The 288,358-nt window shown below is 40.5% G+C and overlaps 1 protein-coding gene across 2 annotated transcripts; it reads left to right on the top strand.

Annotated features, from left to right (window-relative positions):
- The first annotated feature begins 55,900 nt into the window (after positions 1-55,900).
- LOC134344447 (rho GTPase-activating protein 21-like) lies at positions 55,901-287,153 on the top strand. 2 transcript variants are annotated; one of them, XM_063044256.1, is made up of 25 exons: positions 55,901-56,283; positions 57,115-57,346; positions 148,631-148,810; positions 149,874-149,898; positions 189,609-189,701; positions 207,772-207,850; positions 209,935-209,989; positions 214,023-216,117; positions 230,579-230,737; positions 230,944-231,040; positions 231,141-231,183; positions 236,517-236,642; positions 252,568-252,864; positions 256,541-256,605; positions 256,931-257,067; positions 257,649-257,791; positions 259,802-259,957; positions 260,059-260,137; positions 269,904-269,977; positions 270,075-270,164; positions 270,520-270,645; positions 270,746-270,787; positions 272,714-272,819; positions 275,228-275,259; positions 284,404-287,153. In XM_063044256.1, the coding sequence occupies exons 2-25, from the start codon at positions 57,263-57,265 to the stop codon at positions 286,201-286,203; spliced, it is 6,183 nt and encodes a 2,060-aa protein (XP_062900326.1). In that variant the 5' UTR covers positions 55,901-56,283; positions 57,115-57,262; the 3' UTR covers positions 286,204-287,153. The 2 variants fall into 2 exon arrangements, with proteins under 2 accessions (XP_062900326.1, XP_062900327.1); XM_063044257.1 differs by lacking the exon at positions 55,901-56,283 and adding an exon at positions 56,287-56,408.
- The last annotated feature ends 1,205 nt before the right edge of the window (positions 287,154-288,358 follow it).

The raw sequence follows: 288,358 nt of genomic DNA, 5'->3' as shown, positions 1-288,358 counted from the left end.
GTCAGGCTCCTGCCCTTCACAAAGCCATGCTGTCTATCCCTAATAAGACTGTGTTTCTCCAAATACTCATATATCTTATCCTTGAAAATCCTTTCCGTTAGCTTCCTTATCACAGATGCAAAGCTCATTTGGTTGTAATTGCCAGGATTAAGCATATTATTGTTCTTGAACAACAGAACAATATTCACCATCCTTAAATCCTCTGGTGCTACTTTTGTGGCCAAGGATGATCATTGTCACAGTCCCAGCAACCTTTTCCTTCGCTTCCCGAAGTAACCTGGGGACCTAGCTATCCTGATGTTTTTCAGAACCTGTAGAAATTTCATTTGATTTTCATCCTAATTATACATTCAGATCTGCAAAGGCAATAGTATTTAATCATCACTGCACTGATCTTTTCCCTTATAAATAGTCCAACCTCTCCTCCTTTACCTTTCTTCCTAACAGTTAAATATTCTTGAATGTTCAACTCACAGTTAGGATAACCATCATTCAGTAATAGCAATTAGAGCTCGCCCGGTTACTTATTCATCTACTTCATTATGTATATTACATGCATTTAGATATTGCTCCCTTAGTTTTGAACTTTTACCATGTTTCTGTATCCTAACCCCATTTATACTGAGCTTGGTTTTTGCTGCCTATTTGTGTCACTACTACTCTACCAACTTCTATTTCTTGGTTTGTTTCTCTCTTTCCTGATTGTTATCTGAGGTTGCAAAACCCTATCAAGCTATTTTAAACTTTATCCAGTATTATAAGCAACTCTTCCTCATTTATATCAATGGACTTGGGGACAGTGACCTTGAGTAGCTGATCAGTATACCTAAGGTAACAAAATCCTAATGGTCACACAATCTCTCTCTATATACACACCCTTAAGCAGTGGTACTTAGAGAGGTATGACCACCTCTCTAAATGAGCTATCTTCAAAGTCCTCAGTCTTATCCATTTACCACAGCAACCTGAGCCATCGCTCCAGCTCCAAAACCCAGACCTGCTACAGCTGGAGACAATTCCTGCACATATGGTGGTCCCGAGGACTGGAAGCATCCATAATTTAATGTGCATTCCACTCGGCTAAGCAAGTCCACCAGTCCTCAGCCTTCCAGCTGAAAGCAGAAACAAGAAAATAAAAAAATAAATAAATAGGTGTATTCTAATTTGTTCTCACTGGAGTAATCATTGAGCTCTGGATAAGAAGCATTCTGAGGGCTTGATGAAGATAGAGAAAGGAAGCATATGGCAGGTATAGGCAAATAAAATCAGAAAAGACCTTTGAAGAGTAATTAGACTAGAGAGTGCTTAAAATGAAATCAGAAGAGAAAAGAGGGCCTGCAAAATATCACTGGCAGATAAGACTATGGGAAATCTCAAGGCAATTTAAGTACATTAAGAGTAAAGTAGCAACCAGGGAAAGAGTGGGTCCCATTAGGGCCCAAAAAGGCAAACTGTGTATGGAGCTAGAGGATGTAAGCAGAAGTCATGTGAAAGGAGGGGTTTTAGATATCTTACCAGGATAATTTTCAGGAAGGGCTGCAGGATTAAGCCTAGAAACTACATGCCTATGAACCTAATGTCAGTAATAGGAAAGTTAGTGTAAACAATTCAGTGGGACAAGATTACTCAAAGATGGTCAACATGGTTTTGTTAAGGGAAGGTCCTGTCTGACTAATTTGTCTGAATTTTGCAAAGAGCTAACAAAATATTCTTATGAGTACAATGACAAGTATCCACATGGAAAACTGGTATAAAAGGTTAGCACCAATGGGCTGAAGGCAAATTGGCAAATTGGACTCAAAATTGGCTTGATTGTAGCAGAAGTGATGGTAAAGGGTAGTTTATGTGATTGGAAGCCTGTGACCAGTTGTATACTGATAATGTATTTAATATTTCAGTAATATTTGAGCAATATTTTCAATATTGTTTGATTAAGCATTCTTTGTAGTTTACATAATTCATTATAGTTTATATGTAAAAGTATGTGAATGGAATACATTATTATGCCAGCACATCATAGATGTGTGTGTAGGTTTTCGCAAATAAAATGACATTCAGCATTTTAGATTTAAGAAAAACTGTAACAAACTCATTTATTGTACTCCAAAGCCTAAACAAAAAGCATGGTAACCAAACTTAACGTAATATGTCATAATGTAATGTGCCTCTTAAAGTGAACCCCAACTCAATGTCAGTGGTTATGAATGGTGTACATCTCCACCCATTACACTACCCTACACAGACCCCCCAGGATTCACTAAAACCAGCATTGTGAGCCTGTCCGGACCTCAGACAAGCCACCAGCTCAGGTCCTATGTTCCATAGGAAGGAACAGCAGGTGCCTCTGGCTCGTCTAGAGCTGTGTAGACACACTTATGGTCATGTCGTGGCAGCAGGGGCATGGTGGTAGAATCTTCCAAACAAGAGAAAATCTGCAGATGCTGGAAATCAAAGTAATACACAAAAAATGCTGAAGAAACTCAGCAAGCCAGGCAGCATCTATGGAAAGGAGTAAACAGTCAATGTTCTGGGCCAAGACCAAAAAGAGATTTGAAGTCAGAGTAAGAAAGTAGTGGGAGGAAAGGCAGAAGTACAAGGTAGTGGGTGATAGGTGAAACTGGGAGAGGGGGAAGGGTGAAGTAAAGAGCTGGGAGGTCGATTGGTGAACGAGATAAAGGGCTGGAGAAGGGGGAATCTGATAGGAGAGTACAGAAGGCCATTGGAAAAGGGGAATAGGAAGGAGCATCAGAGGGAGTTGATGAGCGAGAGCAATGGGAATGGGGAATGATGAAGGAGAAGTGGGGGGGGGGAATTACAGGAAGTTTGGGAAATCGATGCTCATGCCATCTGGTTGGAGGCTACCCAGATGGAATATGAGACATTGCTTCTCCAACCTGTGTGTGGCCTCATCACGGCAATAGAGGAGGCCGTGGACTGACACGTCAGAATGGGAATGGGAAGTGGAATTAAAATGTGTTGCCGCCAGTAGATCCTGCTTTTTCTCGCAGACAGAGCATAGGTGCTTGGCGAAACGGTTTCCCAATCTACATCAGGTCTCATCGATATACAGGAGGCCACACTGGGAGCACGGGACACAGTATATGACCCCAATAGACTCACAGGTGAAGTGTTGCCTCACCTGGAAAGATTGTTTGGGTCCTGAATGGTAGTGAGGTGTAGGGGCAGGTGTAGCACTTGTTCCGCTTACAAGGGTAAGTGCCAGGAGGGAGATCAGTGAGGAAGGATGAATGGACATGGGAATTGCGTAAGGAGCGATCCCTGTGGAAACAAAAAGTAGCAGGGAACGATGTGCTTGGTGGTGGGATCCCATTAGAGATGGCAGAAGTTATGGAGAATTATGTGCTGGACGCAGAGGTGATCGGGTGGTAGGTGAAGACAAGAGACACCCTATCCCTGGTGGGGTGGTAGGTGGACAGGGAAGCATCTGCAGATTTTCTCTTGCTTGTGAAATCATCTGCAGATTTTCTCTTGCTTGTGAATACTCTGACTTCTAATCTCATTTTCCAGTCTTGATGAAGTCTCGGCTGAAAAGCCGACTGTTTACTCTTTTCCGTAGATGCTGCCTGGCCTGCAGAGTTCCTCCAGCATTTTATGTGTGTTACTTTGATTTTCAGCATCTGCAGATTTTGTATTACAGAATCTTCCAAATCTAGGCGTTCTACTTTAATACATTTGGGTTTACTCCTCTTATCTATGATCAAAGTCTTTTCTCTCTGTTCCAAAATATAGAGTGGGCCATTGGGGGCCTGATGGGATGTTGGTGTGTTTCTTAGCAAATGAAAATTAGCGAGGCAGAATGTAGGTCAACAAGAAATCAAAAGTGCTGTACGCCATGATGCAAGGAAGGAATAGGTGCAAAGGAATTGAATTTACTGAGGAGGGTGGTATGCTGCTGAGAGGTTGACCTGCATTCGTGGCATCAGGAATAAAATCACCTGGCACACATAACGGCTACCCGTATACCAGCCCAGCTGCAGATGACTGCAGATCCTTTCTTGGAGCTGTTCTGAGCCCCAGCAGGACCCAGAGGAGACAACACATATCAACACTCATCCGTCAGGAAGGGGTGGGGAGGATTGACAAAGTCCACATTGACATGGTCAAACTGTCACCTCAAAAGGTGCTAATGATGATTAATTTTGCCTGCTGGCTGCAGTCCAATCACGCACACTCTCTCTAAGGTCGTGCCACACAAACTTTAGTGCAACCAGTTTCTGTGAGGCCTTCCAGCCCAGATTCGAGAGGCCATGTATGGAGTCAAAAACAATCCGTCTCCAGTTTGCAGGTACTATGGAGCAAGGGTGACCAATTGAGACATCACACAGGAGAGAAACTCCAGCTTCTCTGAACTGAATGTCAGTCAACCGCAGGCCCTTGGCTGCTGTTTGATAAGCCTGAATCTCTAGGTCAGTAACTTGATCAGCTGCCATGTTGGCATAGTCATCCCCTACGTGTACGGTCTCACTGGCTGACTGTGAGAGGCAGTCAGCCGCGGCATTATTTTCCCCCTTGATATTTTGTTTGTCAGTTGTGAACTCAGATATGTAGTCCAGGTGGCATTGCTGCCATGCAGATCGAGGGTCTGATATTTTGGCCATCACATACGTGATGGGTTTATGCCATCAAATACTGTGAAATGTTGATCATCTAGAAGAAAACAAAAATGGCGGATATCCATGTAGAAACCGAGAAGTGCACAGTCAAACATGCTGAACTTTCTTTCGGAGGAACAGAGCTGCTGGCTGAAGAAGGCAAGTGGGTGCCACAAGCCTTCGACCAACTGTTCATGCATAGCACCCACAGCACAGTCTGAAGCATCAGTGGCAATGGAAATGGGTGCATTGGGGAGTGGGTGCTTCTGTATGGTCATATTGGAAAGAGCTTGTTTGGCATGATCAAATGCCTTGGTCATGTCTGCTGACCAGTTAAGCACACTGTACAGGGGGAGGAGCATAAGTTCATCAGCTTTCAGAATGAAGCAGTGATAGAAATTAACCATACCTAAAAACTCCTGTCGTTTTTAGTAGTGGGAGGCAGTGCTGGGAAATCCATAACAGCGGCTACTTTTGATAGGTGAGGTTTCGTACCTTCTGCAGAGGTTCAAAGGCAGTGTTAACAATCAACCTGTGTTGGCTTAATCTCTCAAAAAGTGTGCAGAGATGAGATAGGTGTTCAGATTTGGATGTACTGGTGACAAGAATATCATCCAGGTAAACAAGAAGAAAGTCTAAGTATTTTAATACAGAGTTCATCAGCCATTGGAAAGTCTGTCCTGCACTTTTCAGCCCAGACAGCATGCATAGTAACTCAAACAGGTCAAAGGAGTTTATCAAAGCCATTTTGGGAATGTTCTCCAAGCACACAGGCACTAATTAGATTGACTTAGGAAAAAAATTAACTTGGTGGCTAAATGTGCCGAAAAGTCTTGGATGTGTGGGACTGTGAAGCGATCAGTGGTGGTGACCTCGTTAAGGCCTCAGGAATTGCCACATCAGATTGAGGGACTATATGGAGGGGCAAAGCTGAGGGGCTGTTCAACTGGCATACAATGTTGAGTCTTTCCGTGTTGGTAAGCTTTGTGGTTGCCAGCTTTTCTGGGTCCAGTCTGTGCGAGTGGGCACAAACTGGCAGGTCAGTTGTGGGAATGTGGTGCTCAACCCCATGTTTTGTGACTGTAGTGGAGAATGTGGTCTTGGTGAGATTTGGGAACTGGCCCAGTTGTCGGGTAAACTCACATGTGGTGGTGCATGCACCTGACAGAGTCATTGTGGGGAACTTACTGGGGGAGCAAGGTAACAACCCAAAGTCCTTCACATCCACAAGCTGGCAGATCTTAATATCAACTATTACGCCTTGGGCACACAGGAAATCAGCACTGAGCAGAGGTCTGGCCACATTAGCAGGGTGAAGTCCCATGTGTAAGGTTGCCCACTGAAACACGGCGTCATTCATCTTGTCCTGTCAGTCTGGGTCCTGCTGCTGCTGGCAGCCTCCAACAAGGTTTTCTCGTATTATTGCCTTCTCTTCAATAGGTGATGCTGGCAGCACACTCACGAGCACCCACGTCACGCAGGAAACGTTGCCCTGAAAGAGTGTCCGTAACGAACAATAGACATCCATCGCAGCTGGAACCCACGGTGTTCATGGACCTCTGATGTCCCGATGCACTGGCACTGTCGAAGCTGCAAAGCGGTCAGCACTTCCCAGCATTGGTACCAAAGCGAGCACGGTAAAAACACAGAACCAGTGTTGTCTGTTTGGAGGCTTTGCCGAACATGCTTATTGAAGCATGGAAATGAGGAAGAGTTATGCTTTGCAGCTTGGCTGACTGAAGACTATTAACTCCTGTCTCACCAAAGACCTGAACCCACTGCAATTTGCCTAATAGCACAACAGATCTATGGCAGACGTGATTTCATTAGCTTTTCACACAGGCTTGGATCACCTGGATAAAACAAGTACCTATATTACTATATCATTTATTGGCTACAGCTCATCGTTTAATAAAATCATTCCTACAGTTCTGATCAAAAAGCTCCAGAACCTTGGCCTCCATAACTCCCTCTGCAACTGGATCCTCAACCTCCTAACCAGACGACCTCAATCAGTGCAGATCAGAAATAACATCTCCACCTCATTGACAATCAACACTGGTGCACCTCAGGGATGTGCACTGAGTCCACTGCTCCTCTCTCTACACCCATAACTGTGTGGCTAGGCACAGCACAAGTGCCATCTATTCATTGTCTGTCGATACAACTATTGTTGGCAGAATTTCAGATAGTGACGAGAGGGCATACAGGAGTAAGATATATCAGCTAGTTGAATGGTGTTGCAGCAACAACCACACTCAACGTCAGTAAAGAACTGATTGTCGACGTCAAAAAGGGTAAGAGGAGGGAACACACACGTCCTCATAAAGGGATCAGAAGCGGAAAGGGTAAGCAATTTCACGTTCCTGGGTGTCAACGCCTCTGGGGATCTAATCTGGACCCAACATATCGATGCAGATATAAAGAAGGCCTGACAGCAGCTATATTTCATTAGGAGTTTGAGGAGATTTGGAATGTCATCAAAAACACTAACAAGTTTCTACAGATGTACCATGGAGAGCATTCTAACTGGCTGCATCACCATCTGGTGTGGTGGGGGTGGCTATTGCACAGGATCGAAATAAACTGCAGAGAGTTGTAAAGTTAGTCAGCTCCGTCATGGGCACTGGTATCCAGGATATCTTCAAGGAGTGATGCCTCAAAAGGGTGGCATCCATCATTAAGGATCCCAATCACCCAGGTCATGCCTTGTTCTCATTGCTACCATATATACTTCTGAAATTCAGTTTTTTTCTATAATAGGGATAGCATTGTACTACAGCTGCAAAGACAAAAATTTTGCAATATATGCTGATGATATTAAACCTGATCCTGATTCGGATTTTAACTCTGACTTGGCCTGTAGCCTTCTATGTCAAGGCAATTCGAGAGTTCTTCCACTCTCACCGTCCCTGGTTCCAACACTTCCTTTCAAGGGGTCTAGTTCAAGTACTCTTTCAATGTACCTGTTTCACTGGAAAATGTGTTATCATTATATGCTGCGGAAGTAACATCCAATAGGAAAAACGTCCACTTGTTCAGCATCACTGAAGTTCCAACCATGCTTACAACACCACTCTGTAAGGAAAAAGCTGTTGCAATCTACAAGCAAGTTGCTGCATGCAATAATATCAGTACAATCATATCAGAGGAGGAGACTGCTCGATGAGTCATCGACAAAAAATGTAACTAGGTAGTCCAGAGGGTTTGGGAGCTAAAACAGCAGAAAGTAGTTGATCAAATAGTGAAGAAGAGAGAAGAAAAAACCTGTCGATGAGATCACTAGGTTTTAGTGAAATTTCCTGGGACACAACTCAGTTCTGTCACATTGCCAAACTGCAAGAGAATTAACACTCAGGTAACAACTTGACATTCATCAAGGAACCAAACCCATGTTTGCTGATGACTTTTAGTGTATCATCAGTGTGAATTGTGAATAGGATGCAGTGAGGTTTCAAGGAGATAGAGACAAATTACATAAATAGGTAAGGATATGTTAGATAGAATATTAAATTGAAATGTGAAGTCATTCACTTAAGTTGAAATATAGAAAAACTAAGTATTTAATGGTTAAAAATTGCAAAGTAACAACCACAACATTATTAATATAATGTATGGGTCCAACTACTGAACTGCTTTCCCTTTGATGCTCATTGACTTCAATTTTATGGGGGCTCTTTGGTGCCACTCTCAATCAAATGTTACCCTGATATCAAAGCAGTATTTAACACATTGGTCCACAGTTAGATATCAGGTATTGTCCTGTCCTCTTCACACGCCTTGCATGAATTGACAGGCAGATGAACTCCATCCCCAATTACTACACTGACAAAGATGTTCTAAGTTGAACAACAGGAATTCTGCAGATGCTGGAAATTCAAGCAACACACATAAAAGTTGCTGGTGAACGCAGCAGGCCAGGCAGCATCTCTAGGAAGAGGTGCAGTCGACGTTTCAGACCGAGACCGTCGACTGCACCTCTTCCTATGTTCTAAATTGACTTTCTTTAATGTAGCAACTGGCAGGAGGGTAAAGCTTCGCCACAACCTTCTGGGACAGATGGCACAAACAATACTTGTTTACCTTGCAGTTACAAAGGAAATGGACGTCCAGTAGGCCAAGCATCACACCAGGATCTGTGGTGCTCATGAGGGATTGTCAATCCAAGAGAAGTGACTGGCCTTTAGGAGTCATAACTCAGGTATTTCCCAGCAAGGACAAAAGAGTCCATAAGGTTGAGGTGAAGATCAACAAAGGTGATGGAACAAAGCTGTTACTCAGGCCTATGGCTGAAGTGGTCCTGCTGCTCTCCCCTGAGGACTAGGAACGAGGGACTTCCTCATTTAGAGGTGAACTCTGTAAGTGTTAAATTGTGGTATCTAAGGATACCAGGCGGGGAGTGTGCTGCCTTAGTAGTCAGTTATATTTATTTGTCATTTGGCACCCTTTGCTGGTAGTTTTGTATAGCAGTCATTTAGGTCATGTGATCTGTGTCTCTAGTTGATGACATCATCAGTAGGCATGGAGACAGTTCTCCATGTAGAGTTGAGGGAGAGCTTGTGCCTTTTCATCCAACATCATCCTGATGTCAGGTTTTTGAAAGCATCGTCGGTATGTAAAATTAACCTTTGGGTTTATTATTTATTGATGTATATGCATATTTCCACAAATCAGAGATATTTGAACGGTTTGTGTGCAGATGAAATACAGATGTTAATATTCATGCAGGCCACATGTTCTGGCTAACCTGTAGTGAGCAAAAGTGCATAAGATACATTGTATGTAGCAACATCTTGCTTACCAGTAGCCTATCTTTATGATATATTTGAAACTTATTTGTATACAGTATCTTGTGTATTATTTTGTATCATTTGTGGTATACTTAATGCTTGCCTTGTACTTACCATAATGGGAATTTGATACCTGTCGGTATCAGGTATTGTAGTGGTTTGCATAACGCTTTACAATGTCAGCTGTAAAATCAGAGTTCAGTTCCTGCTACTGTCTGTAAGGAGTTTGTACATTCGCTCTGTGACCACGTGAGTTTCCTCCCACATTCAAAGGACGTCTTGTTAGTAAGTTGTGGGCATTCCATATTGACACCGGAATCATGACTACACCTTCAGGCTGCCCCCAGCACATCTTCGATTGTGTTGGTCGCTGACACAAAACAAAGCATTTCATTTGTATGTTTCAATATTTTGATGTGCATGTGACAAATAAAGCTCATCTTTATCTTAAAGGTCTGAAGTCAAATGGTACAGGCAAATATTTCTCAAGAGCATTATCAATGACCACTGCCATCACTTTGCTGATACTTATGAGTACACTAATTAGTCAAAAGTGGCCAGACTGAATTTGTCCTGCTTTTTGTGAATAGGATGTAACTGGCCAAGTAATCACATTGTCAAATGCATAGATACCAGTACTGTACTGGCTAGAGGTACATGAACAAGTCTTCAGTACCACAACTTGGATATTATTTGGTCCTATTGCTTTTGTTGTAACCAGGACTGTCAGCCATTTCTTGATATTATATAGCATGCATTTTACTGGTGTGTAAATTATGTATAATCATGTAAATTATGTATATTTTTGCTAACCTACATTGCTGCAAAAAGTTAATTTTCCTAGCATTTTTACCCTAGCTATGTATGCACTCTAAAGGATGCCTTGGTAGAATCAGCAAAGTCAGTGATTCCTAAAAAAGAAAAAAGCACAAAGAATATATGGATGACAGATGAAATCAAAAATCTAATGGAGACGAAAGAAAGCAAATCCTGTAGAATATAAATCCTTAGATTAAAAAAGTTAAAAGCTTATGCCAAAAAGCCAAAGAAGAATGGCTAAACCAGGAATGTGAGCAAATAGAAAGAATCCCTATTACTGATCCAAAAAGGTTACATCAACAAAACAAGAATATCACTGGTAATAAGCTCCTCTGTTCTTCAGGTGGATGTTTGAAAGCAAAGGACGGTACCATTATCATGGAAAAAGATGAGATTATGAACACATGGACTGAGTATGTTCAGGAATTGTTTGAAGACGATTGAGGTGAAAAAACAGAAATTAAGAAAAATGTTGAAGGTCCAAGTATTTTAAAATCTGAAGTTCGTAATGCAATAAATAAGATGAAGAAAGGAAAGGCAGCAGGTCCTGATGAATTAGTAATAGAACAAATTATCGGCCTTGAAGATTATGGAATTGAAAACCTTACTGATTTAATCAATGACATTTACGAGACTGGAATAATACCAGAACAGATGAAAAAATCAGTATTTATCACTCTTCCTAAGAAACCTGAAGCAATAGAATGTGAATTACATAGGACCATGTTTAATGAGTCATATCACCAAGATGCTTCAAAGAATTTTGATGACAAGAGGTAAAAGTAAGATACAAGCTGAAATAGGTAAAGAACAATGTGGTTTTGTGAAAGACAAAGGTACAAGAAACACAATATTGATGTTAAGGATACTATCAGAACGAGCTATTCAAGTGCAAAAAGATTTGTTTGTTTGTTTTATCGACTGCACAAAGGCATTTAATAAAGTGAAGCACAAAAAGTTATTTGAAATATTGCAGGAAATTCTCAATCTAGATTCGAAAGACCTCCGCCTAATCAGAAATCTGTACTGGGAACAAACTGCCTCTGTAAGAATAGATGGAGAAGTGAGTCAGTTTATGAAAATCAAGAGAGGTGTTAGACAAGGGTGTGTTTTCTCCCCTGATTTATTTAATGTGTACAGTGAAACAATATTACAAAAAATAAGAGACATCTTAGGAATCAATGTTGGCGGTGAAAACATTAGTAATTTCAGATATGCAGATGACACTGTGTTAATTGCAAGTGTGGAGGAAGAACTACAAAACTTAATTGATATAGTTGTTGAAGAAAGTGCAAAAATGGGTCTATCTATCAATTGCAAAAAGACAGAATGTATGGTGATATCCAAAAAGAAGGAGAATTCTATCTGCAGGCTGAGAATAAACGGGGAAGACATAAAACAGGCACAGAACTTTTGCTACTTAGGAAGCTGGGTGACATCAAATGGCAGGTGTGACATGGACATCAAAAGAAGAAGAGGGATGGCAAAAGACACCTTTACAAGAATGAAGAGTATACTGACCGATACTAAACTAGGCATGACAACCCGCCTCAGAGTACTGAAATGTCACGTTTATCCAGTTATGTTATGTCATTCAGAATGTTGGACAATATCTAGTAACATGAGGAAACGAATTGAAGCAGCAGAGATGTGGTTTTTGAGGAGGGTGCAAAGAATATCATGAATGAAACGAATATCTAACGAGGATGTCATGAACAGAGCAAACACAAAAAGAGAAATAATGTATGAGATCATGAAAAGGCAACGTAACTTCATTGGACATGTGATTAGGAAAGAGGAGTTAGAATGCATGGTAATTATGGGAAAGATTGAAGGGAAGGAAACAAGAGGAAGACAAAGACAAATGATGATGGAGACAGCAGCCAGAGAACTGGAAATGAATACCAATGAATTGATCCACTTGACCCGAAACATGGCAGTCAAAGCTTAAACTGGGCACGGCACCTGATGTTTATTATGATGATGATGTATGCCTAGGATAACAAACTTGAACTTGAATGAAATTTGGTTTCGGTGAAATGATATCGTATCTGTTAAATAGGGGCTGTGGACAAATCTGATTTGATGGAGACAGACGTGGAAGCACAGAGGAACATCTGGGGAAATTTCTGAAATGCCGGTTCGCTGCCACTGTTACTGCACGATCGAGAATCTTCCAGAGGGAAGGCGCCAAAATCCCCGGCTTTGCCTGCTGCTGGCGACCAAGGCTGAGGTCGAAGCGTTCGAATAGAGATGGTGCTCGGTACTCGGTGTCAGAGGGCTGATCGGAGGCTCGAAGTTTTCGGATGACTCAGAGTTGGACTGTGGTCGGGCATGGCAGGGAGAGTTTTCTTCCTTCTCCCGTCTGCGTGAGATGTGGGACATTCGAGAGACTTTGAACTTTTTTACTGTGCCATGGCCTGTTCTTCATCAAGTTATGGTATTGTTGCACTGTTGTAACTGTATGTTATAATTATGTGGTTTTTGTTAGTTTTTCAGTCTTGGTCTGTCCTGTGTTTCTGTGATACCACACCGGAGGAATATCGTATCATTTCTTAATGCATGCATTACTAAATGACAATAAAGGAGGACTGCGTGTGCTCATAATCTAATCTAATGGTGGCAATCACAGGAAGAAGCAGGCATGGATAATCTGTTTGCTGTTGTGTCAGAATGCGCTTGTGAATGTTTCAGCTTTCTCTTTGTTACTCACATACAAGGTCTCACCTTTGTTGAAGTCAGGGTACAGTATTCTGGGTGCCTTTAATTATCCACCAGTGTTCATAATAGGACTGCAGGGTTTTGTTCAGATTAGTTGGTTGGTGAGCTTACAATAGATACCATGGATTTCAGCTAACTGGGACACATCCGGATTAGGACAATCTGGCCCAATTAAGCAGCTGCCCCATCAGCCAAAGTTTCATGGAAATAGTTAAAAAGGTATTAACTGTAACAAATTATGTATTTAAATGGAATACAAAATGAATTTGAACATCAACAAAACTACTAGTACTATAAAACTGTGTATTAGTTTATAATAGTTAGTAACATAAGAATTAATGTAGCTGTCGCTTCTGTGTTTTTTTGATTGACTGTAAAAGAACAAAATAGTATGTTGCTTCCCAGGTGCCAGGGTCAGGGATGTCTCAGATCGTGTCCACAACATTGTGGGGTGGTGGGAGCAGCCAGATGTCTTGGTACATATTGGTACCAATGACATAGGAAGGAAAAGCAATGAGGTCCTGAAAATAGATTTTAGAGAGCTAGGTAGAAAGCTGAGAAGCAAGACCTCCCAGATAGTAATTTCTGGATTGCTGCCTGTACCATGCACCAGTGAGGGTAGAAACAGGATGATTTGGCAGATAAATGCGTGCAGGGGGCAGGACTTCAGATTCTTGGATAATTGGGATCTCTTCTGGGAGAGGTATGACCTGTTCAAAAGTGATGGGTTGCACCTGAACCCGAGGGGGGACCGATATTCTCGTGGGCAGGTTTGTTAGAGCTGTTGGGGAGGATTTAAACTAACTTGACGGGGGATGCTAACTGGAGTGAAGGGACTCAGGAAAGGACAGATGTTAAAAAAGTGAAGATAGCATGCAGTCAGATTGTCAGGAAGGACAGGCAGGTGATGGGACATGGTTGCAGTCAACAGGCTGAATATCAGATCATTAGGGATGCAGAGTCAGAAAGGATAGCAAATACTGTACTCAAGGTGTTGCATCTAAATGCACATAGAATAAGAAATAAAGTGGATGATCTTGTTGCACTATTATGGATTGCCAGGTATGATATTGTAGCCATCACTGAATCGTAGTTGGGAGCTGAATGTCCAAGGTTACATGTTATATCAGAAGGATGGGAAGGTAGGCAGAGGGGGTGGTGTAGCTCTACTGGTAAAGAATGACATCAAATCAGTAAGGAGATGTGACATAGCATCGGAAGATGTTGAATCGTCCTGGGTTGAGTTAAGAAAATGCAAGGGCAAAAGGACGTTAATGGCAGTTATATACAGGCCTCCCAACAGTGCTGGGAGGTGGACCACAGGTTACAACAAGAAATCGAAAAGGCGAGTCAAAAGGGCAACCTTATGGTAGTCATGGGAGATTTTAACATGCAGGTCAGTTGAGTCAATCAGGCTGGTAATGGATCTCAAGAGAGTGAGTCTGTTGAATGCTTAAGAGATGGCTTTTTAGAGAAGTTTGTCATTGAGCCTACTAGGGGATCAGCTATACTGGATTGGGTGTTATGTAATGAACCAGAGGCGATTAGGGAGCTTAAGATAAAAGAACCCTTAGGAAACAGTGATCATAATATGATTGTGTTCAACTTGAAATTTGATAGGGCGGAAGTGAAGTCTGTTGTAGCAGTATTTCAGTGGACTAAGGGAAATTCCAGTGGTATGAGAAGGGGGTCGGCCAAAGTAAATTGGAAGGAGTTGCTGGCAGGAATGTCAGCAGAGCAGCAATGTTGTGCATTTCTGGGAAAAATGAGGAAGGTGCAGACATGTGTATTCCAAAAATGAAGAGATGCTCAAATGGTAAAATAGTACAACCGTGGCTGACAAGGGAAGTCAAAGCTATTGTAAAAGCAAAAGAAGGGGCATACAACAAAGCAAAAATTAGTGAGAAGATAGAAGATTGGGAAGTTTTTAAAAGCCATTAGAGTAACTGAAAAAATCATTAGAAGGGAAAAGATGAAAAATGAAAGCAAGCTAGCAAATAATATCAAAGTGGATAGTAAAAGTTTCTTCAAATATGCTAAAAATAAAAGAGAAATGAGAGTGACTATAGAGAAAATGAGGCAGGAGAATTAATAACGGGGGACAAGGAGATAGCTGATGAACTAAATGAGTATTTTGCGTCAGTCTTCACTGTGGAAGACACTAGCAGTATGCCTGATGTAGTAGTGTGTGACGGAAGAGAAGTGAGTGCAGTTCCTGTTACAAGAGAGAAGGTGCTCAAAAAGCTGAAAGACCTAAAGGTACATAAGTCACCCAGACCAGAGGAACTGCACCCTAGAGTTCTGAAAGAGGTAGCATTAGAGATTATGGTGGCATTAAAAATGATCTTACAAAGCTCACTGGACTCTGGCATGGTGCCAGAGGACTGGGAAATTGCAAATGTTACTCTACTCTTTAAGAAAGTAAATTATTGACACAGGACAAGATAGTACAAAGTCAGTATGGTTTCCTTCAGGGAAATCCTGCCTGACGAACCTATCGGAATACTTTGAGGAGATTACAAGTAGGATAGATAAAGGGGATGCAGTGGATGTTGTATATTTGGACTTTGAAGAAGGCCTTTGACAAGGTACCACACAGGAGGTTGCTTATCACGTTAAGAGCCCATGGTATTACAGGAAAGTTACTAACGTGGTTAGAGCATTGGCTGGTTGGTAGGAGGCAGAGAGTGGAAATTAAAGGATCCTTTTCTGAATGGCTGCCGGTGACTAGTGGTGTTCCGCAGGGGTCGGTGTTGGGACCACTTTTTTTATGTTGTATATAATGATTTAGATGATGGAATAGATGGCATCATTGCCAAGTTTGCAGATGATATGAAGATTGGTGGAGGGGCAGGTAATGTTGAGGAAATAGGTAGGATGCAGAAGGACTTAGACAGATTAGAAGAATGGTCAAGAAAGTGGCAAATGAAATGCAATGTTGGAAAATGCATGGTCATGCACTTTGGTAGTAGAAATGAATGTGCGGACTATTTTCGAAACAGGGAGAAAATACAGAAATTTGAGATGCAAAGGGACTTGGGAGTCCTTGTGCAGTACACCCTGAAGGTTAACTTGAAGGTTGAGTCAGTGGTGAGGAAGGAAAATGCCATGTTAGCATTCATTTCAAGAGGTCTAGAATACAAGGGCAAGGATGTGATGCTGAGGATCTATAAGGCACTGGTGAAGCCTCACGTTAAGTATTCTGAACAGTTTTGTGCCTCTCCTCTTAGAAAAGATGTGCTGGCATTGGAGTGGGTTCAGAGGAGGTACACAAGGATGATTCCGGGAATGAAAGGGTTATCATACGAGGAAAGTTTGATGACTCTGAGTCTGTATTCACTGGAATTCAGAAGGATGAGGGGGTAATCTTATTGAAACCTTCCCAATGTTGAAAGGCCTAGACAGAGTAGATGTGGAAAGGATGTTTTCCATGGTGGGAGAGTCCAGGACAAGAGTGCACAGCCTCAGAATAGAGGGGCACCCTTTCAAAACAGAGATGTGGAGAAATTTCTTTAGCCAAAGGGTGGTGAATTTGTGGAATTTGTGCCACGTGCAACTGTGGAGGCCAGGTCATTGGGTGTATTGGACATGGCATCAAAGGTTACGGGGAGAAGGCCGGGAAATGGGGTTGAGAAGGAGATAGAAAAAAAGGATCAGCCATGATTGAATGGCGGAGCAGACTCGATGGGCCAGATGGCCTAATTCTGCTCCTATGTCTTATGGTCTAAAATCAGAGATCCACCTAGTGCAGATGATGAAATACCTTCAAACAATGCTTTTGATGATTGCATCCTCCAGATCTTCACTTCCATTGAAATATTCAAGATGATTGTTGATACCTTCAAATTCTTTGTAGTTCCTATTTTGATGAAGTAGTAAAATTGTTTCTTTTTCACTCCCGGCTGTTTCTGGCATTTCCAAGACTGAATACTAAAAACCTCAGGGAACAAATTAATTCTGAATTGTCTTATTGCTTATTACTTGCTAACTGTCAGTGGCAAACTCATTGCTTTTTGACACAAATGACACAAGTAAAACCTCACTGTTTAAAAGCTGTTCATTCTAATCCCGATGCAGTGTCTAACAGCCGCACGACATGCATGTGATTGACATTAAATAGAATCTGTTTGGGAAGCGTTTCCTGTCCCAGTTAAACTGCATAGTGTCCCAAATAAATGTAGGGAATCTTGGCAATTTTTTCACTTTGTTTATGTTCTTTAAGAGGTGTCCCAAGTAAGTTGCTGCCCCGATTAACCAATGGCCCAATTAACCGGAATCTGTCATTTTCCACATTAAGGTAGAAATGTTGAGGACAGGAAGAGAGGAGCTTGACAGACTATCTGTACTTAAGGAAAGGGTGTAAAATGACAGAAATTTATCAGTTCACAGTAAAAGGAAAATTGCATCTGCGGTATATCATCATCATAAAAATGATGGGAGAGGAAAACAGTTTAGGCATGAAGCAGAATGTAATGCTTATCCCTCAAAGAGCCAAACATTGATAGGACACACAAAACTTTCCACTGACAAACCTTTTATATATATGACTTGAAGAAATATGATGTTCAGCCAAGTGGAGGAATAAGAACAGGAGGAGGAGGATCAATACTATGCCGAGGAGAATACTTTCACAGGAGGGATTTCAGTTCAAAATTTAACTTGTGATATTTTACAACATTTATTCTTTTTTGAACCATTGATTTTCTGTGATGACTGGGGCCTTATGGATTGTTAAATAAAATACAATGTCATTGAGCAACAAGATTAGGTTGTGTAGTTGAAAAAAAATTGGTAAGTTAGTCAGGAACAACAGTATTAACTTGAATTAAATTAGCTGCAAGTGTGGCATCCAAAATTTTGAGTCATTACATTTGGTGACTCATAAATTGGGCATTCCATTTGTTTAAAGCATTCTTCCAAAATATCTAGCTATGCTCAGGTGATTTTCCCAAGTATAACATTACTAGCTATACCATTAGTTATAACTATACCATTAATAGTTTTGGTTTCCTAAAATTCCACATATCCTTGATGTAATTCAAAATAATTATTGCAAATGTAAGCCAGGAGAATGGAATTTGAAAACCAATTTGCTTGTTGGATGACAACAAGTTGAATTTGAACTTTGGAAATGCTCTCACTTTGTGTGTTTAGTTTGTACAATCCGATGTGTATTAGCCTCAGCAAGGACTGGTTATCCTTCATTACATAATCCCGCATTCCTTCCAGTTGAGCTAATTAACACATATCAACCTGTTCTGTAGTATGTGTATTGCAGAATAAAGAATCAACTCGATTGGCTTACCCTTATTTACAAATGATTTTATTCAAATAATTTTATTTACATAAGGAATTCCAATTCTATATATAACCTGAAATATCTTAAACTGATTATTCTTGTTTGGTCCCAAGTCCTTGTAGCAATTTTAAACATTAAGAAGTGTGAAGAATATTTTGCTGTGTCAAGATCTTTCAGTAACTTTAATCACTGAGTGGCATATGAATTAATACCTATAAAATAAGTGGAAATCTTAATAATTTATAAGTTTAAAACTGCCATACAAAGATGTTTGGTGTTTGAAATTATTGACTCAATGAAGTGTGTGGCAGAGCATGCATTAATGTTTGGCACGTCTGCCAATGTTTATGCACACTGAGTTTTATAACTTGTGTTTTCAGTGAGCTGGAGGCAGATGGAAGAGACCAGTGTCCATACACGGTCAATAAACAGTGCAAGGGAGGCTTTGGAACATCCTTCACCTAAACTTTTAGATTGGGTGCCACCATGCCTGAAAAATAAAAAAGATAATGAAAATCAGAGACTTAACAGTAACTGCACAACATTCTCTATTTTCATTCCAGGATCTTTTAATGGGCCTGATAAGTAACGCACAGAAGACCTTGAATTTTAGGATTGCATCTCCAGAATCTCCAGTGATATTTGGGAGTCCTGTGCTATCTTTAGGTCATTTGTGTACAAGCAGTTTTGGAGAGTTTGCAGAGTATTGTGGCGAGCATTTGGTCCATAATGAGAGATGAGGAAGCAACAGTTTTTATTGTGATAAACACAAAACAGACTGGGCACCATGACCCAGAGAGTGAACCCAACCAGTCTCATACAGACTGGGGAGGTGACCATCACACACCCCGGTTGTTACAGTTATACACAAATACACAAACAAATAACTGTATAACCCAAGCTAAAGTGTAACAATAAATGAACTAGAACTTCCCACCATAATCCCACAAAAGCATTTTAACACAAGAACCATAAAGAGTATTGATCATTAGAAATGCAGGGGCTGGCTGTCGACCAGCAACCCCGCCGCCCCCCCCCCCCCCCTGCCCCAGAGCATCACAGTATTATTGTAGAGTTAGCAAGAATTCTGAGTAACCATGTTTTGGCAAAGATCCACGTTCATGATTCACATAAAATGGCAACAGATCAATAGGCTGGCCTCAGCCCGATTTGCTTTTGATGAATACTGTCAGTTCTGGTATCCTTTAAGTGTCTACGTTTGAGTTTTCTTCACTGTCTCCAGACATGTTTAGACCAGAACTACACCATCATCTAAGGTGTTCTCACTGAAAATCAAAACAAGCTAAAATGAGCATGAGCTTCTTTAATTCTACGTCCATGGAACACAAGTTCCCGCTATCTCTAGAAGAGACAGCCAGTAATTATCTGAGTGGCTTGCTGTTTGGTAGACACAGAATTAGCAATTAATGTCAGAGCTCTTTGCATTTTATCACATCAGTCCTTACCCATCCTGAGTTTGGTAATGACATTATGGTTATATGTTTAATGTTGAATGAATGAAGGGTGCTACCACTTCAGAGGAACTAGATTTGTGAAACTGAGGTAAATGCAGAAATAGGCGGGGCCAGTGTCATGCATGAGTTGACAAGGGACATGAAATAGTTAAAAAATGTTCAGCAATGTGTTGAACTTGAAATTGTTTAAATTGCAATGCTGATGCTGAAGCTTTTACTGAGTGTGATTATTTAGGGTCAAATCTGGTCATTTAGAACAGGAAATGAAAGTCTAGCAAGGAATGAAATTGAAAAGAGGAAATGTGTTTTTAAAATAGTAACGGGAAGATCATGACAATGCCATTCCAACCCTGTACAAAGCATATGTGTTTCTTTTAACTCTGCTTCAAAATCTCAGCAAAAGGTCAGCATTTATCGCTCACTTCGAATTGTACTTGGAAAGATGATGGGGAGCTGCCTCTGTGAACCACACAGACATTCTAGACCCAGATATGATGTCAGATGGGCCACATATTTCAGTGGCAGGAAGGCGTATACATCTTGATGTGATCTATAAGGTTCAAGAAGATGACACAATATCATCTTCATAAGAATAGCTATGATTGAGGAATAACTGCTGGCCTTGCCAATGATACCCAGAATCTAAAAATAAATCTAATAGTGGAAAGCCTTGTCCAGCACTATACTCCATCTAGAATACTGTAAAGCCTCCCCTACCCAGTATCTTGTTAGCAAATGTACAGTCTCCATTGAGAGAGTTTAGTACACCAAGATCTGAGAGTTCACATCATGGATGACCTCAGCTTAATATCACCTCCCTGGACAAGAAGGCACAGCAGCACCTCCACTTCCCGAAAAGAAAGAAGCAAGCAAGGCTTGCCCCTGCTCCATCTTAACTGCATCTGGTATGGGAGCAGTCAAGCATCGAACCAGAAGTCCCTACAAAGGAATATGAGAACAGCTGAGAGGATCATAGGGATCTCCCTACCATCCATTAGAGACATTTATCATGAGCGCTGCATACACAGGGGCCTTACTGTTATTAAGGATCCCACCCATCCATCCAGCATCCTCTTTGACTTTCTACTACCAGGCAGGAGACTACAATGTGTAAAAACAAGGATGGTCGGGAAGAGAAACAGTTTCTTCCCCCAGGCCATTAGTCTTCTGAACTCCTGGCCGCATCATATTCAAAGTGTCACTGATTAATCTGTTTCATACCTTACAATATTTAATATTAATGCACTTCAGATGATGATTTATCTGTGATTCATATGTAGACTTTATCCATAGCTTCATAAGCTATCATGTCTTATGAGTGTTATGTGTACTACTGTGCTTTACACCCTGTCTTGAAGAAATGTTATCTCATTTCTATAAACATAATATGGTTATACACATTATATACATGTATGTAGTTAAGTGACAATAAACTTTTCTTGTCATTTGTCACGTCTCTGGAAAACAAGATAGAGGATCTATGGACAAGATTACTTTATCAGTTGAAAATGAGGAATTATTGCATCTTTGTTTCATGGCGAAATGGCTCACCTCAGACATGCTGGATACGTCAGTCAGACCCAAGGGCTTCTCGATATGTCAGATGGACCGGACTATTGATTTGAAGGGGTAATCGGTGGGTGTCTATATTTCATGATAAATTTTCTGTGGTGCTTGAACATAACGGACTTTTCAAACTCTTTTTACCCCAACTTGAAACACATGATGATTCAGTGCTACTGTTCCACTTGTCAAGAAAGTAGTTGGCATACCAGCAAATGCTGATGTTAAGCAAGCACTTGATATTTTGAGTGCCATGATTAGTAAACAAGAAACAGCCAACCCCAATGCCTTTCAAATCATTGAACATTTCTTCAATCAAGCTTTCTTGAAGAAGTCACTACCCAATCATCATCAACATGCCATCTGCAGCACCAGGGGTCTCTACACACTTGGCCAATGCTGTACTATCATAAGCAATGTCCCTCTAATTTGTAATGACCAGTGTGTGCAAAAATTTTGGGCTGTACAATTTTTTGGCCAGTGACAACAACATGTGCACACTGAATTTTATATATAGAGGTATTCATTTTAACAGCTAGCAAAGCACTGTCTATAAGAACTTTGATCTCTGGGGGATGGTTTATCATTTCTTCTCTCGTTCATCTGCACTCTCACAAAACATACGTAGTAGGCCTATAGCACATAATGAAGGATTTTCTCTCTGGAGCTTTTGCACACCATCCGTATGTGATTTGCTTGCTGAATGATGCTTTAAAAAGTCAAGTTTCCAAATATTACTCCATTTCTTCCACTTGCAAATTCTCCAGCAACTTTTGTATTATGACAATACACACAGGTAACACCAGTTTCTGTATTGTACATCAATATTTCTCGTAGCTGCACATTCCTGACCTCATGAGCTTTCGGTGTAGCAGGTTCTACTGTTCCATTAAGCCATTCTGCTTTAACTGACCTAGCAGTTCTTTTGCACTTCACACCATTTCAGTCTTTGGAATTCAACATAGTGAACCAATAATTTCTTCAATAAAAAAACAGTACAAATAAGCCAGATCTAAAATCTGCAGACAAATCATCACAAATTCCACATTGTCAACAACCATCCACATCAGAAACCAGGAAAGGAAATGAAATGTGTACAATCGTGAAATATTCTTAACATGTCAACAAGGTAGAGGGTGACAGCCTTTTGTGTGCAGTTTACATTCCTTTGTGCGGTAGAAGCAAAAAATGTGTGTGCGCACACCTTAGAGGGAAGAATGATCATAACGAAGGCCTACCATTCCATCCCTGGACTGCATTTCAGGAAATATGATCATCTGGTTGTCCTCCTGCCTACATGCTGGCAGAAGCTAAAGGGCAAGGCTCCAGAAGTAAGGAGAGTAAAAAGGTGGTCACAGGAGACAGGGAAGAGGCTACAGAACTGCTTCAATTCAGTGGAGTGGGCCACCTAAAGGACACATCAGAGGGTCTGAACAAATACGCCATGATTGTCAGGGGCTTTATAAAGTCCATCATGGAAGACTGCACCCCAACAAAATCATTTCACAACCAGGAATCCTGGATGAACAAATATATCCGCAATCTGCTGAGGTGTTCAGGTCAGACTACCAGATAAAATACAAGAGGTCCAGGTACAACTTCCAGAAGATCATCTCACATGTGAAATGGTAATTCCAAATCAAACTGGAATCACAGAAGAATGCTTAACACCCGTGGCAGGACTTAATGCTATCACCTCCTACAAAGCGAAACCAAGCGATATATGTGACAACAAGGTTTCACTCACAGATGAGCTCAATGCCTTTTATGTCCACTCTGATAGCCAAAGCATGGAGGCACCTTCACGAACTCACACAGCCTCTGAAGACCCTGTGACTTCAGTCTCTGAGGCCACATCACCAGATTGAGGAACAGTTATTACCCTTCAACCAGCAGTCTCTTGAACCAGAGGGGATAACTTCAGTCACCCCAACAGTGAACTGTTTGACAACCTATGGACTCCCTTTCAAGGAATCTTCATCTCAGGTTCTTGATACTTAATTGCTTTTTTTTTCTTCTTCTTTTTGTTTTTGCACAGTTTGCTGCCTTTTGCACACTGGTTGTCAGTCAGTCTTATTGTGTACATTCTTAAACCACAAAACATGGTAGCAGAATTAGGCTATTCAGCCCATTGAGTCAGTTCTGCCATTCCATCATTTGTGTTTTATTATCCTTCTCAACCCAATTTTCCTGACTTCACCCTGTAACCTTTAATGCCTTGACTAATCAAGAACATATCAACCTCTGCTTTGAATCTACCCAATGACTTGGCCTCCGCAGCCATCCAGGGCAAAGAATTCCACAGATTCACCATCCTCTGGGTAAAGAAATTCCTCCTCATCTGTTTAAAATGAATGCCCCTCTACTCTGCTGTGTTGTCTTTTCCTAGCTTCATCCACTACAGCAAACATCCTCTCTGCATCCACTCTGTCTAGACTTTTCAATATTTGATAGATTTCAAAGAGATCCCAACTTCATTCTTCTAAATTCCAGGAAGTACAGGCCAAAAGCCTTCAAACTTCACCTTTTCATTCTCAGAATTGTTTGCATTACACTACTCTGGATCCTTTCCAATGCCAGCACATTTTTTCTTAGATAAGGGGCTCAAAGCAGCTCACAACACTCCAAATGTGGTCTGACCAATGCCTTGTAAAGCTTTAGCATTACATTCTTGCTCTTATATTCCGGTCCTCTCGAAATGAATGCTAACATTGCATGCAACAACTCAACCTGCTAGTTAACCTTTAAGGGATCCTGCACAAGGTCTCCCAAGTCCCTTTGCACCTCCAAGCTTTGAATTTTCTCCCTGTTTAGAAAATAGACAAAACAAAACTCAAACTTTTGGAAGTCCCAGGCTTTTCTAACTTAGAGAACAGCATGGCTGGCAAGGAGGAATTGACAACAGAGTTAGACTCCATTCATAGCCACAAGTGAGCCCCAGGGACTAGGTTATCCAGAGCCCCCTGTCGCCAAAACGTTAAAGCCCTAGCATTGACAGCCTAATAATTGTGTCTAAATACAGGTAATCCCAGCCCTCCTTCAGACTTGGGCTTTTGTAAATGAATTTTCGAAATCCTGTGATTCTTATAATTCCAGATATAAGAGAATACTATGGAGTCCAATTCTTTAAAGAAGGCTGATGTAAGAAAAATGGGGACATTTTGACAAAGATAGAGAAACCTAGCAAGGGAAACCATTTTAATTGAATTTATACGACCAATCATGGACAGAGGTAGGGTTTTCCAACTTTCTATATTCTGTTTAAGTTTTGAAATAAACTCCGTGAAGTTTAATTTAAATATTAATTTAGGATCTTTGAGGATTGCCAAGCCAAGATAAGTAAAGTGATCTTTAACTACTTTGAATGGGACACTTTCCAAAAAACCCCGTGTGTAGACATTGGAGAGGGGCACAAAGTCACTTTTTGTCCAATTGATTGAGTATTCCGATAGTCTGCCAAAAGAGGTGATTAGATCGAGAAGAAGAGGGACTGACTTTTCTGAATTTTGTAAGTAAAGTTTTGTTTTGAAAAATTCCATCAGAATTCTAAATCAGATTAGGAGCATTCTGAATTTACCAGAAACCTCTGTACAAACACCAATCTGTTTCAATCACTCCTTTCCACTCTCATAGTCTTATAAAACCTACCATGCTTGGAGGGAGAAGGGTCTAGTTTCTATTGAAGACCTGTACATAGAGGGACGGTTTGCAACATTTAGTCTGCTGAAAGAAAACTTTGAGCTGCCTCATTCACACTTCTTTCGTTACTTACAAATTAGATACTATATTCAATCTAAGATTTGTAATTTTGAAATCCTTACAGGGAATCTTATATTTTTTGATATTTTCAAGAACCCTCCTGACTCCAAGCATCTCATTTCTAAGTTTGTACGTTTGATGATTGGACTGTAGCGTCTACTGTGAAGATTAGAGACGCCTGGAGAGAGGAGTTAGGCATTGAATTATCTGAAGCTGCCTGGGACAAGAGTTTATCTATGATACAGGCTTGCTCTGTTAACAGCCGACAGCAACTGATCCAGTTTAAAGTTGTTCACCATCTCCACTACTCTAAGCTTAGATTGCACAGGATTTACCCTTCTGTCTCGCCAATGTGTGATAGATGCCAAGGGATGAAGGCCACGTTGTCACACACCTTTTGGTTTTGCCCATTACTGACTGGATTTTGGACTCAAAGGCCTATAAAAGATCCTTCCCCTTGGAAGCTGGTCTCGCTATCTTTGGCTTCTCACAATCTACTATTTGTTTCCCTGCAGCCATACAACAGTCTCTGATGCTGGGGATGATTGTTGCCAAAAGACTTATCTTGAGGGAATGGAGATCACCCTCTCCCCCTTCCTTTCGGAGATGGATGGTTGATATGATCTCAGTCATACAGATGGAGAAACTTAGGTTCTTGAGAACCAATTCAATTAAAAAAATTTCGGCTATCTGGGATCCATTTCTTGCCTACCTGAATGAGGCCGGGGGCGGATGAGCAATTTCCCCCCAGCTGATTTCTGACAGCCCTCATTTGAGATTTAATGTTTAGTATTTTTGAGCACTTTGTACAATAGGCATCCCTCTAATGTTATGTCCCTTTTTTTGCTTATTTCATTCTTAGACATGTCTGAGCTGGTATGTTCTTGTTGATTTCATTTTTTTTTTTGAAAATTTTGAAAATGAAGTATATAAAAAAAGAAAATAGTCTACATCTTTATTCCTTCTACCAAAATGCATGACCTTACACTTCCTATATTCCACCTGCCACTTCTTTGCCCATTCTCACAATAGGGTCTTCTGCAGATTCCCTGCTTTCTCAACATTACCTGTCCCTTCACCAATCTTTGTATCCTCTGCAAACTTCTCACAAGGCCATAAATTCCATCATCCAAATCGTTGACATATAAGGTGATAAGAAGTGGTCCCAATCCAGCAGAACACCACCACCAGTTACAGCCAGGCAAGTCTTGAATTTCTGGCATACTGCTAGTGTCCTCCACAGTGAAGACAGACACAAAAGATTTAATAAGTTCTTCCGCCATTTCTTTGTTCGCCATTACTACCTCTCCAGCATCATTTTCCAGCAGTCCAATACACATTCTCACCTCTCTTTTACCATTTATAAACTTTATCTGAAAAAAAAACTTTTGGTATTCTCTTTTATATTATTAGCTTACTTGCCTTCATACTTAATCTTTTCTCACTTATGGCTTTTTTAGTTTCCTTCCGTTGGTTTTAAAAATCTTTCCAATCCTTTGACTTCCCATTAATATTTGTAATATTATATGCCCCCTCTTCTGCTTTTATGCTGTTTTTTAATTACCTTGATACCCATGATTGCATCATCCTCCCTTTAGAATACCTCTTCATCTTTGGGATGTATCTATTTTGCATCTTCCGATTGCCCCCAGAAACTCCAGACATTGCTGTTCTGCTATCATCCACACAAGTACCCCTTCTAATCAACTTTGTTCAATTCCTCTCTCATGCCTGTGTAATTCCCTTTACTCCCTTTATCATCACCCTCTCAGTCTGCTGGATGAATTCTATCATATTATGATCACTGCCTCCTAAGGTTTCCTTTACTGTAAACTGTCTAATCAACTCTGGTTCATTGCACAACACCCAATCCATAAATTGCCTGTCCTCTTGTGCAGTGGTCCCCAACCACCGGGCTGCGGACCAATACCGGACCGCGAAGCGTGCAGGGGTGCAGCGGTAGCCGGAATGCACCCAGCACATCTTTAAGAAAAAAGCCAAGATAAACAAGCTAATTAATTAGGTGTCGCCCGGCATGTAAATGTTGGCCCAGATCAGAGGCGACACGTTGTTTTTACTAACAGAGCCACCCAAACCCCTCTGCCTATCTGCCTCTCTTTTTGATACAATGTGTATCCTTGGATATTAAGCTCCCAACTGTGATCTTCTTCCAGCCACAACTCGGTGATGCCTACAACATCATACCTACCGATCTTTAACTGTGCTACATGATTATCTACCTTATTCCATATACAGTGTGCATTCAAATACAATACCTTCAGTCCTGTATTCATCACCCTAATCAATTTTGACCCAATATTACACTTCAGGTCATCCCACTGACTGCAATTTTGTCCTACGTCTAACTGCCCTTCCTCACAGTCTCACTATGTAAAGCGTCAGCTTGTATACGCATTGCCCCATACTCAACCCTGTCACTCCGGTTCCCATCCCAAAAGAGCATATGTCCTCCCCAAAAGCTCAACCAAACTTGCCCACAAGGATATTGAATCCCATTGGGTTCAGGTGTAACTCATACCTTTCCCAGTAGAGATCTCAATGACCCAGAAATCTGAAACCCTGCTTCCTGCACCATTCCCTCAACCACTCATTCAACTGTACTATCATCCTGTTCCTGTTTTTCATTGACCTATTGCAGAAGTCCCCAACCTTTTTTGCACTGCAGACCAGTTTAATATTGACAATATTCTTGCGGACCAGCCAACCGGGGGTCGGGGTGGGTGGTGGTTAGTGTTAATCATGGCCGGAATAAAGGTGATTAGTCAACTATAAGTCACTTATCAGTGACTAATACACTCAATTTTGTTTCTAAAAGGGTTAATCTAACAAATTTAATATTAAACACACCTCATATTTTCCTCGCATGAATATAGTGATAAGTCAATTATAGGTCATAAGGGGGTTCCTTACGTCCAGTCTATTCTGCAATTTAGTTTTCATTGCATTCATTGCAGAAAACTCCGCTTCGCAGAAATATGATGTTGGAAATGGAAGCAACGTTTTCAGTGCTTTCGTGGCTATCTCAGGATATTCAGCCTTGACTTTGATCCAGAATGCCAGCAGAGATGTTATGTCAAACATACTTTTCAGCCCACCGTCATTTGCAAACTCGAGGAGCTAATCTTCTTCCCGCGCTGACATGAATGATTCACTGGGGGCATTCACAAATGGGTCACGTACCCATTCCTTTGCACGTCTTGGGTCATTTGCGGTTGGGAAGTAACGCTCGAATTCTGTTGACTGCGAAGATAGGTGTTCGTGCACCAGCTGTGAGCCTCAGTCTCTCCCAGATTCCCAGCTAATGTTGGGAACATGTCAGATATGCCCCTGTCCACTTGCCGTCCCCACAGTTCCAGTTTGGCTGTGAAAGCAGACACTTTATCTGCCAACTTGAAGATAGTTGTCATTCTCCCCCAAAGTGACAAATTGAGTTCATTAATCAGGCTGAAGATGTCACACAGATAAGCGAGTTTTGCTATCCACTCCTCGTCACTGAAGTGTGCTGCCAGTGGTGACTTTTTTTCCTGAAAGAAATCTCTGTAGCTGCTCTCTTAACTCAAAAACCATGGCCAGGGCTCTCCCCCTTGATAGCCACCTGACTTCAGTGTGTAAGAGAAGGCGTTTGTGCTCTGCATCCATTTCCTCGCAAAGCTGCTCAAACAGACATGAGTTAAGGGCTTTTGCTTTGATGTGATCGATAACTTCAACCACGTCACTCAATACGCTGTTAAGATCAGGTGACATTTTTCGGCTAGCCAGCATTTCCCTGTGTGTGACACAGTGTGTAGACTGGCATTCAGGAGCAACCTCTTTGACTCGGGTAGTGAAACCAGACTCGTTAAGCTGTTCCAACAGCTGTGTTTCGATGTCCTCCGCTATGTTATCAATTCTCCTTGAAACTGTTGTAGCTGAAAGAGAAAACTGTGCCATCTTGTTAGCTGCAGCTTCTCCCAACAGTTTGCAGTACATGTCCTTGGCAGCAGGCAGAATCAATTCTTCACCAACATTGAAAGGCTTTTTAGCCTTAGTAATATGGCTAGCCACTAAGTACAACGCTCTCAGAGCAGCGGCATTTGTGGAGGTGGTGGCACCCAGCACTTGCTTCTGTTCCACTTGCTCACGTTTTTTCTGCTCAAAAAACTCAACTGGTTTGTCTTTAAATGCAGGGTGCTTGGACTCAAGGTTCCGAAGCAGTTTTGGGGGCTTCATTGCCTCATTAGACAGCTTGTCTCCATATATCACACACAGGGGGCCTGGAGCGTGGGAGTCACCGGTTGCAATAAAGCCATATTTTATGTACGACTCATCGTATTTTCTGTTGAGGGAAGTTTTTTTTTGCAGTCTCAGTCTCAGCTGTCTCTGCATTATCATCATCGTTAGGCCTTTTATGTCCCCTACCAACTCTTCCAAAGAAACTCTCAAGCGATGTTTGTTTTTCACTCATCGAGTAGTTGCAGGTTAATGACCGACTGATGACCCCGTGTGGGTAATGACCTCGCGTGCGTTCAAGTTCAACAGTGGGCGTGACAGGGAATGAGGAAAGGTGCAGTTGACTCGTATTGTTTCCTCGCGGCCCGGTAGTACATGCTTTGTGACCCGGTGGTTGGGGACCACTGATCTATTGTGTTTCTTTGTATTTACTGTGAATGCCCATAGAAAATGAATCTCAGGTTTGTATATAGTGACATTAATGTACTTAGAAAATAAATTCACTTTGAACTTCGACTAGACTTCCTTACTTACTGGGGATTTAAGAGGACAGTTCAGGGTGCCACTAAATTAACTCCTGGTCTGAAACGCGTTGGTTATCACAATAAACATAGGATGCCGAATCTCTGGTAATAGCCATGTGGACGGCTCTGTCTGCTCTGATTCAGAAGGTGGTATGTTCACGTCTTTCTTTTGTTCCCCTCTATAGATGCAGATAGACTTGCAGAGTTCAAAACTCTAAGTTGTATGCTAATGAAGGAATTCTGTGCTTTTTGGAGTCTGAACTTTATGGTGAGAAGTTGAAATATTTCCTTTGACCTTCCAAGTGGATATGAAGGATACAATGATGTTGTTTCAAGAAACACCAGGGATCTTGCGCCAGTAGCCTGAGAAATATTGATCAACCAGGCAACATTTTTGAAGACAGATTATCTGGTATTTATCATGACATTATATGCAGTAGCTTGCTGGGTGGTCAGTGGCCACCATGTTTCCCACATTACAATAACTTTACTTCAAAAGTACCTTGGATTTTCTGGAAGAGAAATCAGAGGGTCTATGTAATTGCAAGACTTCCTTATTCTCCAGAGGACAGAAGTCGGGCAATTGTAGCAAAGCTTATAGATTGTAGCTTACAGCTTGCAAGTGAATTGCATGGCTTTGGTTGCCCTGTTAAAAGAAACATACAGTATATTTAATTGGGAAAGGGAAGGAGGAGGGAAACCGGAAGGAGGTGATGAGGAGGTGAAGAGAAGGGGTGAGAGGGTAGATAGAATGGAGAATTGAAACAGAGAAGGAGGGAGGAGAGAGAAATTACTGAAAGTTGAGGTAATCAATGTTCGTTCTCTTAGGTTGGAGGCTACCCAGATGGAATATGAGGTGTTGCTCCTCCAGCTTGAGTTTAGTCTCATCTTGGCAGAGAGGAAGCCATGGATGGACATGACAGGATGAGATTGGGAAGTTGAACTGGGCAACCACTTTGTTGAGCACCTTTGCTCTGTCTGCCACATAAAGCAGGATCTCCCAATGGCTACCCATTTCAATTTGACTTCCCATTCCCATTCTAACATGTCTATCCATGGCCTCCTATACAGCCAAGATGAGACCAAGCTCAGGTTAGAGGACCAACACATGATAGTTCTATTAGATTCTTTCTTCTTCAGCCCTTTACCTCTGCCACCTATCCCCTTCCTCACCCACCCACTTTACACCTCACCTGGTCTCAACTATCACCTGCCTGCCAGTACCCTTTCCCCTCGATCAACTTCTTATTCTGGCTTCTGCCCCCTTCCTTTCCAGCCCTGAGGAATGGCCATGGCCTGAGACATTAACTGGTTATTCCCCTCTATAGATGCTGCTTGACTTGCTGAGTTCCTGCAGAATTTTGTGTGCGTCGCTCAAGATTTCTGACATCTGAGAACCTCTTGTGTTGATGACTCTTCGTAGTCACTTTATTCATTATTAAGTTTTAGGGAAGAATTGCCATAGAAATTATTTATTTTTCCCCAAAATGCGTTTATTTTTAAAATTTATGTATTTACCTCAGTGAAATGAAATAACTACTGGTGGCTATGTCAGAGGGTTTGCTGCTTGGTTTTCATGGTTCAATGGAAAAGAGACTTCATCACGCTTTCTTTGCCAGTCATTATATTAAGGTTCAAGGTTCAAGGTCATTTTATTGTTGAAGTATAAATCTACAACTCTCCAGCTAGCCATGAAATACAGATGAAAAAGTAAACGAAACAAAACTCACAGAACCCAGAATCCCCCAACCCCTACCCACAGAAAAAGAACAGTGACAATAACAATCCCCTCGCCCTCCCCCCCAGAAAAACAGCAACAATACAAATTCCAACTCCTTCCCCACAGAGAAAGAAACAGTGACCATAGTATCAAAAAAACTTACACCACCACCCCCCCCTCACCCACTCACCCTTCTTCAGTGTGATTATGGGTGATCCGTAACCTTCTTCTGCATATGATGTAACACACACATCCACGACTACTATTGTTGGTGAGTCTTGATCTGCCACCACACCCCACAGCCACCATGCCTTTAATATTCGAGGTAAAGGAGCCATTAGGAGGTAGTAACCATAATATGATAAGTCTTAATCTCTAATTTGAGAGGGAGAAGGGAAACTCGGAAGTGTCAGTATTACAGTTGAACAAAGGGAACTATAGTGCTATGAGGGAGGAGCTGGCCAAAGTTCAATGGAACAATACCCTAGCAGGGATGACAGTGGAACAGCAACGGCAAGTGTTTCTGGGAATAATGCGGAAGGTGCAGGATCAGTTCATTCCAAAGAGGAAGAAAGATCCTAAGGGGAGTAAGGGGAGGCCGTGGCTGACAAGGGAAGTAATGGACAGTATAAAAATAAAAGAGAAGAAGTATAACATAGCAAAGACGAGTGGGAAGCTGGAGGATTGGGAAACTTTTAAAGAGCAATGGAAGGTAACTAAAAAGGCAATATGCAGAGAAAAAATGAGGTATGAAGGTAAAGTAGCCAAGAATATAAAGGAGGATAGTAAAAGCTTCTTTAGGTATGTGAAAAGGAAAAAAATAGTTAAGACCAAAATTGGGCCCTTGAAGACAGAAAAGGGTGAATTTATTATGGGGAACAAGGAAATGGCAGACGAGTTGAACAGGTACTTTGGATCTGTCTTCACTAGGGAAGACACAAACAATCTCCCAGATATAATAGTGGCCAAAGGACCTAGGGTAATAGATGAACTGAAGGAAATTTATATTAGGCAGGAAATGGTGTTGGATAGACTGTTGGGTCTGAAGGCTGATGAGTCCCCAGGACCTGATGGTCTGCATCCCAGGGTACTTAAGGAGGTGGCTTTAGAAATCGTGGACGCATTGGTAATCATTTTCCAATGTTCTATAGATTCAGGATCAGTTCCTGTGCATTGGAGGGTGGCTAATGTTGTCCCTCTCTTCAAGAAGCGAGGAAGAGAGAAAACAGGGAATTATAGACTGGTTAGCCTGATGTCGGTGGTGGGAAAGATGCTGGAGTCAATTATAAAAGACGAAATTACGTCACATCTGGATAGCAGTAACAGGATTGGTCCGAGTCAGCATGGATTTATGAAGGGGAAATCATGCTTGACTAATCTTCTGGAATTTTTTGAGGATGTAACTATGAAAATTGACAAGGGAGAGCCAGTGGATGTAGTGTACCTGGACTTTCAGAAAGCCTTTGATAAAGTCCCACATAGGAGATTAGTGGGCAAAATTAGGGCACATGGTATTGGGGGCAGAGTACTGACATGGATTGAAAATTGGCTGGCTGACAGAAAACAAAGAGTAGCGATTAACGGGTCCCTTTCGGAATGGCAGGCGGTGACCAGTGGGGTACCACAGGGTTCAGTGCTAGGACCGCAGCTGTTTACAATATATATTAATGATTTAGATGAGGGAATTAAAAGTAACATTAGCAAATTTGCCGATGACACAAAGCTGGGTGGCGGTGTGAAATGTGAGGAGGATGTTATGAGAATGCAGGGTGACTTGGACAGGCTGGGTGAGTGGGCAGATGCATGGCAGATGCAGTTTAATTTGGATAAATGTGAGGTTATCCACTTTGATGGTAAGAACAGGAAGGCAGATTATTATCTAAATGGAGTCAAGTTAGGAAAAGGGGAAGCACAACGAGATCTAGGTGTTCTTGTACATCAGTCACTGAAAGCAATCATGCAAGTACAGCAGGCAGTGAAGAAAGCTAATGGCATGCTGGCTTTCATAACAAGGGGAATTGAGTATAAGAGCAAAGAGGTCCTTCTGCAGTTGTACAGGGCCCTGGTGAGACCACACCTGGAGTACTGTGTGCAGTTTTGGTCTCCAAATTTGAGGAAGGACATTCTTGCTATTGAGGGAGTGCAGCGTAGGTTCACAAGGTTAATTCCCGGGATGGCAGGACTGTCATATGTTGAAAGATTGGAGCGACTGGACTTGTATACTCTGGAATTTAGAAGGCTGAGAGGGGATCTTATCGAAACATATAAGATTATTAAAGGATTGGACACGCTGGAGGCAGGAAGCATGTTCTGCCTGATGGGTGAGTCCAGAACCAGAGGCCACAGTTTAAGAATAAGGGGTAGGCCATTTAGAACAGAGTTGAGGAAAAACTTTTTCACCCAGAAAGTGGTGGATATATGGAATGTTCCGCCCCATAAGGCAGTGGAGGCCAAGTATCTGGATGCTTTGAAGAAAGAGATGGATAGAGCTCTTAAAATTAGCGGACTCAAAGGTTATGCGGATAAGGCAGGAACTAGATATTGATTGTGGATGATCAGCCATGATCACAGTGAATGGCGGTGCTGGCTCAAAGGGCCGAATGGCCTACTCCTGCACCTATTGTCTATTGTCTATTATCATTTGACTTTGATTCTCCATTGTCCATATACACCAGGTGGTTGCTCCACAAGTCCTGCTACAGCAGGCACACCTGATAGACAATGTGATAATCAATTCTAGTTCTCACTGTTTTCAGGCCCTAGATGGTCCTGATCCCTCCCATTCCTAATACTTGTATGTTGGCTCAATATCAATACCTACAAATGCTGTGTGCCATTCATTCTATGAGTTGTTACTATGCAGATATATTTTTCTGTTTCTAAGTAAGAAGTTTGTGAATTTAAACCCACTCTCAGGACATAAGCAGAGAACCTATGCTGATAATGTGGTGCTGGAGGTGCTCCGTGCTTTTGGGAGTGCCAACGATTCACGAAACTGAGGCTCTGATTGCTGTCTTGGATGTGAGTGCAAAATATCATTTGGTAATACTTGGAAGAAGATCAGTAAAGTTATCCCCAGAGTCCTGGCCAGTATTATTCTCTCCAACATCAATAAATAGTAGGGATTATTGGCTGTTCACGCAGCTATTCATTAGAGCTTGATATGCCCAAAATGGTGTTTGTGTTTCCTGCAATAATAAGTACAACATTATTTCACTGGGTTTAAAGTACTTCAGGGGGTTTTGAAGTTATGAAAGGTCACTAATATAAGCAAATTATTATTTTCTAGTAGGAAGTTATTGTTTCTTTCAGTCATTCCTTTAATGATTAAATGCTATTTTTAAAGAACATCGAAAGCTGAAGTGTCATTTCTCAGGGAATATGCAATAAAATGCCTAGTTAATTATAAAGAAAATGCCAAAAGGTCGCTTTGGAACTGGATAGTACACAGTCCATAGAACACTACCCTTTGTCATCTTGGCCACAATCCAAATCAGACAAGGATTTAAACTCTTTTCTCATTCTTTAATTATTGCATAACTTAAAGTGTAATTAACATAATCTGCTTTAATGAGATCTGATTCTAAACCTCAAAAGTGGACTTCACATTTTGCGACTATATCATACAGTTGCCATTCTTTCTGCCAAAGCATAACACCAGTTTTATTGTTAATCATAGTGTTTCCATGGCAACTTCCAGGCTAAATGTTAAATTCACATTATCTTTTGGTCATGAACATAAAGGCGTTGCAAATCACTACATCATCAAAATACCAATTCAGGTAATATAAAGTGCATTATCTGAAATAAAAGGGCAATTAGAAGTTTGTTGTAGCATCAACAGAAATAACGTGCAATAGTCTGGAAAGTCTGCCACTGGGTCAGGTACCAGCAAGGATTATTGGAGTTTGCTATGTTGAGTTTATTCAAGGCTGAAGCTGATATCTTGGGAATCGAGCAGAAAGAGAATATGAGACATAGGTCAGCAATAATATATTTGAATGGTTGTAGGATCCACTCCTATTGTTTAAGCCTTCCCCTTAACCTTTCCTCTTCCCCTTCACTGAAAGCAGGTTGTTTAGCCATTTGCTTCTTAGATGATCTTGTGTACAAACTTCCTGCTGCATTTCCCTAAATTCTAACATTAACCACACTTCAGAAAGTATTATATTGTCCTTGAAAGATTCTGAGTTGCATCTCAAAAGGAATCCATTGACCCCATTCATCTGTGCTGGTTCCTAATAGTACAATTTGTCAGTCCCTGCTTACTTTCATCTTTCTTTGTTCATTGGCTACACCGCAGTTCTGAACTAAACAGGCTTTCAGCCTATAAAGAATGCGATTTTTTTCTCATATGCTTCAGCTTCAATTAGGACTGTACTGTTGATGAAATTGAACTGTGTTTCTCTTAAATCAACTCCATGTTACATAGCTTTAAGAATTAATGCACGGAATACTAATCTCAACAATTAGCATTCCAATCAACAGCATTCAGAGATAAATATTAAGCTATTGACATCAAATAAAAAAAGCTTCTAAAAGTATGTACAAATAGACTGAGAAGCCACTTTATTAGTGTAACAACCTGGGAAAGTTTTCACTGCAAATGTAATGGTTTCTTTGTAGCCCAGTGTTTGGGTTATGACTAGAGATAATGGGAGCTTTGGAATGTGCGCTGGCCAATGAGGGGAGGTGTTTTTTTTCTTCTTGTTTGCATGAGAGAAGGTTCCACAGTCTTTTGTTTGGTGGAAGATGGAGAGAGAAGATGCCAGAATGGGGAAGTCATAGACCGCAGGATGAATTGGACTTGGAATGGGGTCGGGAGTCGACACCCGGGGGGGAAATCGATGGAGAATGAATAAACAGGAAAACAGTGAGCTCCAATGTTGCGCATTAGATTGTTTCATGAGAACGGCCCTTTTTCTTTTTTGTTTACTTTACTAACCCTATAGTCAAATTAAGAATTATAAAGCTCAATCGTTTAATTGTATATTGTGTACTGCTTGTTATTTCATGGTACTGATTTGTAATGGGGAAACACATCATGCAGCATTCACCCAAACAAGATTTCTCAAGTTTGGCTGGGCCAGAGGCTGCCTTCCCCTAGATTAACGCTGCTAGCCGAACTTGCGGGTTACAATTGTGGGAGCTCAGTCAGGATTGATTTTATTGGATACTGTGTGATTGCCCTGATTATTGAACCAGTTGGGTAGATACTTGAGCTCCGGATGAATTGTTAATTTGCCTGTTAAGTACTGTTAAAGTTGTTGACAAAGTTGCAATTGCAGGATGGGGGTTTGATAAAATAGCAGGCGCAGCTCTGATTTTACTGCAGAACAGCGCTGATGTAGCAGCAGTGGGGTGGGCCAAATCACAAGTCGAGTTTCCCGTAGCTGGGGGCAGATATTTCAAAGACAGGGTTCTATCGTTTCTGAGGAGTGAGGGGAAGGAGTGGTCAGATTTAGAATATCTAATTAGTCCCTGTCCCCCAGGGAAGAGTGAGAATTCTGAGTTAGTATCTGCTCTTACCTCACTGGCGAATAAATGGAAAAATGCCCAGGTCCAAAGTCCCAGCTATGGTAGGCTCCGCCTATTCTCTGGAATAACACCCACCCCTAAAGGGGAAGAGGAGTATGAGTCATAAACACAAAATAATCTGCAGATGCTGGGGTCAAAGCAACATTCACATCACGCTGGAGGAACTCAGCAGGTCAGGCAGCATCCGTGGAAACGATCAGTCAATGTTTCGGGCCGGAACCCTTTGTCAGGACTGAAGAGGGAATGGGCAGAGGCCCTATAAAGAAGGTGGGGGGAGGGTGGGAAGGAGAAAGCTGGTAGGTTCCAGGTGAAAAACCATTAAAGGGAAAGATAAGGGGGTGGGGGCGGGGAAGCAGGGAGGGGATAGGCAGGAAAGGTGAAGAAGGAACAGGGGAAAGCACAATGGGTCGTAGAAGGAAGCGGAACCATGAGGGAGGTGATAGGCAGCTGGGAGAGTGAAACTGGGATGGGGGAAGGGGAGGGAATTACCAGAAGTGGGAGAAGTCAATGTTCATAAAAGGGACTGGAGACTATGGTCCTCCATCCCAGTTTCACTGCCCCCTCCCCCAGTTGCCTATCACCTCCCTCATGGTTCCGCCTCCTTCTACTACCCATTGTGCTTTCCCCTATTCCTTCTTCACCTTTCCTGCCTTTCCCCTCCCTGCTTCCCCTCCCCCACCTCTTTATCTTTCCCTTTACTAGTTTTTCACCTGGCACCTACCAGCCTTCTCCTTCCCGCCCTCCCCCCAACTTATTTATAGGGCCTCTGCCCCTTCCCTCTACAGTCCTGACAAAGGGTTCCGGCCCGAAACGTTGACTGATTGTTTCCACGGAAGCTGCCCGACCTGCTGAGTTCCTCCAGCATGTTGTAAGAGGAGTATGAGACTGGGCAGAGCAGACCTCTCAGTTGTTAGATGAGTGGCAGTGCTCTGACGATGTAAAGTGACAGAGATTGGTTGAGAGTTTGAGTGGGCGGGCTGTTGACATTGTGAGAGCTGTCAGGTCATGGTACCGCCTAGCAAATACGGCCGATTATACGAAAGCATTGGAAAATGCCTTTGACAGGACAGGACAGGAAGCCCAATGGAGCTCATGGCGGGGTTTCAGAACATGCATCAGGAGGAGGAGGAGAAGCTTTCTGCCTACATCTTTCGGCTAGAGAGTTAGCTAAATTGCTTGAGGTGCTGAGGGGCCATTCAGGGGCCTGAGGCGAATCAGTTAAGAATGGACCAAATAGCAAAGGATGCCCAGTCCCAGGACCTGATTGGTTGGTGTCTCTGACTGTCTCGTAAGTCATGTCCCCCTCCCTCGTTTGTGGAACTAATCACAGAAGCACGAGAGGAGGAGAATGTGTTGGAGGCACAGGAGGACTTCGTCAACAGGGTACAGTCCTCAGTAGAGGTCCCCTGCGGTGAAGTGACCACGGATAGCCTGCCCAGGGGAGCGGTAGAGGAGATTGTGGCAGAGTTGAGAACTGAGATGTCTCTGTGGTTATCAGTGAGTGTGACCCCCCCCGGTGGTTTTGGGGGGGGGGAGCAAGATCCTCTAAGGGGACAAACAATGCGGAGGGCTGTTAGCAGCTGGTGCCATGCGAGAAGGAGAGTGAGCCCCCAGGTACCTAAGCAGAGAGAATCAAGGACATAAGAGGAGGTATGATCAAAAGGTGAGGTTCTCCCAACTCCTGCTGGGAGACCGAGTCCTCATAAGGAATTTGGGACTACCTGGAAAGTACAAGTTAACTGACCGCTGGGCGGTCACACCCTATGTGGTGGAGAGCCAGATGCCAAACCTACCAGTTTTCCGAGTGAAACCAGAGGATGGGAATGGGTCTGTCAAGGTTCTTCATCGGAACCACCTTCTGCCTCTGGGATAAGAGGTGCAGGTAGACCCAGAGCTGGACCTGGAGCCTACACCTAGTAAGAGGACTCTGCAGCGACGCAGGGCAACTGCAGGACCAACAGCAGGAGAGGTTAGGCTGGCCCCCGCCCCTGAGGGTGATGCTCATTCGGAGGATTAGGACCTGGAGGTATGGTATATGCTGCCTTTTGCCAATTCCACATTGATTGAGGAAGAGACTCTCCTGCTGAGCCAGGTGAAATCGGGGGCTATCTGTGGACAGCCTGGGCTGCAGCAGGGCTTAGCCAAGGAACAGAGGGGTCTGAGTTGCAGGTGGGCATGAGTGATAGGCCAAGGGAGGTCTTGCCGATAGACTAGAAGTATTCCCAATAGTGTCGGAACATGAGGAGGTAGATGACGGGGTATGGTGGTCTCACTGAATCAGGCACCATCGGATAGGCTGGCCTATGTAGCACCAAGGAACAGAGAGTGGTCCCTAACACTTTGGGGAGCCATGTCACTGCCTTTTACACCTGGGTTGGACTTTGTATTCTTCAGGAAGGGCTGGCAAATTATCTCAAAGTCATGAGGACATGACTAAATTTGGTGGGGGGAGAGTGTAATGACCTGGGAAAGGTTTCACTGCTAATGTAATGGTTTCTCTGTAGCAGCAGTGTGTTTGGGTTATGACTAGAGATAACGGGAGCTTTGGAATGTGTGCTGGCCAATGAGGGGAGGTGTTCTTGTTTCTGTGGGCCCGAGAGAAGGTTTCGCAGTCTTTTGTTCAGCGGAAGATGGGGAGAGAAGATGCCAGAATGGGGAAGTCGTAGACTGCAGGATGGAGTGGACTTGGAATGGGGTCGGGAGTCAACGACACCCGGGGGAAATCGATGGAGAATGTACGGACGGGAAAACTGTGAGCTCCAACGTGCACATTGGACTGTTTCATGAGAATGGGCCCTTTTTCTTTTTTGTTTTCTTTACTAACCCTATAGTCAAATTAAGAATTATACAGCTCAATCGTTTAATTGCATATTGTGTACTGTTTGTTATTTCGTGGTACTGATTTGTAACAGGGGAGCACATCACACAGCATCCACCCAAACAAGATTTCTCAAGTTTGGCTGGGCCGAATACTGTCTTTCCCTAGATTAACACCACTAGCCAAATCGGAGGGTTACATTAGTAACATCTATACACCTGTACACCTGCTCATCAATGCAAATATCTAATCAGTCAATCAAGTGGCAGTCAATGCATGCTGTCTTGGTCAAAAGGTTCAGTTGTTCAGATCAAACATCAGAATGAGGAAGAAATGTGACCAAAGTGACTTTGACCATGGAATGATTGTTGGTACCAGATGGGGTGGTTTGAGTATCTCAGAAACTAGTGAGCTCCTGGAATTTTCATGCACAACAGTCTCTAGAGTTTACAGAGAACAGTGTGAAAAACAAGAAACATCCAGTTAGCAGTAGTTCTGTGGGCAAAAATACCTTATTAGTGAGAAAGATCAGAGGAGAATGGCTAGCCTGGTTCAAGCTGACAGGAAGATGACGACAATTCAATTAACCACACATTATAATAGTTGAACCTTGAAGTGGATGGGTTACAGCAACAGAAGTCCACAAGTATACTCAACGGCAATTTATTAGGTATAGGAGGTAGTTAATAACATGACTGCTGAGTGCACATTCACCAGGAAGTTACCTGAATCAATTCAACACAAATATGTAAGTCTTTTCGCAGCCTTTCAATGGACTTATTTGATCTAAAGTTCCCGTGGAAAGTCAGGAAAGCAAAGAAGCTACCAAAAGAGTTGAAGGTTTTGTAGGACAGTGTAACACTTTCAAACACTTCATTATCTATGACATATCAAGAAGACCATTACAAGAAAAATCTTTGACATTTTATTACCTTTCTTTCCTTGTTTATTGACGATTCTTGCATTCCTGGGGCTAGATCCGTGTCCAATATAATCTAACATCACTGCCTTCTGTAGATAATGATCATCTGATTTTTCTATAAAGAAAACAAATGTACTGGGATGTCTTCTGTTTCTTCTCTGATTATGCTAGCGATATATCTAACACGACATCTCGATAAATGTCTCGACATAGTTTTCCTGTGGAATTATTTTGGCTCCGTGAATAATTTCAGAAGGTGACAAAATTCTTTGGCAGCCATTAGTTTGGATTCTTGTGTTCAAACACTACTTTCGGAGCTTTCCTTTGTAAGTGGCAGAACTGCAAAATCCATCCATCCAAATATGATTAGACATTTCAATCAACTAACAAATATATTTGTTAATATATATGAGAGGAACATGTGATACAAATGCATTTCTTATCAATTGCACCCTGACAAAATTAGATATCAAGAAAGCATATGCACTCCTGTCGTTCATCATTGTTACAGAGGGGAAATGAGGATTTTATCAATCACCGGGACAAGTAATCTAAATCTTAAATCCCTGATTCATCACAATTCCCATGTTTACCTCACAGGCTGATAAAATATCTGTTATTATTTTACCTTGTACTACCTCAATCCTTAATGTAATGAATTGATCATACAGGTCTTTCACTGTACCTCACTACATGAAACATAATAATCTCAAAAAATACGAAAACCAGAACCATTCTCAGAAGCAAACAACAGGAATTCTGCAGATGCTGGAAATTCAAGCAACACACACCAAAGTTGCTGGTGAACGCAGCAGGCCAAGCAGCATCTATAGGAAGAGGCACAGTCGACGTTTCAGGCCGAGACCCTTCGTCAGGACTCGGTCCTGACGAAGGGTCTCGGCCTGAAACGTCGACTGCGACCATTCTCAGAAGGCAATTTTGGGATTAATATTCATTGAATCCTCACCACTTATGTTTCTAAAGTTGTTCCGTTCTTCAGGATCTTTGCTTCTGCTCCATCTAAAGCACACAAAGCAAATATCACTTACTTCATTATTATATGTATTCAGTGGAGTTTTCAAACATTTACATCCATAGCAACTACTTCACTAATGATAACACTCCTCATGCGACAAACCCATATTTAGAAATTGGCAAAACTCCACCCATAATAGTTTGATCAACTTAATGCATGTATCACAGTTGACGCTAGGTGTTATATGACTGCAGGAAACATAATGAACAGCTGACAACCACCTCGCCACCTAAATGTATTTCCTCATTTATATTTTTCATCAAACTACTGACACCAGCCATCAAAGAATTTCCATACATTATTTATATCTCCAGCATCCCAATAATGTTTAATTACAATCATAACATCCAGATAAAACTACAAATAATTTATGAAATTTAATACCAACAAGTATAAAGTGATAAATTTTGACAGATAAAATAATCAAAGACAATGTAGTTGACATGACACAGTTCTAAGGAATGTCAGTAATAGAGAGCCTTCTATATAGATGAGCATAAACGTTGCAGGAGATATTAAGAGAGTACTTCCTAAAGTATATGGGATCCCGGAATTTACTTGCTGCTTTGTACTCCATGAGGGAGGCATGGAGTACAATAGCAGCAAGGTTATTTTGGAGGCTATGTACAACATTTGGTTAGGCCATAACTCAAAGTAAATCAAAATTTATTGTCAAAGTACAAATATGTCACCGTATACAACGCTGAGATTCGTCGTCTTGGAACCAAGTACAAAGAAACACAATAGCATCAATGAAGAACTGCACACAACAAAGATGGAAGAACAACCCATGTGCAAAAGACAACAAATTGTGCAAATTCAAGTAATAATAAATATTGAGAACATGAGTTGTAGAGTCCCTGAAAGCAAGTTCATAGATTGTGGAATCAGTTCAGTGTTGAGTGAGTGAAGTGATCCACTCTGATTCAAGACCCTGATGGTTGAGGGGTAATAACGCTTCCTGAACCTCAACTGTGGGACCTGAGTTCCTGTCCCTCCTTCCTGATGGCAGCAGTGAGAAGCGAGCAAGGCCTGGATGGTGGGGGTCCCTGATGATGGGCAATGCTTTCCTGCAACAGTCTTCCTTGTAAATGTGCTCAATGGTGAGGAGGGCTTTACTTGTGATGGACTGGGCTGTATGCACTACTTTTTGTAGGCCTTTCCATTCTAGAGCATTGGTGCTTCCATATCAGGCCATAATACAACCAGTCAATATACACTCCCCCAAGCATCTATAGAAATTTGACAAAATTTTAGAAGCCGTGCTGAATCTTCGCAAACATCTAAGAAACTAGAGATTTTGCCATATATTCTTTGTAATGGAACTTATGTGCTGGACCAGGACCCAGGACCCATCCTCTGAAATGATAATGTTGAGGAATTTAAAGTTACTGACCCTCTCCATTTCTGATCCCCAATGAGGACTGGCTCATGGATCTTCAGTTTCCTCCTCCTGTAGTCACTAATCTGCTCTTTGGCTTTGTTGATATTGAGCAAGAGGTTGTTGTTGTGGCACCTTTCAGCCAGATTTTAGGTCTTCCTCCAATGTGCTGATTCACCACCACCGTTGATTCATCTGCAAACTTAAATATGGCATTAGAGGTATACTTAGCCTCATAGTGATGGGTATAAAGCGAGTAGAGCAAGGCGCTAAGCACACAGCCTTGAGGTGCATCTGTGCTGATGGCAATTGAGGGGGAGACGTTGTTGCCAGGCTGAACTCACTAAATTCTGCAAGTGAGGAAATCAAGGATCCATTTGCACAAGGAGATATTGAGGCCTAGGTCTTGGAGCTTATTGATCTGATTTGTGGGGATGATTAGTTTTGATTCCAGAACTGTAGTCAATGAAGGTCTTTCTGATATACATATCTTCACTGTTCAGGTGTTTCAGGTTTGAGTGAAGAGCCAATAAATTAACATCTCCTGTTGACCTGCTGTGACAGTAGGCAAATTAGAGCAGATCCAAATCACTCCTCAGACAATTGATAAGTTTTATCACCAACCTCTCAAAGCATTTCATCACAGTGAATGAAAATGCTACTGGGTGATAATCACCGAGGCAGGTTACCACGCTCTTCTTGAGCACCAGTATAATAGAAGCCTGCTTGAAGCAGGCGGGTACCTCAGACTGCCAAATGCCAATTAAACTATTGCTTTGCATCCAATTTCAGCAACTTTGCTTTAAAGATCTGAAACACTTCAAGAGGGTGCTGAAAATGGCTAGAGGAATGAGGGATTCAAGGTGTGAAATTAATATTGTAACAAAAATATTCAGAGAAGATTTAAGTGGTTTAATGGAATAATGGTTCAAGGGTTAATTAAAAGCTTGGCTAAAAGATAGAAGGAGAATGGGAGAAAATATTTTTTAGCTCAGGTAGTAGGTACTTAGAATTTCATGTAGGTGTTAATACGTAGAAACAGAATCAAATTGAACTTTCTGAAGGGAACTAAAGAGGCATTTGTGAGAGGACAGTTAGCAGGTCCATGGGAAAAGAGTTAACATGTTTAATAGGCCAAATGGTATTCTTTCTTGTAACAAATCTATCGTTCTGTAATTATCTATTTCAGTTTTATTTTACTTGCTTATGATCAAATTCATATTAAAATAATTTTATAGATTTAAGACCAGAACACTAATTTTGATTACTGTATTTCCCAATGAAAGCAGATGGAAAAATACTGGTAGAAAGTAAAGGCTGGTTGCACTCCTTTGATTTAATTTGCCCATTAAAAGTAATTAGACTGGATCTCAGCAGTAATGTACTGATGAGACTGGAGCTTGCTTTTCATTGCTGCAAGTTTAATTGTGGATGTAGGCAGACCAGCCATTGTCCAGGTCAAACAGAGCACAAGCTGAGCCCAGAGTTTAGTCTGGCTTTCAGTTAATGCTTGTACTATGTCAATTAAAAAAGTAACAAAGAGAAAACTAATCCCACTGTTAAGAAGGTTGTACGGAGACTCAAACAGGCCATGTAAAATCTGATTTCATTTTGGTTGTTAGAAGTTTAGCTGGGAAATGCAGCATCACCTCTGTAACCTAATTATGAATCTGTATACAAATTATAAGTTGAGAACAAGGTAAGTAAGAAATTACATCTGAACAAGCAAAATATAGAGAAAGGAAAAACAGGTGGAAGACAAATAATACCTTACTATTCTTCAAACATTTTAGCTGGGAGAATTTTGGGAAATGAAAGCAATTGATCAACTTCCCTTACAGGATAGAGGAATTCTGGATATTTATTTAGGTTTTGCATTTTATTCTCATGAAAGAAAACCTCCATAATAGAACATTGTCCTTTAGCCAAGATGGGGAGAAAGCTGCATTTGATTCAAATTATCATTGTTCTCAGTAGTTTCCAAGGTAATATGAAAAACATCATGTCTTCAATAAAAAATGTTGTTATATAAGCAGGGACTGATAAATATTTCACAGGTTCTCTTATAGCTAATTTTGCCTGTCCTGTGGATGGACGTTTTATTCTGGCTGCAAAATTCTATTCTTCCTCTAACAGCAGATAAAACAATCTCCAAATTGTTTGCCTGCATGAGCTTTCCTTTGACAAGCCTTCTACATCTGGTAGGAACCATGGCTCTGAGCCGTGTCAGAAAGAATTGCATTTTCTTTGCTCAATGGGTGTTACATGATGCCTCTGCAGTTAAGGCTGCCAGCTCTTAGTTCCAGTGACCTAGGTTTGAACCTCATCCCAAGGCTATCTGTGTGCATTTTTCCCAGTGATCATGTTGATTCCTCCTTCCACCCCAGGATCCAGTTATCCCCTTACACCCTGAAGGTGTGATGCTTGATAGGTTAATTGGTTAATTATACCTCAAATGGGTGCTTGGTACAGTCGAGCATTGATGAGCATATGAGAGCAAAGAGGTTACCAGCAAATAAAGTGGAGGAATGAGATTGATGTGAGTGTTCTAAAAGCTGGCTCATTGGCCTCCTTCTGTGATTTAAGATTCAAGATTCAAGTACATTTATAATCAAAGTATGTATAAATTATACAACCTTGAGAATTGCTTGCTCACAGGTAGCCACAAAGCAAGAAACCCAAAAGAACCCAATTAAAAAAATGAATGAAAATAAAAAAAATAAAGACCTACACTGGATGCACAAGAGAAAGACAAAAAATTAAATCATGAAAACAATTGAAGTGAACAATAACAGCATTCCGAACTAAAATTGAGTCCTCAGATCCAAACCCCAGAGCCACCCAGAGAAGGCCCAAAGCCTCACTTATCAGTTCATCGTATCAGCAGGCATGGAGCACAGCAGCCGGGCCAGTCTTCATAGCCTTAGTGCCATGGAGATGACCATCACAGAGAATTAGTGAAATTGGCTCTCGTCCTGACTCTCACTGTTTCAGTCTATCTGGGCCAGCATTTAAATTGACCCAACAGTGGATGGCAAAAGGCTTCGGCACCCTGGAGAGAGAAATGAAGATCGTGGAGAGTGAGCAAAATCGCTGTTGTAAGAAAAGATGAGATTATATTTAGGAGTCTCTTCCCTAGAGTGTTGCAGATTTTTGTTTGTTGAGTATGTTCAAGACAGAGGTTGATTGATTTTTGGACACCTAGAGATAAGAAAACTGGGTCTGGATGTGTCTTCAGATGAAGGGTCTTACTGACTAGCACAATAACTTCGAGGGCCCATTCTGTCTGTTCTTGCTTCTGTGTCATTGGTTCTTTACACAACGCCTGTCTGATTAACAATTGGAATTCAAATTATTTTCTAATATTGTGCACATACATTTTTAGTTTGACAGAATTATTTGATCTCCTGAAGGGGAAGCTTACTATATCTGATTTAGTGACTTTGGGGTCATGCCCTGTGTCAGGTTTAGAATACTACCTATTTAGTTTCCCATGAATCTGGTATTCCTCCACAAAGTTCCAGATTTTTTTATGCCTTATCCACGGAGCTCTTTCATGGGCACAGCTGAAGTGAGTCAGCAACGTAAGCTGTAAACTCTGCCTAAAGCAACACAAGTTCAAATTTGTTAAAATCTGAATACTGGGAAGATGAACCAAGAAAGGAAGGCAATGCTCAGAGTACACTAAGGAAGAAATTCTATTCCATTCTCTCTTTATAGTACAGAATTAAGTAAGAGAAGGTAAATTGAAGTGGTGTAATTACGAGTAATATTGTGTAGATCAGTCTTGTATTCTGGAGGGATATAACTGATAACAGGAATTTGTTCTTCACTCAAGTGGCTGTAGAAATCTGGAAAATTTTTTCAAAAGGAAGCTGCTAAGGTTAAGTCAATTGAAATTTTCAAAATTGATATTTATATGTTTTTGTTGGACAATGTAATTAAAAGTTAAGCCACCAAAAAAGATGAATGCAACCTTGATCAAGATTAGGCCTAATCTAATGGAATGGCAAAACAGAGACAGAATGGGCTGAATGGCTTACTCCCGTCACAATGTCATGGCCAATAAGTCAAAAAGATTTTTGCCCCTAATCAGGCAGCACAGTCGAGTAGTGGTTAGCACAACACTTTACAGTACCAACGACTAGGGTTCGATTCCCGCCACTGTCTGTAAGGAGTTTGTACATTCTCCCTGTGACCGTGTGGGTTTCCTCCGGGTGCTCTGGTTTCCTGCCATAGTCCAAATGCGTTCCAGTTGTTGAGTTAATCGGTCATAATAAATTGTCCTGTGATTAGGCTAGATTTAAATTAGGCATTGCTGAGCAGCACAGCTAAAAGGGCTGGAAGGGCTTATTCCCATGCTGTATCTCAATAAATAAATGAATGCATAAACAAACAAACAAATAAATAAATAAATATTGTGCCTAAAAGAAATTATCTTCAAAACTTAACTAAAACTATGAAAATAATGACAGTTTTTATGTGGAGCACCTAAGCAATCCAAATAATGGGTGGCTTTGAATGAAAGTTTGAAATAAGTAGATAATTTATTGATTACGTTTCAAAAAAATAACAATTTTCAATGCAAATCGAACTGGATTCAGCATCACTCATCTGGGTGAGTCCCAAACTGATAATCAAGGGCCAAATTACCTGGGAGGAGCTGAACATAGTTGTTTCCCTTTAGAACTGCAGGCCAGGGTCAAATGATCATGACTGAAACAAAAGTACTCAATAACATTTGTTTTAGTGTTATTGATTGAATAATAGAAAGGCAACACAATGAATATATCTCAAATTAAATGCTATAAATATATATTCCAAATACAAAATAAGTAATGTTTACAGAATACAAGCTGAGAGTTATTGGAATGAATGGAAACTACTAACATCACTGGCACATACACACAATACAGCTGTTGGAACTATTTTGGATCAGCTCTTTGTCACTTGACAACAGCTGCATGAACACTGAATTGAAATCATGAGTGTAATACTCTGCACTGTCTGTAGCAAACTGGAGTGCTTCCCATTTACACCACAAAGCAGTTTGTGAAGCACAGTATTAATGCATAGACAGTTTCACAAAGCAGCCCAAAGTTATTTTTGTCAGACCCTTATCCTTGTTAATCTAGATCTTTGGAGGAAATAAGCTGCATTGAAACCAATTACTCCTTTCATACTTCTTTGCAGCTGAGTGATTTACTTTGAATGGCAGTGCAGTTACCTAGATCTGCCTTTCTATGATATAATCATATACTAATACAAGAAATAGTCTTATTCATAGTATTACATTTATATTTTGCTGTCATTTTTAAAATATTACTTCCCCATTCATCATTTTGTATTTATGTGACTAGACTATTTCAATGACTCTGTGAGCAAATTAAATAAATTGAAAAGTCTGTAAACCTTAGTAAAATTACCAGACCCCTTTCTTAACAAATAAGTTTTAAGTGTATGCCAAACAGTAAATCACGTAATAGCGTAAATTCATAGAGTTATGCAGCAATTCATCCGTATCAACCAAGTTGCCTACCTACACTAATCCCATTTGCTTGACTTTGGCTTACTTGGCTTAAGTAGTGTCACAGCAACAACCTTGCAGTCAATGTCAGTAAGACCAAAGAACTGATTGTGGACTTTAGAAAGGCTAGGATGAGGGAACATATGCCGGTCCTCATAGAGGGATCAGAAGGGGAAAGTGTGAGCAGCTACAAATTCCTGGGTGTCAATATCTCTGAGGATCAATCCTGGACCCAACAGATTGGTGCAGCTACAAAGACACAACAGCGGCTATTTTTCATTGGAAGTTTGAGTAGATTTGGTATGTCACCAAAGACACTCACAATTTTCTACAGGTGTACCGTAGAGAGCATTCTACTGACATCTGGTAAGGAGCTACTGCGCAGGATCAAAATAAGCTGCAGAGAGTTGTAAACTTATTAGCGCCATCATGGGCACTAGCCTCTGCAGTATCCAGGACACCTTCAAGGAGCAATGCCTCAAAAAGATGGCATCCATCATTAAGGACCCCATCACCCTGGTCATGCCTTGTTCTCAATTGCTACCGTCAGAAAGGAGGTACAGAAGCCTGAAGGCACACACTCATCAATTCATGGACAGCTTCTTCCCCTCTGCCATCCGATTTCTGAATGGACATTAAACCCATGAACACTATCTCACTACTTTTTAATTTCCTATTTTTGCACTACTTATTTAATATAAATATATAAATACACACACACAACCACACACAAACACATATATATACATACTGTAATTCACATTTTTTCTATTACTATGTATTGCATTGTACTGCTGCTGCAAAGACAACAAATTTCATGACAAACTGTATGCCAGTGACATTAAACCTGATTCTGATTCTAATATCTCTCTAAACCTATGTATCTATTCAGAGTAACATACACAGAAAATGCTGCAGGAGCTCAGCATCTATTCAGGAGAATTAACGGTTGATGTTTCGGGCCAAGACACTTCATCAGGACTAGAAATGAGGGAAGACAATGAGGCCACTCTCATGATGCAGGAGCATCACTTCATATTCCGTCTGGGTAGCCTCCAATCTGATGGCATGAATGCCGATTTTTCTAGCTTCTGGTAATTTCTCCCCTTCCCCCTCTCTTTTTCTCCATTCCACATTCTGACTCCCCTCTTACCCTTTTTCCTCTCCTCACCTGCCTATCACTTCCCTTTGGTGCCCCTCCTATTTCTCTTTCTCCCATGGTCCACTCTCCTCTCCTCTCAGACTCCTTTTTCTTCAGCCCTTTAACCTTACCACCTAATCATCTCCCACTTTCTGATTTCATTCCCCCTCTGCACCTATCTACCTTCCTCCTCAATTGGCTCCACCTGTCACCTTCCAGTTTATATTCCTTTCCCCCTCTCCCCACCTTCTTATTCTGGCTTCTTTCTCCTTCTTTTCCAGTCCTGATGAGGGGCCTTGGCCCAAAACATCGATCAATTATTCCCCTCCATGTATGCTGCCTGACCTGTTGAGTTCCTCAAGCATTTTGTGAGCACTACTCTGGATTTCATCATCTACAGAATCTCTTGTATTTAAGTACCTATCCAAATATCTTTTAAATATTGTAATTGTGCCTGCCTCTCCCCTCTTCTCTGGCAGCTCATTCCATTTACCTACCACACTCTTGTGTGGAAAAACCTGCCTTAAATCTCTACCCTCTTTAGGCTCATCACGAAGGGGAAAAATACTGTGACTGTACAAAATGGCTACCATGTGGGACTCTGTCAAAGGCCTTGCTAAAATCTATATGGATATCATTCACATCCTGCCCTTGTCAATCTTCTTGGTCATCTCTTCAAATAATCCAATCAAATCCATGAAACCTGATCTGCCACAAACAAAGTTATGGTGATTAGGCCTAGTTTTTTCAATTAAATTAAGTTGTATCCATCAGAATGCCTCCCAGTAACTTCCTCACCATTGGTGGAAGGCTCAGGAGTCTATAATTTCCTGGACTGTACTTACAGCCCTTCTTAAAAAGGCAAAACATTTTCCAAAAGACTGAGGTAGAAGATTTCTAGTACCTCATCTGTGGCTAACAAAGATACAAAAAAATCTCTACATGTCCCCAGCAATCTTTTTTCTTTGCTTCACACAAGATCCTAGGAAACACCTGGTCAGGCCTGGGGGATTAGCCAATCTGTACATTGTAACAGAATGTTCTCATGAAAGTATGTTCTCCAAGTACTGCTGTGATGTTCTCCCTAAGCAAAATTTCCCCTCCTCTCTTACCTTCATCTGTCTCACACTGGAAGCTCCAGTAGCTTTGGAACTTTATTTCTGCCAGTCCTGCAAAGGTAGGTAGCTCCCAGTTTCCACCCAGCAAACACAAATCACCTGCCACTCATTTCCAACTCATCACCTGCAGCCTATTTAAACCCAGCTCTGATTTTTGTTCACTTATCGAACCAGCCAGCCTCAACCATTTGCTCCCAGCCTTCCGATACCTTGTTGCCTTGTCATGTTAATTATTTGTTCTCTCTTGTTTTGTGGCCCCTCGTGGCTTGTTATTTTGCAGTTTATTATTAAAATTATTGTTTACCATTAAATAGTCTCCCCTACTGTGCGCTTGCATCAAGCCTCCTCTACAGTTCCTGACACATTTCTCGACAATGTTTCTGTAGTAGCTGTATTATCAAATCACGTGTGTTGAACCATGTCCTGAGTTCATCTGCCTTACCTGTCAGGCTTGTGGCATTAATATTAATACAGTTTAGCCCACATGATTTTCCTCACTTACATTCCTGCCCTGATCTTCCCTGCCTGCTGGAATTTTGCTTAAACTTGTATATTTGATTCAACTTTCTCATCTGTAACGTTGCTGCTTTAGGTCCTACTCCTTTACAGGACTAGTTTAAGCCCCTTACCACTAACATTACTTCTGAAGCTGTTGATTGGATTTCTACCTTTGGCATCGAAATATGATTCCTTCCTGGGTATGTAAGCATGGGTGACGACATCTGTGTATCAATGAAAGAAAATACTGAGATAATTCTGTTGAGTAATACATTTTCAATTCATTGCAGTTAGTGATGTGAATCACTTAATATTAAAGTATTATATCTTCAATATTATTGTTAATTAATACATAATAGACATTTGCCTACCACTGTATTTTCTGAATTTGGCCTATGACCACAAATGAGTAATTATTGATCCCTATTTAAATGTCAATCAATTATTCATGAATAAGGCATATGATGAAATTATTAATTTACAGCATGTCCTTTGGCAAAATACCAATCCTTTAGGTTAGTACATTAAATATCCATGCTGTATATCATTGTATACATTTCAACTTAATGTTTGTTGCTAGGATGAAAGAAGCAAAATATAAATTTAAGCAAATTGTGTCTGATTTTACTGAAAAAATGTATGTGCAAAAAAAATTCTAAGAATGCTTTGAATCACTGTTAGAAGCACAGGACTCACAAATGGTCAGCATGAGGCAAAAGACTATTCACAACAACGTAAGTTTATAGAGGGAAGCCATGCTTTAGTCTTATTATATGATGAGCTATTTTAAGCCAAATTTTCTCCTGACGTTACTTATCAAATGTGGTGGAACATGGATCTACTTTATAGTTGATACTGTTTTGAATAAGATAGTACAATGTGGCCAGTGAAAGGTCTCCCTGTGATTCTTATTAGCTTCTGCGAGAAAGTACCTAGCTACGGTTTGGCACTTACACACAGTTGGCAGGAAGAATAATATGGAATTCCAGTAAAAATTAATTATACATGAAATAAAAAGATACCCTGGAAATTTACTGTAATAAAGAGAAAGTGAAAATTGAAGGATGTAATGAAGAAACCACATTGAGAATTAACATTTGTATTTTATATTATGGAAAATTGTAATAAAACCTATAACAGTATGTGGTAAAAGTGGAACCATGTCATAGAGTTATGCAGCAAAAATAGATAGTCACAAGAAATTAGCCTTTGTGAGGGTTAGAAATTCTCACATTTTTCTACAGATGGAAGTTATGAGATTAATCAGGAAGGTCGGATGCATTTGTGGACAGAGAGTACAGAGTTAATGATTTTTGTTGATTCTCTTTTAGAAAATTAGACAGTGAGTCATGGATAAAATATGTGAGAAACGAATGGGCTATGGTGAATGGATGTTAATCAAATTAGAGAATTCTATCGACATTCCATAACTGTGAGCAACATGCAGATTCTAACACATCATTGTGGGAGATCAATACCAATCACTGAAACAAATGACGTGATAAGCATTTATAAGACAGTGAGAAATCATCCTTGCACGACCTCAAGCAAATAAAGGCCTGCTACCAATTTGTCCAAAAGAACAATAGCATGGGCACATTTTTGGATCAGAAGGAAAATGTTGGAATAAATAATGACAAAACATTCACACATTTCTTTGCCATGGAAAAGTGTTTGTGAGGAACTAAAATCTGTTATCATTCATTTTAAGGAATATGCTCCATGAATTTCATGATGAAATAAAATTTTGATACGATTTAAGTACAAAACAAAAATGGCACTCATAAATAATGCTGGAAATACTGAACAGGCCAGGCAGTGCCTTAGGAGGGAAGCAGAGTTAATGTCCTTTATATTCACTCTCCCAATAAGGCTGCAGAGAGAGGATGACAGGACACGACTTCTCCCAATAAAAGCTGTATAATTTCTTTAAAAAATGAATAAGCGGAGTGTAGTTATGTATAAATTTGTGAATAAAATTATCCTTAGTGGTTTGACTGATTTTATTACCAAACTTGATTGACAGTGCAATTACCCAAACATCTCTACTTGGCTGAGTTGCAGCATTACCATTACATGCTGTCTAAATGCAATAGTTGATGTGTGGATTTCTGCGCTGACTTCTTCATCTGGCTGACCTCTCGATCTGTAAGGAAGGAAGTGGAGTAAATAAATGATAAAGATGACTTACTGTTAAATTGATCAGGATCTCCATGCTCAGGCAAACTAGTTTCCTCCCAGTGAGTATATGGTCCTTCCCCTTTCTTTTAAAGTATAAAGACAATGTGTTGTGTGCGTTGTTAAACATCATGAACTCTTATTTCTCTCGCTAAACTCTATTTAATGGAATGAAATTATTCAACACACACATCCTAAAAAGATTTAATACTCTATCATACTCCTTCTGTGCACTTAGTTTCTTGAGTTCTGATGTTAATATGTAAAGCTTCAGGCACCCAAATCCACATGTTCAGTCTTTCACTCCCCACCTCAATGAATCCCAATCTCCAGTTATCTAGCTTACCTAAGTATCCACTCATTTGCTGGGAAGTGATACATAGGCGACACTCAAAACGAGTGTAAAATATAGTTATATAAACTCTCTAAAAGCATTGTCCTTTTGGCTTTTAAATCATCTGGCAATGCCTCCCTGGCCTTTGTGATTCTAATGAGACTGTTCAGTTCGAATTAAAAGCTTAAATAACTATTTCCAAAATTATTACTTTATCTGCCCACATCTGATCACTTTCCTCATCCGAACTGCGCACTTTACGGCAGTGCACTTCGGCCAACTGTATTCCAAGTGCCCTGGGGGTGAACTCGGGTGTGTAACTTTATTAACAATTAGGCAAGAGTCTTGACGAAATCTTTGCTCATTAACTGAGAATAAACGGAGCCCTTGAGAACAAGCAATAAACAGGAGACTGCAGATGATAGCACCTAGAGAAAAAAATATACTGCTGGAAGCGTGTCGGGCAGCATCAGTGGAGGCGAGGAGACTGGTCAACGTTTTGAGTCGAGCGCAACCAGCCGTGTGCAAAGTTGCATCATTACACAAGATTCATTTGTGTTGAAACTGCTCGAGACATGTCGGAGCGTTTTGTTATACTATTTATGAAATATCTGCGGCATCAGACTCGCTGTGAAGTATATGATTTCGGTGAATCCGGGAACCAGCATGCCAAATTAGTTTCAGAATTAGAACTAGATCACGAGGTAGGCGCATTGTGGATCATCAGAAAGCTCTTTGGTCGATTGGGTGTGAATCTCAGGATTAGGTTGGCTATGTCAGGAGAAAATGAATGAATGAAAGGGTAGTGATAACTCTCAGAGGAGTGGTCTGCGAGAAAATAGGACGCGACGCCGAATTAACATAAAATATGATAGGTCTCAAAACACTAGAGAATCAGACTAAGCCGCACGATAAATTATTTACATCACAAGAGCCTTCTGCTAGAAATTAGAATATTTTTCTGTCTGTGAGACTGCCTGGTTTTGACAAATCTCTGCAAGGCACCAGAATATAAATAGTAAAAATCAACAAAGAAAAGTATCATCATTTCCTCTGCGAAAAATGAGTGGAGAGTTTTAAATTCATCCGGCAAGGAATTTCAAATTGCGATGATAATGAAAACCGGGGAATGGGCGTGAAACGCGTTACAATGATTCACGGGCTTTATTTTGCCCAATAAGCGACGAAGAGACAAAATAAAAGCAAAACATGTTGGGGGGAAAGTGTTAAATATAGAAACTATATCAAAACCTGCCTTCTCCCTCGAATTTGGTATGAATGAATGACAGCTACGCAGTACATCAGACTATGGAATGTGTCGCCTAACCTCTCAGCCTTGCAATTACACGTTCTACCACAGAAATAACTGTTCGGCGAACTGTAGTAAATTATCTGTCCCCACGCTTAATTTCTATGCAGCTCACATCGCGCTGAAGATCACACCACACTACAATGATCTGCGCTGCATCCACTTTGTTTAATTTTCCACTGCATATTTTTTAAAAAAAATGAACGATTAATTATAATCTACACGGGCATGGAAGAAACAAATGTTAAAATCGGATAGCTCAGTTGGTTAACGTTGCAGCTTTAACAAGTGTACCAATGTTTATGTGTTTATCGGTCAGCAGTCTGGGGGAATAGGGAAAAGGTAGAAGCCCCACGATCGCTGGCCGGCGGGACCGGGTGAGGGTGCGGGTGATGGGGGGGCGGTCAGAAGGAGCGAGCGCGAGCTACTTTTCTATTGGCCCGGAATTGGGAATAATAGTTGGAAAGCGCGAGGAATGGGAAGGGGGGTGGGGGGAAGAGAAGGTGGATGAAACGCTCTGTCCTATTTGTCGATCCGTGACGCCGCAGTTGTAAAGCCAACTGTGATTGGTTGCTGGCCGGCGGCTGTGTTCTTGGGCGATATTTTTTCTCTTTTTCTACGCGGATTCGGTGAAGCGGGGAAAAAAGGGAGAAAATAATGGCGGCGGCGATGATGAGTCGGGCTTCACGTTAGTGTTACAGCCTCTCGTTCGTTGTGTTTAGGTGTGTGTGTGTGTGTGGGAGAGAGGGAGAGCGAGGGGCCGAGGAGCGTCGCTGGACTCGAGGGAGCGGCGAGTGACAGTGGCTGAAGTAGGCAGAGGGAGAGCAACCGGGAGGCGGAGGAGCCATGGCGGCGGCGGACGGCGAGGCGGCGGCCGGCGGAGTGCAGTCGGCACTGGGGGATGGCAGCCCGAGGAGCCTTTTGGACTAAGGGGGCGTCTAGGCCTCGCTTCGTCCCACGGCGCCACAAGGTGTGCTGGCGGGAGCGGATCCTTCCCTTCCAATGCTCCACTGAACGGAAGGGGGGACCCGATCTTTGCGAGCGGCGGAGGCTGGTTACCGAGCGGATCGGGTTCTCACTCGGCTTCAGTGGAAGGTTGGTGGGGCGGTGGAGGGTGGGGGGGGCAGTGGTGATCGGGGGCTTCTGCACGGCTCGGAATGTCGGAAATTGTTACTGATCAGGATCTTGTGCAGGAGGTAGTGGTTAACTTGCCCCTCTCTCTCGGAGCTGGCATATCGAATCTAGCGACTTGCAAGCGTGGGAGACGTTTACAGATTTTATATTTACACATCGCATCCTTTCGGTGTAACTCGGGCGAATTTTCACAGAGAACCACCCACAGCAAATGGGTGGTTGTCAAGAGCCATTCGTAGGCACGTCCAGAGAGAGTAATGTTAAGATCTGCTTGCAGGCTGCATCTGAACCATCTCCCTTCTTTACATCGGTCACTTTTTGTTCAAAGGATAGTTGTATATTTCAGTTTTGGATGGGGAAGACAGTTTTTCGGGGGTTATTTATTTGAAGCCTGGAGGAGAAAACAAATAGTTCTGCTGTAGAAGGTGTTTATAATACAGCTTCTGTAAGACTAGCTATCCAACAGGAAAAATTGGGTTTTTTTTCCCCCTTTGGAAAGGGAGGCGTATCCTTGTTTAATGGAAGGAGATTTGAGTTCCTGTCAGGAGGACTGAGTTTTTTGAATCCGTGTATTTGTATAATTACTGTTAAAGAGAGCTAAAAGTATGATTTATCGTGTAGCATTTTATTTGCGACAAACTGATGTAGTTTTTAAAAAATATTTCAGATCGTTTAGGAAACTATGAAGAAGAACGGATAGATTGGCGAATTATCATCTGGCTGCTTTTTTGTTGTTGATGTTCATGGATTTTTCAATGTACCGAGCCAAGGGAGTGTTCTCTTGATCTGGATTCGTTTTACATTGGAATGAAATAATGGCGACACGTAGGTCCTGTCCAAGTGAAGAGGAGGATGGAGATGTAAATGGAAAAAAACGCCCCTATGTTGAAGAGGACGAGGTACGACTGAGATTAGATGTCGTTTTATTTCTTTTTAAACAAACATGGATGGTGATTTGAGCGTTTATTACTTTAATACAAGGTTCAGCACGAATGAATCAGCGAATGCTTTTGTGCCTTTTGATTTACCATTTGTCATCTTGTCGTATTGGGCGCGCTGCCCGTCAGGCTCAACAGATTATGCTCCAGAGGTTTAGCAAGGGTTTGTGTGTGACAGTTTAAGCTTGTAGTATCAGCTACTAGTTTTAATGTAGGGGTTGATTGCTGTTCTCAGAATGTAAAAGCAGCGGCACATTCGGAAACACTGTTTATATTTGAATATATGTTGCAAAAGAAATGTTGGATTATAGTAGCATACCAATTTTAAGGGTAAATATGTAAATTGTTACAAATGATTAATCTAGAATCAAAGTTTTTTTTAACGTTGGTTGCATTAAATGGAAAAAATCTTGTTTTTGAGCACTGATGAACTTGTGTAGTCTAGCTTAATAATGCAGCAATAGTTTATGTAGACTAGCTCAATGTCTGTTGAAATTGTTGGTGGTTTTATTTGTTTTGATTCTTGAATTGTCGCTGAACCCAGAGAGATTTCCACAACTGTCTTTCGTTTTCAACGGTACAATTGGTGGCAGACGAGGTTAATACGTGGGGGTTAAATGGTAAAATTTTGCATCAGTGATAGTGTAGGTGGAACTCAAAAGACTACTGGAAGGCATTGGCAAGTTGGAACTTTGTGTGGGGAACATTTTTTTTATAACCCCTGTGCTGTAGTTAGAGGAATTTCTAAAATGACCTCTTGATGTTGCAGGTGCAGTTATCATTTGGATGCTTTTGCATTAAATGCTTGTGAATATATTGTAGATTTAAAAAATGTTAATGCTGGAAGCACTTAGCAGCGGAGAGAGAAACAGATACTGCTTCACATTGATTACCTCTTTGAAGCTGGGAATATACCCTAGTGAAGAGGATATTGTATCACTTGTATTTCATAAAATATTTTGTCTGAAGAATACATAGTATGTGGAATCCTTATGTATTTATTACATTATTATTAAAATTAGTAGGGTAATATTTTTGTCAAAAAAACAAACTGCTGGAGGAACTTGGTAAATGAGTACCATCTGTGGAGCTCTACCCACTGCTTGATGCTGCTTGACCTGTTGAGTTTCTCCACCAGTTCGTTCTTTTACTCCAGATTCCAGCACCTGCAGCCTCTTGCATCTGAATATTTTTGTCAAGATCATCTGTGCTGTTGAGATGTTTTACTGAAATAAAATCATACATCTCACATATGTTCAGATACATACACCTGCTAAATTTATGTGTATTCAGTACTTTTTTTGTTGGTATTTAGTTTTTAATTTAAATTAAAATGCATAATGGAAAGCAACAAAATATCTTTGCTTTGTAGAATTTATGGTACTATAGGAAGTCATTTGATCTATTACCTCTGCCTCAACTGAAAAAGTTGTGTCCAGGCTAATTCCATCTCTTAGTTCTTGATCTGAAGACTTCTAGATTATGATTCATAGAATAATCAACCATGTTTTTGAATGCAATGAGAATTTCTGCCTTGTACCACCCATTCAGGCATTGAGTACCAGATGTCAGCTATTTGGATAACATTCTGCTTAAAGTATTTGTCCCCTGAATTTTGCAGGGGCAAGCAACATATTAACCATTGAAAATACAATTATTTGTTGTAATTGGGAAATGTATTCCCTGTGATTTTAAAAAAATAAAGAAAAGTTTTAGATACAAAAATGAAAACTATAAGGTATGGCTTGGCATATTCAGTTCTGATGACAAAGAATGCACGAGCATTGGAGGCGGTCCATAAGAGATTCACCAGGCTAAGTTATGGGATGTATGGGTTAACCTGTCATTGTTACTCTCTCCTTGGCATTACCGGGGCTGCAAAGAAAACCATTAGGACTGTCACAGATGCTCAGGTGGCTATGGATCTAGAGACCATTGCTTTTGAGACACAAGCCAGGACGTGATCAACCCTGGTGAGAGTGTCTGATGTGGAAAGACCCAAAACACCCAGTACCCTGTCCCACTGCATCCTAGGTTGTATCTCAGCATCATGGCTAGAGAAACTAAATCCTGTTTCCTTTAGGGTTTAGAATGAGGGGTGGAATATTGAAACGTATAAGATTCTCGATTGGACATGATAGGGTAAATGGCAAGATGTTTCCACTTTTGGATGAATCTCAAATGAGAGGATATGGTTATTAGATTAGGGAGTGGTCATGTTAAATTGAGTTGGGTAGAGCAGCCTCTCACTGAGGGTGGTGATTCTCTGGAATTCTTTCCCTTGGAAGATGTGGAGGTTAAATCATTGGATATAATTAAAGAATCAGGTAATATTTTTCAAAGATCAGGAAATTGAGAGCTATGCAGAACTAGCACAAAAGAGGTGAGGCTGGGGCAGATCTATCATATTGAGTGATAGCGCAGGCATAGGGCTGATTGGTCGCCTGCTCCTCTTGTGTTTTTAACATCAGCACTGTATTGCATAGAGCTGTTTGTGATGTTTTAGGATAACTGTATAATTTCATTAAACAAACAAGGGAATATCTACAGATACTGGAAATCTGAGCAGCAACACACAAAATGCTGGAGGAACAGCCTGAAATGTCGACTGTACTTTTTTCCATTGATGCTGCTTGGCCTGCTGAGTTCCTCCAATAATTTCATTCAAGTCCATTTTAAAACTGGAAACATTGAGATTTTGTTTTTACACTATTGCTATAAAATGATTTGAACTATTAGTGGGAAATATTTTGAGTTATTTCAAAGTCTTCTAGAATATATTTTCTATATTTTTATTCCTGTGTGATATTTGCTAATTGCATTATTTAAAATATTCCAAAACAGAAGGACATTTATTTTATCATAAAATATTTTATAACTGGCTCTGTTTTTTTGCTCTATTGTGTTTATAGTGTAAAGTAGAATTAATTAGATTGAAGCAGATATGATTTGATTTTTGAGGAAAGTTAAGTTTTTGGTGGCTTCAGTTCTAGTAACTTGTTTAAAAAGAAAGGAATTTGTTGAAATATGTGTAAGATATTTTTTGTACTTGGCGTGTTTGGAGTCGTTCATGTTTGATCCTGGTATAGATTATTATAGGGTATTTATTAATTACATAACATATTTGTTTTTAAATCTTTTTATTGAATAAGTATACAAAAGGTAAGCCATATAGGCACTAATACACTGTTAGGATATAATAAAATTACAGGAGATATTAAAACAGAAAAGAAATGATACAAACAATGTAATTTAAACATAAAATAATAAGGTAACATATAGTATACTAATTTTTATATATATATATATCAATAGAAAACGGAAAAAAAAAAACCCCCAAAAAAACACCGTACAACTAAACTAAAAGCAAAGCAAAGCAATGGGCTAACTTGGGAACAAGTAGAGTTAAAAGACTTAAAATCACGTCCTCAAACCCGACCTCCATTAAAAACAGTAGAAAAAAAACAAGAAGGGAATATAAATATGGAGCAAAAAGGGGAAGAAAAAAAATTACATTAAATGAAAATATTGAATAAAAGATCTCCAGGTCTGTTCAAATTTAAGTGAGGAATCATAAAGATTGCTTCTAATTTTCTCCAAATTCAAGCATAATATCGACTGAGAAAACCAAAAAAAGGTAGATGGAGCATTAAGCTCTTTCCAATGTTGTAAGATACATCTTTTCACCATTAAAGTAAGAAATGCAATCATTCTACGGGCTGAAGGAGAAAGATTACTGGAAATTTTAGGTAATCCAAAGATAGCAGTAATAGAGTGAGGAGAGATATCTATATTCAATACCTTTGAGATAATATTAAAAATGTCTCTCCAATAAGTTTCCAGAGTAGGACAAGACCAAAACATATGAGTTAAAGAGGCTATCTGCCCCGGACATCTATCACAAAAAGGATTAATATGAGAATAAAAACGAGCTAATTTATCTTTGGACATATGTGCTCTATGAACAACTTTAAATTGAATTAGGGAATGTTTAGCACAGATAGAGGAAGTATTGACTAATTGTAAAATCTTCCCCCAGTCATCCACGGAAATGATAGAGCCCAATTCCTGTTCCCAATCTACCCTAATCTTATCAAATGGAGCTTTCCTAAGTTTCATAATAATATTATAAATCATAGCCGATGCACCTTTCTGACATGGATTAAGGTTAATTATAGTATCTAAAATATATGTAGGAGGAAGCATTGGAAAGGAAGAAAGTATAGTACTTAGGAAATTTCTAACTTGTAGATATCTAAAAAAATGTATTCTTGATAAATTATATTTATTAGATAATTGTTCAAAAGACATAAGGGAACCATCTAAAAAAAAAATCCAAAAACCGTGAAATACCCTTAGTCTTCCAAATTTGAAAAGCACGATCCGTGAAAGAGGGAGGAAAAAATATGTTACCTAAAATAGGAATCGCTAGCCCAAATTGGTTAAGATCAAAAAATTTTCTGAATTGAAACCAAATGCGTAAGGTATATTTAACTATCGGGTTAGAGACCTGTTTGAGGCGTTTCAAATCAAAAGGAAGAGAGGAACCTAAAATAGAGCCAAGTGTATAGCCCTGAGCAGATTGTAATTCCAATACTACCCATTTAGGAATGGAAGGTATATAATAACATAACGTATTTGGACTTTATGCACTGTTTGTATTAGTCAGAATGGTGAAACTGCACTACAAATTGAATCTTGTAATAGAGCAATAACAATAGTTTACACTTTAGATGGATTACAGGTATATCAAAATGAATAAAATGGAATTGCAATTTATATATATTTTTTCATTTAACTTTATTTTAAAGTAAAGATTAATGGCTGAGATTTTTCACCTTCTTGCTCATCTGCCTGAGTCTTTTCTATCAAGTAATAACCTTGTTAATCAGTGAGAATGTGGAGCACTTCTGTTGTCAGCAATTTTGATAGTGAGAAATGTAGAGTTGCAAAAAAAAGTTTGTGAACCCTTTGCAATTAGGCATTACTTACTCATAAAATGTGGTCTGATTTTTCAACTAAGTCACAATAATAGAGAAATACAATCTGCCTAAACTAATAACACACAAACAGTTGTACTTCTGGGCAATACTATGTATACCATTTTGAAAAAACAGTTTTGTTTCAAAAAAATTATGTGAACCTCTGCAGTAATGCCTTCTGCAAAAACTATTTAGAGTCAGGTGTTCCAATCAATGAGATGAGGTGGAGGTGTGGGTTGTAGAGGTAAGAGAATATAAAAAAGATCTATAAAAAAGACACACGAAGTCAACTTATTGACATAACCTGCTCTTCTCAAGAAAGATCTGTTCATGTGCATCATGGCACAGTCAAAACAATTTTCAGCGGACTTTTGAAGAAGAATTGTAGAGATGCACGAAGCTGGAAAAGGCTACAAAAACATTTCTAAAGATGTGAGTGTTTATCAATCCACAGTAAGAGAAATAGTTTACAAATGGGAGGAAATTTTGCACAGTTGTTACTTCCTAGGAGCAGGCATCCTGCAAAGATCACACCAAGAATACAACTTGTAATGCTGAAGGAGGTGAAAAAGAACCCAAGGGTAATAGCAAAATACCTGCAGAAATCTCTAGAACTTGTTAAAATTTATGTCCATGTGTCCACAATAAGTAAAACATTGAACAAGAATGATGTTCACAGAAGGACACCACGGAGATGACCACTATATATAAAAAAAAATATTGTTACATATCTCAAGTTTGCAAGACCACCTGGATGTTCCACAACACTTTTGGGATAATGTTCTGTGGACGGATGAGACAAAAGTTGAGCTTTTTGGCAGGAGGAAATGAGGCACTGCACACCATCACCTAAACCTCATGCCACCTGTGAAGCATGGTTTGGGAATCAAGAGAAAATCTGCAAGTTCTGTAAGACTGAGCAACACATACAAAATTCTGGAGGAACTCAGCAGGCCAGGCAGCATCTATGGAAAAAAGTACTGTCAATGTTTTGGGCCAAAATGTCGATTGTATTTTTTTTTCCATAGATGCTGCCTGATCATGGTTTGGAGCTGCTTTGTTGCCTCAGGACCTGGACAGCTTGCATTTGTTGAGGGAGCAATGAATTCCGTATTGTATCAAGATATTTTACTGCAGAATGTCAGGGTAGTGGTCCGTCACCTGAAGCTTAATGGATGTTAGATGATGTAACAAGAGAATGATCTGAAACACGAGTAGATCAACGACAGAATGGTTTAAGAAGAAGAAAATTTGTGTTTTGGGTTGCCCAAGTCAGAGTTCAGACCTTAATCTAATTGAAATGCCGTGGCATGACCTGAAGATGGCTGTTTATGAAAGGTATCCCAGGAATATTGATGAACTGGATCAGCTGTATAGAAGAACGGTCCTCGCTGTTGTGCAAGTCTGATAAGCAGCTTCAGGAAATGTGTGGTGGAGGTTATTGTTGCTAAAGGAGGTTCTACCAGTTATTAAATACGAGGGTTCGCATACATTTGCCAGGCTGGACTGTGAATAATTCAACAATGTGTTCAATAAAGACATGAAAAGTACAATTGTTTTTATGTTATTCATTTAGGCAGATTGTGTTTGTATATCATTGTGACTTACACGAAGATCAGACCACAAATGAGTAATTAATATAGAAAACCAGATAACTGCAAAGAGTTCACAAACTTTTTCTTGCAACTGAACGTATACAGTGCACTCTGGTTAATTGGAATACATTGGGACCAGTATATTTTGCCCCATTTAAGCGGTTGCTGCAATTATATGAAGTTTCAAGGACGGTGCATCAATGATGGTGACAAAAACCACTGCTTTTTGAATAAAAGCACATGCAAGTAACACTATTTAAAAATTGTTTGCTCTAAGCATGGTGTAGTGTCAAACGGCCACACAAGTGCACGGTACTGATCTATTTGGAATTTGTTCTGCTGCAGTCCCCTGTTCGTTAAGCGGCCTAGTTCACCAGATAAACACAGGGAATCCCCGGCTATTTTCTTGTTTAATTGTTCTTTAAGAGTTGTCCCAATTAAGTGACTACCCCAATTAACCAATGGCCTAATTAACTGGAATCCAGTGTATATCATCATGAAGACCCTGGAGAGACTTGTTCTGGAGCTGCTCCGGCCTATGGTCAGGCCACACTTAGATCCCCTCCAGTTTGCCTACCAGCCCCAACTAGGAGTTGAGGATGCCATTGTCTACCTGCTGAACCTTGTTTGCGCCCACCTGGACAAGCCAGCGAGCACTGTGAGGGTCATGTTTTTTTGACTTCTCCAGTGTGTTCAACACCATCCGCCCTGCTCTGCTGGGGGAGAAGCTGACAGCGATGCAGGTGGATGCTTCCCTGGTGTCATGGATTCTTGATTATCCGACTGGCAGACCACAGTACGTGTGCTTGCAACACTGTGTGTCCAACAGAATGATCAGCAACACTGGGGCTCCACAGGGGACTGTCTTGTCTCCCTTTCTCTTCACCATTTACACCTCGGACTTCAACTATTGCACAGAGTCTTGTCATCTTCAGAAGTTTACGGATGTCTCTGCCATAGTTAGATGCATCAGCAAGGGCGATGAGGCTGAGTACAGGGCTACGGTAGGAAACTTTGTCGCATGGTGTGAGTAGAATTATCTGCAGCTTAATGTGAAAAAGACTAAGGAGCTGGTGGTAGACCTGAGGAGAGCTAAGATACCAGTGACCCCTGTTTCCATCCAGGGGGTCAGGGTGGACATGGTGGAGGATTACAAATACCTGGGGATACGAATTGACAATAAACTGGACTGGTCTAAGAACACTGAGGCTGTCTACAAGAAGGGTCAGATCCGTCTATTTCCTGAGGAGACTGAGGTCCTTTATCATCTGCCGGACGATGCTGAGGATGTTCTATGAGTCTGTGGTGGCCAGTGCTATCATGTTTGCTGTTGTGTGCTGGGGCAGCAGGCTGAGGGTAGCAGACACCAACAGAATCAACAAACTCATTCGTAAGGCCAGTGATGTTGTGGGGATGGAACTGGACTCTCTCACGGTGGTGTCTGAAAAGAGGATGCTGTCTAAGTAGCATGCCATCTTGGTGAATGTCTCCCATCCACTACATAATGTATTGGGTGGGCACAGGAGTACATTCAGCCAGAGACTCATTCCACCGAGATGCAATACAGAGCGTCATAAGAAGTCATTCCTGCCTGTGGCCATCAAACTTTACAACTCCTCCCTTGGAGGGTCAGACACCCTGAGCCGATAGGCTGGTCCTGGACTTATTTCATAATTTACTGGTATAATTTACATATTACTATTTAACTATTTATTACTATTTTATATTACTATTCTATTGTTATATTATTTCTATGACATTTACTATTTACTAATAGTAGTATTACTATTACTATTTATTATTTATGGTGCAACTGTAACGAAAACCAATTTCCCCCGGGATCAATAAAGTATGACTACTACTACTACTACATATGGGAGCATTAGTGTATATAACTTAAGGAAACCATACTACTTTTAGCTGAAGAGAGCAAGGATATTTGTTGAACGATTGGTAAATTTTTTTTTTGCATTTTTGCAAGATGTGTCTTGAGCCAGAGTGTGTGGATAGCTGGGAATCTGTTGTTACTAGAGTGACGAAAACAAATAAAAAATGCCAATGCCGAAAATCTAAAATAAGAACAGAAAATGCTGGAAATTTTCAAACTCAGGCCACAGCTGTAGGAAGAAATCTTAGAGCATAAGACCATATGACATATGAGCAGAATTAGGCCATTGAGACTGCTTCGCCATTCCACCAAGGCTGATCCCGGATTCCACTCAACCCCATATACCTGCCTTCTCACCACACCTTTGATGCCCTGACCGATCAGGAAATGATCAACTTCAGTCTTAACTATAAGCACGAACTTGGCCTCCACCACAGTGTGTGGCAGAGCATTCCACAGATTTACTGCTCTCTGGCTAAAATAAAAATTCCTCCTTACCTCTGTTTTATAGGGTCACCCCTCAGTTTTGAGGCTGTGCCTTCTAGTTCTGGATACTTCTACCACAGGAAACATCCTCTCCGCATCCACACTATCTAGTCCTTTCAACATTCAGTAGGTTTTAATAAGATCCCCCACATTCTTGCAAATTCCAGTGAGTACAGGGCTGAAGCTGCAAAACGCTCCTCATGTGTTAACCCCTTCATTCCTGGAATCATCCTTGTGAACGATCTCTGGACTCTCCAATGACACATCCTTTCTGAGATATGGGTTCCAAAACTGTTGGCAAAACTCTAAGTGCGACCTAACTGGTGTCTTATAAAGGCTCAGTTCCTTGAAATAAATGCCAACATGGGGTTTGCCGCCTTTACCACGGAATCAGCCTGTAAGTTAACCATCTGGGAGTCTTGTACAAGGACTCCTAAGTTCCTCTGCGCTTCTGATATTTGAACCTTCTCTCCATTTTGATAGTAGACCGCACTATTGTTTCTTTTACCAAAATGCATTATCATACTTCTCCCAACACTATTCCATCTGCCACTTTTTTGCCCATTCTTAAAATTTGTCTAAGACCTGCTGCAATTGCATTGCTTCCTCAGCACTACCTGCCCCTTCACCTATCTTTGTATCACCTGCAAACTTTGTCACAAAGTCATCAATTTGATTACTGAATCATTGACAAAAAATGTGAAAAGCAGCGGTCCCAATACTGACCCCTGAGGAACATCACTAGTCACTGGCAGCCAACCAGAAAAAGCACATTTTATTGCCACTCACTGCCTCCTGCCTGTCAGCCATTCCGCAATCCATTCCAGTATGTTTCTTGTAACACCATAGGATATTATCTTGTTAAGCATCCTCGTATGTGGCACCTTATCAAACACCTTCTCAAAATCCAAGTAAATGACTTCCACTGCCTTTTCTGTGCCCACTCTGCTTGTTACTTCCTCAAAGAACTCTAACAGATTTTTCAGGCAAGATTTCCTTTTACAGAAACCATGCTGATTTTGACTTACTTCATCATTGGTTTCCAAGTACCTCGAAACTTCATCCTTACTAACATACTCCAATACATTCCTAACCACTGAGGTTAGACTAACTGGCCTATAATTTCCCTTCCTTAGCCTTCCTTCCTTCTTAAAGAGTGGGGTGACTTCCAGTCCTCTGGGACCCTGCCAGAATCAAGTGATTCTTGAAAGACTATGACCAATGAATGCATTATCTCTTCAGCAGCCTCTCTCAGGACTCTGGGATGTAGTCCATCTGGCCCAGGTGACTTATCCACCTTAAGACCTTTGAGTTTGCCTCGCACTTTTTCCTTTGTAATAGTAATGGCACTCACTCTTCCTCCATGACACTCACGGACCTCTGGCACATTGCTAGTGTCTTCCACAGTGAAGACAGATGCAAAGTACCCGTTAAGTTCATCTGCCATTTCTTTGTCCCCCATTACTACCTCACCAGCATAATTTTCCAGTGGTCCAATATCAACTCTCACCTCCCTTTTATTCTTTATATATAACTGAAAAAACTTTTGCTATCCTGCTTTTATATTACTGGCTAGTCTGCCCTCATATTTTATCTTTTCCCTGACGGCTTTTTTTAGTTGCCTTTTGTTGGATTTTAAAAACTTCACAACCATCCAACTTCCCACTCACTTTTGCTACCTTATATGCCCTTCCCTTGGCTTTCCTGCAGTCCTTAACTTCCTTTGTCAGCCAACATTGTTTACCTCTGTCATTTGAGAACTTCTTCCTCTGTGGGACATATCTATCCTGTGCCTTGTGAACTATTCCTAAAAAGCCATCTCATAGGCGTTCAACAAATTCCCTCTCTTGCGATCCGACACCAAACTGATTCTCCCAATCCCCTTGCATATTGAAGTCCCCCATTACAATTGTGTCCATATGCTTATTACATGCCTTTTCCAGCTCCTTGTGCAACTTTAATCCCACATCTTGGCTACTATTTGGAAACCTATATATGATTCCCATAATTTTTTTTTTCACCCTTGCAATTTCTTAACTTCACCCACAAAGATTCAACATTCTCTGATCCTATGTCACCTCTTTCTAAAGATGTAATTTCATTTCTTACCAACAGAGCCACACTACCGCCTATGCATTGCTGCCTGAACTTTTGATACAAAGTATATCCTTTGATGTTAAGCTCCCACCTTTGGCCTTCTTTCAGCCATGACTCAGTGATGCCCATAAAGTCATACTGACCAATCTCTAATTGCACCATGAGTTTGTCCACCTTATTCCAAGTGCTAAGCGCATTTAAATACGGCACTTTCAGTCCTGCATTTTTTGCCCCTTTGAGTTTTGTCTCTGTAGAAGAATTTAACTGTTTGCTCTGTCTGCATTTGTACCCAATGATTGGCCTGTCCTTCCTTACATTCATGTTACATCCATCATCTATTTGTAAACCTTCTGGTTTATCCTCAGCTCTATCATCCTCTTTCCCATCCCTCTGCCATAGCAGATTAAACCACTCCCAATAGCTCTATTAAATCTGCCCTTAAGAATATTGGTCCCCCTTGGATTCAAGTGCAACCCTTCCCTTTTGTACAGGTCCTACCTGCCCCAGAAGAGGTCCCAATTATCCTGAAATCTGAATCTGTGCCCCATGCTCCAATTCTTCAGCCACACATTTATTTGCTACCTCATTCTATTCCTGTCCTCACTGTCACGTGGCGCAGGTAGCAATCCCAAGATTACTACCCTTGAGGTCCTGCTTCTCAGCTTCCTTCCTAACTCCCTGTATTCTTTTTTCAGGACCTCCTCCCTTTTCCTTCCTATGTTGTTGGTACACCAGTATGTACCACGACTTCTGGCTGCTTTCCCTCCCTTTTCAGGATATTGTGGATGCGTCTCGAAACATCTCGGACCCTGGCACCTTTGAGGCAGACTACCATCCATGTTTTCTTTTTGTGTTCACAGAATTGCCTTTCTTTCCCCTTGACTATAGAGTCCTATTACCACTGTATTCCTCTTCAGTTCCCTACCCTCTGAGCCATTGGGCCGGACTCAGTGCCAGAGGCATTTATGACTAAACCATTAAACTCCTGTTTCTCTTTGTACATATACGAGCCTTTCCAATAGTTTCTGTTTTTATCCCTAGAAATATTGTATAGTTAAACAGTTTTCAAAGTATATCCATGAGAGTAGGTTTTATAATGATTACATTATAACACCAGTAATCTACTGTTCTTATAATGGAATTTTGAGAATGTTTGATAAGTTTTTCAGGAAATATTTCAAAAAAAAGGAGTGTGGAACTGTTAGATTGTTGGAAGCTACTAATATCCTGTTCAGTTATGCAAGATGCCTAGTTTATCTAGTCTGGTTTGTCTGTGACTAAACCCAGAGTAACTTTGTTTTCTTTAATCATTCTCAGTAAGCCTATTGTTTGTATCGAACCACCGAATTTTAGTGGTTAATGAAGGTTGGCAGCCATCTTCTCATGATAGCTAGAGCTTTGTTAATGATGGGACAGATGCATATAGATTTTTGAGACTAACTCAGCTCTGAATCTGATTTGGTTGGTGCAAACTTTATTGTATTACTGAAGTGCAAAAAAAGCTGCGTATGTAAGAAATGAAGAGAGCTTTTGTTATTGCTCGTGATTTGGGCCCTTGTAGTTTAAATGGTATGTGAGACCTCTGACCACTTCCCATTTTATTCATTCAGTTGATGACAGATTTTTTTTGGTAATTCTGTTCGAATTGAATACAATAAAAAGTTAATATTTTTAGTCATTTTGATAATAAAGTCAATGTTTTGGTAGTTTTTCCAAATTAGACTGAAAAAAGCAAATTCATTTCTAGAAGTACAGCAACTGTTCTCTTATTACCTGACATCTCGTATTTACTTTTGTCTTTGACTACTTATTTTTGCATGCATCGCCTTTAGGGGGATAATTGTTGCCAATATATACTGTAACATTATTCAATAATGGCAACTTTTTCAAATGTATTTAAAGACAATATAAACCATTATATGAGGACCTGTCATGTGTTTCTCTTTTAACTGGAATATAGTAACAGAAAGGAAAATATTTAACTTTGTATTTGTATTCTTAATAACCTTATACTTTGTAGAGAGAAAACACTTAAAATACTTCTAATATGTCTGCATTTTAGATGTGAATAATTTTAGGTTTGATAATCTATTTTAATTCTTTCTATTCAATTGTGCCACAGTTTTTAATTATGTTTATGAAATGTTTACAGATTACTTGCCACTTTTTTTGAGTATGTAGAGAACAAGAGTCATATTATTTTATAGACTTTTATGGCAGTTTTTTACATGGGCAGTACCGAAGGTTGCTGATAAACTTTCTTTTTGTGCTTGATTATTTAATATATCAGATTGTGGGCAGCTCATCTATTTCAACATTTGCTACTTGGTGTTTGTTGAGCGATGAGGTAACTAGAATGTTCCAACAAGTGGACCTAATCTACTTTTACTTTCTTTCCCTTTTTAAAATGGGCATGATAAATGCTGATGGGTGATGAGTTTAACTAGAAGTCTGCTGAATTTGAAGCATTTGGCTAAACGCTGATCATTATCCCACTCCAGATGCATACAGTGTGAATCACTGTCAGACAGCTTGGGTGCTGTGGGTGCTTAATTTTCTAGTTTTGGTTGCCTCAAGAAAGCGGTATCTGTCAGTAGAGACCCTCACCACCCAGGACACAGGGAGGAGGTACAGGATCCTGAAGACTCGCACACAACATTTTAAGACCAGCTTATTTCCCTCTGCCATCATTTTTTGAATGGTCTATGAGCATTACTTTGTTATTTGTCTTGCAGCGTTCGTACATTTTGTAACTTAGTAATTTTTATGTCTTGCACTGTATTGCTGCTACAAAGCCACAAATTTCATGAGATATATCAGTGATAATAAACCTGATTCTGATTTTGTTGTTTCTCTGTGTGGCAGCATGTGTTCTGTGCTGCATCATACACCAAGTCCCAATTCATTCACCCATTCATGAGCATTCCAAAATGTATTGGTTTTGAACAAGATTTTTAAGAGGCCAAGATGAAAGAAATGTGGAGTGCTGTATGAGAGGGAAGGGTTAGATTGATCTTAGAGTAGGTTAAAAGTTAGGCACAACATCAGGGGTGAAGGGCCCATACTGTGCTATAATCTATGATCTAAACCATTTCCTTCTGCTTACCATCAGCTCGTTAAACAAACGTAAATTTGCTTCAGCCACCAACTCCTTGGTATGCTAATGTTTTTTAAATATATTTTATGTCAGTTCTTTGGAGAAATAATTGCATTTAGCCAAATGTAAAATTCTTGTAAAAAGGCGCTGTAGTCATCATCTTGAATTATTATTTTCCTTCTTTCTCACTGGGGACAAGTCCATATCAATCCCAGAATTTTATTCTGTTTTTTGTAAAAGCCCAAAATACTACTTTCACTTTTTGTGAGAAAGTACCATTGTACTTTCAAAGTGCAGAAGAAGTTTGCATCACAACTTCACTTGTACTGTTTTTTAAAAATAAACATACCAGTACCATCATCGTTTGCATATATAAAGCATGTACAGTAAAACTCCAATAATCCCTCATACTTGAGGCTGTGGTAGTTAATCATATTAATACTCCAAAATATTTTTATTTCATTGCTTTTATATATTATGCAGTACTGTAATAGATTTTCCCAGTGGACCCAGTAAGCTTAAAAGGAAAATGGAACAGGAACTGCAGTCAGTTTGAAGAGATTGAAGGAACTGGGGCTTTGCAAGTTGGAGAGGAGCGCAAGAAATGGGACCCTATTGTGTGGGAAGGGAGCGTGGGAACGGGGGCCCCAGTAAGAGGGAAGGGGAGAATAGCAAATGTTATTTGGTGAGCTAGACTCTGTAACTTTGTGATTTATGAATAGCTTAATAGTACATCAACAGAGTTTTGCAGTACTTCATACAAATTCTAGAGAAAGGGATTAATATTCACACAAGAATGTGATGTGGAATAGCTGAACATGAGATAAATATTCAATGAAATGCTAATGGTGTTGAAGGCTTAAAATGTTTTCCAAGCAATTATTTACATAACCAATAATAAACGATGTTACTATCAACCTGTGCCCAACTACTGCCAAAAATAGTTAACCTTTAAGAGAAGATGAGGGGTATAATCAGTACTGAGGAGGACTACAACAGATTTCAAAAGGACATTAGTAAACTTGAATGGTAAATAATTTGCTGACGAATCTGAATGTAAGTAAATGAAGGTAATACGTTTTGTAGAAGTAGGGAAGGCACATTTCTTGGAAGATGCGAGGTAAGGAAATAGAAGTACATCAGAGTATAAATACAATAATCACTAAACATTGTACCACAGCTTAGTATAGCCATAAAGAAAGCAAAGTAAGCACTGAGATTTATTTCTAAAAGGGCAGTGTTTTTAAAAAAAAATAGGGAAGTTGTACTGAACCTGGTATTGACTTTGGTTAGGTAGCATATGGAGTACTCTAAAGTTCTGTTACCCATAAAGAACGGTCATATAGTAGAGGATGTCCAATGGTATGACGTAAAATATGGTTACGATTGCAATTGATTATTGTTTTTATTTTCCATTTGTGTAGAACAGGATCCATTCACAGTGATCTAGATTTTCTGAAGATGGTTAAAGTTTGCAGGGTTCATACTCTGATCTTATATCATAGGCCAGTTTATGATATTGGTGATGAGCTATAGATTACACCATGGATGTGAATTTAAATATTGTGTCTGTAAACGCTAATGTATTATCTTGTGATTTTAGATTTAGTTTTGGAGATCCTGTTGTTCTTTTGGGGAAAGGGTCTAGTTGCATGTGATAATTTACATTAGAGTAACACAAAGGAATTTATAATGCAAGTTGACTGCATACTGATGTGAAATGGCTGTATGTACATTGCTTCAGTTCTTGTATGTTGTGTTTTGGTTCTAACAAATTTCATTCTGTGCATCCTGATGATGACGTCACAAAACTTGCTTGCTTTTTCAGCTCCTCCTTGCAAATGGCACATGGCATCATATAAGCAGCATTCACAAGAGAAACATAAACTCAACTTAAACTATACACATTTTTTTCCAGAAAGAATAAAATTATTTGAGAGAAGGCAGCAAAACATAATTGAAAGCCAACCGTAAAAATACAATGAAATTGACAACACCATAGCAGGTAGGAAGTAAGACCTGCACATCGAAACTCAACGTGATTATCATGAGGGGTCCTGTAATGTATGCCTCTTAATGCCAATCAATATTGAAGTCTTAATTGTGTACGCACTTCCTAAATTGTGTGTTCTAAATTGTTCACATTTTATTTTTGCCATTAGAATATCCTTTGTATTTTCCTAGCCTCTCAGTTTGTCCAAATATAAAATACTGCAAATGCCCAGCATCATAAATGAAAAAGATTTTTATTTCAGTTTTGTTTCTATAATTTAGCTTGTGGAAGATAGAGGTTGCAATTGAAGGTAAAACTATTTATAAGAATGTAACAGTAGGATAGATCAGTTCAGAGGATAGGTACCCTGCAGCAGTTTCTCACCATCTGACACAATAAAGCCTTTCCACCATCTACAAGGCACTATCGAAGAGTGATGAAAAATTCTCCACATCTTTGGCTTAGGACAGCTACTATTAACACACAAGAAGTTCAGTAGCATTTGGAACAAAGCAGCTAACTTGCTTGGCATCTCACAAATCAACCTAAGATTCATTCATCCTATAAATACAACCTCAGAAACCAGAAAGGATAATGGCAACAAGTGCAGGGGAACACCACTACTGCAGGATCTCCCCCAGATTACACACTGTCTTTATTTCAAAATAGGTTATCAGTCCTTCAGTGGTGGCCTAAATTCCAGAATACTGTACTGTATTCCACCAGTAGTCATGTGGGAGTGCCGCCTCCGCCGCCTTGAATCATTGCTCAAAGGTTCAAAAAGGTGGCACAGCCCCACCTTCACCAAGGAGTTTGGGCAATAGTAAGCTTGTCAGTAATTCTTGGATGCCAAAAAATGAATCAATAAAAATTAGAAAATGGCACCTATTGTTATATTCTGTAGCATGAAGCCATGTCATCTGCGGATGCATTGTGAAACAAAATTGTTCATTTTTTTTCCCCACATAATTCTGTGAAAGTGACTTTTATTATGCATCTCAAATTTTGTTATGCTGATTTCTCAATTCTTAAAGGGCTCGATGGGCTGGATTCAAATAAATTTTTTTTTCTGGCTGAGGACTTGAAGATCAATAGGCACAGTTTCAAAATAAGCAAAAATGGGAAGAATTTTTTACTTGGGGTGGTGAACTGTTGGAATTCTCTGCCTAGGGGTTCAGTGGCTGTGCCCATTTAAAGCACAAATTGCAAGCAATACAAATTCCAAGGAAACTAATCTCTGGATTAGACCTGAGACTCAATATTTCTTTTGCAACTGGATCTTTGACTCCCTGACTAACATACCACGATCAGTGGGGATAGACAGCAATACCTTTGCCGCAATTATTATTGATACTATTGCCACAAAAGGCTGCATCCTCAGCTCCCTACTCTACTCCTTATACACTCACAATGCATAGCTTGATTCTGTTCTGCAAATTTGTAGATAGAGTTAGATGACAGCACTGTAGTGGGCCAAAAAATAACTACGCGTAAAGGAAAGAGATGAAGCCTAGTGACATGGTGTCTTGACTGCAACCTTTCCCTCAATGTCAACAAAAGAGTTGGTTATTGACTTGACGAAGTGGGGCAGTGTACATTCTCCTCTTTTCATCAGTGCTGCTGAGCCAGAGATGGTTAAAAGCTTCAGGTTCCTAGGAATAAACATCACCAGTAGCTGTCCTGATCCAACCACGTAGATGCCATGGCCAAGAAAGCTCCCCTGCATCTCTACTACCTCAGGAGGCTAACAAAGTTTCGCATCTCCACATCAGTCCTCACCAGGTTTTTAAGATGCACCTTAGAATATGTCCTCTATTAATGTCCAATTCAGGGTCCAAAACCCAAGGAACTGCAGTGAATTGTCAACATAGCTCAACATATTATAGAACCAACCTCCCTCTATTTATACAGTACCACCTCAGTAAAATAGTCAACAGGGTATATTTAAAGTTCATGGTGAGAAGGCAGGAGAATTGGATTTAATATCACTGGCATATGTCAAGTCAAGTTTATTGTCATTTAACTATATACATGTATATAACCATATAATGTATATAGAAATGAGACAGTGTTTCTCCAAATCATGGTGTAAAGCACAGTAGTACACATAACACACCATAACTTATAAAGGTAAAGATAAAATGTACAGATGACTCACACATAAATAACCAACTAAAGTGTATTAATATTAAATTGTACTGGAACAGATTAACCAGTGACACTTCAAATACGATGCAACAGGGAGTTCAGAAGCCTTATGGCCTGGGCAAGAAACTGTTTCTGATCTTGACCATTCTTATTTTTATGCATCATAGTCTCCTGCCTTAAGGGAGAAAGCCAAAGGGGATGCTGGGCGGATGGGTGGAATCCTTAATAAGACTAAGGGCCCTGCGTACGCAGCACTCCTGATGAATGTCTCTGTTGGATAGTAGGCAGACCCCTATGATCCTCTCAGCCCTTCTCACAGACCGTTGTAGGGACTTCAGTCCGATGGTTGGCTGCTCCTATACCAGATGGAGATGCAACTTGTTAGGAGGCTCTCAATATAATACACGGTTAAGATGGGGGAAGGGGAGTCTTACTTGCCTCAATCTTCTTAGGAATTGGAGGCGCTGCTGTACCACCTTGTTTAGGGAAGTGATATTAAGGGACCAGGTGAGGTCAGCTGTGATGTGAACTCCCAGGAACTTGGTGCACTTAACTCTCTCTACATATGAGCCATGTATTCGCAGAGGGAGATGATTCATCTGCACCTTCCTGAAGTCCATGATGATTTCCTTTGTCTTCTTCACATTCATGCTTAGGTTGTTCTCTTCACATCAATCCACCAGCCGTTCTACCTCTTCTCTTCCTCTCTATGCTCCATCTTGTCATTCTTCTTGATGAGGTCAACCACTGTTGTGTTAATTGCAAAATTAATGACATGGTTTGAGCTGGATCCTGCGACACGATCATGCTTCAGCAGTGTGAACTGCAGCGGGATGAGCACTCAGCCTTGGGGAGTGCTAGTGCTCAGCATAATAGAACTAGAGATATTGTTGCCCACATGGACTGACTGTGGCCTTACTGTTAGGAAGTCCATTATTCATTTGCAAAGGGAGGTGTTGAGACCCAGTGAGGACAGTTCCCCACCAGTTTCTGGGGCATGATCGTGATGAATGCCCAACAGAAGTCTATAAACAGCAGTCTGGCATATGAGACCACCCAGGGATGCCAATTCTGTTACAAGAATTACTCTGTAATAATGATCAGGGAGGCACAGAGAGAGAATCTGTATTTATTGTCTCAACTAAAAAGCACATGAGTTCACAAACTAGCTACTTTTGTAGACACCCAGTAGAATTCCCAGACCCTCCATAAGCAGTCAACAAAGAGAAAAGGTGTTACTTGGGAAAGGTGTCTATGCACACCAGGCATTTCTCGTGGTCCTCATCTTCACGGGTCCTCTTCATCCACGATGGTTGGTCTCTGGTTGCTGGAGAGTTATCACCCCTATATATTTGGAGTTCCTGACTCTTCTAGTGCTCCTCATCAGTTGAACTGGTGGATCTCTATCCCATTGGCTCAAGGTCACGTGACCTACCTGGGTCACTTACTTACTGGTTCTAGTCCAGGGCTACAGTCAATGTTATTTCATGGTTCTGCTCCCTAGCCTTGTGTACTTGCAGACATCCCACTTCTCCCGGAAGTTCTGGGAGTCTCCCGCATATTGATAACGGCTCCCTGATGCCCGCAAATTATATACAATATCCGGGAAATCGATTTTTTTTGAGAGAGAGAGAGAAACAGAGACAGACGCGCACGTGCCATGGCAGAGTGTTCTAAAAAAAGAAAATATAAAATGTACATCACCCCAGACTACACGAAAGTGTACCCCTGACTAATAGGGGTCAAAAATAATGAAAGTGTTGCTCGCTGCACTGTTTGCAACAGTGACTTTTCTATTGCCCATAAGACTGAAGAAGACATGTTGAGGTGAGTTTAACAGGTGTCATTGGTTCATTAGCATAACTAACGTTATTTAAACTAGCTGGCTAGCTGCTAAGGAGCTACTCTATTGCAGACATCCCACCTCTCCTGGAAGTTCCAGGAGTTTCCCGCAAATTAATGGTGCTACCTCCCTGAAATGAGTTTTTGCAGGCTGGGATGTCTGTACTTGTGTCTTTCAACTCTGGCTGGTCCAAACTAGTTAAACTAGGCAACCCAGACACTGAGTCTAATGAGATTACAGATTGCTTCTTTGGTAGGCTGTCACTTTACATAATAAATGCAGTAGCTGTTTATCTTGGAATGGTCTCAGGTTTAGCAGGTCATTACCTGAAGCTCCTTGTGACTACATACAATTGCTCTGATTCAGTGTTCACAAAATGGGGGGAAACATGGGGTTTGTCTGCTTCCCCGTCCTTTGTTCATTTAAATCCACTAATTTGTTGACTGTAGTTCTTTTGTCAAATTCCACTGTCCTTGAATCCACTAATTTGTAGACTGCAGACTCCATTTTCCAGGTGGGCCAGGTGGAGGGCAGAAGCTTTTGTATTGTTGGTGGATTGATTTGAGTGATAGTGAACTGGAATGTAGGTTCAATGTTTGTAAAATTTCTTGTTTTGCTGTGGCACTACTTTGCAATTAATAGTAATAAAAACTATAAATTAGTGGTGGGCACATGGCCAAGTGGTTAAGGCACTGGACTAGCGACCTGAAGGTCGTGAGTTCGAGCCCCTGCCGAGGCAGCGTGTTGTGTCTTTGAGCAAAGCACTTAACCACACAGTGCTCTGCGATGACACTGGTGCCAAGCTGTATTGGCCCTTGCCCTTCCCTTGGACAACATCGGTGTCGTGGAGAGGGGAGACTTGCAGCATGGGCAACTGCCAGTCTTCCATACAACCTTGCCCAGGCCTGCACCCTGGAGAGTGAAGACTTTCCAGGCGCAGATCCATGGTCTCGCAAGACTAACGGATGCCTTAATAAATTACAAAAAGAAATGTACATTAAATTAAATGTACAAAAGGCACAGCAGCGCCTCTTTCACCTTAGATAGTTGAAGAAGTTTGGCGTGGGCCCCCAAATCCTAAGAACTTTCTATAGGGGCACAATTGAGGGCATCCTGACTGAATCACTGCCTGCTATGGGAACTGCACTTCCCTCAATCGCAGGACTCTGCAGAGAGTGGTGTGGACAGCCCAGTGCATCTGTAGATGTAAACTTCCCACTATTCAGGACATTTACAAAGGGCCCAAAGGATCACTGGGGACCCAAATCACCCCAACCACAAACTGTTCCAGCTGCTATGATGCGGGAAGCAGTACTGCAGCATAAAAGCCAGGACCAACAGTGTCCGGGTCAGCTTCTTTCACTAGGCTATAACTCATGCTGACACAACTGTATTTCTGTTATATTGACTATCCTGTTGTACATATTATTTATTATAAATTACTATAAATTGCACATTGCACATTTAGATGGAGATGTAGCGTAAAGATTTTTACTCGTGTATGAAGGATGCAAGTAATAAAGTCAATTCAATCAATTCAATTCAATTCAATATGTAATGCAAAAAGAGAGGGGAGAAATGCTAAAGAAGTATTCATGGGTTCATTGTTTATTCAGAAATCTGATGACAGAGGGGTAGAAACTGTTCCTGAAAAGTTGAGTGTGTGCGTCAGGCTCCTGCAACTCATCTTTGATGATAATAATGAGAAGAGGGCACATCCTAGGTGATTGGGGTTGTGATGGAAAATAAATCCGCCACAATCAAAATACAGAACAATTTGCCTGATTCTGCTGCTATGTCTTATGGTCTGTTATAATCAAATACCTCTCTCCTCATCCCTCATTGAGCAAAAGTCACAGAAGCCTGAGAACATGTACCACGAAGCTCAACAGCTTCCAGACAGTTGTTACAAGACTACTGAATGATCCCCTCGAATGATGAGATCAACCTTGTACCTACCTTGTATTGGTTTTGCACCTTATTGTCTATACTGCACTTTCTCTGTAACTGTAACACTATACTCTTTATTCTGCTATTGCTTTTCCCTTCTTCCGTGTCTCATTGTACTGACATGATGAAATGATCTGTATGGATGACATGCTGGCAAAGTTCTTCACTGTACCTTGGTTCATGTGACAATAATATGGCAACAAATCAATTCATAATAGATTTCTGGATAATAAGGAAATCAATGGATATGGACATAATGATGGAAAATGTTATTGAGGTAAAATAATAAATGATGATAATGAATGGCAGGTTACCGCAAATGGTCAGTGGCCTCTCCCCCTCCTATTTTTTATGGTTTTATTTTATGATGTCCCCAAGTTTCATTACAGTTTAGCAAAACTTTTCTGCTTTTCAGTTCAATTGCTGGAGATAATTTCTAATCTTTGCTTTTCTTTCTTTATGACCTTGTCAATCCATAGCATAATCTTTTAATGATTTGAAGTCAAACATCTTGGTTTCTCTTGTCTTCCTGAAGTTGCATGTTCCAAGTAATGTGAAACCCAATTCTTTGTTTAAAAATGTTGTGCCTCACAGTTCTGTGCATTAACCCTCACTTGCTAGTTGTCCATTCTTTATGCCTATACTTTAAATATATATTCTCTCTATCCATTTTTATCATCTGAGGTATAGAAATTGTGTTCTTGGTTTCAATGTACATTGTGAAATGCAGTGGTCCCAACACTGATCTTTATGAATGTTCATTATCCACTTTATTCCACTGTGAACTACCTTTACTCCTGCTCTGATTTTGTAGTCAAATGAGCTGCAAGTCAATTATTTTATGTGTTCTTTAATCCCCGGCATTCATTTGTCTATTATGGGAAATCTATCAATAGACTTTTGAAAATTTATATAAAATAACACCCATAGGGTTATCATTATCTACTCAACCACCTTCAAAAATTAGATGAGTTTGATCAAGCATAACTTTTGAACTTGTGTTAAATATCCGGATTATACTTTTCATTTCTGGCTGTTGTCCTCACAGCTCCAAAACCAACATTGAGGTGATTGATCTATGCTACTTTTAAAATACTGTTATTATACTAACCATCTGCACACCCTCATCCATACTGTGGGTTTTGTCCTTTCAGTGTGATTAGTTTATTCATGTATTCTTTTTTTTATCCTTCTTAAGTATACACTCCATAAGCATCTGAGCCATCGATTTCAAGCACATCTGTTGTACCTCCCTAGTTAATACTAAAGTGAAATAAAATTTCTCCCCTTTCCCTATCATGTGTGGGGTTTTATCCTTTTTCTTCTCTTTAATCGCCAATTTGCATGCATATATTTTTTATTAATGTGTCATTAAACCTTTTGACTCTTTTATGCTCCTTGATAATTTAGTTTCCCATTTGCCTTCCTACTTGCTTTTCTTTTAACTTTTAATTATTTTGCATGCAGTCCTCTCATGGATTCCTCTGCTGTTTGTAATTAATATACACTATGCCTCTTCCTTTGCCTTCAGTTGTTTTAATTATATCTTTATTAATCCATACAGTTTTATATGTAGTTTGCTCTTTTAGCAGAATATATTTTTCTGCACTCTCTTTGACAGTTTAATTTTCCATTGTTTGTTAATATTGTTACCTGTTTTTTTATCTTCCCAATTCTGTTGTCAGGCCTGCAAAGTCAATTTCTCACCAGCTCATTTAACTTGGGTTTCATTATACATGCATTGTTCTCTGTTATCAATTTAAAATGTATGACATTGTGGTTACTTCTTCCTGAATGTTTCCCTACTTGTCTATTTCTTACTGCTAAGGTTTATTCTGGGATCAAACAGTGAATCCTCCCTCTATTGCATATTTGGTAAGAAAGAGTTGCATATACACTGGTAGAATTCCATTCCTTTATTTCCTACCTTTGTGGTCAAGTATATACTAGAATAATTAAAATTGTCCCAGTTCTAGGTAGACAGTGCATTCTTTTCAAAAATCTTAACAAAAAAATTCTTTGTCAGTCTTTGAGAGTCTCACACTCGAGCTCAGCAACTTTTTGAGTTGGTGACAGCTCTAGATGTTTGCTCAGGATAATCTTGAAGTATATAAACTCTATCTCATACTGCAGTCTGGACATATAACCTGTCCAAATTCTATCACTCGTTTATTTATTTAGGCATGGTCTCTAAGTATAATAACTAAATAAGCTACTTCTGGAAAACTATAACACAATCTCTTTTGCAAAGGTTCTGAGGAAGGGTCACAGTCTGATATGTTGACTCTTTATTCCCGTCCATGGATAATACCGGATTTGCCAAGTTCCTCCAGCATTTTGTGTATGTTGCGGTTTTGTAGCATCTACGGAATCTCTTGTGCTTATCCCCTTTTGCACAATTTGTTTACTTTGATATGTTGTAGTAATTTTTATGTCTTGCACTGTACAGTTTCCACAAAATGACAATTTGTTGACATGTCAGTGATAATAAACCTGATTCTAATTTAGCCATTATACTAGTATAGAGAGAGAGAGAGAGAGAGAGAGAGAGAGAGATAAAAAAAAAATCCTGATAACCAGGCTATTACCTACCTGCTTTCCTAAAGTGACCCTGTTGCTTTTTCTCTGTCTTACCCATTCACTAAAATACTGGGCTTTGCCTTATTGTAGAGGCAGTACTTTAATGTGCTTATCTCTGTGAGAGGGTGTAATAAAGTTTCTTAAGATTGTGAAATGCTTGGAACATAACTCATAGTACTTGTGATTGATAAAATGGGAGGTAAAAGGGTGTAGACAGGTTATAAACAAAATGAAGAGAAATTAGGAATGGTTTTGCAAAGATAGTTATTACACAACAGATCACTTTAACGCAGGTAACTTTAAGGCAATCATATTATTTAAAAGGGGGAATGTTTGAAGAAGAACAATGTTAAAAGGTCTCAAGGAGAGAGTAGGGATTTAAACTTTGAAAGTTTAGCCAGTGAAAACATGTGGTTTGAATGGCCTGTTATTTTTATATTCATGATACATTCATTTCAAGTTAAAATACTGTTACAATGAAGAATTGTCTGAGATACAATGTTTTAGAAAGTAGAGTTTATTTTAATTTTATTATACTGTACTGATCTATGTAGATGTTCAGTGACATTATTAATATTTGCCTTTTGAAATGACGACGTAACATCCTATGGTGGGACCAGTGAGGCTTGATTGAATGATTAGCCATTGGAATTGATTTTGAATTGGCTTAACTCTGGGAATTTTCATTGCTTTGAGGACTACATTATACTTGTCTCATAACCTAACCACAATATGTTTGCTCAGTATTCATGGTCAGTAATATTGGACCTATGAATGATTGTTACTTTATACTTGGTTGCAAGTGCCAGTCAGATTCCACGGTTACTTAAGTTAATTAAGGAGTCGAGTGCTCTATTATTTGGGTTCAAATAATAATGGCAGAGTTAACTTGGGTGTACAGAAGGAAAATCAAGTTTGAATGATCTACAGGAATTTTGAGTTTGTACCTATCAGAATGGATGAGGGCAAGAATACAGTTTATGTTGAAGTTTGGAAAATACTATTGGATTGAAAGCTTGGACATTACTATTGGATTGAGATAGTATACTGGCATGAAGTTAGTAGAATTCTATGGGGAACAAGGAGTACTATTGAAACTGTAGTTAATAGACAAAACATTAGGCACAAGCAAACTGTTTTTATGTTAGAAAGCTGTGTTCTCTGGGTGCTACAGGGACTGGTGCTGGGTCCCTAGATTTAAACAATACCAATGATTTGGAGGAGGAGATTGGATGTAATACAGGTTGAACACTCCTTATCCAAAATTCTCAAATCCAAAAACCAACGAAATCAAAGATTTTTTTTTTATTTTTAGAGCTTCACAATTAGAAAATTGCATAAGGTTCAAGGAAGGTTCCCAGGCAATGCGCAGATCTCTGCACACTATGGGATGTTAGGAGGGTGCAGAAAGCTTGACAGGATGAAGACAATTTAAGGGCATGGACATGGCAGGTGGAATATCACATCAAAACAAGAAGCCATCTGCTTTGGCTAAAAAAAAAAGGTGAGATATTTGTTTAAATGGTGAGGGATGGAAAATTATTGGTGTTAGGGGGATCCGCAAAAATGAAATAGCACACACAGGAAAAAATTGGGAAGCTAAAGGAGTAGTATATGGTGACATATATACACTTTGATAATAAATTTACTTTGAACTTTTGCAACTGAATTTGAATATAAGAGTTGAACCACCTTGCTCCAATACTGCAGGACCCTAGTGAGATTGGATCTGGAAATTGCATACAGGTCAGCTCTCTTCGTAAGGGAAGATAAACTTGAAGAGAGAATGCAGCAAAAGTTCACGGTGATTTCTGGGATGGAAAGATTTTTTTGGTGGGGAGGTTAATCACTCTAGGCCAATATTCTCATATGTTTAAAAAATAAAAGGTGATCATGCAAGAATCTTATATGGCTTTCAAAACCTCATGGACTTCACATATATGTAACTCATTTTTGAAGTGAAATTGTGACTTGGTGTTAGGTGGGAGCCAATTTACACATACCAAGTCATTATAAACAGCAGTGGAGTTACTAGATAATGGTTTGGCAGTCATGGGAAAGAATAAATATTGAATTGGATAATGGGTGAAATTTCCTGCTGTACTTCAAATTGGGCATTGGGTTCTTTTGAACCCTGCTGAGACAGTAATTGTTAAAATTTTCATTCAGGAAATGGCACACAATAGTATCTCCAATCCAGGGAATTTCTCAATGAACAGTTTTCATCACATTGGATAGACTGGGCTTGTTTTCCTTGGAGAGAGGGAGGCTGAGGGATGATCTGGTAAACACTCAGTGGACACCTTATTACCTCCTGTACCTAGTAAAGTGGACACTGAGTGTATCAGTTTTCTGCTGCTGTAGCTCATCCACTTCAGGATTTTGTGTGTTGTACGTTCAGAGATGCTCCTCTGCACACCAAGTATGTGGTTATTTTAAGTTACTACCGCTTTCCGATCAGCTTGAACTAGTCCTGCCATTCTCCTTTGCCTTCTCTCATTTACAAGGTATTTTTGCCCACAGAACTGCTGCTCACTGGATTTTTTTTTGTTTATCACACCATTCTCTGTAAACTCTGGAGACTGTTGTGCGTAAAAATCCCAGGAGATCAACAGTTTTTGCGATACGCAAACCATTCCATCTGGCACCAACAATCATTTATGGTCAAAGTCAGTTGGGTCAGATTTCTTCCCCATTCTGATGTTAGGTCTGAACAACTGAACCTCTTGACCATGTCTGCATGCTTTTATGCAGTGAGTTGCTACCACATGATATGTTGATTAAATATTTATATTAATGAGCAGCTGTACCTAATAAAGTAGCCACTAAGTGTATATAAAATTAAGTAAGATGATTCAATAAATAGGATACTTTTTCAGATAGAATGGGAGAAAAAAAGTCTTGTGAACCACTTAAGACTGATTGGAAACTCACGAGGAAGATGCCAGTGTCTTTCTGGATAGAATATGTGACAAGTAAAGTTAATCTTTAATATTTCAAACAATCCTCAAATGTAAAAATAATATTAAAGCTGGAGTTACAAAATGAAAGCGTGCCCTTGAGCTTCAACCAACTACAAATGTGTGTGGATCTGTCAAAATTGACAGCTGTTTTATTGTGAATCTGGGTACTTAAAGACAATGTTGAGCATTAATTTGCATATTTTTACATTAGATTTGCATTTTCATCGAGTAGTATGATTAAGTATACTCAACAGATGGAAATCCACGTTAATGTGTATAAAATTTTAGGATGTGGCATTTTAAAAACATGAAGTTTAGAAGTCATGTTCTGAGTCTTGTGGTGTAAGACAAAATGTAGTTAGTTAATCAATTTTTTGCATTACTTGGCCTGCCTTTTAAATGCAGTATTTCCTCTTGCGTTTTGCTGTTATTTGGTGCTATAGATTACAGAAGAATTATTTAAACATTATTTTTCTATCTACTGAAAATGTTAGTGATGGCTTAACAATGGTAGCTAGGATAAAATAATAATGCTTTTACACAATGAGCTGCTTTTCCCTCTTTCCTCCTTTTAATTAGATGCTCTCTTTACATATTTTATTGACAATTACTTCACAAATGTTACTATTTTTCATCACATTAGCAGCAGTGGTGCTTAGAAAATACAAACATGGAATAGTTTATACTGTATAATAAAATTATCTGAACATGCTTTATTAGTAGATTTATTGAGAGTTTATTTCGTTGGTTAAACAGAAATACTTAATTGTTTTGTTTTTAAATCTCATAACACTTTATTTAGCACTTTGTATTGTGTATAAAGGCTGGCTGGTGGCGCAGTGACATCTGTGCCAGACTCTGGAGCAAAGGTTCCCTAGTTCGGATCCAGTTGGGCCACTCCCGGGCACATTTTCCACCCATGCTGGGTTGAGTGTCGAGCTTGCAACTTGACATTGTAAAAAAAAACTGTGCTGTAAGAAGGACATGGGGGACCACTCACAGAATCTTTCCTCCAAGACAACCACTTGGAGGGGAAAAAAAAGTGGTCGCCGAGGCTCTGGCAGAGTATGGCACACACACAAAAAAAATTGTGTATAATTAGAGGATATATTTCTGTGAAACAATGGCCTTCCAAGCTTTGATCCAATCCCTCTTCTATTAGCAGACTCATAGACACAAGAGATTCTGCAGATGCTGGAAATCTTGAGTAACCCACAAAATACTGGAGGAACTACACCAGTTCGGCAGCATCAATGTGTCCTACCTCTACTTCATTTTGTCCCCATTATTTCAGTCCCTTCCTGCCTACGTCCATGACACTGCATGCCCTCAGTCACTTCAGTCACTTTGAGTTCATTGGCCCTGATTGCCTTATTTTAACTATGGATGTCCAGTTCCTGTACCATTCTGTCCTCCATCAGGAAGTTTAAAGCTCTCTGCTTCTTACTGGAGAACAGATCTAACTAGTTCCCTTCTACTTCCACCCTTCTCTATCTGGTGGAAGTAGTTCCCAGGCTCAACAATTTTCTTTTTGGCTTCTCCCACTTTTGCCAAACTTAAGGTGTAGCCGTGGGCACTAGCATGGGTCCCTGCTGTGCCTGCTTTTTCATCTGCTATCTGGAACAATCTATGTTCCAAGCCTACAATGGTAATGCTTCCCAATTCTTTCTCTGCTACATTGACGACTACATTAGTGGTGCTTCCTGTACCCATGCTTCACTCGTTAATTTCATTAACATTGCCTCCAACTTCCAACATGCCCTTAAATTTACTTGATCCATCTCTGACACCTTTTTCTTTTCTTGATCGCTCTATTTCTATCTCTGGAGACAGACTATCTACAATATATTTTGTAAACCTACTGACTCTCACAGCTATCTTAACTATACCCCTTCCCAACCTGTTACTTGTAAAAATGCTATTTACTTTTTCACAGTTCCTCCATCTTCACCACGTTCTCTCAGGATGAGGCTTTCCATTTCAGAGCATTTCTGATGTCCTCCTTCTTCAAAAAATGGGGTTTCCCTTCCCTATCGATGTTGCATTGATTCTACTTCCCACACAGTTACCCTTACCCCATCCTCCTATTGCCATAACATGGATAAGATCACACCATGAGTCTCCATACCATCTGCCATCTACAATGGAGTACTACCACGAAGCACTTCTTTCCCTCCCCTCCAGTCTCCTCTTTCCATAAGAATCGCTCTCTATGTGACCCCCTTGTCCACTCGTCCCTCCCCACTGATACCCGACTGGAAAAGGAATCACAGAGGGAGCAATCTCTGCAGAAAGTGGAGAGTAGGGGGAAGTAAAGATATGTTGTAGGATCCTGTTGAAGATGGCGGAAGTTTCAGTGCTTCCGCTACAAATATGGTCTGTGACCTCCTGCACAACAATAAGCCCCTTTACCTTTGTGGATTAGTACTTCATCTTTTGTCTGGGTATGTTCCAACTTTCTAGATGGGGCATTGAATTCTTCCACTTCAGTTCACTTACTTCATCTGATTCGAAAATGGCCATTTGTACTGAACATCATCCATCTATAATATTGGCTTAGATTTTCTTTCTTCGTTAGCATAACCATTTCCGTTGCTCTGCATTTCACAGACTTTTGTTCGTTTGTTTGAGTTTATTCTTTCTAACTCTCATTTCATTGCTTTTATGTTCTTTTGCTCATTATTTCCATCATTTAAGGTCAGTCAGTTACTTTCATCTAGCTTCTGTCCGCAGTAACCCAGGCTTCACCCTGTGAAAGAGATTCTCCTTGTGCTGCCCATCATTCCCCATCCTCCTTGCAACTTATTAGTAACATATTTTCTTTCTTTCTCAGTTCTGTCAAAAGGTATTCGATGTGAAGGGTTAACTTTCTTTTTCTGCAGATGCTGTCTAACCTGCTGAGTGTTTCTGACATTCTGTGCTCTTCAGATTTTTGGCACCTTGAATCTTTTGCTTTTTATTTTTTTGTGACCTGTCCAGTTAACTTACTGGTCGGTGATATCAGTAATGTTAATACTTTTAAGGGAGGGGAAGGATAGTCAAATGCTTTGTTAGAGATTAACAATATATGGCAAATACGGCTTCGATGTTACCTGCCACTTGGATGTTACCCATACTTAAAAAGTAGTTCAGATTTTGCTGCATTCAATCTGAGTTACAAATGGAATTGACCATCTGCAATCATACCCACTTTTTATCTCTTATGGTAAAAGTTAGTGCTGAAACTGATATTAGTGCTGTGCAATTTTAGCTAGGGGTGTTGGAGTTTGGAGTTCAAATCCACGCTGTCTATAAGGAGTTTGTACATTCTCCCTGTTAGCAAATTTCATGATATATGCCAGTGATATTAATCCTGATGCTGATTCACCGCATGGGTTTCCTCTAGGTGCACTAGTTTTCTCTGCAGTCCAAAGATTGATTATTGTAATTTGCCCTGTAATTAAGCTAGGGTTAGATATGTGGGTTGCTGCATAGCACAACTCATTGGGCCAGAAAGGCCTTTTCTGCACTGTATCTGTGAATAAATAAATAACTACCCAGAGAAACTGCTTCATCAGTATCTGAAGTGATTTGTCTCAAATGATGACAGTAGTCATCATTTGTTCATGGTAAAACTCCTCCAACCAGTAGAATATTTTCTCCTGAATGTTTCTTTACCCCTCTTGTAACTGCATCTTCACAACAAACTGCTCAATTGCCAGAAAGGGTCTGTTTCTATCTATGTTATATGTAAATTTGACTGCTATCATTTCACACTATAAATTAAAATGAAATAAACTGCTGTAAATGCTTAGCAGATGAGGCAGTATCTGTGGAGCCATTACAAAACAACCTCTTCTGTTTTATTTCAGATCCACAGAATTTGCAAATTTTTCTTTTTTCATTCTTCAAGAAAAGCAGCTCTATTTTAGAAGTCTTCCTTTTTTTTGGTTTGTTGAATTCTCCCTACTGCTCCAGCATCCTCATGTTTGTGTGGAATTTGGCACTCAATGGAATACATTAACTGAGATCCTAGATTTTATTTTTGCTCCTCATTACCCTTTTACTTTTTGGTAATACTTGTTATAAAACTTAAGGTTTTTCCCCCCACTTTTTATATGGTTATGTCAACATGAATCTTTCATGCTCTGTAAATTTATGTCTGCAAGTCCCTTGACTGTTTTATAACACCATGATTTATTTATTATACAGGCGTCGAAACATACAGTGAAATCTGTCATTTACGTTAACAACCAATACACCCAAGAGTATGCTGGGTGGAGCCCACAAGTGTCACTACACATTGTAGCACCAACGTAGCATGTTCACAACGCTCAGCAGAACATCACAGAACACAACAAAATAGAACATACCAAACAACAGTGAAACAGGCCCTGCTCCTCATTCCCTACCACCCATGCACATACAAAACCCTGCAACCCCAGAACAGGTTGTTTTCTTTGGCCTCTAGCCTCCAGTGGACTTGTAGATTTGCAGACACTGGGCCTTTAACTCTCCTAGTGGACACACAGAGATATACAGATTCTGGGCTCCAGACTTCAGGCCTTGACTGGACTTCCATTTGACTTTCAGGCTTCGTTCTGGATCTTTCATTGACCTTCAAGCTTTGATCCAGACCTCCGTTCAACCTTCGGGCTTTGATCTTCAGTATTGACTCAGGACTCACAGATAATAACGGATAAGGGCCCAAACTCTAGGCCTCAAATGCTGGAGCCACCCATGACGGGACATTGAAAACTAGGCCTTGAACTCTGGTCAGCCCATAGCGCTAGCCTTCGAACACCAAGTGGAGGCTTAGACTTAGACTTAGACTCTAACCTATCCTCCATTACCCCACATCTCTGTCCTTAAAGCCTAACCTGACTCCTAATTCCCTTCTCTGTACCCTAAACCATCCTCACAAACCTAAAAAAAAACCTAAAAGCTTACTAAATCTGAGCTGCAACCTTGATGGAGATTGCAGCTCAGTGCCATCTTGAATTTACGTCATTTTGTGGTAGACTGAACAGCTGTCTCCAAAGTTGTATTAAGTAAGTTTAGGCTCTAGTTACCACCTTCACAACATACCTTGCCACCTTTAATGAACTGAACTATGTACATGTAGTACATCGATCTCTGTTCTTGACCCTTTTCTGTCCAGGACGTGCCATTTTCTCATTACTAGAACCAGGCAGGAGGAACAGGAGCTTGAAGACACACAAATGTTTTAGGAACAGCTTCATTCTCCTCTGCCATCAGAGTTTTGAATGGTCGGTGAACCAATGAACACTACCTCACTGTTTTGCTCTGTTTTTGCAATATTTATTTGTTATATTTATTTTCATAACTTGTGTATTACATTGTACTGCTGCCTCAAAACAACAGATTTCATGATACGTCAGTGATAATAAGCCAGATTCTGATTCTCATCAAATACAGTGTTTGGTTTTGTTATGGAGAAATAAACTCTGTTCTTATTATTTGTATTTGGATATCAGGCATTTCACTTAAAATTATTGATGTAATGCAAATTTATTGCCTGGAATCGCTGGTTGTAGTCAGCTGGTTTGCAATGCTCACAGATGAGTGGGAGAAAGGCTCTCTCACGTAAGAAGAGTGACTGTGGTGCAGAAGAAAGCAAAGACGCATACTGCCAAGAGAAATAGCCATGTCCCAGTTCACCGTTTTTGACTGTGTTGTTAACCATAACTGGAGTTTGATTTGTAGCCTGTACTGCGGCTGGAACACACAGGTTTGTTTGTGTATTTGCATCTTTTATTGTGCAATGAGCTTGTATGGGAACTGTTTAGACAGTGACATAGCAGTTCACATAAGGCTGCAATATTCTGTATCAAGTTGATGCAGCAATAATGCAGTGCATATTTTCAACTGCATATTATGTGCCTGCTTATGTAAGGATGTATATGAAATTGGGTTTCATATACAATGAAAAGTTTAAAATCTGCAACACATAAATATAAATATAAAAATATTCAGATGAGTATCTTGGTAAATTATTGCTTTGAATTTTGTTCACTAATATAGTGAAAAAGTATATGAAATATTCTTCATGACATGGCACAAATTAACCATTGAAACGCTCAATAACATTTGTTAGTATTTTTTCCTAAGTCAGATTCTTTTTCATGAGACTAGGCCTTGCTTTTCCTAGAGTGAGTTAATATTGCATGCGCCATGTATTATGTTGCAGGCATGGATGTGATCATGTAATTATTTTATTCTTAAAATTGAAATTGTTTGATCACTAATATCTAAAACATCCATTATCATCTGTCATGTGATCAGAATTAGATAATAGACATGTTTGCTGGACTGAGTTGTGGTTTTCTCATTAGTGAGGTGGAAGAAGCAGTAAGTTAGTGATTCAAGAGCATTCATTATAATAGTTAACCCTTAATATTTCTATCCATTCTACAGAAAAGTATAGCTCAATTTTCAGAAGTCTCTGCTTAAATAAAATATATTCCTGAGAAATTTGCAATATCCTTTACCATGTATTTATTTATATTACATTCAATGATTCAAATGAAGAAGGTAGCATACTTAAACCGGACATTACTGAAAGAGAGAGTTGTATGGCAAATGAAATGAAAAAATGAACTGCAAAAGCTAAATACCTTTTTGGAGATTAGAGATTGGAGATACTGGATCAGGCCAGATTGGAGCAAAGAAAGCACCATTGCTGTTGCAGGCTGAGCACTTGAATGTTGTCTTGATATCAAGGGAAATTACTGTCATCTTTGAATTGAGAATGTATTGAAGTTTGGAAAGAGATTGGGCTAACAGATTGCAAGTTCATTGGTGGGTATATGTGTTTAACTGTACTTTCTGATGAGTGAAATTTGGTCAATGGGACAATGGCAGGATTGAACTTGTACTGTTATTTTCTGTGTGGTCTTTGCATACCTGGGCAATATCTCATTAGCATATAGATATTATTGTAATCAATTTGAAACATTTTGGTTGTATAGTTGGATTCCTTGTTAAACAGTCCATGGGATTCAGGATAATGGGTTTCCACTCATCTGTTCTTGGGTGGGTGCATTTTCTTATGTGGGATCCAGCAACTTTTGTCGGTGGAGCAGCTAGTTCTTGACAGGGCAATTGGTAATTTATTGGAAGGTTATGTGTTCCTTCTGCTATTTGCTAGTGGCTTCCATTTTAGAAAATAGAGGTACTTGCTGTCTTCGTTGCCTTTTTTAGCAATCGTGTTTGGAATTCCTGTGAGTTGTATTTTATCAAGCATTCTTTCAGAACATCCTTGCAAGTTTGATGTGTACACTATTGTTCATCAATGACTGAAGTATTATAGGAATTATATGATCAGTGCTGCCCGATAAAATGTGAACTTAATGCTACAATTCAGGTTCTATTGGAACCTCAAACACCGAAATAGTGGAAGCTAGAGTTTGTACTGAGACACTGGAACTGTAAATACCTCCAATGATGTTTGGCCTTGAGGAGTGAAACCCAAGATACAGCACTTGATCCCTATTTTGTTGGATCATAGGATAGTTTTGCTTTGCGTGGCCAGGTCTTTGTGTGTGGTGGTTGATGGTTGGCATCCGTCTGTCTCGAAGGACAATGGGTGATGAAGATGATCGTCACCACCCTGGGCGGAAGGTATGGAGAGGTATGGAGATCCTGAGTTGCCCAATCGTCAAGATCTCCCCCCACCAGCCTCGCCAGTATAATCCAAAGGAAAGCTTATGAGCCAATATGTTTGGCACCAACTTGGCTACAGGAGCTGCAGAAAAGATGTTTAATGACGTTCTGCCGCCTTAAGGGCTCCGCTCCAGATTTGCTGTCTGCATTTACTCCCGTAGCCTTCGTCTTTCGGCTGCTCACAAGCAGTGGGGCTATTTACCCATAGCTGGGGATCTGGTCCACAAGCACCAGGTGTGTCCACAAGCTGGTGGAACTGCGTGCTATGTGTGCAGGGACCAGACCTCCTCCCTGTCTTCTGTTGTTCATCCTGAGTCCGAAAGGAGTTCAGTTTGCCTGTGTTGCCAGTGAGGAGGCACCACATGAGGCTTGCTCTTGGAGAGGCGGTGTACTGGCAGGGAGAGACTTACTCATTCCGCTCTCCTTTTCACAAGACTTCTAGGCAGCAGTGGAGGTTGAAAGTGAGAGTGACGAGCACTATCCACTACACTCCCACAGTAGATGTATCACAACAACCATTTTGACACCGAAGTGGTTTCTATGTGTAAGACCTTTCTTTTGTACGTCATTTAAATTATCAACAATCAATGGAGCCGAGTGCCTGCATTTGGATATATGCAAGCATTGCTTATTTACTGTAAATTGATTTCTTGTTTGGGATGATTTTTGTCTTGAATTGGAGATGACAAAATCAGTTTCTAGCTTGTCCAATTAAACTATCTCCATTCTATCAGGAAGCCTGTTGGCAGAGAGGTGAAATATTTCAGCAAAGAAGGGTAAGAGAGTAGGATGACATAATTTTGTTTGATCCCTGTTTTCACTGAAATTGGGCAGATGGTAGACTTGCTGCTTTGCATCCATCATAGCTTGCATTTTGCTGTGTATAGGCATAGAATGATAACAGATTTCTGAGGTCAGCCAAACTTCACGAGGATGCTTGATGGAATTGGAGACCACCTACAATGCTTAGTATTGCTCTATGTATGTAACCCTCAGGTTTGGCCAGCACGTGTTCATCTAGGGGAAAACAACATCTGGCCCTATGTAACTGAGAAATCTCGTTTGTGTGCATGCTGCGTGATGTGTTGCCCGGTTACAAATCCACACCGCAAAATATCAGACAGTACACCGTATGCAATTAAATGATTGAACTTTATAAATCTTAATCGGGATAGAGGGTTAGTAAAGAAAATAACAAGTAAAAGGGCCCATTTTAAGGGAAAAAGTCAAAAGTGCACGTTGGAGCTCACTGTTCATTCACTTATTCCCGTCAACCTCCAAGCGTATCCGGCCCTCTCGGACCCTCGCTCCTCAGTTCACTCCGTCCGGTGGTCTTCTGACTCTCTCCATTCGCGTTCTCTCTCTCCATCACTCCCCGACGAAATTGTGAAAATCTCTCTTCCAGACTCAAGAAAGAACAACTTTTCCCCCATTGGATAACATACATTCCAAAGCCCCGTTATCTCTCATCATAACCCAAACATTGCTGCTACAGAGAAACCATTACATTAGCAGTGAAACATTACATAGAAGCCCTTACATTAGCCTTAGCAGTGAAACCTTGGAGCATGTTACATGTAATTAAAAAAAAATTTGTGCAGTGGATGATGTGCATTGTAGCTCTTTACAGGTGGAATTCAAATTGTAATGCTCGGGAGAGCTTTTTAGTCACTAGGATGTAGAGGTTCAGAGGGATCCTATGACAACTTTCCTTGTGGTAGACAAGCGGGATATAATTACAATTAATAAAATGCCATCTATAGGCTTAACATCTGTTGTGCTGAAATCAGGATTAGTAGCTTTTGCTGCATTGTATGTCATGCACTTGATGCCATATTAAGTGAATCAAGTTGGCTGAAGTCTGGCTTGTCTGATGGAGGCAAAGAGAGGAGGCGAGGCCACGTTCTTCCATTGATGTTTGTTGTAAACTCTTCATACTTGTTTTTTGCTCTGTCATGCTGGGTTCTGACATTGTTTTGCAGTCCAAAGAGGGAATTCTCTCCCCTGATTAGCAATTTAATTATTTGCTACCATTTACAACTGCCTGTAATAAAACAAGGACTTTAATATGATTAGTCATATTGGTTCTGGGATTGCATAAGTTGTCTGCAGTTACTTTGCTATTTTTTTCAGTTGTATCTTGAAGCTTTGTCAAGATTGTTTTTTTTGCTGAAATTAATTGGCACAAAAAGATTTATTTCAGGCCTAATATGGATGAAGATAGCTGGCTGAGGTAGCTCTACCTTTTCAGGAAAGAAACAAAACACTGGAGTTTTTGATCATTTTTTTAAAATCCTCATCAGAAATCCATTATTTGTTTATTTTTTCAAACTGGTCTGTGGTTGTTTTAATTTTGCCACTGTCCATTTTCAGTCCCCCCCCACCCATCTTAAATGTTTCCTTAGAATGCCAGAGAATCTGGAAATCCTTGTGACAGCCTGTTCCATTCATTCATTATATAAGTAATGACTACCAGCAGCTGCTCAAAACATATTAGTTCATGCATTTTGTATGACTTCCTGTCTGGCAATTCAAGAAAAATTAGAAGATGGTGATGTTAACAAAAAAAGGAGATGCTTGCCTTGGATTGTGAAGCTATTTCAAAGATATATTTTGTCAATTATTTATTTGGAGATTCTGTAAATAGGTAGGAATAATGCCTACGTGAGCCATATCAAGATTGTATGTGAATAATGTTGGTAAGTTAGAGGCACAGGTAGAGGCATTGTTATGGAGAAGTGGCTGAAATGAAGTCAAAAATTAATTGTTGAAATTTCTTGTATCAAGAATTTAGTAGAGAAAGATGCCGAACATACAATGATCTGAGCAGGTCAGGCAGCAACTATGGAAAAGAGAAAACAGTTGGCACTTCAGCTAAGACCCTTCTTCAGAACTTGGCTTAAATATTCCCTTTGACGTTAAGTTTAAATCTTCTTTTTGATGTTATGTTATACTTTTTCATAGATGCCACCTGACCTGCTGAGTTCCTCTAGCATTTTGTGTGTGTTGTTCTCAATTTCCAGCACCTTCAGATTTTCCCGTGTTTGTGATTTAATACAGGGATCTGGATGGTTTGAAGAATAAATTTGTTTTGCTCAAGTTAAGGAACAGAGTAGAATTTGGTGGATTGCTGAAAATTTTTTTTGGTGTTTCAATTAATGAGAAAGAAATAAGCTAAAAAAACTTGTCAAATTTCAAATACACGTAACAAAAATCAGTGATTACGTTAAGAGACCTTTAAGAGGGCATTATAGCAGTGTTTGAAATAGATGCATCTCTCATGTGAACAGGAGAACTTTCTTGATCAATGCATCTTCAGATTAATAATAAAGGAAGCATTGTTGATATCATTTCTCGAAAATGAAACAACTCATTGCTTCATGCTATTAAGTGAGACTGGTACGAAAATTACATCATATGCAGCAGATTAATCGGGTATTGTAAAAGGGTTATATTCTCACACTGCCTAAGCTCATAGAGAGTAGTTGCTAGGGTGTTCCAGTGTACTGCAAATTTTATTGGGTTAATCTATCCCTTTAAAATATACCATGATTACAAAAGTACATCTTACCTATATTCCATTAGTAAGTGGGTTCATTTACCTGTCACTATTATGAACGATGCTTCTATTTCTTTATCTTTTGCTGTGTTGTACACTGCCAGCATTCTTCTGTTAATTGCTTCTGAATTTAGAAGCACTTGGTATTAGAGAATTGATGATAACTTCAGATATATAATTAACTAAGGTTAGCAAAAGGCCATGGTGAATAAATGCTTTTTTGACTAAAGTGAAGAAGTATTAGGCACTTTGGTGTTTGATAATAAAGTTGTTGGTATTCTTCGTAATTGCTTCTGTAATTGTCATTGGGTTTAAATTTTGGAATTTCCTATCCAGTTGCATTGCAGAAGTATTGTCAAGGAATGCAGTTGTTCATGAAGGTGCCTGCCTGTGTCTTTTCACAGGTAGTTAAGCGTAGACAATAAATGCTGTCCTAACTGGGATACCCCCTCCAACATTAATAAATTAGTTTATAAGATGACTAGGGATTTTAAAAGCCAGTTTTAAGGGCATCTTTCAGCTGGAAGAGGTTTGGGAGGGGGGAGGGTTTTCAGAGTCCACTTAAAAACCAGCAGCATATGAAAGATTTAAGATTGATGCACTACTGAGTAAGTTTGACGAGTTAAGGTCAAAAGTGGAATTCGACACCTGATGGATGATTTCTGATTTATTATTGTCATGTACCAAGATACAGTGGAAAACTTGTCTTGCGTACTGTTCATTACACAGTGCATTGAGGTAAAATAAGGTAAAACAATAATAATGCGGGATAAATTATAAAAACTGCAAAGGAAGTGCAGTGCAGGTAAAGTGGAACATCATATCGAGGTAATTGTGAGATCAAGAGTCCATCCTATCATGCAAGAAATCTGTTCGAGTATAACAGCGAGATGGAAGTTATACTTGAGCCTGGTGATATGTGTCTTCAGCTTTTGTATCTTCTGCCCTGTGGCAGAGGGGAGAAGATAGAAGTTCAGGATGTGTGGGGTCATTGATTATGCTGGCTGCTTTACTGAATCTGCAAAAAGTGTGGACGTAGTCCATAGAGAAGAGGCTGATTTCCATGATGTGCTGAGCTGTGTCCACAACTCTGCAGTTTCATGTCGTCGTGTGCAAAGCAGTTGTTAAACCAATCCGTTATGCATCCAGATAGAATGTTTTCTTTCATCAGAATGAATATTTAGACTAAAAGAATTAAGGATTAAAGGCAGATCTCATGGGGGGGCGTTAACAGGGGTTTTTGTTTGTCAGGTGAATTAAAATGGCTGGTGGAAGATATTGAGCTGTGGGAGAGAATTGTGGATAAACTGGAGCAGCTCAGTATTCGAAAGGAGGTGTTAGCTGTCGTGGTGTGCACAAGAATTGATCTTAAAAAAACCCGTGGAGCTGAATGAGATGTATCCCAGCTTTCCATGGGAAGGAGAAACCTTGGGCCCTACCAGGAATTTTTCTATCTTTGTTAGTCACAGGTGAGACACCAAAAGATTGGAGGATAGCTTATGTTCTGTCATTTACGAACGGCAGCAGGGATGAGTAAAATAAACACAGGCTGGTGAATTTTGTGTCTGTGGATGGGAAATTTTTGTGGAGTCCAAAAGAATAGGATTTGTCCTGCTGAAAGTTCTCAGCCTGAAATGTTGACTGTAAGTCTTTCCATAGATGCTGTCTGGCCTGCTGAGTTCCTTCAGCATTGGATGTGTGTATTGCTTGGATTTCCAGCAGCTGCAGATTTTTCTTTTGTTTGAGAATAGGATTTGTATTCATTTGGAAAAGCAGGGCTGATTTAGGGATAGCTTTGATGGGATGGATTCTTCTGCATTAATTTGACTGAGGTTTTTGAGGAGGTAGTTAAGAAGATTGAGGAAGATGGGATAGTAGATATTTTCTATGTGACATGGCCCTGAATGACAGGCTGGTCCAGAAGTTCAATGCCTGTGGGATCTAAGACTGGCTAACTGGATCCACAGTTGGCTTGGTATATGAGCCAGAGGGTGTTGGATGAGGATGCTTTTCTGATTGGAAGCCTGTGATCAGTGGTGTACCACAGGAATTGACAACTTAATATAAATCTAGGACAGTGAACTTGTGGATGATACAAAAGTTATTAGTGATGTCATGGATAGCAAGCACTATTGTAAGGCTATAGTAGGATATTGATCAGATAGAAAGTTGGAGAGAGCATTGACAGATGGAATTTAATCCCAACAAGTGCAAGGTGTTAAGTAAGGATAGAGTATGTACAGTAAATGGCAAGATATTAAGGAATATTGCTATTCTTTAATATTGAGACAGATTAGAGAACAAGGTTCTAGAGATTAGGATAACAAAGAGGTAGCCATGGGAGGCAGAGGAACAGCTATGGGATTGCTTTGAGTCAATGGACTGGGCTGCGTTCATGGACTCCTCTGTGGATCTGAATGAAAACATCGTGTTTGTCACAGACTATAAAAACAGTCATTAGTGAGTGTGTCCCTACACAATCATTCAGTGTATTCCCAACTAGAAGTTTGGGATTAACCATGAGATCTGCAATCTGCTGAGGGCCAGATCAGTGGCATTCAGGTCTGGCGAACAAGTAAGATACAAGAAGTATCTCCATGTATGATCTCCAGAAAGCCATTTCAGGGGTGAAGTGGGAATTCCAGACTGAACTTGTATCAATGAAAAATGTTTGACATCTGTGGCAGGGTTTGAGTGCTAGCACCTCTTAGAAAAGGAAATCAAGTGACATAGATGACAACAGGGATTCACTTCCAGATGAGCTCCATGTCTTCTGTGCTTGTTTTGACCATCAAAATATGGAGCAACCATCACAAACTCTCACAGTCCCTGATGACGCAGTGATTTCAGTCTCTGAGGCCGACACGAGAGCATACCTCAGGATGGTGAACTCATGGACAGCATACGGCCTAGATGGGGGTACCTGACCAAGTACTAAACATTGTGCTGATCAACTGGCTAGAGTGTTAACTGAGATCTTTAACCTTGCACTTTGCCAATCTGAAATACCCTCCTGCTTCAATTATACTAATGCCCAAGAAGAACATGGTGACTTGCCTCAGTGACTATTGTCCAGTAGCAGTTACATTCACAGTGATGAAGTTTTTTGAGAGGTTGGTGATGAAATTCCATATCAAATCCTGGCTGGGAGCTACTTGGATCTGCTCCAATTTGCATACCAGTGCAGCAGGTCCATAGGAGATGCCATTTATATGTGTCTTCAGTCAACGCTGGAACATCTGGATAGCAAAGATGCATACATCAGATGCTCTCTATCGACTACAGTTTGGCATTCAATACTATCATCCTATCATCCTCTCAAAACTAATCAATAAGTGTCAAGACCTCAGCTTCAATACCTCCTTGTGCAGTTGGATCTTTGATTTCCTTACTTACAGACCCCAGTCAGTTTGGATTGGCAACAACAACGTCTCTTCCACATTCACCATCAGCATAGATGTACCTGAAGGCTGTGTGCTTAGCCCCCCTGCTCCATTCTCTTTATACATATGACTTTGTGGCAAGCACAGCTCCAATGCTATGTTTACGTTTGCTGATGACACCACTGTTGTTGACCAAATCAAAGGTAGTGACGAATCTGCATATACTATAGCAGTGAAATTTAAAAACTGGCTGAGTGATGCCATAACAACAAACTCTTACTCAATGTCAGCAAGACCAAGAAGCTTTATTGATTTTAGGAGGAGGAAACTGGAGGCCCATGAGCCAGCCTTCACTGGAGGAGTCAGAGGTGGAGAGGGTCAGCAACTTCAAATTCCTCAGTGTTATCATTTCAGTGATCTGTCCTGGGCCCAGCACATAAATGCAATTACGAAGAAAAAATGGCAACACCTCTACTTCCTTAGAAGTCTGCAAAGATTCGACATGACATCCAAAACTTTGAAGAACTTCAAGAGGTTGAATGGAAAATCCTACAGAAATTAGTGGATACTGCCCAGTCCATCACAGCTAAAGCCCTCCCCACCATTGAGAACACCTACACGGAGCATTGTCACAGGAAAGCAGCATCCATCATCAGGGACCCCCATCACCCAGGTCATGGTCTCTTATTGCTGCTGCCATCAGGAAGAAAATGCAAGAGCCTGAGGACTCATGCCACCAGATTCAGGAACAGTTATTACCCCTCAACCTCTTGAACCAGAGGGACAACTTCACTCAGCTTCATTTGAACTTCACTGAACTGTTCCCACAACTTTCAAGGACTCTCCATCTCATGTTCTCAATATTTATAGTTTGTTTATTTATCATTATTATTTCATTTTTTCTTTTGTATTTGCATATTTTATTGTCTTTTGCACATTGGGTGTTTGCTCTGTTGGTGCGGTCTTTCATTAATTCTCTTATGGTTATTGGATTTATTGAGTATGCCTGCAGGAAAATGAATTTCAGGGTTATATATGTAGTTTGTTAATAAAATAACTTTGACCTTCTGAACAGAGTGACCTTGAGGTTCAAGTTGAACGTTCCCTGAATGTGGTGACACAGGGTGGTGAAGAAGGCATATGGTATGCTTGCTTTCATAGGCTGTGGCATAAAATATAGAAGCTGTGACATAATGTAACTTTACAAAACACCAGTTGGGATTGGACTGTGTGCTATTTTGGATGCCAGACCATAGGAAGTATTTATTGCACTGGACAATTCATCTGGATGTTTCTTTGATTGGAGGATTTTAGTTATTGGCTACACTGTTTATTTTTCCTAGTGCAAGGGGGGCTGAGAGTGCCTGATAAAGATATTTTTAATTGTAAGATACATAATAGAAAGGGTTGATCATCAGTACCTTTTTCCCATGGTGGGGGTAACAGAACAATAAGTTTAAAGTGAGAGAAGGTTTTAAAGGGGATTTGGGAGGAGTGTTTTTGACTCAGGAGGTGGTTGATATCTGGAACTCACAACCAGAGGAGGGCGAGTCCCATTTGTGGTAGAATTGGAGACAATACAGGCACTTTTAAAAGGCAAGGCTTAGAATAATACAGATGTTATATAGGCACGAGGAAATCTGCAGGTGCTGGAAGTTCAAGCAACACACACAAAAAGTGCTGGTGAACGTAGCAGGCCAGACAGCATCTATAGGAAGAGGTACAGTCGACGTATCAGGCCGAGACCCTTCGTCAGGACTGCTTGACGTATGCAGGTATGTGATTAGTGTAGATTGCTAAACATCAGCATAACCATAGTTGGCTGAAGGACCCATTTCTGTGGGTTCTCTGACTCTAATAGAAAGCCCAAGGCTTAGGAGGGTATTATACTTTGGTGAGTGATGACCAAGAAATTAATATACTTAAAGAGAACTGAAGCAAGTAGGTCCTTTTGTAGAGAAGGACAGAGGAATTTATGTTGGGTGAGAAAGAAAGTGACATAGGCATTAAATGCTTTTGAGGGCAGGTACATGGTGGAAAACACTGAATAAAACCACGACCAGTAAAAGTAAACTGAGGGTCTGGAGAGAATGAGGATCTTACATTACCAATCTATTAGCAAAGAAATAACACTAGAAAGATCAATATAACGAGCACATTAAATTCCCTAGATCTGTTGGCCTACATCTTAGCATTTTTGAGAAGTGCAATGATTTTGATCTTCCCTAAATTTCAAATTGGTTCCTGATGTGGAAGTTAGCAAATCGAACCTGTTGTTCAAGAAAGGAGATGGAAATCAGGAATTAAAGTTTAGGGTGAAGATGATTAGAGGCACCTGAGGACTAATTTTGTATTTCACTGTTCTAGAATTGTATGTTTCATCCCTTGCTCAAATGAAAATTCATGAAAGTATACCTCCTTAAATATAATCATGAAGATCTCTTGTCACCATGCAATCTTGCAGCTGGGGTAGAATAAGGTAGCTAGATGTTAGTGGCTGGCATTGCTGGAGGTGGCAGTACATCAGCCTGCTTAGGACATCATGGAGAATGGACAAGCTAATTTTAGGAACTCAAGTGTTTTTTTAGTGGGAAAATATTTGTAGTCACCACATGTAATTGCTACACAATAGAATTTGAATGGCTGAGGGTCATGTGTTTCCATGAACAAAATTGCCAATGGAAATAAAGCAAAATAATTGGGTTGCATTCAGATTGGCCAGCTGTAGTTAGTAGGGTACTAAAAATCAGTGCTATTTACTTTCTATATTAATATCAAGTGCAGCTTACATACTTTTCTCGCCTAGGTTTCTATTAGAAATAATAAGATGATGAACAGTGCAGCAAAAGATGTCGATATATAGAACAGGGAGAGGGAGTGGAAGTATAGAATTAGTTTAAAATGTATGGAAGAGTGAAATGTATCCACTGGTAGGAAATACATTAAGAGATTAGAAAACTATAAGATATAGGAGCAGAAGTAGGCCATTTGTCCCATTGAATCTGCTCTGCCATTCAGTCATGGGCTGATCCAATTTTTCTAGTCATCCCCACTCCCCCTACCTTCTCCCCATACCCTTTGATGCCCTGGCTAATCAAGAACCTATCTATCTATACCTTAAATGCACCCAATGACTTGGCCTCCACAGCCGCTCGTCCAACAAATTTCACAGATTTACCACCCTCTGACTGAAGTAATTTCTCCACATCTCTGTTCTAAGTGGACGTCCTTCAATCCTGAAGTCATGCCCTCTTGTACTAGACTCCCCCACCATGGGAAATAACTTAGCTGTATCTAATCTGTTTGGAACTTTTAGCATTCGGAATGTGTCTCTGAGATCCCTGCTCATTCTCCTGAACTCCAGGGAATGCAGCCCAAGAGCTGCCAAATGGTCCTCATACAGTAACCCTTTCATTCCTGGAATTATTCTCGTGAATCTTCTCTGAACCCTCTCCAATGTCAGTATATCTTTTCTAAAATAAGGAGTCTAAAACTGAACACAATACTCCAAATCTGGTCTCACGAGTGCCTTATAGAGCCTCAACATCACATCCTGCTGTTATATTCTATACCTTTAGAAATGAATGCCAACATTGCATTCGCCTTCTTCACCACCAGCTCAACCTGGAGGTTAACCATTAGGGTATCCTGCACAAGGACTCCCAGGTCCCTTTGCATCTCTGCAGTTTGAATTCTCTCCCCATCTAAATAATAGTCTGCCCATTTACTTCTTCCACCAAAGTGCATGATCATATACTTTCCAACATTGTATTTTATTTGCCACTTCTTTGCCCATTCCCCTAAACTATGTAAATGTCTCTGCAGGCTCTCTGTTTCCTCAACACTACCCGCTCCTCCGCCTATCTTTGTATCATCAGCAAATTTAGCCACAAATCCATTAAACCTATAGTCCAAATCATTGACATACATGGTAAAAATCAGTGGTCCCGACACCGACCCCTGTGGAACTCCACTGGTACCGGCAGCCACCAGGATACAATCCCTTTATTCCCGCTCTCTGTTTTCTGCTGATTAGCCAGTGCTCCTCCCAAGTTAGTAACTTCCCTGTAATTCCATGGGCTCTTATCTTGTTAAGCAACTTCATGTGCGGCACCTTGTCAAAGGCCTTCTAAAAATCCAAGTACACCGCATCTACTGCATCTCCTTTGTCTACCCTGCTTGTAATGTCCTCAAAAAATTGCAGTAGTCAGGCAGGATTTTCCTTTCAGGAAACCATGCTGAGTTTGGCCCATCTTGCCGTGTGCCTCCAGGTACTCCGTAATCTCACTCTAACAATCGATTCCAACAACTTCCCAACCCCTGATGTCAGGCTAACAGGTCTAAAGTTTCCTTCCTGCTGCCTCCCACCCTTCTTAAATAGCGGAGTAACATTTGCGATTTTCCAGTCATCCGGTACAATGCCAGAATCTATCGATTCTTGAAAGATCATTGTTATTGCTTCCACAATCTCTCCAGCTACTTCCTTCAGAACTTGGAGGGTGCATTCCATCAGGTCCAGGATATTTATCCACCCTCAGACCATTCAGCTTCCTGAGCACCTTCTCAGTCGTAATTTTCACTGCACATACTTCACTTCCCTGACGTTCTTGAATTTTTGGTATACTGCAGATGTCTTCCACTGTGAAGACTGATGCAAAACATGCATTCAGTTCCTCTGCCATCTCTGCATTGCTCATTACAATATCTCCAGCATCATTTTCTATTGGTCCTATATCTACCTTCAATTCTCTTTTGCCTTTTATATACTTAAAAAAGCTTTTAGTATCTTTTTTGATATTAGTCACCAGCTTCCTTTCATAATTCACCTTTTCCTTTCTAATGACCTTCTTCATTTCCTTCTGCAAGTTTTTAAAAGCTTCCCAATCCTTTATCTTCCCACTAGCTTTGGCTTCCTTGTATGCCCTCTCTTTTGCTTTTATTTGCCTCTGACTTCACTTGTCAGCCATTGTAGTGTCCTTCTTCCATTTGAAAATTTCTCCTTATTTGAAATGTATCTGTATTGCATTTCCCTCTTTTTTTTTTGCAGAAACTCCAGCCATTACTGCTCTGCTGTCTTTCCTGCTAGTGTCTCTTTCCAGTCAACCTCGACCAGTTCCCCTCTTATGCCATTGTAATTTCCTTTATTCCACTGAAATACCGATGCATTCGAATTCAGTTTCTCCTTCTCAAATTTCAAAATGAACTTGATCATATTGTGATCACTGTTCCCTAAGGGTTCCTTAACCTTAAACTCTCTTATCACCTCTGGATCATTGCACAACACCTAATCAGTTAGTCCTGACGAAGGGTCTCGGCCCGAAACGTCGACTGTACCTCTTCCTATAAATGCTGCCTGGCCTGCTGCGTTCACCAGCATTTTTTATGTGTGTTGCTTGAATTTCCAGCATCTGCAGATTTCCTCGTGTATGCTATTGTGCTCGTTAGCATGTGGCACAGGCAGCAATCCTGAGATTACTACCCTGGAGGCCCTGCTTTTCAGCTTCCTCTCCAACTCCCTGAATTCTCTCATCAGGACCTGCTCCCTTTTTCTACCGATGTGTCATTGGTACCAAGACTTCTGGCTGTTCACCCTGTCCCTTCAGAATACTCTGCACCCAATCCGAGACACCCTGTACCCTGGCACCTAGGAGGCAACGCATCTGGGAGGCAACATACCATGCGGGTATCTCTATCAGGCTGATAGAACCTCCTGTCTGTTCCCCTCACTGTGGAATCCCCTATGACTACTGCATTCCTCATGTTCTTCTCCCTTCTGCACCACAAAAGCAGGCTGAGATCACGTGGTCATCCTCTGTCAGGTCACCCTCTCAACAGCATCCAAAACAAGATAACGATTACTGAGGGGGATGGCCACAGGGGTGTTCTCTACTATCTGAGCTCTTTCCTTCCCTCCTATGGAAACTTAATAATTTCCATAGATGCTGCTGAACCTGCTAAGTTCCTCCAGCATTTTGTGTGTTGCAAGAGATTGGAAAATATTGGCTTACAGACAGACCTGAATTTTATTGTCCCTGTACAAATCAATGTTAACATATGGAAAAGTTACGTTGGCATTCTATATCAATGCTTTGGAGTGGACGAATAAGGAAATTCCATTGCAAATTGTAAAAGGCCCTGTTGAGAACACAGTTTAAACGTCCTTACCTGTGGAAAGGTGCACTTGGCTTAGAGATCATGCAATGATTGATTTCTTACTTATCTATATATTTAAAAAGATCATACAGTCTTTGTGTTCGTGCATTTTAGTAGAGTGAGAGTTGATTTAATTGAAGAAAAATTCTAATTCCATTGACTAAGTAGTCATTGGAGGACTATTCCCTGAGTAATTTGTTCTTAATGCTTTTTGAGCACATTTTTCTGAAAACTCGTAGAGCATACAATTAAAATCCTGTCCTTATTTCCTCTCTCTTAAACTTTAATTCAATCCTGTTCCTATATCCTAATGCTCACTTAAAATTCTCAGGTTTTTTTTAAATAATCTATTGCAGCTTTATCTGCATCTATCTTAGTAACTCTTCAGCTTCATTTACTGCTCCCAAATTTGCTCTTTGCTTTCACCCTATCTCTGCCCCCATGGTTGTTTGCAGCGCCATACGTTCACCACTCATTCTCCTGTGCTCCAGTGAATAAATTCCTAGCCTGATGAGCCTCTCTTTAAAACTTAGTCTCTCAAGTCCTGCAACATCCTCGCAAATTGTCCTTGCACTCTTTTCAGCCTAATAGTATCTTTCCTGTGGCAGGGTGACTGAACACAGTATTCCAAATCTGCCTCACCAAAGTCCTGTACAACTACAACTACAACGTGACGTCCCAACTTTTATACTCAATGCCCTGACTGAGGAATTCGGCCTTTTCTCCTTGGAGCGACGGAGGATGAGAGGTGACCTGATAGATGTGTATAAGATGATGAGAGGCATTGATCGTGTGGATAGTCAGAGGCTTTTCCCAGGGCTGAAATGGTTGTCACAAGAGGACACAGGTTTAAGGTGCTGGGGAGCAGGTACAGAGGAGATGTCAGGGGTTAGTTTTTTACGCAGTGAGTGGAGAGTTTCCAGCAGAAAGACAGTCTGAAGACAACCTGGATGCATCCTTGGTCCAATCATTGGCACCTCATAGACTACATCTTGGTGCGCCGGAGAGACCTTTGGGACGTCTTACTCACTTGAGTGATGCCCAGCGCAGAGTGTAATATGGACCATCGTCTTGTCCGCTGCAAACTTAGTCTCCATTTCAAACCCAAGCCAAAGAGGGAAGCCGCTCCAAGGAAGAAGTTTCAGGTTGGCAACCTCCAGTCAGCTGAAGTGAAAGCTGACTTTCAGACGAATTTTCATTCCAGGCTTCAGGATCCCAGTTTCTCTACAGACTCCTCTCCAGAAGTGCTTTGGAAACACCTAAAAACCACCTTCCTGCAAACTTCTGAAGAAGTCCTAGGGTTTTCCACAAAGGAGAACAAGGACTGGTTCGATGAAAACAGCCAGGAGATCCAAGAATTGCTGGTGAAGAAGAGATCCGCCACCAGGCGCACCTTGCTCAGCCGTCTTGTATGATAAGAAAGCAGCCTTCCACCTTGTATGCAGCAACCTCCAGCGCAAGTTTCGAGAGACTCAGAATGTGTGGTGGACCAACCTCGCAAAGAGAACTCAGCTTTGTGCAGACACTGGTGACTACAGAGGGTTTTATGAAGCCCTGAGAGCGGTGTACGGCCCTTCGCACCAGGACCAGAGTCCCTTGCGCAGTGCAAACGGTCAGGCGCTCTTCACAGACAAGGCGTCCACCCTGAACCGGTGGTCGGAACATTTCCAGACTCTCTTCAGCGCCAACCGCAAGGTCCAAGACTCAGCAATTCATCGCATCCCACAACAACCGGAGAAAACAGAACTGGACAAGATTCCAACCCTAGAAGAGACAGTCAAGGCCATAGAGCAGCTGAAAAGTGACAAGGCAGCAGGAGTTGATGGAATCCCATCTGAGATTTGGAAGCATGAGAGCCCAGCGTTACACACCAAACTCTATGAGTTCTTTGCTGCTGGGAACAAGGTAAACTACCACAGGACCTCCATGATGCAGTCATCATCGCCCTGTGTAAGAACAAGGGGGAAAGGTCCGACTGCTCCAACTACCGGGGGATAACTCTGCTCTCTATCGCTGGAAAAATCCTCGCAAGAATACTGCTGAACAGATTGGTGCCCATCACTGCAAAAGAACACCTCCCAGAGAGCACCACCGACATGGTATTTGTTCTCAGACAGCTTCAAGAGAAATGTAGGGAACAAAACAAGGGATTGTACGTGATGTTTATCGACCTTACCAGAGTGTTCACAACACTGTGAGCAGGGAAGGTCTGTGGCAAATCATGGAATGACTGGGATACTCCCCCAAAGTTCCTCAGCATGGTCATCCAGCTACATGAAGATCAGAGTGGCCAAGTCAGACACAACAAGGACCTCTCAGAACCCTTCTCAATAGGCAATGGAGTAAGGCAAGGCTGCGTCCTCGGGCCGACTCTCTTCACCACGTTCTTCAGCATGACGCTCGAAAGGGCCACAGAATACCTTGATGATGAAGATGGTGTCTACATCTGATACCACACCGATGGCAGCCTGTTCAACCTGAGGCGACTACAGTTCCACACCAAGACATTGGAGCAACTCATCCAAGAGCTACTGTTCGCTGATAATGCTGCCCTTGTTGCCCACACAGAGACAGCCCCGCAGCGTAAAACATCCTGCTTCGCAGAGGCTGCTGAGCTGTTCAGACTGGAAGTCAGCTTGAAGAAGACAGAAGTTCTCCATCAGCCCACACCTCAGGAAGATTACCACCCTCCCTGCATCACCATCGGTGAGGTAGAGCTGAAAATAGTCCACCAGTTCAGCTACCTGGGGTGCACCATCTCGTCAGATTCCAAGATCGACAAAGAGATTGACAAACAGACTGGCAAAGGCAAACAGCGCATTCAGCAGGCTGTACAAAAGAGTCTGGAATAATAAGCACTTGAAAAAAGGCACAAAGATCAGTCTGTACAGAGCCGTTGTACTGACCACTCTTCTGTACGGCTCCGAGTCTTGGGTCACCTACCATCACCACCTACGACTCCTTAAGCATTTCCACCAGTGCTGCTTCCGCACCATCCTCAACATCCACTGGAGTGACTTCGTCACTAACTTCGAAATCCTTGAACAGACGGAGGTCACCAGCATCGAGGTCATGCTGTTGAAGGCGCAGCTGCGCTGGGCAGGGCATGTCTCCAGGATGGAGGATCATCGCCTGCCCAAGGTTGCGCTGTATGGCGAACTTTCCACTGGCCACTGTGACGGAGGGGCACTGAAGAAGAGGTACAAGGACTCTCTGAAGAAATCCCTTGGTGCTTGTCACGTTGACCATTGCCAGTGGTCTAAGTCTCCGATCGCGAGACCTGGTGACACACCATTTAGCAGTCTGTCTCCTCCTTCGAGAAAGCACGCAGGGCTGGCATTGAGGACAAAAGGAGAAATAGGAAGAACCATGACACAGCAGCACCAAACCCAGAACAGAATTTCCCTTGCAGCCGCTGCGGTTGGACCTGCCTGTCCCGTATTGGCCTCGTCAGCCACCAGCGAGCCTGCAGCAGACGTGGGCAGCTCCCTTCCTAAATCTTCGTTCGCGAAGCCAAGCCATGATGATGATGGTGATTGTGTGGAATGGGCTTCTGGCAACGGTGGTGGAGGCAGATACGATAGGATCTTTTAAGAGACTTTTGGATAGGTACATGGAGCTTAGAAAAATAGAGGGCTATGGGTAAGCCTAGTAATTTCTAAGGTAAGGACATATTCAGCACAACTTTGTGGGCCGAAGTGCTTGTATTGTGCTGTAAGATTTCTATGTTTCTTTGCTTCTATGATGAAAACCATTGTGCTGAAGCCCTCATCACCTTGCCTATCTGTGATGCCACTTTCAGGGAACCACGTACTTGTGCTCCTTGGTCCCTTTATTCTACCACAACCCCAGGGCCCGACCATCCACTGTGAAAGTTCTACCCTGATTTGTCTTCCCAAAATGCAACACCCTTGCACATCTGAATTGAACTCCATTTGCCATTCCCGAGCCGCTTACCCAGATGATCAAGATCCTTCTGTAATTTCTAAGCCATCTTCACTGTCACCACCTTTTCTAATATCCTCCACAGTGTCACTAATCATGCCCTGTACATTCTCATCCAAGTCGTTGATATAGGTGACAAATTGCAATGGGCCTAGCACTGGCCGCTGAGGCACAGCATTATTAATGGGCTTCTAATCAGAGAGACAACCTTCCATTGTCACCTGCTGTTCCCTACCAGTTTGAGGGAGGATATTTTTCTTCCCAGTTCATTACCCCAGTTATGAAGCCCTAGTAATGCACACATTTTTTTAAAAATCAGAAAATTCTGGAAATACTCAGTAGTTCAGGCCACACCTGTAGGAGGTTAGCCTGACCTGCTGAGTATTTCAAGCATTTCATAAACACAGGAAATCCTGCAGATGCTGGTAATCCAAAGCAGCGCATACAAATGCTAGAGGAAATCAGCAGGTCAGGCAGCATCTATGGAAATGAACATGCAGTTAATGTTTTGTGCCAAGACCCTTTTTTAGTGCTGGAAGATAAGGTGGGGGGGGGGGAAATTCCAGAATAAAAAAGGTGGGGGAGGTGAAGAGAATAGCTAGAAGGAGATAGGTGAAGCCAGCTGGGTGGAAAAGGCAAAGGGCCAGAGAGGAAGGAATCTGGTAGGAGAGGAGGGTGGATCATAGGAGAAAGGGAAGGAGTAGAGGTACTGGGGAGGTGAGAAGAGGCACAAGGCCAGAATGGGGAATAGAAGAAGAGGGGAGGGGGAGGGATTTTTTTACCAGAAGGAGAAATTGATATTCATGCCATCTGGTTGGAGGCTACCCAGATGGAATATAAGGTGTTGTTCCTCCACCCTGAGGGTGACCTCATCATGGCAAAAGAGGAGGCCATCAGAATTACAATATTGGACCACTTTTGGTGGATGGAGTGGAGATGCTCAACGAAGCAGTTCCCCAATTTAGGAAGGGACTCACCAATGTAGAAGCTGCCTTACCTGGAACACTGGATACAATGTATGACCCCAGCAGATTCACAGATGAAGTGTTGCCTTACTTGGAAGGACTGTTTGGGGTCCTGAATGGAGGTGAGGGAGGAGGTGATTGGGCAGGTGCAGCACTGGCCACTTGCAGGGATAAGTGCTGGGGTTGGAAATTAGTGGGGAGGGACAAATCAACAAGGGAATCATGGAGGGAGTGATCTCCACGGAAAGCTGAAAGCTAGAGGGAGCTAGCAATGTGTTTAGTGGAAAGATATTTCTGAGACCTCTCTCCCCTTTCTTGACTTCTGTGGCTCCATCTCTGAAGACAAATTGTTGACCAACATCTTTTATAAATCTACTGACTCCCTAGGCTATCTTGACTATACCTCATCCTGTAAAAATGCTATTTCGTTTTTTCTGTTCCTTCGTCTCCATTACATCTGTTTCCCAGGACGAGGCTTTCCTTTCCAGGACATCAGAGATGTCTTCTTTCTTCAAAGAACAGGGTTTCCCTCCCTCTACCATTGGTGCTGCTCTCATCCGCATCTCTTCCATTTCCTGGACATCCGCGCTGTCCACATCTTCCCGACACATTAACAATTATAGAGTTCCGCTCGTCCTCAAATACCACCCCATGAGCCTCTGCATCCAACACATCATTCTCCACAACCTCCACCATCTTCAAATAGATCCCACCACAAAACACATCTCTACTTTCTTTCCATGATTCCCTTGCACATTCTTATTTTAGCATTGATTAAGTTGAAAGAAATTAAATATAGCTTATCCATTTCAAAACTTGGGTAAACAACTGTATTTTTGAATGGTTATGGGTGAGTTACTTCCATAAGTGCATTATTCTGCTGAATAATGTCAAATTTGTATCTTTAGAGTTTAATCCTGTTATCAATCTTTTGTTTTACTATCCTTTCTATGTTGGAAGTGAAACTGTGCAGCATAGATTCTGTCCTTAGATATATTTCTGAGTTTAATTACAGACTATAGTTTCCTGAATTTGATAGTGAGCTTCAATAATTACTCTGGAGGTCATTGAGCCAATGACCTCTTAACCCAAGCACAGATTTTAACAAGACATGTTTATTTTGGATAATGTGATTTTGACCCAAATTAGAGAATGACATTTCGAACAGGGTGGAGCAGCAAAACTGGTTCATTTTCAATTGTTTAAGAGAGCTTGATTTATGGAGTGCCAACTCATAGCAGCAGAATGTGCCAAAACATCACTGAGCCAATGAGTTCCTGCTTGGAGTCCATTTCACTAAGCAAAGTCTTATAGTGTGATGTTGCTTCAAAGGGTATCATATCATTTACCATCTTTTTCTTAATTAAGATCTTTAATATTAAGCTAAATTCCACAGATGTGAACTAAAATCCAAAAATATTTAAAATAATCAACCAGTCACGTAGCACCTGTAGTGAAAAACATGGAATATTTCAGAGCATTGAGGCTAAAATTAATAAAGGATGTTAATTGTTGATTAGAAACTTAAAATTTTTTTTCAATTTGCAAGTATTACCTTTGAGTATTTTGCTTAAAAATTCAGCATACTGTTTTTGTATATTCTGCCCTGATGCCGAGAATCGGGTGTTGTATCTTTTAATATTGTAAGTGAATTAAATCAAACTTTTTTGCCTTCATTATTATGTGTTTAAGAAAAGAATCCCAGAGGTTACTTCAATTTTTAGGGATTCATTGTCACATCTATCCCTGAACCCTGTGGTGGAGACACGTTGGTTAAATTATTGACGTGGGGCAGCATAGTTGCACGATGATTAGTACTAGTGCTTTACATTCCAGAGATCTGGATTAAATTATGGCCTTTAGTGGTCTCTGGACGTTACACATTTTCTTCCTGTGACTGTATGGGTTTTCTCCTACCTGCCAAGAAGGTGCTGGTTATGATTGTGATGTTCATCAGCTACTGTAGATAGTCTCCTAATACAAACCCCATTTCCAGAAAGTTGGGATATTTTCCAAAATCCAACAAAAACAAAAATCTGTGATATGTTATTTCATGTGAACCTTTATTTAACTGACAAAAGTACAAAGAAAAGATTTTCAATAGTTTTACTGACCAACTGAATTGTATTTTGTAAATATACACAAATTTAGAAATTGATGACTGCAACACACTCAACAAAAGTTGGGACAGAGTTAAAATAAGATTGAAAAGTGCACAGAATATTCAAGTAACACCGGTTTAGAAGACTCCACATTAAGCAGGCTAATTGGTGGCAGGTGAGGTATCATGACTGGGTATAAAAGTAGCGTCCATCAAAGGCTCAGTCTTTGCAAGCAAGGATGAGTCGTGGCTCACCCCTTTGTGCCAAAATTCGTGAGAGAAATGTTAGTCAGTTCAAAAGGAACATTTCTCAACGCAAGATTGCAGAGAATTTAGGTCTTTCAACATCTACAGTACATAATATTGTGAAAAGATTCAGAGAATTCAGAGACCTCTTAGTGCGTAAAGGGCAAGGTCGGAAACCACTGTTGAATGGGCGTGATCTTCCAGCCCTCAGGCAGCACTGCCTAAGAAACCGTCATGCTACTGTGACACTTATAGCCACCTGGGCTCGGGAGTACTTCAGAAAACCATTGTCACTCAACACAGTCAATCGCTGCATCCAGAAATGCAACTTGAAACTGTATTACGCAAGGAGGAAGCCATACATCAACTCTATGCAGAAACACCCGCGAGTTCTCTGGGCCCGAGCTCATCTCAGATGGACCGAAAGACTGTGGAACTGTGTGCTGTGGTCAGATGAGTCCACGTTTCAGCTAGTTTTCCGAAAAAATGGGCGTCCAGTTCTCCATGCCAAAGATGAAAACAACCATCCAGATTGTTATCAGCGAAAGGTGCAAAAGCCAGCATCTGTGATGGTATGGGGGTGCATCGGTGCCCACGGCATGGGTGAGTTGCATGTATGTGAAGGTACCATTGACTCTGAGGCGTATATTAGGATTTTAGAGAGATATATGTTGTCATCAAGGCGACGTCTCTTCCTGGGACGTCCATGCTTATTTCAGCAGGACAATGCCAGACCACATTCTGCAGGGGCTACAACAGCGTGGCTTTGTAGACACAGAGTGCGTGTGCTTGACTGGCCTGCTGCCAGTCCAGATCTACCTCCTATTGAAAATGTATGGCGCATCATGAAGAGGAGAAACAGACAACGGAGACCACGGACTGTTGAGCAGCTGAAGTCTTATATCAAGCAAGAATGGACAAAATTTCCAATTGCAAATCTACTACAATTAATATCCTCAGTTCCAAAACGATTAAAAAGTGTTATTAAAAGGAAAGGTGATGTAACACAATGGTAAACATGCCTCTGTCCCAACTTTTGTTGAGTGTGTTGCAGCCATCAAATTCTAAATTTGTGTATGTTTACAAAATACAATTAAGTTGGTCAGTAAAACTATTGAAAATCTTTTCTTTGTACTTTTGTCAGTTAAATAAAGGTTGACGTGAGTTAACATATCATAGATTTTTGTTTTTATTGCATTTTGGAAAATATCCCAACTTTTCTGGAAATGGGGTTTGTACATATGAGTGGCAAGTTGAATTAGGAAGAGTTGATAAGAAAACAAAGAAAAAAATGGGATTAGTGGAAATGTTAAGAACACAGAACAGTCCAGCACAGACACAGACCATTTGGCCCATAATCTTGTTTAAAACTAATTAAGCTAATGATGCCTAATTGCAGTAATCCATCTTGCCAGCATATGTCCGTATCCTTTTTTCTGCCTATTATTGTCTAAGAGCCTCTATCATATCTGCCTCCATTACAACCCCGGCAGCACATTCCAAGTGCATTGTCATTCAACTGTATACAGATGTCCCCTGCTTTTTGAACGTTCACTTTACAAAACCTCACTGTTACGAAAGACCTACATTAGTTCCCTGTTTTCGCTAACAGAAGGTGTTTTCACTGTTACGAAAAAAGCAGTGCGCAATAAAAGGCAGCGCGTGCCCCGAGCAGCTGCTCTCCCCCGGATTCAGAACTGCATTCTAGCTGGCATTGCTTAAACAGGTGCCTGTGAGCATCCGTTTGCAAGATGAGTTCTAAGGTATCTGAAAAGCCTAAAAGAGCTCGTTAGGGTGTTACACTTAGCGTAAAACTAGACATAATTAAGCGTTTCGATCATGGTGAACGAAGTAAGGACAAAGTAAGTTTGGCTTGTGGAAGGTGACGAAGATGATGTTGAAGAGGTTTTGGCATCCCATGACCAAGAACTGATAGATGAAGAGCTGGTGCAATTGGAAGAGAAAAGGATGAAAATTGAAACCGAATGCAGTAGTGAACGGACCGAAAATGAAGTCGTCTAGGAACTGAACGTGAAGCAACTGCGTGAGATTTTTGCTGCAATGATAAAGTACGACTTTAATTTTGAAAGGGTACGTTGGTTTAGGGCATATTTGCAAGATGGTTTGAGTGCTTACTAAGAACTGTATGATAGAAAAATGCGCGAGGCTCAGCAGTCAAGCAAGCCTTCCAAATCAGCCACAGCAGACAACGAACCTCGATCTTTGACATCGAGGCAGGTAGACATAGAAGATGATGATCTGCCTGTCGTGATGGAAACAGACGACGATGAGCTGACACCCCAGTGTCCCACCACCCCAACCTGCGGGCCATAGACCGATACATTGCTGCAAAAAATGCAGCGGTAGCCGGTTTGCGGAGAATGCAGCGGTAGCCGGGGCGCACCCAGCACATCTTTAAGAAAAAAGCCGAAATAAACAAGCTAATTAATCAGGTGCTGGCTGGCATGTAAATGTTGGCCCAGATCAGAGCCGATTGCTGATTGTGTCGCCTCTCATCTGGGCCGACATTTACCTGCCAGGCGGCACCTAATTAATTAGCTTGTTTATTTCGACTTTTTTCTTAAAGATGTGCTGGGTGTGTCCTGGCCACCGCTGTACCCCTGCATTCTTCGCGGATCGGTATCGGTTTGCTGCCCGGAGGGTGGGGGCCACTGCACCACCCCAACCTCTGACGACTTAGCCTAACATACCATCATCAGTGTGCTCTGCGCTGTCTTCCTGATCCCCGTAACTGTACATACATTATTTCTGCTTTATATAGGCTGTGTATTTTTATGCGTTATTTGGTATGATTTGGCAGCTTCATAGCTTTAAGGTTACTGGAGAGTGTTTTTGCCAAGAGCGCTTGCATGAGGTATTCTGCCGAGAGCGCTTGCATGAGATTTTCTGCCGAGAGCGCTTGCGTGAGATTTTCGCTACGGAGAACAGTGCGGCAATGACTGTAGAGAAGTATTTCTACTTTATATTGGCTGTGTATTTATCATATCATTCCTGCTTTTACTATATGTTACTGTTATTTGGCATGATTTGGTAGGTAATTTTTGGGTCTGCGAACGCTCACAAATTTTTCCCATATAAATAAATGGTAATTGCTTCTTTGCTTTACAACCTTCCAGCTTATGAACCGTTTCATAGGAACGTTCTACCTTTGGATGGCAGGGAGGAACCTGTACATGAATACCACCACACAAAGCAACATTCCTCTAAATCACGGTGCACAACACAGTATATATACTGTAACTGACACAACACTTCAAGTAATATTATCATAAATGCAGCTTATTATGTGTATTTATTTACAACACAAGTTAAAAACTAAACAGTATAACACTAATGGTGCTTCATACTTGAATAGACCTGGGTGGTGACAGTGAGTTCGGGATCGGAAGCTGTCTCCTCAGGAAGTGGAGATGCTCAGTGCTTTTTTTGACAGAAGAGGTGGTGTTGAGGGGCCAGATGAGATCATCCATTATATGCACTCCCAGAAACCTGAGCTCCTAACTGTGACTATGGAGGTGCAGTGAGGAGTGGTCAGCCTGCACCACCTTAAAATCTGCAATCATCTCGAGTCTTGTTTGTATTGATTCTCAAGTTATTGTGCTCATACCATTCTACCTCCTTTCTTTATGCTGTCTTATTGTCGACACTCATGCATCAACAATGTGAACAGCAGCAGGCTAATCACACAGCCCTGAGGGTGGGAGGAACTGGTGCTCAGTGCGATAGAGCTTGTGCGATAGATGTTGCTGCCAACATGGACTGACTAGTCTTTCTATCATGAAGTCTAAGGTCCAGTTGCAAAGAGAGGTGCTGAGAACTAATAATAACCACTTACCCACCGGCTTCTAAGGAATGATCATATTATACACTGAACTGAAGTCAATAAACAGCATCCTGGTGTATGAGGCACCATTTTCAGGCTGGGACATGATGGAGTAGCGAGCAAATCAGTGCACTGATTTGAGTGATAAGTGAACTGGAAAGGTCCAATGTAGCAGGAAGATGGAATATAATATGATCTAGCTGTTCAAAACTCTTCATTATTGTTGATTTTAATGCCACTGGATGGTAGTCATGAAGGCAGGTTACAGTTTCTCCCCTTTGCAGTACGATGGTGGTGGCTGCGTTAAAGCCTGCTGGGACATTGTCCTGGTCCAGGGAGATGATGATGTCTATTAGAACCTCTGTTAACTGGTCTGCAAAGTCCCTCAGTAGTTGACCAGATATATTATCAGGCCCCGCAACTTTACATGGGTTGACCCTTGTTAGAGTCTTCCTCATGTCAGATGCGGCCAGAGTGCCTGCTCCTTGAGGGGGAGGGGGGCCTCACTTGCTGGCACATTGTTCCATGCATCAAACTGTGCCTAAGAGCCATCCAGCCTATCAGGAAACGCAGGGTGGACTTGTAGTCCGTTATGGTCTGAATGCCCTGCCACATGTACCTCGTAGTGTCTCAGAAATGGCTGTATATGTGAATGATACCATATTGCCTTCCTGATACCATGGGAAAGCAAAGCTCCCGCTGACCTGAGAGCCGTCTTAGCCCCTGATCTGAAGGTAGCATCCTGATCTCCCAGCAGTGCCTGGACCGCTGCTGTGAACCATGGCTTCTGATTTGCTCTCATGGAGCTGTGTCTAATAATGGCGACAACCTCAATGCACTTCTACATATAGCCAGTCAGAGATCCTGCATATTCATCAGTTAATGTATTGATTGTAGGTAGCTGCCTCCCTGAACACATTCTAGTTTGTGTTTTCAAAAGGTCAGAATATCCAAGGAGCTGGGGGCAGGGAGCAGCCTTGTGTATATGCACACACACACAGCAGATTCCAGTTAATTGGGCCTTCGATTAATTGGGGCAGCAACTTATTTGGAACAAATCTTAAAGAACAAAATCTAAATGAGAAAATAGCCAGGATTCCCTTCATTCACTTGGGACTGGGGAGTGTCGCCAAAGTTTCTAACTAGCGTCAGTTGTGTCGTCTTCTCCTTCATGTGCCTTGCGCGTTACACGCTTGGGCGATCATGGCTCTCCACATCGAACGATCCCTTGCAGTGTCAATGATATCTCGCACACTTAGATCTGTTAGTTCTTTCATAGTGTCCATATATTTTCTTCTTTGCTTTCCTCTACCGCGTTTCCCGGGCATACGGCCTTGTAGTATAAGGCATTGTATTTCTCCCTTTCTGATGACATGGCCCAGGAATTTAAGTTTCCTCTCATTTAATGTTCTCATTAAAGATCTTTTTGTATGGGCACGTTGGAGTACTGCCTCATTAGTTACCCTATTTCTATATGATATTTTCAGCTTTCTTCTAAGAAACCACATTTCTGTTGCTTCTAAGTTTCTTTGGAGTTCTGGTGTTACAGGCCATGTTTCAGAAGCACACAGCAAGATTGACCAGATGTAACATTTTAGTAGCCTAAGCCTTGTTGTCATAGAAATGGGTCTGTTGGTAAAAATGGGTTTCATTTTTTGGAAGTTGGTTTTGGCAATGGCAATTCTTCTTTTTATTTCTACCTGTAGCATCTTGTGATATAATACTACCAAGGTAATTAAGCTGGTCTTTTGTTCAATCTCTTGGTTACCGATGTACAATTGGCAGTTGGGAGTATCCTGCTGTTTTGATATTACCATACATTTTGTCTTTTTACAGTCGACGGTTAGACCAAAATCTGCATTTGTTTGTACTAAGTTGTCAAGGAGGATTTGTAGGTCTTCTGCAGCACTTGCTATTAGGGTGGTATCATCTGCATATCTTATATTGTTGATGTTAACACCTCCAATTTTTATCCCATCTAGGTCTTCTATTTCTCTGAGAATCATTTCGCTATAGATATTAAACAATTCCAGTGAGGCAACACATCCCTGTCTAACTGCTCTTTGAATTTTAATCTAACTGCTTATATTATCAATTTTTACCACCGTTGTTTGATTCCAATATAAATTTTGAAGCAGTTGTTGGTGCCTTCCGTCAATGTTTAGTTTAGCAAGAATTTGAAATAATTTTTCATTTTGCACTTTATCGAATGCTTTATTGAAATCAATAAAACATAAAAAAGACATCATTTTCATATTTTTCAGTTGTGTACACCTCTTAAAATGAACAGATTTTAAATAGCATCAGTTGCATATGTTATGTCCAAAAAGCAGTGATTTTTATCACTGATAGTCTTCAAGAAATAAGCAGTAAGACAAATTAAAACTGTTTTGCTCACTGGAGTTTTAACCAGTCAGGCTTGGAAATGCAAGAAATGGCCAGGAGTGAAAATGAAACGATTTTACTATTTCGAGCAGTTAGGATCTCTAAAGAATTTGAACAATTGTCATGAAAGTCGTAATGAAAATTAAGATTTGGGGGTTGTCACCGTCAAAAGCTTGTATGATGGCATTATCTATACTAGGTGTCTGTGTGGACTTTGTTCATTTACAGTCAATCAAAGGACATAGCAGTGCTCTCTGGATGAATTCCTCCATTGATAACTGTTAGAAACTACAGTTTTATAGTACGGTAGTCGTACTATCAGTGTTCTAACTTGTTCTGTATTTAGATTCAATACATAGTTTGTTACTCAATTAAATGGCATTTTGTCTTTTTTATACAATTTTAACTATTTTCATGAAACTTCAGCTAATTGTTGCAACTGCTTAGTTGGGCCAAAATGTACTGGCCCCATTGTATCCCAGAGAGCTGGAATCCATTGCATATGTATATATCCTGTTAAATCCTTTGTAGTTCCTAACTTGTTGAAATAGTGAAATCATTTCATTTTTACTCCTAGTCATTCCTTGTATTTCCAAGCCTGAATGTTTGAAACCCCAGTGAGCAAAACAGTTCCAAATGGTCTTGCTGCTCATTTCTCACCAACTACCAGTGACAAAAAGCACTGCCTTTTGAACATGAACACATACAACTAATGCTTTGCTTTAAGCACTGTGTAATGTCTAATGGTCACATAAATGCACGCGAATGACATTAGGTAGAAACTATTTGTGTGTGTGCGCGCGTATGTGTATATTACTATGAGGTCTCCCTTTAGCCTCTGTCATTCCAGAGAAAGTTTCTCCAACCCCTCCTTTGATGTTGGTCCTCTAATTCAGGCAACATTGTAGTGAACAATTCTTCACCTTTTCCAAAGTATCCAAATCCTTCCGAAAATGGGGCAACCAGAATTGAATGCAATACTCTAAACATGGTTTTATAAGGCTGCAATACAACTTCCTGATTCTTGAACTCAGTGCATCAGCTAATAAGTTCAAGCATGGCATACGCCTTTCCTATCAACTTGTGCTGTCACCTTCATGAAGCTATAGACGTAGACCCCAAGATCCCTCTGTACATCAATACAGTTAAGTGTCCTGACATCTTGAATATATTTTCACTTTACATTCAATTGCCTCACACTTGCCCCAAATGTTCAGCACCTCCCATTTTCCCATATTAAACACTGTGGGCCATTTCTCCATTTATATTTGGAGCTGATTTATATCCTGCTGTATCATTTGGCAGTTTTCTACTTCATCCACAACACCACCAATCTTTGTATCATTTACAGACTTACTCACACATCCATCCACATTTTCATCTAAGTCATTTATATCACAAACAGCAAAGATTTCCATTGCAGATTCCTGTGGAACACCACATCTCACAGACTCCCACTTGTGTCTATGACTCTATGCTTTTATATCCTTGGTTATGTTTGGTCGGCTGATGGCGCAGTGAGATCAGCGCCAGGCTCGAGAACAGAGGTTCCCGAGTTTGATCCAGTGACAGACCACTCCCGAGCGTGCTCTCCATCCGTGCCGGGTTGATGTCGAGCTCGCAACTCAACTTCATTAAAAAAAACACTGCCACCTCCAGTTTAAATTCCCACACAGAATATTGTGGAGGTTCAAATACCCAAACCCAAGCCCAGAAAACTTGCTTTGCTGTTGTACACTATGCTGTTGAATTATCTCTTAATATCCAGTGTCTCTCTTATGTAATGCATTTGATTTTATTTCTCATTATCTTATATTTCTGCACATATAAATGGCATAAACACTTAACCTTAAACACTTAACCTTGAACACTTTTTAAAAAATATCCAACTTCTTGTTACCCATCTTCCTAATTTACAAAGTAGTTGCTTATAAGTTTAACATGGTGTGTTACAGGAACTCCTGAGCTTTCAACTATTAAATTCTGACCTTGGAAATGATTTTTGGGTTTGCCATTATAGCAATCTGAGCAGCATATGGTCTGTAGGCCATACCTGGCCACATAATGTCCATTTGGCCTCTGCTGAAGACCTTGAAGTTAATTCTGCCCTGCTTGGCTGCTCACTATAACGACAACTCTTTTTTGGGACAGATTGAACTCTTTCAAAGGGTGACCTTAATATCATCCATAAGAATTAGAATTGCATGATGTCCAGAAGGAGGACTGTGGAGGTTCCTTTAAAGCTCCTGAATTTCCAAGGATGGTACTTAAAGGAAGACCATAAGATATGGGAGCAGAATTAGGCCATTCAGCTGAATGAGTCTGCTCCGCCAATCCATAATCGCTGATTTATTATCCTTCTTGACCCTATTCTCCTGCCTTCTCCCCGTAACCTTTGATGCTCTTGCTAAGAGACTCTCAATCCCTGCTTTAATATACTCAATGATTTGTCCTCCACTGCCATCTGTGGCAGTGAATTCCATAGATACACCATCCTCTGGCTAAAGAAATTCCTCCTCATTTCTCTTCTAAAGGGATGTCCATCTATTCTGAGGTTGTGCCCTTTGGTCCTAGACTTTCCACTATAGGAAACAACCTTTCCACATCCACTCTGTCTAGGCCTTCAATATTCAATAGGTTTCAATAAGATATCCCCTCATTCTTCTAAACTCCAGTGAGTACAGGCCAAAAGCCATCGAACGCTGATCATACATTAACCCTTTCATTCCTGGGATAATTCTCATGAACCTCCTGTGGACCCTGTCCCATGCCAGCACTGTTCACAATATTCCATATGTAATCTAATGCCTTATAAAGCCTTAGCATTACATCCTTGCTTTTATACTCCAGACTTCTCAAAATGAATGTTAAGTTACCCTTTAAGGAATCCTGCACAAGGACTCCCAAGTCCCTTTGCAGCTCTGATATCTGAATTTTCTCCCTGTTTAGAAAATAGTCTGTGCCTTTATTCCTTCTACCAAAGTGCATGACCATACGTTTTCATGCACTATATTCCATCTGCCATTTCTTTGCACATTCTCCCAATCTGTCCAAGTCCTTCTGGCGACTCTCTGCTTCCTCAACAGTACCTGGTCCTCCACCTATCTTTGTATCATCAATTCCATCATCCAAGTCATTGACATACAGTGTAATGTGAAAAGAAGTGTTCCCAACACAGAACTTTGTAAAACACCACTAGCCAATGACAGCCAACAAGAAAAGGCCTCCTTTATTCCCACTCTTTACTTCCTGCCATTCAACCAATTTTCTATCCATGTTAGTATTTTTCCTGTAACACCATGGGCTCTTAACTTGCGTAGAGCCTCATGTGGCACCTTGTTAATAGTCTTCTGAAAATCCAAGCAAGCAGCATCCACTGACTCTCCTTTATCTATCATGCCTGTTATTTCCTCAAAGAATTCCAACAGTTTTACCAGGCAGGATTTTTCCCTGAAGGAAATCGAGCTGACGTTGGCGTATCTTATCATGTGCCTCCAAGTGTCCTGGAAACTCATCCTTAATAATGGAACACTTTACCAACCAATGAAGTCAGACCGACTTTCCTGTCTTAGGCCTCCCTCCCTTCTTGAAGAGTGGGGTGATACTTTCAATTTTCCAGTCCTCCTGAACCATTCCAGAATCTAGTGATTCTTGAAAGATCACGACTAATGTCTCCACAGTCCTCTCAGCTACCTTTTTTCAGAACCCTGGGGTGTAGTCCATCTGGTTCAGATGACTTATCCACCTTTATACCTTTCAGCTTCGAAAACACCTTCTCCTTAGTAATGGTAACTACACTCTCTTTTGCCCCCTGACACACTCAAATTTCTGGTATGCTGCTGATGTCTTACACCGTGAAAACTGACGCAAAATGCATATAGTGTTTGCTGTTCCTTTGTTCCTTACCCCCTCCCCCCTACATTACTACCTCTCCAGTGTAATTTTCCAGTGGTCCAAAATCCACTCTCGCCTATCTTTGACTGTTTTATATATTTGAAAAAAATTAATATCTCTTGTATATTATTGGCTAGCTTATCTTCATATTTTGAATTTTCTATTGTATTGCTTTTTTGTTGTCTTCTGTTGGTTGTTAAAAGCTTCCCAATTCTCTAGCTTCCCACTAAGTTTTGCTCTTTTTTTTTTACATTGTCTTGACTTCACTTGTCAGCTTTTCATTCCCACTTCTTGTGTTTATCCTGTGCCTTCTCAATTGCTCCTAGAAATTTCAGCCATTGATGTTCTGCCATCATCTCTGCTAGTGTCTCCTTCCAATCAGCTCATCTCTCGTGCCTCTGTATTTCCCTATACTCTACTGGTAAATACTGATGCATCTGATTTTAGTTTCTCCCTCTCAAACTGCAGGGTGAATTCTGTCATGATCACTGGCTCCTAAGCGTTCCTTTACCTTAAACTTCCTAATCAAATCTGATTCATTACACAAAATCCAATCCAAAATTGCCTTTTCCCCCATGAGCTTAGTCACAAGCTGCTCTGAAAAAGTCAATTCATAGGTATTCTACAAATTGTCCCTCTTGGGATTCAGGACCAAATTGAATTTCCCAACCTATCTCCATCTTGAAACTTCCCTTTTCTATGGTAACAGTATAGTCGTCAGATCTTACCATTATTACCTTAGTTACCTCCCAGTTTTTTTTTTCTTTTGCTGGAGATGGGCATATGTATATGCACTTGAAGTACCATGGTTATTGAAAGAGGAAGTGCCTATATTAAAATTCAAAGTACATATGTCACAATATACTACGCTGAGATTCATTTTCTTGAGGGCATTCAGATGACAGATAGGCAAAGAACCAATGTGTAAAAGGCAATAAACTGTGCAAATATTAAAAAAAAAGCAATAAATATTGAGAACATGTGTTGTAGAGTCCTTACAGTGAGTCCATAGTCAGTTCATTGTTGGAGTGAGTGAAGTTCTCTTCTCTGGTTCAAGAGCCTGATGGTTGAAGGGTTATAACTGTTCCTAAATCTGGTGCTGTGGGACCTGAGGCCCCAATACCACCTCCCTGATGGCAGCAGTGAGAATAGACCATCTTTGGGGGTATTGGGGGTAAGGTATTGGTGTGGGTGGAGAATTGGTTAGCAGACAGGAAGCAAAGAGTGGGAATAAACGGGACCTTTTCAGAATGGCAGGCGGTGACTAGTGGGGTACCGCAAGGCTCAGTGCTGGGACCCCAGTTGTTTACAATATATATTAATGACTTGGATGAGGGAATTAAATGCAGCATCTCCAAGTTTGCGGATGACACGAAGCTGGGTGGCAGTGTTAGCAGTGAGGAGGATGCTAAGAGGATGCAGGGTGACTTGGATAGGTTGGGTGAGTGGGCAAACTCATGGCAGATGCAATTTAATGTGGATAAATGTGAAGTTATCCACTTTGGTGGCAAAAATAGGAAAACAGATTATTATCTGAATGGTGGCCGATTAGGAAAAGGGGAGGTGCAACGAGACCTGGGTGTCATTATACACCAGTCATTGAAAGTGGGCATGCAGGTACAGCAGGCGGTGAAAAAGGCGAACGGTATGCTGGCATTTATAGCGAGAGGATTCGAGTACAGGAGCAGGGAGGTACTACTGCAGTTGTACAAGGCCTTGGTGAGACCACACCTGGAGTATGGTGTGCAGTTTTGGTCCCCTAATCTGAGGAAAGACATCTTTGCCATAGAGGGAGTACAAAGAAGGTTCACCAGATTGATTCCTGGGATGGCAGGTCTTTCATATGAAGAAAGACTGGATGAACTGGGCTTGTACTCGTTGGAATTTAGAAGATTGAGGGGGGATCTGATTGAAACGTATAAGATCCTAAAGGGATTGGACAGGCTAGATGCAGGAAGATTGTTCCCGATGTTGGGGAGGTCTAGAACGAGGGGTCACAGTTTGAGGATAGAGGGGAAGCCTTTTAGGACCGAGGTTAGGAAAAACTTCTTCACACAGAGAGTGGTGAATCTGTGGAATTCTCTGCCACAGCAAACTGTTGAGGCCAGTTCATTAGCTATGTTTAAAAGGAAGTTAGATATGGCCCTTGTGGCTACAGGGGTCAGGGGGTATGGAGGGAAGGCTGGGTTCTGAGTTGGATGATCAGCCATGATCATAATAAATGGCGGTGCAGGCTCGAAGGGCCGAATGGCCTACTCCTGCACCTATTTTCTATGTTTTCTATGTTTATGATCTGGGAAAGTGGTAATTGTTTGCCGTCAGAGGAAACTGAAGTGTTTGGATTTATTTTAAGAAAAGAAACTTAATATTTTCTTAATGGCTTGGAACACAAGTGAATCTGGATTTATTGAATTGTAAATCTATGCCCTCAAAATACATTGCACAGCAGAGTGTTATTGAAAGTTAACAACTCATGCCAGGCCAAAGCTCCACTCTTCCAGCTGCTTTATGTGATTTCTCATCTCACATAGTTTTCTTGTCCTTATTCTCAGCCTCTAGATTCCCTGATGTTATCAAGTGCCTTTTTAAAATTTACTATCTTGGCAATCCTAGTATGCTTTTAAATCCTGGCTAACTCTTTACAGTTCTTATTTCAGTCATCTATTCTTTTAAATCATTTTCTAATTCATTACTTATCCCATGCATTCAGGTCATTGCTTTGTGACTTCCTATGCCTGCTTTCTAAGTTTGATGACTTGTCATCTACATTTCATGCTTCAGTACTATTCCTATTTCCACTGATTCCATATAGTTGATGATGGCCAATTTGTTTACTCTTTTCCATAAATGCTGGCTGCTAAGTTCTTCCAGCATGTTGTGTGTATTACTTTGATTTCCAGCATCTGCAGATTTTTTCTTGTTTATAAGAATTTTGAACACACTTTGGGGAAATGCATTTGAGGAGGATGTACCTAAGGTCTTTGACTTTGTCAGCCATAAGCTTATTAATAAAGTTTGGGTTAATTGGGGTTGAAGCCCATTTTGTGGACTTAATTACTGATTTGTCTACTAACTCTGACAGTCATATTGAGAATGGCAAAACTAAATGGGGCCCATCCCTATGTTGAGAGGGGTGAAGCAGGATGATCTGATTTCCCCTGCTTTAATTAATATTGTAAAGGACATTTTATATTGCAATGAGTCTGAATTCCATCTCTGATGGAAAAGCAGAAAATAAAATGACAGATCAACAACCATGGAAAATAGATTTATATAGGTTTGGAAGGAATAGAATCTAGAACGTTTTGATGGTTGATAAAGGACAATCCCTCAACAGATTTGTAAAAATACTTTTTAAATAATATGCAGTGCCACTAAATGAGAACTAGAAGATCTTCTGGTCTAAATAACAATGTATTAACAGCATTGTCTCAGTGGACTGAATGGCCATGTCATTATACTATTATTTTCCATAATTCCACACCATTATGTTCTGAAAGCATAATGCAAGGATTTAAAAATAACATGTTTTATAACTGGCAGATGATTGCAGATACTGGAAATCTTAAATGAAAAGAAATGATGAAAGCTTTCAAGGAGTGAGAATGGGAGGAGGCCACCATCTCCCTCATGTCTGTCTTGCCATTCAAGATTATTATGGCTGGTCTACCCAGGCCTCAACTCCCTTTCTGTGCGAATTTGACCTGGCCCTCAATTCCATGATCTTTCATCGATTTATGCATCTTCCCTCTATGTACTTACAGTGATACAGTCTCCTTAACGCAGAGAGGTAGAGTATTCCAAAGATCCGTTCTCAACATACCACCCCCTTGCAACTAAGTCCCTTTGTTTCAGATTGTCATCTTTTTTATGCTTTGATTTGATCATCCATCAGTTTTCTAAACTCTAAGGAATATAGATCTAACATCTATATTCATCATAATATATAACACAGGAATTAGCATAGTGAATCTCTTGTGGACTGCCTCTGCTGCTAGTATACCCGCATAAGGGGCCTGAACAATGTACTGTACTCCAAGTGGTGTACGTACAATTATGACGATACTTCTCTAGTCCCCCAGCAGTAGAGGCTAATGTGCCATTTTGCTTCATTTTACTTGCTCATGGCATGCTAATCTTTCCTATTCATTAACTTGAAACATATGAAAGTTAACCTTCCCCCTGCCCCCAAGTTTTCTACATAAACTCTATTGGCCAAGTTTTCATTAATTTGTTGAAATATCCTCATCCTGTTATGCCCACCCACTTATTTTCATGTCATCAGCAAACTTGAATACTTTACACTCTACCTACTCATTCAAGTCATGAAATATCGTAGATGGTAACTAAGTGAGGACTAAGAGCTTCTCACTAATGATGTATAACTTCATAATATAAGTGGAGATACTATTTCACCAGCAGCATCTATTCTCTATACCTATTTTATTAAATACTCAGATAGACATTGATTATTAATGAGCTTTCAACTGATTGAATCATCAGAGCTGAGCTGAGATCTATCTTATTCCACTTCTCACGCTCTTAAACTTTTCGATGATTTTAAGTTCCCTGGCCCCCACCACTTTATTTTCACCATGGATGTCCAGTCCCTATATACTTCCATCCCCCATCAGGAAGGTCTCAAAGCCCTCCGCTTCTTTTTGGATTCCAGACCCAATCAGTTCCCCTCCACCACCACTCTGCTCCATCTAGCGGAATTAGTCCTTACTCTTAATAATTTCTCCTTTGGCTCCTCCCACTTCCTCCAAACTAAAGGTGTAGCCATGGGCACCTGTATGGGTCCAAGCTATGCCTGCCTTTTTGTTGGCTTTGTGGAACAATCTATGTTCCGAACCCATTCCGGTATCTGTCCCCCACTTTTACTTCGCTACATTGACGACTGCATTGGCGCTGCTTCCTGCACACATGCTGAGCTCGTTGACTTTATTATCTTTGCCTCCAACTTTCACCCTGCCCTCAAGTTTACCTGGTCCATTTCCGACACCTCCCTCCCCTTTCTAGATCTTTCTGTCTCTATCTCTGGAGACAGCTTATCCACTGATGTCTACTATAAGCCAACTGACTCTCACAGCTATCTGGACTATTCCTCTCCTCACCCTGTCTCTTGCAAAAATGCCATCCCCTTTTTGCAATTCCTCCGTCTCCGCCGCATCTGCTCTCAGGATGAGGCTTTTCATTCCAGGACGAAGGAGATGTCTTCCTTTTTTAAAGAAAGAGGCTTCCCTTCCTCCACCATCAACTCTGCTCTCAAACGCAACTCCTCCATTTCACGCACATCTGCTCTCACTCCATCCTCCCGCCACCCCACCAGGAATAGGGTTCCCCTGGTCCTCATCTACCACCCCACCAGCCTCTGGGCCCAGCATATTATTCTCTGTAACTTCCGCCACCTCCAACGGGATCCCACCATTAAGCACATCTTTCCCTCCCCCCCCCCCGCTTTCCGCAGGGATCGCTCCCTACGCGACTCCCTTGTCCATTCATTTCCCCCCCCCCATCTCTCCCCACTGATCTCCTTCCTGGCACTTATCCTTGTAAGCGGAACAAGTGCTACACATGCTCTTACACTTCCTCCCTTCCCACCATTCAGGGCCCCAGACAGTCCTTCCAGGTGAGGCGAAACTTCACCTGTGAGTCGGCTGGGGTGATATACTGCATCTGGTGCTCCCGATGTGGCCTTCTATATATTGGCGAGACCCGACGCAGACTGGGAGACCGTTTTGCTGAACACCTACGCTCTGTCCGCCAGAGAAAGCAGGATCTCCCAGTGGCCACACATTTTAATTCCACATCCCATTCCCATTCTGACATGTCTATCCACGGCCTCCTCTACTGTAAAGATGAAGCCACACTCAGGTTGGAGGAACAACACCTTATATTCCGTCTGGGTAGCCTCCAACCTGATGGCATGAACATTGACTTCTCTAACTTCCGCTAGGCCCCACCTCCCCCTCGTACCCCATCTGTTACTCTTTTTAATGCACACATTCTTTCTCTCACTCTCCTTTTTCTCCCTCTGTCCCTCTGACTATACCCCTTGCCCAGCCTCTGGGTTCCCCCCCACACTTTTCTTTCTCCCTTGGCCTCCTGTCCCATGATCCTCTCATATCCCTTTTGCCTATCACCTGTCCAGCTCTTGGCTCCATCCCTCCCCCTCCTGTCTTCTCCTATCATTTTGGATCTCCCCCTCCCCCTCCCCCTCCCACTTTCAAATCTCTTAGTAGCTCTTCTTTCAGATCATTTTGACGAAGGGTCTTGCCTGAAACGTCGACTGTACCTCTTCCTAGAGATGCTGCCTGGCCTGCTGCGTTCACCAGCAACTTTGATGTGTGTTGCTTGAATTTCCAGCGTCTGCAGAATTCCTCTTGTTTGCGTTATTCCAATGGTTACAGTTTTTGTTGGTTTGCATACTACGGAGAAATTGTGGTTGATTTTTTTTTGCCATTCCATTCTCCTCTTCCTTGAGTTCTGATTGTCCATCCTTAAATGGAATTGGACTAACAATACAGACAGAGGAAAACTTTGATCTGCTGGTTTCCTACAGCATACATGTTAATTAAATCAACACAGATATTTAAATTCTCATTTTAGGAACTCTTCAGTGGAACTTAAGTTTAAAATACTTTTCAAGAGGGAGAATTTTAGTTAAGTTATTTATTTACAATATTACATTGCAGTTCAAGTGCTTTAAAGTGTAATTTTATTTTTCATAAGACGTAAAGTTGTTTGACTTATATTGTACGAATAAAGTAATAACTCAATTAGTCGGCAGGTGCTGGCTAATCAAACATGCAGTTTAACTAAATGTTAATAATTAATGCTTTAATGGTGTATTGCCAAATATGCCTTAGTATTGTAAAGGGAAGGATATCCTATGTGCTTGATATCCTATGTGCTTATCCTTAATGTGCTCGTGCTGGATTTGATTCTTTTTTATAGAATCAGAATTTGCCCTTCCTACTTGTTATGTCATTGATTGCTGCCAGAAAGCATACAAGGTTAAGTACAGGATAAGGCTCAACTGAGTTACCTGGCAAGTAAAGTGGTTTTAGCCTTTTTTTATTCTTTGATTCCTGGGATATAAACCTTACTGGTCAAGCAAACATTTATTGCCCCAATCCTTTTGCCTGAAATGAAGTGACATTTAAAAATCCACAGCATTGCTGTGGGTCTAGATTCACAGATTTCTTTTCCAGAATGTTAGTGAACAAGGTGAGTTTTTATATGACAGATCTGGTAACTTCATGGTGACCATACTTGTGTCTTGGTACTTTGGATTTTTTTTAATTTCATTAGATGAAGTTTCAAACTGCATCACTGCAATTCATACTTGTTTGTTCTGGCCAATGCTCTAGACTTTTAGATGAGTGATTGTATGTTAAGTTTGTGATGTTATAAAAAAAACTAAGTTGTGCTAAAAGAGAGAGGCTTGCGAGTTTACCAATACAATTTTTTTTCAAGGAAGCAGTCAAGTGGGACAGCACAATGGGGCAAGTAGTAGAAATACTGATTCAGAGCTCCAGTAACCCAGATTCATCCTCAGCTCAGTATGAGTAGAGATTGGATATTCTCCTTGTGATTTGCTAGGTTCCTGCCAACATACCAAATACTTCCTGGTTGATAGGAAAATTAGCCACTATAAATCTAGCCAAAGTTGATGGGAATAAAATAAGATTAACATAGGATTAGTGTAATGACTTCTTGATGGTCAGCGCAAACTTGATGGGCTCAAAGGTCTGATTTCATGTTTATGACAACATACGCAAGCCAATATCCAAAAAAGACAAACTTGATCCTTTGCTTTAAACAGGAATAGAAAAGATAAGATATATTAATTGAAAAGGCTTCACCTGGACTAAACATTTAATACAATTCTAGGCATCATTCTGAAACTTTGTAGACAATAATGATGAGTTTGAGTACAGAGAGGAAATTAAGAACCTGGTGGCATGGTGCGAAGACAATAACCTATCCTTCAACGTCAGCAAGACGAAGGAATTGGTTGTTGACTTCAGAAGGAGTAGCAGACCGCACGACCCCATTTACATCGGTGGTGCGCAAGTGGAACAGGTCAAAAGCTTTAAGTTCCTCGGGGTCAATATCACAAATGACTTGACTTGGTCCAACCAAGCAGAGTCCACTGCCAAAAAGGCCCACCAGCTCCTTTACTTCCTGAGAAAACTAAAGAAATTTGGCCTAAAACCCTCACTAATTTTTATAGATGCACTGTAGAAAGCATTCTTCTAGAGTGCATCACAACCTGGTATGGAAGTTGTCCTGTCCAAGACCGGAAGAAGCTGCAGAAGATCGTGAACATGGCGCAGCACATCACACAAACCAATCTTCCGTCCTTGGACTCACTTTACACCGCACGCTGTTGGAGCAGTGCTGCCAGGATAATCAAGGACACGACCCACCCAGCCAACACACTTTTCGTCCCTCTTCCCTCCGGGTGAAGGTTCAGGAGCTTGAAGACTCATACGGCCAGATTTGTGAACAGCTTCTTTCCAACTGTGATAAGACTGCTGAACGGATCCTGACCCGGATCTGGGCCGTACCCTCCAAATATCCGGACCTGCCTCTCGGTTTTTTTTGCCCTACCTTACTTTCCATTTTTCTATTTTCTATTTATGATTTATAATTTAAATTTTTAATATTTACTATCGATTTGTACTCCAGGGAACGGGAAGCGCAGAATCAAATATCACTGTGATGATTGTACGTTCTAGTATCAATTGTTTGGTGACAATAAAATATAAATTATAATATAGATGAGCTTTATTAGGATGGCTTCAATTACATTCTTCATTTATGTGGGAGAGATGAGAAGAACTGGTATTGTAGAACAGAAAAGGGCAGTGGGAGATTTAATGCCGGTGTCAAAACTTGGGTCTACAAGAGAAGTTGTTAGACCAGGAGGAGGCTCAGTAACCCCATGGGATAGATAAAAGGTAAGCAGCAAAAGAAGTAGAGGGAGATGGAAATTTTTTTAATGCAGTTGGTTATGATCTGGAATGAATTGGCATGAAGTGTTGTGAATATACGTGGAAAAAGACAACAAAGGAAGTATATTTAAAAATAATATTGAATTTAGTAGGCCTAATTGGCTTATTCTTTCAGTATTTGATTCTAGGGCAACAAAATGCAATAAAATGCCGGAGGAACTCAGTAGGTCAGACAGCATCAAAGGAAAAGTGTAAGCAGTCGACGTTTTGAGCCGACATGCTTCTTCAGGACAGAGAAGGAAGGGGAATGATGCCAGAATGAAAAGATGGGGGAAGGGAAAGAGGTTAGTTGGTAGGTGATAGTTGAAGCCAGCTGGGTGGGAAAAGTCAGGGGCTGAAGAAGAAAGAATCCGTGAGGAGAGGAGAGTGGACAGTAGGAGAAGGGGAAGGAGGGGATCCTAAGGGAAGTAGTAGGCAAGTGAGAAGTGAAAAGTCAGAGTGGGGAATAGGGGAAGCGTTCTGGGTTTGAAGCCTTCTCTGGTTATACTCCCCAACTCTTCCTCCACTACATTGGTGACTGCATTGGTGCTACTTCATATACCCATGCTGAGCTCATCAATTTAATTAACTTTGACTCTAACTTCCAACCTGCTCTTAAATTCACTTGATCCAGCTCTAACACCTCCCTCCCCTTTCTCGATCTCTTTGTCTCCATCTCTGGAGGCAAACTGTCAACCAACATCTTTTATAAACCTGATTCCCATGGTTATCTCAACTGTACCTCTTCCCACCTTATCTCCTGTAAAAATGCTATTCCCTCATCTCAGTTTCTTCGCATCTGCTGCATCTCTTCCCAGGATGTAGCTTTCCATTCCAGGAAATCAGGGATGTCCTCCTCCTTTAAAGAATGTGGTTTTCCTCCTTCTACTATTGATGCTGCCCTCATTCACATCTCCACCATTTCCTGTTCACCGCACTCAATGCATCTTCCCACCGCCAAATAATGATAGAGGCCTTCTTGTCCTTGCCTACCACCCCATCAACATCCGCATCCAATACGTTATCCTCCGCAACTTCTAGCATCTCCAAAGGGATCCTACTACTAAACATACTTTTTCCTCCCTCTGCCCTCCCCCCGCTTTCCACAGGGATTGCTCCCTCTGCTATTCCCCTGTCCCTCCCCACTAGTCCCTCCAGGCACTTATCTGTGCAAGCGGCCTAAGTACTTACTACTCCAGCCCATACATCTCTTTCCCTTTTCTGCTATTGTCCATCCTCCTCTTCTATCAGATACTTTCTTCTCCATCCTTTGAACTTTCCCACCCACCTGGCTTCACCTATCACCTTCCAGTTTGCCTCCTAACTCTTCCCCCTACCTTTTTAATCTGGTATTTTCCCCTGTCCTTCTCGGTCCTGAAGAAGGGTCTCAGCCCGAAAGGTCAACTGTTTACTCTCTTCCATAGGTGCTGCGTGACCTGCTGAGTTCCTCCAGTATTTTGTGTGTGTCACTTTGGATTTCTAGCATCTATAGATTTTCTTGTGTTTGAGAGTTAGGTTCTTCCTATCATTGCCTTGTGAAATTCTGTAATTCACAAATAATCATAGGACAAATATAGTTCTAGCCAAAAGCCACAAAAGGAATCTTGTGTTGTGCTTTATCCAGTCTGCAAGGCTCAATATGGTTAATGATGTATTTTGAATAGTTTCTGTGTTGCTGATTGTTGTGGCTCAGCCCTCATTGTTCCATTTCTACCATTTCTTCCATTGTTCCCTTGAATAGAGCTAATTTGATCCTGGGTTGTTTTTCATCCCTGATATTCTCCAAAACACAAGTTTATTTTCTTCAAATTTTTAATGTACACAAGAGATTCTGCAAAAGCTGTAAATCCTGAAAAAACACAAATTGCTGGAGCAACTCAGCAGGTCAGAACTTGGTCCGAAATGCCATCGGTTTATTTCACTCCATAAATGCTGTCTGACCTGCTGAGTTCTTCTAACATTTTGTGTGTGTGTTGATTACTATACAGAGCTTGCTCACTTATGTGGGTAATTTGGGTAATTTTGATTTTCATTTCCATGCGCTTCTTTGGGGGGATTTTCACGGTGCTAATTTGATTCTGTTAAAAGGTATTTGGCAGATATGTTGAGCACTGAGGTTTGGTCTTTCAGCAGAACTTTACTTATTATAAAACATACCTCAGTTAAGTAAAGCATGTAAGTGACTTTGAAATGAAGGTGATTTTCTCTTTAGGTCCTTGAAATAAAGTAAAGAAAACTTGGCAGTAAATGTGATTTGTTTCCATTAGTATACAGTGTTTTTGTTGTTGCTGGTTCCTTTTCTTTCATATGACTTTAGGAACTGATACTGTCATCAGTTTTATTTTATTTCCCTTAGCCAGACCAATGCCCTGCCAGAGATTAAATGCAACTTCTCTTCAAGATGATGCCTTGAAGTTTGTGTGGAGGCATAGTGTTATGTGGTTAGATCGGTGTTTCTGCAGTCACATTTGGGCTAAGTTTTAATGTACCACTTGTCGTGAGGTTGTCAATTCAGCCATGACCACTCGGTCCTATTGTTTTTAGGAATACTTTACGTACTTTGCAGCAGGATGAAGCCCAGTTGCTGGCCTGGATACAGGGACTGGAAGTATGTGCAGAATGTATTATTCATAACAGTTGGTTCAAAGATGCTCAGATCCCCAGATCTTAAGCTTTATGCATTTATGTACCTAATAAAATAAATTGTTCTTTCCCTGTTGTTAATGAACCATGATATGAATGATGAAATTTCTAAGTGTTGAATTACTGTTGGTCCCAGAATTTGAGATAATGCAATGGGGATGTTGTTGTCACCAATGTGCTTCAGTAATTGCTTCTCCTGGAATGTATGTCAAGGAACTGACATCTTGCCTCATTCAATCTGTTCTATCAAAATGGCTTAAATGTGTCAGAAAACAATTGAATACAGAAACATCAAGACATTAAAATTTGTGATGTATTAGAAAACAGCGTATATATAAAAAAGCTTATCATTTTTATTTTCTTTCTAAAGTGTTTGCATTGTACTAGGGGCTTGATTTTAAAAAATGAGAATGCACACTATTTTCTAGATTTTGATTATGCACTGGGATCCTGGGGTGCAAGTCCATAGCTCCTCAAAATTGGCATTACAAATAGATAAGGTGGTTTAAAAAAAGGCATATAGCGTACTTGCTTTCATTACTCGGGAATTGAGTATAAAGTTAGCTGTAGAAGTATTTATTTAGGCCATATTTGGAGTATTGTGTGTGGTTTTGGTCACCACATTACAGGAAGGATAAGAAGTTTTTAGACTTGGTTCACCAGGATGTTGCCTGGATTAGAGAGTATTAGATACAAGGAAAGATCGGATAAACTTGGATCATTTTATATAGAGTGGCAGAGGCTGAGGAGTGACATGATAGAAGTACATACAATTGAGAGCCATAGAATAATTAGTCAAAGCCCTTATCCCAAGGTGAAATTCTCAAATGATAAAATCCAAACCTTTCAAGTGAGAGGAAGGAAGTTTAAAGAAGACTTACAAGGCAATTTTTTTCTAACAGTGTCTGAGGTACCTGAAACATGCTGCCTTGGGAGGCAGTTAAAGAAGGTATGATGATAACATTTAAGTTGAATTTAGACAGGCGCATCAACACACAGGGAATGAAAGTGTACAAGATATGTGCAGGCAAAAGTGCAGATCAAATTGATTGGCATGGATATTGAGGGCCAAAGGGCCTGTTCCTGTGTTGTATGTTCTACTTGTTTGTTAGCTTGTATGAATATGATCAGAAGATGTTGTGTAGTCAAAATAACAAAGGATCATAATGCAATTAACGATGTTAGTATCGGCCCTTTGGCCCACAATGTTGTGTCAACCTTTTATCTTACTTTAAGATCAATCTAACCCCTTCCTCCCATTTTGCTCTCAATTTTTCTTTCATCCTTGTGCCTATCTCAGGGTATCTTAAGTGTCCTTAATATATCTGCCTCTACCTCCGCCCCTGGCAAAAATGTACTCTGTGTTTTAAAAAAAAAACAAACAAACCTCTGACATCCTCCTATACATTCCTCCAATCATCTTAAAGTTATGCTCCCTCATATTAGCCATTGCCACCCTGGGGAAAAAGGCACTGGCTATCAACTCTTTTTATGCCTCATATCATCTTTTACTCCTCTATCATCACCTCTCATTCTCCTTTGCTCCAAAGAGAAAATCCTCATAAGACATGCTCTTGAATCCAAGCAGCATCCTGGTAAATCTCCTCTGCAACCTCTTGAAACCATCTGATTCCTTCCTATAATAAGGGGACCAGAAATGAATACAATACTCCCAAGTGTGGGCTAACCAGTTTTATAGAGCTGCAAAATTACCTTGTATCTCTTGAACCTAACATGCTAATCATCTTAACCACTCAACTCGTGCAGCAACTTTGAGTGATCTGGGTCATAGATCCTAAGATCCCTCTATTCCTCCACACTGCTAAAAATCCTGCCATTAACCCTGTACTCTGCCTTCAAGTTCCCTTTTTCAAAGTGTATCACTTTGTACTTTCTGGATTGAGCTTCATCAGCCAGTTCTCAGCCCAGGTCTTCATCCTGTCATTTTCTCGTGACCTACAATAACCTTCTACGTATCCACCTTCTACACTGTCCAATCCTCTTCTTGAGTTATACCCGCAACAAGTGAAAAAGAATTCCCCAGCTCCATAGTTAAAAGTGTTGCCAGCAGTTGCGCACAGCCGGCGCTCGGTTCTCTTCTGCTTACGACCTCAGATCAGACGTGGTGATCCGCTGAACTTACGCACATTACTAAGAGGAGGACAAGAAACTAACAAGGATTCCCTCAGTAACTGCGAGTGCATTGTAGTCTTTGGGGTAACTGCAAGTCTGTGTCTTTGCTATCACTTAACTCACGCTTGAGTGCTGGTAGTGGGTGTGCTTTATTCTTTGCCGGTGGGGCGGGGGGATTGTTGCTTGCTACTGCTTACGTGCGGGAGGGAGGGGAGTTGGGGGGGGGGAACCTTATGGGTTCTAACATTTAACTGTTGTTCATTCTTTGGGGCACTCCTCTGTTTTCGTAGATGTGAAGAAAAAGCAATTCAGGATGTATATTGTATACATTTCTCTGACAATGAACCTTTGAATCCTTTGATATTTTAAAGGTATGATGAAGCGGTTAGCGATTGCTTAATGTGATTCTTCTGTTATTCAGCATTTTCACTAATCCGGCACTCCTCAAGTCCCAGTGGTGCCGGATTATAGAAGGTTGATCTGTATTTTGCACCTGTAATATAAAGCCTCTTAAGAATTACGTTTGGTTCAATTAAAACATCTTTTTCTAAATTCAGAAGTATAAGGTCCTCCTAAGAAAAAAACACCTGCCCAAAAATCAATGAGGTAACAAGGTGCATTTCCTCTATCACATGTACATCCTTGTTAGGTAGAAAGTCCAGATCCATATCTAATATTCCTGGTGTGGTTTCACTAGGACCCTGTTGAATAGCAGAAAGAATCCTTCGCCCAAATCCTTTCCCAACAAATGTTGCTCTTTCTGACTGATTGCTATACCTGGATATTAATTTTAAGTTATTCAAGTACAAGGGTATCCAAGTCCTTCTGAACTCTAACCCACATTGTCACTTGTGTAGGATCACAATTAGCAAATGTGGATATGTTGCACTTGGTCTCCTGATCCAAGTTATTGATAGATTAAGAACAGCTGAGCCACAGCACAAAGGACTTTAGCACCCCATCAGTGACAGCCTCCCAACCCAAAATTAGGTTGTTTATTCCTATCCTGTTTTCTGTCTTTTATCAATTCATACCAATACATTAGGCTCAGTCCCACATGCTTTAATTTTCTTAATGCTGTCTTGTGTGCCATCGTACTGAAAACCTGAAAGAGAAAATACACCGGATTCCAGTCTTCTTCGTAAAAGCTGTGAATTGCAGTCACCTTCATTGAATGACCTGTGTCCTCTAAGTGTTTTGCACAAACACTTCTGTGGTAAATGATATTTGATAGAACATTGTCTTGCAGCTACTAAATCTGAGATTTTTCGGCTTGTGTGGATAGCCAAAGGTTTTTTCCCAGCGCTGAAATAGCTAAAAGGAGGGGGCATAATTCTAATGTACTTGGAAGTAGGTATAGAGGGGATGTCAGGGGTAGGTTTTTCCACACAGAGAGTGGTGGGTGTATGGAATGTAGTCCTGGCAATGGTGGTGGAGATGGATACAATAGGGTCTTTTAAGAGACTCTTAGAGAGGTACATGGAGCTGAGAAAAATAGAGGGCTATGCAGTAGGGTAATTCTAGGCAGTTTCTGGAGTAGGTTACATGGTCGGTACAACATTGTGGGCCAAAGAGCCTGTGATGCGCTGTAGATTTCTATGTTCTAAGTTATAATTCAGATCTTAAGAGATTTTTGAAAATTTCATACTTTCTGTGGCTAGCTTCTTCACTGCTTTAATGGTGTAGGTGACCAGAAATGTTCAGCAGTGTGCTGTTTAGCCAAGGTATGTACTGTTTTAAAGGGAGGCGGAATTTCTAAAATGAAACTTGTACCAGCGTCTTCTTCCAGAACAATCATTGATTCCCATTTATCTGAATACTGGCAGAAACAACCTACTCAGTCAGATTTTATTTGGTGCAAACCTTGCTTACTGGAAAATCATTGCATTGTTAAGTTTAAGTGGCAAGAAAAGATAACATATAACAATGAGAGTGACCTTCATACTGCTGGTAAGGTATGGCAGCTGTTTTATTTGGAGAGAATGTTACAGCTTCCCGAAAAAGAGATTAATTCTGTTGCACACTTGATTAGAAAGTAAATCCATTCTTTGCATGTTGCCTTGTTTGCTATACATCTGTAATGGCTGAATTATTATATCATTCTTGGATCAGTTTGCTCTAGAATCCTCTGACCTGGAAACAGTTGTAGAAATTGTAATTAGAATATCTCCCATGATAATTGATACTTCATATGGGCATGAAACTGAGTGGAAGTTTAAGATAGCTTTGTATAGTAAGTATTATTCAGGCATAAGCATTTTTATTCATCCCTTTATCTGTTAACCAGATATAATCATCATAATTTTGGGTGTTATCCTTTGGTGGAGGGGGGGGGAGATAAATGCCTGTGGTTTATTGTCGTCACCTCACTGCTCTTGAGTGAGGAAAATGCCAGCATGTGGCTAACTATCCTTCTTTCATGAGGTTGGTTTACTCTGGAGCGATATGAACTTAAGAAAGTAAGGGCAGGCGTCTCCACAGCCCTCTGGGGTAGAGATTATGAATGATTCTCCACCCCTCTTCCCCCACAGATTTGAGATTTGCTGTATTCTCCGAAGTTTCAGTATCTAATCTGTCATAGGATCATAAAATCTTGCATATTTCAATAAGATCACCCTTAATTTTTCTCAACCCACTCATTCCAGAAATTTGTCTTGTAAATCTTTTCTGGACTACTCTCAATGTTATTCCTTAAATAAGGGGTACTCCATTTATGACCTTGCCAATTGCTATACATTTATGATAATGCTTCCCTATTTCTGAACTATAACTCTCTTGCTATAAATGCCAGTTTCATTTGTCTTCCTGGTCATTTGCTGCACCCACTTTCTAACTTTGAGCAGGTCATGAACAAGAACACCTGGATCCTTCTGCACTTTGCTCATCTGCAATCTTGCTACATTTAGATAATCATCTACCTTTATATTCTTCATGACATTATAATTTCCAACATTAAACTTCCTTTTCCAAGTTTTTGCCCACGCAGTCAACTTATCTAGACCCTACTGCAGAATCCATATATTCTCACTACAACATGTACTATTCCCACCTATTTTTGTGTCACAGGGCTCTGGCTGAAATAGTATTGCTGTTTTCTCTTTAATGGAATTTTATACCATCTTTTGTCATGTTTGCACATGTTCAGTCTTGTGTGAGCAATTTCCCTTGTACTTAAGATGAGCATCTTGCAAGAGTTAAATCAATTCATGGAGGCCAGTTCTAATTGTAGCCCCCCTGGCCAGCCTCAGGGTCGCTTGGCTCGCTGTCGTCTAGGGAAACAGCCTCGGCCCCGCCAAACTGGGTAATTAGTTTGTGTGGATGCTGTGTGAGGTACCCCATCCCGCCCAAATAACAGACAATACACCAGATGCAATTAAATGATATACAGTTTATAGATATTACTGGAACTATATAATTAAAAGAGAATAAAATATAAAAGGAAAATAAAAGGCGCCACACTTATCAAAGTTCAATCTCTTCGTGCGCAAAAAAAATCCGTTGGAGCTCAAGGACCTTCTTCTTCACCCTGCGACCCCCTCGGACCACCTCGACCAGCTGCCTGGGACCAACAACGGTGGTCGACCAGACGCTCCACACGAATCCGTCTCTGTCTCCTTGCCGAATGTCCTGCTCGGGGTCCGACCCCGTTAGCGGACTCACAGCACCTTGTCCATCCTCTGTCTCGCTCTCCCGCCTTCTCCCCCCAAAACCCCCTCGCAAACAGTATCTTCAAATACACCAAAACCATAACAACTATCCCAATTGGTTAATAACGTATTTCTTATCACCCTCTAAACCACAACAAGCTGCTAGCGCAAACTTTCTCAGCGTTTAAAACAACAAAGCCGCATTCCCCAGATTAACATAACAAAGACGCCATTTTAATTAGCCTCCGCAGTAACATAAAAATTGAAACCCCCTTACATAATTAAAAGTAAATGAAGACCTAAAGCTCCTCATTACTTTGTCTCTTGTATTATCTAATTAAAAATTGCTATAGCATGGAAGGAGTCCATTTAGCCAGTGGTGGCTGCTGCTAACAGAGCAATCCTGTCAGTTAAGCTCCTCTGCTTTTTACTTTTTACTCTCCACTGTTTACCTCTTTAAAGCACATGATGCGTCAGCATCCTCTTTACTCTGCTCCTCTGAAAGCAACACTCTGTTCAACTCCCAGGATATTGCACATGCTTTTGGATATCTGAAAGAATATTTTCATTGATAGTCATTGGTTACCTCCAGGAGTGGGCATGAGTGCAGAATGGACTTCAGCATTGATCTAATTGTGTGGCAAGTGCTAAGTGGGAGCTCTCCTGGCAGAGCTTTGTGAATGTTCAGCTTTCAGTAAGATCTTATTTCTTTCATTTTTAGGGTGGATTAGATTGTAATGTAGTTGGAATACTGAAAGAATTTATTAAGGTAAATGGTGGGGAAATATTTCCTCTGCTCAGAACAGGAAGGTATAATTTTGAAACTTAAAGCTGGATATCTGGGAATGGAAACAGAAAGTAGTTTGTCCAGATGGTTATAAAATTATGGAACCACTCATGTTTTTCTTCCCTCAAATTCCCCTCAGTTTTCCAGCATGAGCAAAAATATTGGGAGTATTGATCAATAGCAGATAAAAGGAGTTGAGGAAAATGAAGTTAGATTTGAAATACGCCCTGGTTAGGTTGAAAAGAAGGGCCCTGTGGCTAAATAGTGCATTTCCGTGTTCTTATAGCCTGAGAGCACCATATTTAATCATATTACCTCATACCTGTTGACTTGTGACAAGATGATTAGTAAGTTTGCTGTAGTGCAAAAGTGGCTGCACTGCGTGGTGTCTTTTATCAAACATGATGACTGTGGTGAATATCAGAAACTTGACACAAGCTCTCAACTGCTCTGACCAATAGAAAATATGGTGCACTTGTAACATCAGGGGAACCAATATCCTTGCTGGGAGGTTCGCTCGTGGCTACTCAGGAAGGTTTAAACTAATTCGGCATGGGGAACGGGAACCAGAACACCGGGTCAGAAAGTGGACGATACAGAGGAAGATAGATCTGAGGGCTATTAAAAACAGGTAGGACCAAAATAATAGATATGATAGCTCGGATAGTTTGAAGTGTGTGTATTTTAATGCCAGGAATATTATGGGTAAAGGTGATGAACTTAGAGCATGGATCTTGTGGCCAATGCAGAGACTTCATTGACAGAGGAACAGGAATAGGTGCTTGATGTCCCAGGGTTCCAATGTTTTAGAAATGATAGTGAGAGAGGTAAAAGAGATGGGGGAGTTACGCTACTGATCAGGGGCAATATCACAGCTGTACTTAAAGGGACATAACGGAAGATTCGTCCACTGAGTCTGTATGGGTAGAACTCAAAAATAGGAAGGGCAGATCACTCTAATGGGATTGGACTACAGACCCACAATAACCCCCAGATATTGAGGAACAGATATACAGACAGATTAAGGAAAGGTGTGAAGGCATAGGATTGTTGTGATAGTACACGTTAATGGAGAAGATCCTTAACGGTGTTAATGAACAAAGGGATCTTTTGGTCAAGTTTAGAGCTTCCTGAAGGTGGCTACACAGGTTGATAGAGTGGTTGAGAAGCCATATGGCATGCTCCCTTTTATTAGCCGAGGCACTGAGTACAAATATAGTAAGTTATTTTCCAGCTTTGTAAAACTCTAGTTAGGTTGCAGCTGGAGTTTTGCATATAGTTCTGCTTGCCACATTATAGGAAGGATGTTGAGAGATTGGAGAGGGTGCAGACGAGTTTTACCAGGATGTTGCCTGGATTAGAGGGCATCTAGTATAACAAGGTTGGACAGACTTGGGGAATTTTTTCCCTTCCGTCTTAATAAGGATAACATTCTTTTTGTTGTCACCTGCCTCCACATTCAACACATCATTCTCCACAAGTTCTGCCATCTTTAACAAGATCCTACCACCAAACACATCTTTACCTCCACCACCCCCCCCCACACCACCACCACTCTCCCCACCCTCCATGATTCCCTTGTCCATTCCTCCCTCCCCACTAATCTCCTCCTGGCACATACCCCTGCAAGTGACCAAAATACTACACCTGCCCATCTACTTCCTCTCTTACCTCCATTCAGGGCCCCAAATAGTCCTTCCAAGTGAGGCAACACTTCAGCTGCACAACTGTTGGGATCATCTACTGTATCCGGTGCTCCTGATGCAGTCTCCTCTATATTCCTGAAGCCCGACATAAGTTGACCACTTTGTCGAGCACCTCTGCTCCAGCCACCTAGAATGGAACTTCCCAGTGGCCAACCATTTTAATTCCTATCGCCATTTCCACTCCAACATGTTTGCTCTTTTGCTATGATGAGGCCACTTTCAGGGTGGAGGAGGAACTCCTCATATTCTTCCTGGATAGCCTCCAACCTGATGGCATGATCGCGGATATCTCCTTCTGGTAATTTTATTTTCCTCCCCCTTCCTCCTTCTATGCACCACTCTGGCCAACTGGTATTCCACAGGGGTCTGTGTTGTGGCCGATTCTTTTTACATTTTATGTCAATGATTTGGCTGATGGAATAGAAACATAGAAACATAGAAAATAGGTGCAGGAGTAGGTCATTCTGCTCTTCGAGCCTGCACCGCTATTCAGTATGATCATGGCTGATCATCCAACTCAGAACCTTGTACCTGCCTCCTGTCCATACCCACTGATCCCCTTAGCCACAAGGGTAATATCTAACTCTCTCTTAAATATAGCCAATGAACTGGCCTCAACTGTTTCCTGTGGCAGAGAATTCCACAGATTCACCACTCTCTGCGTGAAGAAGTTTTTCCTCATCTCAGTCCTAAAAGGCTTCCCCTTTATCCTGAAGCTGTGACCCCTCGTTCTGGACTTCCCCAACATCGGGAACAATTTTCCTGCATTTAGCCTGCCCAAACCCTTTAGAATTTTATACGTTTCGATAAGATTCCCCCCTGAATCTTCTAAATTCCAGCGTGTATAAGCCTAGTCGATCCAGTCTTTCGTCATATGAAAGTCCTGCCGTCCCAGGAATCAATCTGGTGAACCTTCTTTGTACTCCCTCTATGGCAAGAATGTTTTTCCTCAGCTTAGGGGACCAAAACTGCACACAATACTCCAGGTGTGGTCTCACCAAGGCCTTGTATAACTGCAGTAGTACCTCCCTGCTCCTGTACTCGAATCCTCTTGCTATGAATGCCAGCATACCATTTGCCTTTTTCACCGCCTGCTGTACCTGCATGCCCACTTTCAATGACTGGTGTACAATGACACCCAGGTCTCGTTGCACCTCCCCTTTTCCTAATCAGCCACCATTCAGATAATAATCTGTTTTCCTGTTCTTGCCACCAAAGTGGATAACCTTACATTTATCCACATTAAATTGCATCTGCCATGAATTTGCCCACTCACCTAACCTGTCCAAGTCACCCTGCATCCTCTTAGCATCCTCCTCACAGCTAACACTGCCGCCCAGCTTCGTGTCATCCGCAAGCTTGGAGATGCTGCATTTAATTCCCTCGTCTAAGTCAATAATATATATTGTAAACAACTGGGGTCCCAGCACTGAGCCTTGTGGTACCCCACTAGTCACTGCCTGCCATTCTGAAAAGGTCCCGGAATTGATGGCTTTGTTGCAAAGTTTGTAGACGATGGGAAGACAGATGGAAGGGCAGGTAGTTTTGCGGAAGTGAAGAGACTACAGAAGACTTTGGCAGATTAGGAGAATGAGCAAAGAAATGGCAGACAGAATACAGTGTTGGGAAGTGTATAATCGTGCACTTTGGTGGAAGAAATGAAATGGTCGACTATTTTCTAATTGGAGAGAAAATACAAAAAACTGAGGCACAAAGGGGCTTGGGAGTCCTTGTGTAGGATCTCTTAAAGGTTAATTTGCAGATTGAATCTGTGATGAGGAAGGCAATTGCAATGTTAGCATTCATTTCAAGAGGACTAGAATATAAAAGCAAGAACATAATGTTGAGACTTTATAAATCACTAGTGAGGCATCACTTAGAGTATTGTGGGCAATTTTGGGCCCCATAATCTTAAAAAGCATGTGCTGAAACTGGAGTAGGTTCAGAGGAAGTTCACAAAAATGATTCCAGGATTGAATGGCTTGTCATATGAAGAGTGCTTGATGTCTCTCGGCCTGGATTCACTGGAATTCAGAAGAATGGTGGGTGACCTCATTGAAACCTATTGAACGGTGAAACGCCGTGATAGAGTAGATGTGGAGATGATGTTTCCTATTGTGGGAGAGTCTTAAGACCAGAGGACACAACCTCAGAATAGAGGGATGTCCTTTTAGAACGGTGATGAGGAGGAATTTCTTTAGCCAGAGAGTGTTGACACTGTGGAATTCTTTGCCATGGGTAACTGTGTAGGCCAAGTTATTGGGTATATTTAAGGTAGAGGTTGATAGATTCTTGGTTGGTCAGGATAGGAAGAGATATGGGGAGAAGGCAGGAGATTGAAGCTGAGAGGAAAATTGGATCAGCCATGATAAAATGACGGAGCAGACTCAATGGGCCAGATAGCCTAATTCTGACCCTATATCTTATGGTCTATTTCTTCTTCTCATGATCTGCCTATATCACTTCCCCTGGTTCACCTCCTTCTCTTTCTTGCATGGTCTACTCTCCTCTCCTAGCAGATCCCTTCTTCTCCAGCCCTTTACCTTTCCTACCCTCCTGGCTTCGCCTATCTTCTTTGAGCTAGTTCTACTTCCCCTCCCCCCACCTTTATATTCTGGCATCTTCTTCCTTCCTTTCCTGTCCCGAGGAAGGGTTTTGGCCCGAAATGTTGACTGTTTATTCATTTCCAGAGATGTTACCTGACCTGCTGAGTTCTTCCAGCATTTCGTGGCTGTTGCTTCCTTTAATTTTGTTAAACACAAGAGATTTTGCTGAAGCTAGTAGTCTTGCGGAGTACACACAGTTCTGGAGAAACTCAGCAGGTCAGCCAGCTTCAATGGAGAGGAATAAGCAGACAACATTTTGGGCCAAGCCCTTCAGCAGGACTGCATAGGAAGGAGGAAGAGGCTCGATAAAAGGTGGTGGGAGGGAGAGGAATATAAGTTAGCAGGTGATAAGGGAAACTAGGTGATAGGTAAGGCGGGCGAGTGGGAATGACATTAGAAGCTACAAGGTGATAGGTGTGAAGAGAGATAAAGGGCTGAAGAAGGGGGAAACTGAGGAGACAGTGGAACATGAGAGAAAGGGAAGGAGGACAGCCATCAAAAGAGGGTGATGGGCAGGTGAGAAGAGAAGGGATGAGCAGGGAGCTGGAGTGGAAAATGGAATAAGACAGAAGGGGGATGAGTGAGAAATTCACAGGTTAGGGAGTTTGATGTTCATACCATCAGGTTGGAGGCTACCCAGACAGAAATGAGGTGTTGCTCCTCCAACCTGAGTGTGGCCTCATTGTGGCAGTAGAGGATATTATGATCCACATGTTGGAATGGGAATGGAAAGTCATATTGAAATGGATGGCCACTGGGAGATCCCACCTTTGTGCTGATGGAGCAAAGGTGATTGACGAAGCAGTCCCTCAGTCTACTTGGTCTCACTGATGTGGCGAAGGCCACACCGGGAGCATCAGATATGGTAGACAACCTCGACAGACTCATCTGGGAGGACTGTTTGGAGCCGTGAATAGTAGGGAGGGAGATGGTGTAGGGGTAGGTGCAGCACTTGTCCCGCTTGCAGGTATGTGCCTGGTGGGAGATCAGTGGAGAGTAAGAGTGGACAAGTGAGTCACTTAGAGAGCAATCCCTGTGGAAAGCAGAAAGTGAGGGGAGGATAATTTATGCTTTTTGGTAGAATCCCATCATAAATGATGGAAGTTAATGTGCTGGATATGGAGTTGTAAATAAAGTGTTGTAAATAAGAACAAGGAAACCCTATACCTGTTATGGCGGTGGGAGGATTGGATGAGGGTGTAAGTGTGGGAAATGGAGGAGATGCAGGTGAGAGCAGCATTTATGGTGGTAGAAGGAAAATCCCATTCTTTGAAGAAGGAGGACATCTCAGATGTTCTGAAATAGAAAGCTTCAACCTGCGAATATCAGTGGAAATGGAGGAATTGAGAAATTGACAGATTGGGAAGAGATATAGTGAAGCTAGCTGTGAGAGTCAATAGGTGTACCCAGTCATGATACCTCACCTGCTACCAATTAACCTGCTTAATGTGGAGTCTTCCAAACCAGTGTTACTTGAATATTCTGTGCACTTTTCAATCTTATTTTAGCTCTATCCCAACTTTTGTTGAGTGTGTTGCAGCCATCAAATCCTAAATGTTTGTATATTTACAAAATACAATTAAGTTGGTCAGTAAAACTATTGAAAATCTTTTCTTTGTACTTTTGTCAGTTAAATAAAGGTTCACGTGAATTAACATATCACAGATTTTTGTTTTTATTGCATTTTGAAAAATATCCCAACTTTTCTAGATATGGGGTTTGTACATCATCATTTACATATTGTAATTTGTCCTTTACTGTGCCTGTTGTCTTGTTCATTAATTATTGTACTGTCTTGCACTGTTTTGTGCACTTTATGTAGTCCCATGTAGGCCTGAAGTCTAATGTAGTCTTGTGTTGTTTCACATCAAAGTTGCTGGTGAACGCAGCAGGCCAGGCAGCATCTCTAGGAAGAGGTACAGTCGACGTTTCAGGCCGAGACCCTTCATCAGGACTCGGCCTGAAACGTCGACTGTACCTCTTCCTAGAGATGCTGCCTGGCCTGCTGCGTTCACCAGCAACTTTGATGTGTGTTGCTTGAATTTCCAGCATCTGCAGAATTCCTGTTGTTTGTGTTGTTTCACGTAGTCTAGTGTAGTTTTGTGTTGTTTCATGCAGCACCGTGGTCCTGGAGGATCATTGTTTCATTTTTACTGTGTACTGTACCAGCAGTTATGGTTGAAATGACAATAAAAGCGACTTGACTTGAAGTGAGGCTGTGTGGGAGGAGCTTAAGCAATGAATTTACCAGGAGCGCTGAATGTTGGAAAGATGTTATAAATAGGAGGGAAACTATTAACTCCAATGAAGGTTGCTGCTGGGGTATTTCATCAGTTCAGTTACCAGGGCCCCCATAAACCCTTGAGGCTCCCCTTCTCACAGTTTTCAGTTGGTGGCCCCCTTCAAATGTGCCAGGGCCCCCGTTGAGAATGGCTGCTCTACAGTATATTACTACTTAATTTTAAATGTTGACAATTTATAAACTAACTAGCTATTTGATGTATAATAAACATTGTATATCAACTCTGCAGCTTGTAGACTCTTAAATCTTGCTGGTGTAATCCTGTTACTGTAAGAAGTTTTTACATTGGACCTTATTGTTTTATTTTAGTTACTGTCATAATTCTAATCATGGGTTCTGATCCCACGTCCACATGATCAGTTTCCTTGATAATTACTGGAACAAAGTAATTATTTAGTATTTCTGATATTTTGTTCATGCTTTATTTCTGTCAGTGTTCTCACTGATTCTGTCACAGGATTCTATATTTGTATATATGTATTCCTAGGAATGTTACCTCTCAAATTTGCACTCTGCTGCCACCATCTCAAAATGAAAGGATCTGCAGTATTTACATAATTTTGGCAGGGCATAATGCTTCCTTAAAACCAATGAATGTATTGTGAAATTTTCATTTAGGATAGCAGTTCTTAACTGATGTATTTTCTCCCACAGGGAAAACATAAGAAGGATGGGCGTGGACAAGTCGAGAGCACCTCGCCACTGGTGGAAGACATGTTCTCGTGGGCAGGCCCAAAAACTATTAATCTGCGACGAAATTCACAGGGTTTTGGCTTTACGTTGAGGCACTTCATTGTCTACCCACCTGAGTCAGCTGTACACACCAATATGAAGGTCAGAAAATTAAAATGGCGGTCAGTTTTCCTGAGCAGTCTCAAAACCTCATAATTTAAAAAAATATTTTGAGGAAATTCCTTTTGTATTTAATACTGTTTAATTAAAATATATTAATATTATGCTTATATACAACTTTTCCGAGTAGAGTATTATATTAAATTATTAAATTTTGAGTAAGTTATTGGAGCTATTCAAATACAAAATTTGTTTTGTTTTCTCACTGTCACTCTGAGAAACAAGAATGTAGCAATTATGATATATTTGTGCAACATTGGTACAACTCCACCTAGTTTATGTAGAAGCAAGATTTCTACTGAAAAACCCTTTGTACTCTAGTTGATTCAATTTTCTCTTATTTTTGTAGGAAATAAATAATGCTTTCATCCATGGCAATTTAATGCATTATTCAATTGTGACCATGGTTTGCAATTACAATTTAAAAATCTTTAACTGAAAATGTAATTTGAAGTATTAAATTGAGTCAGTTCATTAATCTCCCCATTTGCATGCCTGGGTGGGAAATTCTGTAAAGTTGGTTTAAGTTTTATCAGAACTTAAGCTTTGAAGCAGCTTTCCACAAGAAAATCATTATCCCTTTAAAAACCTGTGCAGGGAAATACAACAGATTGGGTCGATAGGCTTGGCATCAAATATCACTACTACTGAACCAATTGAATATAGAATTTCTGTGTGTTTCTGTGTATTGTCTGATAGTTGAAGAGTTCTATGTCCTAAGTTCATCTTTACATTGCTTTATTTCCTCTCGTAACAGGCTTAAGAAGGTTGCTAATTAGTTTTTGATTGGCCTGTTATTAAGGGCTTGGCTCTTGAGTTATTGCCAGACCAGCATAAGCAATCAGAAATCTGAAATTTGATGAAGAAATGGCGGAATGCAGTGCACCATATTGGCTGACTGCTGAGCCTTTTGCACTATCCATTTTGTTTTCTTTTAAGAGTAGATTTACTCTATATACATCATATCTTTAAAAAAAGTCACTACTTCTAAGTATTACTTTTTGGAATTTGAACATTGTGGAAATAACTTTATTTATTTTGCCAGGATGAAGAGAATGGAAATAAGGGAGGTGAGTGTGACTTTTCTTGTACACTTTTTTAAAGGAGCAGTGATAGTATTAGATATTACTTTAGATATTGCATGCACATTCTATAACCTGGGCCATGAAATGAAAGTTTTCATAGCAGCTTGCTAACCCTAAATGTAACCAGTGTGCATTAATTGTAAGTTTACATACATCTGAGAAATTTACTTGTACTAGATTTGAGGATACTTTGGATTTTCACAATCAGATTTTTCGCAATAGTATTTTGAGGTGTAACATTGTTGAAAAGGTCGGTAATTATTGCCCATCCCAAACACCCCTGGACCAGATGGTGGTCCACCATTTTTTTGAATTACATCAATCCTTCTGTGAAGGTACTCCCACAATGCTCATAGATAGTGGTTTCTATGATTTAGACCCAATGAAGATGAAGGACTGGGGATATATTTCAAAGTTAGAGTTGTGGGTGATTTGGATGGGAACCTGCAGATGGTGCTGTTCCCTTACTCCTACTGTTTGCATAAACTTCACTTGGAGAAAATGTCTTATTTCAAATAGATTCATACAGTGCACCTTATGAAGGTCTGAAGGTAGTTAAGTCACCTGGACCAGATGCTGTACACCCCAGGGTTCTGAAAGAGGTAGTTGAAATGCTCGTGGTGGCACTAGTAATGATCTTTCAAGAATCATTAGATTCTGGAATGGTACCGGAAGACTGGAAAATGGCAAATGTCATTCAACTCTTCAAAAAGGGAGCGAGGCAGAAGAAAGGAGACTATAGGCCCATTAGTCTGACCTCAGTGGTTGGGAAGATGTTGGAGTCAGTTATTAAGGATGAAGTCTCAGTGTACTTGGAGGCACATGATAAAATAGGCCACAGTCAGCATGGTTTGCTCAAGAGAAAATCTTGAAGAAATATCAAGCAGCATAGATAAAAGGGAAATCAGTTGCTGTTGTAAACTTAGATTTTCAGAAGGCCTTTGACAAGGTGCCACACCTGAGGCTGTGTAACAAGCTACAAGCTTATGGTATTACAGGAAAGATTCTAGCATGGATGAAACAGTAGCTGATTGGCAGGAGGCAAAGAGTGGGAATAAAGGGAGCTTTTTCTGGTTGGCTGGCAGTGACTAGTGGTGATCCACAGTGGTCTGTGTTGGAACTGATTCTTTTTGCACTATGGTAATGATTTGACTGAATGAATTGATGGATTTATTGCAAAGTTTTCAGACGATTGGAAGACAGGTGGAGGGGCAGGTAGTTTTGAGGAAGTAGAGAGGCTACAGAAGGACTTGGACAGATTAGGAGAATGGGCAAAGAAATGATGGATGGAGTACAGTGTCAGGAAGTATATGGTCATGCACCTTGGCAGAAGAAATAAAAAGGTTGGTTATTTTCTAAATGGAGAAAACATACAAATGGTGCAAACGAACATGGGAGTCCTTGTGCAGGATTCCCTAAAGGTTAATTTGCAGTTTGAGTTTGTGGTGAGGAAGGCAAATGCAATGTTAGCATTCATTTCAAGAGGACTCATATATAATAGCGAGGATATTAATGTTGAGACTTTATAAAGCACTGGTGAGTCATCACTTAGAGTATTGTGAGCAGTTTTGGGCCCCTTTATCTTAGAAAGCATGTGCTGAAACTGGAGAGGGTTCAAAGAAGGTCACAAAAATGATTCCAGGATTGAATGGCTTGTCTTATGAATAGGGTTTGATGGCTGTCGGCCTGGATTCATTGGAATTCAGAAGAATGATGGGTGACCTCATTGAAACCTATTGAATGGTGAAAGGCCTTGATAGAGTAGTTGTAGAGAGGATGTTTTCTATGGTGGGGGAGTCTGAGACCAGAGGACACCAGCCTCAGAATAGAGGGGCATCCTTTTAGAATGGAGATGAGCAGGAATTTCTTTAGTCAGAGCGTGTTGAATCTGTGGAATTCTTTGCCACGGGCAGCTGCTCCTATATCTTATGGTCTTATTAAATTTGGCTATGTTTTAATACTGTTCTATAAACCATTTAATTGTATTAGAACGTATTTTAATGCTCTAATCGGGAAACTCTCTCATCTAACAGTCCTGCCAAAGTGCTTCCAGCATGTCAACTTCACAGTCAGGCCTGGTTTATACCATTGTTAGTGGAGCCTACAAGGCTATCCGTCACCCTCATCTTGGATAGTCAAGCCACATATCCATTTTGCTAATCCCTGCATAAAGACCACTGATTTTAAAAAGTCAAACTAGTTTACGTGGAGATGAGGACCTGGCCAGTAGGTGCCACCTCAGTATTGCAGGACTGCTTTGAAAGCACGGTCTGAAGCATGTTCAGGGAGGCAACTACCTACGATTATCCCATTAAAATGTGATTGGTTGTTGAATCCCATTAAAGATGATGGAAGTTGCGGAGAATGATGTGTTCAATGTGGAGGCTCATGTGGATGGTAGGTGAGGACAAGAGGAACTATTATCCCTGTTAAGATGGAGAAAAGATGGGGTGAGAGGGATGTCCAGTGATGGATATCTGTGAGGGCAGCATCAGTGGTCAAAGAAGGGAAACTCCATTCTTTGAAGAAAAAAGACATCTTTGATGTTCTGGAAAGGAAAACCTAATCTTGGGAAGAGATATGGTGGAGGTGAAGGAACTGAGAAAAGCACAGACAGGTAGGCATTTTTATAGGAGAAGGTGGGAGGAGGTATAGTAGAGATAGCTGTGGGAGATCCTTCTTCAAGAATGGGGATTTCCTTCCTCCATCATTGATGCTGCACTCACTCAAGTTTTCTCTATTTCCTGGACATCCACGCTTACTCCATCTTCCGGCCACCTTAACAGTGATAGAGTTCCTTTTTCACTGTTCTGCATACATATTTATGACAATAAATGTACTTTGAACCTTGAACTTGTCCTTACGTGCCATCCTATGAGCCTCCACCTCCAACATATCATTTCCACGACTTCTGCTATCTCTAAAGGAATCCTAAGCTAAACGTATATTTCCCTGGTGCTCCCGATTTAGCCTCCTCTACATTGGTAAGACCTATCATAAATTGGGGGACAGCTTTATCAAGTACCTCTGCTCCACTCGCCAAAAGCGGAACCTCAGGGTGGCCAAACAATTTAATTACGATTTCCATTCCCATTCTGACATGTGGTTCCATGGTCTCCTCTTGTGCCACGATGAGGCCACCCTGAGGGTGGAGGAGCAACACCTTATACTCTGTCTGGGTAGCCAACAACAGATGGCATGAATATTGTTACGTAACTGGCAACAATGAATATCAATTGAGACAGGTTATATAAAAACAACCAAATATTAAACATGGATAAACGATAAGGGAAAAAAAAACAAACGCAAACTTTAACCAGAAGTTAACCGTTATGCAGCCGTTCACCAAATCGTCACTTGGCACTGGTTCTTAAAGTGTTAAATGCGAAAACAGTTCTTAAAGCGATAAAGTCAGATATAGTTCTTAAAGCGATAAATTTGTAAGTCCAACAGATTTATACATTCAATTGGGAGAGACTTCTCTGGAGAAGGATTTCTTCATAGATGTCACTTTCCTGCTGGTTCTGTCCACAGAATTCATGATGCCGAAAATAATCAGTTTAAAACAACTGACCTTAAATTCTTATAGAGAGAGAGCAAACCTTTGCATGAACTCCTTTCTCTTTTGGCAAGAGTTATCCTTGATGCAGGTCACTACTCCTCCAACGAAGACTCAATAAGATCGATCCTTTATTAAACTGCCAAACGATGCTGACTCCTCTTGATCTTTCGAGTCCTGTACTTCGATAGTCTTCACTCTCCCTTCTACTGTTGGAATTGAGTAAATTAGCACATCTAGCTAACCATTTCCAGTCCAATAATATGATATCTTGCAACAGAACACAACACTCCATTTTAAAAATGAAACTGCGTCACACGGGAGGGAATTACACCCTACTAGTAAAGATTATACATATTACTCTTTCCCTCATTCAGCCTATTCAAGGATAGACTATTTCTTTATCTTTAATACAGATAGACTCAGGATAAAAAACTGTAATATTGCAACAATTGATCTGTCGGATCATAGCCCAGTCTCTATGTCTCTAATCCTGGAAAGGAAAATGAGGAAAACACTATGGAGGCTAAACTCACATATACTTAATAACCCAAAAGTAATGGAGAGATTAAGGGGAGAAATCAAAGAATATCTAGACCTTAATGACATGGGAGAAACATCACCAGTGATTTTATGGGATACATTGAAAGCTGTACTGAGAGGGAAAATTATTTCCATTACTACTCACATGAAAAAAATCAATGCACAAAAATTAGCAGACCTTCAAGGAAAATTAAAACAACTTCAAGTTGGAGATAGCAACAAAAGTAATTCAAATCGAAAACAGGAAATTAGGAAATTGCAAAGTGAAATTGATGATATTTATACGTTGGAAACTCAAAGAAATTTTCTTTACCTGAGACAAAAGAATTATGAAGTAGAAGGTAAATCAGCTAGATTATTAGCATATAAATTACGAAAACAACAAGCAGACAATACAATTCATAAAGTAAAGAATCCAAAGACAAAACTTGTGGAGAGTACAATAGGGAAAATTCAAGAGAGCTTTGAAACGTATTATCGAGAGCTGTACTCCCAACCCTGGGCCCCCAGTGAGCCCCATATAGACAGTGTATTGAATTTTTTAGATCTACCTAAACTTACAGATTTACAAAATGAAAGTTTATTAGAACCAGTAACTGTCAAAGAACTGAACGTGGCCATCTCTAGGTTAAAGGCTGGAAAGTCCCCGGGTTCTGATGGGTTTACCTCAGAGTGGTACAAGTCCCTGAAGACACAGTTAGCCCCATTACTACTTAACACCTTTAATTGGATCTTGCAGAGAGGAGAAACTCCACCTTCCTGGAGAGAAGCGATTATTTCAGTTATTCCTAAAGAGGGTAAAGATAAACTAGAATGTGGCAATTATCGGCCAATTAGTGTTCTTAATTTAGATTACAAACTATTTACATCTATATTAGCGCGCAGATTGGAAAAGCTTTTACCTGGCCTAATCCATTTAGACCAGACTGGATTTATTCAACAAAGACAAACACAGGACAACATAAGGAGAACTCTGCACATATTAGAACAGGTTAATAAGAACGAGACAGAGACAATGGTAGTAGGATTGGACGCTGAGAAAGCTTTTGATTCGGTTAGTTGGGCATTCCTATACAGAGCGTTAGGAAGATTCGGCTTTCAAGAAAGGTTTATTAAAGTAATTCAGACTCTGTATGACAGCCCAACAGCCCGAATTAAGATAAATGGGGACCTCTCTGACTCCTTCATTTTAGAGAGAGGCACTAGACAGGGATGCCCAATTTCTCCTCTCCTTTTTGCGCTATATATTGAACCACTTGCCCAACTAATAAGACAGTGCGAAATCGTAAAAGGTATCAAGGTGGCAGGGATTGAACAGAAAGTGGCGTTATTCGCAGATGATGTTTTGGTCTATCTGAGTGAACCAGAAAAATCATTTATAGGATTGTTTACACTGTTGGATGACTTTGGGAAAATATCAGGTTATAAAATAAATGTAAAGAAAACGCAGGTTATGTCCCTAAATTATACACCATCCAAAAAATTGCAGGATACATACGATCTTAAGTGGGAAGCTAAATCATTAAAATATTTAGGAATAACCCTGCCGAAGGATCTTTCAACACTGTCACAGGTAAATTATGGGCCATTAATCTCAGAGATAAAAGCAGATATGCATAGATGGAATCTTATCCCCTTTTTAAGTTTAAATTCAAGGATAAATACTATAAAAATGAATATTCTTCCTCGGTTATTATATCTTTTCCGTACTTTACCAGTGGAGGTGGATGATAATCAATTCAGGGAATGGGACAAATGGATTCCCCGCTTCATTTGGCAAGGAAGGAAACCTAGAATTCGATATAACACCTTACAGTTAGGGAAGGAAAGAGGAGGTATGGTTCTTCCTTGCCTGAGAAATTATTTTTATGCCTCACAGATAACCCCTCTGTTATATTGGTGTAATAGGGAATATAAGGCTAGATGGAAGGAAATAGAATTTGGATTAGTTGACAGTTTTCCTCTTCAGGCCTCAATAGCTGACAAAGGATTGATGGCCCAGTTGGAAAAATTTAATAATGCTTGGATAAATCTTACATTAAAAGTATGGCAGAAGGTGGTTAATTCATGTGGAATTAATAACATGCTAAAACTCTTTAGATGGTGTGCATATGATACCGAATTCCTTCCCAACAGAGGAGATAAAAGATTTGAGCTTATGGATAAAGAAAGGTCTTACAACCTACCTCTCATTTATAGATAAAAGAGTATTACAAAGTTTCCAAATCCTGCAGGACAAACATGGCCTAGAACATAATGACTTTTTTAGGTACCTTCAAATACGAAACTATGATAACCAGAGTTGTAGATATACAGACCTATCAACAGTAGAATTAGAATTTTTCAAGATTCTGAATTCGGCTTGCAGTTCAATACCTAGTAAATCAGTTTCTCGCCTATATAATGCACTCTCCCATGCTAAAAATGTAAATACACTGTATATTAGAGAGAAGTGGGAGAAAGAAGCGGGGTTGGTACTTTCAGAGGAGGCTTGGGGGAAAATCTGCAGCTTTCAATGGTCCTCGACTAATTCTTTGACTTGGAGAGAACATTGTTGGAAAAACATTATAAGATACTTCAAGACCCCATATCAGGAAAAATATAAAGATACAAATGTGATGTGTTGGAGAAGGTGCGGCTCCAAGGAGGCAAATCATTTTCATATTTTCTGGGATTGCCCTAAATTAAGTCTATTTTGGGAAGGTATTCATAGAACATTAGTTAAGGTACTTAGGTCCCAGATACCTCTGAACTTTGAGACGCTCTATTTGGGGCATGTATTGTTCCTTGAACAGAAGGAAGATATAAAGTTGCTGCAGGCCCTCTTAGCGGCAAGTAAGAAATCAATCACTAGAAAATGGTTAAATCCAATACCACCTACATTAGAAGATTGGTACGAAATTATCTTGGAAATATTTAAAATGGAAAAGTTGACCTACTCCCTGAGAACTCAAAAAGAAACATTTTATCAAATCTGGAATAAATGGATTGAATATATAACCCCAATGCGAGCAGACTTTAGATGACTCTCCTAATGATTTATATTGCTCTTCTCATCAACACAGTAATATTGCTAACGTAAGCACCCCTAGTCTAAATGTTTGTTGTTTTTTTTTGGAAAATAGAGAATTATCACAAGTAAAGGGAAAGATTTGGGAAAGGGATAAAAAAAAAATGAAAAAATTAAGTAAATAAGTACATAGGGATTGGATAATTATGTCTGCGGGCAGGAACAAGCACGAACAAATTGGGATATAAGCACCTACAATGGTTGGTATATAGGCTTGTATGCAACATTTTGGACCAGTGGAAATGGTCCAGAAGGGTTGTATGGAAACTATTATTACAATTTATCTTAACAACTAATTTCATTACTTAGCCTAATAGGTTAGATTTACCACAGTACATAATTATCTATTTAAATGTTTATTTTGCTTTTATATCATCTCAATGTGTACTTAAGAATGTATAAATAATTGTAGTTTTATACATATAAAAAAATGGAAAAGGTTATATGTGTGAAAAAAGTACATGATAATTGTGAACTCCTTATCCAAATAAAAATAAAATTAAAAAAAAAGAAACTGCGTCACAAAAACAAACACGCAACAGAAACGGAGACACAGCATGTTCTACCTGGAAATCTACAAACTAAAAACTAACTGCGTCTTCAGGGTCGACCCTTATATAGCCATGGTGCACATGTTATCACGTGACCTCACATTGGCGGGAAACTTACATCGGGTGACCCCCAAAAGACCATTATATCATTCTCACAAAAAAAAACAGATCTCCTTGAGCACGTAACAATATCAATTTCTCCTTCCCCTCCCCTCTTCTTTAATTCCCCAATCTGGCCTGTTATCACTTCTCCTCACGTGCCTATCACCTGCCCCTGTTGCTCCTCCCTCTCTTTTTTCTCCCATGGTCCACTCTCCTCTCCTATCAGATTCCTTCATCTCCAGCCCTTTATCTTTCCCACCCACCTGGCTTCAGCTATCACCTTCTAGCTATCTACCCCCGCCATCCTTTTATTCTGGTGTCCTCCCCTTTCCTTTCCAATCCCGAGGAAGGGTTTTGGCCCAAAACGTCAACTGTTTGTTCATTTCCATAGATCAGGCGTGACCTGATGAGTTCCTCCAGCACTTTGTGTATGTTGCTTTGGGTGTTCAGCAGCTTCTGGGGACTTGGCCCAAAACGTCTAGAAAGAAACCATAGAAACCATAGAAAAACTACAGCACAGAAACAGGCCTTTTGGCCCTTCTTGGCTGTGCCGAACCATTTTCTGCCTAGTCCTACTGACCTGCGCATGGACCATATCCCTCCATACACCTCCCATCCATTTATCTGTCCAATTTATTCTTAAATGTTAAAAAGGAACCCGCATTTACCACCTCGTCTGGCAGCTCATTCTATACTCCCACCATTCTCTGTGTGAAGAAGCCCCCCCCCAATGTTCCCTTTAAACTTTTCCCCCCTCACCCTTAACCAATGTCCTCTGTTTTTTTTCTCCCCTTGCCTCAGTGGAAAAAGCTTGCTTGCATTCACTCTATCTATACCCATCATAATTTTATATACCTCTATCAAATCTCCCCTCGTTCATCTATGCTCCAGGGAATAAAGTCCTAACCTATTCAACCTTTCTCTGTAACTGAGTTTCTCAAGTCCCGGCAACATCCTTGTAAACCTTCTCTGCACTCTTTCAACCTTATTTATATCCTTCCTGTAATTTGGTGACCAAAACTGAACACAATACTCCAGATTCGGCCTCACCAATGCCTTATACAACCTCATCATAACATTCCAGCTCTTATACTCAATACTTTGATTAATAAAGGCCAATGTACCAAAAGCTCTCTTTACGGCCCTATCTACCTGTGACGCCACTTTTAGGGAATTTTGTATCTGTATTCCCAGATCCCTCTGTTCCACTGCACTCCTCAGTGCCTTACGATTAACCCTGTGTGTTCTGCCTTGGTTTCTCCTTCCAACGTGCAATACCTCACACTTGTCTGTATTAAACTCCCATCTGCCATCTTTCAGTCCATTTTTCCAGCTGGTCCAAGTCCCTCTGCAGGCTCTGAAAACCTTCCTCACTGTCTACTACACCTCCAATCTTTGTATCATCAGCAAATTTGCTGATCCAATTTACCACATTATCATCCAGATCATTGATATAGATGACAAAGAACAATGGACCCAGCACTGATCCCTGTGGCACACCACTAGTCACAGGCCTCCACTCGGAGAAGCAATTCTCTACTACCACTCTTTGGCTTCTTCCATTGAGCCAATGTCTAATCCAATTTACCATCTCTCCATGTATACCTAGCGACTGAATTTTCCTAACTAACCTCCCATGCGGGACCTTGTCAAAGGCCTTACTGAAGTCCATGTAGACAATATCCACTGCCTTCCCTTCATCCACTTTCCTGGTAACCTCCTCCAAAAACTCCGATAGATTGGTCAAACATGACCTACCACGCACAAAGCCATGTTGACTCTCCCTAATAAGTCCCTGTCTATCCAAATGCTTGTAGATTCTGTCTCTTAGTACTCCCTCCAATAACTTAGCTACTACCGATATTAAATTTACCGGCCTATAATTTCCCAGATTACTCTTCGATCCGTTTTTAACCAATGGAACAACATGAGCCACTCTCCAATCCTCCAGCACATTTTAAATATTTCTGCCAGGGCCCCCACAATTTCAACACTAGTCTCCTTCAAGGTCCGAGGGAACACCCTGTCCGGTCCGAGGGATTTATCCACTTTAATTTTCCTCAAGACGGCAAGCACCTCCTCCTTTTCAATCTGTACAGTTTCCATGATCTCAATACGTTTCCCTTAATTCCATAGACTTCATGCCAGTTTCCTTAGTAAATACAGACGCAAAAAACCTATTTAAGATCTCCCCCATTTCCCTTGGTTCCACACATAGCCGACCACTCTGATCTTCAAGAGGACCGATTTTATCCCTTACAGTCCTTTTACTCTTAATATACCTGTAAAAGCTCTTTGGATTATCCTTCACTTTGACTGCCAAGTCAACCTCATGTCTTCTTTTAGCCCTCCTGATTTCTTTCTACAGTATTTTCTTGCACTTCTTATACTCCTCAAGCACCTTATTTACTCCCTGTTTCCTATACATTTCATACAACTCCCTCTTCTTCTTTATCAGAGTTGGAATATCTCTTGAGAACCAAGGTTCCTTATTCCTATTCACTTTGCCTTGAATCCTGACAGGAATATACAAACTCTGCACTCTCAAAATTTCTCCTTTGAAGGCTTCCCACCTACCGATCACATCTTTGCCAGAGAACAACCTGTCCCAATCCACGCTTTTTAGATCCTTTCTCATTTCTTCAAATTTGGTCTTCTTCCAGTTCAGAACCTCAACCCTAGGACCAGATCTATCCTTGTCCATGATCAAGTTGAAACTAATGGTGTTATGATCACTGGAACCAAAGTGCTCCCCTACACAGACTTCCGTTACTTGTCGTAACTTGTTTCCTAACAGGAGATCCAATATTGCATCCCCTCCAGTTGGTCCCTTTATATAATGATTTAGAAAACTTTCCTGAACACATTTTACAAACTCTAAATCGTCTAGACCCCTAACAGTATGGGAGTCTCAATCAATATATGGAAAATTAAAATCCCCTACCACCACAACTTTATGTTTCCTGCAGTTGCCTGCTATCTCTCTGCAGATTTGCTCTTCCAATTCTCGTTTACTATTGGGTGGTCTGTAATACAATCCCACTAATGTGGGCATACCTTTCCTGTTTCTCAGCTCCACCCATAAGGACTCAGTAGACAAGCCCTCTAATCTGTCCTGCCTGAGCACTGCTGTAATATTTTCCCTAACAAGCAGTGCTACTCCCCCACCTTTCATTCCTCTGCCTTGATCACATCTGAAACATCGGAACCCTGTATTTTTGTCTACTGTATTTTTTCTCCATAGATGCTGCCTGGTCTGCTGAATTCTTCCATTATTTTGTGCATGATGGAATGGGAGCAGACTCAATGGGTCAAATGGCCTAATTCTGCTCTTATGTCTTATGGGCTATCAAAGTAAAATTCTAATAATCTTAAGATAGTGGAAGCGTTAGAGTAGCTGAGTTTCAAGACCATTGGATGCTACTCTTATTAAAACCCAAACAAGCCTACCCACATTGCTGACCCAGCCCTGGATCCCACAGCATACCTGGCTGACTGTGGAAATTCCTTCACGTGGTTCTAGCTGCACACCTCTCTTGCACTCTTGACCCTCAGGTCACATTCCAAACTAATGAGTGAACCAGCTAACAAACCATCAGGATTTCTGAACAATTGGATGCTGGATTATTGAGGCCTTTTTTATCATCATCATCATCAGGTGCCATGCTCAGTTTGAGCTTTGACTGCCATAGCCTACACACTCCTGTTTCGGGTCAAGTGGATCAATTCATTGGTATTCATTTCCAATTCTCTGGCTGCTGTCTCCATCATCATTTGTCTTTGTCTTCCTCTTGCTTTCTTCCCTTCAATCTTTCCCATAATTACCTTGCATTCTAACTCCTCTTTCCTAATCACATGTCCAATGAAGTTACGTTGCCTTTTCATGATCTCGTACATTATTTCTCTTTTTGTGTTTGCTCTGTTCATGACATCGTCGTTAGATATTCATTTCGTCCATGATATTCTTTGCATCCTCCTCAAAAACCACATCTCTGCTGCTACAATTCGTTTCCTCGTGTTACTAGATATTGTCCAACATTCTGAGCCATATAACATTACTGGATAAACGTAACATTTCAGTACTCTGAGGCGGGTTGTCATGCTTAGTTTAGTATTGGTCAGTATACTCTTCATTCTCGTAAAGGTGTCTTTTACCATTCCTCTTCTTCTTTTGATGTCCAATTCACACCTGCCATCTGATGTCACCCAGCTTCCTAAGTAGCAAAAGTTCTTTACTTGTTTTATGTCTTCCCCATTTATTCTCAGCCTGCAGATAGGATTCTTCTTTTTGGATATCACCATACATTCTGTCTTTTTGCGGTTGATAGATAGACCCATTTTTTGCACTTTCTTCAACAATTATATCAATTAAGTTTTGTAGTTCTTCCTCCGTACTTGCAATTAACAGTGTCATCTTCATATCTGAAATTATTGATGTTTTCACCGCCAACATTGATTCCCAAGATGTCACTTATTTTTTTGTAACATTGTTTCACTGTACACATTAAATAAATCAGGGGAGAAAACACACCCTTGTCTAATGCCTCTCTTGATTTTTGTAAACTGACTCACTTCTCCATCTATTCTTACAGCGGCAGTTTGTTCCCAGTACAGATTTCTGATTAGGTGGAAGTCTTTTGAATCTAGATCTAGAGTTTTCTGTAATATTTCAAATAACTTATTGTGCTTCACTTTATCAAATGCTTTTGTGTAGTTGATAAAACAAACAAACAAATGTTCTTGCACTTGAATAGCTCGTTCTGATAGTATCCTTAACATCAATATTGTGTTTCTTGTACCTTTGTCTTTCACAAAACCACATTGTTCTTTACCTATTTCAGCTTTTATCTTACTTTTAGCTCTTGTCATCAAAATGCTTAGAAGTATCTTGGTGATATGACTCATTAAACTTATGGTCCTATGTAATTCACATTCTATTGCTCCAGGTTTCTTAGGAAGAGTGATAAATACTGACTTTTTTTCACCTCTTCTGGTACTATTCCAGTCTCATAAATGTCATTGATTAAATCAGTAAGTTGTTCAATTCTGTAATCTTTTTATACAGAAGTTATTGAACACTTTTGAAAATTATGTCTGGGATATTAAGCTCCTTATGAAATACGGGAACAGACAGGAGATTCTGTGGACTTGAACTGGACACCCGAATGGTGTGTTGTCTCTGAGGTGCCAGAGTGTCTCGGACCACATGCATAGCACTTTGAAGAGGGAGGGAGAACAGCCAGATGACTTGGTACATATGGGTACCAGTGACATAGGAAGGAAAAGCAAAGAGGTCCTGAAAAGAGAATGTAGAGAGCTAGGCTGAAAGCTGAGAAGCAGGACCTCTAGGGTAGCAATTTCTGGATTGCTGCCTGTGCTATGCACCAGTGAGTTTAGAAACAGAATAATTTGGCAGATTAATACGTGGCTTAGAAGCTAGTGCAGGAGGCAGGGCTTCAGATTCTTGGATAACTGGGATCTCTTCTGGGGGTTGAATGACCTGTACGAAAGTGACAGGTTGCACCTGAACCCAAGGCATGTAAGGACAATATTCTTGCAGGCAGTTTTGTTAGAGTTGCTGGGGAAGGTTTAAACTAATTTGGCAGTGGGGTGGGAACCAGAGTGAAGGGACTCAGGATAGGACGGATGGTCAAAAAAATCAAAGATAGCATGCATAGAAACACAGAATACCTACAGCACAATACAGACCCTTCGGCCCACAGTGCTGTGCCGAACATGTACTTATGTTAGAAATTACCTAGGGTTACCCATAGCTTCTATTTTCTAAGCTTCATGTACCTATCCAGGAGTCTTACCCCTGACATCTCCTCTGTACCTACTTCCAAGCACCTTAATTGTGCCTTCTTGTGTAAACCATTTCAGCCCTGGGGAAAAGCCTCTGACTATCCACACTATCAATGCCTCTCATCATGCAGTCAGACTGTCAAGAAGGGCAGGTAGATGATAGGACAAAATTGCACTCAGCAGGGTGAGTATCGGTGCATTAGGGATGCAGAATGAAAAAGGGTAGCAAGTATAGTGCTCAAAGTGTTCTATCTCAATGCACTGATATAAGAAATAAGGTGGATGATCTTGTTGCACTGTTAAAGATTGTCAGGTATGATGTTATGGTCATCACTGAATCATAGCTGAAGGATGGTTGTAGTTGGGAGCTAAACATTCAAGGTTACACGTTGTATTGGAAGATTAGGGAAGTAGACAGAGGGGATGGTGTGGCTCTGCTGGTAAAGAATGGTATCAGATCAGTAGAAAGATGTGACATAGGATCAGAAGATGTTGAATCGTTGTGGGTTGAGTTAGGAAACTACAAGGGTAGAAGGACCTTGATGGCCTCCCAACAGTGGCTGGGATGTGGATCACAGATTACAACGGGAAGTAGAAAGGGCGTGTCAAAAGGGCAATGTTATGATAGTCATGGGAGATTTCAATATGTAGGTTGATTGGGAAAATCAGGCTGTTAATGGATTACAAGAGTAAGTTTGTTGAATGCCTAAGAGGTAGCTTTTTAGAGCAATTTGTCAGTCAGCCTACTAGGGGATCAGCTATACTAAATTTGGTATTATGTAATGAAATGGAGGTGATTAGGGAGCTTAAGGTAAAAGAACCTTTAGGAGACCAACTTGAAATTTGGTAGGGACTTTGCTGTATTTTAGTTGAGTAAAGGAAATTACAATGGTATGAGAGAGTTGGCCAAAGTAAATTGGAAGGGGATGCTAGCAGGGATGATAGCAGAGCAGAAATGGTGTGAGTTTCTGGGGGAAAATGGGGAAGATTCAGGATAGGTGCATTCCAAAAATGAAGAATACTCAAATGGCAAAATAGTACAACTGTGGCTGACAAGGGAAATCAAAGCTAATGTAAAAGCAAAAGAGAGGACATACAACAAAGCAAAAATTAGCGGGATGTTAGAGGATTGGAAGCTTTTAAAAGCCTACAGAGAGCAACTAAAAGAAGCATTAGGAGGGAAAAATGATATATGAAAGCAAGCTAGCAAAGAGTATCAAAGTGGATATTAAAAACTTTTTCAAATATGTAAAATTAAGAGAGAGATGAGAGTGGATATGGAATCACTGGAAAATGAGGCTGGAGAGAAAATAATGAAAACTCCTTGTCTCTGGAAATGCAGCTGGTAAACCCCTCGCTAACAGTCAGTGGATTCCATGGCAAGAAACCACTTTGCTCCGGCTTCGTATATCTAGGGAGTATGTAACTTTGGTCCCACCAAATTTGTGGGGTTGGGATGTCTCACCCACTCAGACCCTAGTTTGTGTGAATGCTGTGTGATTTTTCTGCCCTGCAATAGCCAATCACATGAAATAACAGTTCACACACTGCATACAATTATAAAAAAGTATATTTGTGGATGTCAACCTAACCAAAGAGTTAGTTTAAAAAAAAACACACAGAAGGGCCCATTTTAATTAAACTGTCAAATGTGCACAGGTTGGAGCTCAAATTTTCCAAAAGCCATATTCATCGATCCTTCGGAGACTTACGCGCCTGGGCTCCATCGAATCGCATTTCACCACCAGATTGAATCTTACAATCGTTTCTCTCCGGCGTCTTCTCTTTTCATCTTCCGCCGAACAAAGACCCACCACTGGTGTCAGTCACAAAACCGCGCCCCCAGCCTTCTTTAGAACCTTCTCCCCATTCCATTCTCCTAATTGGATTGCCCACATCCCTTATCTCCAACAGTAACCCAAACACTGCTTCTACAGAAAGACCATTACATGAAATGCCCTACAACATTAACAGTAAAACCTTTACTAGGGTGTTACACCAAAATAGTCATGTCCTTATGACTTGAAATAATTCATCACCCTTTCATTAATAACACAGTTTTCAAAGGAATTTTATGATGTCAGAACCTCCGATTCATTTGTAAATGGTAGTGACCCATATCTCACTAGTGGACTAGGCGCAATGCTGTGCTCCTCAGGTGCAACATACACCGGCCTGTCTGTGGGCTTCCTGACTCTGAGACCTCCTTATCCCATCGTCTACTATTTCAGGTTCGGACACTCTCTGGAATCTTTCCTGTCTACAGGGAGAGGCTTCTCCCTGTCCATTTCTCGTGCCTTTTGGCAACTTGTGTCTTCCCTCACTTAGCTAAACTCAGCTTCTTTCCCAGTTACTGTAAAGCCCAGTCTCCCTTCGTTGTCCAGCCACACACCTACCTATCCACTCATTTCTAGTCCCCTGCCACCCCCTCCCAATTCATCCGCACCACATCAGAGGTGGTTTGGGAATCTCATTGTCAGTTATTGGGGAGTTTGCACAGGGTAGCATATATCATACTCCCATTTCCTCATCCTCAGGACATCACTGCAGGAGTTCCTCAGGGAAGTGTCCTAGGACCAACATTTTTATGATCTTTTGTCACAAGATCAGAAGTGAGGATGTTCGCAGAGGACTGCAAAATATTCTGCCCCATTCGTGATTCCTCAGATAGTGAAGCAGTTCATACCCAAATGCAGCAGGACCTGGACAATATTCAGGCTTGGGTTGACAAGTGGCAAGTAGCATTCAAGCCACGTAAATGCCAGGCAATGACCGTTTCCCAAAAGAGAGGCTCTAACTATTGTTCCTTGACATTAGTGGCATCACCAACACTGAATCCCCTACTATCAACATCCTGGGGGTTACCATTGACAGGCAACTGAACTGGGCATGCCAAATAAACACTGTGGTTACCAGAGCAGGTCAAAAGTTAGGAATCCTCTGGCGTGTAACTCACCTCCTGACTCCCCAAAGCCTGTCCATCATCTACAGGGCTCAGGTCAGGATATAATGGAATACTCGCCTGGATGAGTGCAGCTCCATCAACACTCAAGAAACTTGACACCATCCAGTACAAGGCAGCCCACTTGATTGGTATCCGTTCCACAAGCATCCAATCCCTCCACCATCAACAAACAGTTGCAGCGGTGTGTACTATCTACAAGATGTACTGCAATAAAGCACCAAAGTTCCTAAGGCAGCACCTTGCAGATCCACGACCACTACCATCTAGATGATTCAGAGCAGCAGATACCTGGGAACACCACCACTTAGAAATCCCCCTCTGAGTCACTCACCATCCTGACTTGGGAACATATTGCCGTTCTTTCATTGTCACTGGGTCAAAATCATGGCATTTCCCCCCCAACAGCACTGTGGGTGTACTTACACCTCAGGGAGTGCAGCGGTTCAAGAAGACAGTTCATCATCACCTTCTCAAGAGCAACTAGGGTTGGGTAATAAATGCTGGCTTAGCTGGTGACACCCATAAACTGTGAACGAATACATCTTTTTTTAAAAAGTCCCTTCCAGGCCTTTCCACTGCTTGTCCTTCTGCTCTCCCACGTTGCCACAGAGTCCTCCTACAAGATGTAGAGTCCATATCAGGCTCTGGGTCAACAAGTACCTCTTCTCCCAGAGGTAGAAGGTGGTTCTGATGGAGAGTCTTGACAGGTCCATTCCCATCCTCTGGTTTCACCTGGAAAACTGGTAGGTTTGGCATCTGACTCTCCACTATATAAGGCGTAGCCACCCCAGCACTCAGCCAACTTATGCTTCCCTGGTAGCCTCAAATTCTTATGAGAACTCTGTTTCCAAGCATTCGTCAGAAGAACCTAATCTTTTGGTCATATCTCTTATTTCCTTGATTCTACTTGATAGCAGAGACCCCTGCTAGCTCATAAGCCTTTTGCACTTCCTTACTCATGTCAGGCACATACTTCAGATAGGTCTTCCGTAGCCACTTCCCCTGGACTCAACTCACGCAACTGCTTTGTATTCAGAGCAGTCAGGTTGCAGGATCCATTGCTCGATCCTGCCCTCGCTTTGAGAGAAAACTGGCACATTGCATTAACTCCATGGGCAGGAACAGTCTCCATTATTTCCAGCCCTTTAGGTGCCTGTCAGGGCAACACATTCGCATCAGTGTCCCAGCTCCCCGACTGGTACTTCAGGCTGAGGTCATAGGCAGACAACGCTGCCAATCAACGATGGCCTATGGCATCCCATTTTGCTGAGGTCAGGATATAAGTCAATGGATCTGTTCTCACCTCGAACTTCGCACCATATAGATAAGCCCGGTGGTCAATTTGTAGAAATTGTTACCACAGGGAACTGTGGAGGCCAGGTCATTGGGTGTATTTAAGGCAGAGCTTGATAGGTTCATGACTGGACACAACATCAATGGTTACAGGGAGAAGGCTGGGAGTGGGGCTGAGGAGGGGAGAAAAGTATCAGCCATGATTGAATGGTGGAGTAGACTCGATGGGCCAAATGGCCTAATTCTGCTCTTCTTGCGGTCGTATGGAAGGGGAAATCATCTTTGACAAACCTATGCAAGTTTTTTTTTTTATTTTAACCAGCCAGATAGTTGTGGGCAAAGTAGTTTATGTGGTTTATTTGGAATTCCAGGAGGCATTTTAAAAAATTCCCATAAAATAGGTTGTTATTTTAAAATCCCAAACATAATGTTGGGAGTAATGTAGTGGTATGGATTGGTGACTCATTGAAGAGTGTAGAATAGACAATAAGAATTAATAGATGATTTTTAAGTTAGGAGCAGTTCACAATCAAGTTTAGGTGGGTATTGATAGTTTAATTGAATATCTAAGGAGAAGTTTGATGAGAATATTGTGGACAAATTTGGGCTCATAACGGGAGGTAAAAAAAAGGCAGAGCCTATTCTTGAATGGTGAGTATTTGAACATGTTGTTGTTCACATGGATTTGAGTGTCCCAGTACGTGAAGTACAGACAGTTAACATGCAGGTATAGCACACAGTTAGGAAGCCAATGGATATGTTGCCCTGTATTGAAAGAGGATTTGAATACATAGGTAGAGAATATCTTGCTTCAGTTACAGTTTCTGAGTGAGATTCCATGTAAAATATTGTACTAAAGGTTCAAAGCATTAATTGCCAGAATGTAGGTTTATCATATGAAGAGAAATTGAGAGAACTGGGTCGTTTTAGAAGCTTAGCCGAATAAATGGTGATCCCATTGAAATATTCAGAATTCTTAATGTGCATAATGCGGATGATGTGGAATTGATACAGTGGCATGCAAAAGTTTGGGCACCCCAGTCAAAATTTCTGTTACTGTGAATAGTTAAGTGAGTAGAAGATGACCTGATCTGTAAAAGTCGTAAATTTAAAAATGAAACATTCTTTTCAACATTTTAAGCAAGATTAGTGTATTATTTTTGTTTTGTACAATTTTAGAGTGAAAAAAAGGAAAGGAGCACCATGCAAAAGTTTGGACACCCCAAGAGATTTGAGCTCTCAGATAACTTTTACCAAGGCCTCAGACCTTAATTAGCTTGTTAGGACTATGGCTTGGTCACAGTCATCGTTAGGAAAGGCCAAATGATGCAAATTTCAAAGCTTTATAAATACCCTGACTCCTCAAACCTTGTCCCAACAATCAGCAGCCATGGGCTCCTCTAAGCAGCTGCCTAGCACTCTGAAAAGTAAAATGAATGTGACCCACAAAGCAGGAGAAGGCTATAAGAAGATAGCATAGAGTTTTCAGGTAGCCGTTTCCTCAGTTCGTAATGTAATTAAGAAATGGCAGTTAACAGGAACGGTGGAGGTCAAGTTGAGGTCTGGAAGACCAAGAAAACTTTCCGAGAGAACTGCTCGTAGGATTGCTAGAAAGGCAAATCACAACCCCCGTTTGACTGCAAAAGACTTTCAGGAAGATTTAGCAGACTCTGGAGTGGTGGTGCACTGTTCTACTGTGCAGTGACACCTGCACAAATATGACCTTCATGGAAGAGTCATCAGAAGAAAACCTTTCCTACGTCCTCACCATAAAACTCAGTGTCAGAAGTTTGCAAAGGAACAACTAAGCAAGCCTGATGCATTTTGGAAACAAGTCCTGTGGACTGATGAAGTTAAAATAGAACTTTTTGGCCGCAATGAGCAAAACTGTGTTTGGAGAAAAAAGGGTGCAGAATTTCATGAAAGGAACACCTCTCCAACTGTTAAGCACGGGAGTGGATTGATCATGCTTTGGACTTGTATTGCAGTCAGTGGCACGTGGAGCATTTCACTGTTAGAGGGAAGATTGAATTCAATTAAATAGCAGCAAATTCTGGAAGGAAACATCACACCGTCTGTTTAAAAAAAAAAGCTGAAGATGAAAAGTGGATGGCTTCTACAACAGGATAATGATCCTAAACACACCTCAAAATCCACAATGGACTACCTCAAGAGGCGCAAGCTGAAGGTTTTGCCATGGCCCTCACAGTCCCCTGACCTAAACATCATTGAAAATCTGTAGATAGACCTCAGAAGAGCAGTGCATGCAAGATGGCCCAAGAATCTCACAGAACTAGAAGCCTTTTGCAAGGAAGAATGGGCGAAAATCCCCCAAACAAGAATTGAAAGACTCTTAGCTGGCTACAGAAAATGTTTACAAGCTGTGATACTTGCCAAAGGGGGTGTTACTAAGTACTGACCATGCAAGGTGCCCAAACTTTTGCTTCGGGCCCTTTTCTTTTTTTGTTATTTTGAAACTGTAAAAGATGGAAATAAAAAGTAATCTTGCTTAAAATATTAAAGAAATGTGTCATCTTTATGCCTTTTGGGTATCAGGTCATTTTTTACTTGCTTAGCTATTCACAGTAACAGAAATTTTGACTGGGGTGCCCAAAATTTTGCATGCTCTAGTATGTCATCAATTTAGGTTGATTAGAATCTGGGGTCATGATTTCCTGAGATCAACTATTCAAAATGAAGATGTGAATAAATGTCTTCACTCAAAAGGCCAGTTTATTCGATAAAGTGATGGACGTTTGAAGGCTATGGGGTTAGTGCAGGAAAATGGCACTGAAGTTGAAAACCAAGTCTGATATTGAATTGCAGAGCAGACTAAAAAGACTAAATAGCCTGTTTCTACATCTATTTGTTTTCATTTCATATGTTGTGATCAAAAGAACAGGTTTCAACTGGACCTGTCTGTACCTGTTGGTCATCTTCTCTTTCTAATTATCAACATATGCCTACCCTAACCTGGCCTTGGTCCTAACCCCTGTATGATTATTGAGTTTTAAACCAAGCGTATGCAGATTGCATTTAGTTATGCCTGAATTAGCTGGGTTTTTACATTGATTATTTGGATTGTCCAGCTTGCAAATATTTGAAACAGACAATGTTATATTTTAATACCAGAATTTAATTTTTTGTCAAATGTTTGTTTTTCACATTTTGCGTTGTCTCAGACCAGGATGAGAAAAACAAGACTTCAAGCTTCAGAGGGCTATATTGTAATCTTTGACAGATCGTGTGTGCATGTGGGCAAGGTGTAAGGATAAAATTAAACCCAGTAGCAAGATTTCTCCTAGTTATATAACATAGCATGGAAGTATTGTCTTGATATCTTAATATATACTTTATATACCATTTTGCATGCCACCAAATTTGATTATTTTTTCCTATTTGCTTCTCCATGGCTTTTTATCCTATTTGTGTTTACAACCTGTACTTGATACAGAATTCAAGAATATGCATCTATGCAACAAATAATTGGATGAATACATAATGAAATACTTCTAAATTGTTGTAACTGTATGTGTTAGTCACCAATATGTTCTCATGATCCTTTAAATAGGCTGCAATTGACCAGAATATTTGTTTTAGTTGTGTTACTTGAGGAATATATGTATGTTGTGCAGGAGTACTGGGTTACTGTTCTTGAAGCTATGGAAAGCGGGTACTTCATACAGTGTTTTAGTATGCCTGTGCAAGAAATTCTGTCAGTGGAATTAGTATAAGCAAAGTGGCAGTAAAGTACACGAAGTACCCGAATTCTCAATTCTCTGCTGTAACTCAGTTTCTTTCGAGAAAATCAGCATACATAAAAAGTTCAGTGTGCTCTACGTTTAAGTATAATTAAAACTGGACACCATACTATTGGTCAAATAAGAAGCCAACTTAAAACATTCAAATGTTAAATGAGAATGATTTGTGGTAGTGTGATGTACTATTGATTTTTTTTTATAACTGTTGGATATAATGGAGAATAAACTAGCCATTATATTGCATGTTTCTGTTACGTTCAGTTCCAAAGAGCAATTATATCCAAAAAAAATTGACGGGAAGAATCAAATTTATTGATGGTAATGCATCTGGAGGAAGATTTTACAGCCCAGTAAAATGTTTCACTATATTGGGGACAGTGGAAGGAATCTGCATTAATATTTGGAATCTATGTTCCTGTGAAAGTCATTCCTGAATAATGGTTTAAGAATCTAAATTAAGAGAGCATAGTAGAAAATTATAATCTCACTCAGAAAAAAATTGCAAATATTAAAGCATTTTGCTTGAGAAATACATAAATTAATGTTCAAATTGTGTTTGAAAATGTATTTGAGTAAACAAAGGCATGGTTGCCTTGTTTGTAAGGAGTTAAATATTCTTATTGAAATTGTGTGATCTTTACATTGTAGTCCCTAAATGTTATCAATACATATCTTGCTGTTTTGTCATTAGTGGAACATTACAGCAACCATATTAATCAGAAAGAGCCTAAAGAAACAAAGGCATCAGGGTTTTGACCCAAAACATTGACAATTCCTTTCCCCTGCAGATGCCATTCAACCCACTGACTTCCTCTGGAAGATTTCATTTTGCTGCAGATTCTATCGTATACAGTCATTGTGTTTCCAAAACCTAAAGGAAATTGTGCTAAATGTTAAGGAAAAATTATGCCTACTCTGATGTTCTTTCTTGTTTTTGCTTTGAAACATGCTCTTTCATTCTATTGATTGAAACACAGGCTATTGTCCTTAAAAGTCAAGATGATTAATAGAACTGGCTTTATACAAAATATAAATCCACTGTTCTTTCTCAATGTGTTGATCCTGTGTGTTGTTGGTCATTTGGATTTTAGGTGGTTCGGTGATTGTATTAGTTTGACCAGATTATTCCATGGTCTCATATAAATATGGAAGTTTTATTTGGTATTCGAATAGTTGAAGTTAAAATATGGTCTGTTTTTCAGCATACTAAATTAGGAAGGCTATTGAGGTGAGCAAGATTAAGCAGTTTTTTTACATAAGCAAGATATCAGAGAAAGGAAGATCTCAATGTGGAGAGATTGTAGAAACTTGTTTTAAATTAAGGCAGAGCTGGTTAAGGGGAAACTTGGTGGAAGTATTTAAAATAGATGCTTATTAAATTTAAAAAATCTTTCACTTTGCTCTTGGAAAAGTTTATACTGATGATTTCAACAGCAGTAACACTAGGGAAGACTGATACATGATGGTTTTTATAAGATGAAGAGATATTTGTAAAATACATCTACAGGCTTAAAATGGGCAACTGAATGGAACTCAGCATAAAATGTTTTCAGAGAACTTGCACAAAATAAAATTCTGTCTTTTACTACATGATACAGCAAAATAATTTGTTGGGAATTGCATATAATCTGTTGGATGTAAATAAACTGAAAAATGTATGCTTTTTACTTCTGTTTTTACTTTCCTCCACTGCCCATCCTCAGCGAAATTTAACTGAATGCAATTTCTATTCCAATTTGATTTTGTCAATTGTAGCATCTTTGCTATGCCGTAGTACAGGTGTCCCCGCTTTTCGAACGTTCGCTTTACGAAACCTCACTGTTACGAAAGACCTACATTAGTTACCTGTTTTCGCTAACAGAAGGTGTTTTCACTGTTACGAAAAAAAGCAGCGCGCGCCCCGAGCAGCCGCTCTCCCCCGGATTCAGAACTGCATTCTTGCCGGCATTGCTTAAACACATGCCTGTGAGCAGCCGTTAGCAAGATGAGTTCTAAGGTATCGGAAAAGCCTGAAAGAGCTCGTCAGGGTGTTACACTTAGTGTAAAACTAGACATAATTAAGTGTTTCGATCGTGGTGAACGAGGTAAGGACAAAGTGAGTTTGACTTGTGGAAGTTGACGAAGATGTTGTTGAGGAGGTTTTGGCATCTCATGACCAAGAACTGATAGATGAAGAGCTGATGCAATTGGAATAGGAAAGGATAACAATCAAAACCAAATGCAGTAGCGAATGGACCGAAAGTGAAGTCGTCCAGGAACTGAACGTGAAGCAACTGCGTGAGATTTTTGCTGCAATGATAAAGTACGACTTTAATTTTGAAAGTGTACGTCAGTTTAGGGCATATTTGCAAGATGGTTTGAGTGCTTGCAAAGAGCTGTATGATAGGAAAATGCTCAAGGCTAGCAGTCAAGCAAGCCTTCAACTTCGATCTTGGACATCAAGGCAGGCAGACATAGAAGAAGATGACCTGCCTGCCCTGATCAACGATGAGATGACACCCCTGTGTCCCACCACCCCAGTGGTCCCAACCTCCAGGCCACGGACAGATACCGATTCGCGGAGAATGCAGCAGTAGCCGGGAGGCACCCAGCACGTCTTTAAGAAAAACGCCGAAATAAACAAGCTAATTAATTAGGTGCTGCCCGGCACGTATATGTTGGCCCAGGTCGGAGGCGACGCAATCTAATTAATTAGCTTGTTTGTTTCGGCTTTTTTCTTAAAGATGGGCTGGGTGCGTTCCGGCTACCGCTGTACCCCTGCATGCTTCGCGTATCGGTATCGGTTCGCTGCGTGGAGGGTGGGGGCCACTGCACCACCCCTACCTCCAACGACTCAGCTTAACACACCATCATCAGTGTGCTCTGCGCTGTCTTCCTGATTCCCATAAGTGATACTACACTGTACATACATTATTTCTACTTTATATAGGCTGTGTATTTTTATGTGTTATTAGGTATGATTTGGCAGCTTCATGGCTTAAAGGTTACTGGAGAGAGTGTTTTTGTTGAGAGCGCTTGCGTGAGATTTTCTGCTGAGAGTGCTTGTGCCTTTTTTCTGTAAAGAGCGCTTGCGTGAGATTTTCGCTACGGAGAACAGTGCAGGCAATGGTTGTAGAGAAGTATTTCTACTTTATATAGGCTGTGTATTTATCATATCATTCCTGCTTTTACTATATGTTACTGTTATTTTAGGTTTTATGTGTTATTTGGCATGATTCGGTAGGTTATTTTTGGGTCTGTGAACGCTCACAAATTTTTCCCATATAAACAAATGGCAATTGCTTCTTCACTCTACGACATGCCAGCTTACGAACCGTTTCGTAGGAACGCTCTACCTTCGGATGGTGGGGGAAACCTGTATTTGATTAACTTTACCATAAAAATGGTAGTTCAAATGATCAAATAAGCCTCGTGTTCGGGTCTATTTGAACATTAGAGTGATAAGCAGGATTGCAAATTGATTGCCAAGTCAGAATTGAAAGGAACAATATATTTCCGTATTTGTTTTCTCTATTCTTACAATGCACAAAATAAAACATCTTCCTAACATACCGAGGCATCTCCCTTAGTGGATGGAAAAGATGTGCATCTATTCAAAGTGAAGCAAGGAAAGTATCTAGTGGCAGGACCAAAACTTATCTTCAAACCAAAATTATTTGAAGTACATATGGTCAGTTTCTAAATTTTTTTCAGGATGTTGCTCAGTTACAACAGTGATAAACTTGAAGAGTACTTGTGCTATGTCCTCCTATATATCAGTGAGACTCAATGTAGATTGGGGACCACTTCATTGAGCACCTCTGCTCCATTTGCAACAAAAGGCAGATACCTTGCAGACATCCATTTCATTTCTATTTTCCACTCCCATTCCCTATGGCCTCCTCTACTTCCACAATGAGACCATCCTCGGGTTGGAGGATCAACACCACATTTTCCTTCTGGCTAACCTTCAGTCTGATGGTATGAGCATGGATTTCTCTAACTTTGGTAATTTCTGCCACTGTCCCTTCTGTCTTTTCCATTCCCCATTCTGGCTCCTTACCTACCCATCACTTTTCCATGGTGCCCATCTTCCTTCCCTTTCTCCCATGGTCCACTGTCCTCTCCTATTAGATTCTTTTTTTCAGCCCTTTACCTCTTCCACCTATCACTTTGCAGCTTCTCATTTCATATGCTTCTCCCCCGCCCACCTACCTTTCCCTTCACATGCTTTCACTTATCACCTGCCAGCTTGTACTCTTCCTCCTTTCCCCTCCTCCTTGTTCTGGCTTCTTCCTCCTTTCTCTCTCGTCCAGGTGAAGGATCTTGCCCCAAACTATTGAATGTTTTTTCCTCCCATAGATCCTGTCTCACCTACTGAGTTCCTCCATCACTTTGTGTGTATTCTTCAAAATTAGTAGATTTTCTTGTTTTTTTAATTCTTGTTTCTGAATTTCATCTTCTAGTGGTCAAAATTATATCATGTTTGATTGTTATAACTCATTGAGGAGCAGTAATCTTAACTATTTTTGATTGATACTAATAGTGAATATTGTAGCGGTGTGCTACACACAGCGCTAGAATAACGACACGTAGTCGGTGAGTTGTAGTTGCGAAAAAAGAGGTTAATTCAAACTTTGCGGTCTCCTTTAAAGCCTTCCTGTTGCCGCCCTCCCTGAGCGGGACTGCTGTGGGGAGTGCATAAGACCCTTCCCACGCGTGGGATTTTCCCCCTGCTGGTGAAGATGGCCTAGTGCCCTTTTTGGGGCCGGCCCCTGTGCCGGCACGCGCCGTTTTGTGAGCTGATTCGAGTGCACTGGAAAGTGGGTCACCACATAACCCCCCCCCCCCCCGAACCGGCGATACATTCCCCAATGTCCACAGTCTGGATCGGCCTCTGTTTGGGAGATCTGCCTCTGCGCCGCGGTGCCTGAGCCCGGACCGGCTGCGCCAAGTCCACATGGGCCGGTTTGAGTCGGTCCACTGTGAAAACCTTCTCTCTCCCCCCAATATCTAGCATGAACGTGGACCCATTGTTCCTGGTTACCTTAAACGGCCCCTTGTAGGGCCGCTGTAGTGGTGCCTGGTGTTCACCCCGTCGTACAAAAAGAAACTTACAGTTTTGCAGGTCTTTGGGTATGCAGGTCGGGCTCTGTCCGTGCTGTGAAGTGGGTATGGGGGCCAGGTTACCGAGCCTCTCACGTAGTCTGTCCAGGACTACTGCGGGTTCCTCCTCTTGCCCCCTTGGGGCCAGTATGAACTCTCCCGGGACTACCAGGGGTGCGCCGTACACCAACTCAGCCGATGAGGTGTGCAGATCCTCCTTGGGTGCCGTGCGGATTCCGAGCAGGACCCAGGGAAGTTCATCCACCCAGTTAGGCCCTTCCAGGCAGGCCATGAGGGCCGACGTCAGGTGACGGTGGAAATGCTCCACTAGTCCGATTGACTGTGGGTGGTAGGCAGTTGTGTGGCGTAGCTATGTTCCTAAAAGGCTGGCCATAGCTGACCACAGGCTGAAGGTGAACTGGGCGCCCCTGTCGAAGGTAATGTGGGCTGGTACCCCGAAGCGTGCTACCCAGGTTGCGATCAGTGCTCGGGCGCAGGATTTGGAGGTGGTATCGGTGAGCGGGACTGCCTCTGGCCATCTGGTGAACCGGTCTACGATAGTTAGGAGGTACCGCGCTCCTCTTGACACTGGCAGGTGCCCCACGATATCCACATGAATGTGGTCAAACCTCCGGCGGGTGGGTTCGAACTGCTGCTTTGGAGCCTTGGTGTGCCACTGCGCCTTGGCTGTTTGGCACTGCATGCACGTTTTGGCCCATTCACTGACCTGTTTACGAAGTCCATGCCAAACGAACCTGTTGGAGACCAGCCGGACGGTTGTCCTGATGGAGGGGTGCGCTAAGTTGTGAATGGAGTTAAAAACTCGCTGCCGCCAGGACGATGGGGCGGGGTTGGCCGGTAGCTACGTCACACAGTAGGGTCCTCTCACCTGGGCCTATGGGGAGGTCTTGGAGCTGCAAACTGGAAACCACAGTTCTGTAACTAGGGATTTCATCGTCTGCCTGCTGTGCCTCTGCCAGTGCTGCATAGTTCACCCCCTGGGACAGGGCCTGTACGGTAGGTCTGGATAGTGCGTCCGCCACGACGTTGTCCTTTCCCGAGACATTCCGGATGTCTGTCATGTATTCGGAGATGTAGGACAGATGTCGCTGCTGGTGGGACGACCAGGGATCGGACACCTTAGTGAACGCAAGGGTAAGCGGTTTGTGGCCCGTGAATGCGGTGAAGGGCCTACCTTCTAAGAAGTACCTGAAATGCTGGATTGCCAGGTATAGTGCCAATAGCTCCCGGTCGAAAGCACTGTATTTGAGTTCCGGTGGTCGTAGGTGTTTGCTGAAGAACGCCAGGGGTTGCCAGTGACCCTCGATGAGTTGTTCCAGCACTCCACCGACTGCTGTGTTGGATGCGTCCACCATGAGGGCAGCAGGGGTGCACTAGCATCGCGGCATTTGCCGAGGCTTCTTTGGTTTTAACGAAAGCGGCTGCGGCCTCTTCGTCCCAGGTAATGTCCTTGCCCTTACCCGACATCAGGGTGAACAGGGGGCACATGATTCGGGCTGCTGAGGGGAGGAAATGATGGTAGAAATTCACCATACCCACGAATTCTTGCAGGCCTTTGATTGTGTTGGGTCGGGGGAAGTGGTGGACTGTGTCTACCTTGGCGGGCAGAGGGATTGCCCCGTCTTTAGTAATCCTGTGGCCCAGGAAGTTGATGGTGTCGAGTCCAAACTAGCATTTGGCCAGGTTGATTGTAAGGCCGAATTCGCTCAGTCGGGCATAGAGTTGACGGAGGTGGGACAGATGCTCCTGACGACTACTGCTGGCTATGAGGATGTCGTCCAAATAGATGAATGCAAAGTCCAGGTCGCATCCCACTGCGTCCATTAGCCGCTGGAACGTCTGTGCGGCATTCTTTAAAAGGCTTTAAATTTGAAAAGGCTGAACGGGGTGATGAGTGCTGTTTTGGGGATGTCATCTGGATGTACCGGGATTTGATGGTATCCCCGGACGAGGTTTACCTTGGAAAAGATCCTTGCACCGTGTAAGTTTGCTGCAATGTGCGGCACAGGGTAGCGTTCTGGCGTTGTAGCCTCATTCAGCCTGCGATAGTCGCCGCATGGTCTCCAGCCCTCCCGTTGCCTTGGGCACCATGTGCAGGGGGGAAGCCCATGGGCTGTCGGACCGTCGTATGATCCCCAATTCCTTCATCTTCTTGAACTCCTCCTTCGCCAGTCGGAGCTTGTCCGGCGGAAGCCTTCGAGCACAGGCGTGGAGGGGTGGTCCCTGGGTCGGGATGTGGTGCTGTACTCCGTGCCTGGGCATGGCTGCCATGAACTGCGGTGTCAGAACTGATGGGAAATCCGCCAGGACCCTGGTGAATTCGTCGTCGGACAGCGTGATGGAGTCCAGGTGTGGGGCTGACAACTTGGCTTTACCCAGGGAGAACATTTGAAAAGTCTTGGCGTGGACTAGTCGCTTCCCTTGCACGTCGACCAGCAGGTTGTGAGCTTGCAGAAAATCCGCCCCCAGGAGTGGTTGGGCCACGGTGGCCAGTGTGAAGTCCCACGTGAACCGGCTGGAGCTGAACTGTAGCCGCACCATGCGGCTGGCGTAGGTCCGTATTGTGCTGCCATTTGCAGCCCTCAGGGTGGGTCCCGGTTCTCTGTTATGGGTGTCGTACCTCGTTGGAGGTAAAATGCTGATCTCTGCTCTGGTGTCGACCAAAAAGTGGCGTCCCGACTGCTTGTCCCGGACATATAGGAGGTTGTCCTGATGGCCAGCCTCTGTAGCCATCAGCGGCAGCTGACCCTGGCGTTTCCCGGGAAATTTGCAGGGCAGTCTACAGCGGCGGGCCTCTGTGCCCCACCGCTGGTTGTAGAAGCACCATTGTTCGTTGGGCTCCTCACTCCCGTCGCTGGGTTTTGTAGGCTCTGCTGCTGGGCCTGGTCTGGTCTGCCGTTGGGCATGCGGCTTGGTGATATGTGCGATGGACACCCCTCTTTCCTTCTTGGCATTCCACAGCACATCTGTCTGGGCCGCAACCTTCCGGAGGTTGCCGAAATCTGCGTCGGCCAGCAGCAAGCATATGTCCTCGGGCAGTTGCTTTAGGAACGCCTGCTCAAACATGAGGAAGGGTTTGTGTCCTTCAGCCAGGGCCAGCATTTCGTTCATTAATGCTGACGGCGGCCCGTCTCCCAGACTATCCAGGTGCAGTAAGCGGGCAGCTCACTCGCGCCGTGAGAGGCCAAAAGTCCTTATGAGCAGGGCTTTGAATGCTGTGTATTTGTCTTCCTCCGGGGGCGACTGTATAAACTCCTCAACTTGTGCAGCTGTCTCCTGGTCGAGGGAGCTCACCACGTAGTAGTAACGAGTGGAATCCAAGGTTATCTGCTGAATGTGGAATTGGGCTTCTGCTTGTTCGAACCATAGGCGAGGTCACAGCGTCCAGAAGCTTGGCAGTTTTAACGAAACTGCATGAACAGATGCGGCATCAGTCATCTCTGGTCCAAATATCGTTTGGGCCGTCGGGGTCACCAAATGTAGCGGTGTGCTACACACAGCGTTAGAATAACGACACGTAGTCAGTGAGTTGTAGTTGCGAAAAAAGAGGTTTACTGAAACTTCGCGGCCTCCTTCAAAGCCTTCCCGTTCCCGCCCTCCCTGAGCGGGACTGCTGTGGGGAGTGCATATTCGCAGACCCTTCCCGCGCACGGGTTTTTCCCCCTACTGGTGAAGATAGCCTGGCGCCCTTTTTGGGGCCGGCCTCTCTGCCGGCGTGCGCCGTTTTGTGAGCCAGTTGGAGTGTGCTGGAAAGTGGGTTGCCACAATATTTTTTTTTAAAGTCCCCTTCACGTAGGTTGTTTCGTCTTCTCACAGGTACAAGAAACTTTCACAAAAGAAAGAAAAAGAAATCACCTTATCACAAAGGTTATTTCCTTTGTTCAAGTGTATGCAAGTACTGCATGGAATAGAAAATTAACTGCCCTTTTGAGATTATTCATCTTCCATGTTTAGGCAGAATTATAGTAATAATTTGAATATGGCTTGATCTGGTTAGATTAAGAACTTCCTTGATATGTTTTTATTCTGTACTTGTTTTCGTGGATATTTGCTAAGAAAAAGCATTTCAGGATGTATATTGTATACATTGACATCAAGTTCGACCTTTGAATCTATGAAGTAGATGTATTTATAATTTTTCTTTGGTTTGTAAGCTGATCTTGTAGTCAGGATAATAATGGTCTTAAAATTGCACTGCCTCAAGCATAACAATTGTCTTATCTGTACATGTTTTTGCTCCAGGGTTATTAAATTATTCTGTCTGTCTTTTGTTTGAAAAGATTACCTTTGAAATGATTTGCGTGTATGTGGGTAATTTGTTATGTAAATTACACATGCATATCTTCTACAATAACTCAGCTGATTCAAATATTACAGTTTCTGGATCATTCAAACTTGCATCTTGGAATTGACCACTGCAGTAGTTTAGTGAACATTCTACTTAAAGATTTATGTTTTTTATCTCGTATTCTGGCTTTATTAATAAAGAATATAGGCACTGGTGAAGTAATCTGTTGAATTTGGAATTTTGTAGTTTGTCCTTCAAAACGTGAGCAATAATTGACTTCTGATTGAACTGCAGTGAATACACATTTCAATTGCTGTTTTAATTTTAATTTAGGAATGAATTGATTTTAAAATTTTCCCCTCTGGTGACTGCTTGAGTTTGGGTATAACCTAAACAAATAATATAGCAATTCAGTGATAAAGTAAATTATCCAGCTTGCAAGAAGTTTCTAATATATTTTGGAGTGGTTTCATTTATTTTACCAAATGAAAAGACATTGTTCAAGCTGAAAGTAATGAAGCTATAGTTACTACCCAACTTTTATCACAAGCAACACCCCACATTATGACTGATCAGGTTATAGAAACTCACCTATGCAGAATTCACAAATAACTTCAATTAAATATGAAATATGGAATAAAATTTGTTTGCATGGAATTTATTTGGAGGAAGGAAGAAAAGTAAACAAAATTTACCTTTTCTCAGCACACACTTTTCAACCGTGCACAGATGATGTAGCTTTGCATTGTGGAAAATTGTGAAGCAGTTTTTAAGAATGTAATCTTTGACAACCCCCCCCCCCCCCATTCTCCATTCCCACTACCACCACTACTGGAATGGGGGGTGGGGGAGAGGAGGTGGTTACCTGTATATTGCATCATTTCTATTCATTTTCTTCTTGCCCAATGTATATAAATATACCTTTGTTGATACAAATTCTTATTTGTTGTTTTTCTGTCCAATTGGGTCATTCATTCCAAAATTGTTTTTTACTGATATAATTTTCCAAAGGTCATTTTATTGATGAAATAGATGTCAGTATTTACACTGCAAAGCTTACCATTAATTTCTTGATAGTTCGCAATAGATTTAGTCGCTGGAAATTTGGGGGCTGGCTTTCAAATGTCTGTCTCCTGGGCTTTATTAAAACATAGCCAATATAGACCCCATTTATGTTTTCCAAAATGTGTCCATACTATTTTTTTAGGAAGTATAGAATTGGAATCCTTGTAGTTAGGTTAACTACTGAATAAAAAATGGAATAAATTGAAAGTAAAGATTTTCATTTGGAATTTTGTCAGGTCTTTGAAAATTAAAAGAAAGAAGCACATAGGGGAATTCTGCGATGTTAACTAAATTGAGGCTGATTTAGAAATGATTCTCATCACATTCCATCCAGTTGTAATAGAAATGCCCCACTGCCCTGGTCAATAGAATGCTTTCTTTTCATTTATTTACTTGGTATTGATCTGTGCTTCAAGATCCAGTCACCCTCTCTAACATCTTTTTTGTTAAGTTTGGATTCCCCACGAGAGAAATATCCTTCACAACCTACCTTATCACTGTCCTTCTAGCAATATATGTTTCAATGAGATCACCTCTCCTATTTCTACAACTCATACACACATTTGCCCAAGCTGTTTGATCTTTCTTTATGCCAGTCCTTTCATCCCAGGCATCAGTCTGGTAAGCCTCTTCTCCAGTACTTCCAAAACAACAACTATTACTACGTCGACTCAGGCCTCGGGGGCCGGCGTCGGGCACGATGATGGACTCTCCAATTCTCCCTCTCCCTCAACAGTGTGTTCAGTTCATCTACATTAGCCAGGCCGCTGTCTCCTAGGAGCGTGTTGACAATAGTCTTGGGAGGGCGCCCAGGGTTCATCCTCCCATGCTTGGGCTCCCATATAATGACTAGGCTGGCAGGTAGCTCGGGGTGGCGTAAACAGTGCCGCACTGGTTGCAGTCTTCTCGCCTCAGTTTTAGTGGTGAGCATCGGTAGGTCGTCATAGAGCTCAACGTTCGTCATGTGCTGTTGCCAACTCATGTCAAGAGCCATCCGGAGCATTCGTGTATAGCAACCATCTAGAGACTTTCGCATCGTCTTTGTGAGTGTCCACGTCTTGCATCCGTACGTGAGAATTGACTCTATGATTGCTATGAAGATCCTCTTTTTAAGCCTTCTGGTCAGGTTCGACTTCCAGATTTCTTTCATGTCATTCATAGCCCTCCACGCCAACGCCTTCCGTATTTCCTTAAATATGGACACCAAAACTGCACAGCACTTCTGTTGAGGTTGACCAGCACTATGAAAGTTGCACCCAAATTTCTTTACTTTCATCTTTCATACATTGCAGGATAACTTTTCCATAGTTTTCATAATTACTTGCTTTAACTGCATGCTTCATGGATCAGTTTTCGTACTTTGGGAATCACATTTCAGTCAAGGCAAACATTACTGACTAAAATCAAAACTGTATTCAGCCTTTGAAGAAATGTGTCATAAAATCAAGATTGGAAGCCCAGAACTAAGCCCTCTCTTCATATATGTGTCGGAGATCTGGGCTACCTAAGCAAGTACCTTAGCGCGGGAGAGATGCAAAATCCTTTAAATTTGCTGGTAGAATATATGAATCAACATCAGTGACATATCACTGGCCAACATGCCCAGCAATAAGGCTCTAATTACAATTAGAATTCTTGGCTGGTGATAGCTCAAAATGGAGAAGGAGCATCTAGGATGACACTGAGTGCCTGATGTCCCTTTGGCAGCATGTGAAGGCCAAGGAAAAGAACTAAACCAGGTCAGCTACTTCTGCCATTCCTCTGGCAGAAAGTGCAAGTTGTTAATGGATCTCATCAACTGTGAGAGAATGGCTAATCAATATTGTAGAAACACTTGCTTCCAGATTATTTAGCAATTTCTTGACAGACACTCATTTATAATCATGTTTGGATTGTCCAATTATTGCAGCGACCCGCTTAATATAGGTTGAATTCAAAGAAAGGTCCAATTTTAAATTTAAAATTTCTTTCATTTAGAGACATTTTACATGGTTTTAATTTCAGTAAATACTGAAGGAAAGAAACATTTGATATGACTGACAGATAGTGGTGACCACAATTGCTGCATGTATGCACTGATGTTGAGGTGTGCATGCTAAAACTGTTTTTGTTAACTGTGTATTTAACAAAAAAGACAAAATATTTGTTGGAAAGTGATTTGAATATCTTCTATTTAGAACATTGTTCAACGATAACATTTTGAAAAGCTATAAATTTGAAGACTGAATAGTTTGAGAATGCTTATAAGAAAGAAACCAGTTGGCTATGAGAGATGGTAGCTAGAGTAATGTTCTGATGACACCAATAAATTGTGAATAATATTTTTTGGATGATGATCAGAGAAAGGTCAGCATTGCAATTTCATTGCTGAAGAGGAAGTTCAGAGTTGAACATAGAATTAATATGGACAATTTTGTACAAGCCTTCAGACAGGCTTTGGTGTAGGTTTTAGTGTTTTATGGGTCTACTATATTATACTAGGTATAGCCAGTCGTAACTGCACACTTATTATTTATTGGATATTCTATTTACCCCGAGGATATTAAGAAACATCCATGTAGTGTGGAACTAGAGTCACCTATTGGCAAGATTGGGTAAGAGCATTTAATTTCTTCCCATAAAATGTTTTATTAGTCCATGGCCTTGTGTTGGTGCTAAACCAGAATTAGCCAGATACTTTAGAATTCAATTTCTTGTTTTCTTGTTTGTACTCAAAGTGTATTGTCATAACTGAGGAGTAAAGCCTTTATATCTGTCAGCTACAATAAATAGAATAGTGAAAGCTTGTGACTGACATGTCATTTGACAGGTGCCAGATATTCAAATATGCTGATCAATCAAGAGGTAATGTAATCCCTCCCTCATCTCATCAATGTGTGATATAGGCTCAATTGCTCTCACTCCATTACCACATTCTGACTTGCTGGGCAAATCTTGCTATTGTGCACAAACAAGAAAATTCGAGCAACAGACACAAAATGCTGGAGGAACTTGGCAGGCCAAGCAACATCAATTCCAGGGCCGAATGGACCATCAACACTGCCTTCAACCACATCTCTTCCATCTCATGCACGACTGCTCTTACCCATCGTTCCGCCACCCTACCAGCGATAGGGTTCTTCTTGTCCTCACCTACCACCCCACCAGCCCCTGCATCCAGCACATAATTCTCCGAATCTTCCGCCACCTTCAACTGGATCCCACCACCAAACACAGCTTTCCCTCCTCCTCTACTTCCTGCTTTCTGCAGGGATCCATCCCTATGCGACCCCCTTGTCCATTCGTCCTTACCCAGGACCTCCCTCCTGGCACTTGTCTTTGCAAGCAGAACAAGTGCTACACCTGTCCCTACACCTCCATCCTCACTACTATTCAGCGCCCCAAACAGTCCTTCCAGATGATGAGGCAACACTTCACCTGTGAGTCTTTTGGGATCATATACTGTGTTTGGTGCTCTCGGTGTGGCCCCCTGTATATTGGTAAGACCCGATGTAGATTAGGAGACTGCTTCGCCAAGCATCTACACTCCGTCTGCCAGAATAAGTGCAATCTCCCAGTGGCCATCCATTTTAATTTCACTTCCCATTTCCATTTTGATATGTCCATCCATGGCCTCCACTGCCAGGATAAGGCCACATAGGTTGGAGGAACAACACCTTGTATTCCGTTAAGGTAGCCTCCAACCTGATGGCATGAACATTGATTTCACAAACTTCCAGTAATGCCTCCACCCCCCACCCCCAGCTTCACCATTTCCCAACCTCTTGTCCCTTTCTCATGTTGTCTTCTTGCCCGCACACCGCCTCTGTCTGGTGCTCCTTCCCCCCACCTCTCTTTCTTCTTTCTTCCATGGCCTCTGTCTCTTTCACCAATCAACTTCCTAGCTCTTTGCTTCATCCCTTCCCCTCCAAGTTTTACCGATCGCATGGCATTTCTCTCTCCCCTGCCCCCACCTATCAAATCTACTTCTCAGCTTTATTTCTCCAGTCCTGCCAAAGGCTTTCAGCCCAAAACATTGACTGTGCTTTTTTTCCATAGATGCTGCCTGGCCTGCTGAGTTCCTCCCGCATTTTGTGTGCGTTGCTTACTGCCATGCATTTCACTACTTTTTATTGTTACTTTGTATTCTCACTCCTTTGGATGATTATCTGTGTCATATCCCCATGGTGACCGTAGCCCCATCTTCTCTAGAACTTAAAGCTACAGAGTTTTATCCCTTTCCATATGTGCTACCTGATCCGCTGAGTGTTGAGAGCATTCTCGATTTTTATTTTGCATTGAAATCATACACTTTGTGCTCATTGTAGATCTTCTCAGTCATGGTAATTCTGAGGGATGTATTTGCCAAAGGGTTTCCATTTGAATTGAAGTATTTGCATTTTGTGCTTTTATTGTATTCTACATAACCTACTTGCCTCGGTTTCCTGTGAAGGTTCAGATGTTGAATTAAGTGTGGTCCAGTTTTTTTTAAACAATTGAGCTAACTAACCTGGTATTGAGCATTGTTCTACTTTTAATGTCCAGAAGGCCCTTAGATCTGTTGAGATTGTGGTTGAGGGAAGGAAGGAAATGTTAGCTGGCAAAAGTGAAGAAGGAAGAGTCAGTAATGAATAGAAATGAAAGTATGTAAAAGGAAATAATCAAATAAGACAACTGTAAATTGAAATGATGATGCAGCTGTAAGGAATTATGGACTACACTAATGCCTGATGGCCAGTGTATAAATCAAATGGTCTGGATATTGCTCATTTTAAATGAGTTATACAAAACCTTGGCACATGCGCTATAGAATGTGGAAGTCCAAAACTTGCTGATAGAGTCAGTGTAAATCTAGCAGTTTAAGCGGTTACTGAAGTCCAGTCGAGTTCTATTTCGCTGATATTCTCCATTATTTTAGTCAGCTTGGAGCTGACCCTCCAATGTGGAGTTCGCTGTGGTCAGGGCTGTGGTTACATGAGGAAGTTAGTTATGTTGCTTTAGTTCTTTTATTTTGTTATTCAACGAAATACTATTGGAGTTTAATTCCACCACTTTTCAAAACGTAACCTAAAGTTACATGTGTAAACAAGTTCTCTCAAAAAGAAAAAAACTTTGTGAAGCAAATAATTTTCCTGTAATTTATCCAGGAGCTATTGTGAAGGGGACTTCCACAGTGTGTTCGAGCAAGTCCAGTCTCACTCAACTTATGTTTTTTTGTACATGAAGCTTCAGTTAACAGAATAGGCTGTATGCATCTAAACCTGGCAAAAAAGAGCTTACCTGGGTGGTGATCCCAGGTAGTGAGCTCAAGCTAGTGAGATTCAGTCTAGAAAGATAGTTTTGAACAGAATTCAACTTACAGGAAGAAATTAGGAGATTTGGGTTGAGAGGGATAATAAATCAGCTCTGATTAACTGGCAGAGCACATTCAATAGGCCAAATGACCTAATTCTGCTCAAATGTCTTATAATAACAGGAAATAATTCTTGTATCTAACTATGCATGCCTAATGAAACAATTTTTATTGCCATATGTGAAGCATCAATTAAGGTAAAGGATAACATCTTCTGTATGGTGCTGTTCTGTTACTTTTATCATTCATTGCAAATCCTCAGTCAGTTTTAAAAAGCTAAGAAGCTATGTATAGTATTCCCCCAAAATATTCAGTTTGTATATAATCGCTGGATGGTCCACCATCTCTTTATTACTCACTTCTTGAAAATAGGCTGTGGATAGCATTTTTATTCCTATGGTTTCCTGGCTCTGACTCTTGAAAATTATTTGCTTATTGAGATACAGCACTGAATAGGCCCTTCAAGCCATGCTGCCCAGCAACCCCTGGCGTAACCCTAGCATAATCGTGGGACAATTTACAATGACCAATTAACCTGCCAACCGGTACGTCTTTGGATTGTGGGAGGAAATCAGAGCATTTGGAGGAAACCCACGCAGTCATGGGGAGAACTTACAACCTCCTTACAGACAGCGATAGGAATTGAATCCGGGTTGCTGGTATTGTAAAACGTTATGCTAACCACTATGCTGCCGTGCCACCACTTTTTTTTACCTGCATTTTATTTTTCACCAGCAAATAAATTTTCAAGCCTTTCACTTTATTCATCCTTCAGAGCTCCTCCTCATAACCCCTCCCCAGATGTGCTGCCAAAAAATATCAGTCAAATTGTTTAATGGAATCTTGACCTTAGAGGAAATTCTGTAGCCTTTCTTCTAATAGTAACTGCTTTAAATCTTATTTCTGGTCTTTGTTTTCAATAGCAATTTGTAACTGACAGTGAAATATTGCTGATTATTTCTGTGGTGGTTGAAACACTTGGACATTCAGTTCACTTATTTCAACCAGACTTGTTTTTGTAATTTTAAGTGTTCTGCAATGTATGTAAGTGATAAAAATTGTTATTTGGATCATATTTGTTTCGCGTATGCCCCTCTGCATAATTCCCACTGTTTTATTAAACTTTCCTGGCTCTTTGGGACAAATTGAGCTCTAGATTTGCTGTCACAGCTGTACTACAAAGTTCTAATAGCAGCCCTTTTTCTTTGAGTAGATGAACCAGAGAAGTACTCCATACTACACTATATTGAGGTGTCTTTGATAATAGTAATTTAAAAAGATTGGAGTATATTTACAAATTAAATGTATAATTAAAATATATTTAAATTCTGCTTAAATGCTGAGGGTTGCAAAGTAAACTTGGTGGGGCTGTTAGGAGGGAGGAGGTAGTACTGAGATTTCAAGAGGTATAACCAAGCTATATGAGTGGGCAAATCATGGTAGATGAAATATAATTTTTTTTAAAATGCGCATTGTCTGTTTTGAAATACAAAAAATAAGTTAAGTTATTCTTAAATGATGATAAGTTGTTGTTCAATGGACTCTCGGGGTGCTTGGATACTCGAGTTGCTGAAAACTAATACCCAAATGCAGTAGAAGAGCAAACAATTAAATAGTATGGTTTTAATAATATAATAGGATTGCAATGCAGAAGATAGGAATAAGTTGAGTTTTAGTCTCTTAACTTGAGAAAAGATGTATTTGCCATAGTGAAAGGGCACTGAGGATCTACTAGACCAATTCCAGAGATAGTGCTTGCAGTATGAGGAGTAATGTTTTAACAGGGCCTGTACTCTCCAACGTCTAAAATAATAAGAGATCATATTAAAATATACAGCATTCTTGAATGGTTTAAGAATAAAGGGAAGGTTATTTCCTGCCAAGATGAAAAGTAATTACCTCTTATAAAGGATAGTGAATCTTTGGAATTTGCTACCGCAGAAGGCTGCAAATTCCTGGCCATTGAGTTCACTCAAAGCAGATATTGATAGATTTCTGAATATTAAGGGATTTTAAAAGATATGGGCAGAGTGCCGGAAAACACAGTGGATTAGAACATTAGCCAAGATCTTGATGAATAGTTTGCAGGCTGTGTTCCTGGATGCTTTTTGAACTCAACTTCTATAACCTCCTATAAGTTGCCAACATCCTCTACTCATACAAAAATGAAATTGGAGTTAACCATCATAACAGAATTAAATATGAAGCATTTTACCATTTTGAATTAATTCACAAAATCTGCTTGCATTTTACAGCACAAACCAGAGGCAAACTGGAGCCAATGGACACCATCTTTGTGAAACAGGTTAAGGAAGGTGGACCAGCACATGGAGCTGGGTTATGTACAGGTACCAGTTTGGTTATTTGACTTGTATTATTTAGACTCCACTGTTACGTATTTTGCGTTGACTTTTTTAAAAATACATTATGTTAAGTGAATATTGAAGTCATGTTTACATTTACAGTACCGTGGTGCTAGTAAGTTTGTGAAACCTGTAATTTCTGCACTCTTTCATAATTCCTGCTAGCCAGTCCTAAAAGTAAATAAAGAAAACTCAATTAAATTAATAACACAAAAATTTATACTTGTTCATTTATTTATTGAGAAAATGATGCAGTATTACATGTATTGTTGGAGAAAGTATATGAACGATTGCTTTCAGTTACAGGTGTGACCCCTTGTACAGCAATAACTTCAACAAAATGTTTCCGATAACCTTTGATCAGTCCCGCACATTGGCTTGGAGGAATTTTAGGCCATTCCTCCTCACAAAACTGCTTCAACTCCGGGATGTTGGTGGGCTTTCATGCATGAACTATTTGCTTCAGGTTCTTCCACAACATTTCTATAAGAGTAAGGTCAGGAGTTTGACTTGACCATTCCAAAACACAAACCATTCTATTGTTGATTTACTTTTTCGGATCATTGTCTTGTGTTAGGGTTGAGGTGATGGACTGCTTACCCTGCCGTTCTCCTTTTAAAAAGTCTTGATACCATGTTGAATTCATTGTTGCCTTTTGTTGGGGATGACCTCCCGGGACAATGCCATGGCAACCGGGTTGCAGGCACTGAGCATGGGTCCGTGGTGCAGGATGGAAAGAGAGAGAAGAAGGGAGTGGTAGTGATGGAGGATTCGTTAGTGAGGGGTGATTCTGTAGACCCGAACAGGACACCCAGATGGTATGTTGCCTCCCAAGTGCCAGGGTCAGGGATATCTCAGATCACATCCACAACATTTTGGAGAGGGAGAGGGAGCAGCCAGATTTGTTTTGGTACATATTGGTACCAATGACATAGGAAGGAAAAGCAATGAGGTCCTGAAAAGAGAATTTAGAGACCTAGGTAGAAAGCTGAGAAGCAGGACCTCCTGGGTAGAAATTTCTGGATTGCAGCCTGTGCTATGCGCCAGTGAGGGTAGAAACAGGATGATTTGGCAGATAAATGCATGGCTGAGAAGCTGGTGCAGAGGGCAGGGCTTCAAATTCATAGATCATTGGGGGGGGGGGTATGATTGGTATGACCTGTTCAAAAGTGATGGGTTGCACCTGAACCTGAGGGGGACCAATATTCTCATGGGCAGGTTTATCAGAGCTTTTAGGGAAGGTTTAAATTAACTTGACAGGGGTTGGAAACTGGAGTGAAGGGACTCAGGAAAGGACGGATGGTAAAAAAGTAAAGATAGCGTGCAGTCAAATTGTCAGGAAGGGCAGGCAGCTGATCGGACTTAGTTGCAGCCAACAGTCTGAGTATCAAATCATTAGGGATGCAGAGTCAGAAAGGATAGCAAATGTGGTACTCAAGGTGTTGTATCTAAATGCATGTAGTATGAGAAATAAGGTGGATGATCCTGTTGCAATATTACAGATTGCCAGGTATGATGTGGCCATCACTGAATCGTGACTGAAGGATAGTTGTAACTGGGAGCTGAATGTCCAAGGTTACATGTTGTATCGGAGGGATAGGAAGGTAGGCAGAGGGGTTGGTGTGGCTCTACTGGTAAAGAATGGCATCAAATCAGTAGAAAGATTTGACATAAGATTGGAAGGTGTTGAATCCTTGTGGGTTGAGTTAAGAAACTGCAATGGTAAAAGGACCCTGATGGTAGTTATATACAGGCCTCCCAACAGTGGCTGGGAGGTGGACCACAGGTTACAACAGGAAATAGAAAAGGCGAGTCAAAGTGGTAATGTTATAGTAGTCATGGGAGATTTTATCATGCAGGCTGATTGGGAAAATCAGCTTGGTAATGGATCTCAGGAGAGTGAGTTTGTTGAATGCCTAAGAGATAGCTTTTTAGAGCAGTTTGTTGCTAAGCCTACTGGGGGATCAGCTACACTAGATTGGGTGTTATGTAATGAACCAGAGGCAATTAAGGAGCTTAAGGTAAAAGAACCCTTAGTGATTGTGTTCAACTTGAAATTTAATAGGGAGAAAGTAAAGTCTGATGTAGCAATATTTCAGTGGAATTAGGGAAATTCCAGTAGTATGAGAGAGGAGTTGGCCAAAGTAAATTGGAAGGAGCTGCTGGCAGGGATGTCAGCAGAGCAGCAATGGCATGCGTTCTGGGAAAAATTAGGAAGGTGCAGGATATGTGTATTCCAAAAATGAAGAAGTACTCAAATGGTAAAATAGTACAACCATGGCTGACAAGGGAAGTCAAAGCTATTGTAAAAGCAAAAGAAAGGGAGGGCATACAATTAGTGGGTGGACTAGACAACCGGGTGACCCGTTGGAACACCCTTCGAGAGAAAGGTAGTGCAGTCTGATGTGACCAGAATGAACATTAAATTTCCCTGAATGCTATTGCTATTGCTTTGCTTTGGAAATTAAAGAAGAAAAATGCGTATCGACAGATACAGGACACTTTTGATGTCAACATTTCTGGTTGATCTGCCACCCTTCAAGAATACTCTAACGTTTTCATTTCTTTCTCCCCAGCTTAAAGCTACTTACAGCTGACCATGCTGGAATACCGGTTTCTCCAGATAAAATCAACATATTCTCCATGGTTGGGCCTTGCGCCTTATGTATAGTCATAGCAAAGCATGACTGTATCGGGAACTGACCCTGCTGAAGAGGGACATCGTCCCCTTCTGATAAACTGAGAGTAATTCTTGGGATCATGACAATGTCATTTTTGAATGCACCAATGTTTATCTTTGCTACAATGAGATTGTTGTGCAGTTCTGCCACCATCATTTGCGTCCCATTATAAAGCCTTGGTGGATCTAAGTTCCTCATTGAAATGATGGGAGATCCCCTCTTCCATTCCAGTTTATGTGGTGGCAATCCAGAGAGTTTGACCGAATCAAGGAATTCTGTTGGAAAATGAGTGGCGTTAGCTCCTTCACTTACAGCATTGAAGGAACAGTATTCTTTCATGATTCCAGGGAAGCGTCTAATGCATGTGGTTTATTTTTCACATCATTTCATTGAGAGGAACCAAGATAGAATTCCTCAAGAACAGTTCTGCAGGATTGTCGAATGTCAGGTAGATGAAATCAATACATTCTTACATAGTTTTTGCTGACAGAATCGTATCTTCAGGTAATTCGATTTCATCAGTTTCATTTTTCTCAATCTTGTCTTCTCCAACATCCAATAAGAACTCAGAATATCATCCTTCTCCCTCACTCAATTGCATGTTTCTCTTCAGTTGAAACTTGATGAAGCTTCTCCAGAAGTAAGATTTTTTTATGCATGAATTTTCCACATCAGCGTCATTTCCTCGTTTCACAACTGCTAGAAGTTGATGGAAATTGCCACAACAAATGGTTAAAATACCCCCGAGAGCCTCCTTCTTGCCGCATACATCATGAAGAGTCTGATCCACAGCTTCGAAGCTCTCCCTCCTAATCATGGGGCACCCATCCCGGACAATAAGCCTCGCATTTCGGAGTAAATTTGCAGTATTGATGTTTTTATCGCTGTTACAAAGGGCATCATCATTGACTTTGAGGGGTACCTGGAATCTTGAATGTGCTGTCCTACCACCAGGCATCAATGTTGCTGCAGTACCAGATGATGCACAGCAACAGCAACACCTCCATCTCCCTTAACTTTAGCGCGGATCAAGTTGATGATAAAGGTATTGCCCGTCCCTCCTGGTGCATCAATGAAAATCATTGAAGAGAGATTCCTTTCCAAGCAGTGGCACACATATTCATATACTTCTCTTTGCTCATTATTCAATAGGGGCTCCTTCTGTGGAACTAATTCCTGCTGTTTGTCTCTGTTGTATTGCAGTTCACGCAATAATTCCAGATTGCCAGCACTTTGAGTAATTGTACCCTTTCTTGGTGTTGGCAAGTTATATTCTTCAAGTGTTTTGCCCAAGTTCTCAAGTTTCTCTTGGGAATACAGAAGAGCTTGTCCATGATGCCTCTCATCGATCATGATGTTAGGATCATTGATAGTTCTCCTCTCCATTTGTAAGAAATCTTCAGACATTGCATTCTCGAACCGGTTGCATAATTGCGGTGGATTGTTGATTTCAGTGTTTGTTAGCAAGATGACAAACAAATCTCTCATTGATCTGGGCATTCTTGTTCTCTCTGCTTCTTCCATAGTTTACTGCTAATGATCGTCAGCTTGCAACAGTCCGCTCTCCCTCTGCAGATGTCTTTGAATGATGGAAGGATATCTCCAGCATGTGTTTTCAATGATTGGAAAAACACTGGTCCCTTTGCGTGATGAAGAAGGAGTCTCAAATAGTAGAGGTCACCACTTCATGGAGAAATGGTATACACTCGACCCAGAACATCTGCTTCAAAAATCCCAGAGTACTCCTCCACTTGGTTCCCCATTCTCCTTCTTTCCCATCTCTTATTAGTCCAAGTGTAGAATCTGGGAATATCCATATGGTACAGGGTTCTTGCAAATGGATCACGAGCGCAAAGATCCATGAAGTCCGTTAAAGTGGTTCTGTGCCTATTGTCATTTTGGAGGTGTGCAATCCTCTCCTCCTCTGTCTCTTCTTCTCTCATCTTTTTTGTCCTGACTCTTTAATCCTGGAGTCATGCGGCCCTGGCCTCATCCGATTCTTGTTCTCTCCCTCTCTTTGCCGCTTCCCGACAATGTTTGGCGTAATCTCTTGACCATAATGTCCTCCTTCTCTTTCCACGCGGCATAATTAGGCTGACCATATTTTTTCATCTTAATGCTGGATAGAAGATACAGAACAGTAACACCAAAGCCTCCAGGATGCTGATTTCTCTTGATGATATGGTTGGCGCTCTCCTAAATGGACGTGATATAGTCACCGCTGTCCTTTGACTGCAGCAAAGGGTTTGATGGGTGTTTCGAAGTACTTCATTACAATAAGATTTAATTACCTCTTATTGATGGGGTCACAGTTTGATCTGTCCCAATCCTGAACATGCTGATGCTGATTAGCAGAATGTGACCGCTCGAAATAGAGCTGCCCTGCCCTTTTGCTGTGGTTGGTGTCGCTGCTGTGAGCATTGTGAGGAGCTGCTGAGGCTGGCCATGTGCACGCGTCGTGGGGTCGAGTCTCGGTTTCCATGAAAGCTGGAATCGGGTGTGGAAAGCGAGGCCTGTTAATGAGTGAGCAGTTGTATATGAATATAACCCTGACCTTTGCATACATTCAGTAAGTTAGTGCATTGTAAGTCCATTTAGTCAAAAGAAGTGCCGCTGTAATGCACCGTTTGGGTTAATTTGAGGGCACAAACAGACAAACCAACAAACAGATAAACAGAATGAGAATTTTAGTAATGTATAGATAGAGGATTGGGAAGTTTTTAAAAACTTACAGAGAGCAACTAAAAAAACAAAGATGAAACATGAAAGCAAGCTGGCAAATAATATCAAAGTGGATAGTAAAAGTTTTTTTCAAGTACAAACGTACGTTAAAAATAAAAGAAAGATGAGAGTGGATATTGGATCGATAGAAAATGAGGCAGGAGAAATAATAACGGGGGTCCAGGAGATGTCTGATGAACTAAATACATTAGCAGTATGCCGGATATTGTAGTGTGTGAAGGAAGAGAAGTGAGTACAGTTACTGTTATAAGAGAGAATGTGCTCAAAAAGGTGAAAGACCTATAGGTACATAAGTCACCCGGACCTTGGCTTGCTGAGGGGATCGGGCCTATAGTCCTCGGAGTCGCCTGATGCCGAAGGTGGAGACGTCGTAAGCAGTGTGTGAGGAAATGGAAGTGAGGCAAGCGGACAGGAGTCCGTGCCAGGCAAAAAGCAAACCCTAACTGACTGGCTCTCCCATCCATTCTGCTCTCCAGTGTCTGCTCCCTGGACAATCAATTGGACTACATCCGACTCCAACGAAATACTCGGTGGGAGTACAGAGTCTGCTGTGCATACGTTTTCACAGAAATGTGGCTCTCTGATGGAATCCCGGACGCCGCCATTCAGCTGGACGGGCTCGTCTTGTTTCGAGCAGACAGAGATGCAGCTCTGTCCAATAAGACTCGCGGTGGTGGCTTGTGTGTTTACATCAATATGGAATGGTGCAAGAACTCTGTGCTGGTTTCTAGATACTGCTCATCGCTAGTGGAGTTTGTGACTGTTAGGTGCAGACCATTTTATTTACCATGGGAAATCACCACTGTCCTTATAGTCGGTGTCTACATTCCCCCCAGTGCTAATGCTAAGGAGGCTTTCTGTGAACTGTATGGGGCTATTAGCGAACTGCAGAACGCACACCCTTTATTGTCGCCGGTGATTTTAACCATGCGAACCTTAAGTCAGTGCTCCCCAAATTCCATCAGTATGTGGACTTTGCAGTGAGAGGGGCGAACGCATTGGACCTTGTTTACACAAACATCCCCGATGCGTACTGGGCGGAGCCATGCCCCCACCTTGGTTACTCAGACCACACCTCTGTTATGCTAATCCCAGCATATAGACCACTCGTCAGGCACTTCAGACCAGTTCAGAAGCAGGTGAAAACCTGGCCAGCAGGAGCCACCTCTGTTCTTCAAGACTGCTTTGAGCACACTGACTGGCACATGTTCAGGGAGGCTGCAACCGATGGTGACTCCACCAACTTAGAGGAATACACGGCATCAGTGACTAGCGAGTGCATGGATGATGTCACTGTGGCCAAGACCATCACTACACGTGCTAACCAGAAGCCATGGATGACCACAGAGGTGCGTGCACTGCTGAGGACCTGTGAATCCACCTTCAGAGCAGGCGACAAGGTAGCCCTAACAACAGTGAGGGCCAAACTGTCCCAGCCCATCAGAGAGGCAAAGCATGCACACGCCCGGCGAGTCCACAGCCACTTCCAGGACAGCGGCGACACGCGGCGCATGTGGAAGGGCATTCAGGACATCACCGATTACAAGACAACACCACCTGCCTGTGCTGGTGATGCCTCCCTCCCAGATGCATTGAATAACTTCTACGCTCATTTTGAGGCGGAAAATGACGTGGCGGCGAGGAAGACCACCCCTCCTCCAAATGACCAGGTGCTGTTTCTTACAGTTACCGATGTGAGGAGAACCCTGTGCAGGGTCAACCCACGGAAGGCTGCTGGACCAGACAATATTCCTGACAGAGTGCTTAGAGGATGTGCAGACCAGCTAGCTGAGATTCTCACTGACATCTTCAACATCTCCCTGAGCAGCGCCGTCATTCCTACGTGTTTCAAGGCAGCCACCATCATCCCCGTGCCAAAGAAGTCTTCAGTGTCCTGCCTCAACAACTGCTGTCCCATTGCACTCACATCCATCATCATGATGTGCTTCGAGATGCTCGTCATGAGGCACATCAAGACCCTGCTGCCCCCCTCACTGGACCCCTGCAGTTCGTGTACCGTCCCAACCGTTCAAAAGATGACGCTATTGCCATCACTTTCCACCTGGACAAAAGAGACACGTATGTTCGAATGCTGTTCATAGACTTCAGTTCAGCATTCAACACAATCATTCCTCAGAAACTGATGGGAAAGCTGAGCCTACTGGGCCTGAACACCTCCCTCTGCAACTGGATCCTAGACTTCCTGACTGGGAGACCTCAGTCAGTCCCGATTGGAAGCAGCATCTCCAACACCATCACACTGAGCATGGGGGCCTCCCAGGGCTATGTGCTCAGTCCACTGCTGTTCACTCTGCTGACCCACGACTGTGCTGCAACACACAGCTCGAACCACATAATCAAGTTCGCTGATGACACGACCATGGTGGGTCTCATCAGCAAGAACGATGAGTCAGCATACAGAGAGGAGGTGCAGCGGCTAACGAACAACCTGTCTCTGAATGTGAACAAAACAAAAGAGATGGCTGTTGACTTCAGGAGGACGTGGAACAACCACTCTCTGCTGAACATCGGCAACTCCTCCATAGAGATCGTTAAGAGCACCAAATTTCTTGGTGTTCACCTGGCAGAGAATCTTACCTGGTCCATCAACACAAGCTCCATAGCAAAGAAAGCCCAGCAGCATTTCTACTTTCTGTGAAGGCTGAGGAAAGTCCATCAGAGGATAGTGAGGTCAGCTGAGAAGATCATCGGGGTCTTTCTTCCCACCATTAGAGACATTTACACCACACGCTGCATCTGTAAAGCAAACAGCATTATGAAGGACCCCACACACCCCTCATACAAACTCTTCTCCCTCCTGCCATCTGGCAAAAGGCACCGAAGCGTTCGGGCTGTCACGACCAGACGATGTAACAGTTTCTTCCCCAAAGTCATCAGACTCCTCAATACCCAGAGCCTGGACTGACACCTCTATTTATTTATAATTATAAACCTACTTCCCTCTACTGTGCATATTGTCTTGTTTATTATTTATTGTAATGCCTGCACTGTTTTGTGCACTTGATGCAGTTCTGGGTAGGTCTGTAGTCTAGTGTAGTTTTGTGTTGTTTTATACGTAGTTCAGTGTAGTTTTTGTATTGTTCTTGTAGCACCATGGTCCTGAAAAACGTTGTCTCATTTTTACTGTGTACTGTACCAGCAGTTATGGTCGAAATGAGGATAAAGAGTGACTTGACTTGACCAGAGGAACTGCATCCTAGGGTTCTGAAAGAGGTAGCGTTAGAGATTATGGCATGGTGCTAGAGGACTGGAAAAATGCAAATGTTACTCCACTCTTTAAGAAAGGAGGAAGGCCGCAGAAAGGAAATTATAGACCAGTTAGCCTGACCTCAGTGGTTGGGAAGATGTTAGAATCAATTGTTAAGGATGAGGTGATGGAGTACTTGGTAACGCAGGACAAGATAGTACAAAGTCAGTATGGTTTCCTTCAGGGGAAATCCTGCCTGATGAACCTGTTGGAATTCTTTGAGGAGATTACAAGTAGAATAGGTAAAGGGGATGCAGTGGATGTTGTATATTTGGATTTTGAGAAATCCTTTGACAAGGTGCCACACATGAGGCTGCTTACCAAGTTAAGAGCCCATAGTATTACAGGAAAGTCACTAACTTGGTTAGAGCATTGGCTGATTGGTAGGAGGTAGCGAGTGGAAATAAAAGGAGCCTTTTCTGGTTTGCTGCCAGTGACTTGTGGTGTTCCACAGGGTTTGGTGTTGGGACCACTTTTTTTTTATGCTGTATATAAATGATTTAGATGATTGAATGGATGGCTTTGTTACCAAGTTTGCAGATGATACCAAGATTGGTGGAGGGGCAGGTAGTGTTGAGGAAACTGGTAGGATGCAGAAGGACTTAGACAGATTAGGAGAATGGGCAAGAAAGTGGCAAATGAAATACAATGTTGGAAAATGCATGGTCATGAAATTTGGTAGTAGAAATAAGTGTGCAGACTATTTTTTTTAAACGGGAGAAAATCCAGGAATCTGAGATGCAGAGGTACTTGGGAGTCCTTGTGCAGAACACTCTGAAGTCGGTGATGCAGAAAGCAAATGCTATGTTAGCATTCATTTCAAGAGGTCTACAATACAAGAGCGAGGATGTGATGCTGAGGCTTTATAAGGCACTGGTGAGGTCTCACCTTGAGGACTGTGAACGGTTTTGGGCCCCTCATCTTAGAAAAGGTGCACTGGCATTGGAGATGGCGTAATTCTGCTCCTATGCCTTATGGTCTTATGGTCAATGATTGCAAGCTGTCCAGGCCCTGAGGCAGCAGAACAGCCCCAATCCATGTGCTCCTTCCACCATGCTTCAGGTTTTGGTGCTGGTGTGCAGTGCAGTGCAGTGCCCTTTTTCTTCCAGACACAGCAGTGTGCATTTCTGCCAAAAAGTAAAAGTTCAGCTTTTGGCTCATCTGTCCCTGAAGCATTGTGGAACATCCAGGAGGTCTTTTGCAAATTTGAGACATGCAGTAATTTTTTTTTGGAGAGTGGTGGTTTCTTCTGTGGTGTCCTTCCATGAACACCATTTTTGTTCAGTGTTTTTCTTATTGTGGACTCATGAACAGAGGCTTTAGCAAGTTCTGTAGATGTCTGCAGGTCATTTGCTGTTACCCTCGGGTTCTTTTTCACCTCCTTCAGCATTACACTTTATGCTCTTGGTGTGATCTTTGCAGGTTATCTTACTCCTAGGGAGAGTAGCAACAGTACTGAGTTTTCTCCATATGTAGATGATTTTTCTTACTATAGCCACTCAGGTCTTTAGAAATGCTTTTGCTGCCTTTTCCAGCTTCGTGCATCCCTACAATTCTTCTTTGAAGGTCCTCTGAAAGTTGCTTTGATTGAGGCATGGTACACATAAACAGATCTTTCTTGAGAAGAGCAGGCTCTGTCAGTAACCTGTCTTTGTGTGTCTTTTCTTTATAGGGCAGGATACCTCTTGCCTCTACAACCTATACCTCCAATCTCATCTCATTGATTGGAACATATAATTCCAAGTAGCTTTGTAGAAGGCAGTACCCTGAAAGTTCACATTCTTTTTCCAACAAATGCATGTAATATTGGATATTTTTCTCTGTGTATTAATGAACAAGTATAATGGTTTTTGAGTTACTTATTTAATTGGGTTCTCTTTGTCTAGTTTTAGGACGTGTGAAGATCCCTCCATATTTATGCAGAAATGGGGAAAATTCTACAGGGTTCACAAACTTCCTAGCACCACTGTATGTTTTAAATTTCATATTACATTAAGAATCTCTCCACAGAAATACATGCTTTCTAATGATAGTTTTGTTAAATATCACCAACCTCATTGGTGATATTTGAGGAGGTGCAGGCAGGAAAACGATCTATATAAAAGACTTCTCATCACCGAAGAATAGTAGCTGAAATCTCTTCTTCCTGTAGAACATAGAATAATGCAGGCCAGGAAAAAGCTAATTTCAGTTAATCCTGTTGCCTGCCCATGGTCCATGTCCCTCAGTTTTCTGCCTTGCCTGTACGTGCACTTGTCTAAATGTCACATAAGCATTGCTATTTTATCCATATCCACCACCTTCTCTGGCAGCGTGATCCAGACACCTACCATTTTTTGTTTTACAAAAGATTTGGTTAGTAAAACTGCTTAACTCTCATCTTAAAGCTATGCCTTCTGGTATTTGATATTCCCATCCTTGGAAGCAGTCTCTGACTATCTATCCTGGCCATGCCTTTTGTAATCTTGTCACTCCTCAGCCTCAGACAGTCCAGAGAATGCAATCCAAATTTGTGCAAACTCTCCCTACAGCAAATACTCTCTAATCCAAGTAATATTCCTCAAGAACCTCATTTGCAGCACATTCTTCCTATAATATAGTGACTTATTCCAGATGTGGCTAGCCAAAGTTTTATACAGCTGCATTCTGACTTCCTGACTTTTCTATTCCGCACCCTGACAGATGAAGACAAGTATGCTTTATGTTACCTTTGTTACCCGATCCACTTGTTGCCACATTCTGGAAGTATGGATTTACATCCCAAGATCCATCTGTAGTCAATGTTTCCTAATGGTCCTGCCACTTAATACCACTTAATACTATACTCTTATATTTGACCTCCCGGTTACAATGCTTTACACTTGTACTGCAACGGACAGGAAGGCTCTACTATGGGTAGTCAAAACTACCCAACACACCACTGGTACCAGGCTACTCTCCATCAGGGACTTGTATACAGAAATGTGCCTGAAAAGGGCCAGTAACATCATGAAGGGTTCCACACACTGTTCGTTCAGCTCCCATCAGGGAAAACGCTACATAGCATTCACACCAGGACCACCAGACTCAAAAATATTTACTTTCTCCAAGCAGTAAGGCTGATCAACATCTCCACCCACTAATCCACCCCTCCACACTCCTAACTACCACTACTTTATCATTTCCTGTCAGTCACTTTGTTTATAGATACTCCTGTGCCTAGCATCACTTTATGGACATACAATCAGTCTATGTATATAAGCTATCTTATGTGTTTATATTTATTGTGTTGCTTATCTTTTGTATTACTTTTCTGCTGCATCAGCGCGAGAGTAACAATTACTTTATTCTCTATTACACATGTGTACTGGAAATGACATTAAAAATCTTAAATCTTGAATCTTGTGCAAATAAATGCAATTCGCTGTAGCCCCCTGGTAAGCCCCAGACTCGCTTAGCTTGCTTTCATCCAGGGGGAGCAGCCTTCGGCCCGCCAAACTGGGTAATCAAGTTTGTGATGTACCCCACCCTGCCAGATAACAGACAGTACACCATATGCAATTAAATAATTACACTTTATAGATCTTACTGGAACTATGTAATTAATAGAGATAAAATATAAAAGGAAAGTAAAAGGCGCCAATCTTATCAACGTTCAACCGCTTCGTGCACAACTGTTGGAGCTCAATTAACGGAGTCTTCTTTCCACCATTCGATCCCCTCCGACCCCCTGGACCAACCATGGTGGTCGACCAGACGCTCCACATGAGTCTGTCTTCGTCTCCTCTCCTCACCGAATACCCTGGACCTCGAACTCCCACTCGGGGTCTGTCCCGCTGCCCAGCTTACAGCATCGCATCTCCTCTCTCTGTCTCCATCGCGCCTTCTCTCTCAAAGCCCGCGCAAACAATAGCTTACAGACACACAAGAAAGAATAACATCTATCCCAATTGGTTAGCAAATTAATACAATTTTCTTATCAATAATTATAACCCAAACAAGCTGCGAGAGAGAAGCAATTTCTCAGCAGTTAACATAACAAAGAAGCCATTTTTATTAGCCTTAGCAGTAACCTAAAAGAAGAAACCCCTTACAGCACCATTTTTCTGCCCATATTCCCAACTGATCTATATCCTGCTGTATCCTTTGACAACCTTCCTCACTAACACTAACTCCAATAATTTTCCTGTCCTCTGCAGACTTGCTAATCAACCCACTTGCATTTTTGTCTAAATTATGCACATCACAACAAAAGAAATCATTGCACATCACCACTGTGCAACACTACTTCCATTTAGAATAACACACCTCCACTTTTACCCTCTGTCTCCTGTGGGTAAGTCAATTGTGAAACCAGTTGACCAAGTCAAGTCAAGTTTATTGTCATTTAATTAAATACACACACATATATGTAACCATATAATGTATATAGAAACAGGACAAAATTTCTCCAAACCGGGATGTAAAACACACAGTAATACACATTACACACAATAATTTATGAAGGTAAGGATAAAATCTACAGATGACTGACAATAACAAACTTAAGTGTATTAATATTAAATTGTACTGGAACAGATTAACCAGTAACACTTCGAATATGTTGCAGTAGGGAGTTCAGAAGCCAAATAGCCTGGGGAAAGAAACTGTTTCTCATACTGACTGTTCTTGTTTTTATTCATCGTAGTCTCCTGCCTGATGGTAGAAAGTTAGAAGATGCTGGATGGATGGGTGGTATCTTTAACGATACTAAGGGCCCTGTATATGCAACACTCTTGATAAATATCCTCGATGTATGGTAGAGAAATCCTTACAATTCTCTCAGCTTTTCTCACCATCCTTTGACCATAAGATCATTAAATATAGGACCAGGATTAGCCCATTTGGCCCCTCAAATCTGTTCTGCCATTTCATCATGGCTAATTCAGTTTTCAACTCAGTCCCAATCTCCTGCTTTCTCCACATATACCTTCATGCCCTAACCAACCAAGAATCTACCCACCTCTGCCTTAAATATACATAAAGTCTTGGCCTCCATAACTGCCTGTGGCAAAGAATTCCACAGATTCAACACTCTCTAGCTAAAGAAATTCCTCCCTTCCTCCCTTCTAAAAGGACACCCCTCTATTCTGAGGCGGTGTCCTCTGGTCTTAGACTCTCTCACTATAGGAAACATCATCTCCAAATCTACTCTATCAAGGCCTTTCACCATTCGATAGATTTCAGTGAGGTCACTCCTTGTTCTTCTGAATTCCATAGGCCCAGGACCATCGAACGCTCTTCATATGACAAGCCATTCAATCCTGGAATCATTTTAGTGAAACTCCTTCAAATGCTGTCCAGTTTCAGCCTATCCTTTCTAAGATAAAAGGCCCAAAATTGCTCACCAGTGCTTTATAAAATCTCAACATTACATCCTTTTATATTTCTTGTTCTCTTCAAATGAATGCTAACATTGCATTTGTCTTCCTCACCATAGACTCAACCTGCAAATTAACCATAAGGGAATCCTGCACAAGGACTCCTAAGTCCCCTTGCACCCCAGTTTTTTTTGTATTTTCTCTCCATTTAGAGAATAATCAACCCTTTCATTTCTTCTACCAAAGTGCATGACCGTACACTTCCCGACATTGTCGTTCATCTGCGATTTCTTTGCTCATTCTCCTAACCTAAGTCCTTCTGTAGCCTCTCTTCTTCCTTAAAACTACCTGCCCTTCCACCTGTCTTCCTATCCCCAGCAAACTTTGCGACAAAGCCATCAATTCCATCATCCAAATCATTGACAATAACATAAAAACAATTAGTCCCAACGCAGACTCCTGTGGAACATCACTAGTCACTGGCAGACAGCCAAAAAAGGCTCCCTTCATTCCCACTCTTTGCCTCTTGCCAATCAGCCACTGCTTTATCTATGCTAGAATTTTTACTGTAATACCATGGGTCCGTAACTTGTGTAGCAGCTTCGTGTGGCACCTTGTCAAAGACCTTCTGAAAATCCAAGAGCACCACATCAACCGATTCTCATTTGTCTATCCTGGTTGTCATTTCTTCAAAGAATTCCAACAGATTTGTCAAGCAATCTTTTCCCTTGAGGAAACCATGCTGACTAAGACTAATTTTATCATGTGCCTCCAAGTGCCCTGTGACATCATCCTTAATAATCAATTCCAACATCTTCCCAGCCACTGAGGTCAGATCTCCCCAACGACTTGTTCATTTCTTCTGCTTCTCTCCCTTCTTGAGGAGTGGAGTGACATTTGCAATGCTCCAGTCTTCTGGAACCATTCCAGAATCTAATGATTCTTGAAAAGTCATTACTAATGCCTCCATGATCTCTTCAGCCATCTGTTTCAGAACTCCGGAATGTACAGCATCTGGTCCAGGTGACTTATCTAACTTCAGATCTTTCAGTTTCCAAAGAACCTTCTCTCTAGTTACACACTTCATGATCCCTGACTCCTGGAACTTCCACCATGCTGCTAATGCCTTCCACCGTGAAGACTGATACAAAATACTTATTCAGTTCGTCCATCATTTCCTTGTCTCCCATTACTAACTCCCCAGCATCGTTTTCCAGCAGTCCGATATCCACTCTCACCTCTTTTTTACGCTTTATGCATGTGAAGAATTTTTTGTAAATGTCTTTAATATAATTGACTAGCTTACTTCCATTTTCCACCTTTACCTTAATGACTTTTTAGTTTCCTTCTGTTGGTTTTTAAAAGTTTCCCAATCCTGCCATTAATTCTTGCTCTATTATATACCCTCTCTCTGGCTTTTATGTTGGCTGTGGCTTCTGTTGTGAGCTTCTATTGTACCATCTTTCCTTTAGAATACTTGGTCCACTTTGGGATGGATATATCCTTTGCCTTCTGCATTGCTTTCAGAATTTCCAGCCAGTGCTGCTCTGCCATCTCTGCCAGTGTTCTTTTATAATCGAATCTGGCCAGCTGCTTTTTCATGTTTAACAAGATAAAATCCTATGGCGTTACAGGATAGATAGATAGATAGATATACTTTATTGATCCGGAGGGAAATTGGGTTTCATTACAGCCGCACCAACCAAGAATAGAGCATAAATATAGCAATACAAAAACCACGAACAATCAAACAACAAAATGCAAACTATGCCAAATGGAAAAAAGTCCAGGACCAGTCTATTGGCTCAGGGTGTCTGACCCGCCACAGGCAGGAACGACCTCTCATGCCGCCCAGTGTTGAATCTCGGTGGAATGCGGCCGAAGTCCAACAGTAAAAAGTTTAATATCCAGTCTACAAACACGTTCCTCAATCGTAATATGACCCAGATTGCACCATCTGTTGTTAACCAGAACAGTAAGCACCCAACTCCTTTACACTTACCGCTCAGTGCACTTCCGGTCAGCCCAAACGGTCTGGAAGCCGTCCATGGAGAAATTTTGATCCTGTATGTCCTCGTGCAGCCCCGTTCCAGTGAAACACATAACACTGCACTCCCAAAATGTTCTCTGACGCCTGGCTAGCGCCGTGAACTCGTCCATTTTATTACCCACCGAACTCCTCTTCTCCATAAGTCTCTGTTGTCTCGACCCGGTCCTCTTTCCTCGACTTTGTGATCCCCGTCTGCATCCTCTGTGTGTTTTCCTCCAGATTTCAGCAGGGGTGTCCGCCACTCTGCTCGCTAAACCGGCTGGCATTAGCACAAGCAGCTGGTCCCTGGAATGAACAATGCGACCATGCTTCTGTCCCGCATGTCGGGATGTAACTATTTCCAGCGCTAAAAACCCAAATAAAACTCTCTCTACCAGCATGTTAGAGAGGGTGCAGCTTCGACGTGTTACCGTGGAAAAAAAAATACAAAAAAATAACGTAAGTTAAAAAGTAAGAAGAAAAAAGTAAGAATCCGATCGGAACAGCTGTAACAGGCTGCATGCACGACCAGCGCATGCACACTTTAAAGGAAAGGTACTGGCATAGATAGGGGAATGATTGACAGACAGGAGGCAAGTGAGTGTGATCCAAAGATTTTATCCCCTCTCTCCTACATGAACTCCTTAGCCACATATAATCACCCAAGTTCTGGCCTCACTAGCATGTGACGTGGGTAGCAATCCTGAGGTCACATCTCTGGAGATTCCTGACGTAGGGTCTCGGCCTGAAACGTCGACTGCACCTCTTCCTAGAGATGCTGCCTGGCCTGCTGCGTTCACCAGCAACTTTGATGTGTGTTGCTTGGATTTCCAGCATCTGCAGAATTCCTGTTCTCTGGAGATTCTGCCCTTTTAACTTGGCGCCTAACTCCTTGAACATCCTATGCAGAACCTCGTCACTCGTCCTATCCACATTAATGGTACCTACATGGATCACAACTTCTGGCTGTTCACCCTCCCACTTAAGAATGCTGAGGACTTGATCCAAGATATCTTGGATCCTGGCATGTACCATACCTGACAACATACCATCTGGAAATCTCATTATCGCTGGCAGAACCTCCTGTCCGTTCCCCTAACTAATGAATCCCTTTCATCACAGAGTGCCTCTTCTCCTGCCTTCCCTTCTGAGTCACAGAGGCAGACTCAGTGCCAGAGACTCAACCATCCTCCTGATAGTATCCAAAGTGATATACCTGTTGTTGAGGGGTTGGCAATGGGTACTCTGCTATGGCTCCTTAACTCCTTTCCATTTCCTGATAGTCTCCCTGTTTCCTGTGTCCTGTACCTCAGATGTAACTATCTCTCTATATGTCCTATTTATCATCCCGTCAGCCTCCCAAATGAACCAAAATTCATCCTGTTCCAGTTTCAAGTCCTTAATGCAGATTGTTAGAAGCTGCAGCTGGATGCACTTTGTAGAGACATCTGGTCTGACGCTGGACTGCACCCATTCCAGATGCTACTTGTCAAGACACTCTCAATAGTGCACATGACTCCAAAATGCCTCAAACTTCTGGATCAGCCCACCCCGAGAACTAAAATCCATGTATACAATATCTACTACCTAATCCACTACACTACCCATCCTTGGTACCTCTTCAAAAAGTAGTCAAGTTTTTAAGTTGTCACCTCCCTTAGACAAAGCCCACAAAGCCATGCAAATCATCTCCAGTAAGTCTGTGCTTTTCCATTCGAGTCAATCTTGTCAATTCATTCATGTGACACTCGTCAGACTATAATTTGGTGGATTATTCCTCTTGCCCATAAAGGAAGATAAAAATTACTTATCATATTTGGAAATAAACATTACTTTGTCAGAAAATAAGGGATATTTCAAAATTATCTACCAATATTCTAAAGTTTTCATTTGATTTAAATTGTTGCAGGGATGAAAAAGGATCGTGATTTGATATAGTTCCTGTTGTTTCCCGTAATCTTGCATTGATCTTTAATCTTTACTTTCTATAACTCAGGTGACCGGATTATCAAAGTAAATGGGGAAAGCATTATAGGGAAAACATATTCTCAAGTTATAGCCTTGATTCAGGAAAGGTATGAATTAAACTTTTTTTGTTTGTAAACAACTATTGATTTGTCTATTATGGATTAGCAATCCTGGCTTGATGTTTAATTAGAGACACAAAATATTGTTTGTTTTAATGTTTAACTAGTTTTGTATCTCGCCCACAGGATAAGTAAAACTCGTTTCTTGGTCATTTTTGGGCATAGTTAAATTGAGGATTATAAATGCCTATCTGAATAATAAAGGCAATATTTGGGTTAAAGGGGAGCAAATTTTCAGAATTGCAGTTGCTGTATTCAAAAATTGATTTTCTGATATATCCATCTATTTTAGAGTTCAGTGGCATAAAGTAATGTTACTGGCATTCCATCGCAATTTGAAGAGGCCGCTGCTTTCAGGTGTTTAATTTTGACATGTAAATGTTATGTCCTCAATTGATTCATGTCCCATTTCTTACTTCACCTATATCAAAGCAGAAATAGAATCTGCCATTTAAATTAAAGCAACACAGAGCAGGGGAATATACTAGTGAGAAGTGAACACCTTGACTTATAACTATACTTGGTCAAGATTTGAATAAGATATAACACGTTTAAATTACCATTATAGCAAGCCTTTGATGAAAATCTTTTTGCATTGTTTGATTGCACATGCAAATGGACATACTTTTCAAGGACAAATGCCTAATGCATCTTCATAATAATATATCTCCAGTCTCTCTGATAATGTATTTTGTTGTCAGTAGCAAAGCATTCTCTTAGCTGATGGAAGTTTGTAGTATCCTGTGGGCGCAGACCATTCACTACTTTTGCTGTCCCCTCCACTTGATTGTGCTCTCATGTGATATGTGAGTCACAAGTTGAAAACCAAACTACCTTCCTGATCCTTGCATAGTATAAACACCTGATCTTGATACATAACCTGCTGGGTCCCAAGGTGGTACATGCTCAAGGAGCATCTTTCTTTTCAATACAGTACAGCTTATGCCCTTCAGCCTATGATATCTGTGCCAAACTTGATGTCAAATGAAACTGTTTCTGCTGCCTGTGCATGAGGGAATAGATGGCATTGTGATGATGGAGTAGATGGCTTTGTTGCCAAGTTTGCAGATAATATGTTGATGGAGGGGCAGGTAGTGTTGAGGAAATGGGTAGGATGCAGAAGGACTTAGACTGATTAGGAGAATGGGCAAGATAGTGACAAATGAAATACAATGTTGGAAAATGCATGGTCATGCACGGGTAGTAGAAATAAATGTGCGGACTATTTTCTAAACGGGGAGAAAATCCAGGAATCTGAGATGCAGAGGCACTTGGGAGTCCTTGTGCAGAACACCCTGAAGGTTAACTTGCAGGTTGAGTCGGTGGTGAGGAAGGCAAATACCGTGTCAGCATTCATTTCAAGAAGTCTAGAATAGAAGAGCAACGATGTGATGCTGAGGCTATATAAGGCACTGGTGAAGCCTCACCTTGAGTATTGTAAACAGTTTTGGGCCCCTCATCTTAGAAAAGATGTGCTGGCATTGGAGAGCATCCAGAGAAGGTTCACAAGGATGATTCCAGAAATGAAAAGGTTATCATATGAGGAATGTTTGATGTCTCTGGGTCTGTACTTGCTGGAATTCAGAAGGATGAGGAGGGATCTCATTGAAACTTTTTGAAGACTGAAAGGCCTACACAGAGTAGATGTGGAAAGGTTGTTTCCCATGGTAGGAGGGTCTAGGACAAGAGGGCACAGCCTCAGGATAGAGGGGTGCCCTTTCAAAACAGAGATGCGGAGAAATTTCTTTAGCCAAAGGGTTGTGAATTTGTGGAATTTGTTGCCACATGCAGCTGTGGAGGCTAGGTTGTTGGGTGTATTTAAGGCACAGGTTGATAGGTTTTTGATTGGACATGGCATCAAAGGTTACAAGGAGAAGGTTGGAAACTGGGGTTAAGGAGTTGAGGTAGAAAAAAAGAATCAGTCATGATTGAATGGCAGAACAGACTGGATGGCCTAATTCTGCTCCTATGTCTAATGGTCTTATGGTCTAATTTCAGTTGTTTTATGGTATAACACTGCTGTTATTAATGCTAAATAGATAATGAATAAAACTGTATATCCTGTGTTACAGTGATTCTGTCCTGGAGCTTTGTGTTATGCCAAAAGATGAAGATATTTTGCAGTTGGTAAGTTTCTTGGTGTTCACTAGCTGCTTGCAGGGTAAATTCTGATCAAGGTACAATTACTTGGTTTTATAGCTATTAGACTAAGCATGTTATTCAGATTCTTAATCATAATTGGCCATACTGATGCTCAAGTGTAGCAAATAATGCCTTTACTATTCTTTGACGATCCAGGGTTCAACTTTACATTCCGGTTGTGACAAAGCTTTGTCTGAGTCATATCTGCGGTGGTATACATTGAAATCAATTTTCTGTACTTCCATTTTATATCTGATCTGTTACTCCAGAATATTCTGATGCAAGTGAGACTTTGGGCTAGTGTTAAATGTTTCTCTGCTCTTCATGGCAAGATTGATTAATAATGTAACAGTTGGTTTGTTCACTCAATATTCTCTGAAGCCTGTTTTCAGCTGCAGGACCTTCCATAAAATGGACAGAATTGGCAACAAGATGTTGAATTGTCAAACATTCATTCACTTTATTCGACTATTGCACATATTGAGAAGCTTGCGTTACCAGGACTCAAGAATACAAAAAATTGTGGGACTGATAAAATACATCCACAACTGACAAATTAGAATATTATTTGAAAAAATATCAGAAACAGATTTATTATCATTTACCTATGATGTGAAATTTGTTGTTTTGCAACAGCAGTACAAGCAAAAACATAAACATCTATACATTACATATTAAATACATAGTGCAAAAAGGGAATAGTGTAGTAGTAAGGGATTCTGCAGTTGCTAGAAATCCAGAGGTATTTTTGATGGACCATTCAGAAATCTGATGATGCAGGGGAAGAAGCTTTTCATAAGTCATTGAGAATGGGTCTCGAAACTGCTTTACCATCTCCTAAAGTTCAGATGGTGAGGGTCCTTAATGAAGGATGCCAACTTCTTGAGGCACTGCCTCTTGAAGACGTCTTGAATGGTGGGGAGGGGTCTGCTCGTGGTGGAGCTACTACTTTGGTTTACAATAAACTATCTAGTTCTAGAAAAACAAAGGAAAAATCATTCTTGTTCTTGTTATTTCTTTTGATTTTAAATGAAACTTTTGCATCTCTTGTGTTAAAGATAGTGCTGTTAAATGCTTATGTTGTTCGTTATTAATTCCTTTTTAATCAATAGGAAAGTGATGCACAAATTAAATAATTAGGATAAATTAACTAATTTGTTTTCAAAGCTAAAAGCTTTCCTTTCACATAACAGATATGTATAATTTGTATTCCATAGTAAAATAAGATCAGCAATTGCAGAAAATAGTTTTAAGAAAGGAATCACTGGCAAGGATAATTTGGTTATGTTATCTTTCTAATTCAGTGATTATAATAACAAAGTAGCTGTTTGGAATGTTAGAATACTTGTCTAATTAAGCATTTCATTTTATCATTAAAGAACAGTGATTCCAAGAGCTGAAAGCAACAGTAATGTAGATAAAAAGGAAGTTATTAACTCTATGGTGAAAACTCTGTGGAGGCCCAGTAAAAAAAAATGTTATCATGTACATTGGCCGTGTGTAGAGTATGCTTTCTGGACTAAACATTTATGATAATAAGCTGACTTTGGTCTTACTATACAACCTAATAATTCACTCCTTTACTGATATGGTTCAGAGAAGTCAGATTATATACAGTTTGTTGTGTCCAGCTTCAGTGTGGCAAAATAATTTTGCCTCAGTATGTATCAACCATTTCTATTTTTATCACATTTACTTTATTTTAACTGTTGCTCCTTTTAACCTTGTTGTGCCACCTTTGCCTTTCGATTTGCAGAGGTCCTTGCAGTGCTGGTAAGATTGCTAAAGGAATCTATTTTAAATTTTCCTAAGCTTGCACAAAGAGTAAAGGAGTCTTATTGTGCATATGTAGGGCTTTTAGTGAGAGTGCCCCTGGGGTATTGGCACAGCTTTACCTGAGAAAGGATGTGATTGCCATAAAAAGAGCAAACTGATGATTCGTGAGACTTTTCCAGAGATAACTTGGTTAATGTAAGAGGGGATTGAGTAGACTGGTTCACTAAGACTTCATTATCCGCTGACTTCTCACAGTGTATTACAGGGAGTGTTGCTAAATATAGCACATTCCACCAGAGCCCTGTCCTGTTGGTATCCAGTGAATCTTGTCTGCCATGCGATAGATTACATTTGATGTCTTGCACTAGCAAGAGTAGTGAAATATAAATAATTTGGTATGTGGTCAGAGCTGGGGTCGGAGTCCCAACCAGAAACACTGAGAGTCAGGTGAGCAGGGTGGTTTCTGGCCATAGCTGAGGTCCAGAGGCTGGGGTTGGAAAAGTGTGGGAGGTGGGAGGGTGGTTTAGTTAGAAACCTGAGTAGGTTTCCGATCAACAGCCATCCAGATTGTCATGCCAGGTGTCTGTCACAGGCAGTGCAAAACTGGCACCTGATAAATCCGGCTTTTCTGTTTAAAATCCTGGAGTGTAGGAATCTGGCCTCCACGTGTCTGAAGGGAAAAAAAAAATCACCAATTATATTTTCTTGAAGTGATGTTAGTGAGTAAATTGCAGTCTGAAAGTAGTTTCACTCACTTGACTCCAAGTTAAAGCTGGGAATAGTCAGGCTGGGGTCACATTTAAAGCTTTTGGAGATTAAAATATCCTCATTCTTTCAAGATAATCACAGAGTATTGTTTAGTTTTTTCTTGCTGTTGAATGTTTAATCAACAGCATGATTTGAGTATGAACACAGTTCTAGTTTACAGCCTCTCCCAGTTTTAAAATTCTATACCCTTGGATCTGTAGTCATGACTACATAGACGACCTTTATTGTTCATACATGATGGGTGGGACAGCATTAGTGTTTGCGCCTGAGCATGTTTGGATTTGAACAGGATATTTTGTAATTTGAACCTACACCTTAAGTGAATTAAGAACTCGAGCTCATTTTGCTATCAAAACAGGGCAGAATCATTTTATATATTAACTCAGTTTGGATACATATGGTTCAGAAGTGGTCGTGCTGAATATTTGAACAAAGAAACAAATCGAGTTGTCATATCTCTGCCATAAGTTTGATTATAACATGATTACTGAGATTCCCTGTGCATCAGAAAAGAAATTAGAACTAAGTTTCACAGTTTTTCAGAGGGACCAAACTTTGAAACATGAGGTGGGTGTGCTTGAGAGTATTTAAAGAGCTTGCATTGTAAAAGTACGTAGAACTATTTTTTCATTAAATCCAACTTGCTGTGGATTTTTACATTTTCATGAGAACGTTAATGTTTCAACTCTCAGTTAACGCAGCATTTGTTTGTTTCTGCAATTCTAAATTGAACGTAATATTTAAAATCTCACTTCTATTTACTATTTTGATAAATTAGACCATGAGCAAATGTATTTTCATGAATTGGATTACAGGTGCAAATTCAGCGCTCCTCAGTAAACTCTTAAACTTAAATATGTTAGAATTATAAAATAAGCCTTGTGCAAGGTAGATGTAGATTAAGTAATACATATAACCTCTCTCCCACTCCCCAAGGGTTAGGCAGCTGTTGCATTCCTATAAAAATATAAAAATGAGTTGGGGGGGGGGGGAAGAAAACTGTGTTAACCAATTTTTACTGTTGAGTGGGAGTGGTAATTATGGGGAAGAGGGGTGATATGAATGTCTGGTTGTAGGGATACTAGTCATTAGGGCTAAGCAAAGTGAGGCCTGAGGAGAAATTGCTTCTGTTGGCCCACAACTGAATGCTAAAAATGCATGCCCACTTTCCATGGGAGTAGACAGATTGTTGGCGGTAGAAAGCCAAATACTCCAGGTTCCTGTTAGTAGGAGTGATTGTTCCTTTCAAGTTTGATTCTTTCAGCAAAGGAACATTTTGTGCGAAATTCGTAATGGAAAACTGGTCTATTTCTTGGATTCATGCTCTTGAATTTACACGACAGTGAAAACAAAACCATTAGATATCTATTAACTTTTTTTTGGCTATTATGGTAAATTGCCATTTATCTTTTTATTGGGAAATTGTTATTTGTGTTTTCTCATTTTGAACTTTAGTATATCTTTTTCTTTTAAGGCTTACTCCCAAGATGCCTACTTAAAAGGCAATGATCCATACACAGGCAATGCCCAGAACATCCCTGAGCCACCACCTGTCTGTTACCCTCGATTGACTAACACCACTTCATCTGCGCCTCAGCCTATGGAAGTTTCACCACCAGAACCTTCTCGAGGGAAGCAACAAATTAGTAGACCAGTACACGCTACTGCTACATCTGATAGAGGGTATCGGACTGAAGTGCAAGTACCACCTTCACCAGTTGATATTGCAAAAACTAATACTGCTGTTTGTGTTTGCAATGAAACAGTAAAGACTGTTATTGTGCCTTCGGAGAGAGTTGATGAATTTGCGTCTGGTAGAATGAACCATTCAAGTCCAGCTCATAGAACAGAAGAAGTTCGGTATGAATTGACTGACCATACAACTGGGAAACCAAGAGTGAGGAATGCTGCTTCTTCAGCTCTGTTGACCAGTACTACAGTTCAGCAGGTTACAAGTGGTAGGGCAAAAGATTCCACAGTAACTACCACTACCACTAACATTGGTAAGCAGACAATCTATAGTTCATGTAAGGATGCTGCTTCCAGCAGGACTATGCCTCAAACTACAGATTCTTCAGCAGCCACAAATCAACATGCATCTCCAGCAACTGTAGCTTCACACCAGAATATAGACTGGCGCAATTATAAAACATATAAAGAGTATACAGAAAATAGACGTTTGCACATGTATGGTAGTAGGACAATACAGGAAAGATTGGATAGTTTAAGAGCAGCTGTTCAAAATTCAACAGACTATCAACAAACAGCTCCAACTCATGTTACAGCTCCAGCACGACGTCGAAGCACTTCGCATGACCGATCTTACCAAGCCACGTCAATGAGATATCGTAGCGTGTCTCAAGAAAGATTAGGGGAGTCTGTTTTAATGAAAGATTGGCCACGAAGTGCTTCACAGGATGCATTGACATCACCAGTAATTGGGCCTCAGAACCATAGGACACGATCATGTGATTATATTGGAAAACAGGCAGAGACATTAGATGTTCTCGCAGCAGATGTTGGAACAAGGTCACATGATCCTGCTGATGGTGGAGTAAAACGAATTTATGACCGAACCACTGGAGTTAATGAACTGGGTAATAGACATGTTTTTCGAGAAGGATTGCGGCAACCTGTCAGACATGTTGGGCAGCCAGGATCTCGGATGTCTCTTAGTAGTACAACACAGTCGCAGAACAATAATTTTTCACCAAGTTTTTCCAACATTGACAGTATAAAGATGCGATCCAAAACACGAAATGCTACACTTTCTAGTCCTGCCCCTTCAAGGTGTAGGGTAGCCACAGACATAAAACCTGCTCAGCATTCAAAAGACCACCAACCTTCTTTTACAGGCCAGCAACCTCAAGCTCCTTCTCAAGACATGTCTTATGTACCAATGTCATTTCAAACTACTCTGCCAAGTTCTTTGTTAACCACTTCTGTTTCCTATGCAACACCACCAGTTCTCTCTCCTACCCAAAGTATTAGCATTGATGCGTTAAAAGACCAAAGAATGGTAAATCACGCCAATGTATGTGAACAGCTCTTAGATCACAGAGCAAGAGCTGAAAGTGTGCCTGAGTATCCAGCAGAAGTGGTTGTTGGAGTAAGATCAGCATCATGTCCTACACCAACATCAGTACAGCCTAGTAGGATGGTAAAGGCCTTTGCTACCTCTACTGTTGCAAATGCATCAGTTAGACAAAAGGGCAAGGAACCAGAAAAAATTAAACTTGAAAATAAACAAGAGGAGAAATCAAAATTGGATATGGAGAATTCTCATGAACAAAATGAAAATGCCTCAGGGCATAAAGAACAGGAAGTCTCAGACAATAAAGAAGCTGTGGTTTTGAGGGGAAAGCATGCTACAAGTCGATTAACACCACAACCACTAAGACACCAGTCATACATTTTGGCTGTAAATTCACCAGATACAGTAACTGATCCTACCTGCTGGCTACCTAATGATGCACGCCGTGAAGTAAATATTAAGCGAATAGGTGATCAGAGAAAGGCATCAAGTTCAAGCCCACAGGATGATTCATTAGCATCAATCCCTTTCATTGGTAAGGCCAAATTTTCTTTTTAATGAATAAAAGTGTGTGAAGCTTATTCTGCTATATCACAGTATGTTATAGATGAATTTAAGGGTTGGATGGGGGTAGGGGGGTAGGTGCAAATGCTTTGGGAAAGCTCATTGTACTATATCCCCAATATTGGTTGTGTTACATTATTCTTTCCCTTTTGTAGTTAATTGTTCCCATTAATTGTGTTGGGCACGAGGCCAAGTGGTTAAGGCGTTGGTCTAGTGATCTGAACGTCGCTAGTTCAAGCCTCAGTTGTGGCAGCGTGTTTGTGTCCATTTGCAAGGCACTTAACCACACATTGCTCTAGTGTCTATGCGAGGAGTGGCGCCCCACACAGACTTCCAATCTGCACCCTGTAAGGCATGAAAATGCTGACGCAGGCCTCTCATGATCTGAGTCGACGTTCCCCCCTCCCCCCTCCACTCTGTTCCCATTAAGTAGTTATAGAGTTTTTGGGAAGAGATTGGAGAGGTTCTTACCCTGAAGTACAAATGCTGTTCTAAACAAAATGCGGAAGAGACCAATATTTCCAGCAAATTTATGTTTTTATGCAATAGACATTTTACATGACTTAGGGAAGTTGGTTTGTGATGAATTGGGTTGCATTGGGCTTCATTTACAACTCCGCAATTTTTTTGCAGTCTTGGACAGGGAAGTTGCAACACCAAACAGTGATGCGTGTAGATAGGTTACTGTCAATGGTGCATCTATAAAAATTGGTAAGAGTCATCGGGGACATAATGTGTTTCCTGAGAATTTTGAGGAAGTGAGGAGATTTAGGCATTGTGCTTTCTTCACTGTGGTTTCCCCATGACTGGACCAGCATAAAAATTGTTGGTGATATTTATCCCAAGGAACTTAAATATTTCAACCACCCCCCTCCCCCCCCCCCAGCACCCTTGATATAAACAAGGCCACTTTCCACCCCACTTTCTGAATTCATTGTATTGATACTGAGGGCAAGGTTGTTGCCTTGACACCATGCTGAACTCACTGTCTCTTTCCTGCATTCCATCTCGTCATTGTTTGAGATCTGGCCTACAACACTGTTGTCATTTACAAACTTAAAAATGGAGTTAGGAGTGGTATTTGGTTACAGAGCCATGTGTTATAGGTTTCAAAGTAAGGATGTAGCCTTGTGGGGCACTGATGTTGAAGGTAATCTTGTCAGAGGTGTTGTTGCCATCTTTACTGATTGCAGTGTGTTGGTCTGGAAGACAAAGATCTATTTGCAAAAGTGCAAGCAGAGTCCTAGTTTGGAGATGAGTTTGTTCGGAATTATGCTAGTTGGAACTGTAGTCAATAAGTAAGTTTGATATAGGTGCCTTTGTTAACCAGATGTTCCAGAGATGAGGGTCTGGGAGATGGGGTCTAGCATGGACATGTTAGCTTAAAGGAGAAATCAAGCAAAGGCTATCGGAATTAAAAAAAAAACAAACTGCTGGAGGATCTCAGCATGTCAGGCAGCATTTGCAGAGGCAGAGGGATAGTTGGCATCTTGAGACGAGACCCTACATCCAAAATGTCAACATCTTTTTGCTGCTGCAAGAGATGCAGCTTGACCTTTTGAATTCTTTCAGTTTTCCTTCAGATTACTGCATTTGCAGTCACTCGTGCCTCCAAAGGATCAGGTATTGCTGGTAAAATAACTGAAGTGCACAGTATTCACTAACATTTCCATGTAACAGAACACCAGCTTCAAACAAGGAACAGTCTAAGGATAGATGTGTCTATCCAAAGATTGGCATCTTCCTGTTAGTCTCACCATTGACATGGGATAAAGTTTCTATAATTGCATTTCCTAGATAAGCTTGCTACAGGAAGTTACTCATTTCATGTGCAAATAGGAGTGATATATGCTAGAGTTCAATAATGGAACCTTGACTCCAAAGGTGAAAAAGCAGATTAGGAAGAGGGAGTTGCTTTGGGCCCCTGTTTGCAACTGGATAGATATGGCTGAAATGAGACAAGGGAAGTCTTAGTCTGCTATGTGTTGGAACAGAATGGCTTAAACAAAAGCTTTACATAACTATTTGGAGTGCCACGGTAGCGAAGCGGTTAGCGGGACACTGTTACAGCTCGAGGCCTTGGAGGTCTGAGTTCAATTCTGGTGCCCTCTAAGAAAGTTCGTATGTTTTCCCTGTGTGTGCATGTGTCTCCTCCAGGTGTTTTGGTTTCCTCACACTGTTGGAAGGCGTGCTGCTTAGCAGGTTAATTTATCATTGTAAATTGTCCTGTGATTAGGCTAAGGCTAAATTGGTGGTTTGTTGGATGGCGTGGCTCAGTGGGCCGGTGGGGCCTCTTCTGTGCTGTACCTCTAAATAGATAAATGAGAATTTCAGGAATTTTGGACAATGAATTGGGGGACAGCAACATTTTCTGGAAATGTAAACCATGGGCATAGTTTTCAAGACCTCAGAAATCAAACAGCTTTATGGAGAGAGGGATGATGACACATTTTAAAAAGCAAGGACAATAATTGAGTTGAAAGATCCATCGGCAACACTAACTAAAGTAACAGCCACAGGGAATATTAACTGATCAGTGATTTGAGGGGAATAGCATGAATGGGGCTTGAAATTGGTCTGACTGGATAAATAAGTCTGGACTAGGGATGGCTTAGGAGCTGGTGACAAATGGAATGGAAGTGATGGAGGCCGCTGAACATTGATATTAATTTCTCTGATGAGCCGTCCATCAGATACTCACTATTGAGAATAACAGTGAAAACAAGGGAAGGAGAATTAAGACCACTCAACACTGGAATACATTGATGCAGTTAAAAACTTTGATTTGCGCTACTTTTCTCCATCTTTCCTAAATGCCTTGTATCTAGGTTTATCAGTCCTTCCCTACTTTGAATAGGTCCTGGATATTGGCACAGAAGGTTTGTTCAATGTAAGCGCATGCACATACAGCTCATCAATTTTACTATGACTCAGTAATAATAATAGGTTGTTTAGCATTCAGGGTGTATCCCCAGGAATGAGACATTAATGGAATAAACCTCAAAAGGAGCTGTCACAGCTTTATATGCTATGTAGGATATAAAGAGAGAAAAACATTAATATAGAAACATAGAAAATAGGAACAAGTGTAGTTCTTTGCACCTGGTTCATCATTCAACATATTCATGGCTGATTGTCCACTTTGATACCTAGTTTCTGCCTTCCTAAACCCCCACCAAACCACACCCATGATCTGTGTAGCATTTAAGAAATATATCTATGACTTCGGACATGGAAATATTTAATAGCTTGGCCTCTATTCTGTGGATGTAAATTGCACAGGTTCACTTCCCTCCGGCTGAAGAATTTTATCTTTCCATTTTCAAATCTTTTTATTAATATATAATCTTCTACTGCTATAAAATACAGAAATTCAACAAATTAGTATATATATATATAATTAATAAAACTGAAGGTAAAAACATATGCTAATGAAAAATTTTTTATAAAAGAAAAAGAAGGAGAAAAGAGAACCCCAGCTAACTAGAAAAAGAAGGAGAAAAGAGAACCCCAGCTAACTAAAAAAAAAACCCACTAACTATAAAACAAAAAAAAAGGGGGGGGGAACCCATTAGGAACCAACTCCTAGAGCAATACATCGTAAATCAACAAAAAAGAAAACAACAACTGCCAAATCACATTTATACAACATAAAATTGGAAGGAAACCATGTAAATTGATTCAAATTAAATGATAATATTTAGCAAAAGAGCCCCACCTTCTTTCAAAATCAAATCGGGGATCAAAGTTCTATTTCTAATTTTTTCCAAATGAAGACATAACATTACTTGGGAAAACCATTGAGTTAGTGTAGGAGCAGAGGTATCTTTCCACTTCAATAAAATCTTCTTGCCAACAATGTAACAAATGCAATTACATGTTGGTTTGAAAATGAAATACCCTGAATATGATGCGGAACTAATCCAAATAGGACGGTCAATGTGTTAGGTTGTAAATTAATTTCTTATTTAGAAATTGTAGAAAATAAAGATTTCCAAAAAGATTTCAACGAGGGACATGACCAGAACATATGTGACAAAGTAGCTACTTCATTTTTATACCTATCACAGTAATTATCTATATTAGGGAATATTTTGGATAGCGTCTCCTTTGTTAAATAATAGCAGTGAACAATTTTAAACTGAATTAAACAATGATTGGGACATATCAAAGAAGAATTAACCATTTTCAAAACTTGTGACCAGTCTTCATTAACAAAAGTCTTATTAAGTTCTGTCACCCAATCTTGTTTAATCTGTAGTGAGAGGTTATCTTTTTGTAGTAAAAATAAATTATAAATTCTACCAATGGAACCTCTCACTAAGGGATTCATATTCAAAATAGTGTCCAACAAATCAGATTCTTGCATATATGGAAACATAGAAACATATTTTTGTGAAGAATGTCTAACCTGTAACTATTGCAAGAAATGTGTGTGAGAGAGAGAATATTTACTAATTAACTCTTCAAAAGACATCAATCGACCATCACTAAATAAATCTGCAAAAGAACAAATCCCCTTATTTCTCCATAAAAGAAAGATGGGATCAGTAATTGAAGGTTTAAATAGCAAATTTTGAAATACAGGACTAGACAATTTAAATTGTTTGAAATTAAAAGAGTTGCGAAACTGAAACCAAATCCGTAAGGACTGTTTAATAACAGGGTAGAAATTTAAATTAGAAATTTTAGCAAGTTGTATAGGTAATGGAACTCCTTAATAGTGAAGTTAAATAAAATTGATTAATAGTTTAAATTCTAAATCAATCCAAGCTGGTTTTTGGTTCTTATCGAGCCAATATAACCAAAAACATAATTGTCGAGTATTAACAGCCCAATAATACAAACTTAAATTAGGTAGCGCGAGTCCACCTTTTTTAGATTTTTGTAAATGAAACTTATTAACTCTTGGTTTTTTTTATTATTTCAAATAAAGAACTAAATAGTAGAATCAATTTGATCAAAAAATTTTTTTGGTTAGAAAGATAGGTATATTTTGAAAAATATATAAAAATCTAGGTAAAATCATCATTTTCACGGCATGAATATGACCTATTAAAGAAAGTGTAAGAGAATTCCATCTAGAAAATAATTGTTTCATAGAGTCTAATAAGGGAACTACATTAGCTTTATAAAGATCTTTATATTTTTTTGTAAATACCCAAATATTTAAAAGAATTCACAATTCTAAATGGAATATCCTTATATATAAAAACAGGAACATTTAAAGGGAACAATTCACTTTTATTTAAATTAAGTTTATATCCTAAAAATTTTCCAAAATCATTTAATAATTCCAAAAGTTTAGGAATAGATTCTTCAGGATTCAATATATAAACCAAAAGATCATCTGCATAAAGAAAAATCTTATGTATGGTCCCATTTATAGAAATACCATGACTATCTTTAGCTTCGCGAATTGTTATAGCCAAAGGCTCCAATGCGAGATTAAATAATAAAGGACTTAATGGACACCCTTGTCGAGTACCTCGTGGAAGTAAAAAAAAAAGGAGACCTAAGATTATTAGTAATGACGGTAGCGATAGGGTTCTTATAGATCATTTGAATCCACTTATTAAAATTATTAACAAAGCCAGGTCTCTCTAATACATTAAACAAATAAGTCCATTCAACTCTTATCAAATGCCTTTTCTGCATCCAGAGAAATAACACATTGGGGTGTTTTGGATAATAGTGAATATAATATTCATCAATCTCCGAACATTAGAAAGAAAGCAACAACCTCTAGTAAAGCCTGTTTGATCCATAGAGATAATTTTAGATAAAATGTTTTCCAAATGGTTAGCGATTATCTTGGAAAGAATTTTAGCATCCACATTTAATAGTGATATAGGTCTATAGATGAGCATTCAGTAGGATATTTATCTTTCTTAAGGATTAAAGAAACAGAAGCTTCATAAAAAGAAGGTAAATTACCTTTCTCAAAAGATTCATGAAATATTTCCAAAAGGTATGGAGAAAATAATTTTCCAAATTTTTTGTAAAATCCTACGGAATAACCATCGAGTCCAGGAGCTTTACCTGATTGCACTGACCATATAGCTTTCTGAATTTCATGCTCAACAATTGGAGCGTCAAGGGTCTGTTGATCTTCAGCAGTAATTTGAGGAAATTTAATCTTATATGAAAAAGCTTTCATTTTAGAGGGATCTGCTGGAAACTGAGATTTATAAAGATTAGAATAAAAATCCTGAAAGATATTATTAATATCATCATAATTACTTACTATATCTCCATTATCTTTACGAATCTTTAAAATTTGTCTTTTAACTTTAGCAGCCCTTATTTGGGAAGCTAATAGCCTATTATTTTTATCCCCAAAAATATAAAACTGACTTTTTAATTTAAGCAAATATCCTTCAATAGGATAAGTTAATAATAAATTATATTGTGATTGTAGTTCCACTCTTAAACAATTCAATGTTCGGAAAGATTGCGTTGAAATTATCTAATTCTTTAATTTGTTTCGCAATTTTATCTAAGTCTATTTTTGTCTGTTTCTTCAACATAGCTAAATAAGAAATAATCTGACCATGTAAATAAGCTTTTAACGTATCCCAAATTACTAACTTTGAAACGTTTCCTGTATTTTTTCAATAAACTCAACAAAATCTGAACTTTGTAACAAATGTTCTGGAAAATGCCAGGGTGGTCTTGTAGAAACAACATTTTTCAAATCAAATATTAAATTTAAAGGAGCATGATCAGAAATAACAATTGCATCATATTCACATTTCTGAAGATTAAGTAAAAGTCGAGGGTCAGCTATAAAATAGTCGATTCTCGAATATTTATTATGAACATGTGAAAAAAAGGAATATTCTCTATCAGTAGGATGCATGTGTCTCCAGACTTCAATTAAACCATAATCAATTAAAAAGGAATTAATAAGTGATGCAGAATGAGTAAGAAGTTGATGTCTAGATGATGATTTATCTAACAAGGGATTTCAGCAAATATTAAAATCTCCACCCATTAATAACATATACTCATTTAAATCAGGTTATAGAGCAAATATATCTTTAAAAAATGAAGGATCATCAGTATTTGGTCCATATATATTAACCAAAACCACTTTCTTATTATAAATGGTTCCTTTAACAATCAAAAATCTACCTTTAACAATCAAAAATATAATCAAAAATCTACCTTTAACAATCAAAAATATAAGATATAATATCCTCCTGATTAAAGGAAATATTGGAATGAATAAAAATGGAAACACCCCTAATCTTACTTTGAGAGTTTGTGTGAATCTGAGGGTCCTTCCAAAATTTAAAAAATCGATTGTTATCACATAAAGTGACATGTGTCTCTTGTACAAAAATTATATCGGGTTGGAATCGATTAATAATTTTAAATGTTTTCTTACGCTTAATAGGATCCAACTTAAAACATTTAACTGTTTAACTAACATATGAAACTTTATATCTAAAGAAAACAGTTAAACACATGTCAGGATAAAGAAATTTTAAGCCTCATAATTATATGTATAAAGCGAGGAGAACGGGGGCTAAGCACACAGTCTTATGGTAAACCTGTGCCAATCAAGATTGCGGAGGAGATGTTGCCAATCTGAACTAAGTGAGGAAATCAAGGATCCAATTGCACAAGGAAGTATTGAGGCCAAGCTGTTGAAGCTTATTGATTAGTTTTGAGGGCTTGATAGTATTGAATGCTGAGCTGTAGTCAATAAAGACCATCTTAATGTATGCATCTTTGCTGTCCAAAGTGTTCTGAGAGGTTGAGGAATGTGTGCACTGTAGTGTAGTCCTAAATGGTGTAGCAATATATTCAGAGAATCTAAGAAAAATAGTTTATTCAAGTAGTAGTAAACAATAGAAATGGAGTATGTATGCATTGCAGGTTTGTCACAAGAGCAGCTATTTGGCATCTTTCCAAGAAATGTTTCAGTTATTTATTTGGAGAGCACAGTCCACACGCTGATGATAATTAGTCAGTCTTCACTCTTATTTATACTACAATACTGATAAGATGATCCTGAATCAAATTAGTTTCTATTTATTATCTTAAATATATCTTTGTTCTTAACAAAAAATTTGTTTAGAATTTCTTTAATACAAACTGTTTTCCATTGTCTTGGTATCTATTTCGAAGTGGAATGCATCATCTCAGTTTACTCTCATGTTGGAAAAGGTTTCCAGTAGTTATCTAGCACAGAAACAGGCCCTTCAGCCCAATTCATCTGTGATGACCACAATGCCTTCCCTAGCTAGTTCCACTTACCTGTATTGCACCAATGTCCCTGTAAATCTTTCCTTTTCATATGTCTGTCCAGCTGTTTTCTAAATGCTGTAAATTTCCTCTCTTCTATCACTTTATTTGGCAGTTCATTCCATATGTATAGCACACTTTGATCCACAGGTCTTTTTTTGACCTCACGATTTTATAAATTTCTACTAGGTCACTCCTTGTCTTCTTTTACTCGCGGGAAACCATTCCCAGTCTATACAGTCTCCTTATAACTTGAGCCCTCAAGCCCTGGCAACATCCTTGTGAAATCTTTTCTGCACGTTCACAGGTTTAATCACTATCTCTTTATAGTCTGACGTATTGAACGCCACACACCCTATCCCAGGTGCAGTCTCGGCAACATCCTAACAGCTGTAACATGACATCTCAACCCTTGTACTCAAAGCCCTATCTGATGAAAGTAAGCATGTCATATGTCACATGTCACTTTCATTCTTTTTCTTGTCCAGTGAAAAAATGTATAATTAGCTTGCATACATTGTGTAAAATCAGTAAAGTCACGATGAAATTAAGTTACTCTGTAAAGCTTTGGTCACCAGATTTTAAAAAAGAAGCATGTGATACCATAAGCGAGTACATAATATGAATTTATGGGGTTGTTGCCCAGTGTGGTTAAGAAAGCAGCTTACCTGGGGTAATTTTCTATGAAATATAAGTGATCTGAGGAGTTAACTATTTGGATAGTATATGGTATAGTCTAAAGGTTTTGTGTGAACTGTTGAGTACACTTAGACCCACTTAATACTGAGGATGTGTTCCTCGGAGGTGGAGCACTTTGTAAATCAGTACTATGCAGGGTCATTATAACTTCACATAAATAGACATGTGTGCCTGATTTATATAAAAAGAAATCAAACCTGTTATATGATAGACTACAGTAATTCGTGGAGTAACAAACACATAAATAGGCCTAACCTGTACATCAGTGGAGCAGCAACACATCGCAGTAGCAGCAAAGGGAAACGGGTGGTGGTTACATCTTAGAGGGTCAGACTATGGTCCTCCTTTAACTTTGGATTCTTCAAGTAGGCGGCGAGATTTCACTGCCTTTTCTTAAGTTTCCTTTCATGATACAGTTCTCAGTAGCAGGAAATCATATTGAGAACACCTCTCTTTGCCTTATTGCTTTGCTCCCAGGCAGGGTCATTCTCGATGAACTGGTCCATGATTTGTGTGATTGTGGTGATGCTAGTGCTGAGGAATTTTCTGATGAGGTTTCTTGCTGGTGTTTCCTCTTCTCAGTCAGTGTCCTCAGATTCACCCAGGATGCATTGCTCTGCCAGTTCTTGAAGCTCCTGGGCTGTCCTGCTGTCTGCACTAGCCACTTCACCAGCTATGTATGCCATGGAGGTTACTGCACTATTTAAGTCTATCAGACCAACCTCTGCTGGCTGTGAATGTTACTGACATCTTCTTCTTGAATATGATTGAAGGTGCTTCTTGCCTTTTCCGTTGTTATTAGTTGGCTTAAGGGCAGGTTTTGTTGTTTTCATCCACCCATATATTTATATTTTCCATTTTTTCAAGCAAATAGCTTCTTGACCAAGCTACCTTAGTTGATTATACTTTGAGGTTGTCATTGCAGAGCTTTTATCTTGTCTGCATTTTTTTATAATTGTTCTGATCATTGATGTAGCCAATTTCAATGAGGTGCCAACATCAACTTGATGCTCACTAGCTTCCAAATGTTGTATCGCTTGCAGTTTCACATCCATGCGAATGCTTTTCCTAGGCGTATTAGATGTGCTACCCTCACTGGAAGTTGCAGGTTGTTTTCCAGACATTATGGGTGAATAAAATGGAATAAATTGGCGAGGGAGCAAGATCATTTACACATGCAGTTGGAGGCAGAGCATGAACTGATAGTTGATTGGCTGTGAGTAGCTCAGAGCGTATGTAAAGTGCTGTCATTGGCTGATTAAATGTTTACTGTAATGGAAGCTGCTCTTGAGCAGACTTGAGTGTTGTTTTGAATGAATTTTTGTCATTAAAAAAGATTTCAATAAAGAATTGAATAACCGTATTGTAACAAATCAAAACAAAAATGCTGGAAATACACTCATAGACCCCGCAAAATGGGTAGCATTTTGCGGGGTCTATGAGTGTATTTCCAGCATTTTTGTTATTTCAGACTTTTGACGTGTAATATTTTGCTTTGGGATTTTGGGTGTACTTTTCATTGTCTCAAAAAGTACAATGTCTCATAATTCATTTTTCTGTGCAGGTGGGCATGCATGTTACCTTTGCTCCATTGATTAATAATGTAGAATTTTATAGTTTGCTTTAAACTTACTATTAAGTTAGAGAACATATTAACCAATTTCATTGTTGCAAGAGAATGGTAGGGGTATGTTGTGTTTGTGGCCTGGTTACACAACAGTGCTATTAATAAAAACGCTGGAGACGGGAGCTAAGGTTCATGGTTCTTTACTGGCAGAAACCGAACTCGGCACACAGGTTCAGATCAATGCGCACCTAATAGCGCATGCAACGACATGTTACTAAAACATAAAGTAGTCCCTTATTATAATGTAGGCTATACGGTACACTCCTCCCCTTTTATTTTAATAGTGTATCAACTTTTTTTTAACTGGGGTATTATGCTAAACAAGTATGTTCACCCTTAACATACAAACGCCTACCGTTTGTTTACTTAGCAACTTAATAATATCAAATTATAACAAGCCTTTTTTTTACTTTTGGTCTCAGACCCATTTATAACTCAAGTCTCTGTGAGGGGGGAGGTCTTCTCTACATTGTTTGGCACTGAGGCAAATAGGTCTTCACTCTATTGTCTGGAATAAATTGAACAATCCACAAATTGGCATGTTCCAGCCATAATGAGTAGTCACCTCCATCTTGCAAAGATGATGAAAGCAAAATGAAATCCGTGAAAAGGTGAATGTTATTCCTAAAAAATATGTACAATCATCAAATCTAAGATGGCTTTGGAAAGTGTCTTCAGTTAGTGTGTTCTTCAGTCTGTCAATAAACTTGTTTGTTTTAATACAGGTTTCCATATAAAAGTCATGAACAGTTGACCTCTGAGCATAGGGAGTTAAGAAGATGTGCGCCTCCAACTTGCTAAGAGTTCTAGGCAGCAGATCGCCTTCGTATAATGAAGATTCCTCTGTGCAGCTTTCCTGGATATACACATCTTTGTGCTATCACTTGTCTTCCTTACCCATATCTCATTTGTTCCAACTGAGTTAATTACACAGCCAATCTCTATTCTCCTGAGATTCCAAATAGATAGCCTGACCTTTATGATACCATCTCTTATCGTAATATAACTTTCCATCTTCTATTCATGCTTCATATCTTTGTGCTGGTGATTCAGGAGTGCTGGGAAGATGCTCAAGAGAAGATGGAGATGCTGGTCTTTTCAGAGATTTAAGCTTATTGAGAGCTTGCAGATCTTCCATTATCTGTTCATCTGTTAACAAGTAACAACTGCGCAGGTGCAGGTTTTTGTCTTTTGTCTGTAATTGGAACAGGGTCATTAGGTCTCCTCCTTGGTTTCCTAGTCATTATTGGCTTTACCACCATAGATCTCCTGTGAGTTCCATTGTTAGCCTCTCATTCTCAATCATCTTTTTCTTTTCTTCTAACTCAAATCTTTTTATCTTCAAATTCCTTCACTGCTACTTTTTTCTCTTTAATATAATTCCTTTCCGTTTGTTCTGTCTCCAGTTGCAGAAAAAGCTCTGCATTTTGTATTCTTTCCTTGTATTGTTGATCTAGTTTCTTCATCCTTTTCTGATACTCCTGCAAAATACCTTCCTGTAACTGCTGTAGCTGTCTTTTGAGTGATGTCGATTTCTCCTGGTACATCTGCTCTTTTACTGCCAGGTAGTATTCATCATCCTGCTCATTGGCAATACCTGTCTCCGTTGCATCCTCTGTATCTTCATCCAAGTCCAGCCACGGATATTGCGTTCGTCCTCATTGTTGATGCTGTCTAGCAACAATGGGTGAGAGGAGAGCTGCGGACATCTTCCTGGCCGAGCTGCCCTCCTTTGTTGACGCATCTAGTGCCTTGATGGTGTGCTAATCCAACTGGATATTCCTGAGCCATTCACGTCCCAGCAATGGTGGTCCTCCCATTATTCAGTACATAGAGGTTCAGCTGCTGTGTTTTGTCTCCATAGGTCACTGTCACTTTAATTTTACCTTTGGGATGCATTTTCTGTCCTGTGTAAGTCTTTAGCAGTAGATTTGTTCGTTTTAGAGGTATGTGAGAAAACAGTCATTTGTAGTCGTGTACAGAGATCACTGTTAAAGCTGAGCCTGTGTCCAACTCCATTTTGCTGTAATGATTCCAATCATCGCCATCTTTGTTTTGTTAATTTAGCCCCGTTTTCCCCTTGTTTTCTTTTTGACTCGCGTGTCCTTTTTGCTAGCGCCACAAGCGCACTCTGTCTAGATGTGTGAGTCGCTCCTTTTTATTTCCCTTCTGGGGCAGGCAGACCTTCAGCCCCTGGGGGTCAGCACCGGCTGTGGTCTCGGCTAGACGTGCTGCAGCTCCGACTGTGTCTCTTGGTCTCCCAATGTTCCCGACCCCAGCTGTGCTCCGGCTTCCTTTCAGATTCGCGGCCTTGCTCTGCCTCCTTCTCCCGCTCCTTGGCTTATTCCTTTCCTTGCGCTCTTCCTCCAAGTGTCATTATCAACTAAAACCCGGCGTTCCGATAAGATATAGCTTCATTAACCTCGTCGCCAGTTTGTTGTGTATGTGACCTGGTTATACAATGATGCTACTAATAAAAATGTTGGAGACAGGAGCTAAGGTTCAACGTTCTATACTCGCTGAAACCGAACTTGGTACACACGTTCAGATCAATACGCGCCTAATAGTGCATGCAACAACACGTTACTAAAACATAAAGTAGTCCCTTATTATAATGTGGGCTATACGGTACAGGGTGCAATTAAATTTTTTTAACACAGTGATTGCTCAGGTCAATTATGGTACTGAAACTGATCTCCAAGTGGGATTTATTTTATATGGGTAATACAGATTTGAGTAATTAATTGCTTGGTTGTTTTGAGTAACCAGTTTAGAATGTTTTGCTATTATCAGATCCCAGCACAGGGAATGACTTCCCAACAAAATTTTGTATTTATCTTTCATTTTTCATGTTGTGCAGGCATATGAAATATTTTTCATTTACTCTTTACGTTCTTGACAAATCATGACAAAAGTATGATTTAATTGAAGACAGATTGTGTATTTATTTCAAGTCTGGGAAACTACATTTTTATTTTTTGTTTGGAGTATTTAATAGATACTTTTATTTTTGCATTCTGTGTCACAAAACATTTCTGCCAATGTTCTACATTACCATTCTGTTATTATTGCTTCATACCATAAGTAGCTGTAGGAGCATAAGGTAGAAAAGAAAATACTCACCATTAGTTTACAGCTTGTTGAATTCAATGTGTAGCCTCATTCTCTAATGTATAATAAACTCTGCTTTCAGATTTGATTAAACTCAGTAGTTCAAGTATTGATTTCTTATCCAAAGATATTGGAATAAATCTCATATTTTAGATATTGAGAAATAATGTTAAATTGAATACAAAATGAGAGGTGGTAGGAGGGAAAAGATTTGATTTAGGGGGGTAAAAATATATAATGTTTTAACCATTTGAGTCTTTAAGCAATCTGAACAATTTTACCATAATATATTATTGTGTGTGGTATAGTGGTTTGCATTTGTCTTCAGTGCCAAGATTGGTGACACATTTTATAAATTTATGTGCATGGTGCTTTAACTCTGCTAGTAATAACTTTAAAATTTGTTCTGCATTTCTAATTGAAAGAACAAGCTGCACATATGGTCCCATATAGAAAATAGCATGGCCAGTCATTTTGTATGGATTACCACTGCCTGTAATCACAATGTATGGCATACCATTAATCGGAACAGCAATGATTTACAAATGGAGTTGGACTGTTAACTATAATGTAATACCAAACAGGAACATGTCATGAGGTTTCAGTCCTTTGGCTCATTTCATTCATATAAATTGTTTTTACTGGGGTCTCAGCAGAACAAGGATCTAGAAACGTTCTGAAATTTTCAAATCTATATTTAATCATTGATAATTTATGATATTCTTAATGTTACTCCTAGATGAACCCACAAGTCCCAGTGTTGATCATGAATCTGCTCACATTCCTGCATCAGCAGTAATTTCAGCTGGAGTCCCTGAAATTCTAAGAACAACAGCAATACCCTCCAGTCCTACCAAACCAGCCCCTTTTATTCGTCGCCAGTTATCACATGACCAAGGTGGGTGTTTATGTGTAGTGTATTCTGGATCTGGAAAGTTCCAGCTTTTACAGGTACTGCACAGCATTACTGGTGGGTTGCCTTTCTAGAAAATGGTCCACAGCATGATTTTCAGTAACACAGTTGCATCAAGAGATGTGAGTTGGGGAAAAAAAATTATACTTTGTGTTTACTTGCATTATTTTTTTCTCCCACATTTTTTTTAGAAGCCATTAGAACATCTACTGATTCAAAGCCCAGTGGAAAAACTGAAAGATCAAAGTCATATGATGAAGGATTAGATAACTATAGAGAAGAAAAGTTGTAAGTCACTGATTAATAGAGGCAATGTTTTTTGCATTATAATTATAAAATTAATTGTACACTTAATTTGTTATTTAATAAAAACTGTTGTTTTCTACAGAAAATCAATGAAGCAAATGCCTAGCCTGAAAGGACTAAACAAGGTTTGTAATTTTTTAAAAATGCAAATTGCATTCTATCTCCATTTGGCCATTCTCACTTTCCCAGGGTGTTAAACTTGTAACAAATAATATTTTACACAAATGTTGAGAATGTAAATGTGAACTTTCCTGTTTAGGCTGATTTTCTTTATGGTCTTTAAAAAAAAACAATTTACTTCACTGATTTACTTAATTTTCAAAATTAGCATAACCAGAAAGGTATAACACAGGAACATGCCCTTCAGCCCGCAGTTTGTGTTGTGCCTGTAATGATGCCAGTTTCCCACCATTCTCTGCCTATTAATGTGCTCTCTAAATGCCTCTTAAACATTGCTGTCATATCTTCTTCAACCACGTCACCTGGCAGCAAGTTCCAGGCACCTACCACTCTCTGTATTTATTTTTTTAAAAAGTGCCTGGTAAATCTCTTGGGACTGACACACAAGGTTCCTCTGTCTATCTGTGCTGCTAAGGGTACTGCCATTTATTGTATGCTTTTTTTGAACGTTTGACCTCCCAAAGTGCAACACCTCACACCTATGTGGATAAAACTCCATCTGCCATTTCTCAGCCTAGATTTCCAAATGCCTATATTCTGCTGTATCCTTTGATAACTTCCCTCATTATTCACAACTCCAGCACCTTTGTGTTGTCTGTAAACTTGCTTATTGGTTCATCTGCATTTGTGTATGTATATATTTTATATATAAATAAGAGGTTCCAACACTGATTCCTATCACAGACCTGCTGTCAGAGTTAAACCCTCCCCACAGCTATCCTCTGGTTTTTTATGACTAAGCCAATTTTGAATCCAGCAAACCAAGTCTCTATAGATCCTATTGATCTTAATGTTCTCGGTCATGAGAAACTTTGTCAGAAGTTTTACTGTGTCCATGTACACAATGTACATTGCGTGCCTCATCAGTTATCTTCATCATCCTTTCAAAAAAAAAAATCTATCTTCTAAGACGCAAACACGAGGAAGTCATCTCCTATCATTTCGGATCTCCCTCTTCTCCTCCCACTTTCAAATCTCTTACTATCTCTTCTTTCAGTTAGTCCTGACAAAGGGTCTTGGCCCAAAACGTACTTCTTCTTATAGATGCTGCCTGGCCTGCTGCATTCCACCAGCATTTTGTGTGTGTTGCTATCTTGTAAGACATGTCTTTACTACATAAAGCCATGCTGACTATCCCTAATAAGTCTCTGCTTTTCCAGTAGAGTAGATCTAAGCTAGTAGAATCTTCTCTCGTAATTTATCCAGCACTGATGTAAAGCCCGTTGGCCTATAGAAAACCTACAGCACAATACAGGCCCTTCAGCCCACAAATATTTGCTTATTTGTCTCTGCTGCCCTTCTTAAACAATGGAACAATAATGACTTTTGGGACTTTATCTGTCAGGAAAGAGGATACAAAAATCGCTTTCAAGGCTTGAGCAACCTCCTCTTTCTTTTCTCTGAGTAATCTGGGACAGATCCCATTATAATCTTAACACTCTTCTTGAGACCCAGGACCTCTAGAACATCAGCATAACCCTCCCTGATCTCACAGTCCTTCATATACTTTTCCTTTGTGAACATCAATGGTACTTATTGAGTACCTTGCCTATTTCCTCAGGCTCTAATAGGTCCGTGATCCTACTATCTCTGTAGTTACCTTCTTGTTTTTCAGTTATGTATAAAATGTCTTGGGATTTTCTTTGAATGCTACTTGCTGAGGGCATTTCATGACCCTGTTTCCTATTTAAGTTCTCTCCTGTTTCATTTATATTTACATGGAACATAGGATAGTACAGAACAGCAACGGGCCCTTCAGTCCACAATGTTGTACCGAACCAATTAAATTAGTAATCAAATGGCTAGCTACACTAATTGCTTCTTCCTACACAATGCCAATATTCTTCCATTTCCTCACGTTCATGTATCTGTCTAAGTGTCTCTTTAAAGTCTAATGATTCTGCCTCAATCACCACCCCAGACAGACATTCCAGGCACTTGCCACTCTCTGGGGGCAAAAAAAAACTTACCCCTCACATCTCCTTTGAAATTCCCCCCCCCCCACCCCACCTTAAATGCATGCCCTCTGGTATTAGATATTTTAAACCTTGGAAAAACGATACAGAAGATTCTGGTTAATTGGGCCATCAGTTATGGCAGTTGCTTACTTGGAACAACTCTTAAAGAACAAAAACAAATCAAGATAATAGTCAGGATTCCCTTTGTTTATTTGGTACACTATGCTGCTTAAAGATTCTAGCATGGATAAAGTAGTGGCTGATTGGCAGGAAGTAAAGGATGGGAATAAAGGGAGCCTTTTCTGGTTGGCTGACTGCCAGTGACTAGTGATGTTCCACAGGGGCCTGTGTTGAAACTGATTCTTTTTACGTTATATGTTAATGATTTGGTTGATAGAATTGATGGCATTGTTGCAAAGTTTGCAGACAATATGAAGATAAGTGAAGGGGCAGGTAGTTTTGAGAAGTAGAGAGGCTACAGAAGGACTTAGACAAATTAGGAGAATGGGCAGATGGAATATACACTTGTCGAGGAATACATGGTCATGCACTTTGGTAGAAGAAATGAAAGAGTTGACTGTTTTCTAAATGGAGAGAAAATACAAAACAATGAGGTGCAAAGGGAATTGGGCCTTGCGCAGGATTCCCTGAAGGGTTAATTTGCAGATTGAGTCTGTGATGAGGAAAGCCAATGTGATATTAGCGTCCATTTCAAGAGGACTAGAATATAAAAGCAAGGACTTTATAAAACACTGATGAGCCATCACTTGGAATATTGTGAGCGGTTTTGGGCCTCTTATCTTAGAAAGGATGTGCTGAAACTGGAGAAGGTTCAAAGAAGGTTCACAAAAATGATTCCAGGATTGAATGGCTTGTCATTTGAAGATCTGATGGCTCTGGGCCTGTATTTGCTGGAATTCAGAAGAATGAGGGTTGACCTCATTGAAACCTATTGAATGGTGAATAAGGCCTGAATACAATGGATGTGGAGTGTATGTTTCCTGTGTTGGCAGAGTCTAAGACCAGGGGACACTGTTGCTGAAAAGAGGGGCGTCCTTTTGGAATGGAGATAAGGAATTTCTTTAGCCAGAGAGTGGTGAATCTGTGGAATTCTTTGCCATAGGCAGCTGTGTATATTTAAAGCAGAGTTGATCAATTATGGATTGGTCAGGACATGAAGGGATAAGAGGAGAAGGCAGCAGATTGGGGTTGAGAGGAAAACTGTATCAGCCATGATGAAATGGCAGAGCAGACTTGATGGTCCAAATGGCCTAACTCTGCTCCCATAGATTTTATTGTCTTAACTGGGGCAGGAGGCTATTGCCAAACATTTTCTAACCAGCGTCAGCCGCATGCACATTAGATACTACACCATGTTTGGAGTGAATAGTTTTTAAATAGTGTCACTTGCATGTTTGTGTTCAAAACTGAGTGATTTTTGTCACTGATAGTTGGTGAGTAATAAACAGTGAAACAATTCAGAACTGTTTTGCTCATTGCGGTTTAAAGCATTCAGGCTTAGTGATGCCAGAAATGGCCAGGAGTGAAAATGAAAAGATTTCAATACTTCAACTACAAAGAACTTTAAGGTATCGACAATCATCCTGAATGTTATAATTAAATTGAAGATTTGTAGGATGCAATTTTCAAAACCTCTTTTGGAAAGCAGTCCACTGTCTGCTCTGATTTTGTCCATTTACAATCAATCAAAAGAATATATCAGCGTATACTGAATGAATTCCTCCGTCAATAACTATTAGGTTATAATGCAGTTTTATAGTACTGTAGTACTGTTGAAGTATTCTAATTTATTCTGTATTTCATTTAAATGCATAGTTTGTTAACCAGTTAAATCGTAATTTGGCTTTTTTATACTTTATTGTTATCTATTTCCATGAAACTTCAGCTAACTTATACAGCCATTTAATTTGTCCAAAATGTACTGTTCCTGATGTATCCCAATTAACTGGAATCCGCTGTATTGTCTGTCTACTCTATCTTTACCTCTCATAATCTTATAAACCTCTATCAGTTCTCCCCTCAGCCTCTGCCACTCCAGAGAAAACAACCCAAGGTTATCCAACTTTTCGTTATAGCGCATGCCCTCTGATCTAGGTAACGTCCTGGTATACCTCGTCTGCACCTTCTCCAAGCCCTCTACGTCCTCCTATAATATGGCAACCAGAACTATATACAAAACTCCAGATGTGGCCAAGCTAGAGTTTTATAAAGCTGCAACATAACTTCCTGACTTGTGAACTGAGTACTTCAACTAATAAAAGCAAGCATACCATACACTTTCTTAACCAACCTTCCAATCTGTGTAGCATTCTACTTATAAACAATTTGTGTGTGACTCAAATGTCTCATAAGTGTCTTATAAACCCCATCTGCTTTTATTTAATTCCTTTTTGACTAAATTTGCAACATCTCTTGTCATCCAGGTTTCCTGAACTTTGCCATCCTGTCTTTCTTAAAGGAACATGTTGGGCCTGAATTCTGACCAGCTAGCCTTTAACTGACTCCCACATGTCAGATGCAGACTTAGCCAGTACCAGCTTATGTCAATACATTCTCCTTAGATCCTGACATAATTAGCCTTTGTCCAGTTTAGCATTTTTCCACGAAGTCCACTTTTCTCCTTATCCATAAGCATCCTAAAACTTACAGAATCATAATCATTGTTCCCAAAATGCTCTCCAGCTGCAACTTTGATGACTTGGCCAGGCTTACTCCATAATATAAGATCCAGTATGGCCACTTCCCTGACTGGATTATCTACGTTAGAAGAGCAGCTTAACCACTTTAGTCATGTAAAGTCAGTTGTAAAGAAAGCTGGGCTTTCAGTTTTGTCCCCTGAAAAGAATTTTTATAAGCATGTGTGTAAATAAATCAGCATGGTATCTCTGGTGTTTGCCAGAACAAAGGCCCCTCAGAAAGTGAAAACAAAGTTCTGTATCACATTAGAGCTTATGCACTCTGAAAACAGTGGCTCATTGTAAGCAGGTAACACAATGCCAACCCTAAGCAGTCTGCACAATATTAATTTAGTCAAATTATTACTGGTCTCTGTATATTGCTTTCATATTTTCGAGTGGGTGGTGCTTCATTGTGGATTTTCTAAACCTGAAGGTTCATGTTCTGAGAACATGTCTAATTTGAATTTAAAAATGAATTTGTTATCATAATGTAGCATTATTGTGTTGCTCCATAAAGTTGCAGCATAACTGGAGTAATAATTATGGTAAAAAGTCAGTTGAACTCTTTCTGTTTATTAATATTGTGGGTTATTTGCACTCTATTTCTACCCATTACTTTAGACTTCAGACAGCCTGAAATTTTCAGATGATATGAGCCCAAGAAGAGACTCCTCATCAGATAGCTTTAGTGACGCTTCAAAGGAAGGATGGCTGCAATTTCGTCAGATTCTTACAGAAAAAGGAAAGGTAATGTATTTTAATGGATGTATCAAATTTAATTTATGAAAGTGTGTTTAAAATTTGGTATAAAAAACAGAAAATGTCCAGTTTATGGATAACCTGAGGAATCCTTTCATGCCACAGAACTGAACATTGATACATTTATAGCAGGGAGTCTGCTGAAGGACTTGGACAGGTTGGGAGAATGAGCAGGTGGAATACAGCATAGGGAAGTGTGTGATCATGCACATTGGTAGAACAAATAAAGGGAAAGACTATTTTCTTAATGGGGAGAAAATCAGAAATTGAAGGTGCAAAGGATCTTGGGGATCCAGGTGTAAGATTCCCAAAGGTGGACTTGCAGATTCAGTTAGTAAGGAAAGCAAATACAATGTTAACATTCATTTCAAGAGGACTGGAATATATAAGTAAGTATGGACTGGAATATAAAAGTAAGTATGTAATACTGAGACTTTGTAAAGCATTGCTCTGACCACATTTGGAATATTGTGAGCAGTTTTAGGCCCTACACCTAATTAAGGGTGTGGTGGCACTGGAGAGTGTCCAGAGGAAGTTTATTAGAATGATCCCAGGGATGAAAGGGTTGATGATGTATGAGTAACATTTGATGGCTCTGGGTGTCTGCTCACCAGAATTTAGAAGGATGATGGGATATCTGCTGAATATTGAAAGGCCTGGATGGAGTATATATGGAGAGGATGTTGCTAGTAATAGAATATAGGCCCAGGGAGCACAGCCTCAGAATCAAAGGATGTTCCTTTAGAACAGAGATTAGGAGGATTTTATTTAGCCAGAGTGTGTCGAATGTATGGAATTAATGACCAATTTTGAAGTCCAAGTCATTAGGTACATTTAAAGCAGAGGTTGTTTGTTTCTTGATGAATAAAGTTGTCAAAGGTTGTGGAGAAAAAGACTGGAAAATGGTGTTGAGAGGGGAAAATAAATCTCCCATGGTGTAGCAGGCTCCATTGGCTGTGTGGCCTAATTCTGCTACTGTGTCTGAAGGTCATTTTTGCAAAAATCCTACCCTAACTCATTTTGTTCTCCTTGCATTCCCTTCAACTCTCCAAGTTTCTACTACTACTCATCTGCATTCTAAGTGCAACTTATTTACTGACTACCAGGACGTTTTTGAGATGAAGGAGGAAACTGGAGGAAACGCAAGGTTCACACAGACTGCACCAGCAGTCAGGATTAAACTCGGGTTGTTGACATTGTCAGGCCATCATTCTTCCTGCTATACCACATGCTAGACACCTGGTTCTAGACACACCTGTCAGGGAAACATCAACTTTCGCAAGAACTCTTAATTTTCTAAAATATGATTCAATGGTATTTTCGTATACCCTAGAGTGCACAGGTCCAGTCTGCTTATCTCTCTTCATGTGACAGCCCCCACCCTTGGATCGCTGAGTGAGTGAGGGACTGGTTAACAAACACGTAAAGTTTATTCATTAAACTTGGCTGTATTAACTTCTTAAAAGTATCCAAATGAATGAATTTCTTAATTCTATTCATTTTTAAATATTTGGAGTAACTACTGAGAAAAACTATTTAGAATAGATTCCCGGCTTTTTCAAATTATGCTGAACTGTTTATATATTGAAAGGAATCCTCTATTTAAGCTGTAAATAATCAAAAGCCACTTTTGCTTTATTTGCTATGTCTATCTAAGTCACATGAAATATATGCTAAAGAAATTTTCTTGGGTTAATGTATTATGCATTTCTCTTCCTATTTTTAACATTATTATTAACTGTTACTTTTTTTCAATTCCTATTATGTGGCTTCAATAGAAGTTCGGTCCAAAGTTTATTTGGAGGCATCAACATTTTAATTTTTCAGAAACAACTTTAATTTTAATTATTAAATGTCTATTTACCATAAATCTGATGGGGTTATTCCAAGGTTTAATTCCCTGTAGTTCCCTCCATACACCTCCCATCCATGTATCTGTCCAGTTTATTCTTAAATGTTAAAAAAGAACCCGCATTTACCACCTCGTCTGGCAGCTCATTCCATACTCCCACCACTCTCTGTGTGAACTTTTCCCCCCTCACCCTTAACCCATGTCCTCTGGTTTTTTTCTCCCCTTGCCTCAGTGGAAAAAGCTTGCTTGCATTCACTCTATCTATACCCATCATAATTTTATATACCTCTATCAAATCTCCCCTCATTCTTCTATGCTCCAGGGAATAAAGTCTTAACCTATTCAACCTTTCTCTGTAACTGAGTTTCTCAAGTCCCGGCAACATCCTTGTAAACCTTCTCTGCACTCTTTCAACCTTATTTATATCCTTCCTGTAATTTGGTGACCAAAACTGAACACAATACTCCAGATTCGGCCTCACCAGTGCCTTATACAACCTCATCATAACATTCCAGCTCTTACACTCAATACTTTGATTAATAAAAGGCCAATGTACCAAAAGCTCTCTTTATGACCCTATCTACCTGTGACGCCACTTTTAGGGAATTTTGTATCTGTGTTCCCAGATTCCTCTGTTCTGCACTCCTCAGTGCCTTACCATTAACCCTGTATGTTCTACCTTGGTTTGTCCTTCCAAAGTGCAATACCTCACACTTGTCTGTATTAAACTCCATCTGCCATTTTTCAGCCCATTTTTCCAGCTGGTCCAAGTCCCTCTGCAGGCTCTGAAAACCCTCCTCACTGTCTACTACACCTCCAATCTTTGTATCATCAGCAAATTTGCTGATCCAATTTACCACATTATCATCCAGATCATTGATATAGATGACAAATAACAATGGACCCAGCACTGATCCCTGTGGCACACCACTAGTCACAGGTCTCCACTCAGAGAAGCAATTCTCTACCACCACTCTCTGGCTTCTTCCATCGAGCCAATGTCTAATCCAATTTACCACCTCTCCATGTATACCTAGCGACTGAATTTTCCTAACTAACCTCCCATGCGGGACCTTGTCAAAGGCCTTACTGAAGTCCATGTAGACAATATCCACTGCCTTCCCTTCATCCACTTTCCTGGTAACCTCCTCGAAAAGCTCCAATAGATTGCTCAAACATGACCTACCACGCACAAAGCCATGTTGACTCTCCCTAATAAGTCCCTGTCTATCCAAATGCTTGTAGATTCTGTCTCTTAGTACTCCCTCCAATAACTTACCTGCTACCGACATTAAACTCACCGGCCTATAATTTCCCGGATTGCTTTTCGATCCTTTTTTAAACAACGGAACAACATGAGCCACTCTCCAATCCTCCGGCACTTCACCCATAGACAGCGACATTTTAAATATTTCTGCCAGGGCCCCCACAATTTCAACACTAGTCTCCTTTAAGGTCAGAGGGAGCACTCTGTCAGGTCCCGGGGATTTATCCACTTTAATTTTCCTCAAGACAGCAAGCACCTCCTCCTTTTCAATCTGTACAGTTTCCATGATCTCACTACTTGTTTCCCTTAACTCCATAGACTTCATGCCAGTTTCCTTAGTAAATACAGACGCAAAAAACCTACTTAAGATCTCCCTTATTTCCTTTGGTTCCGCACATAGCCGACCACTCTGATCTTCAAGAGGACCTATTTTATCCCTTACAATCCTTTTGCTCTTAATATACTTGTAAAAGCTCTTTGGATTATCCTTCACTTTGACTGCCAAGGCAACCTCATGTCTTCTTTTAGCCCTCCTGATTTCTTTCTTAAGTAGTTTCTTGCACTTCTTATACTCCTCAGGCACCTTATTTACTCCCTGTTTCCTATACATCTCATACAACTCCCTCTTCTTCTTTATCAGAGTTGCAATATCCCTTGAGAACCAAGGTTCCTTATTTCTATTCACTTTGCCTTGAATCCTGACAGGAACATACAAACTCTGCACTCTCAAAATTTCTCCTTTGAAGGCTTCCCACCTACTGATCACATCTTTGCCAGAGAACAACCTGTCCCAATCCACGCTTTTTAGATCCTTTCTCATTTCTTCAAATTTGACCTTCTTCCAGTTCAGAACCTCAACCCTAGGACCAGATCTATCCTTGTCCATGATCAAGTTGAAACTAATGGTGTTATGATCACTGGAACTAAAGTGCTCCCCTACACAGACTTCCGTCACTTGTCCTAACTCGTTTCCTAACAGGAGATCCAATATTGCATCCCCTCTAGTTGGTCCCTCTATATATTGATTTAGAAAACTTTCCTGAACACATTTTACAAACTCTAAACCATCTAGACACCTAACAGTATAGGAGTCCCAATCAATATATAGAAAATTAAAATCCTCTACCACCACAACTTTATGTTTCCTGCAGTTGCCTGCTATCTCTCTGCAGATTTGCTCTTCCAATTCTCTTTGACTATTGGGTGGTCTGTAATACAATCCCACTAATGTGGGCATACCTTTCCTGTTTCTCAGCTCCACCCATAAGGACTCAGTAGACAAGCCCTCTAATCTGTCCTGCCTGAGCACTGCTGTAATATTTTCCCTAACAAGCAATGCTTCTCCCCCACCTTTCATTCCTCTGCCTCGATCACATCTGAAACATCGGAACCCTGGAATATTAAGCTGCCAGTCCTGCCCTTCCTGTAGCCAAGTTTCACTAATTGCTATAACGTCATAATTCCACCTGTCAATCCACGCCCTCAACTCATCTGCCTTCCCCGTAATACTCCTAGCATTGAAATATATACACCTCGGAAGACTTTTACCACCACTCACAACCTTTCTATTAGCGGATTTGCTTGAACTTCTAACATCATTTATTTTCACCCCAGCCACACTGTCAGCTCTGACACTCTGGTTCCCATCCCCCTGTAAATCTAGTTTAAAGCCTCCCCAATATTTGAAGCTATGTATCCAATGCATTGTGCACATCTGTTAGCCAGCATTCTTGTAAATTTAAGAGCGGGCGGGGGGGGGGGAATCTTTCAAAGGAAACTCCATTTAAAGAATTCATTCTCAAATCCCTCTGAAGGCAAATCAAATTGTAATACATAACTGTAGCCAACACCATTACGTAGGTTTGATAATATACATCACTTTGCTCTATATAATGGCGTAATTTCACTACTCAGCCGATCACCCTGGTCTTTTCAAACATTTATAGTAAATCCTGTTGTGTTTCACAAGCCAGAACGTATACAAATCGTTTGTATTTTTATTGCCCCAAAGCTGCTCAGCATTCCCATGCCAACCCAAGAAATATCTATTGCAGGGAAATAGAAAACTGCTAACATACAAATTGGGTTTATGCATAGGTATATAACTTAAATACTTAATTCCATCTTTGTATAAATGGTCTGTTTATTAAATAAATAGGAGCAATAGAAGGCCATACAGCCCCACAAGTCTGCATCATTTAATTCAATCATTTCATACCTCACATTTTGCTGCCTGCCATATCCCTTGATCCCTCTAGTACCCAATAATCTAACTGAACTAAGCTTTAAGTGTGATCGGTGATGGAGCCTACATAGCCTTCCATGGTAGAGAATTCCAGATGTGTAACCCTGTTAATGAAGGAATTTCTGTTCATCTCAAAGTTCAAAGTAAATCTATTATCTAAGTACAAATATATCACTGTACACCAACCTTGAGATTCATTTTCTTGTGGGCATACTCACTAACTCTATGATAGAAAAATAAACGTAATAGAATCAGTGAAAGACTGCGTCAACTTGGGCATTCAACCAGTATGCAAAAGCCAACCAACTATGCAAATACAAAAAGTAAGCAAGCAAGCAATAAACATGGAGAACAATGAGATGAAGAGTCCTTGAATGTGAGTTAATAGATTGTGGGAACAATTCAATGATGGGAAGTGAAATTGTGTGAAGTTTTCCCTTTTTGTTCAGGGCATGAAAGTTGAGAGGTAATAACTGTTCATAAACCTGATGGTGTGCTTCCTGAGGCTCCTGTACCTTCTTCCTGATGGCACAAGCAAGAAGAGAGCATCTTCGTCCTAAATGGCTTACTCCTTGGGAATGTGAATCTTGGTTCTACACACAACCGAATAAAATGTCCTCCCTACATCCCTCCTGCTTAGCCCTGTAAAAATGTTGCAAGTTTCAGTGCAATCACCTCTAAACCCTACAGAATATAGATCTAAGATAAGAAAATCTGCAGGTGCTGGAAGTCCAAGCAACACACACAAAATGCTGGAGGAACTCAGCATGCCTGGCACCATCCATGGGAAAAAAAATGAACAGTCAATGATTCAGGCTGGACTGGTGAAGGGTCTCATAATTTCCCCATAGATGCTGCCTGGCCTGCTGAGTCCCTCCAGCATTTTGAGAATATAGATCTATAGGGAGGCACAGTGCTACAGCTCTCATGACCCTGATTCAGTCTTGATTTTGTATGTAGTTTACCCATTGTCCCTGTGACCAGATGGAATTTCTCAAAGCTTTTTTTCCATTACACCCCAAAAATTTGCAAGTTTGAAATTTAATTGGTCTCTTTAAGTTCCCTTTAATGTGCAGATGAGCAGTAGAATATGGAAGCAGTTGATGGCAGTGTGAGGAAATACATTGAGTTACAACAGCAGTAGTGTAAAAAAATTGAGAACTCAGTGAGCCAAAGGGTCAGTTTTTGAATTGTAAGTCTCTATGACCTTTGGCTACTCAATCTCCTTCTACAAGAAATTTACCATCTCATGTAGGGCCTGATAAATCTTTGTAGCACTTCCTTTTATGACACACATACTTTTTAAATAAGAGACTAAAACTGCATACAGTACTCCAAATTGTAGTGTCCCTGAAGACCTGAACAATTACAGTGAGGTATGTTTATATCTGTATTCAAATCCTCATGTAAATAAAAGCTAACCTACCATTCTCCTTTATGTCTAAGTATTTTCAAGTAAACAACAAAATCCCAATGACCTCGCCAATCAGCTGTCATATAATCATGTTAGTTATCATTTTCTCTTTGGATTATTCTTCCAGTCTTCCATTCTACTGAAATTATGGTTGTGTTAAAAGTCAAGTGGATAAGTTTTCATTCATAAAGATATTTCTGTAACACACACAATTTGCTGGAGGAATTCGGCAGGTTGGGCAGAATCTACCACGAGGAATAAACAGTTGATGTTCTGAGCCAAGATCCTAATCGGGGCTGAAAGGGGGAGAAACCAGAATTATGTTATTTCTGTAGTCTCTCTTGTTTCTCCTTATTTGGCTGTTAGGAATTTGGAGGTGATAAGTAGCACCTGTTCAGATGCTTCTGTTGTGAGTTGATTTCTCAATCTTGGTTCTTAGTTTCTGCTTTCCTGTCTCTAGAAAGCTGGATGCAAACTGCTTTATGGATGCTATATCTAACACTGAATGCAGTTCTCATTTTCAATGCTTCCTAACATTGAGAAGACAAAAGCCAGTGTGTTTGTTTCATTGGACAGTAGTTTTAGCCTTCTTTCATGGCAATTAACTGGATTTAAACCAGAGTGATTGCAGCCTTGTGGTAATATTTAAACTCTCACTTGGATCTTTGTTTCCTTTAGATGCAAGATATATGTCAAAGCTATATATTTCACCAATTCCATTTGCTTGGCAGTTTGCAAATTTAATCACCTTGCCATCAGCTGACAAGACCCTAGGTTCTGGAATTCTCTTCCATGTGCACTCCATATCTGTGCACTCAAATCTGTGCTGCTCTGCCATAATATCTGCTTATGTGACTTACAAACCCCATTTCCGGAAAAGTTGGGATATTTTCCAAAATGCAATAAAAACAAAAATCTGTGATATGTTAATTCATGTGAACCTTTATTTAACTGACAGAAGTGCAAAGAAAAGATTTTCAATAGCTTTACTGACCAACTTAATTGTATTTTGTAAATATACACAAATTGAGAATGTGATAGCTGCAACACACTCAACAAAAGTTGGGACAGAGTTAAAATAAGATTGAAAAGTGCACAGAATATTCAAGTAACACCGGTTTGGAAGACTCCACATTAAGCAGGCTAATTGGTAGCAGGTGAGGTATCATGACTGCGTATAAAAGTAGCGTCCATCAAAGTCTTTGCAAGCAAAGATGGGTCGTGGCTCACCCCTTTGTGCCAAAATTTATGAGAGAATTGTTAGTCAGTTCAAAAGGAACATTTCTCAACGCAAGATTGGGAGTACTTCGGAAAAGCATTGTCACTCAACACAGTCCGCCACACATCCAGAAATGAAAACTTGAAACTGTATTACACACGGAGGAAGCCATACATCAGCTCTATGCAGAAACGCCGGCGAGTTCTCTGGGCCCGAGCTCATCTCAGATGGACCGAAAGACTGGAACTGTGTGCTGTGGTCAGATGAGTCCACATTTCAGCTAGTTTTTGGAAAAAACGGGCATTGAGTTCTCCGTGCCAAAGATGAAAACGACCATCCAGATTGTTATCAGCGAAAGGTGCAAAAGCCTGCATCTGTGATGGTATGGGGGTGCATCAGTGCCCACGGCATGGGTGAGTTGCGTGTATGTGAAGGTACCATTGACTCTGAGGCGTATATTAGGATTTTAGAGAGACACATGTTGCCATCAAGGTGATGTCTCTTCCCGGGATGTCCATGCTTATTTCAGCAGGACAATGCCAGACCACATTCTGCACGGGCTACAACAGCGTGACTTTGTCGACACAGAGTGCATGTGCTTGACTGGCCTGCTGCCAGTCCAGATCTACCTCCTATTGAAAATGTATGGCGCATCATGAAGAGGAGAATCAGACAACGGAGACTAAGGACTGTTGAGCAGCTGAAGTCTTATATCAAGCAAGAATGGACAAAATTTCCAATTGCAAATCTACTACAATTAGTATCCTCAGTTCCAAAACGATTAAAAAGTGTTATTAAAAGGAAAGGTGATGTAACACAATGGTAAATATGCCTCTGTGCCAACTTTTGTTGAGTGTGTTGCAGCCATCAAATTCTAAATTTGTGTATGTTTACAAAATACAATTAAGTTGGGCAATAAAACTATTGAAAATCTTTTCTTTGTACTTTTGTCAGTTAAATAAAGGTTCACGTGAATTAACATATCACAGATTTTTGTTTTTATTGCATTTTGGAAAATATCCCAACTTTTCTGGAAATGGGGTTTGTAGATTCAAAATGTGGCTTGGTTATTCTTTCATGAAATGCTGTCATCGTGTAAGACAACACTAAAGCACAGAAACAAACCCTTTCACCCATCTAGTCTATGCCAAACCATTAACCTGCCTAGTCCCATCGACCTGCACCCAGACCATAGCACTCTATACCCTTCCGGTCCATGTACATACCCAAATTTCTTTTGCATGTTGAAATCAAATCTATATCTACCACTCATGCTAACATGTTCTTCCATCCTCTTGAGTGAAGAAGTTCACTCTCATGTTCCCCTTAAATATTTCACCTTTCACCCTTAACCCATTTGTAATCTCCCCAACCTCAGAGGAAAAAAGCTTGCTTGCATTTACCCTAGCTATACAGCTCATATTTTTCTGTACATCTATCAAATCTCACCTCAGTCTTCCACGTTCTGGGGAATTAAGTCCTAACCTACTCAAGACCTGGCAACAACCTTGTAAATTTTATCTGCACTCTTTCAATCTTGGGTACATTTTTCCTGTAGGTAGGTGACCAAAATTGCACACAATACTCCAAATTAGATTATACCAATGTCTTATACAATTTCAACATAACATTGCAACTCATTTATTCCATACATTGATTTATGACGGCCAATGTGTTAAAAGCTTTCTTCACAACACTGTCTACTTGTGACAACACTTTTAGAAATTATGGATCTGTATTCACAGATCCCTCTGTTCTATTGCTCTTGTCAGTGCCCAGCTTCTAGTGCCTCACTGTATAACACCTGCCCTGGTTGGTCCTCCCGAAGTGCAATACCTCACACTTTTCTGCATTAAATTCCATCTGCCATTTTTCAGCCCATTTTCCCAGCTGTTCCAGATCTCACTGCAAGATTTGATGGTGTCGCTATCCATAACACCTCCAATCTTAGAGTTAACTGCAAATTTGCTAATCCAATTTACCACATTATCATCCAAATTGTTGATAAAGATGAGAAACAACAACGAGCCAGCATTGATCACTATGGCACACCACTAAATCACAGGCACGAGGAAATATGCGGATGCTGGAATTTCAAGCAACACACATAAAAGTTGCTGGTGAATGCAGCAGGCCAGGCAGCATCTCTAGGAAGAGGTACAGTCGACGTTTCGGGCCGAAAGCCTTCGTCAGGACTAACTGATGAAAGCACTACTAAGAGATTTGAAAGTGGGAGGGGGAGGGGGAGATCGAGATCCAAAATGATAGGAGAAGACAGGAGGCCACTGGGCCTCCACGGGCCTCCAGTCAGAGAGGCCAAACATCTACTACCACTCCATGGATTTTCCTACAAAGCCACTGTCTAATCCAATTTACGAACTCATCTTGAATGCCAAGTAACTGGACCTTCTTGAATAAATTTCCATATACAGTACTCATGAAAAGCATTCACCCCTCTTGGAAGTTTTCATGTTTTATTGTTTTACAACATTGAATCACAGTGGATTTAATTTGGCTTTTTGACAATGCTCAACAGAAAAAGACTCTTTCCTGTCAAAATGAAAACAGATCTCTACAAAGTGATCTAAATTAATTACAAATATAAAATGCAAAGTAATTCATTCCATAAGTATTCACCCCCTTCAAGTCAGTATTCAGTAGATGCACAACTGGACACTGCAATGTCTTCCCATTCAGCCCTTTTCAAGTCCAGCCACAAATTCTCAATTGAATTAAGGTCTGGACTCTGAGCTGGCCACTCCAGGATGTTAACATTGTTGTTTTTAAGCCATTCCTGTGTAGTTTTGGTTTTATGCTTGGAGTCATTGCCGTGCTGGAAAACAAATCTCCCAAGTCACAGTTTTCTTGCAGACTGCATCAGTTTTTCCTCCAGGATTTCCCTGTACTTTGCTGCATTCATTTTACCCTTTACTTTCATAGGCCTTCCAGGGCCTGCTGCACTGAAGTATCCCCACGCCATAATGCAGTCACCACCATGCTTCACCGTCAGGATGGTGTGTTTTTGATGTGTAGTGTTTGGCTTATACCAAACATGGCATTTAGTCTGATGATCAAAAAGCTCAATTTTGGTTTCATAAGACCATAGAACCTTCTTCCAGCTGACTTCAAAGTTTCCCACATGCCTTCTGGCAATCTAGCTGAGATTTCACGTGTTTTTTTTCCAATAGTGGCTTTTTCTTTGCCACTCTTCCATAAAGCTACGACTGATGAAGCAACCAAGCAACAGTTGTTGTATGCGCAGTCTCTTCCATCTAAATCTCTGAAGCTTGCAAGCTTTCTAGAGTTGTCATAGGTCTTTTGGTGGCCTCCCTCACTCGTCCCCTTCTTGCACGGCCATTCAGTTTTTCAGGATGGCTTGCTCTAGGCAGATTTACAGCTGTGCCGTATTCTTTCCATTTCTTGATTATTGACTTAACTGGACTCCAAGGGATATCAAGTGACTTGCAAATTTTCTTGTATCTATCTCCCGACTTGTGTTTTTCAATAACCTTTCCATGGAGTTGCATGTCGTGTTCTTTTGTCTTCATGGTGTAGTTTTTGCCAGGATACTGACTCACCAGCAGTTGGACCTTCCAGGTACAGGTGTAGTTTTACTACAATCAATTGAAACACTGCACACAGGTGATCTCTATTTAACTAACTATGTGACTTCTAAAACCAATTGGTTGCACCAGTGATGTCATATTAAGGAGTGTGGGGGGTGAGTACTTAAGCGATCAATTATTTTGTGTTTTGCATTTGTAATTAATTTAGTTCACTTTGTAGAGATCTGTTCTCACTTTGACACAAAAGAGTTTTTTTGCCATTGATCAAATTAAATCCACTGTGATTCAATGTTGTAAAACAATATAAAAAGAAATTTTCCAAGGTGGAATACTTTTTATTGGCACTGTATGATCTTGTCAAAGTCCTTGTTGAAGTTCATGTAGACAGCATCCATTGTCTTGCCGCCTTCAACTTTTGATAAATTCCTTGAAAAGCTTTATAAGATTGGCTTGACACAAAGCTGTGTTGTCTATCCCTAATCAGTCCCTGTCCATCCAAATACTTATATATCCAGTCTCTTAGAATACCTTCTATAACTTTCCCACTCCTGATGTCAGACTCACTAGCCTATAATTTCCTGGCTTACTCTTAGAGTCTTTCTTAAACACCAGAACAACATTAGTTATCCTCCCTTCCTCCAGCACCTCACCCGTAGTTAAGGATGTTTAAAATATCTCTGCTATGGCCCTTGCAATTTCTGCACTAGCCTCCCACAGGGTTCAAAGGAACACATTGTCAGGCCTTGGAGATTTATCCACCTTAATTTGCCTCAAGACAGCAAACATCTCCCCCTCCTCTGTAATCTATATAGGATCCATGACCTTGCTGCTGATTGCCTCACATCCATAGAATATGTGTCCATTTCCTGAGTAAGTAGATGCAAAAAATGTATTTAGATCTCCCTCTTTTTTTGCTCCATGCATAGATTTCTCCTCTGATCTTCCAGAGGACCAATTTATACCTTGCTATCCTTTTGTTCTTGGAAACCGGCATAAGCACCGCCCTGATGGGCCACAAGGCTCGTGATAGACTTTAATCTAAAAATCCTTTTGTTCTTAATATATCTGGAATAGCACTTGGGATTGTTCTTCACCTTGTCTGCTAGAGCATCCTCATCTTCTTTTAGCCCTCCTGATCCTTAAGCTTTCTCTTGCATTTCTTATGCTCCTCAAGTACCTCATTTATTGCTGCCTGCCTATACCTGCTAGGCACCTCCTTTTTCTTAACCAGGGCCTCAATATCTCTCGAAAAACAAGATTCCCTAAATCTGTGTGTGTGATGCCTTTTATTTCGACAGGAACATACAAACTCTATACTCTAAAAATTTCACTTTTGAAAGCCCCGCATTTACCAAGTACACCTTTTCCAGTAAACAACCCACTTAACAGATCCTTTCTGATACCATCAAAAGTGGCCTTTCTCCAATTTAGAATCTCACCCCAAGGACCAGACCTATCCTTTTCCACAACTACCTTGAAACTAATGATATTATGATCACTAGATGCAAAGTGCTCCCCTACACATACTTCTGTCACTTGGCCTGTCTCATTCCCTAACAGGAGATCTAATATTGTACTCCCTTATGTTCGGACTTCTACGTACTGCTTAAGGAAACTTTTACGAACACTTTTGACAAACTCTTATCACATCCAGCCCTGCTCCTCTAAAACCCGTGGACTGTTGGGTGGTCTATAATACAATCGAGTTAATGAGCTTGTACATTTCTTCAGTTCTACCCATTAAGCCTCAGTAAATGAGCTCTCCAGTCTGTCCTGTCTGAGCACCACTGTGACATTTTCCCTGTCTAGTATTACCGCCGCTTCCAGCAATGGAATACCAGAAGTGTTATGTATGAACATTTGCCGAGTTTAGAAACCCATTCATTCAGTTCATTCATTTTTCTGAAAATGTAACAAAAGGTATACAGCGTCTTGAAAATGTATTCTGCCACCACAACTATCTTCAAATTTTACTGTCTCATTTTCTAAATTTAAAATAGATTGAAGTAGGATTTTTTGAGCTAATCTGCAAAACATTGTGCACCATGTCATATCAAAAGAAAAATTCCAAAACCGGTCAATAATTACTAAAAATTAAAAACCAAAATTTTGGAGCTGAAAAACTATTCATCCCTTTTGTAATTACTAAGCTAACTTTACTCAACTGCCATATACTGTTTATCATACCAACTCACCCAATTTATTGATGTAGAAAATTGGAAGATTACCGGTTTTCAATGAATTCATAAGAATACGTACCCCCTCTCTCAGTAAGGTCCAGCAGTATGGTAGATTTTCAACAGATCAAGACAAAAAAACATTCAAGTCAAGTCATGGAAATGATAATACAGAAGCACAAGACCATCTCAAAGGCACTGAACGTACCTTAGAGTTCAGTGCCATCCATCGTGGAAAAAGTGGAAAAATTATGAAACCACAGCTCCGTTGCCTAGGTCAGTCCACCCCTTTAATCTTAGTCACTGGAGAAGAATGGGTACAAGCAGTGATGCCAACAGTCACACTGAGCGAGCTACTGAAGTCAGTGGCTGCCACTGAAGGTGAAGTTCATGGCTCCATTATATCTGAGGCCTTGCACAAATGGGTATTTATGGAAGAGTGGCAAGGAAGAAGTCCTGTTTTTTTTTTAAAAAAAGCATTTCCTTGGCTGTAAAAAGGTTGCAGAGCATCACTTAGATGCTGAAAAGATGTGGAAAAAGATCTTGTGGTTGGATGAGACTGAAGTAGAACTTCTTGGCCTCAACACTAAGCATATCAGCCAGGTAACACCATCCCCACTGCCAGAGCAATCATTGGGTATCTGCAAATGCGGAAAATTGATGTCCTTTAGTGGCCCAGTCAGAGTCATGACTTTAGCCCAGACGAACATCTCTGGCAAGACCTCAAGATTGCTGTCCACCGCCATTCACCAACTAACCTGACACAGCTTGAGCAGTTTTGCAAAGAGGAATGGGCAAATTTGCTTCATCAAGTTGTGCAAAGCTGATAGAGACTTATCCGAAAAGACTACTGACTGTAATAGGTCTGAGTGTTGGTTCAACTAAGTACTGAGAAAAGGGGGATGAATACTTTTGAACTACTGGCATATCAGTTCTCAGAGTTTTAGTTTTTCATGCTAATTTTCCCTGTTTTAGGAGCTGTGAAAAATGAACATAATTCACAAGTAAAATCCCTGGTTGTAGAACTCGTTTATGTGAGGTTTGGGGCTGAATACTTTTACATGGTACTTTATGGTTGCTGAAATCGGAGATGGCAAATAAATAAGGATATTGGTTGTGAAGATACTGCTTTCTTACGTGGGAGTATATAGACTAGATGTCATCTATGATGAAGTAGGTAGACTAGAATGCAAATTTCAGGTTGCAGTCAGATAACTAAAGATGGTAGTTGTGAAGAAGACGTAAGGAGGCTATGAAAGCTGCAGTTAGGTTAACTGGGTGGTCAAGGATCTGGTTAATGAAGTATGTATAATATGGAAACTTATAAAATTATCAGTTTTGAAATTTAAAATAATATTAAAATATTTACTGAAACTTAGAAGAGAGGCAACTTGGTAGATCTTCGAATCAGAATCGGGTTTTTTATCACAGGCATGTGTCATGAAATTTGTTAACTTAGCAGTAGCAGGTAAATGCAGTACATGATAATATATTTTTAAAAAATAAGATTACTCGTTGTGAAGATACTGCTTTCTCATGTGGGAGTATATAGACTAGTTGTCATCTATGATGAATTAGGTAGACTAGAATGCAAAATTCAGGTTGCAGTCAGATCAATTATCATATATGTAGTTGAGACCCAAGTCTGAGGGTCTCAGCGATATATTTTTAAAGAGTATTAATGCATTTCCAGCATGTTCTGATTTTTTCATCTAGGGTCCAGTTACAATCAATGAACCAAATTCCACAGCTTGTAATCAGTGTCTTGCAGTTCTTTCACAATATTTATTGTCCTTAATCGAAATCTCAGAATTATCATCTAAGATCTGGAGGCAGTGGTTCAAATTTTGCTATCATAGTTGAGGAGTTTGGATTTAAAAATGTAAGAAATGTGAATGAGTGTAGGTATGTGGCCGTTAAAATCTTTTCCACCATTTATTAAGGCCGTGACTGATGATGTTCCTTGATGTCATTTCCTTCGCTCTTACCTTATCCCTTGATTTCCTGAATATTCAGAAACCTCTGTACTCTATAATTAAATATCCTGAACTACAGGAAGAATTTCTTCTGTATAACAGTTTTCTTTTATAATTCTGTATAATTTTCTTGAGAAATAAATCACTAAAATTGTTCAATGTAATCATTTTCTGATTGATACTTTTTAACGTTACAGCGTGTTGGCGGCAGCATTCGTCCATGGAAGCAAATGTATGTGGTTCTTCGTGGCCATTCTCTATTTTTGTACAAAGATAAAAAGGAAAAGGCAACTCATGCAACTTGTCAAACTGAAGAAGAACAACCAATCAGCATCAAAGCCTGCTTGATCGATATCTCATATAGTGAAACCAAGCGTAAGCATGTGTTTCGACTAACCACTTCTGAGTGTGAATACCTCTTTCAGGCTGAGGATCGGGAGGATATGTTGGCATGGATTAAGACCATACAAGAAAACAGCAATTTGGATGATGAAGTAAGTGTATTTTGTTATCTGCCTGCAGAAAAAGGGAAACAGATTATCAAGACTATTTTTACCCCTTTCACATCTGGCTCTCTTAACTCATAAGTATACTGTTACATCGGTCTTTTAGAACTTAGTACTTTTTATTATGTAGCTAAAGCAAGCTCAATAAAGTATTAGAATGCAATATTAAGAATTAAGGACCTACCTTTAAACATAAATTTTAATTGTCCAACAAATTTTATCATTGAGTTCATGATTTTTTTTGAATGTGAGGATAACTGGAAAAATGTCTGTAATACCCTATATTTTAAGAAAAAAAGTCCCTGATTTTTTTTTTAAAGGTGGGACTGAAATTTGTTGCAGCTTGCCCATTGCAAATATTTTCAATCACAAGTTATAGGAAATGCATAAGAAGGTGAATTGCAACAAGTTATCATGAGAAAATACCTTCTTTTTCTCCTTCTGTTCCACTCCAAAAACTTAGGTTGAAGGTCCTTCCATTGAGGAGTTGTTCCAGTATTTGGACTCAATAACATTGAAGGATGGATACTGTATTGCAGCTGTATAAAACTTTGGTTAGGCCTGCACTTGGAGTATTATCTGCAGTTCTGGTCAGTCCACTCAGGGAGGGCGTGGAGGCTTTAGAGGGGGTGCAGAAGAGATTTACCAGGATGCTGCCTGGATTACTGGGTATTAACTATGAGGCAAGGTTGGACAAACGTAGATTATTTTCTCTGGAGAGTTGGAGACCGAGGGGAGAGCTGATATGGGTATATAAAGTTATGAGAGGCACAGATGCAGTGGACGATCAGAATGTTTTTCTCAGGGTAGAAATGGCAAATACTAGAGGGCATAGCTTCAAGGTGAGACAGTGAAAGTTTAAAGGCGATGTACAGTGCAAGGCTTTTTAATAGGGAATTAGTAGTGCTGTTAAAGAGGCTTTTAGATAGGCACATGAGCATGTGGGTAGATAATTCATATGCATGTAGAAGGGATTTGTTTAATTTGGCATCTTGTTGGCATAGATATTATGGACCTAAGGGTCTGTTCTTGTTCTGTGTACACCATAACAGGATGTTGTGTGTTTTGAAAGCGAAGGAGAAACAGAATTAATGTTTCTGGTTGAGAAACTGCATCAGAACTAGTAAAGTGAGAAAACACAAAAGCCAATATTTTTTGTTTTTATTTCAGATTTCCAGTACATGTAGGTATTTAGTTTGCTTTACAGTAATGATCTTTTCATGCACTTGCTGCCATTGGACTGCTTGGTTGTAGAGGCCATAAGTTTGGAAGATATGTTTTAATTAACCTAGGCAAGTAATTGTAATGCATTTTATATAAACCACACATGACAGCTGCAGTGCTCCAATGGTTGAAGAAATTAATGTTTAGGTTTGTGAATGGGGTACTAAGCAATAGTCGTTGCTAAGTTGAGTAGTAATAAGCAGGGCACTTAGTGTACAGTGGTTAAAGATTATAAAAAGAGGGAAGATAGTGTATGAGTGCAAACTAGTAAATAATATACATACAGAGCTTTAACTGATAGAGTGAGCAACTAATGTAAACATCAGTCCATTAGAGGGCAAGACTGGGAAATAAATAAGAAATCAAAAAATGACAAAGATTCTTGGGGAGTTATTTTCGAATGAAAATATCCCAATAACAATAAATACAATATTTAAGGACCTTAAAGCAATCTCCACCATTAGAGAAAGATTACTCTGCAACCAAACCAATTTGAAGAATTTACTCGAGTTCTTTAAGGCTATGACAAACGTGTAGATACATGGGCATCAGAATCTGAATCAGGTTTAATATGAACAGCATACCTGTTGTGAAATTTGTTGTTTGGTGGCATAATAATAAAAACTATAAATTACTATATATCTAGTACAACCTACTTGATGGTTGCAAAGAGAAGAGGGCACGTCCTGGGTGATGTGGGCCCTCAGTGATGGATGCTGGGGGGGTGGGGGGGAGGTGCAGGGTGTCTAGTGCCTATGATGGAGCTGGCTGAATTTACAAATTTCTGCAGCTTTGTCTGATACCGTGCAGTCGCCCCTCCATACCAGACAGTGATGTAATCAGCTAGAATCCTCTCCATGGTACATCTGTAGGAATTTGCAAGTGTCTTTGGTGACATACCAATTGCTAATGAAACATAGCTGCTGTCGTGTCTTCTTTGTAATTGCATCAGATAGATCCTCACAGATATTGACACCCAGGAACTTGGGACTGCTCACCCTTTCCATTTCTGATCCCTCAGAGAGGACTAGTTTGTGTTCCCTCAACTGCCCCTTCCTGATGTCAACAATTAATTCCTTGGTCATACTGACATTGAGTGCAAGGTTGCTGCTGCAGCAGTTTCCAGCCAGAAAATCTGTCTCACTTCTGCATGCTTCCTCATCACCATCTTAAATTCTGCCAGCAATAGTGGCGTTGTCAGCAAATTTATAGATGGTGTTTGAGCTGTGCCTAGCCACACATCGTGGGACTACAGAGAGTACGCCGTGGGCTAAGCATACATCTTTGAGGTGTAGCAGTGTTGATCGTCAGCGAGGAGGAGATGTTATTTCTGATCCGCACATTCTGTGGTCTCCCGGTGAGGAAATCTAGGATCCAGTTATTTGGAGCTTGTTGATTAGAATTGAGGGTACGATTGTGTTGAATGCTGAGTTGTAATCAACAAACATTAGTCTGATGTAGGTACTACTATTGTCCAGGTGATCCAAGACCAAATGGAGAGCGAGAGAGATTACATCCACTGTAGACCTACTGTGGCAATAAGCAAATCCTCGCCTAGGGAGGAGTTGATTCTAGCCATGACCAATCTCGCAAAGCACTTCATCACAGTAGATGTGACTGCTACTAGACAATAGTCATTGAGGCAGCTCACCCTGCTCTTCTGGGGTACTGGTATGATTGTCACCCTCTTGAAGCAGGTGTGATCCTCTGACTACAGCAAGGAGTGTGAATAAGTAGGGAAATTCAGGATTAAGTCAGACACAAGAAGATTAAGAAAAAAAAAGACTAAAAGCAAAACAAAATGTGTGAAAAGGAAAATTACGTAATAAAGATAGCATGTGTAACTTAAACATTGAATCAGTCAGTTCACAATCCATAGTATTTTATGAATGTTAGAAACATTTGCCATCACATTTTTTCCTACCAGATGCAGTTTTCACAAGGCTTTATTTCCATGAGAAATTTTATTGATTAATTTCTCAAAACTGGGTGGTTGCTGGAAAGATCTGCATTTATTGCCCATTCATAATTGCCAGAGATAGTAGTTGACTAACACTTTGAACCACTGCAGTGCTGATTGAGAGAAAGTTCCAGTATTTACACCCTAGTGACAATAAAACAGCAAGATATCAATATCCAGATAGTAATCGTTTCAAGCATCTGAAATGTGGTGGTTCAAAGTACCTTATTTCATTGTGCTACCTAAGAATTGTTATGTGTTTGCCTCGGCCTTGCTACATGTTGACACAGCATCTTTATTTATTGAGGAGATGCAAATTGGATTAAGAACTGTATAATCAGCATTTATTATTTTCACCTCTTCTTACAGAGAATGGGTTATTAATAAAGAAGATCTTCTTAATATTATGATCTATTGTGTATTTGTTTATAGCATTTTGTGTATATCCATACAAGAAGAAATAATATGTTTGTCTTGTAGGACACAGGAGTTACAAGTAGAGATTTAATTAGTCGGAAGATTAAAGAATACAGCACCATGATGAAGTAAGTAGGTTTGTTTTACTAGTCTAGTTTTCATGAACTATGATTTTGAACTTAAACCCACTTTTGATTTACAATTTAATTTATCACAAAATTAAGCTATCACCAGACTGCAGGACATTTGGGTTCAAAAACATTACCTTCTCTGTCATTGGATATGCAAGATTGAATAAGGCCTTGTGCATTATTTGTGTCCATGCCTAAGTAAATGAATGGATAATAATAAAACACAAAAGTTATTGTAAATCTCCATTTAAAGAAAATGATTAGTTTACAGTACATGTGCAAATAATTCTTTTGAAATATCTTACTGGATTTTCTTTTTCAGTACTTCTGGCAGTAAATCAGAACCATCTCCTAAAACACCACGGCAGACTCTCAGTATTAGACAGACCTTCTTGGGATCCAAAACTGATCCAAAGAGCCCACATTCTCCAAAGCAAGAGCTGGAAAGAAGACTTATAAGTATGTATCATTGTATAACTAATCATCTCAAATTTTTTTCCCTTTCAATCATACAATTTATTTTTAATTGTTAACTTCATTTAAATGGTATTAAAGTCTAATTATTTAAATAAGTAGAAATTTATTTGTTTATCCAGTTAACTAAATAACTTTAACAATTTTTTTTGGCATACTTAAGCCCCACGTACAGTGAGGAGCTATTGTGTGGGACTCTGCTCTCCAAGGCAACTGAAGGCACAGCTGTCGGGAAAGGAGCATTTTAAATGCAGCCTGTGCAATAGATCATAACTGAAGGACGTTAGGTACCTTTAAGACATAGAAGTGGGTAGAGATACAATACGGTTGCTGGAGCCGTAGCAGAGTTTCATATGGGAATTGGACAAGCTAGAATATGGATTTAAGCCAAAGTTAGTTTAGTATATAATATGTGAGGTTGCACATGAAGATATGAATATATATTTTTCTTCAAATCAATATTAGTTGCAAAATACTTAATCTAAAATGAAATTAATGATACAATACTTAACTGAAATAATTTTTGCCATACACCGATATCAAAGAGAAGTTATTTTACCATTCAGATGACACAAGCCCACCAAAAGACAAAGGAACATGGCGAAGAGGTATTCCTAGTTTAATGAGAAAACCTTTTGAAAAGAAACCAGGTCCTGGTGTAACATTTGGTGTCAGGTTAGATGATTGTCCACCTGCTCTTCACAATAAGGTATGTGCAATCTAGTAGAGAATGCTGTGGTGTACAGTTAGTATTTAAAACACAAAAATAAAAAGTGTCCCTTCAAAAGAGAACGTTTTGTCTTCGAGCCCTCTGAAAGCAGGCTCACTGTTAGTTTTCCCCACACACCTCTCACCAAGTTTTAAAGTGTCTTTAAAAGAAACGTCTTCTCCAGAAGGTCTTGTATCAACTTGTATTCAGAATTCCATAAAAACAACACAATATGACAGTTATTGAAATGTAATAATTGAATTCATACCCTTATTTAAATAGTTTATCTTAAGCTCTTCTAATAATTGGCATTCTGCAGTGACATTATGTGTTAAATTTGTTTTCCTTACTTTGTTCCCATATATATTATAGGAATTATAAATTACTCTATAATCTAAAGATGTTTGAACCTAATACATGAATGAGTAGCATTATGGTTAAGTTACTTTTATTCCATCAAGACAACTGTGGTCCATATACTGCATCTCAGAAATATTTTGGTTCTGAGCACTTGCATTGAGGAATTCCAAAGGCTTGACATTTCATTTCTAAACAGAATACCATTAAATAATAGCCTATGGTTTAAACTCTAACTGTTTCTGTTAACTTAACCTCCCCACTCTGGATTTGATATTAAGAGTTTACCTACTCAATTACAAAACAATTTGTAATTACACTAACCTTCTTTCTGATTATAATCCTACAATTGCCACTATTTAAACAATGATGGGGTTCCTGGCCACAAAATAGATAGTTTGCTCACATTTCAGATTTTAAGCATTTTGAAAATTGATATTTTATATTTAACTCTCAGAAACTGAGTTATAGAAAAAAATCACATTGTGAAAGTTACATCAACAGTCATAACAGATTGTAAAATAAGTTAAGGCTCATAGCAATCAGGAAATGCACTGAGTGATGTGTAATGTTACTGCAGTTGGGTCTTGTTTTTCTGCTTTGGAAGTATTAATGACCATTCACAGAAGAGTATTTGTTCAGAGTTTCACTATAACAGTCTATAATTTTTTTTCAAAAGAGGGCATGACTTGAGTCTTGAGTTCATTTGATATCTTTTTGTCATCTCTTGGAGCATAATACTCAGCCAGTGCCCTCTATTAACCTCGTACGTTCACCATTTTTCTCTTTATAAGAGAACTAGTCAGTCCTGCTATAGGTCATCTATCTGTGTTATTGACTCAGTTTCGCCTTCTCCACTAGTATGGCCTGATCTGCTCCTAGACCTCAATACTTAACAGCCTTGTCTTTTTGTTTTCTCTCCCCATCTGCCATTATCTATAGCTCTTCTGTGTTCTCTCCCTGTAGTTGCTCTCATCAATCTATCAGATTTTTTTCTTAAATTTATCCCTATTATCAATTCTAACCTTTCTTTATTTTCCACTTCTGAAGAAGGGTCTTCAAGCTAAAATGGAAACTCTGTTTCTCTTTCCACAGATGCTTCCTGGCATATTGGTTGTTCCCAAAATTTTCTATTTTTGTTTCACATTTTCAAAACTAAACTGGTTCATTATTGTCACATGTACATACCACAGAGGATAGTCTGACTTCATGCTAATCACTCACTCTTCTGAGTCTGTCAACCTATTGAACAACACTAACAGAGGAGAAGAAGTTCACTCATTTGAACCCACCAGCCTCACTGATTAACCGGAATCTTAAAATATAACTAATCCTGAGAACATGGATTAGAAAATAGAAATTCCTACCTCCCATTGTTATAATTCTCAAAGGCTACCTCCTAACTATATGCAATATCTGGTGTTGAAGAATAAATATGCATTTGTCAGTGACACCATATTCTGAATGCAAAATAAGAACACTGAACAGTTCCCCCCCCCCACCCAGTAGAGAATCTTGAAAGAGAACTACAATGTAATTATTGTATTGTACTGAAATAGCTTACAAGTTGTTCAAATAAATTACTATTTGTATAGCTAATTATGTAGGTTTTAATAAGGTATATTTAATAGCTTACCAGCTTGTGTTTTGTAGTATGTACCATTTATAGTTGAGGTCTGCTGCAATTTGGTTGAAGAGAAAGGACTTGAGTACACTGGAATCTACAGAGTGCCAGGAAATAATGCTGCTATATCAAGCTTGCAAGAAGAGCTCAACAAAGGAGTGACTGATATTGACTTTATGGATGATGTAAGTTTTGAAACCTTTCTGATTTTGTATTTTGAAATATTTTTATTACTGTGCATTAAAAGTAATAAATTTGTTCTCCTCTACAATGTTTCAAAACACAGAAATGGCGAGATCTGAATGTTATAAGTAGTTTACTGAAATCCTTCTTCCGAAAACTTCCAGAGCCTCTCTTCACAAATGGTAATTATCTCTGATTGTTTTAGTCCAACCTTTATCTACAGTAATTAGCAAACAGTAAGGCATATGAATTGTGATATTTCATTGTTTGTTTTGAAATCCACTTCATTAAAGCTTGTAGAACTGCAGATCATTGCTTAGTTGCATTACAGTTAACCAGTTTATATTAAGTATCTTTTCACTCGCCAGGTGTTTAAAAAAAAACCTGTTCACAAGAAATAGTTTAGTACATATAGAATATGATCTATTAAGTATGCTTAAAACTTTATACACTCTGGCCACTTTATTAGCTACTTCCTGTCTTTCTGCCACTGTAGCTATGAACTTCAAGGTTCAATGTGTTGTGCATTCAGAGATGCTCTTCTACACACCACTGTTGTAATGCATGGCTTTTTGAGATGCATCTTGAACCAGTCTAGCCATTCTCTGGCCTCTCTCATTAACAAGGCATTTTCACCCACAGAACTGTTGCTTGCTGCATGTTTTTTGTTTTGCACATCATTCTTTGTGAACTCTTGAGACAGTTGTGCATGAAATTCCCAGGAGATTGATGGTTTTTGAGATACTCAAACCACTCTGTGTGGTACCAACAATCAATCCACAGTCATAGTCACTTGCATCATATTTCTTCTCTTCCCCCCACCCCCATTCTGATTATTGGACTGAACAACAACTAAACCTTTTGATCATGTCTGAGTGTATTTTCCTATCAACTTTTGTATTCTCTTCAAGGTGGATTGTTTACTTACAACTAATTTGTCCATAATTTTTCTAAACAGAGTTGGATAGCAGACACCATGGACAGAGTTGTCAGAAGCAATTGTTTAAACCCTGACCCTGCTTTACGTAAAGCTCATTAAGCATTACTCTTTAATAGAATTCCCTATAATCCTTGCTACATCTGTTTTTTTTAAATTAATTTAAACCAGCAAGAGATTTGTTCATGATTACAGCAAGTCACTGTGGGTACAGGTGTTGTTGTTGTTGTTTGTCCATCGTTGGCGTCGATGAGGACCTCACTTAATGAGGACCTACTTAATGCTGTGCTTGTTCAATTGTTGCCTTGAGGCTGTGGGCAGCCACACTTATCTATCCTCTTGAATGGAGCACTTTGTCCATGTTTTGACTTAAGGTAAAAGGACCCTAATGGCAGTTGTTTACAGGCCTCCAAACAGCAGACGGGATGTGGATTACAAATTACAGCCAGAGATAGAAAAAGCATGTCAGAAGGACAATGTCATGATAATCGTTAGGGATTTAAACATGAAAGTGGATTGGGAAAATCAAGCCAGTACTGGACCTCAGGAGAGAGAATTTGTAGAATGTCTAAGGGATGGCTTTTTAGAACAGTTTGTTGTTGAGCCCACTAGGGGATTGGCTGTGCTGGATTGAATGTTATGTGATGATCCGGAGGTGATAAGAGAGCTTAAGGTTAAGGAACCCAAGGGGAACAGTGATCACAATATGATGGAGTTACAGGTGCACATTCCTTTATCTGAAATTCTGAAATCCAAAAAGCTCTGAAAACAGAAGTTTTTTTTCGCCAGCAGCTGACGTCACTGAGATGTGACGTGGCAGCACTAGCAGAGGCCGTCAGACGTCAGTTGTGGCTCAGCGCTCGTACTGGTTACACGTGTGTTTGCTGTTTGCTGATATTTTGTGTTCACTGTTGACTTTGTGTGTAATTTCACTGTGAAAATGTCAAAAAGAGCTGCAGATACCCCTATGGGTAACAATGAGAAAAAGAGAAGGAAGCATCTATCATTATCAATAACGCAGAAAGTGGAGTTATTGTAGAAGCTTGATCATAGTGTGTCTGTGTGGCGTCTTACTGAAGGAACTACCACTGTATATGATTTAAATAAACAGAAAGACAAGTTACTGAAGTTTTATAGTGACAGTGACGTTCTACATTTATTTCAATAAGTCATTTACCATCTGTTTGATTCGGTTCGTTTGAAGCTGCATATTTTTATGTTTTATTGAATGTTTTTGTTGGAAATAAAAATTTTTCTTGTCATTATTCCCTAAACAATACAGTATAACAACTATTTACATAGCATTTACTTTGTATTAGGTATTATAAGTAATCTAGAGATGATTTAAAGTATACGGGAGGATGTGCGTAGTTTTGATGCACCGCCGGGTCCTAAAGTCCACTGAATTGAGACAGGTTAAATAAGGGCCTTGAGCATACGTGTTTTTTGGTATTGGGGTGGGGGGGGGGGGTTTCTGAAATGCAACTTGGCCCCAAGGATTTTGGATAAGGGATTGTGGACTTTTACTTTGAAATTTTAGAAGGAGAAACTAAATTCCAATGTGTCAGTATTTCAGTGGAATAAAGGAAATCACAATGGCATGAGAGGGGAGCTGGCCAATGTTGGCTGGAAAGAGACACTAGCAGGAAGGACAGCAGAGTAGCAATGGAGTTTCTGCAAAAAATGAGGGAAGTGCAGGACAGATATATTCCAAATAAGAAGAAATTTTCAAAAGGAAGAAGGACACTATTGTGGCTGACAAGTGAAGTCAGAGCCAAAGTAAAAGCAAAAGAGAGGGCATACAAGGAAGCTAGAGCTGGTGGGAAGATAGAGGACTGGGGAGATTTTAAAAACTTGCAGAAGGAAACTAAGACGATCATTCAGAAAAAGATGAATTATGAAATGAAGCTGGCGACTAATATCAAAGAAGATATTAAAAGTTTTTTTAAGTATATAAAGTTTAAAAGAGAGTTGAGGGTAGAGTAGGACCAAGAGAAAACAATGCTGGAGATATTGTAATGAGAGACACAGAGATGGAAGAGGAACTGATTGTGTATTTTGCATCAGTCTTCACAGTGGAAGACATCTGCAGTATACCAGACATTCAAGAGTGTCAGGGAAGTGAAGTATGTGCAGTGAAAGTTACGACTGAGAAGGTGCTCAGGAAGCTTAATGGCCTGAGGGAGGATAAATCTGGACCTGATGGAATGCACCCTTGGGTTCTGAAGGAAGTAGCTGGAGAGATTGTGGAGGCATTAACAATGATCTTTCAAGAATTGGTAGATTCTGGCATTGTACCGGATGACTGGAAAATCGCAAATGTTACCCCACTATTTAAGAAGAGTGGGAGGCAGCAGAAAGGAAACTATAGATCTGTTAGCCTGACATCAGTGGTTGGGAAATTGTTGGAATCGATTGTTAGGGATGAGTTTACAGAGTACCTGGAGGCACATGACAAGATAGGCGAAAGCCAGAATGGATTCCTGAAAGGAAAATCCTAGCTGACTAACATACTGCAATTTTTTGAGGAAATTACAAGCAGGGTAGACAAAGGAGATGCAGTAGATGTGGTGTACTTGGATTTTCAGAAGGCCTTTGACGAGGTGCCGCACATGAGGCTGCTTAGCAAGATAAGAGCCTGTGGAATTACAGGGGAGTTACTACCATGGGTGGAGCATTGGCTGATCGGCAGACAACAGAGAGTGAGAATAAAGGGATCCTATTCTGGCTGGCTGCCAGTTACCAGTGGAGTTCCACAGGGGTCGGTGTTGGGACCATTGCTTTTTACGATGTATGTCAATCATTTGGATTACGGGATTAGTGGATTTGTGGCTAAATTTGCCGATGATACAAAGATAGGTGGAGGAACGGTAGTGTTGAGGAAACAGAGAGCCTGCAGAGAGACTTAGATGGTTTAGGGGAATGGGCAAAATGCAGCGATGCAAAGGGACTTAGAAGTCCTTGTGCAGGATACCCTAAAGGTTAGCCTCCGGGTTGAGTTGGTGAAGAAGAAGGTGAATGCAATGTTGGTATTCATTTCTAGAGGTATAGAATATAAGAGAAGGGATGTGATGTTGAGGCTGTCTAAGGCAATTGTGAGACCAAACTTGGAGTATTGTGTGTAGTTTTGGGCTCCTTATTTTAGAAAGGGTATACTGACCTTGGAGAGAAGATTCACGAAAATGATTCCAGGAATGAAAGGGTTACCGTATGAGGAATGTCTGGCAGCTCTTGGGTTGTATTCCTTGTGTTACGTACCCCGTAACTGGGTTGCCAAACCAGCAGAAATGGATCACTCAGTTGGAGTCTGGATTACTGGAACTAAGAAAGTTTTATTACAGAAATAAGCAACACAGTACTCTAATAGTAAGGATATAAATGCAACAGGTTAGCAACGAATAAACACACATGTACACAGAACTAGGATAATAGGGTCAATCAAGCTCTATCGCAGTCTAGGGGTAAAATGATCAATCACAAGTGACAGAGTTCAGTTTAGTTCAGTTCGCAGTAATCGCTGTTGTGCCGTTGGAGAGAGAGAGAGAGAGAGAACGAATGAATTTTCAAATCGGATTCCAAACAGACCTTTGATATTCCTCGCAGTCAGCTTTCGGGCGAGCCCTTTGTAATGTCTTCTGAGGTCACCGACTGTGACCGCTCCGTTCCAGATACGATCGCTCCTCAGCGGTGAACCCGGCACCCAGGCATGGGCAGACACATACACCGGGTTCCCGCCGACCGTATCTTTCCACCCTGTGCGTCTATGGCTGGTCCCGCGACCAGCCCTCCAAAACTCCCACCGACTTGTGGGGGCGCACCGCTTCCAGGGTCTCGTTACCTCATGGTGTCTGTTGCCTTAGCGAACCTGTCCCTTTTTATCCCCCCTGTTGGGGTATCGCCTGTCCATCAGACTTCAAACAGTTCAGGGTTCAAAGCAGCCGGTCTTGACAATACTCAGACCGGTGTCTCCTTCCGTTAAACTCTCTCGTCTCCTCATTAACATTTCCAAATGCTGCTCCATTGTCTTACTTATCTCTCTCTCCTGAAGACAGGTGGCAGATCAACTGATGATCCCACTTGTGATAGCACAGGACAGTTAACATCTTAGTCTACTTTTGTAACCCTCTTTTGTCACACCCCTCCCCTTTAAGGATTTTTACCGGGGTAAAAATTATAAGCATGAATACATTATTAGATACACACAAATATACATCTTCATCAGCTATTTGGCTAATACAGAGAATTTTAAGTTGTCAACACCTTGACAGACAGTCAGCAATCACATTTTCCGTTCCTTTTATATGTGTTATTTTAATAATCCTCTCAAACCAGGCTCCAACTTAGCAGTCTTCATAGTGGCCGAAAACACTAATGAATTGTGATCAGTGTAACTTCTCAGTGGTTTTCGCCCCGGACACAGATAACAAGGGTCGTCCCATACCAACTTAGCATTCTTTGGCAAGGGCTTTGTAAGAGGGTGGGTACTATCCGCAAAGTTGTTTTTTTTTTCTGCAAAACTTCCGATAGTACCCCACCATCTCCAAGAACCTTCTCAGGGCTCTCTTGTCTGTCGGGGTGGGGACTTCAGAGATAGCCCGCACCTTAGCTTGCATCGGAGCCAGCTGCCCCTGTCCTACCACAAATCCTAGATAAGTGACTTTTTCGTGGCCGAATTCACTCTTTGCGAGGTTTACTGTCAGGCTGGCTTCAGACAGCCATTTAAACAGTGCCACAATGTGCTTTCCCCACGTGTCACTCCAGACCACTACATCGCCAATATACACTTCTGTGTTCTTTAGCCCATTTGTCACTGAATTAATCATTCTATAGGGGTGTTGCTCACTAGGCTGACCTGATGTGACAACAGCTCCATGTCCCAGCTCTTTGCATCGCCTCGGGACATCTGGACCTACGTGCGCGTGCCAGTTACTTAGCTTTATCAATGGCCTGCTTTGTTCGGGGGTTAGGTGAGAGACCTTATCAACAAAACGGGTCAAAACAATAGACATCTCCCATCTGGTCGGCACCACACTTACCTTTTCAAAATGGGTCCTCCCCTTCTCAGGTGGCACCCTAGCCTCATTAATTTTCATGATATCACCAGCTAGATCTGTTTTCTGATCGTGGTGGGCTTTTAACCTGTTAATAGCTTCTAACTGTGTTAACTCACATCTGCAATAGTCAATAACATCCTTCCTCCTGTGCAGCCAGTAAAACTCTTCCATGATTCCGCCGACTGTTTCCCTCTCCCCAAAATGTCCACCAAGGGGTATCTTGTGGGCCAGGTTAAGAATCTCATCCCCATAAATTTTTGGCACCATCCCCCATTCCTCATCTGCGGGTTCGGTACTTGATCTCCCCTCCTCCACACAATAGCCTACTGGCTCCGCCGAGACCATCAGCTCCTCATCTCGCTCCTGCGCCTGTACAAAATCCTTCCTGGCTGATGCTAAGTCTGCCTCAGCTCCCTCACTTCCTCCTGTTTCACTACACTCCTTCTTTTCACTTTCTACCTCCTCCTGGTACAAGGCTGGTAGAAACGTCTCAGCTAAATTTACTTCGGCAGTCTTTCTGGACACACGCCGAGTCACTGCGCAAACGGGATGAACTTGTGAGTCCATGGGCGGGGTCTCAATGCTGGCAAGCTGACCTGTCAATCTTACTGCCAAGAACACAATTCCCCCGGCGAGGTCATTACCGAGCAAGACTTCCACGCCTTTCATCGGTAATTCGGGCCTCACCCCGATCGTGACTGGTCCAGAGACCAAGTTGCTTTGTAGGTGTATCTGGTGCAAAGGGACTGCCTCAGTCCCTTTTCCAATGCCTTTTATGACCCTGACTTTCCCAGTCTCGGTCTCTGAACTAAAGTCTAACACACCCTTTAATATCAATGACTGACACGCTCCCGTGTCTCTCCAGATCCGTACTGGAACTGGGTTTAACCCCTCCTTCACCGACACCAATCCGGCCGAGATAAACCTCTCGCGCCCTTCCTGAACTTTGGCAGACCTTTCCTCTCCTAGCGGTTTGTTTACCAGCTCAATACAGCCAGTCAAAATCGCCGTTTTTCCTTTTCCCGTCTCTTTCTTTGGGGCAAAGCACCTGGACGCTAAGTGTCCGACTTTCCTACAATTATAACAGACGACCCCAGGAGACTTCCTACCAGACTGCTCCCAGTCTACCTTATCCTTCTCACTAGTCTCCGGCTTACTTACTGCCTTTTCTGGCGGACTCTCCCCGCCGTCCTGACTACCCTTCTGGTAGCCTTTACTCGGGGCAAACTTCATTTTATGCGTCAACGCGTACTCATCTGCTAACTTAGCAGTTGAGGCTAATGTGGCTGCCTCTTTCTCATCTAGGTAGGGTCTCATACCGTCAGGGACACAACCTTTAAACTGCTCAATCAGGATCAGCTGTAGCAGTCTGTCATAATCCCCATTTACCCCCTTCGAGGTGCCCCAACGCTCACAATATGTCTGCATCTCACGGGCAAACTCTAAATACGTGCGGTCCCACTGTTTCCTCGCATTACGGAACCTCTGCCGGTATGCCTCCGGGACCAACTCATAAATCCTGAGGATGGCCTCTTTCACCACCTTATACCTCTGGGCATTTTCCACAGACAAAGCCGAGTAAGCTTGTTGGGCTTTCCCTTTAAGTACACTCTGAAGCAAAACAGCCCACTTATCCCTTGGCCAGTCCTGACTTGCAGCAACTTTTTCGAAATGGAGAAAGTTCCGATCCACGTCGGTATCGTCAAATGGGGGAACCAGCCTAACCTCCTGGGTCGCCCTGAACCCTCCACCTTGGTTCGGCATGGGCCCCTGCTCTGCCCTTATCTTTAACCTCTCCAGCTCGAATTCCCTTTCCCTCTGTTTCTCTTCTCACTCCAACTGCCTCTCTTCTCGTTGTCGTTCTAACTGTTTCTCTTCATGTTCTAGCTGCCGTACCCGGAACTCATGCTCGAGTCTCAGTTTTTCAAGCTGCACCTGTACTGCGTCTCCACCAGGTTTTCCAATAGATATCACCTCCAGCTCCCCTTGGGGAAACACACCTCTAGATACATAGTGCTCTACGATAGCTCTGTGTATCTCCTCTCTCCTCATTATCGACTTCCCCTTAACAAGATTCAACCGTTTGGCCACAGCTGCCAATTCCGCTTTCCTGGCATCCTCTAATGTCTCCAAGGTCGGCGCCTTTAGAAATTCCTCAATCTCCATTTCTGCTGTTTGCCTTTTCTTTCTTTCGGGAATTTTAACCCAATCAATTTACCCCGTCCCAAATTTAGCGTTCAAAATCCCAGACGAGAACCCCACTTATGTTACATACCCCGTAACTGGGTTGCCAAACCAGCAGAAATGGATCACTCAGTTGGAGTCTGGATTACTGGAACTAAGAAAGTTTTATTAAAGAAATAAGCAACACAGTACTCTAATAGTAAGGATATAAATGTAACAGGTTAGCAATGAATAAACACATGTACACAGAACTAGGATAATAGGGTCAATGAAGCTCTATCGCAGTCTAGGGGTAAAATGATCAATCACAAGTGACAGAGTTCAGTTTAGTTCAGTTCGCAGTAATCGCTATTGTGCTGTTGGAGAGAGAGAGAGAGAGAGAACGAATGAATATTCAAATCGGATTCCAAACAGACCTTCGATATTCCTCGCAGTCAGCTTTCGGGCGAGCCCTTTGTAATGTCTTCTGAGGTCACAGACTGTGACCCCTGTGTTCCAGATACGATCGCTCCTCCGCGGTGACCCCGGCACCCAGGCAAGGGCGGACACATACACCGGGTTCCCGCCGACCGTATCTTTCCACCCTGTGCGTCTATGGCTGGTCCCGCGACCAGCCATCCAAAACTCCCACCGACTTGTGGGGGCGCACCGCTTCCAGGGTCTCGTTACCTCGTGGTGTCTGTTGCCTTAGCGAACCTGTCCCTTTTTATCCCCCCTGTTGGGGTATCGCCTGTCCATCAGACTTCAAACAGTTCAGGGTTCAAAGCAGCCGGTCTTGACAATACTCAGACCGGTGTCTCCTTCCGTTAAACTCTCTCGTCTCCTCATTAACATTTCCAAATGCTGCTCCATTGTCTTACTTATCTCTCTCTCCTGAAGACAGGTGGCAGATCAACTGATAATCCCACTTGTGATAGCACAGGACAGTTAACATCTTAGTCTATGTGTACTTTTGTAACCCTCTTCTGTCACACTTGGAGTTCAGGAAAATGAGGGGGGTTCTCATAGTAACACTTCGAATGTTAAAAGGCCAGATCAGATTAGATATGGCAAAGTTACTTCCCATGATAGGGGATTCTAGGACAAGAGGGCTCTACTTTAGGATTGAAAGACCTCCATTTAGAACAGAGATGCGGAGAAATTACTTTAGGCAAAGGGTGGTAAATCTGTGGAATTTTTTTGCGACGAGCAGCTGTGGAGGTCGTCATTGGGTGCATTTAAGGCAGGGATAGATCTGTTCTTGATTAGCCAGGCATCAAAGTGTATGGGGAGAAGGCAGGGGACTGGGGATGACTGGAAGAATTGGATCAGCCCATGATGGAATGGCAAAGCAGACTCAATGGGCCGAATGGACTACTTCTGCTCCTATATCTTATGGTATTAACACTAGACTGAAATTTGTGGTCCTGGCATAATCCAAATCAATAATTAGTGAACATGTTGTTGGATAAGGACTGCATAAACACACTTAGAAACTGGTTTGATCATATGCTCCATTAAAATTAGACCATGAGAGAATTAACGAGATTTTATTCATCTTATTTGTGAGCCAGTCATATGTTGCTAGCTTTCTAGAGATGCCATTAATTGAGCTTGGTTGGAACAGGTTCAGGTAGAGCACTACAGCAGGAATGGTTTAACTATAATGTGGTCTCCTGATATCAGATTGTAGAAGTCCTGGAGCAAAGAATATATGTAACTATTGTGTTGAACATTTTAAGCATTTTAGTACTGCTCACTTTAATTATTAAAATGATTTTTTGTGTGTTACAGACAAATATGCTAATTTTATAGATGCCAACAGAAAAGAGGATTCAGTGGATAGACTCAGAACCTTAAAAAAATTGGTAATCTTTATCCATGACTAGTTTAACTTTACACATAGTTAACATTAAACCTTATTTCTATTCATTAAAACTGTTTCTCATGGTAAAACAATTTCAGATTCGAGATTTACCAGATCATCACTATGAAACGTTAAAATTTCTTTCGGCACATCTGAAGACAGTAGCAGAAAACTCTGAAAAAAATAAGGTATCCCTATTTAAGTTCCTTTAAAACTTTATGCATGTACACATTATTTTTAAATGTCAAAATTGAGAATATTCGGTTTTTATGTGTATTTTGAAATTCTCACTTCCAGCTATAGTGATCAGCTAAAGCAAATGTAAACACCAACACTGAGTTAAAATTTAGAATGATGTCCCAATTTTTCTTTTTCCAACTTTTCTGGTGTCAGAGGATATAGTTGCCAGATCTGTCATTATAATTCATGTTCCTGGTCAAGGAAACATATTCTGAAAGACTTAACAATATATAGGTGTACTCTAGTGTGATAATAAAATACTTTAACTTTATTTTTAAAAATCTGAAACTGTTGTGTACTTAGATGGAACCTAGAAATTTGGCAATTGTATTTGGTCCAACCCTTGTCAGAACATCAGAAGACAACATGATGCACATGGTTACTCACATGCCAGATCAATACAAAATAGTGGAAACGCTTATACAACATGTAAGTTTACTTCATATCCATGGTTATTAGGATTAATAATTTGTCACTGCTTGAGTGAATAACTAAATTGTAACAACCATTGATCTGATTGTATTTTCAGTATGACTGGTTTTTCACTGAAGAAGGTGATGAAAGTGCAACCGTAAGTAATAATAATTTGAAAACATACTTAGAGACACGCAGCAGACCAAACTGGAACTGATGTCAATTTCATTCAATATCCTTACCTACAATAACATTGATGGTTTTTGCAATCCTCTATGTTGTCTACTTTTGGGTTAATATTTCTTGTACATACTTTTATTTACTGATAGTTTTTAGCACATTTACTATAAATTCCAAAGAAAGTTGTTACATAATGCACCTCTTTGCCTACATCTGCAGGGTTAAACATTTTTGCTGTTGAACTTTGCTGATTTATTATTGTGCAAAATAGTCAAATAAATATCTTTAAGTATAATGCTGATGGAGTGCTGTAGGTTATTGAAATAGTGGCATTTAAAATACATGCATTTTCTTTTGAAAACGTTAAGCCATTTCTTGGTGTAATGTTGCCATTTCTGATTTTGGAAGTATAAAAAAATGCATGTTTTTGCATAAAGCTTTTAATACAATGGCTGTCCCAACTAATACCTGACATGATAATTCATTCTTTGGAACACTAATTTTATGTAAAATAAGCAATAAGTTTTATTCTTGATACAATGCGTTATGTGTATGGAAATAAAAAATATTGCGGAAAACTAATAATGGCCTACAATACATGTGAATGAATGGTATGAATTCTGAAGCCACAGAAATTGGCTGGTTCTCGTTTGAAACCCAAATGACCTCTTCCCTAATGCATCTATTAAAGTCATACTTTGGTCTTTCTCGTGACATTGGTATTATGATATGTGGTGCTTCACTGTGAGAGAAAAGTAAGCTTGTTATTTGAAACAGACTGTCACTATTTTGGAAGATTATGATTCATGCTTGCGAAGTTTTTAAGCATTCTCTTTTTTTCTAATTGATTCTAAATCTAAATTCTGAATTAAGCATGGAAAACCCCTCTCAAATTTGGACTAAGCAGAGGTAGTGGGTTTTCCTACTGGACTGTGAATTTTGCCAGTTTTGTTTCAGAAAGTGACATGCACAAACTGCTGTAGTTTATGAATGTTATTACAGGAATGTAGATAATTCAATATCTAAAGATTAATGGAGATTTAAACACAAAATTACATTTGGTTGTCCAGGTTCTTAACGTGAGGCAAAGTAAGTAGCAGCTTTTAAAAGTGGGCACTTCTAGTGCTGCTTCTGGTTGCATTGGGTTTAGAAAGATTTGCAAGTATACTTCTACCATTAATCTCAGCTGATTTTGTTTGGACTTCAGAAACTTCTTGTAGGGGAATATGCGGCGAATTAAAGAATACAGCATACAGCAGTGACATAGCAATTAACATCTAATAAGCCAACAATCCCAAGACCAGAGTTTAGATCTTACCATGGCAGTTGTGGAATTTAACCGTCAGTTAATTTCTAAATTTAAATAAAAAGTTATTAATAAAGACAGTCACACATCTGATTAAATGTTACGAAAAAACATTTTGTTCACTAATGCTTTTCGCAGGTAGCAAGTGCTGTAATCTTGTAAATAAAGTTCAAGTATATCATGTAAATTACCTTTTTGGATTGCCTTAGCCTTTACACAAAAAGGTATGAAGCAGTATTGCCTGTGTCTTCTTGCATATTTAAAATCTGACAACTGGTGACATATGTTAGTTTGATGCTAGCACAGCAAATGAGCAATCCTGTTTTCTCTAAAGGGAACTGGGTCCAACATAAAAAATATTATTAAAGATCTTTTAAGTATTCACTTAAATAGCTTCTGAACTTAAATCAGGCAAACTACCTTTTTTATCTGGAAAACCTGATTTCAGGCATTTCATAATGATGTGGTACTCAATGACAATCTTGCCACACTGGAGAATGTAAAAGTCTATTGTTCATTTAGACTTGGGTTACTGGTGTTTTTTTTCTTCTAGTAAAGAAAAACAACTTTCTGATCTTCTTACTCTTGTGAATGTAGACACCAATCCAGGAAGAAAGCACAGTTGATACACAGCCAGTGCCAAACATAGATCATTTGCTAACCAACATTGGGAGAACAGGAACTACTCCGGGAGATGTTTCAGGTAACTGCCTGAACAAGACACTGCAGAGTTCGGTAACAGACAGTGTCATTGTTACTGACCAACTTCCTACAGAAGTAGACAGTTCAAGATTGAAATGCTTGTATTTGCCCATTCAAAACTGCAAATACTTGTAGGAGAAATTTGCTGCATATGTGAAACAATTATAATAACCTCAAATTATGTATATAAGTGTTCAAAAGTGTATTGTTTTTTGGTTATCCATGATTATAATTTTAAGAGGAATGGTTTTTATAACATTGTGATATATAGTGTGCTGTGCACTTTTTAAGTTATAATTAAATATAGGACTAAAATGTTTCCAGAAATTTCAATTTTCATTATCTACATGTTGGTTTACATTTTGGTAATTGTTGCAAGGTCATCTGAAAAATGTGTTTAATTTAAAGTCTGGAAGAAGCTATAAATCTTATAGGGCTTATTTGGTTGGTGGCTGGAAGCTTGTGTGTTGTATTTTGTGGGACTGTGGTGTGTGAATGTGTTAGTCAAGACAGTATCACTTTTTATCATGTACTTGGGCTGGATTTAACTTTATCTAGACAAACTTTCACAATCTTTTTACTTCCTTTTTCCAGCCTGTTTCAACTTAACTACATCAAATTATACTCTCATTTTGGAGTGACAGTAATTTCATTAAATTTAAAACAATTGGAAAATAAATGCATATATGGGGCACTTTAAAATCATTTAGCATTCATTTCATTCCATGAGATGTACAATGTAACTTGAACAAGAGAATGAGAAAAGAGATACTGATGCATTATTTAACTTAACTGAATGTACTTAAAAGGTCTGATTAAAGTAATGTGATCCACCTAAGCTTTTATTATAAGAAGAATGTTAGAGAATTTATGTCTGCAAGTTTTGTGATTGTCTTCTATAAATTAATTGTTAATTAAAATTGCACAATGATTTGTATTTTAGTGTGGTAATTTTGTGGTAATGCTGTGCCATTTCTTTATCCTCTGATCTTGCTCTCAATATCATTAATTATGGTTTGTTGGATTTTCTGTCCATTAGTGTGAGCTTATCATCCTGTCCTCTGTTGAACTAACCCAGCATGTCTTTTCCCAAACGTGTCAACTTTGTCACATAGCTCGTGTCTGAGTGTTAAAGGGTTTTTTTCCAGCATTTACACATACTGATCTTGAAACAGGCGAAGTTGGAGGAGTCTATCACACTGTGATGTCACTGATGGATTCTGTGATGTCACTGATGGACAGCTGGAACTGTAGGAAGAAGGAGGATTGTTGCCCTCATTGTAGCTGCCTAGTCTGCAGAAATCCCCGTTTCTTGTAAAATGGAAAATTTATCATCTGTGATGTAAATTTGCTGTAATGATTATTTTAAAAAGACCAATACTACTTTCTTAAAGTCTTTCTGCTGTTTCTTATCATTTCTGAAGCAGACCCTGAGGAGAAATAGCATGGTATGGTCTATTAGTTTTTATAGTCATGTAGCATAAACCATGTTTCAAAAGGGGTGTGGCTGGGGGCTCAGCTCTAGGTCTGCCTTACAGACTTGCAAAGTGAATTGCAGGAGTAATTTTCAAGTATTTGTAGCTTGAAAATACTGAAAATTTATATTAAAAATTTGGAATTTTGCTAGCCCCTTTCTGCCCCCCTCTTAATTTTATAGCCTCAGCTGTTGCCCCATAGTAGATCTCTTTTTGCAGCTTTCATTCTACATTTCATCATGCCCTTGTCAAATTTGAAAGTCACATGCTTTTCTGTGAATTCTAAGTATATTTAGTTGACTTTATCTAAAATAATATTAATATAGCTTAAGCAAAAAAAAGCATTAGTGTTTGTGTTTTTGAGTTCTGTGCTTTCTTGTTTTGCTCGGCATCATTTGCATCTCTCCCGGAGTAAGTAATTCTTGTAAAGTGTCTTTTCAATTAACATCTTGCAGATGTAGGCCCTTTAGATCAATGCAACATTTGTGCAGCTATAACTTAGAAACCAGTGGTGTGCTTAGAACTGTGGGTGCTTTGACTTTCATAAAGCATGTTATGAGGACACATTTTAAAATAAAATTGAAAGAATGAGTTCTGCAAATGGAAACAAGAATAAATTGCTTCAATATGTACTAATGTTTAATTAGTCTTTGTGTTTTTTCTAAGAGAACAGGGTCCCTTTGCCATCCCTCTCATTGAGCTGGTTTAACCTCAATTTCACAGCATACTTTCATGGTGGTGGCTGTCTGTGCTGCTTTTCATCTCAGTGAGCTATAACTCTCCACTCTGTGCCTTTTTTCTATTGCAGTCATACTGTTTTCTATGAATTATGATTTGCTTCATAAATATAAATAAATGTGCTTTAAATTGTTTGTTAAAAATAAACAAACAAATGATGTAATAATTGTGATGTTTTCTTTCTCCTCTTTTACAGACTCAACCACTAGTGACTCAGCAAAATCTAAGGTGAGTACGTAACTGCAAAGAACATATAAGACCTTAAAATAGATTTATTGACTAGAAATTATAAAGGCACAGAAGAGTGTGTCATGAAAATATTTAGCAACATTAAATTTTGGAATTGTGGATGCTTTCCTAATTGGTTATTGAAGAATTAAGTTTTTCTTTCCTTCACCAATGTCTTTTATATAGCATTTTTTTTGCTGAAGTAGTTCTTGCACTGTGTAAAATAATTTGACGAGTAAGTTTTTCAGTTATCTTGGACAGGATCGTCACCCTCCTCTAAAGCTTCTGCTTGGCTGGCCACTGATATGTGACTACCCAAGCATAGAACTATTCACTACTATTCAAATATAGCCAGAGGTCTTCTCTTTTCTCTCCATCACCATCATCATGAGTCCCAAAAAATCTGTGATTAAATCTCTCTGGTTTATCCTCTATATGCTATACCTGGCACGAGCATTTAAAATAAAGCTTCAAATTCCACATACATGCTGATGGCACCATCTCTCTCAATCTCTCCAGTGCCTCAAACTTGCCACTCTGTTTGTCCAATATCCAATATTGGATAAGCAGGAATTTCCTCTATTATTGGGAATGATAAAGTCATTGGCTTAGTTGCTGAAGTCCAGATTACCACTGTGCCTTTATTAATTTCCTTCTTTACTTCTCAAAATAAAATTTAATCAGATTTGTAAGATGGTTTCTCTGATACAGAGCTGTGCTAGCTCCCCTGACTCTGCCTTTATCTTTCCAAGTGAACATGAATGCAGCCCTGATAATAATCTCCCTACCACTAAAGTAAAGCTCACCAGCATTCAGTTTACCAGACCCAACTGGTTCTCCTCTACCACCACTCTCCTCCGTCTGGCAGAACTGGTCCTCCCTCTCAATAACCTTTCCTTAGGCTCCTCGCACTTCCTTCAAACTGCGTAGCTACGGGCACTTGCATGGGTCCCAGCTGTGTCTGCCATTTTGTCGGCTGCGTGGAACAATCTATGTTCCAAGCCTACACTGGCATCACTCCCCAACTTTTCCTATACTACGTTTATGACTACATTGATACAGCTTTGGTCCTCTAAACACTCTTTGGTTTTAACACCCTTTTGTACAATGCTGAAATAAAATGCTGAAATAATACAAATACAATACAATGCTGAAATGCTTTGTAGTTCAAAATTTATTACTGGCAAAAGCTGCTTATGGATTATAATTTAAGTCTTAATTTTTGTGTACAGTAGGTTCCAGTTAATTAGGCCATCAGTTACAGCAGCCACTTATTTTGGACAACTCTTAAATAACAAAATCTTATCAAGAAAATAGCTGGGACATTTTGCTGCTTAATTGGGACAGAATACTGTTGCTGAACAGTTTCCAACTAGTCACTTGTGTGTGTTAAAAAGTGATTTTTGTCACTGATAGTTGTTGAGGAATAAGCAGTAAGACAATTTAGAAATGTTTTGCTCACTGCAGTTTCAAGCATCCAGGCTTGGAGATGCCAGAAACAGCCGGGAGTGAAAATGAAACGATTTTACTACTTCACAACAAGTTAGGAACTACGAAGAATTTGAAGGCATCAGCAATCATCTTGAATGTTAAAATAAAATCGTCGAATGTTACAATCGTCAAAAGCATTGTATGAAGGCAGTCACTAGGTGTCTGTTCTAATTTTGTCCATTTACAATCAAAAGAACACAGCAGCGTGTTCTGTCATATCTGACGATAACAGTGAAACCTGTGCAGGAGAGCTTTTAAAGTGGAAAAGCCGTTGCACTGGGACAGTTCCACTCTCTCAACCTCAGAAATCCAGGTCCAGTGGTATGAGTACACGTCACAAGCTGGGGACTTCCTTGGTTGAAGTGGATAACCATGACTTCTGTGCCTTCACTCTCCAAAAAGTGTTGCAGAACTGCCATCTTAGCTGTTGGTTCTCACTGTTGATCTCATCCACCCAGTTAGCTGAGGCTGACTTCACATGCAAGGACAGGCATGTCCCTATCCCACCAGAAACCCACATCTGGTTGAGCCTGCCTGTCGACGCTGTATTGTCGACGGGGTGTTGTCATTGTTGCATGCAAACAGTTACTTGGAACCACAGGTGAGAGCTGAATCCGTTGGGGACCAAAGGTGAGTGAGCTACCCCAGAATGGACACGACAAGCCCTTTCACCAGAGGTACTACCCCTCCCTGGAAACCTGTTACACAGCAGCGTACACTGGATGAATTTCTCCATCGATAACTATTAGGAACTAATACACAGTTTTATAGTTCTGTAATGGCATTAGTAGTGTATTAATTTGTTTAGGATTTCATTTAAATGCCTAATTTGTTACTCAGTTAAACAGCAGATTGACTTTTTTTTTAAATACCTTCTTAACTATTTCCATGAAACTTCAGCTAACAGGACCTCAATGGTAGTAATATCTGGATTGTTGCCTGTTCCATGTGCCATGTGCCAGTGAGAATAGGAATAGGATGATCTGGCAGGTAAAAGCATGGCTGCAGAACTGGTGCAGGGGGCAAGGGTTCAGATTTATGGATCATTGGGATCGCTTCTGGGAAGAGGCAACTTGTACAAAAGGGACAGTTTACATCTGAACCACAAGGGGTCCAAATATCCTTGCTAGAGTTGTTCAGGAGGGGTTAAACTAATTTGGCGGGGGGATGGGAATCGAAGTGATAGTGCTGAAGATGAGGTACTGATTTACAAACAGAGGCAATATGTAGTGAGGAGAGGCTGTTAATAGGACAAAATTGCAGTCAACAGGATGAGTTGCAATGTAAAAGGTGGACAAAATCAAAAAGGGTGATTACAGCACTGAAGGTGTTGTATTTGTGTGCAGTATATGGAATAAGGTAGATGATATTGTGGCACAATTACAGATTGGCAGGTATGATGTTGTAGGCATCACTGAATCATGGCTGAAAGAAGATTATAGCTGGAACTTAATGTCGAAGGGTACACATTGTATCGAAAGGACAAGCAGGAAGGCAGAGGGAGCAGCATCGCTCTGTTGGTAAAAAAAAAATAAAATCAATCAGTAGAAAGAGGTAAGATAGAATCAGAAGATGTTGAGTCAGTGTGGATAAAACTAGGGAACTGCAAGGGTAAAAAGTCTCTAATGGCAATTGTATTACCTATCCCCAAACAGTTATAAGGAGGTGGTGAACACATTACAATGGAAAATAGAAATTGCATGGCAGAAGGGCAATGTTCCAATATTCACAGGGGATTTCAATATGCAGGTAGATTTGGAAATTCAAATTGGTGCTGGGTTCCAAGAGGGGGAGTTTCTAGAATGCCTGCGAGATGGCTTTTTAGAGCAGCTTGTGGTTGAGCCCACTAAGGGATCATCCGTACTGGATTGGATGTTGTGCAAGGAAATAAAATTGATTAGAGAGCTTAAGGTAAAAGAACCCTGAGGGGAAATTGATCATAATGTGATCAAATTCATCCTGAAATTTGAAGTCAAAGAGAGGGCATATAATAGAGCAAACATTAGTGGGAAGTTAAAGGAATAAGAAGTTTTGTAAAACCAACAGAAGGTAACTAAAGTGTCATTAACAAGGTAAAGATGGAATACGAAAGTAAGCTAGCCAGTAATATTAAAGAGGATACCAAAAGTTTTTTCAGATACATGAATTATATAAGAGAGGTAAGAGGGGATATCGAATCGCTGGAAAATTATACTGAATAAGTATTTTGCATCAGTATGGTTGAAGTTCCATGTGTTATGGGTCATGAAGTATGTGAAGTTACCATTACTAGAGAGAAGGTTCTTGGGAAGCTGAAAGGTCTGAATGTAGATAAGTCACCGGGACCAGATGGTGTACACCTCAGGGTTCTGAAAGAAGTGGCTGAAGAGATTGTGGAGGCATTAGTAATGATATTTCAAGAATCAATAGATTCTGGTATGGTTCCAGAAGACTGGAAGATTGCAAATGTCTCTTCACTCTTCAAGGAGGAGGAGGGGCAGAAGAAAGGAAACCATAGGCCAGCTGGTCTGGAGTTGATTATTAAGGATGAGGTCTCAGGGTAATTGGAGGGTTATCACATAAAGTTGGCCATAGTCAACATGGTTTCCTCAAGGGAAAATCTTGCCTGACAGAACTGTTGCAATTCTTTGAAGAACTAACAAGCAGGATAGACAATGGAGAAATGGTTGCTGTTGTGTACTTGGATTTTCAGAAGACCTTTGACAAGGTGCCACACCCGAGGCTACTTAACAAGCTATGAGCCTATGGTATTACAGGAAAGATTCTAGCAGGGATAGTGCAGTAGCTGATTCGCAGGAGGCAAAGAGTGGGAATAAAGGGAGCCCTCTCTGGCTGGCTGCCAGTGATTAGTGGTGTTCCACAGCGGTCTTTGTTTGGACCAATTCTTTTTACATTATATGTCAATGATTTGGATGATGGAATTGATGGCTTTGCAGCAAGTTTGAAGATAGGTGGAGGGGCAGGTAATTTTGAGGAAGTAGAGACACCGTAGAAGGACTTAGACAGATAAAGGGAATGGGCAAAGCAGTGGTAGATGGAATAGTATCAGGAAGTGTATGGTCATGCACTTTGGTAGAAGAGATGAAAGGAGTGACTATTTTCTAAATGGAGAGGAAATACAAAAATCTGAGATGGAAAGGGTCTTGGGATGCCTTGTGCAGGATTTCCTAGAAGTTAATTTGCAGGTTGAGACTGTGCTAAGGAAGGCAAATGCCATGTTACCATTCATTTTAAGAGGACAAGAATATAAAATCAAGGATATAATGTTAAGACTTTATAAAGCACTGACAGGGGATCACATGGAGTATTGTGAGCAGTTTGGGGCCCCTTGGAAAGGATGTGCTGAAACTGGAGAGAGTTCAAAGGAGTTTCACAAAAATGATTCCAGGGTTGACTAGGTTGTCATATGAAGAGTGTTTGAGGCTATGGGGATGTATTCACTAGAATTCAGAAGAATGAGGGTTGACCTCATTGAAACCTATTGAATGGTGAATAGATAAGTGGATGTGGGAAGGATGTTTCTTAAGACCAGAGAACATAGCCTCAAAATAGAGCGTCCTTTTAGAACAGAGAAGAGAAATTTCTTTAGCCAGAAGGTGGTGAATCTGTGGAATTCTTTGCCACAGGCAGCTGTTGATATAAGTTTAAGGCAGAAGTTGATAGACTCTTGATTGGTCAGAGTACAGGAGAAGGCAGGAGATTAGGGTTGAGAGGAAAATGGATCAGCCATGTTGAAATGGCAGGGTAGACTCAGTGGGCCAAAGGGCCTAATTCTGTTCCTATATCTTATGGTCCTTTGGTTTTATAATTGGGGTAGCCACATAATTGGACCTAAATGTACTGGTCCTGATGTGTCCAATAAATGGAAGTCCTCCCTAAGAGTGTTTGGAATTTCATGGGTCTTGTATTGGCAGAGATATGAAAAACATTACTTTGTTTGAATTTTTCTGTACAGTTCAAACCCAAATTTAGATAGGAAGAGTTCTGATCCTTGCAATTATATGGTAGCCTCTGAATGTGATTTGGTTAATGTGGAACCAGGACCTACAAGGCAACTACTTATGATGGTTCAGTAGGACCACATTTTGGAAATGGAATGGAATTACATCTTTTGTAAACTATCTTCATATACAGGGGCATGCAAAGTTTGGGCACCCCTGGTCAAAATTTCTGTACTGTGAATAGCTAAGTGAGTAAAAGATGAACTGATTTCCAAAAGGCATAAAGTTAAAGATGACACATTTCTTTAATATTTTAAGCAAGAAAACTTTTTTATTTCCATCTTTTACAGTTTGAAAATAACAAAAAAGGAAAAGGGCCCGAAGCAAAAGTTTGGGCATCCTGCATAGCAGTACTTAGTAACACCCCCTTTGGCAAGTATCACAGCTTGTAAGTGCTTTCTGTAGCCAGCCAAGACTCTTTCAATTCTTGTTTGGGGGATTTTCGCCCATTCTTCCTTGCAAAAGCTTCTAGTTCTGTGAGATTCTTGGGCTGTCTTGCATGCACTGCTCTTTTGAAGTCTATCCAAAGATTCTCATAGAAAACATAGAAAATAGGTGCAGGAGTAGGCCAGCCCTTCGAGCCTGCACCGCCATTTATTATGATCATGGCTGATCATCCAACTCAGAACCCTGCACCAGCCTTCCCTCCATACCCCCTGATCCCTGTAGCCACAAGGGCCATATCTAACTCCTTCTTAAATATAGCCAATGAACTGGCCTCAACTGTTTCCTGTGGCAGAGAATTCCACAGATTCACCACTCTCTGTGTGAAGAAGTTTTTCCTAATCTCGGTCCTAAAAGGCTTCCCCTTTATCCTCAAACTGTGACCCCTTGTTCTGGACTTCCCCAACATCGGGAACAATCTTCCTGCATCTAGCCTGTCCAATCCCTTTAGGATTTTATACGTTTCAATCAGATCCCCCCTCAATCTTCTAAATTCCAACGAGTACAAGCCCAGTTCATCCAGTCTTTCTTCATATGAAAGTCCTGCCATCCCAGGAATCAAGCTGGTGAACCTTCTTTGTACTCCCTCTATGGCAAGGATGTCTTTCCTCAGATTAGGGGACCAAAACTGCACACAATACTCCAGGTGTGGTCTCACCAAGGCCTTGTACAACTGCAGTAGTACCTCCCTGCTACTGTACTCGAATCCTCTCGCTATAAATGCCAGCATACCATTTGCCTTTTTCACCGCCTGCTGTACCTGCATGCCCACTTTCAATGACTGGTGTATAATGACACCCAGGTCTCGTTGCACCTCCCCTTTTCCTAATCGGCCACCATTCAGATAATAATCTGTTTTCCTATTTTTGCCACCAAAGTGGATAACTTCACATTTATCCACATTAAATTGCATCTGCCATGAATTTGCCCACTCACCCAACCTATCCAAGTCACCCTGCATCCTCCTCACAGCTAACACTGCCGCCCAGCTTCGTGTCATCCGCAAACTTGGAGATGTTGCATTTAATTCCCTCATCCAAGTCATTAATATATATTGTAAGCAACTGGGGTCCCAGCACTGAGCCTTGCGGTACCCCACTAGTCAAGCCTGCCATTCTGAAAAGGTCCTGTTTATTCCCACTCTTTGCTTCCTGTCTGCTAACCAATTCTCTATCCACATCAATACTGTGTGCTTTAAGTTTGCACACTAATCTCCTGCGTGGGACCTTGTCAAAAGCCTTTTGAAAATCCAAATATACCACATCCACTGGTTCCCCCCATCCACTCTACTAGTTACATCCTCAAAAAATTCTATGAGATTCGTCAGACATGATTTTCCTTTCACAAATCCATGCTGACTTTGTCCGATGATTTCACCGCTTTCGAAATGTGCTGTTATCACATCTTTGATAACTGACTCCAGCAGTTTCCCCACCACCGACGTTAGGCTAACCGGTCTATAATTCCCCGGTTTCTCTCTCCTTTTTCAAAAAGTGGGGTTACATTAGCCACCCTCCAATCCTCAGGAACTAGTCCAGAATCTAACGAGTTTTGAATGCGGCCAAAAAGTTCTGTTTTAACTTCATCAGTCCCCAGGGCTTGTTTAGATGTTCCTTTGAACTTCTTGAATAGAACTTTTTGGCCGCAATGAGCAAAGGTATGTTTGGAGAAAAAAGGGTGCAGAATTTCATGAAAAGAACACCTCTCTAACTGTTAAGCACGGGGGTGGATTGATCATGCTTTGGGCTTGTGTTGCAGCCAGTGGCACGGGGAACATTTACTGGTAGAGAGAAGAATGAATTCAATTAAATTCCAGCAAATTCTGGAAGCAAACATCACACCGTCTGTAAAAAAAAAACCAAAGATGGAAAGAGGATAGCTTCTACAACAGGATAATGATCCTCAGCACCCCTCAAAATCCACGATGGACTACCTCAAGAGGCGCAAGCTGAAGGTTTTGCCATGGCCCTCACAGTCCCCCGACCTAAGTATCATCGAGAGTCTGTGGATAGACCTCAAAAGAGCAGTGCATGCAAGACGGCCTAAGAATCTTACAGAACTAGAAGTCTTTTGCAAGGAAGAATGGGCAAAAATCCCTCAAACAAGAATTGAAAGACTCTTAGCTGGCTATAGAAAGCGTTTACAAGCTGTGATACTTGCCAAAGGGGGTGTTACTAAGTACTGACCATGCAGGGTGCCCAAACTTTTGCTTCAGGCCCTTTTCCTTTTTTGTCATTTTGAAACTGTAAAAGATGGAAGTAAAAAAGTTTTCTTGCTTAAAATATTAAAGAAATGTGTCATCTTTAACTTTATGCCTTTTGGAAATCAGTTCACTTTTACTCGCTCAGCTATTCACAGTAACAGAAATTTTGACCAGGGGTGCCCAAACTTTTGCATGCCACTGTATTTAACTGATATTCTTTCAATCAATTTGTGCTGCTATCCACTATAGTTTTTAAGTTAGCACCTCCTGAGCTTTTATGAATGACACTGATCACATGATGTGATTGTACTTTTGGTATCTTACTGTTGAACCGTGGAGCAATAATTTGGGTCTCTTGGTTATTGTTCATTCTATGACAAATTCAAGGAAAAAAAATGTTGAATGCTTTTTTCCTGACCAAGAAACTATTGTTCTTTTTTCTATCACTGATGACTTCAAATGAAATGAAATGCGAGGCACCTAGAAAGCATTAAGTTGCACTTGCGCATATTTCTTTACACCATAAAGATTCACTATAAATTAGTAAAGGTATGGGAAAATGGTTGCTAAGGCACATATTTTAAAGATGGAGGAGGATGCTGGATATTATTGATGTTTCTTTTGCCCAAACGTAGTGTAGCATAAGGGTGTCATTTTGATATCTACATTGAAATTTTGGCCATGGTCATGTATAAACCAGAGTATTTTAAATGCATTCTTTTCACTGATATTTTCAATAAAAATGAAAAAATGCAGGTACTGGAATCAAATACAAATCAGGCAGTGTCTCAATAGAGAGAGTAAACATTTCAGGTTTTAGTTCTGATGATATTTCACCTGAAACATTCACTGTTTCTCTTTCCTTCATTTTTTTACAAGGTGCATAATCCACTTAGAGTCTGTTATCTTTAATATATTTGTAAAGTTCATTGTCTTGTGTTCAGTAAACATTGATACAGAAAACATGCATTTCTTACTTCAAACATTTTCTTCCATATTTAACAGGGTTCTTGGGGATCCGGAAAGGATCAATACAGCAGGGATCTGCTTGTGTCATCCATCTTTGCTGCAGCCAGTCGTAAAAGAAAGAAAAAGGATATAAAGTTGCAACAAAGTAGTTCAGATGATGAGTTGGAAAGTGGATTCTCCAGGAAAGAAATATCAAACTATTCCCATACAGTTGTAGCTAAGGAACTGGGAAATAAAGGAGAAGCTGAAAATGAAGTTGACTTATCTGAAACGAAGGAAAAACAAGATAATTGGTATGATGAGCAGCAGGTAAAAGAAAGTACAGGGGAAAGGAATAAATCTTTATCTGTAGCATTAATTGAAAAGTATGAAACGAGAAAGCAGACATCTCCAGAAGAAACAAGCTTCACAGAGCAGAAGCTTCCAACATACTGCCAAAAATGCACAGACTCGCCTAATGTCGGTTGTTCCAGTCCACAACTAATTGCAAGCACAAATTCTATTTCTGCTATTGAGGTTTCTTCTGGTAATGTAAACAAGGATAAAGCTGTAATGGACTTAAATATTACAGTCAGTAATTGTTCTTTGGATTCTCAACAGCAAACTAATTTAATCAAAACAAAGAAGCCCACAGTCAAAATCATAGATACAGTTACTGCAGATGTAAGTTCCATCGCTTCAGAATATTCCACAACTTCTTCTATAACATACCTAACAGAAATGGACTCTCATGTGCTGAATCCAGAAGTCCAGTCAGTGACAGAAAGCAAAGGTGATGAGGCTGATGATGAGAGAAGTGAACTTGTCAGTGAAGGACACCATGTTGAAACAGATAGTGATAGTGATTTTTCTGTTTTTGCTGCAAGTTGTGCACCTGAGAAGCTCCTACATGTAATGAAACAGGATCCATCAACGAGTGTCAGGAAAAACTCAGAAGGAAGTAACACGATGGGAACAGAGGGAAGTTCAACACCAAGGTTGGATGGTAGGAAAGTATTTAGCTCACGTAAGCTCATTGAGAGTGATACACTTTCAAAGAAAAAATCACTTAGGTTGAAAGGTGAAAGTGAGGTGTCAGTGGATACAAAGGAACAAAAAGAAGCAAAGAGAGAACAGAAGGTTGTTGACGTCATGAAGAAAGGGAAATCCACAAGCAGCCTGTCTTCATTCATTAAAAATGAACCTGATAAGATGGAGCCTGGTTGGAAGTTAAAAATTACAGACCGTTTAAAACTACGTCTAAAAATTTCTGCAGATGATATGTTTGGAGTTGGCATACAAAAGTCAAGCTCTCCTGAGACCATTAGGAAAAAAAACATCAGGCGCAGACATACTATGGGAGGAAATAGGGATTTTGCAGAACTGAGTGTTTTAAATGCATGGAGAGCACATGAACAAGAACATTCTCCTAATAATGTAGGGAGTGGAGGGAACGAACCCCAGTTGTCAGCAATGGATCGCCTCAAGCCAAAATGTCATTCCCAGGATCTCTCAATCACAGACTGGCTTGCTCGAGAACGCTTACGCACTAGCACACCAGATTTGCACACAGAAAAAGCCTTGGAGCCAAGAACTGTGGTCATTAGTTTAGACAACGATACAAACACACAGTTGTCTGCATCAGCTGGAGAAGATGCAGTCAGCTCAAGTAGTTTGACCCAAATCAGTCATCCTTCCACTTCAACATCTCTTAGCCCACCATCTTCAACAGATCAAGTAAATGGTGACAGCCACCAAAGCAAGGGAAAAAACAATTTTAGTACAACAGTTGATGCTCATCCCCATAAAATATCTAGTAATCAAGTAGTCAAGTCTCGCTTCTATCAGTACTTGTAGGTCTGCAATTATTTATGTGTCTAGTGCTGCAGAAAATTGTACAGCAAATTGCTTGTCAAACAGTATACTGTTTTCTATATGAATTTCCTGTACATATTTCTATCTGTACTTGAATTTTAAAACAGTTGATGCTCTGCCAAAACAGCAGGCTGGTTTCTGTGCTGGGTACTGTGGAAGCTCATTGTGTACACTAACAGCCAGAAATAGGATAAACTTGTGTACAAAATAAATTTATAAATTGAGTAGAAAAGAGCATCAAGTGCTGAAGCCTTCTGACATAAACTTAATCATACTGCATGATCAGCAATTCTTGCATAAGTGTTCTAAATTGGATTCAGCTGCATATATTTTACATCAGCTTACAAGGGCGAGCAAAATAAACTTTTTGGATTTGATTTTTGGAACTTCAGTTGCAAAAGAAAGTGCCTCATCTCAAAAAAGAAATTGGTTTAGATAGGGTGCCATATTGTCATTTTAGTTTAAAAAAATCTAGAAATCTACTGTGAACAAATTATTTTATCTGTAAACAAAACAAAAATATCATTAAAATAATTTTCCAGATTTTATTAACTAAGCAGGTAGAGTTTCCACACTATAGTCATTCCAGTTGGATCGTAAGAACATTTTTTAATTCAGACTTTTAATACAGTCTTTGTATGGGACTTGATTTTTTTTAAAGGTTTCTGTAAAGATACATAAATGTATATAATTTCATGTGTCGCTTTTTCAAATTTGAGATTTGATAAAAGCTTTGTAACATAGGCATGTAGATAGTGGTTTCTGGAAAAACTGGTCCCTTGCTCATTTTTCATCATCTCTAAAGAGAATCTTAACTGTGCATGAGAACTGTTTTCTCAGATTCAACATTGTATTTAGCCTGTGTACAGATAGAGGCAAATTGTTTGTAAATGTGCCCTGGAAACACTGGAAATAAAATTTTGGTTTCTGTGGTTCTCTGCTTATGTTCTTTAACGGCATTTAACAGAAAAAAATAGCCAAATGTATGATATATTTATATCTCTTTCTGGTCCTAAGTTTTCTTCCACTCCAAAGAGATATTGCTTAGGTTTAGTGAAGATAAGTACAGTGAAGATAAATCCTTTGGGATCTTACTGAATAATGATGCCAGCAATATTAAGGCTAATAATAAAGACTGAAATGGGAATTGGTACTATAGATAACAGGTGAATCACACTGAATAAATAAATAAGCCCTACAAGATTGGGGGGTGGGGAGAGATGAGGTTTGGGTGATGAAGGAAATTGAGACAAAATAGTAAATTTTAAATTTATGACTGTGAGTAATATTAAAAAAAATCTTTTTAATTGACAGCCCCAACTTCCTGAACCAGAATAACAGGTTCAGTCCTATGGTCAAAAGAGCTTAATTTGCCAACATTTTTCCACATGCCTTACATCTGAGATTGGTGAATAATTGTTAATCAAAGCTTTTAAATTAACAATTCCTATTAATGAACAGATTTCTAAACATATATCACTCTTTGGAAGTATATCCTATACTCTCCTACAAGTCAGACCTCCAAATTAGAGACTGTGTACCTAATTCTAGACTACCCAACAAGCAGCAGTTGAATTATCTCTACTTTGCCAGTCTTATCTACTTATCCAAAATACTTGGGGCTGGAACTGTTTTGAAATATCTAATGAGATAGCTTGGGATTGCCATCATTTTTGGTTGAATTTATGTGCTATTGTAAGCAGTCTTTGTGTTACACTTGTTCATCAGACATATGTAATTAACAGTAAAAATTATTACATACCATTAATATATTGTGCTCAGGGTAACAAAAGCAGCACAGCAGCATCGGGAGAATACCTGAAACTGCTGTTGAACAACAACAACAAACAACTGCAGGCTTTCAGTCTCCAGCTAGGATGTCATGTTTTGATTAAATACTGTATTTGGATTTACTTTTTGTTTGATTTTATCTTACATAAAACATATCAGCATTGTAGACTTGTTCTGGTGTTAGATTTTCATCAGTAATGCTTTCAAAGATTAACATCATTAGGTAAGATGTAAAAACAACCACTTCTTCTGGTGCCAGATTTTTGTGATGAACAGATGCTTTAAAATTCTAATACCGTACCTTTTCTTAAATTTATGAACTGTTCAGCTAAATATTCATAATTAC

The sequence above is a fragment of the Mobula hypostoma genome, chromosome 3 (assembly GCF_963921235.1).
Source record: "Mobula hypostoma chromosome 3, sMobHyp1.1, whole genome shotgun sequence".
Taxonomy (NCBI): Eukaryota; Metazoa; Chordata; class Chondrichthyes; order Myliobatiformes; family Myliobatidae; genus Mobula; species Mobula hypostoma.
Note: the sequence above shows the minus strand (reverse complement) of the source record. Positions and strands in the feature narration are given on the sequence as shown.

Bases quoted from the DNA above. Each gene is read 5' to 3' on its own strand.
- LOC134344447 (XM_063044256.1), top strand. From the start codon at position 57,263: ATGGCGACACGTAGGTCCTGTCCAAGTGAAGAGGAGGATGGAGATGTA. The intron at 57,347-148,630 runs GTACGACTGAGA...TTTCTCCCACAG, and splicing joins CCTATGTTGAAGAGGACGAG to GGAAAACATAAGAAGGATGG. The intron at 231,184-236,516 runs GTTTGTAATTTT...CCATTACTTTAG, and splicing joins GCCTGAAAGGACTAAACAAG to ACTTCAGACAGCCTGAAATT.